The sequence below is a fragment of the Schistocerca cancellata genome, chromosome 5, assembly GCF_023864275.1.
Source record: "Schistocerca cancellata isolate TAMUIC-IGC-003103 chromosome 5, iqSchCanc2.1, whole genome shotgun sequence".
Lineage (NCBI taxonomy): Eukaryota > Metazoa > Arthropoda > Insecta > Orthoptera > Acrididae > Schistocerca > Schistocerca cancellata.
Window position 1 is genome coordinate 322,766,228 of NC_064630.1, and position 203,242 is coordinate 322,969,469.

Below are 203,242 nucleotides of genomic sequence, written 5' to 3' on the forward strand. Positions count from 1 at the left end.
GTTCACGAGAGAGAATTCCGCGCACACAACAGAGTGACAGAGTCCACAAAGCAACAAGTAGGAAAACTGCAGGAAGTAATCCTAGTCGGCGACAAGAGCAAAAGAACGAAACTAAAGTGGAAATTCTGATAAGAGGCAGATAAGAGAGCTTTGTGATATTAAGGTTAGCATGTATTCAAGGAATGGAAATCGTAACAATGAAACAAGAATTCCGACCAGTTATTTACATCCCTGAAGCATTAATGGCAGTGCCAAATGGAATCTGTATTACTAGCGTGCTGGATACTACTGAAGAAAAAGCACGATTGCCAACCCCCCAAAGTACTCGCAGTGCCAGTATCTTCCCCAAGCAGTTGTAAAGTCTGGCATGTGAAAGCTGAAGCAAAAGGCATGGTTAAATCAAGTCAGAGTCTTTTACGGGAAAACATGCGAGTAGAGCGTTTAAATTGGAATGAAAAGCAGTCCACTGAAGAGTTTTGCATCGTCCACAACGATGTACTGCGCTTACCCCGAGATATACTAACACATACCACTTTTGTGAAACATAAGATCCCTCTATTATTAATCAAAGACCTTACTGGATGCCTATTTCCCAGAAGGAAGTACTACAAAAGGAAGTCGAACATATGCTAGCCGACAGAGTGATATCACCCAGTATGAGTCCATGGAATTTTCCGTTAATAATGTTATCAATGATACTGGACACTGGTGGACAGCAGAAGTGGAGAGTGGTAGCCGATTACAGAAACTAAATGAGGTACCTCTCAACATGATATACCCTCAAAACCCTGAATACCTAGGCAAGATCAAGCGTTTTTCAATCCTAGACCTAGCCATATGACATTATCAAATGCTGACAGATGCGAAGGATCAGGAGAAAACTGCATTTAGCACGCCTAATGGGTATTTCGAATACAACTAAATGGCAATGGGCTAAATGCCGCTCCTTCATGATGTCAAAGGTTAATGAATAAGGTGCAAACACCGTTACAGGGTAATCACGATTTTGTATATCTAGATCGTGTAGTTGTTGTAGGAACATCAATCGAGGATCATAATGCCCAACTTGAAGAGGTCTTCGAACATTTATAACAGGACTATCTGCAACTTCAAGTGAATATGTGTGAATTTTGTAGGAAGGAGGTCACTTTTGGGGGCATGTGTTGACAGCCAAGGCACTTCACACTGACCCCACCACAAGCTGAAGCAATTAAATATCTGCAACCTAGAACGACAACACAATTAAAGGTGTACCCTGGTCTCGTTGGAGCAATTAAATATCTGCAACCTAGAACGACAACACAGTTAAGGGTGTACCTTGGTCTCATTGGATATTATAGGCGGTTTGTGAGCAACTTCAGCAAAGTTAGCCATTGTATGAGTTGTTGAACAAGGGTAGTGCTGTATAACTGGGAAGTTCCAAAGAGGAAGATTTTCAACAGTTAAAGGCAAAACTGCAAAGCTTACCAATACTGCAATATCCCGACTTTGAACAAGAATCATAGTGAGCACAGACGCTGGTCGGTACACCAAAGGGACAACAATGCATCTCAAGAAAGTACTACAAGGCGGAACGAAACAGTAGTACTGTAGAGTGGAAACTTCTCGTTATGGTGCAGGTATTCAAATGTTTTAGGTCCTACCAGTTTGAAAAGCATTTTAAACTATCGACCGACCATAAACCAATTATGTGGCTGGGCAGTATTTCTGATCTGTCATCCCATTTAATGACGTTCAGGCTACGACTGGAGGCGTTCGATTATTACGTCCTATACAAAGAAGGCAAATACAATCAGGTGGCAGATGCTCTGTCAAAATTAGAAATGTATGTGAACTGACACCCAGTGCAAGAGGAAGCACAGTGTGTACAAATTACGCTCTTGACATGAGCAGCATAGCAGCAGCATGGTCCTTGGGACACAGGCCGAGCCAGCTGTAACTGAGATAACAGCCATATCAGACAAGGGTCGTCAGATGCAATGGGTGCAATTGGAAGCTCATCAGGAGGAACTGGAATCTGCACTGAGTCCCAAAGAAAAATTAGTCATTCTAGCATAAATGCATGTTTCTTCAATTGGAGCACATCAAGGGATGGATAGAACATATTAGTGCATAAGGCAGTACTATGTTTCAACTACCTTGACGGGACTGTCGCCTCAGGTCGTGCACTAGAGGAACATGTTTCCAGTTTGCGTACTCTTTTTCTAGTGCTGTCAGAAGCAGGAATCAAGTGTCATCTCGAAAAATTCGTGTAAATCTGCGACTCTCCCTCTCTCCCCATAGGGAGGGCAAAAATATTTCGGTCAACATTTGTAAAACTCTAATTCCTCTCTCTCAAACCCCACTCTATGGGGAGAGAGGGAGAGTCGCAGATTTACACGAATTTAGAACACTGTTACCCTCAGCATGCCGCCATTGCTAACAAGTTAGATTCTGAGGAAAACTTAGTCGACCTATATCAGCACAAGTTCAGAGTCAGATATAGAACTAGCTAAGGCGGTCTTAGCCTTGGAGTACTGCGTGGAGTTGAGTTCCATTATAATGAGTATAATCTGACTTGGATTTCTATTCTTCTTCCTTAAGATTTAAATCGATTCCTGTTCATTGAAATACTTTTTGTTAGTAGCTGAGCCAATGTCAGAGTACTACAGGTAGCCCACGCTACTTTCTCCCGTCAATTGTATCGACTAACGTAAGATCCCCTGTTTTCTGTAAGGCGCTTTCTACACTCCTGGAAATGGAAAAAAGAACACATTGACACCGGTGTGTCAGACCCACCATACTTGCTCCGGACACTGCGAGAGGGCTGTACAAGCAATGATCACACGCACGGCACAGCGGACACACCAGGAACCGCGGTGTTGGCCGTCGAATGGCGCTAGCAGCGCAGCATTTGTGCACCGCCGCCGTCAGTGTCAGCCAGTTTGCCGTGGCATACGGAGCTCCATCGCAGTCTTTAACACTGGTAGCATGCCGCGACAGCGTGGACGTGAACCGTATGTGCAGTTGACGGACTTTGAGCGAGGGAGTATAGTGGGCATGCGGGAGGCCGGGTGGACGTACCGCCGAATTGCTCAACACGTGGGGCGTGAGGTCTCCACAGTACATCGATGTTGTCGCCAGTGGTCGGCGGAAGGTGCACGTGCCCGTCGACCTGGGACCGGACCGCAGCGACGCACGGATGCACGCCAAGACCGTAGGATCCTACGCAGTGCCGTAGGGGACCGCACCGCCACTTCCCAGCAAATTAGGGACACTGTTGCTCCTGGGGTATCGGCGAGGACCATTCGCAACCGTCTCCATGAAGCTGGGCTACGGTCCCGCACACCGTTAGGCCGTCTTCCGCTCACGCCCCAACATCGTGCAGCCCGCCTCCAGTGGTGTCGCGACAGGCGTGAATGGAGGGACGAATGGAGACGTGTCGTCTTCAGCGATGAGAGTCGCTTCTGCCTTGGTGCCAATGATGGTCGTATGCGTGTTTGGCGCCGTGCAGGTGAGCGCCACAATCAGGACTGCATACGACCGAGGCACACAGGGCCAACACCCGGCATCATGGTGTGGGGAGCGATCTCCTACACTGGTCGTACACCACTGGTGATCGTCGAGGGGACACTGAATAGTGCACGGTACATCCAAACCGTCATCGAACCCATCGTTCTACCATTCCTAGACCGGCAAGGGAACTTGCTGTTCCAACAGGACAATGCACGTCCGCATGTATCCTGTGCCACCCAACGTGCTCTAGAAGGTGTAAGTCAACTACCCTGGCCAGCAAGATCTCCGGATCTGTCCCCCATTGAGCATGTTTGGGACTGGATGAAGCGTCGTCTCACGCGGTCTGCACGTCCAGCACGAACGCTGGTCCAACTGAGGCACCAGGTGGAAATGGCATGGCAAGCCGTTCCACAGGACTACATCCAGCATCTCTACGATCGTCTCCATGGGAGAATAGCAGCCTGCATTGCTGCGAAAGGTGGATATACACTGTACTAGTGCCGACATTGTGCATGCTCTGTTGCCTGTGTCTATGTGCCTGTGGTTCTGTCAGTGTGATCATGTGATGTATCTGACCCCAGGAATGTGCCAATAAAGTTTCCCCTTCCTGGGACAATGAATTCACGGTGTTCTTATTTCAATTTCCAGGAGTGTATTTCTATCTTGGAGTGTGACATATTGCCATCGCTCAATCAGACTGTTGCTTACTGGATGCTAATTTGTGATTTTATGATGGACATACACACAAAAAATTCAAGTTTGGCAAATAACTGTTATTTAATTAACTTCTCATGGTTGGGATTCACAGTCATATAATATTTCTTAAAAGACATAATAGTCGCCGTTGACTGTATGAAATATTTATTATTACGATTGCTATTTCGGTCTTAGGGCCATTTCCTAGCAACACTGCAAAAGTTACATTCTGTCAGAATATAAGACTATCTGACATGAGTACATGTCGTCGTCAAAATGCAGCCTTTTGGATGCAATCTTGTGGGACTCTCGCATTCAAAAGGCTGCATTTTGACGACGACATGTACTCATGTCAGATAGTCTTATATTCTGACAGAATGTAACTTTTGCAGTGTTACTTGGAAATGGCCCTAAGGCCGAAATTGCATCGTAATAATAAATATTTCATACAATTAACGGCGACTATGATGTCTTTTAAGAAACTGTTATTTAAATTGCTTTCTGGAATCTTCTGTTATGTGCAGTGGGCAACAATATCTTGATAAGCTTGTGGACATGAAGGCGGATGCTGATGTTTCCAGGGAGATGTTGTCCAATGGTAGTGCGTCCAGCCATCGAGTGAAACTATCTGTGATAGTCAGTAGGTATCGTTGACCATCTAATGGAGGTAATGGACCCACAAAACGTGAGGTTATGTCGGGGAATTTGATCACTGGTGCATGTATGTGGCGAGACATTTCGCTGCATTGACATGGCATACATTTGCGTGTTCGCACACAGCAGTCCTCCATTTCTGGCCAGACAAAGTGCCTCGACTGCAGACAGAACATCAGATGAACTCCAGGATGAGACAGGATGTGTAAACTGCTAAAGGCTTGCTTGTGAAATTGAGCAGGCAGTAACGGTCAGTATCTTCCTTGCAACTCATTAAAATATATTTTGATATCTGCGCCAGGGACACTAACGAGTTGCAACTGTAATACCGAGTTGGAATTGTTCAGGAAAATGTCAAGTTCTTAGTCAGTCTGTTGCACCTGTACAAGTGCGTTGAAGTCAGTGGGGCTTGAAACACAGTGAGAGGCAGTCAGGTACAATGTTGGTGATAAACTGCGTGATAAATGTCAGATGATTCATCTACATGGACCATAAACCATTAATATAGGCATTCAGGAGGAACAGCAGCAACTGCTCACTGTGACAATATAGATTGTCACAGTGGGTACTCCTGAATTGATATGTTAACGGTTTATGGTCCATGTAGATAGTGAAACCTCTCATTTCTATCTGTGGCCTGGAAGTATTCTATGGGTTAGTACATGGTGAGATTTTTTGGTTGCAAGTATTCCACTTTTGTAGCAACGGCGACAATTTATGAGAATAAAAGTCTAACGGTTGCCATGAGCCACCTGTCCATTGTTGTAATACGACACCTGTAGCTGTTAGGCTTGCATCAGCCACAGTCGCTAAGGGTGCATCAAGCTTAGGATGCCCCAGAAGGTCAGTGGTCGCCTTACTTTGTTTAGTGATGTCAAAGGCGGACCTCATTGCCTCAGTCCACTGCACTGGAGAGTTTTCTTTAATCTCAGGGCAAGAAAGTGCTGCACTTAACAGTCTTTGTAGCTCTGTTGCTTACAGTAGATACCACTGACAACAATTTAGCATTCCAAAGAATGGACGTAGCTCCTTGATTGTACTTAGCTTCTGTATTCGCAGAATAGCTGCAACCTTGTCTGGTAGGGGAATGGCGCCTGCAGAAGACATTCAGTGGCTAAGAAAATCGACTTCAGGTCAGCTGAATATGCATTTGGCTGTGTTCGAAACGACGCTGTACTGTTCTCTGAGGTGTTGTTGAGTTATTCCTCGCCAGTTGAAGAGATCGAGATACCATAAAGGTAGGCAAAGCGGAAGCGTAGGCTTTAGTAGAGAGCCAAAAAATCTGTGCCATGTTTAGTCCACATTGCGTAAACAGATGGTCATAAACATGCCCTCAAACAACCCAGACGGTGTAATAACTGCTGTTTTTGGTATATATTCTTCTGCCACCGGTATGTGAGTACAAGCCTTGGCACAATCCAGCACACTGAAAATCATTGCACCTCGTAAAGCATGCTTATAATCTCGCAACAATGGAACTTGGTAATGACCTGTGCAGTTCTCGCATTAAACACTCCATAACCACTGAGCAGAAGCCACACATCACTCTTCTTAGGAACCAGGTTAAGTAGAGCCAACCATGGACCACTTGATCGTCAGCTAGTGCCTTCTTTTAACATGGTGGTAAACTCAGCCTTAGCTACTGCTATGCGAGCCAGTGTCAAACGACTAGGCCTACATGATCCTGGAGGGCAATCTGTGGTTTTAATAAACTGCATGGTATTATGCTGCACCAGTTTTGGAACTCGAGGGTTCCTACTTAGAGCAGAAAATCGCCATAATATGGAAATATATTTACAGTCCTTAGCCTGCATCAGTTTGGCGTTACGTGAAGTTATGTTGTGGCAGAACCTGGTTCTAGTGAGGCCAGTCATACTGTCCACAAGTTGGGAATTCGCCACGTCTGGCATCAGATGGTAGTACATCAGGAAATCCGCACTGATGATTGGCTCTGAGCTATCGGCGACAGTGAAGCCCCAGATCAATGCACAGTGTAGTCCCAAGCCCAGTTCCCCATGCTGAGTTCCATACATCGATATTGTGGAATTGTTAGCAACAGCAGCACAGGCAGATCATGGTCAGTGCCCGATAGCATCACTCCGAGTTCCATGGCAGTATGCTCAATTTGGCACGGAATAAAGCAAGGAATAAAGAGCACTGCCGCTGCAACATCATCTGTGGCGTTGCCCGCAATTCCACTTGACAAACGCGACAACAATGCACAGCAATCGACGGCAGATGACGATGACGTGTCGCTACAACACATATATGGACGTAGAACGACCAAGAGTAACAGAACAATAAGAAGTAAACAGAACTGACAATGTTAATTTACATATTCCAATACATTTCAATAACTTTAACAATGAGCGCCCTATAGCACTGTTCCTATCAACCGTTTTGGATTTCACCGTGTACCAAAGGAGGAGAACCTCTAGTCTGAAAAAAACATACGAATCAAACTTTTTTCTCGCTTCAGATTTGCGGCAGTTTCCTCTCCACATGCTAGAATTTGTCTGTGCAGAAGTGTTTTCCGTCCACAGTGTTGAGAAATTTTGGTCAGACTTCGAGAGCTCCATCTTCCATATTTACACACATCTTGCATTTGCGGAAATTTTCTATCCACACTTCGTCCACAAGCAACGATCTTCCGCGCAGTTGGTATAGGTATGTGCGTAGACATGCGCAGACAGGTAAGCCAACGCCACCTAGGAGGCGTTGGGTAAGTGCGAGGTTACCAGCCTTAACATCTTTGATTTTCTTGCTGGATTTGTAATGTTGACGAAATTTGAGTGAGAGTGGAACACGTGTGTTTGTGTATTGTGTTGTATTTATCTGCCAGGAGTGAAATAAGTTGTAAATATGTCTCAGTCAGAAATTGTCACAAGTACTTCAGTGAATGGATCTCTTACTGAAGATGCTAAAGAAAATCAACCACCGAAGACAGCGAAACAGCTGGAAAAGGAAGCAAAGAAACTTGCTAAATTAGAAAAATTTAAACAGAAGAAAGATAAACAGAAGGACGTAACAAGCCAACCTAAAGAAAAGTCGGAAGTAAGTGAATATTTTTTCATATATCCATCATTTTTTGTGCTAACCGGCTGTCTTGCGTTAGGTTTTAATTTCTGTCGTATGGTCAGTAGTTGTTTTGTTTTCTCAAGTTCGTCTTGATGTTTGCTAGAAAAAAGAAAAGAAGAAGGAGATTAAAGAATCAGCAGTCTACACAGCAGCTACACGCGATGGTGATAAGAAAGACACCCTGTGTCCAATGCCTGATGCTTATAGTCCACGTTTTGTTGAAGCAGCGTGGTACAGTTGGTGGGAAAAGGAAGGCTTCTTCAAACCAGAATATGGGGTAAGGACTTACATTACGATAATCGGTATCCTCTGTTTGTGATATAATTTCAGTGCCTTCTATCGGTACTATTGCATGAAAGTCAGGTGTCAGTAAATGATGTGGCTGTTCTTTAGATTTCAGTTATGTTGGAAGTCGAAGATTGATCTCGTTAGTAATATAGGCTGAGTTGCCTAGATGGTTTCAGTAGAAAGTAAACTCTAAAAAGAACAAGCTATAAAGTGTGAAGAAAAATTCGCGCACTTGGACTTCGCAGCGAGATTCCTCTCGTCCTAGCAATACAAAAATGTCTCTCACGAAATTTCGTCCCGCGCATATTTTTGGCAGTAAATGGACGTCAATGATTGGCCTGGCAACACTAACCACATATACGGTAACTACCTCTGTCAGCATGTAGGAGTAGTGCTGTGTAGTTGATGCAGTGAATAGCATTTTGTGTTAGTATGCAGGAGGTCGAGGGTTCGATTCTGGGTCGAGTCGCGTATTTCTTTTTATTTTCAAACTATAGTCTGCGTGCCACGATGCCTGGTGTCTTAATCGTCATACAGCGATTACAGTGGGTTTTGTACAAAACATTTTCACTTATGTATTACGAATACAGAAATGAAAGTTTCCATTGGTCAGCTTTTAAAGCAACCTATTAAACGTTGTGGATGTGAATTATTTTGCATCACTGCATCTACTAGATTCCAAACCTGTTTTCTGTATATCCTCCCCAAATGGTCCCATCAGTTAGTACGAACTATTAGTCTTGCCATGTTCAGGCCCATTATATTTCGTTAGGGCCTTAAGTCACCAGCAGTGCTAGCAGTGGGCATTGCAAATAATTTCCAAACTCGGTTACCATTTGTATCACCATGGAGCCACTAATTATGCCTTTCAACATTGAGTCTGATAAATGCAGGCTATTTAGCAATTATTTCCATGCAGTGCATTATCATTTTTGATGAAAATGAAACATCACATCCATTACTGTCAGTAAAACAGTGTAATTCAAAAAAAGAACTTTCACAGTTAGCAATGTTGGGATGAATCGTGCAGAACAAAAGCTGTAAGAGGGGTGATGCACATTAGGTGGAACAGCCCACTGTGGCTAATCACGTGTTTATACTATCTGTGCTGTTCGCTAGACAAGGACTAGTTGCTAGCAGAGTAATGCACCTGTGACGGCGTTGTCTCCATCCGCTGTTGAGGTGTTTCCCTCTGCCACTGAGGTGTCCCCTTTCTCCAGTGAGGTGTCCCCCATGGCCAGTGAGGTCTCCTCCATTACCAACATATAGTCATCTCTTGTAGGTGTCCCAGCCTCATCTGCAAGTCCACACCTCGGGTACTATTGTTTTCCTCCAGGAAAAATTTAAAGAGCAGTAAAATGCCATGGAATGATAGGCCCCATTGCCATATATCTTAATATACTGATAGAAGTTATCTCTCTAACACACAGACATGTCAGTTGCTTTTTCAACCTATTGTTTGAAACAAGGTGTTGGTTGGCTGGGGGAAGGGGACCAAACAGCAAGGTCATCGGTCCCATCGGTTTAGGGAAGAGTGTTGACCTTTCAAAGGATCTGTACCGGTATTTGCCTGAAGGAATTTAGGAAAATCACAGAAAACCTAAATCAGGATGGCTGGACGCGGGTTTGGACTGTCGTCCTCCTGAAAGCGAGTCCAGTGTGCTAACCACTGCGCGACCTTGGTCAGTGATGAATGTTTGCTCACTAGAGTACGTTGTATGCTAATGTTGTGATCACCTAGGACACTGTTGCTCATGACACAGGCCTACTTCACAAAGTAATTGTCTACAGTACATGTTGTAGTGGTTGCCAGTGCTTCGTATATTTTATTTCGCGTCCTATACTGCATCAAGTGTTAGTTGTCATTAAGCTGCCATCTTTTTAAATGGTTGCAGACATTTTATGTCTATTGGACTTCAGTGGGTTTACAGTGTTTACTCAGATTCATTATTCTAATATCTGCATGTTCAGAGTGAAAGGTATCAATGGCAGAAAATAGCACTCTTAAGGGGCAGATGATGACTCTGTTCCCTGTGTGTACAGTCATTAACAGAGCCACAAAAAAATTTCTGCATTTGACAACAGGCTGTGCCCTGGTAAACTTTTGCTCTTTTCTGCACACTCGGTCACAGCAGGTTAAGTAAAAATCTATACATTAAAACTACTACTCCAGTTCAAGGAACAGCAAAGCAGATAGCCAACTCTCAGATTCATGGAAGAAGTCAAGACTGCATATACAAGGGAATAAAAAGAGAAAAATAATGAAGGTTGTTATTAATATTAATGATGGTGTAGCACTGAGAGAATTTATCTTTTATGGCTCCAGCAATAAGCTACAGCAGTGATGTAGTTAATTAGGTGAAAGTCTGTTGTATGTGATTAGAATGTTTGGAGTTCTGTGTGTTATAAAACTTCATTTATTTGCAGTCTTCACAGTGCTGCTTTTGGGAAATGACATTGAACAGCTCCCTTCCTGATTTAATATTGTTCCCCACTTATTGTAATGTACAGTCTGTCATTTTCAAGGTTTCAAGAGATGAAAAGTAAATGATTAAAAAATTGGTAAAAGTGCACTTACGTTGCACTTTAGCTATTCGGCTGCATGCAGTTGTTGGCATGATGAATGATAGGAAATGAACACGATAAGTCAAGAGTACCCAGTCAGAATGCTTGTTTGTAAATTCCTGTGGTTCATAAATAAAGGTAGCTGATATTTTCTTCTGTTAGGTTAGAATATAACATCATCATTAGAATTTTTGACAAAATTTGAAGTAAGACAAAAGTAGGTTATTGCAATGATGAATGTAAATGTTGAGCTACGCTACACATAAATCTATTATGGCAATTGTATTTTTGTGTTGAGGTTCATTGACTTCACCACCTCACAACCAAATTATCACATTCCAACCTAACCCAGACCTCAAGTTTCTCTACGGACCAGTCTGTTGGCACATCTAGTTTTCTTCAGTTCACATTCACATTTGGTGGTAGCCCCCTGACAACACAGGGATTGCACTGCTGATGCCTGAGATGTAAACTCCCCATGTATGCCAAGGAATAGACTCCCATCTTCACGGCGCATCAGGACTCCTGGCAGTGGCCATGATGCCAGTTGGCCTTTGCTGTGGCTGGGTGGTGTCTGTGGGGAGAACTCTTGATTGGAGTGGATGGCATCAGGGCAGATGACCCGCAGTGAAGCAGACTAAGTCATCTCTTGCTGGTGACCGTATGGCACCAGCAGTCTGTAAGAATGGAAAGACCGAATACAATGCAGCCAGGCATGACCCTAAATAGTTTCCCTCCCTCGCTACACCATAGGAGAAACCTATAGAACGAGAGAGGGGCATATTCGCCTTGGTTTTTAGTCTGTAGCCGAACTGATGGGGACTTCTTTCTACCTACAAAGCCAATTTTTTTTTTCGTTGAACAACTTGAGAATAAGTTTGGAGAAGTGACAGCACTGTCCAAGATGCGAAACGGCACAGTCTTGATTCAGACAGCATCCCCAGCCCAATCCCGAGCGTTCCTCGCCTGTGACAAGCTGGGTGATATTCCTGTTTTCGTTACTCCCCATAAAAGCCTCAACATGGTCCAGGGGATCATTATTCATTGCAATATCCTCTTGAGGTCTGATGCCGGGTTCCGCACCAATTTATAATGGCGGGGGTGTTCATTTCATACAGCGCGCTTACAGGGGACCCATAGACAACAGGGTTGCTACCGGTGCCTTCATCTTGGCCTTTGAGGGTGATTCATTGCCTGGAAAGGTCAATGTGGTGGTTACCACTGTGATGTTAAACCATACTTCCCTCCCCCTATGTGGTGCCTTAAGCGCTGGAAGTTCGGGCACATGTTCCCACTGCACTTCCAGCACCACATGTCGAGACTGCGGACATCCACTGCACCCAGATACTCCATGTCGCCTCCTCCCACTTGTATCAACTATGGAGAGAACCACTCCCCCTGCTCGCCAGATTGCCCAGTACTCCAAAAGGAGCGGAAAATCATGGAGTAAAAGATTCTGGACCAGTTGGCTTACACAGAGGCTAAACATAAATTTGAAAGATTACACCCCATTTGGTTGACATCGATATATGCTGCAGCTACGTCACCATCGCCATCTCAAGTGCCAGTGGCCACCAGAATACATCTGCCCCCTTAGTGGTAGGGGGCAAATCTTCCTCTGTTGCTCCCAAAGCACCTACTTCGGGAGCAAGTCCCCCCCCTCCCCCCACAAACGCAGAGGACATCGGTCTCCTCCCCCCTGTTGGAGAAGCAACAGCCTCTTCTGGCTCCTCTCATGCGAAAGGTGTCCCTTGGGGCCCTGTCTCCCAAGGTCTCCACTAATGCCAAGGCGGACGCTCGTCATTGGCTCAAGGAGCCAAAAGCTGCTGTATGAAGAGCTTCAAGGTCTTCCTCCGTGCCTGAAGCTGCTTCAGAGAAATCTTCCCATCAAGTCCCTAAAGAGAAGTGAGAGAGCAAGCAAACTAAGAAGAAATCTGCTAAGAAACAGGACCCTCTGGTGGCCCCAACACCACCACTTCCTATCAATTCTGCAACTGAGGATGTGGTGGAGATCTTAGTGTCCCTTGAGGACCTGGATCTCACTGATGCCTCATCCATCATAGAAATGGCTACAAATACTCAATCAGTGGCAGCAGGTGACCCTGAGGCAACACCTGCCTCCTTGCGCACTTCATGCCTTCCCATCCTCATGATATCATCATCCTCCAGTGGAACTGCAGCAGTTTTTTCCATCACCTGGATGAGCTACAGCAACTCGTAAGCTTTATACCTGCTTTCTGCATTGCCCTTCAGGAATCCTGGTTCCCGGAAATGTGGACCCCTGCCCTCCTCGTCTATATGGGATATTACAAGAACTGTAGTGACTATAATAGTGTGTCAGGTGGAGTTTGTGTCTATGTCCTGAACTCAGTATGTAGTGAACCTGTGCCCCTTCAAACCCTTCTTGAAGCTGTGGCTGTCAGGATAATGAAAATGCAGGAAATAACTGCCTGCAATGTTTATCTTCCTCCAGGTGGTGCTGTACCCCTAAATGCATTGGCTGCACTGATTGATCAACTCCCTAAACCTTTCCCACTTTTGGGAGATTTTAATGCTCATAACCTCTTGTGGAGTGGCACCATGCTTATTGGTCGAGGTTGGAAGATCGAAAATTTCCTGTCACAACTCGACCTCTGCCTCTTGAATACAGATGCCCAAACACATTTCGGTGTGGCACAAGGCACATATTCGGCCGTTGATTTCTTGGTTTGCAGTTCTGACATTCTCCTATCTATTCACTGGAGAGCACATGATGTGGTAGTGGCCACTTACCCATTTTTCTGTCGCTGCCCCAACATCAGGCCCATGGATGCCTGCCCAGATGGGCTTTAAACAAGGCAGACTGGGATGCTTTCACCTCTGCTGTCACTGTTGAATCTCACCCACATGGTAACATCAGTGTGGTGGTTGAGCAGCCAACTACAATAATTGTTTCTGCGGCGGAAAACGCAATCCCTTGTTCTTTAGGGTGTGCTGGCAAAAAACAGTCCCTTGATAGATGCTGGAACTCACTGCGGCAATTAAGGGGTGTTGGCCAGCTCTACAGCAGCATAAGCCCTTCCCTGGGGCACCTCATAGCCTTTAAATGGCTCCTTGCCTGTGATTGGCAGCTTATCAAAAGATGGAAACAGGAGTGTTGGGAGAGACACGTCTGAACCGTTGGGTGCCATAAGTCACCATCTCAAGTTTAGGCAAAGATCAGATGTCTTTGTGGGTACCAGACCCCAACAGGTGTCCCTGGCGTTAACATCAATGGCATGCTCTCTGCTGAGGTAAACACAGTTGTTGAGCACTTTCTGAGCACTATGCTCGAGCCTCTGCATCGGAGAACTACCTCCCCCCCCCCCCCCCCCCCATACCCTTTCGCACCCTCAAACAGCATACGTAAAAAGTCCTTTCGTTCACTACACGCCACAGGGAACCCTATAATGCCCCAATTACAGAGTGGGAGCTCCTCAGCTCCCTTGCACATTGCCCCAACACAGCTTCTGGGCTGCATTGGATCCACAGTCAGATGATTAAACATCTCTTGTCTCACTACAAGCGACACCTCATCATCTTCAGTCAGATCTGGAAGCAGTTAATACCATAAATTATCTGGGAGTACGCATTAGGAGTGATTTAAAATGGAATGATCATATAATGGTGATTGTCGGTAAAGCAGATGCCAGACTGAGATTCATTGGAAGAATCCTAAGGAAATGCAATCCGAAAACAAAGGAAGTAGGTTACAGTACGCTTGTTCGCCCACTGCTTGAATACTGCTCAGCATTGTGGGATCCGTACCAGATAGGGTTGATACAAGACATAGAGAAGATCCAACGGAGAGCAGCGCGCTTCGTTACAGGATCATTTAGTAATCGCGAAAGCGTTACGGAGATGATAGATAAACTCCAGTGGAAGACTCTGCAGGAGAGACGCTCAGTAGCTCGGTACGGGCTTTTGTCAAAGTTTCGAGAACATACCTTCACCGAAGAGTCAAGCAGTATATTGCTCCCTCCTACGTATATCTCGCGAAGAGACCATGAGGATAAAATCAGAGAGATTAGAGCCCACACAGAGGCATACCGACAATCCTTCTTTCCACGAACAATACGAGACTGGAATAGAAGGGAGAACCGATAGAGGTACTCAAGGTACCCTCCGCCACACACCATCAGGTGGCTTGCGGAGTATGGATGTAGATGTAGATGTAGATGTAGACGGCATCTTTCCATCGCAATGACGGGAGAGCACCATCATTTCGGTGCTAAAACCCATTAAAAATCCGCTTGATGCAGATAGCTATCGCCCATGAGCCTCACCAAACTTCTCTGTAAGCTGCTGGAAGGTATGGTGTGTTGGCAGTTGGGTTGGGTCCAGGACTCAAGTGGCTTACTGGCTCTGTGCCACAGCGGTTTCCGTCTGAGTCGCTCTACCACTGATAATCTTATGTCCCTTGAGTCTACCATCCGACAGACACCATCACCTTGTTGCCATCTTTCTTTGATTTATGAAAAGCATATGACACCATGACACCAACTGGCGACATCATATCCTTGCCACATTACATGAGTGCCCCCCCATATCCAGGAGAATGGGGTCCCGTGGGGCTTTGTCTTGAGTCTCTCTCTATTTTTAGTGACCATTAATAGTCTAGCAGCAGCTGTAGGGCCACCCTTCTCACCTTCTCTCTTCTCTGTATGTAGATGAATTTTGCATTTCCTACTGCTCCACCAGTACTGGTTTTGCTGAGCAGCGCCTACAGGGAGCCATCCACAATGTGCAGTCATGGGCTCTACCCCATGGCTTCCAGTTTTCAGCCACAAAGTCATGTGTTGTGCACTTCTGTTGGCATCATACCATTCATCTGGAATAACTTTACCTTGATGATGGTTCACTCACTTTAGTGGAGACATGTTGATTCTTAGAACAGGTTTTTGAAGCCTGATTGACTTGGCTTCCTCACCTTCGTCAGTGCAAGCGGAAGTGATGGCAGCAACTCAATGCCCTCTGCTGCCTGAGCGACAGCAACTGGGGTGCAGATCGCTCTATGCTGCTGCAGCTCTACAGAGCCCTCAGTATTCAATTCCGCCTTGACTGTGGGGGTCAGCTTTATGGTTCGGCGGTGCCCTCAGTGTTGCGTTCACTCGACCCAGTGCACCATTGTGGCATTTGACTAGCAACGGGAGCTTTTAGGACAAGTCCGGTGACCAGTGTCCTGGTGGAGGCTGGAGTCCCTCCATTGCAGGTCAGGAATGCACAACTGCTCGCCAATTGTGTTGTACACGTTCATAGTTGTCCTGCACATCTGACTTACTGTTTTCGTTTTCAACCCACAGTGGTTCATCTCCCACATCTTCGGCCCAGGTCATGGCTTACAATTGCAATTCGCGTCCAATCCCTTCTATCTGAACTGGAGTTCTTGCCTTTACCACCTATACTCGAGGTCCATTCGTGTACACCTCCATGGTGTACACCTAGGCCGCAGCTTCACCTGGACCTTTCACATGGCCCAAAGGACTCGGTTCACCCTGCAGCTCTCCAGTGTTACTTTCTCTCGATTCTTGACATGTGCCGAGGCCGTGAAGTAATTTACACTGATTGCTCGATGGCTGATGGTCCCGTCGGCTTCGCGTATGTCCATGGAGGACATATTGAGCAACATTCCTTACCCCATTGCTGCAGTGTTTTCACTGCAGAGCTAGTGGCTATATCTCGTGCACTTGAGCACGTCCGTTCATGCCCTGGGGAGTCATTTCTTCTGTGTACTGTCTCCTTGAACAGCCTGCAAGCTGTAGACCAGTGCTACCCTCGTCATCCTTTGGTAGCAACCATCCAGGAGTCCATCTATGCCCTGGAACGGTCCGGTTGTTCCGTGGTGTTTTTGTGGACCCCAGAGCATGTCGGAATCCCTGGCAACAAACTTGCCAACAGACTACGCAAAAACCTCTTATGGATACCAGCATTCCAATAACTGACATGTGTTCATTTTTATGCTGCCAGGTTTTTCGGCTTTGGGAGATGGAATGGCATAGTCTCACTACACACAACAAACTGCCTGCCATTAATGAGACTATGAATGTGGGGCAGTCCTCCATGCAGGCCTCTCGCAGGGACTCTGTGGTTCTCTGTCGGCTCCGCATCGGTCACACTTGGGTGACCTCCGACGCCATAAAGACACGCCTTAGTGTCGATGCAGCGCACAGTCGACAGTGGCCCATATTCTGGTGCACTGCCCCACTTTGACTGCCCTGCGATGAAATCTTCGGTTACCGGACTCATTGCCGCTAATTTTATCTGACAATGCCTCATCGGCTGATTTAGTTTTACGTTTTATTCGTGAGGGTGGGTTATATCATTTGATCTAAGCTTTAGCTCATGTCCTTCGTCCCTCTGTGTCCTCCACCCTAATGCTTTTGGGTGAAGGTTTTAGTATGTTGCAGAGTGGTTGGCTTCTCGTTTTTATTCTCATGGTCAGCCATCCATGGTAATCTATTTTATCTTTTTAATCTCTTCTACCTGTTTCTTGCGTATCTGTGGGTTTCTTCTCCCTTTTGTCCACTTAAGTGTTTGTTGCCCTTCAGTTGTTATTGTAGTTTTTCTTTTCTCTCCATTGTCAGTCTCGCTTGTTTTATTCTTACCCTTGTGGCATTGTTTTATTCGTAACAAGAGATCGATGACCTAGCAGTTTGGTCCCTTTCCTCCCTCTTTTAAACCAACCAACCATAATTCAGGTTCACATTAGTTCATGAAGTCAGTTACACAGAGACAAAATATTCAGTAAAGGTTTCCTACCACATTGTCTTTTTTAAGTTAATTACCAAATAATTATTCCAAGGGGTATGAGACAGAATGGAGTGGAGACCCCAACTGTGTGTCACACTACCAATGGAAGTTGTAGATTGAGAGGACGCATGTCACATAGCCATACATTTATGGAAGCTATTGTTGGAAATAAGTTTTCCAGAAATGCTATCTACAAATAGTCTGATGCTGAATCATTACAACAGTGAACAATAGGTCAAGCAAAAGAACAGTCCATAAAATTATCTAAAAGGTAGGCTCAACAGTTTGTCTATAGTAACAAACAACAACAACAACAGAGAAAGAATAGTTTCTGTTTTGATAAAAAAAAAAGCAGGCTTCGAAACTCCATGTTAGAAGACCAACTCGAACTCGACATTTTGGCTTCGATCAATATTGAAAGTGAGATTTTTAAGCAACTAAGTTATGAAGAGTCCATAAGTAGCTTCATTAGAATGAAATGCAGGTGCAAACTAATTAGCCAGTATAGTTATTTAAATAATTTTAAGGATGATTATTTGGGAAAGTATTTTATTTGAAATAAATATGAATAAAATTTACTTGGCAGTTACATTTGTTTTGTTAACTTGGGTTCGCCTTTCATTTAGTTACTTAGTTTCACTTTCCATGGATCATTTTATGTGATAAATTGTAACAATGTGGAATGAGTCATTTCACCTTCATGTGACAAATTAATTTGTAAATATGGCTACATGCTGAACATTTATAAGCATAGGTGTTTGCCTATAGTTATGGATTTTTTATGAATCCCAACTTTTTATTCTTCTTTTAAAAAATATGGTTGTTCAGAGCGATCTTGATAATTCGTATTGAATATATAAATGGTTTATATTCTTTTTATTTCGCAATCTAATCAGTTATTAAATCACAAATTACATGGTAGAATTTTGTGCAATTAAATGATAAACTGTAAATATTGTGTTGTAGATTTTTAATTGGATAATTGCTCTAACTGTCATTTTTGCAGGTTAGTTGTCACAAAATTTCCCCAAGTAATAATCACACTACAGTTTCAACCTTGGTGTATATAGATTCTGACTCGAAATTGTCTTCCATTGGCCTCTTAATCTTTGCAGAGACAATTGCCTCTTTCCTTACAGTTACACAACTGATTCCACTGTGAATTCTGCACCATGCACCCCCTTACACACACCATCACTGGCAAAATGTGCAACATTGCAGTAAATACACAGAGACATGTGAAATTACTCATACCATTTACCAGCTAATCTAAGTCCACAGTACAGATTTTATATAGTGATGCCCACGATCAAACTGGTACATTATGGTTGCTAATGAATTAGTGGATGTCCAGTAATCCAGTTGTTGTGCATACTCTACTCTACACTATGACTCCTTGAGTGCCTGCAATACCACACTGGCCATTTATATCCTCTCATCCAACAGTTTTCCCGAAAAAACTCTGCACCCTTTCGATCGTGTCTTCTATGTAGATCCTACTCTTGCTGTGCACTCCTTTTTTCTTCATGTGGCATTCAAGTATTATTTCCTTTCATCCATATTTTTCTTTTCCTTTGTGTTCCTTCTATCAAATTCATTGCTTTTACTTGTTACACTTTGTATTGATTGTTCATCTTGCTATTCTTTCAACTATACTTATATTTACTCCTTAGTCTATCACTACCTTCTACAATCTTTTAACTGAAGCTGACACAATGTTTTTATTGTTGCTATCTTTGACTTCCTGATTTATCTCGTACCATTTTCTTTATTCTTGACACACTTCCTCATCATGCTTTGTGGATCCCTCTGAACTTGGTTTCTGGGTTACCTGTGCCATTCTTGCATTTTCTCTCTTCTCTTCAAAGAAGGAACTGTTGGTTTACCCAGCTAGAAATAGTGTTTTTTGTTATTTGTTTGTTTCCTTTCAAAGAAGGAAACCAATAAAGTATTTTTCATTATTTTTTTTATTTGTGTTTAATTTAAATAGTAGTTCCACAGTTACACTCTGCTGTTTTTATTTTATTTATTTATATTTAATTTTATGAGACTAGTTTAGAGCTCATATCTCCATTCTCATGTCCCCATTCTTGTGAAACTAAAACCTGGCATAATCACTGGTCACTCGTGAAAAATTTTTGTGTTTTTCGGTTGATTATGTGGAGCAAGGTGAAACAGTAGTTAGGACACTGGACTTGCATTTGGGATGAGCTGGGTTCAACTCCCAACTGGGTATCCAGATTTAGGTTTTCTGTGGTTTCTTAAATTGAGTTTTGTGACTATCTGGATAGTTCCTGTCCAAAAGACACAGCTAATTTTGTGAGAGTTAGCCAATACTGTTCTGTTTAGTCATTTTACTTTGTTCGTATTCTTTCCGCATAGATTTTTTCTTCTATATTCATTTTTACTTTTCATTCGATCACTACCATACTCAAAAGTGGCACAGTTTTGAGTTGTGCTGCCTGAAGGTAATTAATGGACATCCCATTAGTTTATGTGAATTTAACTGGTTTATTTAGTATTTCATAAGAGTTTGTTGTACACAGCTTTAGGGGCAGACATGGGCAAATTGCTTGATGAAAGGCATTTCCAGTCTAATAGGAGAGTTAATTTAGAGATTCAGTATTTGATAAGTTTTCTGTCTCCATTGTAGGACCTATACAAGAAAAATAAAGACTGCATGAAAACATTGATTCATGTGTGAAGACAAACAGGCATATATTTGCATTTTATAAGTGAATTAGAGAATTATATAGGGACCAACTTTTGATGGTACTACAAACACTCTGAAAAGCACCATTTCTTCACTATGATTATGTAGAATATTTCATTATTAAAGTAATAATAGGCTTGTTTACAATTAGAATGTATATTTTATATACTAAAGAGTAAAGCTTTAAAGTGTACCAGTTTTAATCTCTCTTCATTCTTCCAATAGCAAGAAGATATATTAGCAACAAATCCAAAAGGAAAGTTTGTGATGATAATTCCACCTCCAAATGTTACTGGATCTCTTCATTTAGGACATGCGCTGACAAATTCTATTGAAGATGCCATTACAAGATGGTGAGTGTAAAGTTCAGTTTGATAATTATTGAACAATTTCTCTGAGTTTCACATTTCAGTCACATAATATTTATCTTTGTTGTTGTTGTTGTTGTTGTTGTGATCTTCAGTCCAGAGACTGGTTTCATGCAGCTCTCCATGCTACTCTATCCTGTGCAAGCCACTTCATCTCCGAATAACTACTGCAACCTTCTGAATCTGCTTAGTGTGTTCATCTCTTGGTTTGCCACTACGATTTTTACCCTCCACACTTCCCTCCAATACTAAATTGGTGATCCCTTGATGCCTCAGAATGTGTCCTACCAACCGATTCCTTCTTCTAGTTAAGGTATGCCACAAATTCTTCTCCTCCCCGATTCTATTCAGTACCTCCTTATTAGTTACGTGATCTACCCATCTAATCTTCAGCATTCTTCTGTAGCACCACATTTCGAAAGGTCTACTCTGTTCTTGTCTAAACTATTTATCGTCCACGTTTCACTTCCACACATGGCTACTCTCCATACAAATACTTTCAGCAAAGACTTCCTGACACCTAATTCTATACTCCATGTTAACAAATTTCTCTTCTTTCCTTGCTATTGCCAGTCTACATTTGAGCTTTCCCTTCTTTGCTTAGAATTGGTTTTCCATCTGTATGGTTTTCATACATGTGGTTCTATTTCCTCCAGAGGTCTCTTTAATTTTCCTGCAGGCAGTATCTATCTTACCGTTGTGATACATGCTTCTACATCCTTACGTTTGTCCTCTAGCCATCCCTGCTTAGCCATTGGCATTTTTTGTTGATTTCATTTTTGAGATGTTTGTATTCCTTTTCACCTGCTTCATTTCCTGCATTTCATATTTTATCCTTTCATTAGTTTAATTCAATATCTCTTCTGTTACTCAAGGATTTCTACTAGCCCCGTCTTTTTACCTACTTGATCCCCTGTTGCCTTTACTATTTAATCTCTCAAAGCTGCCATTTCTACTTCTTTTCTCCAGTTTACCCAGGTCTCATCTCCTTAAATTCCTATCTTTTTGTAGCGTCTTCAGTTGTAATCTACAGTTCATAACCAGTAAATTGTGGTCAGAGTCCACATCTGCCCTGGAAATGTCTTAAAATTTAAAACCTGGTTCCTAAATCTCTGTCTTACCATTATATGATCTATCTGAAACATTTCAGTGTCTTTGGGTCTCTTCCACTTTTTACAACCTTCTTAAACCAAGTGTTAGTTATAGTTAAGTTATGCTCTGTGCAAAATTCTACCAGGCGGCTTCCTCTATCTTTCCCCTCAGGGGGCTCGCAGTTCTTCCGTGAGTTCGTGCTTGGCGCACACAGGGCTCCGAGCTATTGCAGCCAATTCTTCCTTCCCTGGCTACATTTCCTTCACCCTGCCCTCCTTCCTTATCCTCTCTCCTTCCCCTTTGCTCCCTCCTTCCCCTCTTGGTGTTCTGATTTATATCGACCTTGCTGTCCACCTGGTTTGCTGTATTGATTGCAATTTTGTTCCTTTTGACTGTTCTTTCATCCTTTCTGGTGTTTAGGTCCCTGTTTGAGGTTGGACCTCCACTTCTGAATTTCCTGTTTTTAGTATGATCCATTTGGGGAAGAACTCTCTCCCTAGCATCTGCAGTGAGGATTCCTCTCCCCCCTTCCTTCTCCCCTCCCTTTACCACTGTAGCCTCCTTCCACCCTGCTACGTCACCAGCACGTGTGGCCAATCCGTGTGATGAGGCTGTTATGTACCCATATGGCTGAGCCCCCTGGCAACACAGGGGTCACACTACTAATACCTGAGCTGTTTCCTCCGCATGTATGCCAAGGAGTGGTTGCTTATCTTCTTTGAGCATTGGAACTCCTGACAATGGCCACGCGCCAGACGGCCCTTTCTATGGCTAGATGGCGCCCATAGGGAGAGCCCCTGGTCAGAGTGGGTGGTATCAGGGCAGATGCTTGGCATATGAACCGTATCAAGCTGTAGAAACCTGGCCATTCTCCAACAGCTATCTCTTCGAATGGTGAAGGATCATTGAATGCTTCTTTGTATGACCCAGCAAACTTCCTTTCCCTCACTACACCATCGGAGGAGGGCCAGGCTCACCATCTTGGGTTGAAACATATTCCCCATTACCTCGTCTGTCCTAGGACAGGTGGGAGCACATTCACCGCCACAAAGCCATTGTTTTTTGTGGAAAGTTTCAAGGACAAGTTTGGTGAAGTGGAGTCTCTTAGTAAGATGCGGTCAGTCTCCTTGTTGATCAAAGCCACTTCTGCCACCTAATCCCCATCTCTTCATGTCTGTGTTGTCTTGGCAATGTCCCAGTATCTATTACTCCTCACCAATCTCTGAGTATTGTCCAGGGAGTGGTTTTTCAGAGAGACGTCTTCCTGCAAACTGAAGAGGAACTCCGGGCTAATCTGGAGTGGCGTGACGTTCATTTTATTCGACATGTGCATAAGGGTCACAAAGGTAACCGCATCGATACTGGTGCCTTTATTCTGGCTTTTGAGGGGGATACCCTCCCAGAATAGTTCAAGGTTATGTGCTACAGATGTAACATTAAGCCGTATGTCCCTCCACCAATGCAATGCTTTTGGTGCTTGCGTTTTGGGCATATGTCTTCCCGCTGTACGGCGGACCCTCTGTGTGCTGACTGGACACCCAATCTATGAGGGAAGCCCCTGTGTTCTGCCACCTGTGTGTGTCAGTTGTGCTGATCGCCACTCCCATTGCTCACTGGATTGCGCAGCTTGCAAGAGAGAAACGAAGATCCAAGAATACCGTATTTACTCGAATCTAAGCCGCACCTGAAAAATGAGACTCGAAATTCAAGGGGAGAGAAAAGTTTTAGGCCGCACCTCCAAATCGAAACAAAGTTGGTCCATTGTAATATGAGACACAATTTAGGTCGAATGTATGACGATACTGCTACAGTAGTTTGGTTCGAGTCGTAAGCTTAGCAGTTAAGCTTTACTACGTAGCCATTGCTATGCGTCAGGCGCTCCGTCCGTATTTATACGGGTGCCCTTCCTTTTTCACGTGCTTCGTCTGGTTTGAATCAATTGCATATTTTGCTTTGAACTGACAAGTGCCGTTTTCTTTGTTATAGGTGTTTGCGTCACTCTTAAGCTGAAAATGCATTACTGCACTGTGTCATGCATTGTTTGTCGCATTCTGATAGTGCGTGTTTACGGCCTGTCGCGGCTCACGGCATGGCTTGCTTTTGTGCGCGCTACCGCCGCGTACAATTAAAAAAAAAGTGAGGAATCGTCTCATTAGTGAAACAATGGCAAGAGACTGCTATTTGTTGTTACTTACACTGCTGCTTTTTTTGATAATGATCAACAAGAATCAAATAATAGACTGCGTATGATAGAACATGTTCTGAACGAGAGTTAGGCGAAAATTTTTCTCCGTTTGAAAATCTTTGCGGCCGCTTCTTTATTACATCAAATTCTGCACAGAAATTAGAGTCATCTTAGATTTAAAAATCTAGTCACTTGCCGTGCTTCATTTCTGACTGTATCGCTGTTAGGCATAAGAATAATACGAATATAAACATGACACGATACGTATATTCTTCCGCGTTTGCTGTTGTCTCACTCTAGTTTCGTAGTTTATTAGGCAGACAGGATTTAAATGAGAGAGCAGCAAACACGTAAGAATACATGGCAAAATGTTTATGTCCGTATTATTCTTATGGTGAAGAGAATACTGTATGTGATTCAAATTTCATCAGGTTCCTATTAGCAACCATCTCTTCTCACAGATAGGAAAAAATTCAGAACGTAGAGTTGGCCATATTGACAAACAGTCTTGCCAGTCAGATTTTCGTAGTACACTGAAATTGTGCTACATTTCGAAGATGAACAATACGGAATTTGTATTTACTTCGTTGGATAATGTATGAAAATGCAGTGGTCGAAACTCGCGGCGGAGAAAAAAAACTCGTCTTCCACTTTTTTTTTTTTAATTTATTTACTGACGCAGAGGTTTTGGCGCCAGTATTTATCTTTGTGCCTACAGAGCATGCGTGCGTAGCGCTACATATATTCGACGGCAGAAGTTAGTTGTGGCGGCACGTACCAACATTTTTCATAACTTCCGCTTGCTTCGCACTCGATTCTAAGCCGCAGGCGGTTTTTTGGATTACGAAAACCGGAAAAAAAGTGCGGCTTAGATTCGAGTAAATACGGTACAAGTCTCTGGATCACCTGTCTTAAGCTCAGTGTCACCAAAAGTATGAGAAGAGTCCATCCGGTGTCACTGTCTTCGACTTTTGCCTCTGTTACTTCATTTCCTCCTCCTACCTCTTCCTTACCCCAGCCCCATCACCCTCCGCTGCAGTTCCTGAGACCTCCCATCCGGGAGCCACTCCTCCTCCCCAGCAGAAGCAGTGCCCCATTCTTTGGCACCTGCTGGTGATCAGGCTCCCTCCCAGGACCCCTCTGCCTGGCGTCTCTCAGGCCAGATGACTCCTATCACCACTTGGCCACGAGACGCGCCATCTATGCACCCCAAGGCCACCCATTCTCTTTCGGTTTCAGATCTTGCCCTGCCCTCCTCCACCTCCGAAAGAGAAGACGAAGAAACGTAAATCCCAAGACAAGGGCCCACCTGGTGCCTCTTGGAGGTGCCATTTGCCTCCTTGCAACCTGAGTCTGATATCTTTTTTATGAATGTCACCCCATCCTTGTCAGTGACGACTACTGGCCAGATGACATGACCACCTCTCGTCTTCTTTACGTCTAACCTGGACTCTCACCACACGATCATCCAGTGGAATTGACTGAATACTATTGTCACCTGACAGAAATGCAATATTTTGTCTCCTTCTATTCTTCAAGAAACACATTTCCATGATGACCACTCTCCAACATTTCGTGATTATCGGGTGTTGTGTCGAAACTGTGCTGGCCTCCAGGGCACCATCGAGTGGGGTCTCCACTTTGGTTCCGTCTGATGTCATTAGTGATTAGTGACTGGGGCTTCCATGGTCCCCTTCCAATTTTTATCTGAGTTTTTATCTCACTGGCTTTTCCAGGTTCGAGTTGTCAGTTCACTCAGCGCCCCTCGAATTCAGGAGAACGGTATCCCACTGGGTTCTGTGCTAAGTGTCACACTCTTCCTCATTGTCATCAATGGGCTTGTGATGTCTGTTGGGCATCTGGTTACACCGGCATTGTACAACAATTTTTGCATCTGGTGCAGCTCCCACTTGGTAGCATCTGCTGAGCACTGGCTCCAAGGTGCCATCCAGCAGGTTCAGTTTTCTCCCTCCACAACGCAGGTTATGCATTTTTGTCATTGACCCACAGTACACCCTTATCCATAACATTATTTAAGCGACCAGCTCCTCAACGCTGTAGCACAGTCCTGTTTCTTGGGCCTTATTTTTGATAACAATCTGACGTGGCTGCCCCACATTCGCCACCTAAAAACTACATGTATGCGGAAGCTTAGTGCTCTCCAACTCCTGGCCCACACATTTTGGGGTGCGGACCGTTCCACTCTTCTCCATCTTTACCGTGCTCTGGTCTTGTCCAGAAAAGTTTATGGTAGTCAGGTTTATGGCCCAGCAGCTCCTCCCACTTTAAAACTGCCTGACTCTGTTCACCATTGTGGAGTGTATCTGGCTGTTGGTGCCTTTCACACTAGTCCCATTGACAGTCTCCTCCCAGAAGTGGGGATGTCCCTTCTACAAAAGTGATGGAGCCAACTCCTGGTTCCTTATGCAATCACCATTCGCCAATTTCCTGACCATCCCCTGTACCCTGTGCTCTTTGCCAACGAGGGATGTCTCCCTTCTAACACCCGCCCGCGGGTATGATTGCTGATTGGCAATTGTCTCACTTCCCCCTTCTCTGTTGCTCCTATGGTTTTCTGGCATCTTGTATGTGCCTTCCTTTCAGAGTTCTTTTACACTGATGGTTCTAAGACCATTGATAAGGTGGGATACATTTTCATGCCTCCTACTGGCCTCGAACACCATTTACTGCTGGGATCACATAGTGTGTTCATAGCAGAGCTTCTAGCCATTCACAGAACCCTCCTTTTCATTTCTCAGACCTCCCTCTGCAGTGTTTTAATTTGTTCAGACTCAATGATCAGCCTACAGGCAATTGACCAATGCTAATCTTGTCACTCTTGGTCTCTGCTATCCATGACCTTCTCTCTGCCCTTGGTCGTGCCGTCTGCTCAGTTGTCTTTCTCTGGGTCCCAAGTCATGTGGGCATCCCAGGGTTTGGCTAGAGAAACAGATACTTACCCCCACATCCTTTCATGATTCTAGCTGCATATATGTGAATCTACATCAAATTTCTCTTTGCCAAAAGTGAAATGACATTTGGTGCAATACTGCTCATAGCAATAAACTATTAAAGCCCAAGTTACAAAATTTTGTTTGATTTACATGACACCAAGGAACTTATTGCTTCTGATGGATGTTTTTCTTGGCCGAACTGTCACCATGGAATTTGCGAAATGTATGTTAAATGAGAAATATTGTCTTCGATTGTGATTTACACTGTCTTGTAATTCTACACAATGTACTGTTAGATGAAAATTTAAATCATCATCAATTGTATAATTCTGATGAAATGGCACTTTGGGTTTCATGATGTACACAGATGAACACAGACACAATTACCCCCCTCTTTGCCACAAATAAATCTGGTAGCCATAACCTGAAAAGGCAAAAGTAAAAGCCTGATATAGTTCAAGCACGTAAATGTACACTGAAGTGTCAAAGAAACTGGTGTAGGCATGCATATTCAAATAGAGAGAGAGATGTAAACAAGCAAAATATGGCACTGCGGTCGGTAACTCCTGTATAAGACAAAAAGTGTCTGGCACAGTTGTTAGATCAGTTACTGCTGTTACAATGGCAGATTATCAAGATTTAAGCGAGTTCTAACGTGGTGTTATAGTTGGTGCACTAGCAATGGGACACAGCATCTCCGAGGTAGCAATGAAGTGGGAATTTTCTCATATGACCATTTCAGGAGTGTACTGTGAGTATCAGGAATCTGGTAAAACATCAAATCTCAAACATTGCTGTGGCCAGAAGAAGGTCCTGCAAGAACTGGACCAATGGCGACTGAAGAGAATCGTTCAACGTGACAGAAATGCAACCCTTCCGCAAATTGCTGCAGATTTCAATGCTGGGTCATCAGCAAGTGTCTACATGCGAACCATTCAACAAAACATCATCAATATTGGCTTTTGGAGTTTAAGGCCCACTTGTATACCCTTGATGACTGTACGACACAAAGCTTTATGCCTTGCCTGGGCCCGTCAACACCGACATTAGACTGTTGATAATGAAACATTTTGCCTGGTTGGTCGAGTCTCGTTTCAAATTGTATCGAGCAGATGGATGTGTACAGATATGGAAATAACCTCATGAATCGATGGACACTGCATGTCAGCAGGGCACTGTTCAAGCTGGGGGAGGCTCTGTAATGGTGTTGGCTGTGTGCAGTTGGAGTGATATGAGACCTCTGATACGTCTAGATATGACTCTAACAGGTGACATGTGTGTAAGCATGCTGTCTGGACACCTGCAGCCCTTCATGTCCATTGTGCATTCCGATGGACTTGGGCAATTCCAGCAGGACAGTGTGACACCCCACATGTCCAGAATTGCTATAGAGTTGCTCCAAGAATGCTCTTCTGAGTTTCAACACTTCTGCTGGCCACCAAACTCCCCAGACATGAACATTATTGAGCACATCTGGGACGCCTTGCAACATGCTGTTCAGAAGAACTCTCCAGCGTCTCGTACTCTTACATATTTATGGAGAGCCCTGTAGGATTCATGGCGTCATTTCCCTCCAGCACTACTTCGGACATTAGTCGAGTCCGTGCCATCTCATGTTGTGGCACTTCTGTGTGCTCGCGGGGGCCCTGCACAATATTAGGCAGGGATATTAGTTTCTCTGGCTCTTCACTGTTTAATCATTACAGTGCATTTACATTCACTCAAAGAATATTTGGATTACATGTGAACATCTCCATAAAGTGGTCTTAAGAAGACTTTGATATGTCAGTAAGAAAGCACCTTTAGATCACGTAAGTTGAGAGATGCAGCTCAACTAATCTTTGATCACTATCAAGCTCACCTACCTGTTGATGTGTTGTAGTCAGAAGATGGAAAATAAAAACTTTTGCCTACATGCACAATGGCGTTAATGCAGCCAATGGATCAGGGCATCATACGAGCATTTAATACTCATTGTTGTTATGAATTTTTCACTTCAATAGTAAATTCAGGTGAGGAAATGGAAACATTCATCAATTTTTATACGTGAAGAATGTTGTGTATTCAGTACGCCTGGCATGTCTAATGATCAGTCTGACGACTAGTAGGAATTGTTGGAACAAGTGTCCCATTGAAGGAAATGCGACAAATGAAGAATGTAGTGACACAGGTTTCAACATTAAGAGCATTCAGTGAACACATGACACTCTGGAGTGCAGTATTGATATTGAATGCTTGAACATTGGGCAGTCATTGACAAAGAGGCTCCAATTTCAGAGGTCATGGTTGATAGTATTGTTATTGATTCTGTACGAAATGAGAGTGGTACAATGGTTTGAGATGAGGAAGAACAAGAGAACATAGATGATGATCCCAGTCTACATAAATTATTTGATAGTATTAACAAAGTAATTATGTGAATGGATAGGTAAAGTGAACCAAACCATATTTAGCGCCATAGTGCAGTATATTATTTTATTGGAATTTTGGAATTACTATAGTGCTATTTTTTGGTTTCTGTTTCAGTGAAGTTTCTGTACTACCCATGCATAGTTTGTGATTCCTCAGCTCACTCTCGACATACTATAGTTGCGCTATAATGTGGGGGTAAATCAGTCTTTCAACAACTGCGTTATATCTACTGCGTTTATGGATCATGGTGCATTTTTTCATTTCATTCATTTACACTTTTTATTCTGTTTTATAATTTTTTTCAGAAGAATCACATATAGGTAAAAAAAAGTGTGGTTCTTCATGTGTCACAGGAGTTAGCATTGCAACAGCAGTGTATAAATGTTGCGGATGTCTTTCATGAAAGCAGACCTCCAGCACAATTATGTTATTACCTTTTAAACGATTTGTTTTTGTGTAATAGTAGATGTGGTCAATAGACAAATTTGCCTCTTTAATAACTGACTTCAGTGTCAGGACACATTGCCATACATGAATGGGTCAGCAGAAGAAAGTACTAACCTAAATGAACGTAATTTGAATTACTATATGATATATGCTAGTAAAATTCAAAGATAGGAACATAGGTACAGCAGGGTAAAACAATTTTTTTTCCCTAACTTGGTACCAGTATGTGGTGCATTTGTGTACACAATGCACAACATTTTCTGACTAATGCTTATTAAAGTGAGTGTTAGCACTTTCTTCCAGCCCCCTGCGGGTCCAGGGATTGGAATAGGCCCGCAGTACTCCTGCTTGTTGAGGTGACTTTTCGGCCCCATAAGTTCAGGACCCATTTTATGATTTGACCCATCACTTTCCAAATTCTACAGAAGTGCGTACCATATGGGGAAGGACGCTTTATGTGGTGCACAAGTTATCTGCAGTGCCATTAGATTTGATCTCCTGAACCTCTTCTTGTCATTGCTTTGTATCTCCATCTGCAGTTCAACTATTTGGGCGAGGACTCTTTCTAGGGTATGGCATTTTCTTCCATTGTCTCCTGTCCTCTTTTGCCCCCATGACAATATTGGATTTCTGTGCACCCAATATCCAGCACGATAGCCAGTCCGTTGTGGTGGGGCCATCATGTACCAGTTTGGTGATAGCCCCCTGACAACATAGGTATCACACTGCTTATGCCTGAGCTGCAAACTCCCCATGTATGCCAAGGAGTAGACTCCAGTCTTCTTCAGGCATCAGGACTCTTGGTAACGGCCGTCATGCCAGGTGGCCTTTTGCTGTGGCTGGGTGGTGCCCATGGGGAGAGGTCCTGATCAGAGTGGGTGGCATTAGGGTGGATGACCAGCAATGAAGCGGACCAAGTTATCTCTTCCTGGTGACCGTACGGCGCCAGCAGTCTTTAAGAAGGGAAAGATTGAACACAATGTTGACAGGTATGACCCTAAAACGTTTCCCTCACTCGCCTTCCCATGGGAGGAATGTAGGGCTACAGAAAGAAAAGAACCATATTCGTCTTGGCATTTAGTCTACAGCAGAATGGATGGGGACTCCTTTCTACCTACGAAGCCTCAATTTTTGGTGAACGTCTTTAGGATAAGTTTGGGGAATTGATATTGCTGTCCAAGATGAGAAATAGCGCAGTCTTGATTAAGACAGCATCCCCAGCCCAGTCCCGGGCCTTACTTGCCTGTAACCAACTGGGTGATATTCCTGTTTCCGTCATTCCCCATAAACGCCTCAACATGATCCAGGGGATTATTTTCCATTGTGACCTCCTCTTGCAATCTGACGATGGGCTCTGCACCAATTTAGAATGGCAAGGTGTTCATTTCATCCGGTGCACTTACAGGGGACCCAAAGACAATAGGGTTGCTATTGGTGTCTTCATCTTGGCCTTTGAGGGTGATTCTTTGCCTGAAAAGGTCAAGGTGATGGTTTACCGCTGTGACATTAAACCATACATCCCTTACCCTATGCGGTCCTTTACATGCTGGAAGTTTGGGCACATGTCTCCCGACTGCAATTCCAGTGCTACATGTTGAGACTGCAGAAATCCACTGCATCCAAATACTCCATGTGCACCTCCTCCCACTTGTATCAGCTGTGGAGAGCACAACTTCCCTTGCTCACCAGACTACAAAGCACTGCAAAAGGAGAGGAAAATAGTGGAGTGCAAGACCCTGGACCGGTTGACTTACCAAGAGGCTAAATGTAAATTTAACAATTACACCACATTTAGTTGACATCCACATATGCTGCAGCTATTTTCAACATCGACATTACAAGTGATGGTAATTCCACTCTCTGTGCCTCGAACAGTGGGCCGTCTAGGCCACCAGAATACATCTGCACCTTGGCGTTAGGGGGCAAATCTTCTTCTGTTGCTCCCAAAGCATCTACTTTGGGAGCAATATCCCCTCAAACCCAGGGGACATCAATTCCCCCCAAAACCCAGTCGGAGAAGAAACAGCGTTCTCCAGCTCCACTCGGGTGGAAGGGGTCTCTTGGGACTCTCTCTTCCAAGGTCTCCACCAATACCACAGCAGACACTCTCCAGTGCTTAAAGGAGCCAAAACCTGCTGGACAAAGAGCTTCACTGTCTTCCACTGTGCCTGAAGCTAGTTCGGAGGAGTCCTCCATGCAAGCTCGTAAAGAGAAGTGAAAGGCAAAGCAAACCCAGAAGAAGACTGCTAAGAAACAGGACCCTCCGGTAGCTCCAACACAACCACCCCCTTCCGGTTCTGCATCTGAGGATGAGGTGAAGATTTTAGCGTCCCCTGAGAACCTGGATCTCACTGATGCCTCATCCACAATAGGAATGGATACCAATATTCAATCAGATAATTTCATCCTCCAGTGGAATTGCTGCAGTTTTTTCCACGACATGGCTGAGCTACGGCAACTGTTAAGCTTTACACCTGCTTTCTCCATTGCCTTCCAGGAAACCTGGTTCCTGTGGACCCCTGCCCTCCGTGACCATAGGGGATATTACTAGAGCCTTAGTGAATATAATAGTGTATCAGGTGAAGTTTGTTTGTATGTTCTGAATTCAGTATGCAGTGAACCTGTGCCCCTTCAAACCATTCTTGAAGCTGTGGCTGTCAGGATAACGATGATGCAGGAATAACTGTCTGCAACGTTTATCTTCCTCCAGATGATGCAGTACTGCTGATCATATTGGCTGCACTGATTCATCAATGCCGTAAACCTTTCCTACTTTTGGGAGATTTTGACACTCATTACCCCATGTGGGGTCACACCATGCTTACTGCCCGAGGTAGAGATGTCAAAAATTTACTGTCTCAGTTCGAACTCTGCCTTTTAAATACTGGGGGCCGTGTGGTAGTGACCGTTTCCCCATCTTCCTGTCACTCCCTAGGCATCATGCCCATGGACACCTACCCAGATGGACTTTAAACAAGGCAGACTGGGAAGCTTTCATATCTGCCATTACTGTTGAATCTCCCCCACACGCTAACATTGATGTGGTGGTTGAGCGAGTCACCAGAATGATCGTTCCTGCAGCAGAAAACGTGATCCCTTGCTCTTTAGGTTGCCCATGCTGAAATACTGTACCTTGGTGGTTGCTGGAAATTGCTGAGGCCATTAAAGAGCGTAGTTGGGCTCTGCAGTAAAATAAGCAGCACCCTTCCCAGGAGCACCTAATAGCTTTTAAAAGGTTCCGTGCCCGCGTTCGCCAGCTTATAAAAAGATGAAAACAGGAGTGTTGGGAGAGGTATGTCTAGACCATTGGGTGCCATATGTCATGTTCCCAAGTCTGGTTGAAGATCAGATGTGTTTTTGGGTACCAGACCCTGACACGTTCCCCTGGCATTCATATAAATGGGGTGTTATCTACTGACACAAATGCACTTGCCGAGAACTTTGCTGCACACTGTGCTCGTGCCTCTGTGTCGGATAATTACCCCCACCCCCCCAGGCTTTTGCACTCTCAAATGGCGGATGGTGGAAGGGAAACTCTTCTCGTTCACTAAACACCACAGTGAACCGTATAACGCTCCATTTACTCAGTGGGAGCTCCTCATCGCCCTTGTTCATTGCCCTGACACAGCTCCTGGCCCAGATCAGATCCACTCCCTCGTCGGACTACCAGCGACATATCCTTGTCATCTTCAACTGCATCTGGAGCCATGGCGTATTCCCATCACAATGGCAGGAGAGCACCATTGTTCCTGTGCTGAAACCTGGTAAAAACCTGCTTGATGTGGATAACTATCGGTCCATCAGCCTCCCCAACATCCTTTGTAAGCTGCTAAACAGTATGGTGAGTCAGCAGTTCTGTTGGCTCCTGGAGTCATGTGGTCTACTGGCTCCAATGCCAGGGCAGTATTCACTGGGGTTGCTCTACCACTGATAATGTAGTGTCCCTCGAGTTTGCCATCCGAACAGTCTTTTCCAGATGCCAACACCTGGTTGCCATCTTTTTTGATTTACGTAAAGCTTACGACACAATCTGGCAACATCATGTCCTTGTACATAATATGAGTGGTGTCTCAGAGGCCTTGTCCCTATTTTTATCCAAAATTTCCTGTCGCTCCAAACTTTCTGTGCCCAAGTTGGTCCCTTCCGTAGTTCCCCTCATATCCAGGAGAATGGGGTGCCGAAGGGCTCTGTATGGAGTGTATCGCTATGTTTAGTGCCCATTAACGGTCTGGCAGCAGCTGTAGGGCCATCCTTCTCACCTTCTCTGGATGCAGATGACTTTTGCATTTCCTACTGCTCCTCCAGTACTGGTGTTGTTGAGCGGCACCTACAGGGAACAACCCACAAGGCGCAGTCATGGGGTCTAGCCCACAGCATCCAGTTTTCAGCCGTGAAGTCGTGTGTGTTGCACTTCTGTTGGTATCTTACCATTCATCCAGAACCAGAACTTTACCTTGATGATGATTCTTTCACTGTAGTGCAGACATGTTGATTCTTAGGACTGGTTTTTGACCCCCAACTGACTTGGCTTCCACCTTCGTCAGCTTAACTGGAAGTGCTGGCAGCACCTCAGTGCCCTCTGCTGCCTGAGCAACACGAACTGGGATGCAGATCACTCTACGCTGCTGCAACTCTACAGAGCCCTTGTTCAATACTGCCTTGATTATGGCAGTCTGATTTATGGTTCAGCGGTGCCCTTAGTGTTGTGGTTGCTCGACCCAGTGCATCACTGTGTTGTTCGACTAGCGACGGGAGCTTTTAGGATGAGTACGGTAACCACTGTACTGGAGGAGGCTGGAGTCCTTCTATTGCAGATCAGGCGTGCACAACTGCTTGCCAGTTAGGTTGCACACATTCATAGTTCTCCTGAGCATCCAAATTACCATCTCTTTTTCCTAACCGCAGTGGTTCATCTCCCACATTGGCGTCCCAGGTCAGGGACTATGATTGCAGTTCGCATCTTACTCCTTCTGTCTGAACTGGAGCCCTTGCCTTTACCACCCCTACTTGAGGTCCATTCACCTCCATGGTGTAAACCTAGGCTGAAGCTTCATCTGGATGTTTTTCGTGGCCCTAAGGAGTCAGTTAATGCCATGGCTCTTCGCTGTCACTTTCTCTCGATTCTTGACATGTCTCGGGCCTCTGAAGTGGTTTACACCGACAGCTTGATGGCTGATGCTCACTTTGGCTTTGCTTATGTTCACAGAGGATGTATTGAACAGCACTCCTTGCCAGATGACTGCTGTGTTTTACTGCTTGTGTCCATATCTCATGCTCTTGAGCATATGTGTTCGTGTTCTGGTGAGTCGTTTCGTCAGTGTACTGACTCCTTGAGCAGCCTACAAGCTATTGATCAGTGCTACCCTTGCCATCCTTTGGTAGCAACCATCCAGGAGTCCATCTGTGCTCTGGAATGGTCCCGTCATTCAGTGGTGTTTGTGTGGACCCCAGGACACGTCCGCCATCTCAGGTAACAAACTTGCTGACAGGCTGGCCAAACAGGCAATGCGGAAACTGCTTCTGGAGATGAGGATCTCTGAAACTGACCTGCATTCAGTATTACGCTGCAAAGTTTTTCAGCTTTGGGAGACGGAATGGCATAACCTCGGACCACACAATAAACTGCCTGCCATTAAGGAGAATACAAATGTTTGGAAGTCCTCCATGCAGACCTGTTGCTGGGACTCTGTGATTCTCTGCTGGCTCTGCATTGGCCACACTTGGTGACCCGTGGCTATCTCCTACGCTGTGAAGAGCCCCGTCAGTGTTAGTGTGGTGTCCGGTTGACAGTGGCCCACGTTCTGTTGTGTTGTCCTGCTTTGGCTGCACTGGGACAAAATCTTCAGTTACCGGACTCGTTACCATTAATTTTATCTGACAACGCCTCATCAGCTGATTTAGTTTTACGTTGTATATGTGAGGGTGGGTTTTATCGTTCTATCTAAGTGTTAGCGTATGTCCTTCGTCCCTTTGCGACCGTGGTCATCTGCTCTCTTGTTTTAATCCCTCTTACCAGTTTCTTGTGTCTCTCTCTGGTTTTCTTCCTATTTTATTCATTGTAGTGTTTGTTGCCCTTCTGTCGTTCTAGTGGTTTTTTTCCCCCTTTCTCTCAGTTTTGTGCTGTCAGTGTCATTTGTTTTAGTCTTTTTGTTGTGGATTTGTTTTAATAGGAACAAGGGACCGATGACGTAGCAGTTTGGTCCCTTCTCCCCTCTCTAAACCAACCAACCAACTAACTAACTTTCTTCTGCCAACCCCACCATATTGTTCCAGAATCACGATAACATTGAGGGAAATTGATTAGTAGTAGTTATATAAATATTCCTACTAATCAGCAGCAGATGTGTACGGACATAGGAAAACAGTGATGCATGCAATAAATTTCATTCACCAGACAAGAATGAGGAACAAGAATCACTACAATTCAGTTGGTTAAGAGAGGTATATTAGAATAGGATGAGAGGGAAGTGAAGTTGTCAATACAGACAGTAAAAGGGGTTTAAAAACCAAACTGCAAGAGAAAGTGAGGCATCACCTTTTTTCATTTGGAGTTAACTGTGTCTTCTTGATTTGGACATTCACTCCAGCTGCTGCTTTTTCAATTTTAGGCAATGCCATCATAGTTACCAAAGTAAATATGTATATTTTTAAATAAGGTGTACACTGTGTACAAACATTTGATGATGTCTTAGTTCAGACAGTACAAGTGGCCTTGTTACATTAGGTCATATCAAGATTTTGTATCTCTGTACATGTTGTAATCTCCTTTAGGATCTGTCAATGTCTAACCTCTAATCAAAATTTTTTGTGTTTGCTAATTCATTGTGAGATAATTATAATATTTGAAACTTCCCATCTGAGAGAGAGAGAGAGAGAGAGAGAGAGAGAGAGAGAGAGAGGGAGAGAGAGAGAGAGAGGAGCCATACACATCAATAGAATTGGATCTTACAAAGTTAACAAGTAAACCCATAAGGAGAAATGTCCATTAGCTTCATTTAGTTAAGTTTTACACTAAGCCAGATGCAAGGATCTTAGCGTTAACAAGGAAATACTCCCTTTGTCAGAAAAGTTCCAGGACATGCTGTTTTTCTTATTTCTGAGTTTGCAATACTAAAAAGGAACACACATTTTTATGTTGTCTGCTATGTGTGCACCCTTGAAGTGGCATTGACCATGTTTCCGCACAAACTCACCAGGTGGCAGGACTGTGCTTAGCAACACACCGTTTGGTTCCTGGCACATTCGTTATGATTACACAATGGATACTGATTGTGAGCAAAGAGTGAGCATTAAGTTCTGCATTAAGCTTGGGAAAATCCCTAGTGAAACATGGCCAATGATTAAGCAAGCATATGCAAGCGAGGCACTTTCAAGAAGTCGTGTGTTTGAGTGGCACAGAAGGTTTCATGAAGGCAGAGATTCAGTGCAGGGCAATCCCAGAGCTGGGTGCCCATCTACAGCACGTACCGATGCAGGTGTGCAGCATGTAAGGCAGTTACTGCAAGAAGACCATCATGTAATTGTGAATGCGCCATCAGAACAACTCAATTTGAATTGTGATGTGTATCATAAGATTTTATGCGAAGATTTAGGGAAATGGAAACTTAGTGCAAAACTTGTTCCTCGAACACTAATAGATTAATGGAAAGAGGAAAGACTTAGAATTTCTGCTGAACTACTGGATAGAGTCAAGACGTGATCCCATATTTCTGTCAAAGATTATTGCTGGGGATGAAAGTTAGTGCTACCAATATGACCCTCACATGAAGCGTCAAGTGCTGAATGGCAGAGTCCTGGATCACCTGTCTTGAAAAAAGTCAGGTGATAATTTTCAAGAACAAAGACAGTGTTGATCACATTCTTTGATAGTGAAGGATTAGTTCACCATGAGTATGTTCCTCCAGGTCAAACAGTGAACCAATCTCATTACATTGAAGTCTTGAAACATTGGGGACAAGCAAATTGTTGTCGCCACCATGATTTGTGGTATTCACAGGAGTGATTCTTACTGTATGAAATGCAAGACCCCACACTGCTTTATCTGTTGTTACTGAGTATCTGGTCAGACATTCTGTTATTGCCATCCCACATCCGCCATATTCACCTGACCTCTCACCTTACAATTTTTTCTTGTTTCTGTGAGTGAAAAGAAAACTGAAAGAAGAGCTTCATCAATCTGTAGCAGACATCCAGTGTACCTCAGTGCAGATGCAAGTTTCACATTGATCATTGAGCAGCTGTAGAACCATATGAGCTTGGAGTTGAAGGTAGTGCAAAGCCAGATTATAACAAAAAATGGGATGTAAATGGTTTAAAAAAGGCTAAACTGTGTGGCTAGATGGCTCAGTGGGTCAATTTCCTACTACAAATCTTAAGGTCTGGTGTTTGGTCTCCACTTTGTCCTAGGATTTTTTTCTGTCACTAGCAGTGGCTTATTAATGTGAAAAATGCCAAAACTGCACAGAGGGGTGGAGTCCATGTTTAACTGTAAGTTGTCCTATGTGAAAGGTCAGAACATGGTAACGGCATTCTACTTGCAATAGGACCATTCCTGGTACAGCACTGTGGTATTCAAAGCAAATTTTGGGCTAGTGTCACCTTTATCTCAACTTATTTATGGCTGTTATATACAAAGAGGTGAGTGTTGCCCCCTCCTTATACAGTATGTACCTTTGTGTTTGACACTTTGGTCGAACAAATTGCTCTTCTTCATGTGATTTACATTACTAAATTAAACACATTGCCGTCTTGTGAAGCCTTTGTAATATCATCTAAAGGTTGTTCGTATATTGGGAGATATATTCAATTAATTGCTTCATATATCTCTGAAATGTAGCAAAATGACTTTTGATCCAGTCACCAAATGAGAGATATTGGATGCCATTTAATTTGGCTTGTTTTCTTCCAAATGAATTATTTGGGACAGGTTTCTGTTGCAGTAGGTATGGAAGAGAGAAGTGATAAACATCCATCTCTTGTAGCCTTCCAGACCGACTGTAAGTGTTTCACATATTGAATATTGTACAGTGCACACCTGACAAAAATTTGGCTATGTGGATGACTCAGGAGAAATGCTGGTCTCACAGTTCTTGTCATGGCCAAGCATGAACTTGTGTTGTGAACATAGTCTGTAAATTATGAAATTGGATACCAGATTAATGCAGTCCTCAATTAGGAAATAAAGCATTGGTGACATCTTCTAGGACAAAAAATGCTAGTTACTACTGGTGAAGTTACAACAAGAATTGTTAATTTTCTACAAACATATTTGCCCCTAGCTAAAAGGTTGACACGGCCCATCAGTGGAATAGACCCATTTATATATGTCGCCACTCACTGCTGCGTTCTTGAGAATGGTGGGGAACCTAGGTGGTAGTGTGTGTTGACAGTAATTAATAGTTCAGCAGCCCCCACGTCAACTTGATACTCCACATTCTCACCATTAATGCAGAACATGAGGATCAGCTTGGTTGGAATTTCATCTAATGTCTCATCAAATACTGGTGCTACCCTGTTAGACTGCCTGTGTCTGTAAAGGTGCCCACACCAATGGGCAAGGTAGGCTGCAGCCCCACCCCCCTCCCCTTCCTCTCAAGGAAAGGAAAAAATACAGTGTAGTCAGGTGTTTTTCTTTCAAGAAAACAATTTAAACGTTATTACACAGGTTTAAAACAAGGTCAGAACTGGAAATTTTTTATGGCAGCTTACAAGTTGCCATTTGTCATCCAAAATAATATAATATACCATAGTCGCAGGCGCAGTCTCCTCCCCTATCTACCCCCCCACCCCCACTCCCTACAAACTATTGTGTGGGTGTCCTTGTGTGACTGTGAAGGTGATAACAACATGGACAAGACTTCCATAACTGATTGTACCATTTTGTACTATGAGGGATGCTTGTTGACAAACATTGCAGAAGTACATCATCTGACGTTCTACCAATATTGCATCCAACCATCAGTGAACTAACTACACTGCCTGACAGAAAAGTGAAGCACCCAGAAGGGGAGGAGGAAACAAAATGAAGCGTCATAGGCTGAGAGGGTGTATGATGTTATTGCAGTGTTTACAGTATTGAGTCAGATTTAAAACTAACTTGGAAGTAAGAACCCACTTATCTGTATGTTACTGCAACTGTTCTGACCTGTATGCAGCACTAATTTGAGTGGGAATGGTGTCATAAGGTCAATGTGTCCTCTCCTGAGACAACTGGCTTACAACTGTTATAACTGGTCTTTCGTTCCCCAGATATGGACCCTGGGATGATGGTGACACCCAAGTGTCTCTCACACTATCAGAATCTTGCAGGCCACAGGAGTATCTCAACACTTATGTGGACTCACTATGATGCTAACAGCTCACAGAAACAGTGCAATCTGTGGATGAGAATTATCCTATTGAAAAATTTCACCACAATACTGTAATGTGAAAAGTAACAAGTGAGGATGCAGGATGACTATGGCGTACCATTGCACCATCAGAGTTCCCTCAATAACTGGCAGATATGACTTGAAGCCATGATCGATGGATTCCCACACCGTGATGCCAGAGTAACATCAATGTGCCTCTCCAAAACTTTGGAAGAACCGTACATATCCACAGGTCACACTGCCATGCTTGCTGACAATGTCCTTCCAGAATAATGCAGAACTGCGATTCATTGCTGAACACAGTACAGCACCATTCATCTCCAGTTCATGTTTCTTGGTCATGGACATCTCCAAATACACTTGTTTGTGTTGTGGTAATGGCAACCTACACATGGGATGGTAATTCCCTAGTACAGCTCCTTCTAGCCTCTGACCAGTGGTGTAAGATGACACAGAATGTTGCAGAGAGTCTATTACTTGTCCTCAAATGGCAGGAGCAAATGTGAAGAGGTTATGATGTGTTTGGTGCACAATATGATGAACCTCCCTCACAGTTGTCAGATGTGACCAACCAGAACGAGGAGTGTGCTTATTCCCATATCTCATGGAGATCAACATCGGAGCACTGTCATATCTGAATAGCCCATGAATTTGAATATCACACTTTTTGGCCAGACGGCCAAATAGAGACCCACAATGAGACTCTATGAAACTATTTTAGATGCTGTTAATGCTGTCTCGGAGAATATGTGGCATCTTCTTGTACTTCACAATCATCACTCAACCTCTGACATTCATGCCCATTATATGTCCTACCAGACCTGGTAACAAGACTAAACGTGAACAAAACTAAAGCACTGGTGGCTGTTCTTCCTGTCATTAAATAATTGCAACTCTTATCATTTGGATAGCTACCAATCGTGTGTACGTGTATGAAATTAAATTAACATCTGATCATGTCTTCTAGGTGCTTCACTTTTTTTGTCAGGCATTGTACATATCCTATTGTTGTGAGTGAGAACTGACACCAGAGAGACCTTAAGACCAACGAAGTTTCTGCGTATACTGTACATTAGAACTTTTATAACATCATAAAAAATATGACAATCATTTCTGAGTTCTGATTGTGTTAATGGTGGTTTCCATAGCTCCAGAAAGCTTGGACCTATAATGGAACTGCCGATGATGCCCAAGAGGTTGAATCCTTCTAGTAACATTTTAATATTCCACATGTGGTACTTCCCTAGGAAGCTCTTTTATGTGAGTGTCTCAAGAGGGCAGCCACTCTGTGTTCAATTCTGAGTCCAAGGGGGAAGGCTGTCAGAAGTGAGCAAATGTTCCAAATACTTTGTGAACCAATGCATAAACGGAAACTAGACACTCTCTCCTTCTGCCAGTCGTACAGCATTCCTGAAATGACAAAATTTCTGCCATCAGTTGTAATTATTGTTTATTTTGCAGTGTTGGCAAATTTTGGTTATTAAGCCATTTTCAAGTGGCAGTTGACATGCCTGAGGACAGGCGCCAAGCATATGGCAAGAAAACATAAAACTTAGAAATAAAAGTTTTATGTTTGCCTGGTAGTGAAGCTAAAATATAGGAATTCGATCTCATTAGCAATGTGCAAAAGTGTCTTGACCAATAGCAGTATAGATTAAGAAAATGACTTCTAGGGAAGGAAGTATATGACTGTAAAGGTATTGGACATCAGACAGATGACCGAACTGTTTTATTCACAAGCTGAAAGTTTATTGTGGCAAAGCAGTAAAAAAGGCTTAGTGGTGCTAATAAGTGGCCAAATTGAACATGTGCAATACAGGACCATCTAAGATGACTAATGACTTTCATCTCTGTTTTTGAATAATGTTACACTACAATTCCTGCATGAAGAGCAAATGAAAACTTCAATACTTAGAAGCGATTTATTATTTCCACACTAGTAAAATTTTAATGATAAGATTTTTGATTATCAGAACTTTGAGGACATTTATCATAAACATTACAATGGTATTACTTTTTACTAAGTTTTGTCACTTTCATTGCAGTGTAGCACCTATTGATACTTAATTGTCACTATTTGTTGATTTGTAGATAGTGCACCTCACATATAAATTTTGTCTAGCGAGTTCATTTCTGGCCCAGTTCACACCCTATTGTTTGGGTAGTTGGTTAGTACAATGTGTGCTGACTTCATATAACATGCTGCCCATAAAATACTTACTTAGCATAGAAAAATCAGGTAAATTACTCCTACTCCAATAAATACCAGTTTTTTTATTTTAATTATTGAGTGGAAAATGGTTTTTATGTTGTGTTTCTCCATTATTCTGCTAATCTTGTCTGTGGGTGGCCCTGCACATAAGGAATGCCAGGCACCTGGTTTCTTCTTCTGGAGTGTTTTCTTTTTTCTTCTTGTACAGCTGGAGAGCTCATCTAGTAACTGTTCTTGTGAAAGGTTTCATACAGATGCTGTAACTGGTAGGCAGACTTTCCTAGTCGCATATGGCTAGCGCTCTATATATCTTTGTGGTAAACACAGATTTACATTGTACCGGATGGTGGCAGTTTTGGTGTTAAGGTACAGATCTGTGGGTCTTCTTCCTGTAAATGCGATGTCCCAGCTTGCCATCAGGGTTCTTATTCATCAGAATGCCTAGGAATGGTAGGCATCCATTTTCTTCTACCTCCCTTGTGAACTTGACATTGTTGTGTGTACCGTTAAGGTGGCTCAGGAACTCTTGTAGCTTTTATACACTATACAGTCAAACCACAAATGGGTTGTAGAGGGTATCCAGTGGCAACTCTGTCTGTCGGTCTGTAAAAATTTCCACTGTATTGGAAGTAGGCGATGGTGAATGCATGTCGAAACAGTTGTCACTCTCAAAGTGATTATCCAGTAATAATAAAGAACCTTCTAGTGGTAAATGCATCATGAGAGACATGACAGTGAAGGTGACTAGGAGGTCACCCTTGTCCAGATGTCTCTTGTAAAGCACTTTCACAAACTCTGTTGAGTTCTTGATGTGGCATATACAGTGGCCCAAGAGAGGTTTTAGCAGTTGTGCCACGTGTTTGACTGTGCCACCAACCACGACATTTCCTCTTCTTGAGACACGCGTGTGGCTCACCCATTGGGCTCTCTGTAGAGGAGTCTGTGGTCCAGCAGCTATAAAGAAACAGACCAGATGCGAATCAGACATTGCCTGAAATTGATGTGAAGGAAACTTGTCAAAACGTCGCCACAACCTGATGCCACAACTTGGCTGATGACCAGACAAGATTTCATCTGTGAAATATGCCGAGAAAGCATACATTTCCTTATTGTTGCCATTGTAATATAAGTATCCTCTTGTTAAATAGTACTATCAGGAACTAATGAAAATATTAACAATATTAATTTAAATTTTGTGATGTCTGCAGGAACCGGATGAAAGGTCGCACAACATTATGGGTTCCTGGGTGTGATCATGCTGGAATTGCCACACAGGTTGTTGTGGAGAAGAAGTTATGGAAGGAAGAAAAGAAGACTCGCCATGATATTGGGAGAGAAAAATTTATTGAGAAAGTGTGGCAGTGGCGCAAGGAGTAAGTTTTTTTATAGAGTTTCCGTTGTTGGGAGAGAGAATGTTTGGTTGCTGAAAAGCTATATAGAGTAAAGAAGGCAGAGTTGTCAAGCTGTATAAAGATTAGAAAACAATATAATCTGTGTTCTTAAATGTTTGTGTCTTTAACAAACAAAAATGAAGAAAGGTAATCACTTACTTGTAGATGGATGATGAGTAGTGTGCAGTGCCACAGATAACAGACAATAAAAATTTATACTAGCCTCTGCCGTTCTTTGTTTTGTTCTTTTTTACTCCAGATAATGTATACACATTTCTATCCTTGTAGAATACAGTATAACATACCATAGGCTTTTTTAAAAGTGGAAGGTGCCATGTACAGAGCCAGACATTTGTTGTGTTTGAACAAAGGAGTAAATACTTACAGACTCCATTTTGCCCTTACACTACATAACTACTATACTTCAGTTCTTGTTGTTTTCTAAATTCAAAAGTACTATTTTGTGATTCATTCCTATCATGTATCTGCCTTTTTCTCTCTCTTTAATAACCTGAATCTCAACAAGATTTCAATTCTTAACTGTTCTTGTTACAAAAATTGGGACGGTTTTTATTTTATACATCCATTTGTAGTCTTTGCACTTATTTGATTTTTTTTTTCCTTCACTCTTCGTGGCTAACGATGTGGTGCACGAAGACATGGCATTTATGTTCAGGAGGCAAGGGGTTTATATAACCTAGTCATCATCCCTGTTTGTTTTCCATGGTATCTCCGAATTACAAATTCTGAGATGGTTTCTTTAGCAGTACAAACTTTGATTTCCTGTCTTATTCCTCTCTAACCGAATTGGTACCCTATCTCTAATTATACAGACTTTTAATGGCTCAGTAAACTCCAACATTTCTTCCTCACATTTTATGACTTATTTATTTTCCTGATGTAAAAGATTTTCTGAGGCTTTCTTGTTGAAAAATGTGTTGTTTTTCCAATTTGGTACTCTCTCTAGTGATGCTGAAGTTGGAATTGTCTCAAATTTAAGGTTACTTTGAACACTGTAGAGCTGTATGAGGCATGGTCATATTGGATATTATGCGACCTTGTCTTCTTCTGACCTTTGTGTGGGGTATCTGAAGCAGCACAGTGTGGTGGTGCAATAGTTACAGCTCTGTGCTCTTAAGAGAAGTAGGGTTCAAATCCATGTACAGCCACACAGAGTTATATTTTAGGTGTTTGCCATAAATCACTTAATACTTAGGCGCCGACACCCGTAAAAATATGGGCGTGCGCGGCCTGCCCGAAAGTCCGGCACCCGTAATTTTATGGGCGCGTGTTCTCGTTCTTCCCCTTCTTTCCTTTCTGTGGTATTACGGCTCCCGCTTGTCTGGGAGGCACTGCATGGACTGTAGTTCGAGTATTGGTCACTGGATAGTGTGGGCATGCTGTGGAAGGGTGTGCTTCCCTTTTTATTTGTCAGGTTTTGTGAGCAGTGATTTTTTCCCGCGCAGTCTCAGTAGTGTCTACATGGCGAAGCGTGGCTTGACGGACGAAGAAATTGCTCGCGAGTTATATCGTGATTTAGAAGAAATTGACATTGATTTGTCAGAGGAAGATATTGTAGATGACTCTGATGATGATGCGGACTATGTTCAAGAAGAAGTTTCTGGCAGTTCAGGTAAAGAATTCTGACAACAAAACATCTATAATTTTTGTTCAGATTTTCACTGAAAAAATGCTCAATACGTAATTATGATTTTATTTGCAAATACTACTCTTCTGATAGACTCAGAAGAGGAGAGCAGGTATCCAAGCACTTCAGCAGCAAGTAATCTCGTCGATATTGTGCCTGAAGAACGAGTGAGAGTAACGGCGAGGGGGAAGCCGAGACGTGCGTGCCGCACCGATTCTGAGGAAGATTGGACAACTACTGATCGTGCACCAGATATCGATCTATTCTCGGGACAATTTGGAATATGCAATGTTGTCAGTTTAGACCAGAACAGTGCACCTCTAGAATTTTTTTCATATTTCCTGACAGACAGTATGATGAAACATATAAAGGAACAAACTAACCTGTATCCTCAACAATGCATCAAGAAATTATGAAGCACAAATTCCCTTTCACCCACCTGCTCATTATCAAAGTGGAAAGGAGTTACACTTATGGAAATAAGGAAGTTTCTGGCAAAGTGTGGCGAAAAGACACAAGCTACCAGTGTAGTGAATGTAAAGTAGCATTGTGCAAAATGCCGCGCTTCAAATTTTACCACACAAAGAGCAAAATTGCATCCTAAAATAGTTGCAGGAGGTTACTGTAGATAAGACATACTGTATCCATCATAATTACAATTTTTGTGTAAAATAAAAAAAAAAAATCCTTCTAGAAAATACAGGAATATACCTTTGACCAGTTTTTCCTTTTTTCAAAAACAATGTTATAAAAATAACACTTATCAAAAGTATGTATTAATTCAAGAGAAAGATATTATATATGGTTTTAAACAAGAAAGTCTAAGTTTTTCAATAAGAGTAATTTTATTGCTATAACTGAAACCTTTCATGAGTTGTAGTAGTTTAAAATACGTTAAAATCAGCCAGTCTTTATGGTAGACACCCGCGCGCAATGGCTCAGGACCCAAAGTTTTAAGGCAAATGCTGGTATGGCCTTTTGAAAAAGGCAGAGTAATTTTTTATTAGACCCAAAAAAGTCCCTTAGCTACCTGAGTTTTTACTTTTACTACGTAAAAATGACAAAATATAAAGCATACTCTGAGGCCTTGTGTTTAGCATCCAGTAATTGGTTTTATTGCTTGTTTATTATATAGGCCAGGGTCTTGGTTAGATTAGAAGTTGATAACTTTATTTGGCATGAGCAAAGCAAGCAGTGTGAACCAACCGAAAATGTACTAAAGATTACTGTGGGTCATCTACATGCTGTGTAATCTTAATTTCTTAAGTATTTGACTGTTTTCACCAGCAAATTATGTAATCCCCTCCCCACCCTCCCCTTTCCCCAAAAAACACAATTTCTTTACTGACCACTGGTAATTCAAACTCGGCGTCTAGTTAGAAACTAATATTTACTTTTCTTGCAACCATATAAAATCATCTCATTAATACATAATCAGATGCTGAAGATCAGCTACCAACATACATAAATGCCCCTCTGAAACATTTACCAAGCTGGGTTACCACCAGAAAAATTGAGGCTCAGGAATGGAGAGAGCCAACATAGATGTGAAGGGGTGTCTCAGGAAGGGAAGTAACAGTCGCTGCTTCAGTGAAGCATTGCAACATTTAAACTGCCAGACAACTGGGTAAATAGTGCACATTGTTTGCAATCTTACCTTAAGTGTTTACACTGACCAAACTGCAAAAATGATTACTTTATTTGTATAGAGAGACGTTTTAGAGTGAGTATCATAATTTGCTTGCATTCCACCCCCTCTGCATGCTGCATGTTTTTCTATTTTTTTTATCAAACAAAAGAAAATGTACATGATAATGCAGTAGATTTTGGAATTATAGTCTTTGAGTCAGTGTGAAGTATCTGTACCTTGAGTCTTTATGACATGAAGGTTTTTTACACTTTTCTTTTTTGTATTTGCAGAAAAGGAGATACTATCTATGAACAGCTTCGTAGGCTTGGGTCATCACTGGATTGGGACCGAGCCTGTTTCACTATGGATCCAAAATTGTGTAGAGCAGTTACAGAGGCATTTGTACGCCTTCATGATGAAGGTGTTATATATCGAAGCAATCGTTTAGTGAATTGGTCCTGTACTTTAAAGTCTGCGATATCAGATATTGAGGTATGCCATTAAAGTTCTTTCAAACTTCCTTTGTTATTTCAGTTCTAACTACCCACACAGTGTTAAGATGTTGATTAAAAAACAGTTTACATATTGAGATATGCAGTCCATGACAACAACAATAATAATAATAATAATAATAATAATCTCATCCACCACCACCACCATCAGTTACTTGCTGATAAGTTGACTGAATCTTATACTAGTGTACAGAGTAAAGTCCCGTCCATATTTTGCAGTAGCGACTCGGAAGTGTGGAGAGGAGAATATTTGATTTTTCATTAAGAGAATTCTGCCGTCATTATTACGCGGAGTCTCGCAGATAATCATTATGAATAACAGTGAGCATCCAATCTGTGAATTCCTTATTGTCATAATAATGATTACTCTTCCATGGAATCTTCAAGTGATAGGAATATCAGTGTGTATCACATACCAGTTTGTTGTTTGTACACTAGATGGAACTGGTTAATTATCCAGAATCCAAAGAGTCTAGAAGTGGCAGTGAAACACTTGCAAAAAGAGCATGTTTTGTGACACAATTTATTGAAGAAAGTGATTTTCACCCACCTGTGCACTTGAGGCTTCAAGTGACAAGAAAGGAATGTTTCAGGCATTCTCTAACTTTTTTTTTTTTGTACGTAAAACAGCATAGTGAACGCATTATTGTGGCCAAGATAGATACTAAGTCCACACCTACCACAGTAGTACAAGTTTATATGCCAACTAACTCCGCAGATGATGAAGAGATTGATGAAGTGTATGATGAGATAAAAGAAATTATTCAGATACTGAAGAGAGACGAAAATTTAATAGTCATGGGTGACTGGAATTCAATAGTAGGAAAAGGGAGAGAAGGAAACGTAGTAGGTGAATATGGATTGGGGGGAAGAAATGAAACAGGAAGCCACCTGGTAGAATTTTGCACAGAGCATAACTTAATCATAGCTAACACTTGGTTCAAGAAACATGAAAGAAGGTTGTATACATCGAAGAATCCTGGAGATACTAGAAGGTATCAGATAGATTATATAATGGTAAAACAGAGATTCAGGAACCAGGTTGTAAATTGTAAGATATTTCCAGGGGCAGATGTGGACTCTGACCACAATCTATTGGTTATGAACTGTAGATTAAAACTGAAGAAACTGTGAATTTAAGGAGATGGGATCTGGATAAATTGAAAGAACCAGTGGTTGTGGAGAGCTTCAGGGAGAGCATTAGGGAACGATTGACAAGAATGGGGGAAAGAAATACAGTAGAAGAAAAATGGGTAGCTTTGAGGAATGAAGTAGTGAAGGCAGCAGAGGATCAAGTAGGTAAAAAGACGAGGGCTAATAGAAATCCTTGGGTAACAGAAGAGATATTGAATTTAATTGATGAAAGGAGAAAATACAATAATGCAGTAAATGAAGCAGGCAAAATGAATAGAAACGTTTCAAAAATGAGATCGACAGGAAGTGCAAAATGGCTAAGCAGGGATGGCTAGAGGACAAATGTAAGGATGTAGAGGCTTACCTCATGGGGGGTAAGATAGATACCGCCTACAGGAAAATTAAAGAGACCTTTGGAGAGAAGAGAACCACTTGCATGAATATCAAGAGCTCAGATGGAAACCCAGTTCTAAGCAAAGAAGGGAAAGCAGAAAGGTAGAAGGAGTATATAGAGGGTTTATACAAGGGCGATGTACTTGAGGACAATATTATGGAAATGGAAGAGGAAGTAGATGAAGATGAAATAGGAGATATGATACTGTGTGAAGAGTTGGACAGAACACTGAAAGACCTAAGTCGAAACAAGGCCCTGGGAGTAGACAACATTCCATTAGAACTACTGACAGCCTTGGGAGAGCCAGGCCTAACAAAACTCTACCATCTGGTAAGCAAGATGTATGAGACAGGTGAAATACCCTCAGACTTCAAGAAGAATTTAATAATTCCACTCCCAAAGAAATCAGGTGTTGACAGATGTGAAAATTACTGAACTATTAGTTTAATAAGCCACGGCTGCAAAATACTAACACTCATTGTTTACAGATGAATGGAAAAACTGGTAGAAGCCGACCTCGGGGAAGATTAGTTTGGATTCCGTAGAAATGTTGGAACACGTGAGGCAATACTGACCCTACGACTTATCTTAGAAGAAAGATTAAGGAAAGGCAACCTACATTTCTAGCATTTATAGACTTAGAGAAAGCTTTTGACAATGTTGACTGGAATACTCTCTTTCAAATTCTGAAGGTGGCAGGGGTAAAATACAGGGAGCAAAAGGCTATTTACAAATTGTACAGAAACGAGATGGCACTTATAGAGAGTCCAGGGGTATGTAAGGGAAGCAGTGTTGGGAAGGGAGTGAGACAGGGTTGTAGCCTATCCCCAATGTTATTCAATCTGTATATTGAGCAAGCAGTAAAGTAAACAAAAGATAAATTCGGAATTGGAATTAAAATCCATGGAGAAGAAATAAAAACCTTGAGATTCGCCGATGACATTGTAATTCTGTCAGAGCCAGCAAAGGACCTGGAAGACAGGTGAACGGAGTGGACAGTGTCTTGAAAGGAAGATATAAGATGAACATCAACAAAAGCAAAAAGGAGGATAATGGAATGTAGTCGAATTAAATTGGGTGATGCTGCGCTAATTAGATTAGGAAATGAGACGCTTAAAGTAGTAAACGAGTTTTGCTATTTGGGGAGCAAAATAACTGATGATGGTCGAAGTAGAGAGGTTATAAAATGTAAACTGGCAATGACAAGGAAAGCGTTTCAAAAGAAGAGAAATCTGTTAACGTCAACTATAGATTTAAGTGTCAGGAAGTCGTTTCTGAAAGTATTTGTATGGAGTGTAGCCGTGTATGGAAGTGAAACGTGGACGATAAATAGATTAGGCAAGAAGAGAATAGAAGCTTTCGAAGTGTGGTGCGACAGAAGAATGCTGAAGATTAGATGGGTAGATCACATAACTAATGAGGAGGTATTGAATAGAATTGGTGAGGAGAGAAATTTGTGGCACAACTTGACTAGAAGAAGGGATCAGTTGGTAGGGCATATTCTGAGGCATCAAGGGATCACCGATTTAGTATTGGAGGGCAGCGTGGAGGGTAAAAAATCATAGAGGGAGACCACGAGATGAATACACCAAGCAGATTAAGAAGGATGTAGGTTGCAGTAGGTACTGGGAGATAAAGAAGCTTGAACAGGATAGAGTAGCATGGAGAGCTGCATCAAACCAGTCTCTGGACTGAAGACCACAACAACAACAACAACAACAAGAACAACAACAACAACGTAAAATAAGAGAAAGACAACCACTCACCTACAGCAGATTGTTGTGTGGAGCACAGTAACACATAACAGAAAACAGCATCCACACAAGCCTTCAAGCACTGCACTTTTTCTGACAATTGTACACACATTCATACATACAACCGAACAGATATCCGAACACACAGTCCTGTGGCCACTTTTTTCTTTTTTTTTTATGATATTCCTGACACATGGTGTAATGAAATTTGAGGAAGCTGAAAGCAATTGAGATTATTTACACATCATGGCTAGTGATTTTACTGCACCACATTATGACATGAATGACCACTGAGTGCTATAGACAGGAAATACAGTGAACATGAAAGACCACTTTGTGACAAAGGAAGCTGGGATATTTTTACTTCCCCTCTTGTTTTGGCATCTGCCTCCTTAAAATTCATGTTTTCATGTCCGACTAATTACCATTATCATACATGAATATAATCTGCATTTACATAAAAGAGAATGGTTGGCCCTCAGTCTTAAAGAATATAACACCAGATCTAATTGTGTGCTTAGTTTTATGTATGTAGTTGATTTTCAAATCTATTTTGACTATTCCTAGTTAATATTTTCATTATAGGATGAAATCAGCAATTGTCTTGAAACTTAAATTCTGTAATAATTGTAAACATTTGGAAGACAAAATGCTAGTAATTTTAAAGTATTTATTTGGCTCTATTCAAAAACATGTTAGCAAAGCCACCCTTAATTAATTCCAAAGTTATTAACAATTTTGTCCAAAGTATTGTTCGCATACTTATATTTGTTAATTTCATGATTTAAACAAATGATTCGGCTTAACTCTTGTAATTGAAGAAACTGTTAAAAAGATGGAATCTTTTGATGTATTTAGTTAATTTAATGAGTTAAGTTTTAATTGTAATTTCTGTAAATTTAACTTCGGACAATGTGTAGTTTCAGTACCTATTATTGTGAGGATATATATAAGGGCCCAATTTTTGGTTCTGAACAGTCAGTCCATGGCTGAGTTTCAGATGAAGAACCTGTGTTGATTAGAACAACAAAAATGCTTCAACTTAACTGTGGAATAAGAGTTAAACAATTAGGCCATGTGTAAAAACAGTGACAGTGTCTGCTCCATACGTACCTTTCTATTCTTCAAGAACTGTGAACTTTGTGGTTAGGTTTTACTGCTCATAGATTTTCAACAGGAGACTATTGTAGCTGTAGGTGCATGTTCGCCTGCAACCTATTCATGAGGCTTATCGAAAGTTACACAATAGTGCACTGGCCATACAAACTGTGTAATATTGGGTGTAAGGGGGGTTGTGAACAGTAAAAGTAAAAGACTGAAATGCAACTGTGCATCTGTCAGCTTAATCATTTACATTAGACAGTAGTTGTACTTCCACAACCCATTTTTCAGCCAATGTAGCAGCCACTACGTCTACACCAAGGACAACAAAAGAAGAAACAAAGCAAGCGGGTGTCATCACAACTTGCCAGGAAAATGAATGGTCGACTTCAGTATAGTGAGGAAACACTAAGAAAGTGCAGCTTATCTATAAAGGAGACTGCATTCAGAACACTTATGCATCTCATTCTTGGATACTACTTTATTGTTAGGGATCCCCATCAGCTTGGGTTAAAAGAAGACGTCAAAGTAATTCAGAGATATAGTACTAGACTGCAAATACTATGGATATGCATCATGAACTTGCTGAAAGAATTCCAATGTTTAACATGTTGACTATAACACATCATAGTGGAACTGTTGTGGAAGAGGTGCCCACGACTGCATGCTGGAGTTAGTGACATCAGCAAGAAATTTATACAAATTGTGATTGTATGCAGGAGGGGTAAAATTGAGGCACTGAAAACAATATTGATACTAGAGATGAGAAATTATTGATGAGCCCTGAGGGACGCTCTAATACAGACTCATATCCACCAACTTGATTACTTCTCTCACATTATTTTACTACTGTCAGACCTACTGATTTTCATTATGTTTTTAGCCTTTGTAACTTTTATTACTGTTACTTTTATCACTATTACAGATCTCCTCCACACCCAGCTTGAAGGATTTATTTATTCCTTTACCCTCTTACCCCTGCATCGGATCGGTGGATGTCAGGCATGAAGGACGTGTCTTTACTGCTCCGGGGGTAGACCTCATCTATTCTCTGACCTGCAGTTCAGACTGACTCATATGTTGTTACATCTCAATCAATGATTTCTCATCCATGATATCACTACTGCCTCCAGTGTCTTGACTTTACTCCCCCCCCCCTCCCCCCCTCCCCCCCCTCCTCACATACACTATGTGGTCAAAAGTATCTGGACACCTGGCTGAAAATGACTTATAAGTTTGTGGCGCCCTCCATCAGTAACACTGGAATTCAGTATGACACCTTCCACTCTTGCAGACATATGTTCAGTCAGGTGTGGGAAGGTTTCTTGGGGAATGGTAGCCCATTCTTCATGGAGTGCAGCACTGAGGAGAGGTTTCGATGTCGGTTGGTGAGCCTGGCACGAAGTCACTATTCCAAAACATCCCAGAGGTGTTCTATAGGATTCAGGTTGGGATTCTGTGCAGGCCAGTCCATTACTGGGATGTTGTTGTTGTGTAACCACTCCAACACAGGCTGTGCATTATGAACAGGTGTTCGATCATGTTGAAAGATGCAATCACCATCCCCGAATTGCTCTTCAACAGTGGGAAGCAAGAAAGTGCTTAAAACATCGATGTAGGCCTGTGCTGTAATAGTACCACACAAAACAACAAGAGGTGCAAGCCCCCCCTCCATGAAAAACACGACCACACCATAACACCACCACCTCCGAATTTTACTGTTGGCACTACACATGCTGGCAGATGACGTTCACAGGGCATTCGTCATACGCACACCCTGCCATCGGATCGCCACATTGTGTACCATGATTCGTCACTCCACACAATGTTTTTCCACTGTTCAGTTGTCCAATGTTTACGCTCCTTACACCATGCAAAGCATCATTTGGTATTTACTGGCATGATGTGAGGCTTATGAGCAGCCGCTCAACCATGAAATCCAAGTTTTCTCACCTCCTGCCTGTCATAGTACACTTGCAGTGGATCCTTATGCAGTTTTTAATTCCTGTGTGATGGTCTGAATAGATGCGTGCCTATTACACAATACAACCCTCTTCAACTGTCAGCGGTCTGTCAGTCAGCAGACAAGGTCAGCCTGTACACTTTTGTGCTGTACGTGTCTCTTCCGGTTTCCACTTTACTATCACATTGGAAACAGTGGACCTAGGGATGTTTAGGAGTGTTGAAATCTTGCGTACATACGTATTACACAAGTGACACGCAATCACCTGACCATGTTCAGAATCCATGAGTCCCGCGAAGTGCCCCATTCTGCTCTCTCACAATGTCTAATGGCTACTGAGGTCGCTGATATGGAGTACCTGGCAGTAGGTGGCAGCACAATGCACTTAATATGAAAAAGTTTGTTTTTGAGAATGTCTGGATACTTTCGATCACAGTGTACATTCAATAATCATTCATTTAAATTTCTGTCTGATGTCACTGATTCTAGGCAGATTAACAGGAACTAATGACTTCACTGTTTAATCTCTTAACTCCCTCTCCCATACCAACCAACAAGCCCATTTCTGGTTGTCTATTGCTTTTATCTTAATGGTTCTATATGAGCTGCCGTACATCTCATCATCCATGATCTGAAATCTCTTCCTTCCTCATCTTATCTTCCTTTCAATATATTGCTCCTTTCAATATATCCCTATATAAATCAATTTTATAATAATTTTGTGCAACTGAGGTGGCTATACATAAATCCTGTAACTAAATAACGTACAGTTGCTGGACCTCGGCCTATAAAAATGTTTAAAATTTCGATATCCCTATAAGACTTTTTTGTAATCCCCTCTTTCTTTCTTAATGTGTGTCCTATTCAGTTTCTGTTTATTACACTCAGTAATTGTGTATGCACTCTCACTCTTCTCTGCATCTCCTCATCTTTCACCTTATCTATCCAATAATTTTTTACGTTCTTCACCTTGCCCACTCTTCTAAAGTCTCCAACCCACATCCTCCCTCCCCAACTCCCCTCCTCTCTCTCTCTCTCTCTCTCTCTCTCTCTCTCTCTCTCTCTCTCAACATGCAATTCATTGTCTCACAATGTGATAGTTTGCCCAAGTTATACCATTTCTGATATAAATTACTTTCTCAATTTTATCTTCTCTAGTCTTCACTACATCATATTTCTCAGGTCTTTTAATTTTGTTTCTATTTCTGCAAGACACAAATCGTGATGACTATTTATACTTGAATCTTGTAATGTGTGCACCTTGTTGGTTCCATTTCTTTAACTTCCTTCTCCCCGTATAAAATAAATTTGGTTTCTGTAATAATTATCCTGTGGTACTTCCAAGTGTAGATTTAGCTCCAGTGATTTTTTAATCATTTATTTGTCACTGCTAGCTGTTTTTTCCCTGCAGACATCAGTAAGCTGCTCGTCTCTTCACATTCGTCCTTCCAAGACCAAAATTGCCCACTATGATTACCCCCTTCCCTTCTCCTCTGGTGACATTCCAATGACTAATTACTGTTTTCCAGCATTCTCAATTACCATTCATGATTTTCTCTGTTATATTGTATGTTCTATCTGCAGGCTGATTGTCATGTTGTGAGATTGGCATACAATCCTTAATAATGAATACGTCTCTTTGTACAACTTTCAGCCTTAAAAGCTGTTCTCACGCAAGACATGTTTCTCATCACGAAGCACGTCAAATATGGTGTCTGTCATGGTTGCTGCACTCTCTGAAGCAATGTGCTACATCTCACAGAACATGCTTCTCATCACAAATTACCGAGTGAGGCGGCGCAGTGGTTAGCACACTGGACTCACATTCAGGAGGATATAGTTCAAACCCGCGTCTGACCATCACTCATTTAGATTTTCCATGGTTTCTCTAAATCGCTTCAGGCAAATGCCGAGATGGTTCCTTTGAAAGGGCATGGTCGACTTCCTTCCCCATCCTTCCCTGAGCCGAAGGTACTGATAACCTCACTGTTTTGTCCCTCCCCCAAATCAATCAACCAACCAGTCATCACAATTTGCAACTTAAGCACTCTCCAGCAGCAGTTCCCAACTGTATCTGGCATGATAAATAATATATTTTCTTACGAAAATGGACGCGCGTAAAATAGCTGTGTTAACTCTGTTAGAGATTGTCAAAGAAGAGGGGAGAAAATCATGAAGAAGATTTTGGACTCATTGATGGCTTGAACAGTAAATTGCTGGTAGAGGAACGCTGCACAATATTCTGCAACAGTCTGAGATACATACTAGTAGAAGTTATTTATCAACTCAATTGAATCTTCATCCAATTTTTGATTTTAAGTGCAATATAGTTTAAGTATAGTGTCTAATGTCAGTTTGTGCATGCATAATATCCATATTCTCGATGTTCCATTGGCTACCATCAGTCTGAAGTAACATACTTCATTACATAGATTTCAAGATTGTGATTTGTACCATAATTTCATTTGAATGGAAAAAGAGATTTTTTTGAAGTTGCTCACAATCAATGAAAAAGATTTACTGGCAAGTTACAAACATGAGGAAGTACATGAAACCAAGAGATAGGTATATGTATTTTATAGAAAGTTTCATAATAGCAAAAACTTCCAGTGTGTAATTTGTCTTTGCATTTGACATAGACTGGCAGTCGCGTTAAGATATTTGTCCACTGAGGAAACGTTTCAGTCGTTAGTTCTTGCAACTTTATTTGTAGTAAATAACTTTGACTTTTAAAGATAATACTGCTATTAAATTAATTTAGCCCTTGCAACAAGTATTGCAGCAAATAATTTATTCATAGTGAATAACTTTGACTTTACAAGAAATTAATGAGACACAGGATCTTTTGGGGAAAGGGGAGGAGGTATTGGAAGGAAGTGGAAGTGAACCAGATACTTTTCTCCTCACAGTTCATGACACTATCAACTACACTAAGCTTCAACATGGCAGTCAGATCTCCTTATGTGTCATACACTGTCTAAAGACTAATTTGCAAATGTCATTGTTTGATATTTAAATGGAAATTTTATCAAAAACATGTACTTTTGGTAGATCATCATTGTGCCATAGCAATGAAACAGTAAACTTTCATAGCATGTATGTTATAACACTAAAAACATTAACTATGAGAAGTCTTTACCTATCAATATGAAGTTTCCTGCCTTTTTATTATAACAAATTGTAGCTAAAATGCTAAATTTTTGAGAGATCCTCAATTTGCTGAGGCTTTGAAACAGTACCCCATTCTCTATGCTACAGAAAACCCATCAGATGTGACTTTTAACACAATACAGTATGCTGGCTCCTAATGTCTGCTAGTGACGTCAAAACAGTGTCACATCTCATTGGCCATGTTCCTGTCCATGATGCAATGTGGAATTCCACAGTGTGACATCACCAGCACCTCGCCCACATGCGTTTTCACGTCCCGTGGGAGAACAGCTTTATGCTGATAACTACCACTCGTATAATTTATATCTTCTACACACTTAGTCATTTCCTTTCTCATAATCATTCCCACTGCTTCATCCTTCCTTTAAGTTGTTCTGCTGTATAGTTCATTACGTATTCATTTGACTGTGACTCTTCACATCCATCCCGTTAAGTCTCACCAAAACTTATCAGATTCATATTATTCCTTGCCATATCTGGTTTAAGGTTTTCTAGTGCTGCTGCATGCAGTAGTGTTCTCACTTTCCAGGTACCAATCCACGTTTTAATATTGTGATTGTTCCACCTTTCAAATACATTTACATCTACATCTACATCCATGTGTGTACTCTGCAAACCACCATGAGTTGCAAGGCAGAGGGCACATCTCATTGCACCAGTTATTTGGGTTTCTTCCTTTTCCATTCACATATGGAATGCGGGAAGAATGATAGTTTGAATGTCTCTGTGCTTGCAGTAATTATTCTAATTTTATCCTCATGATCCCTGTGTGGGTGATACATAGGGGGTTGTAGTATATTCCTGGAGTAATCATTTAAAGCCGATTCTTGAAACTTCGTTAATAGACTTTCTCAGGATAGTTTGTGTCTGTCTTCAAGAGTGTTCCAGTTCAGTTCCTTCAGTATCTCTGTGACACTCTCCCATGGATTAAGCAAACCTCTGACCATTGATGCTGCCTTCTCTGTATACATTCAATATCCCCTGTTACTCCTGTCTAGTTTGAGTCCCACACACTTGAGTAATATTTTAGAACCAGTCATATGATTGATTTGTAAGCAATCTCCTTTGTAGATTGATTGCAATTCCCTAGTATTCTACCTATAAATTGATGTCTACCACCTTCTGCACCCACAACTGAACCTATGTGATCTTTCTGTTTCATATTCTTACAAAGTGCTACACCCATGTATTTTTATAAGTTGGCTGTCCATCATGAGGCCAGAATCTTGCTACTGTGGTTTAAGGAGCATGATAGTGAAACCAAGATGATGTCTGGGCCATAAAATTCATGTAAACCAAACCCAGCGGAACACTTCTGGGACTTTATGGGGCAGCAGCTCCACACCTAGAAATCAACATCCGTAATTTACAAAAAATATATGATCTGTGCATAGACATTTGGTGCAAAATCCAATAAAAACAAGAAATTAGAACTTCCTATGAGTTGTTAGCTGTCAGGTAAATTTATTATTGATCATGTGAAGACCATTTACAAACTTTAATCAGACATGGGTTTAAGAAGTGAGAATTTACCTCTATTAACATAAAAAGATTAAATGTCACATTCCCAGAGAAGACTTCAGAATTATTTATAGAAATATATTTTTATATGGAAATCACTGTATTGTTTGAATAATACATGCAAGTACAGCTTTAGTAAAAGTTTAACTTGATACACTACATCTGTTTGTACTTTTGATCATCTTAGTTGAAGTTAACGTGGTAAATTTCTGTTTTGCTTGCCTGTTATAGGTGGATAAAGTAGAACTTTCTGGGCGTACTTTGTTATCTGTGCCTGGCTATGAAGAAAAGGTTGAATTTGGCGTCCTGGTATACTTTGCATACAAAGTAGAAGGAACCGGCGAAGAAGTTGTTGTTGCAACCACACGTATTGAGACAATGCTTGGAGATTCAGCTGTTGCTGTGCATCCAGAAGATGAACGTTATAAACATTTACATGGAAAATTTGTTGCACATCCATTTTGCAATAGGAAACTTCCAATTGTGTGTGATGATTTTGTGGACAGAGAGTATGGAACAGGTACAGCTTCACTGCCTGCCTATTGTCCTCTTTCGCATTTGTGTGATTGAGTTTTAGCCATGCATAATTTGGAATGGTATTTAGTTTCTTTATTCATAATAGAATCTGTTTATCATGAAGCTGTAGTCAGTGTTTTTCAGGTGCTGTAAAGATTACACCTGCCCATGATCATAATGATTACGAAGTTGGAAAACGCCATAAGTTGCAATTTATTACAATCTTTAGTGAAGATGGGCGTATTATTGGAGACTGTGGAGAATTTACAGTAAGTGTCTTTCTTTTGGTTTTAAATGTTTGTTGTATTTTCCATTAGTTCGTTGTCCGTTTTTTTTTTTTTTTTTTTTTTTTTTACCTCTTCCAGCAAAGAATTTAGGTGCTTGGTCTGCCACCCATTAATCTGGTTCCAAGTTCCTATCCTCTTCAATGTAACTTTCATTACAGTCACAATTATGTCCACATCTTGAGTCTGTTTTGTGATCCATTTATTTGTTTTTCTATCTTCTTAGTAATTTCCAGCGTGTATTTTTCCACCACTCAACTTTGAATGGAGTGTGTGATTTCTTTTGTTTATATAATTATGAAAGGTTTGTTTCCAGTGCATCAGTAGCTTCATTTTAAAAACTTTGTTTCCATTACCAACTGCATTAAAGGACTTTACTGCTCTTCAACTGCCCTAAACCCACAACCACATCAGCCAATTCTGCGATTATATTATTAATTTGTAATATTTTGTTACCAATATCTTTACTGTGCATTGTTTTAGTCTTATTAATAATTGATTGTCAGGTCTATTTTCAGTCTTGCTCAATTAAATTCTTCAGTTAATTATTGAAGGTCGACCGCTCTGCAGGCAAACATTGTATTTGCCAGATGGAATGTCAACATTGTTATGAATAGGGTAGATTGCCACTCACTGTAAAGATGACACGTTGAGTTGTGGGCAGGCACAATGAAAAGATCGTGGCATGTTTGAATTATTGGCCAAAGCCTTCTTCAAAAAGGGAATCACAAACATAGTCACACAAGAAATCACACATAACACACAAATGACCTCTATCTCTGGCCACTCTGGTCAGAATACAGCTGTGTCATATCAGATGGAAGCAGCAATCCAAAGTGAGGTAGGTAAGGGAGAGGGATAGCAGTGTATGGGTAGGTGGGAGAGAAGTGACCACTGCTTGGCAGAGCAAGCAGGGGCTAGATGGTGGCAGGACAAGGCTGCCAGCCCCAGTGTCGGGAGGCACTGATGTAGTGTGAGGGGGGATTGGGAAGTGAAAAAGGAGAAGAGCAGAGAAGGGGAAAACATGTGAGTGCATTGGCAGAGAATGGCACATAATGTGGTTGAGGGGAGGAGGTGATAGGATAGAGGAGGCAGAAACTGTTATGTGGAAGGTGTGAGAACAGTAGGTTACCGTAAATTGAGGCTAGAATGATTTTGGGAGTAGAGAATGTGCTGTAAGGATAACTTCTGTTTGCACAGTACAGAAAAGCTGCTGGTGGAGGGGAGGATCCAGATAGTCCTGGCTGTGAAGCAGCCATTGAAGTGAAGCATGTTACGCTCTGCTTCGTATTGTGCCACATGGTGGTGCACTTTGCTCTTGATCACATTTTAGCAGTGGCTATTCTTTCTGGTGGACAGGTAATTTGTATTCATACCAAAATAAAAAGCTGTGCAATGATCGCAGCAGAGCTGGTGCATGAGATGGCTGCTTTCACAGGTGGCTCAACCTCTTATGGGGTAGAATAAGCCTGTGACAGGACTGGAATAGGAATTGCTAGGTGGCAGGTCTTACACCTGCCTCTTCCACAGGCATGTGATGTCTGTGGCAAGGTGTGTCAATGAATATATATTAATTCTTGTTGTTTTCAGGTATCTAAGTTACCCCAAACCTATTTGATCAAATTTAACACTTCTTCCAACTCCAGTAAGAGTTTTCAGATGCTAAAGTTCTGCAACTTATTCACCTGAAAGAAAAAGTAATAGAAGCAGTTGGTTTTCTAAGATATGTGTTATTGTCTGTCTGTTTAGCCAGACTCCATATAACATTGTGCAGTTGCAGACGTAGATGTGTGTGCCCCTCGACCTACTGCCATTTCCCAAGTTCCATCTTGTCTACTCAGTTCCTGCATCTTTCACCCAGGCCAGAATACTGAAATCTCAGAAACTCACTCATGGAAGTTGGACTTCCAACAACCCAGGCCACAAAAGGTTGAACAAGACTTGTGAACAAAGCTAAATGTTGACATATGCATTCTCACAGCATTTCACCAATATTTGAGTGCTTCTGAATCTCAGATCATGGGTTCCACTCAATCAGAACATGTACTGATCACATACCATCACAGCCCATAAGTCTCCAGTCAGTATTGCCAGAGAGCAGATAGTTTTTGCTATCCTCCACCACCACCCACTCCTTGCTGCACACAAACCCTTTTCACACTTACGTCAATTCCTCACTCTACGGGAGAGTGGTAAAAAAGGTTTTGTACATTTGCAAATCCCTTATAGCCCAACTGTAAGTAAAGTTTATGTAAAATTCAAGAAACAAATGGTACATAATAACTAAAGAAAGCTCACTGCATAGAGGAAGCATTAAGTAGCTGAGCAAGCCACCTAACTGGACATAAAATAAAATCATGCACTGTATTTCAGCTGCAAATTACTATTCCTTCCATTCATTATGTCTCATTGGCGTATTAATGTAAATTAAATATTTGTGCAGTACAAATGATGTAAAGATGCCTGATACCAGAATTATTCCACAAAATTACGTGTTGCAACTTGGTACACTCATCATAAATTTTACTTCAGTTGGTTATAAAAATGCAGCATGCAGTAATTTACCTGTAGATTAGAGTGCCTGCAATATATGGACAATAATATAACTTTGATAGTGTTGTGTAATTTGCAAAGTGTAATTTCACATTTGTGATTTTTTTCTTACAGGGAATGAAAAGATTTGATGCACGCAAAGCAGTTGTTGAGGCTTTAAAATCGAAAGGATTATATCGTGAAACAAAAGGTAATCCAATGGTTGTTCCCATTTGTAGCAGATCCAAAGATGTGGTTGAACCTCTTATCAAACCACAGTGGTAAGTAAGCCGCTGTTTACTCCAGCGCTTGGGAGTACTAGAACTAATGTGCAGAAGTTAACTGTAAATATTACTGTAGGTTAATGGGAGCTTCCTGAATAAAATATGTGGGAGATAAAATAATCCCTCATCTGGGTCTGTAGGTGGGATCTAGGCAGGAGGATATTGTCAAAAGAAAAAGCAAATTATAGTTTGGGACATGGAATGTTAGTCACAAATTGTGTAGAAGGGTTACACAACTTGAAAAGAGAAATGAGTTGGTTAAAGTTTGAATAATGAGAGCTATTGAAGTACAGCGTCAGGAAGAACTTGATTTCTGGTAAAATGAGTACAGGGTAACCAACACAAAATTGAATAAAGCTAATGCAGGAATAAGTCTGATAATGAATTGGGAAATAGGAATGCAAGTAAACTCTAAGAGCAGCATAGTAAAGATGTTATCCTAACTAGAGAGATGCAAAATGACAACTCACCACAGTAGTGCAAGGTATACATGACTACCTTCACAGATGATGAAGTGATTGAAGGAAATGGATGGTGCAGTAAAAAAACAATTATTCGGTACATTAAAGAACTGTTGAATGTGGGCTATGTACCACATTGCAGCTTGACATTTTTCATGTTAGCTGACTATATTGGAGGCGAAAGAAAGGATAAGTTTTTTTTTTGTGTGTGTGTGTGTGTGTGTGTGGGGGGGGGGGGGGGGGGATAAAAAACTAAAAAAAAAAAAAAAAAGTCATAATCAACTGCAGATTGAATTCCAGATCTTTCAATTTGAAGTCTGGTTCACTGGCACATACCCACTGAGCCACTAAACCACATTCCTTTCTTATGTCTAAATATAATATATTTTGCAATAACAAACAGAACAGTATTTTTGAGAAGATGCTGCTCCATGTGGCTTGTACAGTGTATCTTAACACACACTATGAAAATTTGTTCACTATTTTTTATCAAAAACTTTGACCATTTTTACTTTTATTTTTTGATACCCATTCGAAGTACACTAATTGGTACTGTGGCGACTCCTTCCATTTGCCTCCACATGTAGCAGCAGAGGAGGTGCTGTGCTGACCAGACACCAGCAATCAGTGAAGTTCCTGCTAGCCAAGGTACCACCGCATCTCCCCGGCACCCTTGCTGGTCACTTCCACTTGTCTTAGCTGCTCCTGCTCCCTCACCCAACCCTTAGAATACAATGCCCTGGCTGCTGCTCTAGAGGCTGATGAAGACGTAACCCACACCTTCAGAGTGTTGATTCTGTCCTCAAGTTCCATCTAAGATCCATAACCAGCACTGGTCATAAAATCTGGTGTGACGTTCTTGTGGATCCTTCACAACCTGATGGTCCCAGCTATTGCTACCACCCATTTCTCCCTCCTGCCTTTTGAAAACAGGCTTTTGACCGCATTCACGCCCTCACACCCACATTTCTTGCCACCCTAATGAAGCAACATTTTATCTGGCTGGGCTTTCAACGTGACTGCAGCAACTAGGCCCACTCCTGTATACCATGCTAGCATGCCAAGGTTGGTTGCTATGTTCACTTATGCGCAGGCTGTTTTCTCCCCACACAGCACTGATTCACACATGTACACCTTGACGTTGTTGTAACGATACCCTCCTCCAACGGCTGTTGATATATGCTGACAATTATTTACCGATTCACTCGCTGGACATTTGAGCTGAAACTATGGCTGCAGCCTTTGTTCGCACTTGGGTGTCGCGCTTTGGATGGCCCCCGCAACATCACTACAGACTGCAGGTGACAGTTCGCCTGTTACCTTTTCCAATCTCTGGCAGCCACTTGTGGCTCCAGTTTCCACCATACATCCAGCTGACGTCTATGCTAATGGCACGATGGAGCAGTTCTGCCACACACATAAAGCCACCCTTACATGTTATTCTTCCAAATGCCTGCTGCCCTACCCTTGTTACTTGTAGGCCTACATATTGAATACAAAATAAACCTGGGAACTTCTGCCTCCAAGCTGGTATACAGACAGCTGCTTGCCATTCCTGGTGAGCAAGCCCACTTCCTCCTGACAGTAGTAGTTCCAGGGCTTCATGGCCCAGCTGCGACCAACACCTCCACAACATCATGGTGGGCACCATACCTTCATCCACCATGACCTCATAACATGGCACACACCTCATGCTTTTGTTTGATGCATACCAGCCACTGCTCCACCCACAGTATTTGGGCCCGCACTTGGTGTTGCATGCTCCATTTGTCTGAAAGGGGTCACAACAACCATCTATATGGATAGGCTCAAGCCAGCCTATGTCCTAGAGTGACCTTCTACTAATGGTCCCCAGTCGCATCACCACCAACACTGCCTCTGATACAATGCAGGCCAATACTGCTCTCTACGCTGTTCCCAATGTGCCACAGGCTGACGTTGCCCTCATGCCCTGTCTGACACAGTACCAGCAGACACCACACACTGTCCACCGCCATCCAAGTACACAACTGACACACCTCCCAGTGCCTGGGACCTCAGTGTCACCACTGCTCTACCCTTTTCAGAATGTCCAGCTGATGCAGATGCTGCCCTGTCCTCACAAGTACCCGTTGCTCCCGACACTCTGCTCCCACCGCCACTGCTAGCATCCACTCTATTGAAGAATTGACACTATTTCATTGCTCCCAAAGCTGCCGATGCCCTTCTTCTTCCCAGAAACTACACTACTCGCACAAGCACAGTAGTGGCAAGCTGCGCATGCCCCCCCCCCCCCCCCCCAGCAAGCATCCTCAGTCAGTTCCAGATACCCCTTTGTGTGGTTTTCACCAGTGTTTCCCTCTCAGAAAAGGGGAACTGTGTGCAACTCATGTTTGCCTCCACTTGTAGCAGTAGACGATGTGCTGCCCTCACCGAAACCAGTGATCAGCAAAGTTCCCACTGGACAAGGTACCACGGCATCTCTCCAGCACCCTTGCTGGTCACTTCCACTGTAGGTAGACCTTTGACTGCCAAGCTTTCCGGGGGCCACGTGTACCAAACCATTGCTGGACCAGTCTCTCCTCCCGTGTTGATGAGGCAGCGCTTCCCATCCCCCATTGTGCTCTCAGCAGTCCATCCCACAGATTGCCACGTGGTTCACGTCATTAGCTACCCCACTTCACTGGAGTTTGTTGACAGCAAGATTTCGCACCAGTGTCTAGTATCCATGTTTTCTGCAGTCCAGTTAACGAGAGAAGTGTTACCATGTCTTCCACGCTGCCTTCCCGAGCTGCGTTTTCTTGAGGGACTTTCCTTGAGTGCGGCTGTACAAAGTCATGCTGGATGCTCAATTCGTCCCCCTTGTACCAGCACCTCGATTACTGCGTGAAGTGTAGTTTACTTCAGTGCAGTGGAGTTCAAGAAGTGCCAGAAATACCAGGCGGGTTTATTAGCATTTCATCCGCAGCCATTTTGGCACCTTTTTACCACCAAGCGTACCACTGAAACGAGTTTTCTCCCTGGCCGTGCTGGCTTCCTTGACCACCAGACCAGTCCGTCTCACACTCAGACTTCCCCCCTTTTTCATGTGGATACAAAACACTTACTTATGGACATCGCTCCAGCGAATCGCCATGTTAACATTCCCCTGTGTGGCGCTTGTCGTCTTGTGCTGCCAGATGACGTCAAACAAAATACCGTAAGCTGTATAATGGTTCATCCTGTTTAAAGACTGCTCCATGAGCATTGATGCCCCCTTGGTTTAAGTGGTTGTAACCTATTAAATTTTGTTGTAGTAGTTAGTTTTTAGAAAGAAGTATCTTACAAACCAGCTCACATACCTCTTTCAGTACACCTTGTTATTTATTGTTTGTCCTTCCTAATAAATATGCTTCTATATACATATTTGCCCTTAGGAGCATAGAAATGAACCATTAAATCATTCCTTCAGTAGTTTCACATACACTGGTCAGCTGTGCTCATCACATACTTCCTGCTCTGTTTGCTCTGGCTGCCTCTGACTTAACTTGTCACATCCTAATATAGCACTGCATGTAACTTGAGGCTGCACTCTAATCTGAAATTCCTGTTTATTTACTAGTTACCCAGAGTAGCTGATCAGCTTTAATATTGAGACCAAAGCATGGCATTGTGATTTTACCAATACTAGCAGTCAGTATCTATCTTTCCACTGCCACTGAGCAATCACTTGCACAAGTGTTTCATTGATTGCAATGTTCAGAACTACGTCTTTTCACTGTTGAAGCTGGATTATGCCTTGTATGTGGGCACTGTAAAATCCGTAGCACCATGTTGCAAAACATTACTGAGAATGTTGAAGAAATCCTCCTCAGTACTTTCAGTTTCAGATGAGAAATTGAACAGTTTTCTAATGTGCAGATAATTTTTTTTTTTTAATTTGCTGCTCTTGGTACAGACTTTTAGCACCCACTTGGAAATTGCACCTAAGAGTTGCAATTCTACCTCAGTGGACTGCAAATAATCCCATGTGTCTTCTTTTTATCATTCAAGTCATGCTTTTAACTTTCCTGAATTAAGATTCATGAACATGATTTTAAATTCCCCCCCCCCCCCCCCACTTTAAATGATAAACTTATCTCCTCTCCTGAGGAATTTGAGAGCATGGTACCTCAAAACCTTTTAACATTTTTCATTTTTGTGTTTGTCAGTCACAAGGCACAAAAAACAGAACACTTTTTACTCTTTTACAGAGATGTTGTGTGGTCTCTACTTCATTATGGAGGTATGTATGTATGTGCGAGGGACATTTCATAAATAATGCAAAGCTGGGTATTACTGTGGATTGTTTGATGCAACAACAATGAAAATTATGTCAGATGTAGTTGGGTGCTTGAGGAAGAAGCACGTTTTTGTTTTTTCGCTATGTACTATAACATAAAATAGGCAAGAGGACCTGGCAGGGGTCTTTGATGCTGTGACTGTTGAAGACTAGAGGTCTTGCATCAGGGTCAAAACTTGATGCAGCAAAAACCCAGCAGAAATCCATAGTGCAGTAAGTTTACTTTGTGATGAGTTTACAATGGACCATAGTGCAGTTTCGCATTGAGTTAATTGTTTTTGTAGTGGTTGTATGAGCATAGATGATAATCAAAGACCTTGAATGCCAAAAAGTCAACAGATGAATAATGTTTGAAACTTTTGGCAATGCTCTTGAAGAAGATAGCGGTGCAACTTATGAGGAACTCTCTCAAGCCATGGGAATTCCCCCAACATCAATATTCCATATTCTGACAAATGATATGAAGAAGAGAAAAATTTCTGTGAGATGGGTCCCACACTGTTTCATTGCTGAAAAAAAGCAGAAACGCCTGGACATTGCAGTCTTGTTCAAACAACAATTCTACCATGAAGGTCAAGGATTCTTGTGTCAAATTGTTGCTATTGATGTTTAGAGACTTTGAATCAGAGTTGAAATCACAGTCCAATGACTGGAGAACTTCAGATTCTCCACATCCAAAAAAAAAATTTATGTGCTCAATCAAAGCTCGAGCAAATGATGATTTTTGCTTATGGTCACCAAGGAATCGTCATGACAAGCAGAGTCCCATGTGGAACAAGTGTCACAGCAGTGTATTATTGTAACTTCATGCAAAACCTGTGAAAAAAATGCACAAAACCCGTCCTCAGTTGCTGAAGGCTGGGGCACTCATTCTCCGCGACAGTGCTTACCTGAATATCAAGAATGTTGTAGCCCAAAATCTGCACGAGTATGGATGGGAAGTGTTGCCACATACTCCTTACATCCTGGATGTGGGTCCACCAGACATCGATTTGTTCCTGAAGTTGAAAAAACCTATGCATGGACATCATTATCTTTCTCTGGAAGAGCTGTATCACCTTTACCCAAGTCATTCAGTGGATGAACAGATGTGGTGCCCTGGATGGAATAATAGAGCTTCCATGATGTTGGGATTCAGTCATAGAGGAGCAGGGAGACTATATTGAAGGACTGTAAAGATATATTGGAAAAAAGGTACTACATACTATTTGCTGTGAGAGAGTTGGGCTGGCATCTGCTATTTATGATAAACTCCATTCTTTGATTGTTTATTGATGCCGGCGTGTTCTTTCTTTCTCTTTAGATTGAATGGTAAGTCCTCGCAGGGAAATAAGTATATAAAATGTATTTCACACCATAGGAGCACTACATTGGCCAACCACTTATGGAGTGACCTTCCAATAATCGCTTATTAGCAACAAGGCCGTTCAGTGTTACAGTAATTCTCCACCACGACTTCTTAGGGTGTTCAGACTGATTTCTAAATTCCACATATTAAAATGAAAAATGATTCTTTTCCAGTATTGTTATTAAATCTTACGAGATTTTAGACAAGAACGACAGATTTATTGCTTTGTGTGTGAATGAATCTAAACTGGGAGATCGCTTGGCTGCTCCATCATTTCCTGTGGTAACTGTCATAATCTACTTTATATGTAAATTCTCGTAACACGTCTCTGTGATCCTCAAGGCACTTGAGCAAATGAGGTGTGACCAAGTGGAGAAATTTCTTATTGTCTACAGATGATTTCTGTGCTCTTCAAGCAATTCAGCATTCTTACTCAGCAAAGAAAGTGAGCAGTATGACTCCTTTCTTCTACTGCAGAAATAGGGAGGTGGTGGCATTCTGTGAGGTGCCAGGCTAAATTTGAACTTGGGGAGGTGACTCCCTGCAATTTTCAAACTTTCTGTTGAATCTACCAATATGACAGTGAAAGGAGAAGTGGCTAGAGGGCAAGGACACCAAGGTGCTTACATTGAGAGTGTATGTGCAGCTGTTTATTTTCTTCCCAGTCTTAGTCTTGCCCAATTTTGTCAATGTGGTGCTTCTCATTCAGATGTGAAACTCCACCAGCTTATTGTAGTTGTGACATGTATACAAGTTTTTCATGCATCACATTAATTTGTTTTATATTCCTATCATGACGTAACATTTTTTTTACCAAACAGGTATGTACGCTGTAATGAAATGGCAGCAGCAGCTATGGATGCTGTGCATTCAGGTGAACTAAAAATTATTCCTGAGCATCACACAAAAACGTGGTTCCACTGGATGGAAAACATCAGGTGAGCTGCTTATCAAAATATTTTTCACATAATTGAGTAGATTAAGAGGAAAAAGTATGAACAATTACAGAAGAGTTATGTACCCAAAAATGCAAAAAGTCATGGGAAGAGTTAAAATAGTATGTAAATTGAGTGAATAGCAGCAGGATTACTGTGTATCAGTGGTCATTGTGACCAAAGCTTCTCATATTTTACATACTAATAGTCATAATATATGGTTTGGTGACTCTATTTTTGTGAATAGATTTACTTGTATTGATTCCCTCAAGTACAACACACATTGATTTTCCATTATTTATACTCGATATTTAATGCTTCAGCGCATTTGGTATCATGGGTCTATCAACTCTGTTGGTGAATGAACAGTTGAAAAATGAGAAATGACCAAGGCAATAACTCAGTTGGACCACTTTATGCACCACGCTGTTCAAAGCAAACAGTCAGCAGCAGCAATTTGTGACTACTGGTTACTGTGTGAAATGTGGATACCATCGCTCATATGTTTTTTCTCAAACTGTGGCTTCCACCATGTCAGATCTGCACTATGCACTAATAACCATCTCCAACTTTATGTGACCAAAAGAAAATTGATGAAGGCACTGAATATTTAAAAAAAAAATAAGCAGTGATTTTCATTTTTGATCTTCTTATAAATAAAACTTGTTTTAACCTGGCCTGCTGCTTGGTAAATAGAGGTGAAATTTCCCGAAGTGTGTTGATGTTTAATTTGAGATAACATCTGGTCTAATTATGGGCCTTTTTATGATGGTAGCTTGATAATAGCGTGTCCAGAATGGAAAGCAACAAAATATGACAAACTGTAGCCATTCATCAGCAAACTAATCATCAGTGGCGCATTGTTGTTCTTGTTGTGGTGATTGGATGTGTTGCATCCATCCAAGCTAGTTCATCTTGTACAAGCCTCTTCATCTTCAAACCTATATCCATTTGAACCTGCTTATTGTACTCATTTCTTGGTCTCCCTCAGTAATTGTCACAGTCTCTCCCCCCACCCCTCCCTCTTTCCTTCAATACCAAATTGATGCCTCAGAATGTATCCTGTCAACTGATCTTTCCTTTTAGTCAAGTTTTGTCATAAATTTATTTTCTCTGCAATTTGATTCAGTGCATCATGGTTAGTAATGCAATCTTCCCATCTAATTTTCAGCATTATTCTGCAACAACATATTTCAAATCTTCTATTCTCTTCTCACGCAAACTGCTTATCGTCCACATTTTACTTTTGTATAAGATTACGCCCAAGACAAATACCTTCAAAAAAGACTTCCTAACACTAAAATTTTTATTTGATGGTAACAAATTCCCCTTTTTTTTAGAAATCATTCCATTGTTCTATCCAGCCAGCATTTAATATCTTCTCTATGTCAGTTTTCATCAGTTTTTTGCTGACTAAATAGCAAAATAAGTGTACTACTTTTTAGAGTCTCATTTGCTAATCTAATTCACTCAGCATTGCCTGATTTAATTCAATTAGTTCTATGTCTACAACTACATACGTACTCCACAGGTCACCATACCGTGTGCATACCACTGCTAGTCATTTCCCATTCTTTTCCACTCATAAATAGAGTGAGGGAAAAAGACTGCCTATATGGCTCCGTATAAGCTCAAATTTCTCTGATGTTTGTGATCCTTATGCAGAATGTATGTTGGAGGCAGTAGGACTGTTGTATTGTCAGCTTCGAATGCTGGTTCTCGAAATTTTTTCAATAGCATACCTTGAAAAGAACATTGCCTTCCGTCAAGGGATTCCCAAAGCATCTCCGTAACACTTACTTGTTGATTGAACCTACCAGTAACAAATACGGCAGCAAGCCTTCGAATTGCTGTGATGTCATCCTTTAGTTGACCTGGTGCCCATTTAGTTGACCTGGTGCAGATCCCAGACACTCAATCATTATTCAAGAATGGGTGGCACTAGTGTTTGATATGTGGCCTCCTTCACACATGAACCACATCGTCCCAAAACTCTCCCAACAGGCTATTACATGCTTGTTCCATTTCATATTGCTTTGCAGCATTACACCTAAATATTTAATTGACATGAGTGCTAATGCTGTATTAGAACATTACAGGATTGTTTTTTCTACTCATCTGAATTAACTTACTATTTTCTACATTTAGAGCTAACTGTCATTCATCACACCAACTAGAAATTTTGTTTATGTCATCTTGTATCCTTGAATAGCCACTCAATAACAACACCTTTCTGTACCCCGCAGCAACATCAGCAAACACTTGCAGATTGCTGCTCACCCTGTCCATGAGATCATTTATGTATATACGAGTTCTGTTCAAAGAATTCTGGAGCTTTGTCCACAAAATTTTTCTGTGCTTGCTTTTTACTTATTGTGTATGGTCTCCTTCGAAATACTCTCAACAACAGATACCACACTTCCAACGCTATTTCCATGTTTGGAAGCAGTCTTGATATGCCTCTTGCTGGATTGCACAAAGCACCATCAGCAATTTTTTTTATTTTGTCTATCATTGCAAATCTTAATCCTTTAAATGGGGATTTCAACTTTGGAAATAAAAAATAAAAAGTCCACAGGGGCCAGGTCTGGAGAGTGATTTAGATTTTTGTGGAATAGTCACGCACCATAGGGATGAATGTGCTGGTGTGTTATCGTGATGCAGGAGCCATTAATTGTCTTGCCATGTTTCAGGCCATTTCCATCTCACATTTTATAATAGGCACTGCAACATATCCTGGTAGTAGTTCAAGAAAGCTATCAGCATGGCTTTGACATTTGACCTGACCCTAAAACTTTCTTTTTGGTCTTGGAGAACCTTTACCAACTCATTGTAAAGACTGAACCTTGTTCTCAACATCATAACCATAGACCCATGTCTCATCACCGATTATGATTCTCTTAAGGAACATCTAATTCTCATTTGTGTGATCTAAAAGCTCTTCACATATTGTGAGGTGAAGGTCTTTCTGATCCTGAATCATGAGCCGTGGTATGAACTTGGCAGCAACACAATGCATTCCAAGATGCTGTGTCAGGATTTTATGACAATCTCTCTTGGACAGTCTGTCTTTGTTTGGTATGCACAGTTTTGTTGATGTACCTGACATGAGCATCATCAGTTGATGTCGAAGGGCATCCTGAACAAGGATCATCCTCAACTTCCGTCCAGCCATTTTCAAACTGAGCGAATCGTTCATAACTCTGAGTAAGGCTTAAGCACTCATCACCATAGGCTTCCGGTATCATTTGGCGTGTCTTTGGAAAGGTTTTCCTGAGTTTCACACAAAGTTTAATGTAATGTGTTGCTCCTCTAACTCTTCCTTCTCGAAATTCACAAACTGTGCGACACAACATTATACGCAGCGCAGTGCTGAACAATAACTAACAGACTTACAATAGTGAAACTTCCATCAGTTACACATTAAATACAGGCCTGTGCAGGAATGCCAACAGCATTTCGCTGCAACAAGTCATTAGCGCAAAATCATAATTGTTCCAGAATTCTTTGAACAGATATCCTCACATATCTGAGAACCTATTCCATGTACTGACATCTTCGCTAACAGTCTGCAGTGAGCAACGTGTCAAATGCGTCAAATGCTTCTCAGAAATCTAGGAATATGGAATCTCCCTGTTGCCCTTCATTCATAGTTCGCAGGATATCGTGAGAAAAAGGCAAGCTGAGTTTCACACGAGTGATGTTTTCTAAAACAGTGCTCATTTGTGAATAGAAACTTTTCTGCTTCGAGGAACTTTATGTTATATTCAAACTGAGAATATGTTAAAGAATTTTGTAGCAAACCATATGAAGGATTTTGGTCTGTAATTTTGTGGATCAGTTCTTTTACTCTTATATACAGGAGTAACCCGTGTTTTTTCCCAGTCACTTGGAACTGGGCGAGAGATTTGTTATAAATGCAAGCTGAGTAAGGGGCCAGTACCACAGACTAGTCTTTGTAAAACCGAATTGGAATTCCATTTGGACCTAGTGATTTATGTGTTTTCAACTCTTTCAGTTGCTTCTCTACACCAGGGATGCCTATTACTATGTTCTTCATATGGGAGTCTGTGGGATGGTCAGATGATGGTATTTTTATGTGATCGTCCTGCGTGATCGATTTCTTAAACGAAAAATTTAAAATTTCAGATTTCCTTTTGCTATCTTCTATTGCCACACCAGATTGGTCAATAAGTGACTGGATAGAAGCCTTCAACCCACTTAGCAATTTTACATAGTTTAATGACCTCCTTTGTTACGCACAATTGGATGAGTGTTAATTGTAATAAATGTTCATGGAGTAAAAATATTGTTAGCCGGGTCTAGTGGTAATTTTGAAGAAAAAAACACTCATATTGTTTTTTAAGGATCTCCTTCAATCCATTGCTTGAATTTCTTCTGTCTGGAAACCAGGTTCTCTTGTACGTTTGGAAACCTCATAGGTTGCCGTGTTTCGTGAATAATATAGACAACAAACTGATTTGTCTATAATTTTCATTTTTAATAGTCCTAGATGCCTTGCTGCCACCAATTACAATATTCACTCAGCGAAATACATACCATTTGTATGCAACTCTAGAAAAATTTTACATCTTTCCTTCCTTCCCACCAGACAACACACATCCAATCGGCACCCAGTTAACATCGTTCCAAAGTACATCAGTAAAGATATAACCATACTAAGATCGGAACATAGAACATTAAATCGAAAATAATTTACAGCACAATAGAACAATTATGATAACATAGGTATTAAGGTATTAAGGTCCATGGAGAAGAAATGAAAACATTGAGGTTCGCCGAAGACATTTTGATTCTGTCAGAGACAGCAGGGGACTTGGAGGAGCAGTTGAATGGAACGGATATGGTCTTGAAAGGAGGGTATAGGATGAACATCAACAAAAGCAAAACGAGGATAATGGAATGGAGTTGAATTAAGTCGGGTGATGCTGAGGGAATTAGATTAGGAAATGAGACACTTAAAGTAGTAAAGGAGTTTTGCTATTTGGCGAGCAAAATAACTGATGCTGGTCGAAGTAGAGAGGATATAAAATGTTGACTGGCAGTGGCAAGGAAAGCGTTTCTGAAGAAAAGAAATTTGTTAACATCGAGTATTGATTTGGGTGTCGGGAAGTCGTTCCTGAAGGTATTTGTGTGGAGTGTAGCCATGTATGGAAGTGGAACATGGACGATGGATAGTTTGGACAAGAGGAGAATGGAGACTTTCGAAATGTGGTGCTACAGAAGAATGCTGAAGATTAGATGGGTAGATCACATAACTAATGAGGAGGTATTGAATAGAATTGGGAAGAGAGGAGTTTGTGGCACAACTTGACTAGAAGAAGGGATCTCTTGGTAGGACATGTTCTGAGGCATCAAGGGATCACCAATTTCGTACTGGAGGGCAGTGTGGAGGGTAAAAATCGTAGAGGGAGGCCAAGAGATGAATACACTAAGCAGATTCAGAAGGATGTAGGCTGCAGAAGGTACTGGGAGATGAAGAAGCTTGCACAGGATAGAGTAGTATGGAGAGCTGCATCAAACCAGTCTCAGGACTGAAGACAACAACAACAACAACAACAACATATTCACATAAACAAAAATTTATCTTTTTGTAGTGCAGTTTTTTCCCCCCACAGCAGTTAATTGTGTTAGCACGACATATTATACAGTCAGAGTTTAAAACATTTCAAATAAGACTGTAAATTTGAAAATATACATGGTCCCAGATGGCTTATTGCACTTTACAGTAGGACCACAATTTGCATGGGTTTTCAGCTAAATCCTTTGATGGCGTATGGCAGGACAGTTGTGTGCATCGCATTTCAATCTTTTTTACAGCTCCTCGAGTATCTACTTACTTTTGCCTGTCATCATCTGTGCATTCTCTTCTGAACTGAGAGTGCAAGAGACTTTGCTTCCTCAGCATTTTCCGAATTTCGTTATTAAATCATGGTGGGTATTTTCCATCCTTAATCCACTTACTCAGCACATACTTCTCCAGAGGGCAATTTACAAACTGTTTAAACTTTGCTCATAATTCCTCTATTGTATCACACAGGGACTAAATGATCTCCATTCGTTGTCTAAGTAGGATGCTGGTACCTGTTTATCTTTTCCTTCTAGCAAAAATACTCTCTTAGTCTTTGTAATTGGTTTTTATGACATATGTTCCATGACTCACTAAAAAATTTCAGAGCTATCTTCTTTGGGTTTCAGTCAGCTCTTGGTTCTGAGAATAATTGGAGTACAACAAATTTCCTGGAAGGCAGTAAATTCAGGAACTTTGTTATGAGTAATTGGAAAATTTACTAATAATATTTTGACAGCCAAAGTTCTTTACTTTGAACCTGGTCTGATTTCACTGTCTGTGTGTCAACTGATTGTTCATCAGAGTACCTCAAACTACTGCCTAGCCCTAAAAAAAAAACCACCTGTGTTTCACAAGTACTCTACTTCATGAGTAGCTGCTTCCTTTGTGTAGTGCAGACCTGACCTATCAAGAGGAGTCTCACAGCTCTCTACTTGATAATGCAGGCCCAGAAATGACTGGCCAAGACAGTCACAGAGTTGATGTAGCCTTTGGTTTGATATCCTCCACTCTGCTCCTAACCAAAGGACCCTGAGCACCTCTGGGATCAATGCTGCAAATAGTGAGCTCTGCTTACACTCCACACGCAATGCCAGCACCTTTTACCACTTCCGCCAACCACCTGTAAAAATGAGAATGGCATCAGAACCAAAGCAACAGGTGCCATTGATGTGTACATGAGCCACAACTTGCAGACAATTGCATCTGTACATTGAATATCTGTAGGCAAGGCTTCCTCCACATCTCAGATAAGGCTCTCCTGCAGACATTCCGAGTTCACAGTGGCTTTCATTCCGGCCCTGAATGCTATTTTCTGAAGAGGCTCCATAATGTGCATTACATTGCAGTTCCTGATAACTAGTAAACCCTTCCCCCTGTGTACACGTTCAAACACTGCTGAAGGAGCAGTCACCTGTCCATACACAGGGTGAATGGGTGAGGCCAGATGGCCAGCCTCCACATTGGCCCTTTGCGGGGTGGTAATGCATTTGTATTGCTTGAGGCAGAGGGGGAGGGGGGGGGGGGGGGGGGGGAGGTTGAACCACTGGACGGCAACTCAGCAGTCGAGCCTGTGGGCAAAACAAGCAACACTTGAGGTGTGCCATGCAATACACCAGATGCTTCGCCACAACAACACCCTGAGGCAGCTGTTCACGAACTGCGACCAGCTCCTCCTGCGTCCGCACGCAGCATGCCCTCATCCTATCCATCCCAGGACTTCTAAGAAAACACAGAAAGAGCTAAATATGTAACTTGCTGCTCTGCAGGCGTGTAGCAGGGGACAGTTGGAACCTGATACAGCTGAACTGAACAGTTGTTGGCTCTTCAAAATGAATGAATCAATGAATGAATGAATGAATGAATGACAACTACACCAAAGACTGCCTGGATTTACACTTTAAAGTCGCACCCGTGTTTACTCTTGTTTGATTTTTGTGATGCTCATCTTATAACCTTTTTTCAAGACACTATCCATTCTGTTCAAATGTTCTTCCAAGCCATTCACAGTCTGTGACAGAATTACAATGTCATCAGCAGACCTCAAAGCTTTTATTTCTTCAGTGTAAACTTAAATTCCTTCTGCAAATTTTTCTTTGATTTCCTTTACTACTTGCTCAATGTACAGGCTGAATAACATAGGGGGTGGTATACAACCCTGTCTTAACTCCCTCTCAACAATTACTTCCCTTTCGTGTCCTTTGACTCTTGCAACTGCATTTTGGTTTCTGTACAGGCTGTATATAACCTTCACCCCCTGTATTTTACCCTGCTGCCTACAGAATTTTAAAGAGCGTATTCAAATTAGTGTTGTCATAACTTTCTCTAAATCTATGAATCCTATAAATGTAGGTTTGTCTTTCTTTAACCTATCTTCTAATGCAAATCATAGGGTCAGGATTGCCTTGCATGTTCCTATGTGAACTGAACTCATCCTCTCCAATGCCAGCTTCTACTAGGTTTTCCATTTGTATCAGTATTTTCCAACCATGGTTGTTAAACTGATAGTTCGGTAATATTCACATCGGTCAACATCTGTGCTTTCCTTGGAATTGGAATTAATACATTCCTCGTGAATTCTGAGATTATTTGCTCTGTCTCACATATATTGTGAACTAAGTGGAATAGTTTTCTCATGGCTGGCTCTCCCAAGGATATCAGCAGCTCTGAAGGAATATTGTCAACTCCAGGGGCCTTGTTTCAGCATAGGTCTTTCAGTGCTCTGTCAAATTCTTCTTGAAGTATCATATTTCATATCAGCTCATCTTCATCTACTTCCTCTTCCCTTTCTGTAATATTGCTTTGTGTAGCCCATTGATATATCCCTTCCACCTTTCAACTTTCCTTTCTTTGCTTAGTACTGATTTTCCATCTGAAATCTTGATTTTTGTACATCAGCTTACTTTTTTCCAAAGGCGTCTTTAATTATCCTTTAAGTGGTATCTATCTTCCCCCTACTTGTGTAATATTTGCTTTTATCCTGTAGCCATCCCTGCTTAGCCATTTGCAATTTCTGTCCATCTGATTTTTTGGACTTTTGTATTCTCTTTTGCCTGCTTCATTTGCAGCATCTTTATATTTTCTTCATTTGTCACTTAAATTTAATGTGTCCTGTGATATCCAAGGATTTCTGCCAGGTCTTGTCTTTGTACATAGTTGATCCTTTGCTACCTTCACTATCTCATCTCTAAAAGTTATCTATTGGTCTTCTACTATATTCCTTTTCCCTTTCCCAGTCAGTAGTTGCCTATGCTCCCTATGAAACTCTCAACCACCTCGCATTCTTTCAACTTACCCAGGTCCCATCTCCTTGATTTACTTCCTTTTTGCAAATTCTTTAGTTTTAATATACAGTTCAGAACCAATAAATCATGGGCAGAGTCCACAGCTACTTCTGCAAATGTTTTATAGTTTAAAATCTGAGTTTGAAATCTCTGCCTTACCATTATGTAATTAGTCTGAAACCTTCCACTGTTTTCAGGTCTCTTCCATGTATACGAGGTGCGACAATAAAGTAATGAGGTTGATTTTCTTTGCAAGATGTGTCAACCCTGCAGGTTTGCGTAGGCACAATATCTTTGACCTTGGTTTATTAGCTGCTTCTAGTCCAAGTGGCATATCGATGCAACTGCTCAGTCGTGAATTGTGCTCTAATAAGTTAACACGTTTTTGCGTGTCTCGTCACAGAAATGGAACCGCATAATATTGTGCAACGGTATGCCATTTCTTTATGCGTTAAATTGGGTGAAAACGTGGTAAGCTTCAGAAGGCTTTTGGAGAGGAGGTTATGTCAAGAGCTGAAGTTTTTCATTGTTTAGTGAAGGCAAAACGAATGTTGAGGATGAAGACAGCAGTGGACGACCATCAACCTCATGTACGGATGTGAACTTGGCCAGGGTGCGTCAACTCGTACGATCTGATCGAAGATTGTCCGTGAAAATGATTGCAGAAGAACTGAACGTCAATTGAGAAACGGTTCGTCTGATAATAACTGAAGATCTTGGTATGAGAAAGATTTGAGCAAAAATGGTCCCCAAAAATCTCACACCAGAACAACGAGAAACACGGAAAACTGTGGCAACCAATCTGTTGGAGCAAATGGAAATCAATCCAGAATTGTTGAGCCATGTTATCACTGATGATGAAAGTTTGTTTTTTCAGTAGGATCCAGAGACAAAATGCCAAAGTTCGCAATGGTGCTCAAAGGGATCACCCAGACCAAAAAAAGCTCGCATGTCAAAGTCAAAAGTGAAATGCACGCTTGTGTGCTTCTTTGATTCCAAGGGAATTGTTCATAAGGAGTGGGTGCCTCCTGGACAAACAGTTAACCAATATTGCTACAAAGAAATTTTAGAAAGACTTCGTAAAAGAGTTCTTCGTGTCCGTTCCAACATTGCTGATAATTGGATTCTGCATCACGATAATGTGCCATCCCATACTGCTGTGTCAGTACAGCAATTTTTAACCTCAAAACAAATTTCAGTACTATCACAGCAACCTTATTCAGCAGATATCGCTCTGTGCAACTTTTTTCTATTTCCAAGATTCAAAATGGCGGTCAAGGGACAACATTTTCAAACAACACAAGATGTCCGAAAAGCTGTGACTAGATTCTTGGAGGATATTATAGAAGATGAGTTCCAGAAATGTTACCATCAATGGCAGAAGCGTTGGAAAAAGTGAGTGCATTCAGAAGGGAACTACTTTGAAGGAGACAACACTAAACTTGACTAAAACGGTAAGCAACATTTTTTTCATATTGGTCTCATTACTTTATTGTCGCACCTCGTATAACCTTCTTACACACTGCCTAAATCAAGTATTAGCAATAATTAAATTATGCTCTGTGCAAAATTTTACCAAGAAAATTCCAATCTACCATCCGAATTAAATTTTCATCTCCCTGAACTATCTGAGAATGTATTGTAATGTAATACATTCTTTCAGTCCCTTCAACATCTGCAGAGCTGGTTGGCATATAAAGTTTTACTATTGTCTGGGGCTGGCCTCATATCTACCATGGTTATGATAATGCATTTCTATTCTGTACATAGTAGTTAACCCACATTCCTATTTTCTTATTTATTTTTGGACCTACTCCAGCATTGCTCCTACTTCATTTTGTATTTATAACCCTGTACTTGCCTGACCAGAAGCCCTCTTCTTTCTGCCACCACACTTCACTAAATCCCACTATAGATACCTTGAATAGTGTGTAAGCACCTATAAAAGATAACTTAATCACAGTTGCTGCGAGCTATGTCTTAACTGCCATGTTGCACCTCACTGGTTCTAAAAGTAAAATCTTGAAAGGGGGAAAAAGGGGTTTCTATATAAGGTTAAGCATATTGAGATTATATTTGTTGTTTTAGTCATAAAGAGTAACAAATAGAAAGAAATGTGTAAGCAGTTTTTGCTAGTCCTTCTCAGATCTACATTGGTACATCTGTCCACATCAAATCTACCAACCACCAACAATAGCTCCACTGCAACAGCTTGCACCCATTACGCACCAAAAGGTCACTTCCATACGACCTGTGGATGTCACATTTGTAGTGATGAGCAGTCTCTCTTCAAATATACTGAGCGCCTCACTGAGGCCTTCGCAGACTGAAATTATCCTGCCAGCCTTGTCCAGAAACGCGTCCCGTGCCTGTCTCACCAGTCACCTACCATCCCTTACACACTCACAGTCTGGCCACAAAGGAGCACTCCTCTTGTGACTCAGTACTATCCAGGACTGGAGCAACAGAATCACACTCACTGCCAGGTTTTTGACTACCTCTCATCGTGCCCTGAAGTGAGAAACATCCTCCCCACACTTCCTACACCTGCAGCCCACCCAGCCTATGCAATATCCTTGTCTGTCAGTGCTCCACCCCTGCTCCAAACCCCTTGCCTCATGGCTCATACCCTCTAGGAGCCCCAGATGCAGGAACTATCTCATACGAGGTGTGTTCAAAAAGTAAAGTGACAGTATATTTGTATGAAAAAATATTTATTTATTTATCAATATTCATGTTGTTCCCTTCAAAGTAATCCCCTTCAGATACAATAGGCTTGTGCCAACACTTCTTCCAATCCTTGAAGCACTTGTCATAAGAACTTTTTGGTACAGCCTTGAGTAGTTCCAGTGATGCAGTTTTTATTTGCTTAGTCGTTGAGAATCTTCATCCTTTCATAGGTCTCTTCAGTTTTGGGAACAGGAAAAAATCGCAGGGGGCCAAATTTGGTGGATGAGGCATGATTGTCTTGTTGTTTTTGGCCAAAAAATCTCTCACAAGCAACAATGAATGAGCAGGTGCCCTGTAATGATGCAAAAGCCATGAACTGTTTCTCCACAATTCTGGACTTTTTTATATATTGCATCTCTCAAAAAGCACATAACGTCAAGATAATACACCTTATTGACCGTATGACCTTGGGGCAAAAATTCATGATGTGTACGCCACGGTAATTGAAAAAAATAGTGAGCAAAACTTCGACATTTGATCAAATTTTTTTCGGTCTTGGCTGCCTGGGATGCTTCCACTGGGACAATTGGACTTCGGTTTCAATGACTGTAAACCCATGTTTCATTACCAGTTATGACCCTTTTGAGCAAATCAGGATCATCATTGACATCAATCAAAAGCTCCTGAATGCTGCTCATGCGATGGTTCTTCTGATCAAAATCGAGAAGTTTTGGAACAAACTTAGCTGACTCATTCCCAAAACATCTGAAAAATTTGCATGACACAAGCCGACTGATATGCCAACATCCTCAGCAACTTATCCTACGATTATTTGATTATTTACAAAACAATTTGCTTCACAGCTTCAATGTTATCATCTGTTGTCGATGTGCTGGGGAGTCCAGACTGAGGTTTGTCACTGACATCTTCTTGGCCATCTTGGAAGAGCTTGTACCACATGTAAAGTTTTTTTTTTTTTTTACTTAGAGCAGACTCTCTGTATGCCACTGTCAACATTTCAAGTGTTTTAATGCACTTTATTCCATTTTTCACACAAAATTTGATGCAAATTCTTTGCTCCATTTTTTATAAAGTATTTTTTATAAAGTGTGCTGTACATTTGAAACTGTGAACATATGTTTGGGTCATGTGTACCAACATAACAGAAAAAAGATGGATAATCGAATGTACATTGCCCACGCAATTTTAAAGTGACACTACTTTTTGAACAGCCCTTGTACATCCTCCCAATACAACTCACTCCAGTCCTGCCACTGCCATCTCCTACCCCATCAAAGACAGAGCCACCTGTGAAAGCAACTGTGTTATCTACAAACTTAGCTGCAACTGCTATGCAACATTCTGCTTGTGTTTAATGTGCTGTCTGTCTGCATGAATGGCCAGTGCCGAACTTTGGCCTAGAGACAGCTGGACCATCCTGTTGCTGAAAATACCATGCAACATGATACGCTACACATTAATGATAGATTTACAGCCTGTGCCATTTGGATTCTTCCCACCAAAACCAGCTTTTCTGACTTGTGCAGGTGGCAGCTCTTCCTACAACATATCCTTCATTCTTGTAACCCCTCTGACCTCAACCTTCACTAGTCCCTGTCCTTTTCTTGCCTGTACCCTCCCTAATCCCACTTCGGTGGACATGTGTCCTATCTGCTGGCCAATGCCCCTACAAGTCTTTTCCTCTTATCTCTCTTATTTCTCCCCTCCTCCCCCATCCCCCTCCCAGCACAGCCTTCCAGTGTTGCACATAGCAGCACAGTCATCTTTCCTACTAATACCTGCTATTTCCTCCCCCCCCCCCCCCCCCCTTCCCTCCACACTGCATGCTGCCTCCTTACCCCCTCTGCCCATCACAATCACCATGATAAATGATGTCTCTCTGAAGCACTTGAATTCATTTTGAAGAAAATACAGACTACTGTTTATGGAATCTCTCCAGCTAAATGACAAAGCCTTCAGGAGATTTTGATCAGATAATTTTAAGCATTAACACCTGTGTAGTAAAATAGTCCGTAATATGCACACCCGTTCGTAATATGCACACCCGTAACACTGTTTTATAAGTTGAATGTTACGGTGTTTAGAGTTTCTATGTAATTAATGTTATTTATTTTGTCACAGAAACCTAAAGTAAACAGTAAAATAATTGATTGTCTATCATTTTTGAGATGATATTTGTTGTATGCGTCTTACAAGAAAAGATAACAATGTATAAGACCTGCTTCTCGTAGTATATTGCAGGAGCATGCTTTTTCCCCATCCAGTAATAGTTACTTAACATGACAGTTCTCCATTTCTCTTGGTGACTTTGCTTCGCCAGTGAAATGAAATGTCATTGTGAAAGCACACACCGTGTGTGTCACTCGTATAGTCACAGTTTTTCAAATTTTCTGCTTTGAAGTTCCCCAGAACATTCGTAAAGGATTGTCGTGCTGAATTCTTCTTGTCCTTAAACACTAATTCAGATTGAGTGTCTAATTAGTTCTTTCTTTTATCTGTTGACCAATAAACACAATTGCCTTTTTTTAACAAATGTGGAGAACTTAAGACATAAGTAAGTGGGTGCAGAATCATTTACATTTAAAGTTTTTACGAGACTATTCACAAGCTCCAGTTTTATATATAGTTACAGAATAGTGGTTTATGCACATAATTTTTAATTCTTTAGTACAGCCAGTAAAAGAAGTTGTTTTGGGCGCATCTATCTCAACCAGTGATGTAACATAACTTTGTAGATATCTCTAAGGCAGTAGTTCAGTGTTGTTGTAGCTCTGTAGATGACTGTTTTTGCCTGCAGCCATTTGTGCTTCATAGTTGAAAGATGGAAAAGCACTGCCAGATTCAGGTTTTTTTTTTCTCCATATCTACCATAAAAATTAATGACTGCCTTTGAGGTCAGCTTTTACACATGTAGAATTTGTCCTAGCGCAGTTATTCAGTAGCCCAGGACACGTGATGTAGCTGGATTGCTTCTGAACAGTGTGGCAGTGAATTCAAAATCCCCATAGACATCCCATTGATAACTCATTTGGTACATTCCAACCAGGATGTTTCTCACACTTGAAGACATTTCTTTAATATAGGGAGCATGTGCCACAGGAGTAGAAGGAAACATGTTGCCATCATATAAAAGTACTCCTTAAAGACAAGTCTTCAAAGCATCAGTGACGTCACCACTGAATTAGGCTATGCACTATATTCAGTGCAGCCAGCGTACCATCTGTCTCTTTTCAGTATGTGAGGTTGCCATTAGTTTTATAGGACTACTTCAGTTATTTAGCTCTATTGCAAAATATGGACACTCGTAGGCAGTTTTAAACGTGATGCCAAAAGTTCTGCCTTATTTTTAGGGGATTCTAGATCCCTTATGGCATAATTAAGGCCCCCTTGTGTCACCTTGTTAATCAAGGAGGATGTGCTATCTCAAACTGAATGGTTTTCTCTCCACCGAAAGATTTTGTAGAAGTCATGGAAACTTTTTCTATAGGCTCAGGATCAGAAATTTTTCGGCACAATATACAAGTGAAATTTCAGAGCATATATTAGGGTAGGCAACTATTTTTTTGCCCTTGGAGAAGCCTTTGATTAGTGGAAACCCTACATAAATAAGTCATTGATATGTCTCATGGACGCTCTCTAAATCATCCACAATCCAAATGGCAGACAATATCTTTCCCTTTAGTTCACACTTTAAGGTTGCAGGAACACAGAATGGAGCATGTGAAGAGTGCTCATTTTTTTTTCTCCTGGTCCCCCATCTTACAGCCAAACTGTGGCTTTGTTATAGAAGGTGTAATTAAAAAATTCCTCAAAGCAAATGTTACTTCATTATCAATATAGTGAAAGTTATGTGCACTGTTATCACAAAAATGAGACATCGTTGTATACTGTTAAGAGAACAGAACAGCACAGTTTTCAATAAAGCAATTCGAAAAGCATAAAAATGCAATTACATTGTTACTATTCTTAAAAATAAAAGACTCTTATCTGGCTGCAGTGCTACTGATCATGTGTTTAACAGGTACAGAGCATAGAGCATATACCACACCATATGATGATACTATGCTGTGAGAATTATAACTTGCTCGGACAGCGCTGCCAACTATTTATACTGGGGACCTGACAATTAGTGAAGAAAGCATAGTTACTGGTAATGGTTACAGTATTGTTGCACTGAAATAACAATCAGTACCAAATCCGAAGGCAGGTTCATCAATGAAGTACACCACTTATAACTGAAAGCATGTTTGTTGCTGACACCCATTGTAGAGTCAGAACACAAGTGAAGTACTGGAGGATCGAGTACACAGTTATTTATACAGACATTGAATATTCGAGATATACAAACATTAAAATCATAAGTTACTTCAAAAAGGTTCTAGAAATGATAAATACAAAATAACAAATAATTTCTGGTTGTCAGGTTTGAATTAGTGACCCATGCCATCCCAGCCAGCAGTCCTAACCACTAAACCACACTGCATGCACTAGAGCTCACAGAGTTGCTCCCCGCTCCTTCTCCTGAAGAAATAGTGAGCTGCTGTTTCAGAAGTCCTCATTGTAGCTGAATACAGCACATTGGATCTAGACCGACCGCAATGGCGCAGTGGTTAGTACACTGGACTCGCATTTGAGACGACTGCGGTTCAGATCTGCATCCAGCCCTCTTGATGTAGGTTTTGAGTGATTTCCCCAAATTGCTTCATGCAATTGCTGGGGGTGGTTCTTCTAAAGGGCGCTACTGATTTCCTTTCCCATCCTTGCCTAACATCAGCTTGTGCTCCATCTCTAATGAGCTCGTTGCCGCTAGGACATAAAACACAAATCTCCCCACATTTTATTTAGATCTTACCAGTGGTCTTCTGTATGGCAGTTTGCAGATCCTTGCATTATGGTTGTATTGTTATATTCTCTTCACTATGATGAGCACAGATGGTAGCTCCTCATATCAAAGCTTAGTCATCATCAAGTCAGTTTTCAATTTCTCTTTACTTCCCATCATTAATTTGTGCCTGTGGGCTGTAGTTGCAGACACAGATGACATCTCTGTGCTTTTGTTTTCCTGATGAAGGCTCTGTAATCATTGGCTTCATATAGGATATCTGACAAGAGACAAAGTATATGATAAGGCCCAAAGTAGCACTTAAGTAAATTTTTTGATAGTTTCTCTTTCCACATGGGCATAAAAATTCGTTCCAAGTCACCCAATCTGTAGCTGTACTTGACATACAGTGTCCTGGGTATTTATGGTCTGTATGCTTGGTACACTCCGTGCTTCAAAAGACACCTTTTAAAAGGAACTTTGCAATTTCTGGAGCTTTGACAGTCAGCACAACTTTGGTGGCAGCATAGTCAGTGCAGACTGTTATCCATCGATTCCTGTTTTGGGAAACTTTTCAAGAGATCAATTCCTAATCAGTGGAATGCCACTGCCATAGGTGGGATTGGTACCAGGTACTCCAAAGATGATAGTGGCATAGGCTTCCATCACTGGCATGCCATACGGTGGCTCACATAGCCATTAGCCATCAGTAGAAACCTGACCAGTAATATCTGCATGTGATTCAGTCTAGAGCCTTCATGACTCCCAGGTGACAAGATGTAGGCGCATTGTTGAAACACTTCAAGATCGCTAGCTGCAGATGAGATGGGATGACGAGCAACAAGTTCTGCCCCATCGAATCGTAGTTCCACTTTTACAATGTTCTGTTTATTAATTGGAATCCTCCATTTGGTCAGTTTCTCCACCTTCAAGGCTTCTTTGGTTTCCAGCAATCCTGGCTCTTCCCTCTGTTCAGAAGCAGTGCAGCAGTAACAGAGATTCAGAGATTTCATTGATGCTGCCACATTCCAACAATAGATTCCGTGAAAGGCAGTCAGCACCCTTGTGACTGTGTACGTTCTTGTATACTGTTATGGTGTCATACACCTGAAGCCTCAGTGTCCATCTCGCCAGCTGAAACAACAGATCCTATAGGTTAGTCAGCCAGTACAGAGAATACTGATCCACCATAACCAAGAATAGTTTGCCAAATAAATACATCCAGAACTCGCAGAGGGCTCAAACAACTGCAAGACTCTCTCTCTCTCTCTCTCTCTCTCTCTCTCTCTCTCTCTCTGTGTGTGTGTGTGTGTGTGTGTGTGTGTGTGTCGTGGGGTAGTTCTTCTCAAACTTAGAGAACACTCTGGAAGCATAAGTTATTACCTTTCCAACAACTTCCTGAATTTGTGCTAGAACTAGCATCAGTGTGAAGTTCTGTCTTGGCGTTATCATGATTCAATGCTGGACTGGAGATAATGTTAGTGCCACCTTAAGGACAAGGAAAGGTCTTTCTTACGCCTCATCCCAAGAAAGTTTGGCATCTCCCTGCAGTTGTTTTTGCAAAGAATGTGCTTTGGTACAGAAGTTCGTGTGAATTGCTGGTAGTATGAGCACATTCCAGGAAAACTTCCCTCATCATGAATGTGCCGAGGAGCTGAAAAATCTTGGACTGTTCTTATTGTCTCTGGTTCACTATTGACTCCATCATCATTCAGTAGGTTGGTTGGGTTGTTTGGGGGAAGAGACCAAACAGCGAGGTCATCGGTCTCATTGGGTTAGGAAGGATGGGGAAGGAAGTCGGCCGTGCCCTTTCAGCGGAACCATCCCGGCATTTGCCAGGAGCGATTTAGGGAACTCACGGAAAACCTAAATCAGGATGGCTGGACGCGAGATAGAACCGGCATCCTCCCGAATGCGAGTCCAGTGTGCTAACCATTGCGCCACCTCGCTCGGTCCATTCAATAGGTGCCCCAAGACTTTCATTTCTTGGAAGACAAAGAGACTTGTTTTCGCATTTAGGCAGAGGTCTGCTGCCTGAACACACTACACTACAGTACAGTTGTCAGGCAGCTTAGATGATCTTCGAATGTCTTTGAAAAAATAAGTGTCATCCAGATTTGTCCATTTAAGGTGTCGAAGAAGGCTGTCCGTCATCCATTTCGAGGTAGACAGAATTTCGCATAGTACAAACAGCATAACTTTGTACTCATAGTCGTTGTCAGGAGTTAGCTAGCTACAGGTCCATAGTTTCAAAACACCATGCTCCTTTCAAGCAGTCCCACAGTGTCTTCAATGAGCAGCAATGGATAGACATCATTCTTCATGATTTTGTCCATTGTCAGTAGTCAACACAGAAACACCATGTGTCACTCTTATTCTTCACAAGGACCACCTGGGAGGGCCATGGATTCTGAAGATTCAGTGAGGTCATCTTGCAGCATTTTCTCTGCTTCCTCCCGGATTATGTATTGTTCAGCAGGTGACTCAATGTGAGTGCAGGTTAATTGGTGAATGTTCCTTAGTGTTGATACAGTGTCATCTACCATTTGGGCTGTCTTTCTTCCACTAAGGTTTTGAAAGCATCCAAAAATTGATGTAGAATGGCTATCACTTGCCAAGTTGTTTCTCACTCAGGTCAGATCGTATTGACAGTTCAGTAATAGCTTTCTCCCGTACATTGTCTGTAGTGATGGTGGAGCATGATTCTTCGTTGAATTTAAGCTGCACTTCCTGGACTGATTCTACTGTCCTTACACATGTACTTTTATGGTGAGTTGTGACAAATACACTCCTGGAAATTGAAATAAGAACACCGTGAATTCATTGTCCCAGGAAGGGGAAACTTTATTGACACATTCCTGGGGTCAGATACATCACATGATCACACTGACAGAACCACAGGCACATAGACACAGGCAACAGAGCATGCACAGTGTCGGCACTAGTACGGTGTATATCCACCTTTCGCAGCAATGCATGCTGCTATTCTCCCATGGAGACGATCGTAGAGATGCTGGATGTAGTCCTGTGGAACGGCTTGCCATGCCATTTCCACCTGGCGCCTCAGTTGGACCAGCGTTCGTGCTGGACGTGCAGACCGTGTGAGATGACGCTCCATCCAGTCCCAAACATGCTCAATGGGGGACAGATCCGGAGATCTTGCTGGCCAGGGTAGTTGACTTACACCTTCTAGAGCACGTTGGGTGGCACGTGATACATGCGGACGTGCATTGTCCTGTTGGAACAGCAAGTTCCCTTGCCGGTCTAGGAATGGTAGAACGATGGGTTCGATGACGGTTTGGATGTACCGTGCACTATTCAGTGTCCCCTCGACGATCACCAGTGGTGTACGGCCAGTGTAGGAGATCGCTCCCCACACCATGATGCCGGGTGTTGGCCCTGTGTGCCTCGGTCGTATGCAGTCGTGATTGTGACGCTCACCTGCACGGCGCCAAACACGCATACGACCATCATTGGCACCAAGGCAGAAGCGACTCTCATCGCTGAAGACGACACGTCTCCATTTGTCCCTCCATTCACGCCTGTCGCGACACCACTGGAGGCGGGCTGCACGATGTTGGGGCGTGAGTGGAAGACGGCCTAACGGTGTGCGGGACCGTAGCCCAGCTTCATGGAGACGGTTGCGAATGGTCCTCCCCAGGAGCAACAGTGTCCCTAATTTGCTGGGAAGTGGCGGTGCGGTCCCCTACGGCACTGCGTAGGATCCTACGGTCTTGGCGTGCATCCGTGCGTCGCTGCGGTCCGGTCCCAGGTCGACGGGCACGTGCACCTTCCGCCGACCACTGGCGACAACATCGATGTACTGTGGAGACTTCACGTCCCACGTGTTGAGCAATTCGGCGGTACGTCCACCCGGCCTCCCGCATGCCCACTATACGCCCTCGCTCAAAGTCCGTCAACTGCACATACGGTTCACGTCCACGCTGTCGCGGCATGCTACCAGTGTTAAAGACTGCGATGGAGCTCCGTATGCCACGGCAAACTGACTGACACTGACGGCGGCGGTGCACAAATGCTGCGCAGCTAGCGCCATTCGACGGCCACACCGTGGTTCCTGGTGTGTCCGCTGTGCCGTGCGTGTGATCATTGCTTGTACAGCCCTCTCGCAGTGTCCGGAGCAAGTATGGTGGGTCTGACACACCGGTGTCAATGTGTTCTTTTTTCCATTTCCAGGAGTGTAGTTATCTGAAATTCTCCCACACCACCCATATGCATATGATCATTGCTGGCATGTAGATTTATTTGTGTGTCTGAGTAGCACTTTGCACTTGACAGAAGCCTCACAGTTTAAATTTGTGTCTGTATTGATAACTGAAGGTCATCTCTTTGATGATGGCAGGATACCACCATATACAATAGCAAACAGTCACCCAGAGGTAATTTTATTTTGTGTGCTTGTTGGAATAGCTTTCTCAATGTGGAGCTCAGATTTTGCACAGTCCATTATTGCTTTTGAAGTCTGCAAGGAGTCCCATCAAAGAATAACACCATGAGTACATTCTGTTAAAATAATAACTTTGAAGGACTGTGTTCTGAGATTGATAGTTACTTTTGCAATACATGTGTCAGTTAACAGGACACATTTCTCATGTCTGACCATCAGCACAATTGCTTTTGTGTCTTATGGAATGTAATCTTCTTTAGCTGGTGACAATAAGCATTTGGCATTACAGGAAAGAGGCAACGGCCTTGCCACAGTGGATACACCCGTTCCCGTGAGATCACCGAAGTTAAGCACTGTCGGGCGTGGTCGGCACTTGGATGGGGGACCACCCAGGCCGCCATGCGCTGTTGCCATTTTTCGGTGTGCACTCAGCCTCGTGATGCCAATTGAGGAGCTATACGACCGAATAGTAGTGGCTTCGGTCAAAAATACCATCATAACGGCTGCGAGAGCGGTGTGCTGACCACACTCCCCTCCTATCCGCATCCTCCTCTGAGGATGACATGGCAGTCGGATGGTCCCAGTAGGCCACTCGTGGCCTGAAGATGGAGTGCTTCATTACAGGAAAGAAGCCCCTTAAATTTAATACTACCCGGACTTGTTGGCCAATGATGATAACATCGATGAGATTTCCTGTCATCTTGGTAACTGTCATCCAAAGAGGATTTTTGTCTTTGGCGGCCTGCCTCCATAGATGATTACCTCAGTTAGTTTAACTGAATTCAGCTGCTAGGCAAAAGGCTGGTATCTGTGTATGGTGACAGGGAATGGTTGCGACATATTGGAGAGCAACCTTGTTCATAACACATCAATTAGCTTTGTCCCACAGATGGATTATTATCGTCTGTGGTTGACTGGGATGAATAAGAGTGTTGGGAAGTTGATGTCTTGTGGCATAATAGTCATCAAAAACAAGCATACGTTCTCTTCAATAGCACATAGGTCCTGGGCGTCCGCAGTGAAAACAGACTGGCGTGTTGTCCTTCATTCTCCAAATGTCTGTTCTTCTGCAGGGCATTTTACTTGGAGGATGTGGCTGTACTTGTGGGAGCCGTTTGCTGGGTTGGCATTTGATGGTGGTGATGTAAGTCTGAGTTGCCTGAGTCGACTCTTCATGGCACATTCGACTGGTGGTGGAAGTTGGTGCCAAAGATCAAAACACCTCTCCTTTAAGATTCTATATTACATCCTGCTGTAAGAGGTTGATGTTTGTGGCTGCTATTTCGTTTTCTCATTCCGACAGTTCTGTCTGCTGTAAACTGCTGTATCTCTTCTCTTACAAGGTGGCGTATGAGAGAAGTGAGGTCGTGGTGATCTTCCACAATCTCTTTCAACTCTCTCTCTCTCTCTCTCTCTCTCTCTTTCTCTTTCTCTTTCTCTCTGTTGCATTTCCTTGATATGCTGGACCCTTATGATGAATTCAACCTTTACCTTTTGGTAAATGTCTTCTTCACTTCCTTTCGTCGTCAGATATGAGGTATTTCAGCTTCTGTTACATTCAGAGTGATGATGTTGTGAAGGACCAGAATATTCTGTGTATATGACTGTGTCATTTTGCTATGATGTTGGGCCTAATTTTTGAATGATTCTTCTGCTAAATTGAATTACTGTTGATTATCACCAAACGTTTTCTTCAGTTTGGCCTGGAATTTGTCCCAGATATTGAGCTTCTCAACAATGTTTTGAACCACTGTTGGGTTATTCCATACAAGTAAAAGTACACATTTTCTAAATACATCATGTCATCCCACTTATATCTGACAACTCAGTAGAATTCTTTCAGCCATTTCTTTGGGTCCTGATCAGCTTCCCCAGAAAATTCTTATGGGTTCCTGATTTGCAGCTGAATTATTGCTATTTTAGAATCGATCAATCCCTTACGTATATAGATCTTAGGAATGATATACTGCTTGATTCAGGTTCCTGTCTGTGTACACAATGGATTTTATATTGCCTAACTGGAGCCACGGTGATGCAGATGTTTTGAAGTACCTGGCATCTCCACCAAACAGTGTCACTTCAAAACCACAATCAAGTGCACATCCGAATGCAGGATTATCAGTGAAGTACAACACTTTGAACTTAAAAATTTATACAAAGATTGAATATTCCAGAATAAACTGTCAGATATTCCAGATATACAAACGTAAAGTACTTCACGAACTTTCCAGAAATGGTAGGTACGGAATAACAAATAATTGCTGATGGTCGGTTGTGAACTGGTGACCCACAGCATGTCAGCCACTTCCACGTAATTTGTGGACCAGAACTCGGAGAAGGAAGAAAACCACAGCTAATATGCAACTTGTATGCTCACTTTTGAATTCAGTGGCACCAAATTAACAAAGTTTAGTTTATTTGACTTTCATAACCTTCATGTGTTGAACAGTGTAATCAATGTAATAAATTTAGTATGAGACAGTTGAGAAGGAATCACCAATTTCAGTGTTTCATTGAAAGAAAAGTAACAGTGTCAACTCAGTGTAGCTTACACACTATTTAGATGATAGTGTTTGGTTGCTTCCCACCAGTTATAAGGGAAACAACTCTTAACATGGTTATACAGAAAGGTGTGAGAAGCAATTGCATGCCATGTCTTAGGATTACCTCTTCTAATGCATAATGTTTTTAATCAAAGATCATAAATATCTAAAGCACGGCAAACTTACAATGGCAAATACTGCAGTTTATTCATATATGTGCTTTGCCCTCTAAATGGCAGTAGTAGGTTAACATTGCCCATTCTTACATTGCAGTCTTTAATTCTATTGGGTGGTTATAATTAAAATTTCCCTATTCAACTCATTATAACATGGAAACTAATTACCTTACGTGTACCAAACTTGGTGGCGTTTATGTCTAGAGTATGGGGTGCACGATTTCCACGCGTCACAACGCCACCGTCCAGTTCTGACTACAGCCACCAGGTGCTGTGATCAGTCATCGTGATTCATAGCCTCACACACATGATCAGTCGCAGTTCACATGAGCTGGGACAACAAGAGCTTGAACAAACAGAGCAGGACATTATTCATGAAGCTCTATTACCAAATCAACAGTAATGCTGCAGCTGCACTTTGAGAATATTGCCGGCTGAAAGGATTATGGGAGGGTTCTCTTTCTCCGCCTACTGTGTGGAGCATGATGAAGTAGTTCGAATCATCTGGAGAACTGGGCGTCACTCTGGGAAGAGGCTGATGACCAGTTGCACCGAAGGTGGTTTATGAAATTGCTGTTGCTATGGCAGATGGACGCTGTGCGCAATTCCCGATCATCAGGCACTGTGCGTGCTGTGTCACGATAGTGGAACAACCCGTGGTCCACTGTACGGAAGGTGCTTTGAACCATTCTCAAATGGTATCCGAACAAGGTCCATATCGTACAGCAGTTTGCACCACAGGATGCATGACAACGTGTTGACTTCTCTTTCCACTTTTTCGCAAGGATTGAAGTTGACAAGGGCTGGCCTTGGACCATGATATGGACAGACGAAGCTGGTTTTTCTCTGATGGGTGAGACGAACACACAGAATTGCCGAGCTTGGAGATCTTCGTCTCCAGTCACTGTGCATGAAATTTCTCTGTATGGTGAATGTGTCGTTGTATGGTGTGGCTTCATGGCTTTGTTCTTCATTGGCCCATTCTTTTTAAACAGGTTGGTGCTCAAGGGCCAAAGGCGTGCAGTGTGACTGCCCAGAGTTACTGCGATATGCTTCACCAGTATTTCGTACCCACCCTACAGGGGAAAGAGATCTCATCAGTCTCATCAGACTTCTTATCAGCTGATCATTTCCAAATTCTTGGCTGTTATGATCACGTGATCTCTCTCCCTGTGATTTCTGGTTGTAGGGCTATCTGAAGGACGGGGTTACCGTGGGAATATTCACGTGTGTGCTGATCTGAACTGCAGAATATTGAGAGAGTTAGCCAGCATACCTACAGACATGCATCGTTCAGCTGTGCGGAATGCAATCCTGCACTTTCAGACTCTTCTGGACACTGATGGGCACCATATTGAGCCCATTTTGCAGCAGTAATGGTACTAGTATGTAATGGTATGATGTACCATAGCAGCACATTAAAAGTGTTTCAATTGAATTGATTCTGCATTATTTCTCTTCCCCATGTCCTTGGCATCAATGCTACAAAGTTTGGTCCTAATTTGGTAATTAGTTTCCATGAGTCAACTACATATCTAAAATCAGTGATGCTGATTAAGTTCAGGATCAGTTCCGTGCCCCCCTTCCTCACCGTGCCCCACACACAGCAAGATCCACAATCACTCCATTTCTTCACAAGAGCTAGCAGGCGGTAGATACTGGCACTCAAAGTGAACACAGGTTCCTGGACTTCTAGAAGGTGCTCTTACGATCTTGAGAAAGTCACCCAGAACCTTGGGTCAGGGGAGACTTACCTCACGGGGTGAGAAGGAAAGACTGATTTGATTGTTGGGGACTGCATCGGACGAGGTTTGAAAACCTGAGAGTTTAAAGGTGAAAGACAGGGTAACAGGCTAGACAGAGATTACTGCTTAAACATCATGTATGAGTAAATAAGAGTGAAAAGCTAAGTGCATTGTACGTAACACAGGAGGGAGGGGCTGGAAAAAAATGTACAGATAAGAAAATGAAAGATGTAGAAAGCTAAGATGGAGTGAAGGAAGGATTAGTTACTTTGAAGAAATCCTGAGGTGGAAGAAGTTAACGTAAATTAAGGCCACTGGATGGCAAGAATCAAGGACATGGTGTAACACTAGTTCCCACTTGCGGAGTTCTGAGAAACTGGAGTCTGATGGAGGAACACAGATGGCGCATATGGTGAAAGAGGCACCAAGGTCATGATTGTCATGTTGTAGAAAATGTTCTGCAACAGGATATTGCGTGTTGCCAGTATACACTCTCTGCCTATGTCCACTTATCCTAACTGATAATTTGGTGGTAGTTATGTCACTGTAAAAGGCCAAACAGTGTTCAAATAACAGTTGGTATATGACATGTTTCACAGATGGCTCTGCCATTGGTGGTATATGTTTTGCCAGTTACAAGGCTGGTGTAGGTGGTGATAGGAGGGTGCATAGGGCAAGTCTTGCAGTGGGGACAGTCACTGGGGTAGGAGGGGTAGGAGCCATAGAGTAGGGAGATGGGTACAGAAGAAGCATAGGGTCTGACAAGAAAATTGTGGAGAGCAGGGTGACAAAAAGCTATTCTAGTTGTTGTGTGCAAAATCTCAGACGGAATGGATCTCATTTCAGGGTATGGTTTGGAAGTCATGGCCTTGTTGAAGTAGCTGATCAATACATGGACCAGGATAATACTGAGTGACCAGTGGTGTGCTCCGAAGTTGTTATTTGGATGGATCAGCAGTCCAGGCTTGGATGTGATGGCCCAGGAAAACTGCTTTTGTACTAGGCTGGTGAGGTAATTATGTCCAGTGAACCCTGAGGTGAAAATGATGGTGTCTTGCTGTAAGGAGTCTGCATCTAAACAAATACATTTGCCTAGAATGCCAAGGCTGTATGGGAGGGAACGTTTGATATGGAAAGGGTGGTAACTGTCAAAATGTAAGTACTGTTGTTTGTTAGTAGGATTTTATGTGGCCAGGAGTGTGTAGCTGGTTTTCGGTGAGGAGGACATCAACATCAAGGAAAATGGCTTGGGATTCGGAATATGACCATGTGAAATTTAGTTGGGGGAAGATATTCAGAAATTCTAGGAATTTGAACAAGTCTTCCTCACCATGGGTCCATATGGTAAAGACATCATCAATGTACCTAAACCAAATTAGGGGTTAAAGAGTTATGGATCCCAAAAAAGCCCCTTTAAAGTGACCCATGAAAAGGTTGGCATAGGAAGGAGCCATCCTGGTTCCCGTAACCATACTCCTCATCTGTTTGTATGTCTGCCCCTCAAAGGTGAAGTAGTTGTTGGTAAGAATAAAGTTGTCTGCCCCTCAAAGGTGAAGTAGTTGTTGATAAGAATAAAGTTGATTAAAGTGAGTAGGCGGGATGCCATAGGTATGGAAACAGGTGGGCACGGTCAGCAGCAGACAGACCATGTACATTGGGTATGTTGGTATATAGGGAGGTGGCATCAAACATGACAAGCAAGGTGTGTGGTGGGAGTGTGACAAGTGAGGATTTCAGACGATTTAGGAAATGGTTGGTATCTTTGTTTTTGTTGTTTGATTAGGTGTTTGATTGGATTAAAGCGTGCCTTGCAAATAGAAAACAGCATCTCAGTCTTAACAGAGATAAATCTTCAGACATACAAATTGCAGAGAATCGGTGCTTGGTGCAGGGATAGGCAATTCATCTTAAACATAAACAAATGTAATCTACTGCACATAAATAGATGGTGAGTTCCATTATTGTGTGGTAACACCATTGCCAAACAGTCACTAGAAGCACCCCGTTGCATTAAATATCTGACATTATGTGTACAGAGAAATTAAAGTGGAACAACAAGAAGGTAATGCAGGTGCTAGACTGAGATTCACTGGAAATACCCTTAGGAAGTGTAGTTCACGCATGAAGGAGGTCACTTACAAAACTCATGTTCAACTGAAACTTGAGTATTACTCAATAGTCTGGGACCTTGTATAATTGTCTGGGACCATGGGACCAAGTATAATCAAGAGATGAGTTTGAGATCAAAAGCAGAGTAGTATATTTTGTCATAGGCTCATTTAATCTTTTCATGGCTGCGAAGCACGAGCATCCTGCCTGACCGGCTAGCTGACGGGGATGAACATATTGTGCACGTGGCCAGTGGACAGCTGACTCAGCCTGATGACTGCCGCAGGCTATGGCCACTGTAAGCTAATTGCATGTTCCAGTGTGCGTAGAACCACTCTTCAATAATATTCTTTATAAAATCAGTATCTCTCTGTATTGTCACAATGATTGCAGTTTCATGTGTTTGGCTGTGTGTGCCATATTCTGATCCGTGCGGCAGTGAATGTTTCTGATAAACTGCAAGAATTTTGGTGCACTGCACCCCCTTTGCAACATCTGATACATCAGTTCTATAGGATAATTCATGTCCTCTCAGATCATATATGTTAGTATCAAGCATAGTTTATAGATTAGGAAATCACATTTCATTTGCTTGGCTGCATGGACTGTTTTCTGTTCCGGGCACCATCACATATTGCTGAGACACTGCACATATCTGCTCTACTGCTCTCATTTTGTAACTTCCGATATGTCAGTTCATTAGGATCATTCAAGTCCTTACAATTATAATGTTTGTGTCTCTTGTATTGTGTATGCTAGGAAATTAAATTGCATCTATTAGATAGCCTCAATAGCAGAAAGGGCCCAGGAAAAGGTGAAAGCTGTAGCGCTTTCCGTCATTAGAAAGAAGAGCAAATAATGACAGTATTGACAGGAATATTGAAATGTGGACAGCAGTTGGTCATCAGTCTATAGTGGACGTTAACCTGTTCGTGCGTCCAGGTGTAGGTAAATGCTCTTAACCGTCAGGTCTACCTACCTGCCTGGCATAAATGAATGGCCACAGCCATGTGATGTTCTACCTGTCAGGTCTACATATATGCCCTTAGCTGTCTGGTTGTTCTACGTGCCACGTTTGCATGTATGCCCATAGCCATGAAGGGTCTAATAAGCAGTAAAATGTCATGGTGATGCTCACTCTTCTGCAATGGCAGATGGTACAAGAGGGAAGCTGTTCCTGAAAGAGTCAACCAGTGTATTGCTTCCTTCTATGCACATTCCAGGAGTAGATCATGAGGGGAAGATTAAAGATGGTGAGCTCTCATGGAGGGTTAGTGACAGTGGTTCTTCCCCTGCTGCACTGTTTGTGACTGAACAAGGGGGACATGATAATGACATACAAAGTACCCTCCACCACCATAAGGTGGCTTGTGGAGTACAAATATAGAACACAATGAATATACTGAAATGAAACTCAGTGAAATAAAAGTTATTAATTTATTGAATATTCATTTTTACTGAGATAAACGAAACAGTGGAATGTTGGGAGAGTCCACTTGACGCGAAGTAACCCAGGCAGGTGAACAATTGTACAGCACGCGCGTCTAACAGTCATACGGTACTGTGGAGAGACTTTTTGAACACCCCATAGAAATAAACAAGTAAGGTCTGTTTGAATTCTTTCACTGTAATCAAAACTCAAAACTCCTTGTCATCTCAGTTATGGAGCTTTCCACAGACGTCCACACAGTCACTACACTAACATCGTATCCTTCAAAGAGCCCTTTATGTATCAATATATGCGGCTGAAGAAGCCTTATTGTTTTCCCTCACATATGTAATTTCATGCACACATTAGGAACCCCCAAGCCTAACTGTGCCCAGACAAGCGTTGTCTGGAAGCTCTTTCTCCCTCCACCCCCTCCCTCCCCCCTGCTCTCTCTCTCTCTCTCTCTCTCTCTCTCTCTCTCTCTCTCTCTCCATGAAACCTTAGCCAATCAATTCTGTATGCTCCACACGGTCTCCTACTATAAAAGTACATGCGAGCAAGGGTTCCCAGATTAGACAGCTGTGGATCATGCAGAACTACAACTCAGAGGGGACAGAAGGACTGAATTGAAGAACAGGATAGTACTTAATAGTTAACTTTCTTTTCTGCCGTGCCTCTCTCTCTCTCTCTCTCTCTCTCTCTCTCTCTCTCTCTCTCGGTCTAGGCATGACTAAGATTCTGTTACATAATGAGAATTCCAGCAGTAAATAAATAAAAGTCAGAAACAATTTAAAGCTTGGGGCTATTATCAGACTGGTAGTTCTAATGATGTAAGGTGCATCTGTACCAATATATATTATAAATGAGTTTTTAAGAGTAGTAATAATGATAAAGTTAATGTGTAATGGTGTGCTCCATGTTATTCTTATGGTTATTAGGGACTGGTGTGTTTCGCGGCAACTCTGGTGGGGTCATAGAATACCAGCATACCATGTAATTCTGAAAGATCCGTCTCTACAAAAGGGAATGGTGTGTATATATTTATTTCAAATGGCTTTTATTATAAAAACTTAAAGTTTACCTTACATTTGAATGTGAAGATAGAACACAATATTTCCAAATACAGTTTTAAAGCTGGATTTTTCAAAAATGTTTTAGTCTGAATATTGTAGAGAGTAAGTATTGTTTTGTGAAACATTTTATTTTGCAGTCCTGTGTGTAATACTTTATTATGAAACAAAAAGGCAGGAAAAGAAATGATGAAACTGAGGAATGCTCCCAGAAATTGGGTCAATTGAGATCTTAGTAGTTCATTAAGAATAGTATCATCTAACTGAACTGTCACTACAAAAGCAAGAGATGTTAATGCGATTGGAAATAGTGAATTGAAATTGACATAAAAGGAAATACTATTTTAAGATGCAGAGAATGTGATGTGCTTCAGTTATGGCTGCGATAATACACTTAATGTTCCTGTAATTCATAGTACTTTGAAACAAATAGTTGGACAAACTGTAGTAAAGAACGACAGTGTAGCACATTACCTAAAATATAAAATAATTACACTGTCACTCAAATGAAACAAAATTACATGAAATAGTGATATTGTTTATTAGTAATAAGGTCAGGTAATTGTGTCGTTAGGTAATAACATCTGCATCCATCGACCATCTACATGACTCCTCTGCAACTCGTACTTAAGTGCTTGGCAGATGCTTCATCAAACCACATTCAGACTATGTCTCAACCATTCCACTATCGTACCGTGTGTGGGAAAACAACCACACAAATTTTTCAGTGTGAGCTCTAATTTTTCTTATTTTATTATGACAGTTACTTCCCCCTTGTAGATGGGCATCAACAAAATATTTCTTTCATTCAGAGGAGAAAGTTGGTGACTCAGATTCCATGGAAGGATCTCACAGCGATGAAAAAAATCTTATTTTAATGATTGCTGCTCCAAATTGTGCATCTTCTCTGTGACACAATCTCCCTTATTTCACAGTAATATGAAATGAACTGCCCTTTCCCCCCAACATTATCCATCAATCCTATCTGGTAAGGATCCCATACTGTGCAGTAATATTCCAGAAGAGCATGGGCATCTCTTTCGTGTATCTGTTGCATCTTCTAAATGTTCTGCCAGTAAAACACAGTCTTTGGTTCAGTGTTCCCACAGCATTTTCTATGTGGTTGTTCCAATTTAAATTGTTTGTAATTGTAATCCCTAGGCACTTAGAGGAATTTGCAGCCTTTGGGTTTGTGTGATGTATCATGTAGCCAAAATTTAACAATTTCATTTAGTACCTTATATGGCTGACCTCACATATTTATGGTTTAGAGTCAGTTGCTACTTTTCGCACCAGGCAGGCATCTTCTCCAAAAAATTGCGTAATTGATTTTGATCTTCTGATGACTTTTTCCAGTGATAAATGACAGCATCCTTTGCGAACAATCTTTAAATCATTTATGTAGATTAGGAATAGTAGTGACAATAGTGGGCTTAATAACACTTCCTTGGGGAACGCCAGGCATCACTTCCATTTTACGTGATGATTTTCCATCAGTTAGTATGAAATGTTACCTTTCTGACAGGTAGTCATGAATCCAGTTGCACAACTTAAATGATATTTCACAGCCCAAAGGCATACAATTTGGTTAGAAGCAACTTCTGAGGAACAGTGTCAGAAGCCTTCTGGAAATCTAGAAATTTGGACTCAGTTTGAGATCCACTGTGGATATCACTCATTTCTTCATGTGAATGAAGAATGCACACCATTTCAGTCCTTCAAATGAGCAAAATCCACTTGTTGTATGTTAGTGGGAGGGGGGGGGGGGGGGGGGACAACACAAACCATTTTTGAACTGGTGAACAAGAAGTTGAACAACAATCAGACAGGAACATTTGCATACAATTTTGAGTTTATAATTGGAGTAACCACAGTTTGAACACAGGTTAAGACCACCACTTGCATATTTTCTTATCTGTACTTCGTATGTCGAGAGAAGAGCTCTGACAGCTGACAGCTGGTAGCGCAGTTGGCAGTATTCCACACGCACGGACAGTGAGCCAGCAGCGGTCCCCAGCACTATGGCAACTCTGGGGCATTGTCATGGTAACGTAAACAAAAGCTCACGATCTGATTGGCCATGATGGATGTGCAAAGCACGTGCGCCAAAGCTGCATCAGCTGTCAGAGCTCTTCTCTTGCCATATGAACTGTAGTCTGGTGAGTGCTTGTTTCCTTGCAGCATCATTGTCCATCTGCATGCTAAACCTAAATTAAAAAGGTTGAAAGTTAGAGAAACAAAGTGATGAAAGTGAAATGTTTCAGTAATTTAACTAAGTGTTCTCTGGGCATCACCTCAGTTCATTTAAAAAGTAATGCAAATGTAGCTCTTTCACTGCAGCTTTTCTGTTGGCTCAACTCTTGCACTATTTTACATCTGCAGTTTGAATCATGAGGTAAAGTAATATAAGTCCATTGTTGACATTGCGTGGATGTCTTCCAAGCATTCTTCATTTCAGTGGCAGGACAGATAAAGGCAAGCTGATAAATATGAATTAAAATTCTGTTAATACTCAGTATTTTAGTTACCAAATGATGTCGTGTTAAGTATTGGCACACTTTAAAAGATATGAAAATGTACTTAACTGATGTGGTTGTTATCTGTAAGTTTAAAATGCATTCTTTTATAAGTGTGCCACAGCAGCCAGAGACTGGTCGTGTGTGTGTGTGTGTGTGTGTGTGTGTGTGTGTGTGTTGGTTGTCTATTTCCAACAAAGACCTTGTCTCTGTGTCTCCGCTATATGGTGAGTAGCAACTATCTCTTTCATAGTATTGTTACATTCCTTCTGGGATTTTCCATTGTTTGTTTTCTTATATAATTCTGTTGATACGCCTTAGTGTATTGTGCATGCATTGACATACAAAGTTGAAAATGAGATATATAACAACATTTTTATGAACATACACATTTCGAGGAAATTTCATTTAGGGAAAGAAAGACTTAATAGAAGGGAATGAAAATCTTATATGTTTGGTGCTCCACAGTTTGTAAATATTTGTTAAAAGATACTTTGCTGTACACCATGAGCTGTGTGTAAAATATTTAACTGCTAGACTGGTGTTGAGGCATATAACCCATCACTGGTGGCGTCTGATACAAAGAGATAAACAATAAATATGTGCAAATCAATGTCTATAACATACGCACATTTTGTATGCATAACAATAGAAGTATAATGTTGCTTGCTAATTGTGTATGTCTGCATTAAATGGCATGTGTATTTAGTATGAAATCCTTGTGATAAAATTGGTGTAGATCTAGAGAACACAGAACCCCAAGCATATTTAATATCTAATTATAGCCATGTCTCTGTGACCATGACAAGATCCATTATGTGTCTTATCTCTGTGGTACTTAAGGTGTCATGAGTACATGTTATTGGTGTCAGATGCTAAACTAACTCCCACATTTCTTGGTTGTATTGGACCAACTGTCATGGGATGTCATGGAACTGCTGGTCAGTGCAAAGAGTATTATATTATATTACAGATCTCTTATTATCTCTGAGGCCTTATTTAGATATATCTATGATATGCCCCCCCCCCCCCCTCCGCCACCTTCTCTCTCTCTCTCTCTCTCTCTCTCTCTCTCAGAAAAGTATAGATTGCTACTCACCATAAAAATGACTCGTTGAGTTGCAGACAGGCACAACAAAAAGACTGTTTTACAGCAGTTCAGCAGGTCATCTTCATGGTGAGCAGCAATCTATCCTTTTCCTAATATTGTTGATATTCCAAACTGGAGTTTCCATTTGTGTGTATGTGAACAGTTAGTTAAACTGGAATATATAAAAAGTAAATAAGGGTAGAGTATGTGTTGGGAGAGGTACATGTCAACCATTGGGTGCCATATGTCACCTTTCCAAGTCTGGACAAAGATCAGATGTCTTTTTGGGTACCAGACCCCAACAGGTGTCCCTGGAGCTACCATCAATAGCGTGCCCTGTACCAACACAAACGTGATTACCGTGCACTTTGCTGAGCATTATGCTGGAGCCTCGCAATGGAGAACTATCCCCCAGCCTTTTGCACCCTCAAATGGCGAATGGAAAGGAAAGTCCTTTCGTTCACTACATGCCACAATGAACCCTATAATGCCCCATTTACAGAGTGGGAGCTCCTCAGCACCCTTGCACATTGCCCCGACACAGCTTCTGGGCCAGATCGGATCCACAGTCAGGTGATTAAACATCTCTCGTCTGATGACAAGCGACATCTCCTCATCATCTTCAACCGGATCTGGTGCAATGGCATCTTTCCATTGCAATGGCGGGAGAGCACCATCATTTCGGTGCTAAAACCCATTAAAAATTCGCTTAATGTGGATAGCTATCGGCCCATCAGCCTTATCTGTAAGCTGCTGGAATGTATGGTGTGTCGGCAGTTGGGTTGGATACTGGAGTCACGTAGCCTACTGCCTCCATGTCAGGGCAGCTTCCGCCAGGGTCGCTCTACCACTGGTAATCTTGTGTCCCTTCAGTCTACCATCTGAACAGCCCTTTCCAAATGCCAACACCTGGATGCTGTCTTTTTTGACTTACGTAAAGCATATGGCACTACCTCCTTGCCACATTGTATGAACGAGGTCTCTTGGGGCCCGCTCCCAATTTTTATCCGAAACTTCCTGTTGCTCTGTACTTTTGGTGCCTGCCATAGTTCCCCATGTATCAGGATAATGGTGTTCCACAGGGCTCTGTATTGAGTGTATTTCTATTTTTAGTGGCCATTAACGGACTAGCAGCAGCTGTAGGGCCATCAGTCTCCCCTTCTCTGTATGCAGATGACTTCTGCATTTTATATTGCTCCTCCAGTACTGGTGTTGCTGAGCGGCACCTACAGGGAGCCACTCACAAGGAGCAGTCATGGGCTCTAGCCCGCGCCTTCCAGTTTTCAGCCATGAAGTTGTGTGTTATGCATTTCTGTTGGCGTCGCACCATTCATCCAGAACCAGAACTTCTCGTTACTCACGATCCACTCACTGTAGTGGAGACGTATCGATTCTTAGGACTGATTTTCGATGCCTGATTGACTTGGCTACCTCACCTTCGTCGGCTTAAGTGGGAGTGCTGGCAGCTCCTCAATGTTCTCCACTGCCTGAGCAACACCAACTGGGGTGCAGATTGCTCTATGCTGCTGCAGCTCTACAGAGCCCTTTTTCAACCCTGCCTTGACTATGGGAGTCTGGTTTACGGTTCGGCGTTGTCCTCAGCGTTGTGTTTTCTCGACCCAGTGCACCACTGTGGCATTTGCTTAGCGACAGGAGCTTTGCTCAACTGCTCGCCAGTTATGTTTCACAGAATCGTAGTTCTGCTGAGCATCTGAACTACCATCTCTTTTGCCCTCCCATTGCCGTTCATCTCCCCCATTGGCAGCCAAGGTCATGCTCATGACTGCAATTTGCGTGCGGTCCCTTCTCTCCAAACTGGAGTCCTTCCCTTTACCACATTTACTTGAGGTCCCTTCATGTACACCTCCATGATGTACACCTCGATCGAAGCTTCGTCTGGACCTTTTGCATGACCCTAAGGACTCTGTTAACCCCGCCACTCTCTGCTGTCACTTCCTCTCGATTCTTGACATGTTCTGGGACCCTGAAGTTGTTTACACTGATAGCATGATGGCTGATGGTAATGTTGGCTTTGCCTATGTCCACAGAGGCAATATTGAACAGCATTCCTCGCCTGCTGGCTGCAGTGTATTCACTGCAGAGCTTGTGGCCATATCTCGTGCACTTCAGTACATCTTTTCCGGTGAGTTGCTTCTTCTCTGTTCCCACTACCTGACCAGCTTACAAGCTATCGACCAGTGCTACCCTCGGCATCTTTTGGTTGCGAAACCAGGAGTCCTTCTCTGCCCTGGAACGATCTAGTCGTTCATTGGTGTTTCTGTGGACCCCAGGACACATCAGAATCCCAGGCAACGAACTTGCTGACAGGCTGGCCAAGCAGGCTACATGGAAACCGCTCCTGGAGATGGGCATCTCTGAAACTGACCTGCATTCTGTCTTATGCCGCAAGGTTTTTTCGGCTTTGGGAGACGGAGTGGCATAACAGTACGCACAACAAACTGCATGTCATTAAGGAGACTGCAAATGTGTGTCTTCTCGCAGGAAATCAGTTGTCCTTTGTCGACTCCGCATTGGTCATACGTGGCTCACACTTGATTACTTCCTCCGTCTTGAGGTCCCACCTCAGTGTCGCTGTGGCTCCCAAACGACAGTTGTCCAGCTCTTGCTGGACTGTGCTCACTTCTAACTGCTCTGCAGTGGACTTCTAACTTTCCCGGCACCCTACCTTCGGTGTTGGGCAACAATGCCTCAACAGCAGCTTTAGTTTTACTTTTTATTTGTGAGGGTGGCTTTTATCATTTGATCTGAGTTTTAGCGCATGTCCTTTGTCCCTGTGTGTCCTCCACCCTAGGGCTTTTGGGGTGGAGGTTTTAATATGTTGCGGAGTGGCTGGCTTGTCCTTTTTTATTCTCATGGTCAGCCAGCCATGGTAATCTGCTTTCTTGTTTTTAATATCTTCTCCCTGTTTCTTGCATGTCTCTGTGGTTTTCTTGTCCTGCGTTGTCCTTTGTAGTGTTCGTTGTCCCTTGGGTAATTGTTCTACTGGGAACAAGGGACTGATGAGCTTGCAGTTCGGTGCTGCTCCGCCCCCCCCCCCCCCCTCCCCTTTTAACAAACCAACCAACCAACCAACCAACCCAACCGCATCTAAAAAAGATAATCGTGAAGATTCAAAACGACTCTTGAAGAATTTGCAGTGTATAAAGAGCCATAATTGTAGCATAAGTGTGCAAATTGAATCTGGTACAGTGTGTCATTGAAGTCATTATGTGATTTGAAAGGGATGATAAATAAATGTGAACTACACTGTGAACATTCCATTCATACCTTGTTTAAGCCATCCTATACCCCAAAATTTTCTGCCATCTATTTAGTGATAAAGACTTGCTAGTGTGGGATATTGATCCGTCCATTCCTTGCGCATTGTATGTTGGTTGTGATAACAGGCTGGTCTGTAGCATAGCCCAAGGTCTGTGTTAGGTTGGAAGGTTGTGTGTTTTAAGGCTGATGATGGGCAAGTGAAAACAGAGGAAAGTTTTGATCTTACAGTCAGAAGTTGACATTGGGAATAGTATTCATGCAATATTTGAAAATACAGACAAAAATTTAACTGCTTATTGTACTTTCGGAAAAAAAAATATCCATCTTGTGAATACAGTTGTTAAACATTTGGTAAAAGTTACATAGCAGACACCAGATTGCATTTTTAGCAGTTTATGTACAATATGTTTGTGTAATACACATCAAATACTCATCGGAGCCTTATTTTTTTTTTTTTTTTTTTTTTTTTTTCTTCTTAAATTAATTTTAGCTTCGATGGTGAAAAGTGTGTTTAAATACGACACGAAAATTCTAGGCTATGCGATAGGTCTGTCTGATAGCACAACCTTTATTCGACCGTCACATTTCTCTGCAGCATCAGTTCTCAACTGAGTATAATTTTTTTCTCAGAGCAAATTAGTTACTCGGATCATTTCTTCGACCATAAATATGTAATACATCCGTATTGTGAGACACGAGATTCTTAGAATGAAGTTCAGACGTAGGTCAACAGATGACATACAGCACTTAATGTTAACTACACTTTTAAGTTGCTGCCTGTGACTTATACTTGCAACTTGTCACAGAAATCGTAGTTAAGACTCGATAGCGTGTCACAAAGAAAAACGGTAGTATGAACTGTGACCGTCAGATGGCACACGGCACTGAATGTTAACTGCGCTTTTCAGTTGCTAATTGCAACTTCTACTTGTGACTTGTTGCTGAAATCACAGCTAGACAAAAGGTTCACATAAAGAAGTACGAAATTAGGCCAAGAGATGGCAAACGGTGTTGAATGTTAAATGCTTGTGACTCCTAGTTGTGACTGAATCACAGCCAGATTCTGTAAAGTTGTTATTGTGATATCTGAGACTTCTCAATTGCTGTGATTGATAACAGATTCGTGATTTATTGCTCACCCCTATTGAGCTGGATCAGTTGTATATTGTTTCAGTATCAGTTACACTGCTAAATGAGAGGACTTAAAGATTCAGGAAACTTCTTACTACTCACAAATTATTTGTTCTTTGATTATGTGCAGCATGAGTATGAACTAGCAAGAAAGACATAAGGATTTTATAGAGCACAGGTAGAGGGAATGAAATGCTTCAAATGGAATGTCTCCTGCACAAAAGGTTTCTGAAATGACAGATGAAGCACCAGTTGAAGACTGTGAACATCTTCAGGAAGACTAGTGATGCAGTGTTTGCTGGTTGTAGTACACAACACAGTAATTTTCATGCTACAACATTTTGTGAATATGCAACCTAGAAAATGTGGTAGTCTTGGGACTCAGATCGTGACATTGTAGTACTCTCTCTCACTTTATCAAGAAATATTTTTGACTATAACAACCAACTTTGCATTTATGTCACTTTTCTACTAAAGGAGCATCACTGAAAAATAATACAATTGACTTTAACTTCACTGTTTTTCATGAGGTAAATATGCAGGTGTGATGATACAATGTTACAAAATTTTGGTGTCACTGTGTTAGATGTAATTGTTATATCTCTTTGAACCTCCAAGTCATTCATCACAAAAGTAAGAAAACACTACTTGTTGAGCCCTCCAATTGCAACATATTTTTATGTATTAGGGCAGGTTGAAAACTTCACAGATTTACAGTGAGAGAGAATCAGTTTTAAAGCTACACACTTATTTTTGTTGCGGGATCAAGATTGTTTTCCAGACACAAATCTGTGTATAAGTGGAAATAAGTGAAAGTCAGAGGGTGCTACAGCTGTTGAATAGGCTAGGCGTTCCAATGATTTGAACTTCAAATCCTTTATGTTTACCATTTCCAATAACACCTTCAAGGGCATGTGCAATGTTCATGCTAAAAAATTATTTTTGGCTGACCTCTTGCCATGTACTTTTTCATCTGTGTGATGCAGGAGATGTGTGCGTTATTTGCCTGTTTTTGTTATCCCATATGAGGTAAGTAAGTAAAGCTGTCATTAACCCGAAGGTTAGTTTTAACACCATAGTCTTACTGGTGGGGATTGCTCCTGCCTTCTCTTGACGTTTGAGCTGACTAATCCGACCAACCGTATGGTCTAACACGGTTCATCTTTACATTTTCACATTGGCAATTCATTGCGATAGGTGAAAGAATCTGTAAGCGTCGAAATAAAAATATTTGACTGAGTGAAGACTGGACCTTGGAACTTTGTTGTCTGACACCCACTTAGCCATTGAATCATGCATATTTGCAGCTAATCAATGAGGAGAACCCCGTTTGCTTGCTCTGAATATGCTGGCCATAGCCTTTCTGACAGCAGAAAGTAAGATCAACTGCAGTTCTTTTTATATTCTTGATAAGGTCAGTCTGGGGGCGATCTGCAATGTATGGTAACTGAAGAAAACTTCAGGAGCTAAGATCCGTAAAAAAAAAAAAAAAAAGGCATTTTATTGGATGACTGGTTTTGACAGAGCTATGCTGTCACCATTGGATCTTATTAGAAGCATAAGAACTGATGGTAACAGCATAGCTCTATCGAAACCGGTCATTCAGTAAAATGCTTATTATTTAACGATCTGGGCATGTGATGTTTTCTTCAGTGACCATGCAATTATTTTGGTTTGTTCCGATGATGCAGCATATTTATGATATCACCAATCATATCATTGCCTAACTCCATACGGGTTGACTCTTTCCATGTTCAAATTTTCTGTTTTCAGTCATCTTCCTTTTCCTTTACAATTACAAAAGGCGATAAAATGCACTTCCCATCTAAAGACATGTTATGCTTTGAAATCTAGTAGAAACAGCAGTATAACTAGAGAATTCATATCAAGTAGTATTTTTATGCTTTACCTAGGGATGTGGAGGGATTGCTGTTTTGTTCTAACGCTTCACCGTATACATCTTCTGTGAGTAGCACTACATTTTTAATTGCCTTAAAGAGCACTCTTTTTGCAGCAACAATTTTTCTTCTGGAAACAGACTTTAATAGTGGAATGAGGTATAAACTAGGCAGAAAGATTGAAAACTTCGATTCAAGTGGAGGCCACAGTCATTTGTAATAAGAGATAAATAAGGAAACTTATCACTGAATGTAGACAAGTAGTTGACCGATGGAAAGAGTATTTCGATGAACATTAGTAAAGAAAAGACTTCATCCTAGGCAGCAAGACAAAACTCATTCTTAAAAAAAGAGATAACCATAAATAGCACAAATTACAGATAGTAAGCATACTTTCAGTTGCAACTTAAAGAAACACCTAACACTAGTGACAAAAAAATAGAATAAAATTTCAAACAGAACAATAATTTGAAGATAAACTTAACTTCATATCTAAAATAGCACTATAACAATCGAGAGCTTGTGGAGATAAAATTTTCAGTTGAAATAGGGATACTTACATACCCTTTACTAATTTAAAAAAGGCATTTGATACAACTTAAATTCAATAGTAAAAAATGGTATGAAACACATCTGACATTAGAATTGAAAACCAGAAAAAGATGATATGTTTTGTTATTTAGGTGCCTTAATTACAGAAGAGATCAGATGCAGCATGGAAATCTGAAAATGAATAACAAGAGCAAAATGTGCTTTCAGTGAAAGAGAACTGATAAGTGATTTAGTCTAGAAAAGGAAAGATAAAAAAAACAAACTATCAAGAGCAAGACATTCTTATGGAATGTTCTGTTGTATAGCCATGAAGGTTGTGTACTGTTGAAGCCAGAAAAAATTCTTAGAAATTATTCGCCCGCATCTCGTGGTTGTGCGGTAGCGTTCTCGCTTCCCACGCCCGGGTTCCTGGGTTCGATTCCCGGCGGGGTCAGGGATTGTCTCTGCCTCGTGATGGCTGGGTGTTGTGTGCTGTCCTTAGGTTAGTTAGGTTTAAGTAGTTCTAAGTTCTAGGGGACTTATGACCACAGCAGTTGAGTCCCATAGTGCTCAGAGCCATTTGAATCTTAGAAATTATTCAAATGTACCTTTAAAGAAAGATGAAGAGGATCAGGGAAGATGTGAAAAAAATCAGTAAGTGAAGAAACTACCTAGATACTATTTAAAAAATGAAAAAAAAAACTTTTTTGACATCTCATAGAAACAAACTTTAACAAATACGTTGTAGGGAAAAAAATTTGGGAAAGACAACTAATGGCAGATTAAAAGAGAAAATAGAAGACCATCTATTGGAGGTAAAATATGTTAGAATCATCAAAGAAATTCAGAGGGCAGTGCAATTGGTTGCAGTGGCAAAGAATGGCATTTTAGAATTTGTTTGATGGAGTGACAACACTTTTTAGTGCAGACCCCCAAGCTATCATCCATTACTTTCATCTTTATTTCATTTCTGGCATGAGGTGGTGCACTCACGGCTTATACACAGTAACAAATTGATGCATAAAATCAATAGGGTGTTTTTTCAAATTGTGCTAACATCCGTCAGAATTTTGATTTTGCTAATGCTTTGGCCAGTATTCTACAAATGTTGCACCTGTCTTACACAAAGATTCTTATGGCTAAAATTTCATATGAAAAGGCCCTTCTAATATGCCTGTGCATTGTTTCTTCCATAAACTTTTAATCGCCAGTTCTCAAATGATTTGTCGATATTGCCACATGTGTCTGCAATTTCGGGATATTCTTCACTCGAATGAGCATGTTATCAGATATTGAAAAGGAAGGTGTAGACTTCTTAGACTTCTTAGAAATATTCATCAACTGTGTATGGATTATGACAGCTATTTAATGGAACAGTGTTACCATATATATTAAATTTCCCAGCATAGTTTTATTAGATAGCAATTTCTTTGTGATATGTGAATGATTCAGTAATAAACTGCATGACAAAGAGGACGTACAAGATCAGCAATATTCTACACATCATTAAGTAACAAGTGGATCACAGTGATTCGTCAATAGTTCTTCCTTCTGTTGCACTGATGGAAAGTCGTTGATGGAATATAAATAATGGATGGAGTGAAGGTAATATTTCACATTATAGTTGAGGTGTTGAATGCTTGAACAGACAATGAAAAGAAAGAAATTGAGAATGTTAAAAGTAAAGAAATTTTGTTCAGAGGAAGTGCTTCTCATCCACCGTAATGCCAACTGTGGTTGAGAGTACTTCTAAAGAAATTCAGACAGTTATAAATAATTTAAAAATAGTGAATCAAAGACATTTTTGTTGTGTTGTTGACTGTTCAAAAGAAAGGAGATTTGAAAGCTGAAACAGCAGTACTGAGTGATGCATGAAACAGTTATTAGTGGTCAACCTGACTGTTTTTAATAAAGGATACGGTAGACACTTAAGTCATAATCAACATTCTATTTCAGATCTCCATAACAACTTATAGGTACTACATAAAAAGAGGAAGGAAACTGTTTTAAATGTGGTTGAGGAAAGACATATAATGAAGTCCATGAGACAGCCTGCTGACAATACTCTCAATAATCAAATTGGGTTAGGGCACCAAGCTTTATTGGTAAATTTTTTCTATTTAAATTTTAAATTAGGCTGCCCAACTTTCTAATCATGTTGGTTAGCTCATTACAGTTTTTTATGGTAACATTTATGTTTACACCCACTGCTGGTCCACTTAGAGGTTTTTTGCTCCATTGAATGTCTACATTGCTTTGATTATTCAGAAATAAATAGTTCGTCTTTGCAACACTATTATATTTAGTATTGGTCAGTTTCAGTTTTATGTAACACAGAGAGCCAAGTGTAATAGATTGTGTGGTGACCGTAAGTCCTCAGCAGTGCACTAAAGTCGTGCTTTCTTATTTTTCGTGTTGCTCACGTTAGTTCAATTTCCGTCACCGTCTCAGTACCTGGACGGCAGCCACAGCACATGCTATGAACAACACGTGAGACCCTCTTAGCTTATTTGTCAGATGCTGTGTTGGTGGCAAATACACATGAGTGTGTCAGCTTTTGCTATGTTTTACTGGCAGCATACGCTTCTTCACTTCGGTCATTGGTGGACCCACATTAACAGTTAAAATAATATTCAGTGTTTTTCAATGCATTACATTCATCACTAACTTTATTTTATTCTTCAGTCACTACAGGGCCCAGAAATTCCCTTATTAACATCTATGAGGGGCATTTTGTCACTTGACACTGGCCGACAAAAGCATATTTTAATCAGAAAGTATACAATTCACAAAGTAGAACAGGTCAGATGTTTTTTGGCAGTTGATCTATGTCACATGGGGTTGGTCCCATCTGTTTTTCATTTGAGTTTCTGTTTCACTGTTTCTTAATTAAGGAACAGTTATGATTCATAATTCTATTCTTCTGTTTTAGACATGACGCTCATTGTGGCCATGGTTTTTTTATCAACAGACTATGGTTTTTTTTTTCCATCAATTGAGGAGTGTTGAAAACTTACTCTGCGGCATTCTATAACCTATGAAATAGCATTTATAAGTAACTTTCTTTTAGTATGAACTCATAAGTTGTATTTATGAAGTATATGTAAGCCTGTTCTTGTGGGGTGTATGTGATCTGCACCAGACTCCTAGCTTGATGCATAATATTTTCTCCCCTGTTTAAGTCTAGTTATTCAGTATTTTAGGACATCTCAGTTAAGTGCATTGATTTAAAAAACTAGTTTGTACAGATACTTTCACCAGAAAACGCAACTTAAAAGTTGTGAAACCAGTTGTGTGACTTTACAAGTGATCTGAACAAATAAAACTACAGTGGACCATTGGACTTTTCATTCAGTTTCATTTTGTAGTTTTAACACCTGTATTTGAAAAACTGTTCACAGTATGAATTGTCAAGCAATCATATGTAACACTGATTTCAAATATTGTCTCTCATTTTATATACACACATGTGGCCCAATCCATCAATGTTACTTTTTGTGGTTGGCCTTCCATTGTGTTCAGATTTGTTTCGTCCTTTCAGAATGAAGTCTCTTTGTTTCACCAGAGCACAGTGTTCCAGTCCATTTTCTAATTTTCGCCTGACCAACTTTCCAAGCAAATATCTTTTGCCTGAATGTTTTTCTATCTGTAACGTTTGCCAGAGTCATGCAGATTAATTTAAGGTCCTCCTTAATCACAGTGATCCATTTAATTGGCTCAATTTTGGCCTTAGTTCTGTTTTTGTAGAATTCTGCTATTTGTTTTGTCAACCTAGTGGGTGCCATTCTTTTAATATGGCTGTAAAATTTAAGTCTTCGTTTTCTCTCGTCACCATGTATGTCTGTGTATTCGTCTATTTCCTTATTACCTCTCAGCCTATAAGTTTCTCCATCAGTAATGTCGAGGCCTAACATTTACATTATAATCTTTCTTTTTTTTCTTTTGAATTTCTTCAATAACTCTTTTCCTATTTAAAATTAAAGTTTCTGCTCCATAAAGAGATTCAGGTTTGATTACAGTGCTGTAATGCCTAAGCTTACTGAATACAGAAAATGACTTTTTATTGTAAGTACTTTGTGTTAATCTGAATGCAGTTGCCATTTTTGATGGCAATCTTTGTTTGCAGCTTTTTCCAGATCGTTTTCTTGTATGATTTCTTCCAAGTATTTAAACTGAGAAGCCCTATTTATTTTTTCGTATGTTGTGTTCAGAAACTTCGGTGCTTGTTTGTTGCATGTCATATATTCCGTTTTTCCAATTATATTTGTAGCCCTACTTTTTCTACAATTTCTTTAAGACTTTCAATTTGTTTTTGAGCTGTGGTAATATCCTTAGTTAAAATTGCCAGTTCATCTGCAAAGGTGAGGCAATCTACTCTAATATTACTTTTGCCTAACTTGATTGATTGATCTATATTTTCACTCTACTTTTGCTCTCGCCATTCCGTAATCACCTTTTCCAAAACATAGTTAAACAGTAATGAGGAGAGTCCATCTCCCTGTCTAACACCAGTCTGTATATCAAGTGGTTCAGAAATTTCTCCCATGAATTTAAATTTAGAGCTAGTGTCACTTAACGTTTCCTTAATCAGTGTTAGAGTTTTATCATCCAGCCCTTGCTCCGTTAAAGTTTGGGAATGAGATTCAAAATCAGCTGAGCTGTTGGCCTTCTTAAAATCCACAAACGTACATACAATATTGTTACCAGAAATCCTTTGGTGCCTAAGGATTAGTTTTAAATTAAGAATTTGTTCTGGACAGGATCTGTTTTGTCTAAAGCCTGCTTGGTATTCACCAATTTTGGATCCTAACAGAGAGAATTTTGTATGTAGCAGGGAGAAGAGAGATTCCTTGGTAATTATTAACATCAATTCTATCCTCTTTTTTATGGAGTGAATGAATTTGGGCAGTTTTCCAGTCCTCAGGTATTTTCTCAGTTTGCCAGATATGTCCTTTTAGTTCAGTGATCTCTTTTATAGTGTTAGGGCCAGTTGATTTTAGTAGTTGTGCAATTATACTGTCTTCTCCAGATGATTTATTGTTTTGAAGTCTTTTAATTTGTTTCATTATTTCAGTTTTGTAAGTTTCTTTAGCTTTAGGGTTGGTGTTATTAGTTTGCTGTGGTTGGAATTTATTCACTGGTTGTGGACAGTCTAATAGTTTTTCATAATAATTAGCAAGTACCTTATAATTTTCCTGGTTGTTAAGAGCCAGACAGCCACTTTCAGTTTTGAAGCAAAGACTTTGGGGTTGGTAACAAGTAAGTTTTGTTTTGAATGTTTGTAAAAGTCTCTTGTATTGTTCTTTTGGGAGTCTTTTTTCAATTTCTAATAGTTGGTATTTTCATAGTTTCTTTTAGTCTGTCAGATTAATTTAGATGTTTCATTTCTTACAGTTGGAAAGGTGGTGTACATATTTTCAGTTTTCTTACTGTTCCAATTTTTGAATGCTTCATGCCTAGACTTAACTGCTGTTTCATAGTCCACTTTCTGCCAATGGTGTTTATGTTTCTTTTGAAGTAGAATTAAATTTTGTGCTGTTGTGATGAACTTCTGTTTTAGACTTTGCCAATTGCTGGATTGTTTTTTGTCAAGTTTGCTTGTTAGAGTTGGGGTTATTTTAGCAGTGTCAAGTTTTGGAATAACATTTTTTGTTTTGAAAAGTTCTTGAGGTTGAAGTTTTACTTTTATTCACATTAAATAATGGTCATGATCTTTATCAGCCCCCTTTCCTAACTTGGACATTTAAAATTTCCATGTAGTTAGGGTATGAAATTGCTACATGATCGATTTGAAATTCCCCAATAAATTATTGGGTGCCTGACAAGTTTTTTGTTTAGAAGGGTTATTTTTAAAATGTGTTGCATGATTTTAAGGTTAAAATTTTTGTATGTTTCAACAAGTCTTTGGCCACTTTGGTTTGTCTGTTTGTGCACTGGAAATCTACCCACCATTTGCTTATATTCTTTCTCTTTACCCTATTGAGCATTAAAACCACCCATTAAAATTTTAACATGGTGTGAGGGAATGATCGAGATGATGCTTTTTAATGTTTCCCAAGCTTCATTAACTTATTAAAGTTTTTTACAGTTATCCTCATTGACTGGCATATTGGCATTATTTAAAGTGTATGCCTTATTTGCACATTTAAGAGAAATTGTCCTTAGTCTATTATCAATTGTTTTTACCTCTATTATTGATGTGGTGTATTATTAAGTATTCTTTTGTCAGTTTTACTTTTAAAAAGACAATAATTACTGAAATCCATGGCGTTATTGTCCATCATTTGTGTTTTGTGAATTTGAATCCTCTGTTCTTTTAATGTATCTCCCAATTTATGAAGTTTATCTGATTGCAAAAGTGTTTGTATGTTAAGTGTTGCAAAAAATGGATTTGCTTTGGTTTTAGTTGGCCAGAGAACTCTGGCTTCTTCTGTTGAGTCACCCTGCATTTTAATCTGATCGTCCCAGAATCCAAAAGACCATGTGCCAGTCATACTGATGGTGGGTTGACCACATGGTGTAATATTGTGATTATCAAAATGCTCCATGATGATTGTACCTGGAATCAGGTGGGGTTGAGTAGACTCATTTTTTTTTTTTTTTTTATAAGAGCTGGAGCCCCTCCACGGCCACACCGGCATGATGGCCAACACAAAAGGTCTACTGCCATCTCTGCATAAGGGTTAGTATTCACTAAAGTGAGGTGTCGCAGGATGTGGGTACTGCGATGTTTGCGTACGTCTGGTTAGGATTAACCATTAATACGCGCTCATCTGGAGATAGATTGGTCGAAATCTGACGAAGGGTAGCGGTTTGAAGGGCAGAGGAAAAAAAGTGCCAAGGCAAGAGCCAAGGGAAAAAAACCTCTGCGAAAGTTAGGTCGGGCGGCAAGAGCAGTAGCGGTTATCTTGCTGCCTGTGATAGGTTGTGCAAGGATAGGCATTGTTAGTAGTGGGTATCATGCATGTCGATACCTTGACGTTGTGCGCTTGTGCTGCTCGGCGGCTGGCGCTGGGTGCTGGTACAGAGTCCTCGTTCAGCGTCCTGCAACCTGCAACAGTTATGTTTGTTATCGGTCTTGTGTCCGATAGGTCATATACCGGAGGCACAGTGTGAGGGAGTGTTGGGAGATTGTTCGTGCGTCTGTGGGCGAGCTCGTTGGTGTCCCTGCTGTGGCCTGTTGGTCGGCTCTAATAGCAGCTGGTAGTTGCCAGTCAGTATTGCTGATATGCAGGGGCTTACCGACGTTTGTCGCTGTTTGCGTATGTTAGTTTACCATAGGTGGTTATGCCCTAGCTAGCAGCGTCTTTGGACGCTTGTGTTTCCACCTGTGGTTGTGATCGTAGTTTCCCAGAGTGAGGATGAAAGGATTGTTCGAGTGTCTCGAGTTCCTGTATAGTCGTGTGGCGTGTTTCTTGAATACTTCCTTGAGGGTATCAAGGTGGTATTCATGGTGAAGATCCACGGTGCGTGTGTAGCGTGGAGCATTGCTAATGATTCGTAGCACTTTGTTCTGTATGATCTGCAGGCGGCGCAGTCGTGTGGGAGCTGCATATCCCCAGACGGGAGCTGCGTACGTCATCAGAGGTCTAATCAGTGTCGTGTATAAGGACCTCGACACCCTCCTATTCAGTGTGCTTTCCCTGTTGAGCATTGGGTAGAGCTGTTTGAGCCTCGCGTGCGCTCGGTTGGCAACGTATTCGATGTGGTCTCCCCATGTAAGTTTCCGGTCCAGCCAGACACCAAGGTATCTGACTTTCTCTCGGAAACGTATTGGGCGTGTATGTAGTGTTATCGGTCTTGATTGAACTTAATGGTAAGACTGAAAGGTTCAGTTCCAGAATTTAAATTTCAGCCACACAACTGGTGAACAGAAATTGACCACTTTGCCACTTGAAAATGCAAATTTGATTTGGTTTTATTTTTTCTTGGTCTGGGCCTGCTTATTCTGTTTTTGCAGCTGTCCATCATATCTGGTGAAACATTCACTATCCTCTACCTGTGATCCGTCCAATATCCTAGACAAAGTCGGCTTCTTAGACTTTTAGGCACAAAGTCTTGAAGCCTGGAATCGTCACTCATTATTATATATGCTTTGTAAGAGAATTGGTTTACTTGTTATGTATATTCAGGTCATGCAGAACAACAAGCTTAATGTAGGCGCTGCCCACATTTGTTGCAGATTATTATTATTTCTTTCCTTTCTCAGATGTTATGTCTGGTTAAAAATGGAAAGTGACGCGGACCTTGATCAAGCGTGACTTCCTTATAACTGTACGGTATATGTTACATTGCATTTAGGAACTTTCGGGTGATTGAACATATATCAATAATTATATATTTCTGTAGTTGTATATATACTTTTGGATGTAGCTGTATTGCGTTGATCTACTGGTGGATATTGTGTGGTATGACTCCTGTAGTTGATAATATGATTGGTATAATGTCAACTTTATACTGATGCCACATGTCCTTGACTTCCTCAGCCAGTTGGATGTATTTTTCAATTTTTTCTCCTGTTTTGTTTTGTATATTTGTTGTATTGGGTATGGATATTTCGATTAGTTGTGTTAATTTCTTCTTTTTATTGGTGAGTATGATGTCAGGTTTGTTATGTGGTGTTGTTTTATCTGTTATAATGGTTCTGTTCCAGTATAATTTGTATTCGTCATTCTCCAGTACATTTTGTGGTGCATACTTGTATGTGGGAACATGTTGTTTTATTAGTTTATGTTGTATGGCAAGTTGTTGATGTATTATTTTTGCTACATTACCATGCCTTATGGTGTATTCTGTATTTGCTAGTATTGTACATCTGCTTGTGATGTGATCTACTGTTTCTATTTGTTGTTTGCAAAGTCTGCATTCTCACTGTATATATTGCCTTTTCTTAGCCATGTGTTGAGTGCGTCTTGATCGATGTGTGGCTGTGTTAGATGATACGGGTGCTTGCCATGTAGTGTTTCCTTTTTCCAATTTACTTTCTTCGTATCTGTTGATGTTATGTGATCTAAAGGGTTGTAGAAGTAGTTATGAAATTGCAATGGTGTAGCCGATGTATTTATATGAGTGATTGCTTTGTGTATTTTGCTAGTTTCTGCTCGTTCTATAAAGAATTTTCTTAAATTATCTACCTGTCCATAATGTAGGTTTTTTATGTCCATAAATCCCCTTCCTCCTTCCTTTCTGCTTAATGTGAATCTTTCTATTGCTGAATGTATGTGATGTATTCTACATTTGTGGCATTGTGATCGTGTAAGTGTATGAGTGCTTCTAGGTCTGTGTTACTCCATTTCACTACTCCAAATGAGTAGGTCAATATTGGTATAGCATAAGTATTTATAGCTTTTGTCTTGTTTCTTGCTGTCAATTCTGTTTTCAGTATTTTTGTTAGTCTTTGTCTATATTTTTCTTTTAGTTCTTCTTTAATATTTGTATTATCTATTCCTATTTTTGGTCTGTATCCTAGATATTTATAGGCATCTGTTTTTCCATCGCTTCTATGCAGTCGCTGTGGTTATCCAATATGTAATCTTCTTGTTTAGTGTGTTTTCCCTTGACTATACTATTTTTCTTACATTTGTCTGTTCCAAAAGCCATATTTATATCATTGCTGAATACTTCTGTTATCTTTAGTAATTCGTTGGGTTGTTGATTTGTTGCTGCCAGTAGTTTTAGATCATCCATGTATAGCAAATGTGTCATTTGGTGTTGGTATGTTCCAGTAATATTTTATCCATAATTTGCATTATTTAGCATGTTGATTAGTGGGTTCAGAGCAGGGCAGAACCAGAAGGGACTTAATGAGTCTCCTTGATATATTCCACGCTTAATCTGTATTGGCTGTGATGTGATATTATATGAATTTGTTTGGATATTAAGTGTGGTTTTCCAATTTTTCATTACTATGTTTAGAAACTGTATCAATTTAGGATCTACTTTGTATATTTCCAATATTTGTAGTAACCATGAGTGGGGTACACTATCAAAATCTTTTTGGTAATCAATGTATGTGTAGTCTAGCGACCTTTGTTTAGTTTTAGCTTGATATTATCAGTTTATTATTATTATTCAGCACAAGGAAAGAATAAACCAAAAGAAGGAGCATTTTGAAAACTATTAATGACACATTCTGCATGATTTGTTTTCCAATATACCATCCAAAAGGTGATTTCCATTTCTGTTGATTTGTGATTTTGCCTGAGCTCTCTGTGTGGTAATCAGTTGCCAGAACAGAAATACTCTTTTATAATGTATGTAAATACTTTAGAATGTTCATTGTGGCCAGATATATGCATCATTTAGTCTTATTTATTTTGTGTAAGCGTATTACTCAGTGATTCAGTTAGTACATAATTTATCATGAAATTCAACCTTCAGATTATTCATGGCTGTATCTTAAAACAGATAATCATGTTTAACAGAATGGGTTCTTATTTTCTGCTGATACAGTTTGCCAGCTTTGACTACACCATGGAAAAGATGTAGCATTATTTTATGTTTAGTGGTGGTAAGATCCTTTAGCTTTCTTTTTGATTTGTAAAGCAGTTTTGTAAAAGCAGTTGGCTGATTGAGTTGTCACACTGGATTGTTTTGCAGCAGACATTTTCATTTTGAGGTCTTCATTGTTTTGGTAGTAATCTTGATATGCTTCAGAAAACTAAACATTTTCATGTATTGACAAAATTTGAATTGACACCATTAGTAGTTTTTTGTGTTACAGTCATTTGTCATACCTCAGTTTATGTTTTTAGGATGACGATAAAAATTGGGTAAGTGGGCGAACTGAGGACGAAGCACGTCAGAAAGCAGCAAAGAGGTTCAGTGTGGCACTGACAGACATTACACTGAAACAAGATGAAGATGTCCTGGATACCTGGTTTTCATCAGGGCTGTTTCCTTTCTCTGTTTTTGGATGGCCAGATGAGGTAAGATTCGGTTCACATTTCTTAGCTTATGATAACACTTGGCTCTTGTCTCCCACGGTTTGTACAGTACTTTTTGTGAAATACTTAATAATATTTTTCCTGATGTGCACAACAGATTGGTAAATGGTCTCACTTTGTTTAGTGCAGACCTTCAATTGTTTTAATATTTGCTTACAGTGAGCCGGGCTACTACTTATAGTTGATATTCTTACTATTCTTTTCTCCAGCTTGGAAATTGTGTCCGTGTCAGTTGGCCAATCAATATTCATCGCTAAAAACTTTGTGTTTAGTGGCAGCTCTTCAAACTGAATTTGATGCTATTCCTTTCCTTATATCCATTGTTAATTTATTACACTTGGCCCAATTCTTGATAGTTTCATTTGCCTTCTCAGCTAGGATTTCTAGTGTTTTATCAGAGGCAATATTGTTATTGTCTTGTGTGAACAGATTTTTATCCATGTCATGTATTGTCTGTGAAACTATTGATATACACTCCTGGAAATGGAAAAAAGAACACATTGACACCGGTGTGTCAGACCCACCATACTTGCTCCGGACACTGCGAGAGGGCTGTACAAGCAATGATCACACGCACGGCACAGCGGACACACCAGGAACCGCGGCGTTGGCCGTCGAATGGCGCTAGCTGCGCAGCATTTGTTCACCGCCGCCATCAGTGTCAGCCAGTTTGCCGTGGCATACGGAGCTCCATCGCAGTCTTTAACACTGGTAGCATGCCGCGACAGTGTGGACGTGAACCGTATGTACAGTTGACGGACTTTGAGCGAGGGCGTATAGTGGGCATGCGGGAGGCCGGGTGGACGTACCGCCGAATTGCTCAACACGTGGGGCGTGAGGTCTCCACAGTACATCGATGTTGTCGCCAGTGGTCGGCGGAAGGTGCATGTGCCCGTCGACCTGGGACCGGACCGCAGTGACGCACGGATGCACGCCAAGACCGTAGGATCCTACGCAGTGCCGTAGGGGACCGCACCGCCACTTCCCAGCAAATTAGGGACACTGTTGCTCCTGGGGTATCGGCGAGGACCATTCGCAACCGTCTCCATGAAGCTGGGCTACGGTCCCGCACACCGTTAGGCCATCTTCCGCTCACGCCCCAACATCGTGCAGCCCGCCTCCAGTGGTGTCGCGACAGGCATGAATGGAGGGACGAATGGAGACGTGTCGTCTTCAGCGATGAGAGTCGCTTCTGCCTTGGTGCCAATGATGGTCGTATGCGTGTTTGGCGCCGTGCAGGTGAGCGCCACAATCAGGACTGCATACGACCGAGGCACACAGGGCCAACACCCGGCATCATAGTGTGGGGAGCGATCTCCTACACTGGCCGTACACCACTGGTGATCGTCGAGGGGACACTGGATAGTGCACGGTACATCCAAACCGTCATCGAACCCATCGTTCTACCATTCCTAGACCGGCAAGGGAACTTGCTGTTCCAACAGGACAATGCACGTCCGCATGTATCACGTGCCACCCAACGTGCTCTAGAAGGTGTAAGTCAACTACCCTGGCCAGCAAGATCTCCAGATCTGTCCCCCATTGAGCATGTTTGGGACTGGATGAAGCGTCGTCTCATGCGGTCTGCACGTCCAGCACGAACGCTGGTCCAACTGAGGCGCCAGGTGGAAATGGCATGGCAAGCCGTTCCACAGGACTACATCCAGCATCTCTACGATCGTCTCCATGGGAGAATAGCAGCCTGCATTGCTGCGAAAGGTGGATATACACTGTACTAGTGCCGACATTGTGCATGCTCTGTTGCCTGTGTCTATGTGCCTGTGGTTCTGTCAGTGTGATCATGTGATGTATCTGACCCCAGGAATGTGTCAATAAAGTTTCCCCTTCCTGGGACAATGAATTCACGGTGTTCTTATTTCAATTTCCAGGAGTGTATATTAAGAACAGAGTTGGTCCCCGGTAAACTCCTCTGAGAAACACTTGCATCGATACTGTGCAAGCCACTGTACAGTGCATTCAGGATCTGTGAGATGTGATTCATTAGAGTGACACACACATTTATAAGGACAATTTTTTTAGAAGTTTTATTTTGTATGCATTTAGCCCATTGTATAGTACAGTTACTTTGCAGCAGAAGTTTTAATGCAACACTTTAGTCTGTAACTAAAAAGAACACAATTTACATCAGTTTAATATTTTATGTTAATGGATTCTTAACAACTGCTTCAATTTGCTTGTATACTTTCACTCGCTCCTCATCTCTGAAAGTTATTTTCCATGATGAAATATATAAAATGTGATAAATTAATAAATTAAATAATTAACTTGTGTGTTTAAAAGCAAAGGCTCAGCAAGCAAAAAGGTATAAACATCTTTGGTAGGTGTGTGAGTCCTATATATTATTATTTTATTTGAACATGGGTAAATAATCGAAAACATTGAACCAGGTGTTGAACCAGATGCTAATAAAATTATTACAATTCAAGATAACAAGTTATTCATTTTTAACATCTTAGTTGCTAGTTTCTTAATTTGAATAAAAAATACATACATCAGCTAATATTAATGAAATTTCTTTCCTTTATTTTTCTAGACAAAAGAACTGAAGGCTTTTTATCCAGGAACACTGTTGGAGACAGGACATGACATATTGTTTTTTTGGGTTGCAAGGATGGTATTCTTTGGGCAAAAACTTCTAAAGAAACTTCCATTTAAGGAAATATTCCTTCATCCAATGGTACGAGACGCACATGGTAGGAAGATGAGCAAGTCTTTGGGAAATGTTATCGATCCTATGGATGTCATTCATGGAATATCTTTAGAGGTTTGTTGTATACAGATTTTTAATTATACATTCAAATACATTGTGGCTCTTCTTTCTCTGTTGATTTTTTATGGCATTACATTACTGGTTTCAGTTGTTGATCATAGCAGTTGTTGGCAAGCAAAGAAAAAGCAATTATTTGTGCTGAAATGAGATTTTGATGGTTATTTGGCAGCATTGAGGAACTCAAAACTCTATGGAAGAGAAGAGTGTGTGAAAAGCTAATACAAAGTCCCAAGTAAAAGAAATAAATTTAAATTAAAGCACTCTATAAAAATATATTTATTGACTGCACACTAAGAGAAATCTATTTTTGTTTAAGGACTATGAATTTTAAATCATTGTTATCAGTTGACAGCAGAACAATGCTTTCCTAAAAAAAGATCCTACGGTAATGTTTATATTTTCTAACTGTCATGTCCTACATGACTGGGTTTTAAAGTTAAACTTTGTAAAATCCTTATAGCCTTTATATGTGGATTTCCTTCTTCCAGCTTTTGTGAATTAATTCTCTGTATACACCATTAGGGAGATAAATTAAGCTTACTGCAGAATATTTGAAACCCTGCCCCCCTACATTTGTTTCATATAAAAGAAATTAAAATTCTAGAGCACAGTTTACATGTTCTCATTATGAATGAATAGTTGGTCATAAGAACTAATTCTGTTACGTATGTTTGTGAAAAAAAAGTTAGCTTTTAGGAGATCTGTGGAACAACTGGGCAAGCTTCACAAAGAAGAGTATAATAAGTTCAGTGAATTCAGTGAAATTGTGTAGAAAGACTTTAGTAATCTAATTATATTATAAAATAACCGTTATTACATTATGTATCTGAGACATTTTTCTCTCAGCCCTGAATTTGCTGTTCTCCCTTTTTCCACTTTCTCTTAAATCAACATGCTGCATGTTCCTGTGAAAGACACAGTAATGTATATTGTACTGTGCATACATTGATTTTTGGCCAATATCACTTGTGCACCATACTTACACTTGCAGGTGGAGCACTGATTTGTTTAATTACTCTGGATATCAGTAATGTAAAGGGTCCATTCTTGCTGCTTTCTCTCTCTTCATTTTATTTTATGTACAGGATGAATCTTGTAAGCCATTAATCTAACATTCTTATAATTATTCAGTATATTGTAATTATCTTTTTACACAGATTATTATAAGAAAACCTCTCTAAAAGATACATCTTGTCTTGTTTATAACAGTACAGATAAGAATACATCAGTATCTACTACATGTGCCCAGTATCTCTCAGGGTATTCGAACTGTGTCATTTAAATTATAATTCACTTGCTTTCGACAGCTATCACCACTTTTGTCTTCAGCAGGTAAAACCAGAGCTACTGATAGTGACAAGTCGTTAATCTTACATACTCAAAACACCAGACTCTTCTAAAGGTGGATCAAAGTTGCACATTTGCAGAAAGCCAAATCAAGCAGGCCACAGTATATTGTGGCCACCATATGACATCATAGTGCATGAGGGACTGATGACAACTTTGAAACTGCTGTCCCTGCCTACCTAATGTATAGATTGCTTTCTTCAGAGGTATTGGTTGACATTGGTGTTCCATCCTGCTTCAAAGATTCAGGATAAGCTTTATCCTATTAAAGATGTTATAGACCATGGTGTGTCAAGTTTGTTCTGAGAATGTGGAAGTATTTACATGGAACAAGTTGTGCTCTTTGACACTGCAAGTGGCAACTGACAATCAAAATTCTATGCAATGCAGATGTGATGCTTAAAGGAGTGGGGCTTATCTTAGAAAGCCTAGGTTAGGATGTAGGAGATGTTCTAGCAGGTACAGCTTTGGGGCCACTGGACAGAAAGGGAGTGAACTGGCAAACTTTGCTGACCAAGACAGAAGCAAGTAAAACGCACCAGTGTGTTCAACTGAAGAGTGTGGAGAGGGACATTTGGGAAGACTTGAATGAAACCACATTGTATTTTGCATAATATTAATTTCCATGCAGTGTGATGGAACTATAAAAAATGTGAAAACATAACTTTATTTGCCTCATTGAGACAAATTCAGCAACACTTTGAAATTGTGTTTATAAGAATTATTCATGGAGATACACACACACACACACACACACACACACACACACACACACACACACACACAACCGCTGTTTCTGGCGAAAGGAGAACAGGAGAGACGGGAAAAGATTAGAGACAGTTGGCAGAGAGTTGCATACAGTGAGAGTGATGGGATGTGAATTGAAAGGGCAGGATAGAACAGAGGGAGCAGAAACTGTTAGGTGGAGGGTACAGGAATAGTAGGTTACCATAGGTTGAAGCCCAGATAATACCAGGAGTGGAGAATGTCTTGTAAGGGAAACTCCGTTATTCACAGTTCTGCAAAGCTGGTGGTGGAGGATGGGAGGATCAACATGGCTCGGGTTGTGAAGTAGCCTTTGAAATCGAGCGTCTTATATTCAGGTCCGTGTTCTGCCACAGGGTGGTCCACTTTGCTTTTGGCCACAGTTTAGCGACGGCCACTCGTCCTGGTGGACAGCTGGTTGGTAGTCATACCTGTACAGAAAGCTGTGCATTGAGTAGTGCAGCAGAGCTGGCGTATGACATAGGTGCTTTCACAGGTGGCCCAGCCTCTGATGGGGTAGGATGAGTGTATGGCAGGACTGGAATAGGAAGTCCCAGGTTGATGGATTAGGCAGGTCTTGCACCTCGGTCATCCACGGGAATGTAATCCTTGTGGCGAGGGATTGGGACTGGGGTGGCATAGGGATAAACTAGGATACTGCAATGGTTGGATGGGCAATGGAACACCACTGTAGGAGGGTTGAGAAGGATCTTGGGTTGGATATCCCCTCATATCAGGGCATGGTGATACATAATGCTGTTGTTGAGGGGTGGGAGTGATATGGTAAAGAAAATCTGTTTGTAGACTAGGGCTGGGGGATACTGCCTGTCTGTGAAGGCCTTTGTGAGACCCTCAGCACAATAACCAACTACAGTAGGGCATCCAGTATTGTTAGGTTTGTGGATTTTTGGGAGCATGCAGATGATGAGTGTGCGTGTGTCGTAGGGGTGGGGAATGGATTCAGGTTAGAGTTTCTAGGTTTGTGGATTTTTGGGAGCATGCAGATGACGAGTGTGCATTATGTCATAGGGGTGGGGAATGGATTTAGGTTAGAGTTTCTGGAAAGGGCCTACAGCTTTTAGCAGAGATTGGAGGTTGTGTTGGTTTTCTGGTATATCACTCTGGCAGAGACTATTGGTGAAGCAGTCAGACAAATGGCAGGGCTGCAATTCATGTTGACAGTGGTGGAACCTTTGTCTGCAGATAGAATGATTAGGTTAGGATCTGTTTTGATGCTGTTCTATCTTCTGCTGAAAGGTTGACATTATTAGGAAGGGGCCTGGGGAAGTATGGTGAGGTCAAATTGGAAGTAAGGAATTCCTGGAAGGTGACCAGTGGATAGCTGGGTGGGAGGTGGTCAGTATCATGATTAGATGGTGGTGTGAACTGGGAGGGGCTGCATTCAGTATTGGGATGAGGCTGGCTTTGGTTGAAGGATTGATGGCAAAGAAGTGTGTCCATTGCAGGAGAGAGAGAGAGAGAGAGAGAGAGAGAGAGAGAGAGAGAGAGAGAGATCTTTGACAAGTCTAACATGGTCAAATTTGGCTGTAGTGCTGAAGATGAGGCCTCTGGATAGGACCGAAACTTCTATGGGGCTGGGGATTTTGGTGTAAAGATTAACAACCGTGTTCTGGGATTGTTTTGGCTCTGCATTTAGTGGACTACTGGTAGGGAGTTTTGTGGGATGTGGCAAGTTGAAAACATTACCATAGGCTTCCTACATCATTTGGTGTGTCTTTTGAGTTTCACGCAAAATTTAATGCAGACACATTACTCCTGTAACTCTTCCATCTCAAAATTCACAAACTGTAGGACAACATTGTACTCCATACAGAACTGGGCAGTAACTAACTGACATGCAACAGTGAAACATCCGGCATTTATGCATTAAACACAGGGGTGTGGGGAGACGCCAACTGCATTTTTCTCTGACACACCATTGGTACGAAATTATGAATGTTCCGGAATTATTTGAACAAAGCTCGTATACCACACAAACTGGTGAACTTCGAACTAACCAGACCTCTCTCCCTCTTGCTCTTTCCTTATCCCAACACACACACATTCTGATATCTCACCCATTCTGTCCTTTTTTTCCCCACTTTTTTATGTATTTCTTTATGGGTATTTTCAAGTATTTTTGCATATCTTTGTGTATTTTTACTTGTCTGTTATCCATCTCCTCTCAGAACTACCTGACACCTTCATGTGTCCATTTCCTACCTCATTTCCCATTTATTACCTCTTTTCCCATTTCCCCAGTGCCAGCCTTGCCCAAAGTGGATCCTTACTCTATCTTTATGCACCAGTTCAGAAAAGTACCTCTTTCTCTGCCTAAAATCCCATTTCTACATTATGTTACATAAATGCTGCCTAAACTATGGAATCCCCCCCCCCCCCCCCCCCCAAGCTTGACTATAAAAAAAAATCCTTTCTCAGGATCCCACACTTCCTTTCACAGTGACCTAGTCAGATTCTGCAGGACACTGTCCCTCACAAACCTGGTACTACAAAAACATGTCCATGGAACATGTCCATGGCACAGGCACCCCAGAACCGCCTCTGCTCTCTCCTCGAGATACTGCTACTATGCAATAGCCACCACATACATCATGTCTCTGAAATTGATTCCCTTGGTCTCCCACCACCTGGAAGAGCATTTGAGACACCGTCTCCATAAGTTATCCAACCTGCTGACATTTGACTGCCACCTTGAGCCACCACTATTCAACCTTTACCCTAACCACAGCGCTCCTCCTTGTCACCCCCCTTATAGGATCCAGACCCTTCCTAGCTGACCTTTTCAATTTCCCACATCCCACCAAAACTCCCTACCACCACCCCATTAAATTCAGAGCTGAAAAAATCCTGGAACACTGTTAACTTTTCCACCAAAATCCCCAGCCCCATAGATGTCTCAGTGCTATCCAAAGGTTTCATCTTCAGCCCTACACCCAAATTTGATCATGTCAGATTTGTCAAAGACCTATTCTCCTTGTCCTGATCCATGCAAGGGAAACATACCTTTGTCACCAATCTCTCTAACCAAAGCCAATATAATTCCGACATTGAACCCTGCCTCTCTCATTTCATACCACCATGCAACCTTGATTCCGGTACCCTCCCACCCAATGTTCTGCTCATCTTCCAGGAATTCCTTATTCCAGCTTGGCTTCACCATTCTTCCCCTTGTTCCTTCCTAATAACATCAGACTTTCATCAGAAGGAAGGACAGACATATACAGCCTCAAAACCGGTCCTGGCAATAATCATCCTACCTGCAGATGGAGGTTGCACCACTGTCATTATGAATGGCAATGGCTACTTGGCAAGAGGCCTCTGCCAGTTATCTGACTCCTTCACCTATAAACCCCATCAGAGTGATACCATCCAAGAAGTATATCATAACCTCCAACCCCTGCTCAAAACCTGGCCCTTCCCAGAACGTCTTCTCTGAATCCATTTCCCTTCTCACCCCTATTATATCCCACACACCCAATATCTACATGCTCCCTAAAATCCACAAACACAACAATACTAAACATCACGTCATAGCTGGTTATTGTGCTACCACTGAAAGAATTTCGGCTCTTATTGACCAACACTTTCAACCAATTGCCTGAAATCTAGCCTCCCGCACAAAGACACCAACCACTTCTCTCACCTACTTTCCACCATCCCCACCCCTTTACTTCCTGGATGCCTACTCATCACTGTCGATGCCATTTCCCTATACACCAACATCCCTCATGTTCAAGGTCTCGCCACTATTGAACACTGCCTTTCCCAACATCCTTCAGACTCCATATCCACTACCTCATTCCTCATACACCTTACTAACATTATCCTAACACACAACTACTTCTGTGAAGGGAAGGTGCACAACCATATCCTCAGCACTGCCATGGGCATCTACATCGCAACCTCCTCTGCCAACCTGTATACAGGCCATATAGAGGAGACCATCCTAGTATCACAAATGCCAAACCCCTGCTTTGGTTCAAGTTCATTGGTAATACCATCATGATTTAGTCTCAGGGCCAAGGCACCCTGTCCTCATTCCTTCATACCCTTCTCTCCCATCCACTTCAGCTGGTCCTCCTCAGCCCAGTGGGCCACTTTCCTGGGCTTCGACCTCCTCATCTCTGATGGCTCCATCCAAACCTCCATCCACATTAAATCCACCAACCAAAACTGTATTTCAACAATTACCATCCCTTCCCCACCAGGAAATCCCTCCCATACAGTCTAGCTACCCAAAGATGGCATATCTGCAGTGACAGCAATTCCCTAGCACAGTTTGCTGAAGGTCTCACAAAGGGCTTCACAGACAGGCTGGGTCCCCTGACCTAGTCTTCAAACAGATTTCCTGTGCCATGCCCCATACACTCAAAATCCTCCCCATACCCCGAAGAATCAGCTACAGAAGGAACGCTCCCCCTGGTCAGCCATTATCACCCCAAATGTAAAGAATTGTGGCCCTCATTGGCCAACATCTCCATCCAGTTTCACCCTGTGGGTCCGGGGCTTAGAATAGGCCCGAGGTATCCCTGCCTGTCGTAAGAGGCGACTAAAAGGAGTCTCACACCTTTTGGCCATTATGTGATGGTCCCCTGTAGGGTTTGACCTCCATTTTTCAAAATTTTCCTGAAGCGTAAACCAATTGGGGAAGGGCACTTTTCATGGTGCATCGTGTCCATCATGTGCTGAGACCTATCACATCCTTCGTCGACATGGATCTGCACTTCTGCTCATTCTCCAACAGTCCGGCGAAGTCACCCTCCTGGGTGCATATTTTTCCATCAACTGTGCAGTATTGTTTTCTACACTGATGATGATAATGGACTTGTTTGCTTGGTTTCACCTGATATCCAGCATGGTAACCAGTCTGTTGTGGTGGGTCTGCCATGTACCCTGTTGGTTGTAGCCCCCTGACAACAAAGTGATCATTCTGCTGATGCCTGCACCATTAACTCCCCATACCCACATATGCCAAGGAGTAGATGCCCGTCATCCTATGGCATTGGGACTCTCGGAAATGGCCATCCGTCCAGGTGGCCTTTGTTGTGGCTGGGTGGCACCCATGGGGAGGCCCCCTGGTTGGAATGGGTGGCATCAGGGCAGATAACACGTGATGAAGCATAGTACTTCATCTCTTGCTGGTTGTCAAACACCAGCAGTCTCTAACCGTTCATGGGCTCAATTCAGTGCATGGAAGTATGACCCTCAAGTCGTTCCCTTCCCTGGCCACACCATGGGAGAAATGTCAGGCTAAGGATGGCAGCAGCTCTTATTCGCCATGGTACCTTGTATGTTCGAGAGCTGATGGAGAATCTTTCATGATGATGAAGCCTCAGTTTTTTGTTGAGCATTTAGAGGACAGGTTTGTGGAGGTGGAGAGCTTGTCCAAAATGAGATCTGAGTCAGTCTTGATCAAAACAGCATCCTCTGTCCAGTCACAGGCATTACTAGTTTGTGACAAGCTGGGGTATGTTTCTGTAACCATCATGCCCCATAAGAGCTTAATTATGATCCAGGTTATCATAATTCGTTCGGCGTGTCCGCCAGGGTCTGAGGGATAATCAGGTTGCCACTGCTGCCTTCATCTTGGTCTTCGAGGGTGATACCTTACCCGAGAAGATCAAGGTGATGGTCTACCACTGTGATGTAAAGCCCTATATCCCTCCCCCAACACGGTGCTTTAAATGCTGTAAGTTCGGCCATATGTCTTCCCACTGTACTTCCAGCATCACGTGTCGAGATTGCGGATACTCCATGTGCCCCGCCTCCCATCTGTGTCAGTTGCGGAGAGCACCATTCGCCTTGCTCATCTGACTGCAGGATTCTCCAGAAAGAAAGCAAAATCATGGACTAAAAGAACCTGGACCGACTGACGTACACTGAGGCTAAGAGGAAATTTGAAAGCCTACATCCTGTACATATGACATTGTCTTACGCCGCCGCTACAACAGTTCAAGCCCCATCAGCTCTGCCAACCCCAGACACCTTTCAGAGACGGAAGACTACACCTGCCCCATTGATGGTGGGGGGCACTTCCTTCCCTGTTGCTACTACACCACCTACTTCGGGAGCAACCCCTGTCACCCCCCAACAATTTGGGATATCAGTCCCCACTGCTGCACTGTAGAAGCCTCGGCTCCTCTCGCTAGGAAGGGGTCCTTTGGGTAACTCACTTCCCAGATTTCTGCTAGTGGGAAAGATGACACCCACCAGTGGCTGAAGTGCCCGAAAGCAGCTGATTGTAGGGCTTCACGATCAGTGAAGTACTCCCAGACCGGAAAACCCAAGGAGCAGTGAGAGAAATCCAAAAAGAAGATCCCCAAGACCAAGGGAATTGCGGTGGCACCCACACCACCGCTACCTACAAGCTCTGCATCTGCGGGTGAGGTGCAGATCCTGGCGTCCACTGATAACCTAGATCTCGCCGGACCATCAGACACAATGGATATAGACAGCTCAGGCAATAAGTCGGTGGCAACAGGTGACCCAGAGGCGTAAACTGCCTCACTGAATGTTCCATACCTTCCCAGTCTCACAATGATGTCATCTTCCAGTGGAGTTGTGGCAGTTTTTTCCACTGCCTGACTGAGCTACACCAACCGTTAAAATTTACACTTGCTCTCTGCATTGCTATCTTAGAAGAAAGATTAAGGAAAGGCAAACCTACATTTCTAGCATTTGTAGACTTAGAGAAAGCTTCTGACAACGTTGACTGGAATATTCTCTTTCAAATTCTAAAGGTGGCAGGGGTAAAATACAGGGAGCGAAAGGCTATTTACGATTTGTACAGAAACCAGATGGCAGTTATAAGAATCGAGGGACATGAAAAGGAAGCAATGGTTGGGAAGGGAGTGAGACAAGGTTGTAGCCTCTCACCGATGTTATTCAATCTGTATATTGAGCAAGCAGTACAGGAAACAAAAGAAAAATTCGGAGTAGGTATTAAAATCCATGGAGAAGAAATAAAAACGTTGAGGTTCGCTGATGACATAGTAATTCTATCAGAGACAGCAAAGGACTTGGAAGAGCAGTTGAACGGAATGGACAGTGTCTTGAAAGGAGGATGTAAGATTTCAGTGTTGCTCGTGGTAGTTACTCGGCCATTGATTGATCAGTTTGCAGCCCAGGATGTTGCCCATCTATTCACTGGAGAGCACATGTCGACCTGTGTTGTAGTGACCACTTCCCCATCTTCGTGTCACTACCCCAGCATCATGCTCATGGATGCCTGCCCAGATGGGCTTTAATACAAGGCGGACTGGGAAACTGCCACTCCTGGTGTCACTGATCAATCTCCCTCACATGGGAACATCGATGTGGTGGTTGAGCAGGTGACTACAACAATCCTTTCTACGGCAGAAAACGCGATCCCTCGCTCTTTAGGGTCCCCGGCAAAAGACAGTCCTTTGGTGGTCGCCGGAAGTTGCTGAAGCAATTAAGCAGCATCGGCAACCTCTACAGAGGCATAAGTGGCACCTTTCGCTGGAGCACCTCATAGCCTTTAAACAGCTCTGTGCCCGCGTTCGCCAGCTTATCAAACGACGGAAGCAGGAGTGTTAGGCGAAATACACCTTGACCGTTGGGTGCCGTACGTCACCTTCCCAAGTCTGGGCAAGGAGAAAATGTGTTTTTGGGTACCAGACCCCAACAGGTGTTCCTGATGTTAACATAAATTTCATGTTATCAACCGACACAATCACGATTGCCGAGCACTTTGCTAAACACTATGCTGGAGTCTCTGCGTCGGAGAATTATCCCCCAGCCTTCCACACTCCAAATGGCGGCTGTAGGGGAAAGTTCTCTCATTCACTACACACCACAGTGAATCCCATAACACCCCATTTACAGAGTGGGAGCTCCTCAGTGCCCTTGCACGTTGCCCCAACGCCGCTATTGGGCCAGATTGAATTCACAACCAGATGATTAAACATCTCTCATCTGAATAAAAGTGATATCTCATAATCATCTTGAACTGGATCTGGTGCGATGACTTCTTTCCATCGCAATGGCAGGAGAGCACCACTACTACAGTGCTCAAACCCAGTAAAAACCTGCTTGATGCAGATAGGTATCAGTCCATCAGCCTCAACAACATTCTTTGTAAGCTGCTGGAATGTATGGTGTGTCGGCAGTTGTGTTGGGCCCTGGAGTCACGTGGCCTACGTGCTCCATGTCAGGGTGGCTTCTGCCAGGGTCGCTTTACCACTGATAGTCTTGTGTCCGAGCAACCTTTTCCAGATGCCAATGCCTGGATGCCGTCTTTTTGGAGTTACGTAAAGCATACTACACAATCTGGAGACATCATATCCTTGCCACATTTTATGAGTGGGGTCTCTGTGGCCCGCCCTCGATTTTTATCCAAAACTTCCCGTTGCTCCGTACTTTCTGTGTCCAAGTTGGTGCCTCCCATAATTCCCCCTATATCCAGGAGAGTGGGGTCCCGCAGGGCTCTGTGTTGAGCGTATCTCTATTTTTAGTGGCCATTAATGGTCTAGCAGCAGCTATAGGGCTGTCCATCTCACCTTCTCTGTATGCATTTTGTACTGCTCCACCAGTTGAAGAGTGGCATCTACAGGGAGCCATCCACAAGGCATGGTCATGAGCTCTAGCCCACGGTTTCCAGTTTTCGGCTGCAAAGTCATGTGTTACGCACTTCTGTTGGCGTTGTACCATTCATCTGGAACCAGAACTTTACCTTAATGACAATCCACTCACTGTAGTGGAGACATTCGATTCTTAGGACTGGTTTTTGACACCTGATTGACGTGGCTTCCTCACCTTTGTCAGCTTAAACAGAAGTGCTGCCAGCACCTTAATGCCCTCTGCTGCCTGAGCAACACCAACTGGGGAGCAGATCACTCCACTGCTGCAGCTCTACAGGGCCCTTGTTCAATCCCATCTTGGCTATGGGAGTCTGGTTTATGGTTCGGCAGCACCCTCATCATTGCGTTTACTCGACCCAGTGCACCAATGTGGCGTTCGCCTAGTGACTGGAGCTTTTAGGATGAGTCCGGTGACCAGCATCCTGGTGGAGGCAGGAGTGCCTCCGTTGCATACATTCGTAGTTCTTCTGGGCATCCAAATTACCATCTCTTTTTCCCACCCACGGTGGCCCATCTGCCACACTGGCAGACCAGGTCAGGGCTTCCAATTGCAGTTTGTGTCTGATCCCTTCTTTCCGAACTGGAGTCCTTGCCTTTACCACCTATGCTTGAGGTCCATTTATGTACACCTCCATGGTGTACACCTAGGCCGCGGCTTTGCCTGGACCTTTCACATGGCCTTAAGGACTTGGTTAACCCCACAGCTCTCCACTGCCACTTCCTCTTGATTCTTGACATGCATCAAGGCCATGAAGTGGTTTACACCGACGGCTAGATGGGTAATGAACATGTCGGCTTCATGTATGTCTGTGGAGGATATATTAAACAGCATTCCTTACCCGATGGCTACAGTGTTTTCACTGCCGAGCTGGTGGCTATATCTCGTGCTCTTGAGCACATCTGTTCTTGCCCTGGGGGGTCACTACTTCTGTGTACTGACTCTTTGAACAGCCTACAAGCTATCGACCAGTACTATCCTCATCATCCTATGGTAGCAACCATCCAGGAGTCCATCTGTGCTCTGGAACGGTCCAGTCATTCAGTGGTGTTTGTCTAGACCCCTGGTGAAGTCAGAATCCCAAACAATGAACTTGCTGACAAGCTGGCCAAACAGGCTAAGCGAAAACTGCTTATGGAGACCGACTTCTTTCCAGCTGATCTGCATTCAGTACTATACTGCAAGGTTTTGCAGCTTTGGGTGGCGGAATGGCGTAACCTCAGTACGCACAACAAACTGCATGCCATTAAGGAGACACATGGCTACCTCCTGCGCCATGATGACCCAACTCAGTGTTGGTGTGGCGCCAGGCTGACAGTGGCCCATATCTTGGTGAGCTGTCCTCCTTTGGCTGCCCTGCGACGGACTCTTCAGTTACTGGACTCATTGCAATTAATTTTAGCTGACAACACCTCATAGGCTAATTTAGTTTAATTTTTTATACGTGAAAAGTTTTTGTGCATGTCCTTTGTCCTTTTGTGTTCTCCACTCTAATGCTTTTTGGGTGGATGTTTTTATGTGTCGCAGAGTGGCTGGCTTTTCCTTTTTATCCTCTTGGTCGACCAGCCATGGCCATCTGCCCTCTTGTTTTTATCCCTGCTACCTGTTTCTTGCTTCTCTCGGTGGCTTTCTTTTCCTGTTTTGTCCATAGTAGTGTTGGTTGTCCTTCTGTCGTTCTTGTGGTTTTTCCATTCTCATGTTATTGTGCTGTACATCTCCTTTCTTTTCTTCTTTCCCTTGTATAATTATTTTACCGGGAACAAGGAACCGATGACCTTGCAGTTTTGTCCCTTCCCCCCCCCCCCCCCCTCCTCCTTTAAACCAACCAACCATCCAATGGCCCAAAATCTAGCCACCTATGTCAAAGATGCCAACCACTTCCTTCATTGCCGCTCCACCAACCCCACCCCTTAGCTTCTGGATCCCTACTCATAATTGTTGATGCCACTTCCCTGTACACCAACATTCCACAAGCTCATGGCCTTACAGCTATTTAACACTACCTCTCCCAACATACTTCAAATTCCAAACTCACTACCTCATTCCTCACACTCCTTACTAACTTTATCCTGACACACAACTACTTCTCCCTTTGAAGGGAAGTTATACAAACAAATCCACAGCACAGCCATGGGTATCTGCGTGGCACCCTTGTGTGCCAACCTATTGATGGACCATCCAGAGGAAAACTTCCTAGCCTCCCAAAACGCCAAACTCATGGTCTGGTTAAGGTTCATTGATATATCTTCATGTTCAGGTATCAGGACCAAGACACTGTCCTCATTCCTTCAAAACCTCAACACCTTCTCTCCCATCCACTTCACCTGGTCCTCCTCAGCACAGTGTGCCATCTTCCTGGACACTAACCACTTTCTCTCTGATGGCTCCATCCTTGCCTCTGTCAACATTAAACCTACCAACCACCAACAGTACTTGCATTTCGACAGCTGCCATCCCTTCCACACCAAAAATCCTTCCCATACTACCCGGCAGCCCAGGAACAGTGTATCTCCAGTGGTGTGACCTCCCTTGCGCAGTATGCTAAGGGTCTCTCAAAATCTTTCACAGAACTAGCCTGCAGACAGATTTCCCGAGCCATATCCCCACACATACCCAATCCTCCCAACCAGCCCTAAGAACTAGCTACAGAGGAGCACAATACCTCCCATGGACTGGAACAACTGAACCATGTCCTTCATCAGAGCATTTATTATGTATCATCATGCCCTGATATGAGGGACCAATTAACAAAGATCCTTCCTACCCCTCCTAAAGTGGAGTTCCGTCAGCCTCTCAACCTCCACAATATCTTATTCCACCCTGATGCATTCTCAATCCCACCCCCTTGCCATAAGGATCATATCCCTGTGGAAGACGCAGGTGCAAGACCTGCCTAATCCAGATACCCAGCACTTCCTTTCCCAGTCTTTTCACTGGCTTATCCTAATTCCTCAGAGACCAGGCCACCTATGAAAGCAGCCAGTCGTATATCAGCTTTGTTGCAGTCATTGCACAGCTTTCTATGTTGGTATGACTACCAACCAGCTCTCCACCAGAATGAATGACCACTGTCAAACAGTGGCCAAGAGTAAAGTGGGCCACCCTTTGGCACAACATGCAGCTGAGCATAACATTCTTGATTTCAGTGGCTGCTTCATAACCCAGTCCATCTGGTTTCTTCCCTTGACCTCCAGATTTTCTGAATGGCACAGAAGGGAATTACTCTTACAACACATTCTCTGCTCCTAAAATTATCCCACCCCCAACATAAGATAACCTACTGTCCCCACAACCTCTATCCAACAGTTTCTGCCCCCTCTGTCTGTCACCACCTCAGAGATGCCCTTAGGATGTCTTACCAGTTTACTATTATAACAGTTCTGTCACCCCCCACCCCCCACCCCCTCTTCCACATAACACTGAAAGAAAGATAAATGCAACAAACTGCATTTAGACCTAAATAGTTTTGTGTATAAGTTAATTGACATATAAAGAATTTTATATAAAGACTTGACGTAGGCAAAGGAGCTAATGCAGGTTTAATTTTGAGATATGCAGTTACAGTGTAAAACTATACTATCAGCAACAGCAACAAAAAAGAAATTACAAAAAAGGCCATAAAAACTTCTTTAAAATGTTCTAAATGCCCATTGTATTCTGCAACATTTATCAACAGTCATACATTGAAGGATGTCAGTACAGACCGAGTACTGCTGCAATTATTACAACTTGTATATAGGTTTCATCTTTGAGATTACTCCAGAGAAAAAACTGCAAGGCATCAAATGAGATAAGTGTGCAGACTATGCTACCAGGAAAGAGCTGGATGAATGTGTACTAACCATGAGTGAGCTGTGTTATGCAGATGAAGGCTGTCAAGGCATGTCAGTGCAGTAAAATATTAGGCTTTTTACTCAATTTGCAGTGTGTCCGTGACATTTCAGAAGGCGTGTTCTAGCTTCTGCCTTCTAGGGAAGTGTCAGAATCTTGCAGTCCATTTCCTTATATAGTCACAGGTGATGTGAATTATTTAAATCTCTGCCACAGCTCCTCCGTAACTGCTAAATACAGAATGTTGTCCATCTCCATTTGTAATGAAAAACAGATGTTGCAATGATTTTGCATTTGGTGCGTATTATAAAATATGTTGCAGCATATGAAATCTAGCTAATATATTGAATTTTTCTTAAGACTTGGCTGGACGTCTTTATCTGCCACCAATCTCAAGAAAACTGATCTGACGTAGAACACTAATTTGCTATCGTGCTGCACTGGACATAAAGCCAGAGTGAAATGTTTACAACATTCTTCATATTCTATAAACAGTTCGAGATATCGAAATGAGATTTTGGCAAATAATAGCACACAAAGAGGGGAGTATCTTGCTGCATAGTTATTATGCAAAACTTAACTATCTACCACGTTATTCCACTAACTACAGACTTTTTCAATGAAAGAATTCAATTTTTAAAGACCATCAATGGTTGGTGAAATGAGAAATGCTATGGATTTGAGAACAACATAAGTGAAGTAATTACACATTTATTTTTACTGAGAATGTGCTTTTTCAGAATTCTTTTGCAACTGCATCTGCACAACGTGTTAGTGAGGTGAGACTGTTTAAACTCTGCTGTGTTTTCAGAAAAGAAGCAAATTTTAACATGGCAACCAGAGAAATCTGTAGATTTTACTCAAATTTCACCACTCATGATGCTTCTCTGAAAGTTACAAATTGTAACAAGCCAGGTGCAAATAAATCGCTGCATTTAAAAAAAAAATTTAGAAGTTTATGATTATATCTCTGTACTTAATATTGCTATGACAAGAAACAGTATGTCATTTAGTGAGGATTTCGTACAGTCATTTAGATGAAAACACAATGACAGTGTGGAAGGTCCACCTTGGAATATAGCTGGATTTTTCATGGTATCCATAGGACAGTTTTGTTTCCCCCAGTGAAATTCAGTTCCCTTGCAGCTTTATTTCCTAATTTTTTTTTAATGTTTAGCAAACAGTTCCAAGGATTATGATATCTCGGATACATGTTGGGACTGCTTCATGAACTAATTGTTGTATGTACTGAACTGTCAGTCCGTCAAGGGAGGCAGCTATAATATGTCTGCCACATAGTTTGATAATTTGTCAATTGCACATTCATGAGATAAATGTCAAAATAAAGTGAAAAATACAGATGGATGGAAACTGACTTTCAAAGGAATAAATTTGCTGGAGTTACCTGTCAGAACCATGGAACCCTAACTAAGAATACTGTTATGGGATCTGAAACTAACTCAGTGTCAGGTGCGAATGCAATGTTTTATCTTTGCACTATCTTATGTGGTACATTTGTTTACAGCCAAGAAGTTAATTAATTTATTTGTTCTAGAGAACCAGAATATGGCTGCTTCATCATGACAATGTCATTTCTTCCTGTTCCTTCTCAAAATATTCTTCTATCTGTCCCTGTTCCCGTGCATCGCTTTACCTTCTGTTATAAGTTCTGCCTCATTTTGTTTTTCAGCAGTATGTAAAACAGCAATTGTGAAATTCATTACAGGATCTCCACAAACAATTAACAAATAGCAATTTGGATCCTAGAGAGATAGAAAGAGCAAAGCAAGGTCAGAAACAGGACTATCCCAATGGCATTCCAGAATGTGGAGCAGATGCTTTGAGGTTTGCTTTGTGTGCATATGTAAGCCAAGGTAAAAAATTTATTACTGGCACAATAATTGTTTAGTTACATAATTGTTTAAGAATTATTTCAACAGGTATCCCTTTTCTTTTCTTTTTACAGGGCGAGATATAAATTTGGACATTTTGAGGGTGCAAGGATATAGATTCTTTTGCAATAAGCTTTGGAATGCCACAAAATTTGCACTTAGTTATTTAGGGACAGATTTTACACCAAACTCTAAACTAAGAAATAAAAGTGCAAGTAACAAAGGCAAGAAAGAACTGAATAATGTGAATCACCTGTTGAGGATTATCTCGTCATGTGAAAACGACAGAAATTTTCACCTAACAATGAGTGACTGTGAAATAGTTGACTCCTATCTTACTGATTATAGTTACCTCCAAGGCTACACACCTTCCAAATCAGATTTGATTGTTTGTGGTGCACTGAATGACAATGGTGAATTAGAAAGATTTCCAAATATGCTCAGGTGGTATAAGCACATTAGTAGCTTCAGCTCTGAAGGGAACAAATTGCCTGCTACAGTGTATGGTGTTTGCAGTGATGGTCCTCAAGACTCTGAAAGTGAGGTAAGAATATATGTAAAGATGCGTTTGGGAATTCATAGTTGAAATTTGTGACGATAGCATTCAACATTGTTTTTTAATTAACCTTTGTAATTTTCTATTCTTATGGTGAAAATCTGTTCACCATTATTCGTACCGTTAAGTCTACAAATATTGAAAGAGATTTTTGTTATTGAATTGACAATTTGAATATCACATCTTCAAATGATGGATGTGTTGGAATAACATGTAGTAGAGGAAGCAATACTTACATCAGTGGTACGGGAAACATGGTATCGTAAAAATTGAGATTAAACTTTCAGACTCATCTTTCTCAAACATTACTGATTTCTACAAAATATTGTTGGGCTTCTCCTCACTTGAGACTCTGAAATTTAATTTTGCACATAAATCATAAACTTATTGTTATAAAATGTGAGGAGCCAAAATATACATTTTGGAAAGTTTGGGTGATGGCCTGTCAAGAACAGGCTAACACAACAAAATAAAAGAAAGAAAACAGCTTCTATAGCAGTATACGGTAGCAAAAGATGACAAATAGGTCTAACTGAAGATGGTGTACGGTTGAAGATATCAAGATTTCAACCTGGAAGCTGAAATTGAATTCTGCATTCTTTGGATATAGTTCTGATTTTGGTTACAAAAGATTGGTGCATACTAGTGAGACGGAATGTGGAGTCAGTGTATGTTCTGTATTTCTGAATGTTAAATCAGTGACACTTGAACACCAAGACTGACATGGTAGTTCTCAGGTCTAAGAACACGCACAAAACAATATTTAGAAATTAAAGTAAGTATCTTTTTAAGACTCAGGAAACATTAGTGGAACCATGTAGTACCTTATGAAAAGGGAAGTTTATCAGATATGTGTCAATTTGTGGTGTCTTTAAGGCCACATTTATGGTCAACGAGTAAGTTTATGATTTTAAAGAAGTGGCTTGGTACCGTCTGGAAGGGAACACGAGAAATGATCATCTGGATACCTGAGGCTTACAGAGAGTGGTAATTTGGTTTTATCAAGCAGCCATTATGTTGTAAAACTTAACAAGGATGTCATTGCTAGTGAGACCTAGCATGTGAGTGTGAAAACAATGGAAACTGTTTCCAAGAAAATGCTGGGCAAGGAGTAAATCTTTTGGTATCGTTGCACATACTAGGGCTTTGCATTTTGAATTGAAAGGGGCGACAGTGGGGGGGGGGGGGGGTGTTCACATTGTTTGTACCATGCCTGTCTGGAGTGCGCTAGATGTCATGCGCTTCAGTCGGTTTAGACTGTTTATGGCAAACCAGGGTGTCATGAGTCTTATGTTAGTGTAAGCCCTGGCCATAATTAGGTAATGCCTGTGTGGGACAATGGTCAGTGGTTGTCTTTCACATGGAATAGGGATCTTGGCATATTGCCAGGATTGTACAGACCTCTATGAAAATACCTCTGTCTGAAGTTGCACAACCTCTGTGGCACCTAATGCTCGTCAGTTGTACGTATTAAGCTTGAGCCAGAGTTGATTTTTAATTCCATTGTTGCTCTTGGAAACATCATGGTTTCCATGCTCTTGGAAAAACCATGGTTTCCAATTCTTTGTAAAGAAAACACACCTAAAGAATGGATATATTGTCTAGGAACAATAGCTATTGCACAAATAGAATTCCAGAAAGCAAACTAAGAGCATCAGCTCAGAAATGAATCCAGTTTGTAACAGGACACAAGATTTTTCTTGTAATGAGAAGAGAATATTCTTACAAAAAAAAAAAGACACAGTTTTATATTCCTAAAAGATAAGTATCTGTAGCAGGTATGCTGAAGCTGATGAGGCATTCAGAAAGGGTATGCTTCTGACAGAAACAGATATATCGTAGCAGGCATGACAGATCTCACATAACAAGTTGATACAAATAAGTGTGGAGGAACTGAAGGAACAGTGGGAAGCAAATGGCATGAGGGATACAAAAAGAATATTTTGAAAAAAGTGAACTGTGAACTGGAGCAGACAGCTGCATTTATACTGACCTTCAGCTCTTACCAGAACATCTGACAACAGGTTTTATACACCTTGAAATGAGATCATACATCCCAATTCCAATGTGCTATTTTAAGTGACCTATCTGTATGTGCAACATGCTTCCCACAAGAAACATTCAGTATGCAAGAAATTTGTCCAACCTGTGCCTAAAATAGAACTTTCTGTTAATCTGCATGATGTTTTGTTTGACTGTTCAGGTTAGCGTGTAGTTTAGAGCTGTGAGTGTGAGGCATTAATTGATGAAGAAATTCAGAAGATTAAATTTGCAAGATGAGTAGTTTCCTAATACAATAGCTAAAAATAAGTTGATATCACTCAAACATCGGACTTGGGTATCATTTACTTCAGTGACCAAAACATTATTTAAAAAGAGTCTGCAATTTGTATCTTAATTTGAACTGCACTTGCAGTGGTAGACATGTGATACATTGTTGTCTCCCTAATGGCTTTAGTAACTTTCATAGAAATACATGCATTGTTAAGCCACTTGTTCACCCTTCAGGCATACAGAGAACAGTTAAAAGGAAGTATCAGAAATCAGTAAGTACCTACCATTTCTTCAAAAATAGAAACACATGGTGCGTGCCAAAGACCTAAAAATGATGATTTGGAAGGCATTACGCCATACTTTGCTCATCTGTAATGATAGTTCTGAGGAAGTTTCGGTTACTGCTGACACAGTTACTGAAACTTTCCCAAGAGAATCAGCAGGCCCATCAAGTAGCAATCCACAACCCCACCCCAGCTGCTCTTTCTGGTGCAGCATCACCGTCACAGTGGAAGAATAAGGGGGAAGGCAGAAGGAAACCTCATCATTGAGATGGCTTATGTTTTCCCAGAGGAATGCAAGTGGCATCTAGCTATATGGGAAGAAATTTGCACTTCTGATACAGGGAAATCCTTCATGCATGTGTTAGACACACATTTTACATTATCTGAAGCCCTGTGATAAAGTATTGTTGACTCCACAGGAAAGACATCATCAGTGGGAATTATGCTAAAGAAGGGCTAACTACTTTTATACAGGTGAACCGCAAAGTCTTTACCCATAATTTTTGTTAACCAAAATGCAGGCAATTATAAAAATACATACTATTCTTTGTATTTCATACTATTTTTCCATATAGGCTCCAAATCAATTCAGATATTTGTCTCATTGCAGCAGTAAATTTGAGATTTGCCTGTGGTATAGTTCATCCGGGTGACTGCGGAACCACCTTCGGACTGTTGTTGCATGTGAATCACTTTCTTGTCAGAAAGTTCAGCAGACCAAAAACATGGAAATCACTAGAGGTGAGATTGGGACTGTATGGCGTGCTCCAGACACTCTCAGTGAATGACTGTAGCTTGTCAGCTATTCTGATTGCCACATGTGGCCTTGCATTGTTGTAGTAGAAGACCACATTATCCACATCAAGAATCTGACAGCACTTCTTCATGATGGTAGCTTGCAAATGTGACTGTGTGGAATAATAACTGTCAGCGTTTATTGCTGCACTCACTGGCATGAAATCCAATGGAAGCAGTCATGGCTATCTCTGAAGTCCATTAACATCAGATGGCACTGAACAGAATTTTTTTGTCACAGGCGAACCCAGACATTTCTACACTATGCTCTTCTGCTTCGATACTTTGGTGTGAAAGACAGTATCCATGTTTCATTATTAGTACTGTCACCCTCACCAGCATAATGTTGCAGGTGAGTCAGTAGAGCAATAATTCACTTGCCCTTCTTCATGTCATCCAACTGCTTAGGCACCCACTGACATGAAATCTTCTGGTATGTTAAGGACCTGTAAATGATGTTGTAAACACTCCCATACAAAATGCCAAGCTCAAGGGAAGTGTCCTTGAGATACACACACCAATCCACTTTCACCATTACATCCACACAGGAAATTTCATCAGTCAGCATAGAATGTGACCTCCTCGAACACTAATTGTCTTGCAAGTCTTCAAGGCCTGTTGTGAACTCACAGTAACACAACCTCACGTGTCTCAAATCAAGACACGTTTCCCCATTTGTGGGCTATATTTTCTAGTATATTTCAGTAGGTGTTCTTCCCTTGCCCCATAGAAAATGAATTGCACTTTGTAGCTCATACACTGCGGGTGTGTGAAGTGCAACAGCCATCTTCAGCAATTGACAGCAGCGCCATACTGTGGAGCTACTGGTAGATAAGGCCCATCTGATCCAAGAAAGGCCCACAGCTGGGAATGGGTATGTTGGCTTCACATATACAGCCATAATGTGACTAAAGAGGAATAGGGGCTCTTATGGAAGCTTACCATTTCTCTCTTCTCCCCACAGCTGCCAACCTACAGTCAGTCCCTGTAACAGTGCAGGTGCATCAGAAGCTAACTGCATATTTCCATATCTGCCTCATTGTGCATCAGTTGTCCATATGCTCTCACTAATCTCACTGCCTCTCTGCTCATAGTGTTACTGGAGTGATTTTGGTTCATGCCATTTATTATTGAGCTACATTTATCATGTGCATCCAGGGTTGAGATCTCAAGGGTCTCTTTTTGACAGATGATTTATGGCTTCTCATCATGGGGCATAAATACGGGTCATTATCCACCACTGATCTTTTATTACACTCCTTTGTTCTTGCACGTACGGCAGTGGGAAGTGCTACAGGATTTGCATTCCATTGACCACTTCCTAGGCTGACACATGTATCAAATAGAGCAGTGTCCAAAAAAGCCAGCTAGGTCAATGGTCAGCAACGCTAACTGGACACTATGCAGATAACTGGCTGTGTGTGTGGTATGATACTCAACACCACTGATGCACGAATGTCAAAGTCTTCAGGATTGCTTAGAAGATAGCTGCTTCATGTGTTTTGGCATCAGCCTCAGGCAGGTCACAGTAGCCAGTCATGCAGTATGCAGGCCAGCCACATGTGTAATTTTACAGCTTGGGACCACAATAATGATGGAGTAGCATTTTACAATGCAGCAATCTATTACAGTGGTGCACTGGAGGACTACATGCCGTAGCAGAAGGCAATGTTTCACAGATAGCTATGTGACAGTGGCAGGCTCCTGTCACAACACACCAGGCCCGAGTGAGTATAAATACTCCTCACGCAGTTAGTAGCAGCATTTCCATTGGTGCCATATGTTCGCCCAGTACCGTCTCCAGACCAGTCATCAGTTGGATGTGCAGCTTAGGAGGTACATCTTTGTCAAGCAATACAATTGACTAGGCAAAACTGCTGGTCAGCTAGCTAGTTTATTCAGGAAAGTTCCAGTATGATGACAGCATACTAGTGCAGGTCAAAGAACAGTTTTTTTTCGAAGACTGTACTTCTGTGAAGTCTACCATTTGGTAGTACAGAGCGGCTCCAAGCACCAGCACCCTCGTGTAGTCTAGGTAAATAAATATTGGTTAGATGATGGTTATCATAATCGAAGCCTAGTCACAACCAGTGAAAGGAAAATAAATTGTAATTTAGGATGTTGTTATTCACATATAAAATAAAAATATCTCTTCAGCTCCAACATGCTAAAACTTTTTGTTGAAATTTGGACCTCCAAGGTGCTCCATTTGAATAGGGAGACAGTGAATATCATGTAACTGGTCTTAGAGTGATGTCACTTCTTTGAATTCATTGTATAGTGTGAGGAATCTGTTTTACTTTAGATATTTTTTGCTACACAAAATATGTTGATAATCTATTTTCACTTTGACAGATAGTCAGTGGTGTTCTACAGTTTGGAGCTTAGAATGTCAGATTCCTCAGTCAGGCAGGTGAGAGAATTTGAAAAAGGAAATCAATAGGTGAGAGTTATAGTGGGAATTACTGAAGTGTGGTTGGAAGAGGAACAAGATTTGTGGTCAGGTGAAGGGGTATTAGCATAAAACCAAGTACCGATAATTCAAGAGTAGGTCCAGTAATGAATAAGAAAATAAGAATGCAGATAATCTACTAAGAACAGCATAGTGAATGTGTTATATTACCCAAGATAGGTACAAAGCCAGGACCCAAAACAGTAGTAAAAGTTTATATGACTATTACCTCTGCAGATGATAAGAATGTATAATGAGATGAAATGCATTATTCAGTTAATTAAGAGAAACTTAAATTTAATTGTGATCAGTGACTGGAAGTCAGTAATAGGAAAAGTATAAGGAAGAACAGCAGGGAAAGAAATGAAAGGGGAAACCACCTAGTAGAAGTTAGCACAGAGCACAGTCTTACTGCAAAAACTTGAGCTAAGAATTATGGAAGGTTGTATAAATGAAAGAGACTTACATTCTGTACCTATATTAAGACATATTTAGAACCAGATTTTAAGCTGCAGAACATTTCCGTAGGCAGACATTGACTCTGACCATAACTTACTGGTCATCAGCTAAAGAAATGAGAGAAAGTCAGAAATTTAGTAGATGGGACCTGATTAAGGTGAAAGATCCAGAGGTTGTTGCAAGAGTCAGAGGCTACATTAGCCAGGTTTTGGAGCAGCATAGGTGTAATAAAAGTTGATAAATTGTATTGTTTGTGATCAAAATAATCATAATGCCAGTCTTTGTCACATAGTTAGATCTAACCCATTTTATAATGTTCCCTATCTGTTACCTAAGGTTTTACTAGCCTGATTTCTCTTATCACTCAAGTGGGTAAATTGAATATATTGTAAAAGCATTAGCTGTAATATTCCATTTGCTTCTTGACATTTCAATTTCACCTGCTGAAAAACTATGCCTATTGTGTGGTGCATGACAATAAGGCATGCTGTTTGATAAATGATGTGAAGTCAGTTCTTCCAAAAGTCTGTATTAGAGCCTCTTAATTTCTTATCAGAAGCAAGCTCTTCTACAATGAAATAACTACAGCACCTGGCACTATTTCGATAAGAAAGTGTAATCTGTTAATTATTGGTTGGTTAGTTCAATTGTATGTTTACTTGAGCAAAAAATGGAAAGTTCTCATAATCCACTCGCCGTACGGTGTTCCATGCAGGTGGCACACAAAAAGTTACATCAAATTCTGAAATATGAGATGTGTTAATATACCAGTCACATTATCTCCTTCAAACATCACTTGAGTTGTAATTCTATAAATTCCATTATACATTAAATGTGTCTCATCTGCCATATTATAGTTCTCGGACACAGCCACCTGAGGCAAATGGTATTCTGTTCAATTACTAATATCTAGGCTGCTTTCACTGTTCCAGCAGACTGTGTACTCTGCTCCAGACTGTCTCAAACAACATTCACTGTTGTGAATGGCAGAGAGAGTGCATAGCTTTCTTACACGATGCACATGACTAGGGGTTAAAAAAAGTGCTCTTGCACAGTACAAAATTTTGAATAACTTTCCCCATTGGGGTTCTGAACCACCATCCATTTTTTGTACTGTAGAGGATGGTTCTTAATATAAGCTGAATGAATTTGGAGCGTCTGCTCAAATAAAAACTGACACGGTGATTTTAAAATGGATTTGGTGGTAGATTTTCATTTCTGAATCTTCCTAGTCAGACATATACATAGTTTTCTTATGTTATAGGTAGAATGGGGTGCTGAATTTTCTAATTTCTGAGTCAAACCGTAAGGGTCATTAATTTTTGCAGTTTTCCATTGTCACATTTTACAAAATAACTCAAAAAATAATGAATATATTTAAACCACACCCAAGTTTGATATTTTTATGTTTCACTATATACGCTTTTAAATTTTAAGTTTGTAGCTTTCATTTTCATCAAAATTCAAAATTGTGAAAACGCTGTTTTTCTCAAAAACTTCTGAATGAATTGGTGTCAATAGAAATGTACTATTGTGCAAATGCAACCCTCCAGTACTAGGGGCCTGCATACTTTGGTTTCAGTGGGGATGGGGAAAAGCTTGTTATCTTGACACTCAATGTTAATTTACATATTGGTAGTAAGTAAGAATTCATACTTGCTTCTCCACACAAACTATTTACTGAAACAGGACAAAAAACATGATAGGAGACAAATTGGATAGCCTTAAGAGATGGCATCATGAGGACAGCAGAGGAACAAGGAGTCAAAAAGACAATGTCAGTTAGAAATCATAGGAAAACAAATGAAATTTTGATCATAATTAATGAACAGAGAAAATATAAAAAAGCAGCATGTGAAGCAGGTAAAAATGAATACACACATTTAAAAAATAAAATTGACACAAAGTATAAAATTGTGAAACAGTAATGACTAAAGAAGAAATGGAAAGCTGTAGAGGCATGCATGACTATTGGAAATGTAAACACAATGTATTGGAAAATATAAGAGATCTTAAAGAGGCAGTTGTATGAATATCTATGGCCTGTCAGTATTAAGCATAATAATTTGAATTCCAAAGAAGATGGACAGAGACAGGTATGAAATTTATTGACCCATCAGTTTAATTAGTCGTGTTGGGAAATGTTAACATGACTTATTTACAGTAGAATGGTTATAGTGGTAGACTTTGGGGAACTTCAAGAGAAATGTAGAAATAAGTGAGGCAACTCTGACCCTAAGAATTGTTGTAGGAGACAAATTGCACAAAGGCAGCCCTACATTTTTAGCATTTGTAAATTTAGAGAAAAGCATTTGATAATATTGACTGGAATACACTTTTCTGAAAGTAGCAGGTGTTTAACACAGGAAGTGAAAGGGTATATACTACTTTTACAGAAACCAAACTGCTTTTATAATAATGGTATATGAAATGGGGCAATAATTGAGAAGGAAGTGAGACTGGGTTTTAGCTTATACCCCTTGTTATTTTGTTTGTACATTGAGCAAGCAATATAAGAAACTAAGGAGAAATTTAAAAGGAATGTAAAGTTCAGGGAAAGAAATGAAAACTTTAAGTTTTACTAATGTCATTGTAATTCTGTCAGAGACAGCAGAAGACTTGGAAGATTAGTTGAACAGAATGAATTGAAAAGAAGTTCTAAGATGAACACAAACAAAAGTAAAACAAGGATAACATAATGCACACAAATTGTTTGGTGCTGCGGGAGTGAGAAAATGAAAATGGTAGATGACTTTTGCCATTTGGAGAGTAAGATAACTTACGACAGAAATAGAAAGGATATGAAATGCGGACTAAACAATGACATGAAAATCTGTTCTGGAAATGATAACTCGAAAATCTGTTCTGGAAATGATAACTCTGATAACATTTGATATAAAATTAAGCTGTAAGAAATCTTTTCTCAAAGTATTTGTTTGGAGTTCAGGCTTATATGGAGTGAAATGTGGATGATAAACAGTTCAGTTGAGAAGAGAATAGCTCTTGAAATATGATGCAAGTAACAAATTCATCTGTTAAATATAACTGTGCAATTTTTTAGTTCCAGAATAGAAATGGTAAATGTGTCTTTCTGATTGTTATGTTTTCTCCATAAGTTATTGCACTGCCACCTAATTTTACATTACTAGAACTCATCATAGGCCTAAAAATACATATACAAAATAATGCTGTTACACGAAATGTATTACGAGCAGCATAAATTAAATTAACTTTGGCTTCTGCACCATTATGCATGATCTGTGCAGACTTTAATTCCACTACACTTCAATCAAATCTTCAGAAGGCAGTGTATAGTTGATTGAGTATCTTGTATCTAACAAAGCATCTTATTGCTGTGAGAGGATAAAATTTCGGATGATCGATATTCAACCCACCAGAAGAATATAAGGAAAGCCTAATTTTAAATAATTTTTTTTCTACTTAATTTATTCACATAGGGAAGAAATTGTTATATTGCATAAATTGCATTGATGCACATGTGTACATAAAAGTTTTCATATGTGATGTATATTTTCACCAATAAGTGTGTATAAACAGACACCATTCCTGTTAAAATGCTTCAATAGGTTTGTACGCAATTACCTTTAGAAAATTTTCATGTACATCTTCTTCTTTTCATACTTCAAGTCGTCTTTATTTTTTGGCCCTTCATCATTATAAAAATCTTTGTTTCATTATTTTAAATGATATTGAAAATTAGACATTCCTCCATTTGTCGTGTAGAAACATCCACAGAAGCTACATATAGCTTGTTTGTGATCATCTGCTGTTTCAACAACGGATCTCTGTTTTGACATGTATTGAAAGAATATTTTTGATTGCAAAATAAAAAATATACACAGATAGAGCACTTTGTCAAGAATCTGTGAATGTATGTGAACTTAAATATACCTACTTCTCTGTTTGACATGTAAGGTATATTGGAAAACACAGTGTCAGTTCCAACCCAATGTGTTTCATGAAATGACTGCTCATTCATTTGCTCATCACCTCCTGTGATAACATTAGATAATTAATCCTAGCAAGTGCATGAAGATCCGATTTACTTGCCAGCTACCTGGATCCATTAACTAGTTAGTTATACTCCAATCAAATGACCGATCTTTCTGTTTGCTTCAGCCAGACTCCTATTGCTCGTAGGCTCCTGCAGTGGTACCTGAGATAACCAGAAGGAATGCACTACTCATAATTCCGTCTTACTTGCCAGTTGACTGGATCTGCTGACCAGCTCTGCTATAGACTTGTTGGAGACAGTTAAATGTCATAATGAACAAATCACAAGTTTGATAGTTTGTGGTACGATAGAATACAACATCCAATTTAGAATCTTGTGCATAAAGAACACTGTGAACAGCTACTGCTGTTATCAGGAGGTTGCAATATATGAAGTACTGTTGCACACTACCTTTCCAGTTGTACAGTGCTTGGGGTTTACTTTTAATGGTGTTATTAATAACTGTATTAATTACCTGTAATAATTTGTATATAAGAAACAGTTTCTTGTAAGACATCTTATGAGTAAATGCTATTTCAGAGTTGTGAAAGTGAATCGCCGATGGATCTTTGGATGCGTAGTCGGCTAGCTGCTGCTGTCAGAAGTTGTAATGAAGGCTTTGAAAAGTATGACTTCCCACAGGCAACTACTGCATGCTATAATGTGTGGCTTTATGACCTTTGTGATGTCTATCTAGAATATTTAAAGCCTGTCTTCCAGAGCAATGACAAAGAAGCAATGAAGTCAGCAAAAAATACGTTGTATCTTTGCTTACATGTGGGACTTCGTTTGCTGTCTCCATTCATGCCTTTCATAACTGAAGAATTATTCCAGAGGATTCCACATTCTGGCTGTGAAGCAAAAAGTATTTGTGTTAGTCAATATCCAGATGAGAAAGAGGTATGTATAATATTTCTAGGCATAATGTTATGGCTTTTGGTCTGATATCTTCATGGTTTCAGCATTTTAGTTATGTACATCTCTATAGGAACTTCTAATACATAGTTCACAGTGTGTTTTACCAGTCTTTGCCTTTTTATTTGACTTTTTTGTGTTCTGTGTGTGAAAGGACATTCTAAATTGGTATGGACACTGGTAATTTTAGGTGATTCATATGTTTTTCTGGTCTCTTCTTGCTTTGTTGTGTTATCCTTGCTTGCTCTTTATTCATGTAGAAATACTTTTATGCCAGGATGGTTGTAAGCATATATTCTTAATATCTTCATGTAAGTATTTAAGATGTTACAGTTTAGTATATACCTTTCAAAAGTTGACTACATGTCATATTTCATAATCTTGTGTCATGTAGGGAAAATCAGAGGTCATGTTGTGCCTCTATTTTTGTGAATTTACTTTCATGCCTTTTCTGTGTACCATTTTAAAATTGTGATCTTGGAATACTTCAGTACTTTCTCTTCAGTGTGAACTTGAATTGTTGATACAGAATTTATTTTAGTTTTTTAACACCTTATAGTTGGCTCCCATGTACACCATTTATTGTATGTTATAAACATTTATAGGACAGCAGAAATTTAATGGCGGAGATCATTTAACTTTGTGAAGCGATATCTACGGATTCCCAGTATAGGAGACCTGTATTTAAGTTTTTGGGGGATCTTTATTCTTCAGTCTATATTGATTACACAAATACTTTTAAAACATGATTATTCCTTCTTTCTAACAAATCTTTTATGTTTCATTCATATGACTTCAGTAGTAACACTTCTTTGAAAATTTAGCAGCTGTATTTATAACATGTTTAATAATCGAGGCTTCTGCCAATTGTTCATATTGTTCTTGCATGATATTGCAAGAACAGTGAGACCAACCAGCAGAAGACCCAAACATTCAACATGTCAACATATTGCCAGGAAAGCATGAAGAATTGCAACTCCATTTACTCTTGCAGAAAATGTTTATATTTTCGCCTGGTTCTGAAATATACCATAGATACTGATAAGCAGAGGGATTAATTCCTGTAATAATATGAAAATGGATGTGTAACAAAAGAAAAAAAAAAAACAAAATTGGAAGACAAGTCATGAAATAAGAACCTAAACTGTTGCTCTTGAAAATAGTTTGTGGTCCTTACATAGATAATCTCCCTTTTCTCACTGAGCATTTTTCTGTGGTCATGCCAATCCACAGTATCAAATAAGACTTGCACGTGATTAAGTATGGGCTGTCTCATAAATTAATCTCTGCCTAAATTACTTGCACCTTAAAAAGTAACCAATAATGGGAATAATCAACCACTCATCTGCAGTGCACATTCCCCCACACATGCAGACACCCAAATACACAAATCCATCACTGTGGCAGAACTTTGAAATAAATTAAACAGCATCTTTGATGTAGTACACCATTCCTATAAGATACTGAAGTTGTGAAGAACAAGATGGAGAAAATTATTTCATTGGATCACTCAAGATCTATCTGCTCCTTCATGTTTTATGACTCATTAATCAATGTTAATATACAGTAAAACCCAAGATAGAATAGAAATAATGGAAGGAGTAAAGATCCCCATTCACCATATTTTTGGGCATTGAGATATCAGCAGCAACATAAACAAGATTAAAAATGTTACTGAGATTTAGGAGAATAATTTTATTATGAGGTAACTAAAACGTATTAGCTGCAGCCTCTTCATCCCAGCCATCAATCATCCTTCCCTCCACCACTCTGTCACCCTCCCCACATCCTTTCTTCTGTGATCCACTCCACCCAACACATCATCTCACCACAGATGGGCTGGAGTGTTAGAACAATGTAGCCAGCTGGGACAGTGTAGTTTGTGCCTGCCAGCTGTTCAGTGTTACATACACACATGATGAATCATTAACTTTACTTTTTGCGCTATTCACTAAGCAATGTCTTAATGAACTATTTTGTTTGATGATAACTAATTTTAAGTCTCTTTTATATAGATAGGCTGGTTCATTGTGAACTACCAATGTTTTATTTGTGATCTAACCCTAGCCACTATGCATAGTATGGTATCAAGTGTCAATGTAACTTCCAAACTGTCTGTTGAAAAATCTTACTCACCTGTCTAAAAAATAATAATTGCTAGTAAGTTTGTTGTTCCTTTGAATTTGGCTACTCTCTTGTCAGTTTATCAGTTGTTGTTGTTGTTGTTGTTGTGGCCTTCAGTCCTGAGACTGGTTTGATGCAGCTCTCCATGCTACTCTATCCTGTGCAAGCTTCTTCATCTCCCAGTACCTACTGCAACCTGCATCCTTCTGAATCTGCTTAGTGTATTCATCTCTTGGTCTCCCTCTACGATTTTTACCCTCCACGCTGCCCTCCAGTACTAAATTGGTGATCCCTTGATGTCTCAGAACATGTCCTACCAACCGATCCCTTCTTCTGGTCAAGTTGTGCCACAAACTTCTCTTCTCCCCAATCCTATTCAATACTTCCTCATTAGTTATGTGATCTACCCATCTAATCTTCAGCATTCTTCTGTAGCACCACATTTCGAAAGCTTCTATTCTCTTCTTGTCCAAACTATTTATCGTCCATTTTTCACTTCCATACATGGCTACACTCCATACAAATACTTTCAGAAATGACTTCCTGATAGATAAATCTATACTCGATGTTAACAAATTTCTCTTCTTCAGAAATGCTTTCCTTGCCCTTGCCAGTCTACGTTTTATATCCTCTCTACTTCGACCATCATCACTTATTTTGTTCCCCAAATAGCAAAACTCCGTAACTACTTTAAGTGTCTCATTTCCTAATCTAATTCCCTCAGCATCACCCGACTTAATCCGACTCCATTCCATTATCCTTGTTTTGCTTTTGTTGATGTTCATCTTATATCCTCCTTTCAAGACACTGTCCATTCCGTTCAACTGGTCTTCCAAGTCCTTTGCTGTCTCTGACAGAATTAAAATGTCATCGGCGAACCTCAACGTTTTTATTTCTTCTCCATGGATTTTAATACCTACTCCAAATTTTTCTTTTGTTTCCTTTACTGCTTGCTCAGTATACAGATTGAATAGCATCGGGGAGAGGCTACAACCCTGTCTCACTCCCTTCCCAACCACTGCTTCCCTTTCATGTCCCTCAACTCTTATAACTGCCATCTGGTTTCTGTACAAATTGTAAATAGCCTTTTGCTCCCTGTATTTTACCCCTGCCGCCTTCAGAATTTGAAAGAGAGTATTCCAGTCAACATTGTCAAATGCTTTCTCTAAGTCTACAAATGCTATAAACGTAGGTTTGCCTTTCCTTATTCTTTCTTCTAAGATATGTCGTAAGGTCAGTATTGCCTCACGTGTTCCAGTATTTCTACGGAATCCAAACTGATCTTCCCCGAGGTCGGCTTCTACTAGTTTTTCCATTCGTCTGTAAAGAATTCGCATTAGTATTTTGCAGCTGTGACTTATTAAACCGATTGTTCGGTAATTTTCACATCTGTCAACACCTGCTTTCTTTGGGATTGGAATTATTATATTCTTCTGGAAGTCTGAGGGTATTTCGCCTGTTTCATACATCTTGCTCACCAGATGGTAGAGTTTTGTCAGGACTGGCTCTCCCAAGGCCGTCAGTAGTGCCAATGGAATGTTGTCTACTCTGGGGGCCTTGTTTCGACTCAGGTCTTTCAGTGCTCTGTCAGTAGCATAGGCATAGTGCTGCTGTAATTGTCTAAATTTTCACAAAATAAAAACTTCATTCTCATATTTTAATTATATGTTAAGACATAGAAAATACATATAACCAGTGTTGCAATCCTCCTAATTGTGCTCCCATGTTGTAATATAAAAAACCTCAATTGGCCAACGTTTGGACTGAATTTGAATTGCTATTCGCAGGAAAAAAGAGAATAACAATAACATATAGGTAGAGACAGCTAAATTTTGCAAAAATGGTAATGCAAAAAATAATAAGAAAATGGCTGTTTTTAGTGAAACTGGCGATTTGTACACAAAATTTATAATTTTTCTATATATTATTGAATATTAAAACAGCATTTTAACTTCTAGTCTTCTCAATGCTGAGGGTCATGTATGATTTTAAACTGACAGTAGTTTTCCAACATCGCAATCTTTCTTGTGATGATAGAATAGCACTGAAATGAGCAAAAATAACACGGAATTTGGAAAAATCAGATTTGACAAAAAATTGCTGAATTTTACAAAAAACGTGATAACCCCAAATTTGGAAAAAATAAGACCAAATTTGAAAGAGAAGTATCAGAATTAGGCAAAAAATAATGCCAAATTTGGCAAAAAAGCAACATTAAATTTGGGAAAAATACTAAATTTTACATAAAAAGGGCCACCTCATTTGACCAAAACAAGGTAAAGAAAACACCAAATTTGGCAAAAAATAATCACCAAATTTTGCAAAAAATAAAACCTAATTTGAGGAAAAACAGGGCAGTGAACGTGGGAAAGAGTAGCAGCAGATTTGGCAAAAAAATGAGAATGAATATGTTAACACACACACACACACACACACACACACACACACAAACATAAAAATTATGGCCTGTTTGGCAAGAATGATACTGACTTTAACAGAAAAGATACCAAATGTGGCAAAAAATACATTGAATATAATGTGAAGAATAACTCCAGAATTTCCTCTCCAACCTCAACTCCTTTGGTTCCATCAGATTCACCTGGTCCTACTCCAAATCCCATGCCACTTTCCTTGACATTGACCTCCATCTGTCCAATGGCCAGCTTCACACGTCCGTCCACATCAAACCCACCAACAAACAACAGTACCCCCATTATGACAGCTGCCACCCATTCCACATCAAACGGTCCCTTCCCTACTGCCTAGGTCTTCGTGGCAAACGAATCTGCTCCAGTCCGGAATCCCTGAACCATTACACCAACAACCTGAAAACAGTTTTCGCATCCCGCAACTACCCTTCCGACCTGGTACAGAAGCAAATAACCAGAGCCACTTCCTCATCCCCTCAAACCCAGAACCTCCCCAGAAGAACCCCAAAAGTGCCCACTTGTGACAGGATACTTTCCGGGACTGGAGCAGATTCTGAATGTGGCTCTCCAGCAGGGATACGACTTCCTCAAATCCTGCCCTGAAATGAGATCCATCCTTCATGAAATCCTCCCCACTCCACCAAGATTGTCTTTCCGCTGTCCACCTAACCTTCGTAACCTCTTAGTTCATCCCTATGAAATCCCCAAACCACCTTCCCTACCCTCTGGCTCCTACCCTTGTAACCGCCCCCGGTGTAAAACCTGTCCCATGCACCCTCCCACCACCACCTACTCCAGTCCTGTAACCCGGAGGGTGTACACGATCAAAGGCAGAGCCACGTGTGAAAGCACCCACGTGATTTACCAACTGATCTGCCTACACTGTGAAGCTTTCTATGTGGGAATGACCAGCAACAAACTGTCCATTCGCATGAATGGGCACAGGCAGACAGTGTTTGTTGGTAATGAGGATCACACTATGGCTAAACATGCCTTGGTGCATGGCGAGCACATCTTGGCACAGTGTTACACCGTCCGGGTTATCTGGATACTACCCACTAACACCAACCTGTCAGAACTCCGGAGAAGGGAACTTGCCCTTCAGTATATCCTCTCTTCTCGTTACCCACCAGGCCTCAACCTCCGCTAATTTCAAGTTGCCGCCGCTCATACCTCACCTGTCATTCAACAACATCTTTGCCTTTGTACTTCTGCCTCGACTGACATCTCTGCCCAAACTCTTTGCCTTTACAAATGTCTGCTTGTGCTTGTGTCTGTGTATGTGCGGATGGATATGTGGGTGTGTGCAAGTGTATACCTGTCCTTTTTTCCCCCTAAGGTAAGTCTTTCCGCTCCCGGGATTGGAATGACTCCTTACCCTCTCCCTTAAAACCCATATCCTTTCGTCTTTCCCTCTCCTTCCCTCTTTCCTGATGAAGCAACCGTTTGTTGCGATAGCTTGAATTTTGTGTGTATGTTTGTGTGTCTATCAACCTGCCAGCGCTTTCGTTTGGTAAGTCATATCTTCTTTGTTTTTAGATATAAAAAATACATTGAATTTGACAAAAAATCACACTAATTTTGGCAAATAAATAATAATGAATTTGGCAAAAGTATTAACAAATTTGCATAATAACAATAAATCTAGCAAAAAAAAACGTCGATTTAGGCGGGGGGGGTGGGGGGCGCTTAATGCGGGGGGAAAAACATCAAAATTGGCGATAAAATAAAACAATTTTTCCTGTTGCTGAATATAGGTTCAGTTGACACTTCATTTTGAGTAAGATGGATCTGCGCATCAGTTTAATTTATCTATCCTGGAATTTTGCAGGCTCTTAACTTTTAATTCCATGAATAACAGTTAAGTAAATCAAATCTCTGGTGTTTTCAAATGTGACTTTTTTTCTGTGTTTCAATTGCTGGTAAGTGAAGGGGAACTTCTTTTTTGTGGCAGTGTCCTTGGAGAAATCTTGAGGTGGAGTCCGAGGTTGAGTTTATACAGAAAATTATACACATAGTGAGGTCAACACGATCCGACTATACTCTGCCCAACAAGGTTAAAACAGAAGGTACTTTAAATAATCACATTTTTTTATGATAATTTAGAGTACAGTACTGATATATATATTATTGTAAATTATTAAAGTTTATTGTTTGTGCTAATGTTAAAAGTATATAATGTTGTGCTTGTAGCATCTCTACCATTTGGGGTTCACAAAGATACTGTACGTGAGCATAGGCCCCTTGTTTGGATACAACTTGTACAGAAAGTGGTTTTTATAAAAGCTCTTTGTGCTGCAATCATTGGCTTACAATATACCTGCTAAAGCAGAAACAGATGGTAAACATCTCAGTGTTTTTAAGTGTAGGAGCTCAGGCAGCATACTACAGATATTTCTGAAGTACGTGTGTTGCAGTATTGAAGGTGAACTCAATCTTGTAGGGAGGTGTAAACAATTGCCAGTGCTCATCTAGCAAACTGAAAAATTCACCCTTGAATGAAACTTCCTGGCAGATTAAAACTGTGTGCCCGACCGAGACTCGAACTCGGGACCTTTGCCTTTCGCGGACAAGTGCTCTACCATCTGAGCTACCGAAGCACGACTCACGCCCGGTCCTCACAGCTTTACTTCTGCCAGTATCTCGTCTCCTACCTTCCAAACTTTACAGAAGCTCTCCTGCGAACCTTGCAGAACTAGCACTCCTGAAAGAAAGGATATTGCAGAGACATGGCTTAGCCACAGCCTGGGGGATATTTCCAGAATGAGGTTTTCACTCTGCAGCGGAGTGTGCGCTGATATGAAACTTCCTGGCAGATTAAAACTGTGTGCCCGACCGAGACTCGAACTCGGGACCTTTGCCTTTCGCGGGCAAGTGCTCTACCGTCTGAGCTACCGAAGCACGACTCACGCCCGGTCTCACAGCTTTACTTCTGCCAGTATCTCGTCTCCTACCTTCCAAACTTTACAGAAGCTCTCCTGCGAACCTTGCAGAACTAGCACTCCTGAAAGAAAGGATATTGCGGAGACATGGCTTAGCGTGAATCGTGCTTCGGTAGCTCAGATGGTAGAGCACTTGCCCGTGAAAGGCAAAGGTCCTGAGTTCGAGTCTCGGTCGGGCACACAGTTTTAATCTGCCAGGTAGTTTCATATCAGCGTACACTCCGCTGCAGAGTAAAAATCTCATTCTGGAAAAATCCCCCAGGCTGTGGCTAAGCCATGTCTCTGCAATATCCTTTCTTTCAGGAGTGCTAGTTCTGCAAGGTTCGCAGGAGAGCTTCTGTAAAGTTTGGAAGGTAGGAGACGAGATACTGGCAGAAGTAAAGCTGTGAGACCAGGCGTGAGTCGTGCTTCAGTAGCTCAGATGGTAGAGCACTTGCCCGTGAAAGGCAAAGGTCCCGAGTTCGAGTCTCGGTCGGGCACACAGTTTTAATCTGCCAGGAAGTTTCATATCAGCGCACACTCCGCTGCAGGGTGAAAATCTCATTCTGGAATCACCCTTGAATGTTACACAATCTTGGAATAATAGTCAATTACATTCATGAAAATGAAAGGAACAGTCTAGTAATGGGTAATACAGTCTGATTCTTCTAATTCTCTCAGTGTGATTCACAATGAAGTAGTACACAGATGAAGGGCCAGATGTCAGTGTCCAACATGTACTGTTTTTACTATGAGCAGACAAAAGAAGTAGCTGTAGTAGTCCACTTTCACAAATTATTGCCAACATTATACGGAACATTTTGTGTAGGAAGCCCTGGAATCAGTCCTGTAAAAACCTACCTGTTTCCTCCATTATGTGAGCAACACCTTCATCATATGGTCCCATGGGAGAGACAAGCTGAAGGATTTCTTCATACATCTCAATTCCATACACCAGAAATCACTTTTACCATGGAATTCGAAGTGACTTGAGGGCTCCTCTTTCTTGATGTCCTGGTAAGAGGGAAAGCGAATGGCACATTGACCACAGAATGTACTGTAAGAAGATGCACATCAGCCTATACTTACATGTGGACTGCTGCCGCCACCCAGCACATAGAAATGATGGACTCAAAACATTGGGACAAAGTGCTCTCACCCTCTCAGACAATATGAGCCTCAACCAAGAAATTGAACATCAGAGAACAGTGTTACAGAAAAACTTCTGCTCGGATTGGTAGATTTGGAGAGTTCTACATCTACATCGACTGTACAACTGGCAGAAATAGAAGAAGAACCTTAGGAGGACGTGGCCACTGCATTTACGCCATTTTGTGGCAAATTATCCAGAAAGGTAGTCAAATTCTTAGAAACATCAACTGAAGACGTGTCTTCTGCGTACCAGCTAAAACACTGGCACTGCTTGGTAGGGCCAAGAATTATCTTGGACTATGAAAATCTGGGTTCCATCAAATCCCCTGCCAATGTGGCACGATTTACATAGGTGAAACAGTGCATACTGTTGAAGATCGTTGCCAAGAACACCAGTAGCAGACCGGATTGCAGCAGTATAACAAGTCAGTAGTCACAGAACATTGCCTATCAGAATTACACAGAATGAATTGCTAACAAACAGAGGTTGTGACTCAGGTGTCTAACTTCTGGGACTGCATCATTAAATACCCTATCAAGACTTGAGTAAAGAGACTGCTAGTCAATTCTGATAGTGGCTACATCCTTAGTAAAGTTTGGGAACCTGCATTGAGTCGATTAAGAAGAGGAAGCAGACATCCCACAATAAACTGACTTGAGGGGTAGCCAGAGCAACAGCAAAGATGCTTCCAGCAAGCATCCTTGAGTGTGAGAATTTGAAGGAGCAGCTTGGCGATGGAAGAAGAGGGAGAGGGGAAGCTGGAAAGACACCCACACCTGGCTGCGTACTGTGTACAGAATGTCAGATTGGAGGGAGGGTGGGAGGAGATACGTGTGGCAATGTGGTGACTTGCCGAAATATTGTGCCAATTGGACAGTGACATCAGGCGGTTCACTTGTGAATTATTTCGGTCACTTGAAAGAAAGGCAAGCTTACCTTTAGAGCATTTTTAAGATTTAGAGACAGATTTTGACAGTATTAACTGGATTACACTCTGAAATTTTAAAGGTAGCAGATATAAAATACAGGCAACGAAAAGTGATGCACAACTTATATTGAAACCAGACTTTGCTCTGAAAGGGAAGCAGTAGTGATAAGAGAGTGAGACTGAGCAGCAGCCTATTCCTGATAATGTTACTCAGTATGTACATTGAGCAAGCAGTAAAGAGAACTGAGGAGAAGTTTGGAAACAGAATAAATGTTCAGAGAAAATAAATAATAAGTATGAGGTTTGCCAATGACATTTTAATCCTCTCAGAGATGGCAAAGGACTTTGAAAAAACCAATGGGGCAGATTAGCTTCTATCGGAGAGAGGTTATAAGAATAATATCGACAAACATTAAACAAGGGTGATGAAATATAGTTGAGGAATTAAATTATGAAATGCGACACAAAAAGTAGCAGACGGGTTTTGGTATTTGGGCAGTAAAATAACTGATGTTAATCGAAGCAAGAAGAATGTGAAGAGTAGACTGAGACCAGCAAGGAAAGCATTTCTGTAAAAGAGAAATTTCTTAACATTGAATATAAATTTGAATATTGGGATTTTTTTTTTTTAAGTGTTTCTCTAGAATATGGCCTATTACAGAGGTGGTGCGAGGAAGATAAACAATACTGACTAGAAGATAATAGAAACTTTTAAAGTGTGGTGCCACAGAAGAATGCTAAAGATTAGATGTGTGGATTAAATAACTTATGAGGAAGTATTGAATCGAATTAGAGGAAAATTAGAAATTTATGACACAACTCAACCAAAAGAAGAGATCCAATGATAGGACATGTCCTGTGGAGGCTTCAGGGAATTATCAGTTCAGTATTGGGAGGAGTGGGGGTGCAAATTGTAGAGGGAGACCAAGGCTCGAATACAGTAAGCAGGTTTAAATCAAAGTAGGTTGCAGTAGTTATGCAGAGATGAACAGGTCTCCATTGAATAGGTGTTGCAGAGAGCTTCATCAAACCTCTCTTTGGAATGAAGAAAAAGACGACAATTAGGAAAACATAATCAACAACAACATTGGATGAGGGTGACTGCTTCAGATAATGTTAGTGGTATATAATGGAAGCCTAGCAGTTTCTGTCATGGATATTGAAACAGGAACTAGAAAGATACCTCAGAATGATTTAGAATAAAATATTAAGGTAATCATTAAAGATAATATCTGCAGCTGATGTAACTTACTTGTTAATATTGTCACGTTGTAATCACAATCGTGTCAAAATCTGAAAGCAGAGCCCTCAGTGAAGTACAACACACAGCACTGAAAGTACATTTATTATGGATTCCAACATACAGACAGTACAGAACTGTATGCTGGACATAAAGTGCTGCTATTTATACAAACAGTAAATATTCCATAATAAGCAAACAGTACAAACATAAAGAAACTTTGAGAACTTTCTAAAAATGATAAATATTAATCAGTGGATATTTGCTAGTGATGGGATTTGAATTGGTAATCTGCAGCATACCAGCCAGCAATACTAAATGCTACTCCAGATTGCATGCAGCACAGCTCATGGCATTGCTTCCTCTCCTGGAGCAAACTATAACATCCATATTTTGTCAGTGATCCTTGGTATGACAGCACTGGAGGATCTTTGCATGATGAGCATTGACAGTAACTCCTCTCATCGAAGTTTCACGGATGTTGAGCGGGCATTCAGTTTCCTTGAATGAGAAACCCATCACTGATCTGCACCTCACAACTGTAGTCACACTACGTGTAGTGGACACTTGACAGTCTCTGCACTTTTGTCTTCGTAATGAAGGGCTGTAATGCTTGTCTATGTATGTGACATTCAACAAATGATGAAAGATACCGTATGGTCCAGTGAAGCATTTTAGTAACTTATCCAATAGTCCCACATTCCTGACAGGTGTCAAAATTCATACCAAATCTCCCAGACAGTATCTCACTGGACAGTGCTTGATGTTATAGCACCCTTGGTCCTGCTCCATGGTATCAGGGGACTGTATGTAGCTGTCTTGGTTCTTCACTTATACTGATGAAATGTTTCATGTAGTTATTCTGAGTGTCACGTGACTGAAACATAAATGGTGTATCCACAATCATTTCGTTCTCGCAACTGCGGATAAGAAAGGATGGTGTGATGTCTGTAGTGTCTTACTTTGCTGTGTTACATGCAATGTCACAGTGAGCAGATTGTATACCAGTCTCTTTGTTGGAAATCAACATACGTTGAGAGTATATTTGCCAACATCTTATTAAAACTTTCTGTGACGTAATTTATTTGTGGGTAGTAGGCAGTTATTATCCTGGGGGTGATGTCGCAACATGAAATTACCTCTGATACTAGTCTCGAGTGGGAAACATTTCCTCAGTCAGAGATCATCACATAGGGTGCTCCATGCTTCAGAATGATGTCTTCTTCAAGGAATATTGAGACTTACAGAACTTTGGCATTCGGCACAGCTTTGGTGGCAGCATAGCAGCTGAGGTAGCCAGTGCAGACTATTATCCATCAGGTGTCATTTGTCGACTTTGGAAACCTCCCCAGGAGGTCAATACAGTCCAGTGGAATGGAGATGTTCGAGGGAAAATTGGTATCAGATGCGCCAGAGGTAATTGCGACATGTGCTGGGCATGCTGGTATGCATTACAGTGGCTCACGTAGTATATAATAGATCAGAGAGATCTGACCAATGGTGCCTGGATCTGTTTCTGGTCTAGAATCGTCAATAATCGCAAGTGACCAAATGTTGAAGCATGATGGAAATACTTCAGGATAGCTGGCCGTATGTAAGCTGGAATAGCAAGCAACAATTTGCGCCCCATTGAATGATAGTTCTGCTCCTACAGTCTTCCATTTATAATTTTCAGCAGTGCACTATCTCATGTTTCCATCTGCTTTTATATACTACCATGATATACTCCTGAAGTCTCAGTATCCCTCTTACTAATCAACCCAACAGATTCTTCAGGCTAGGCAGCCAACACAAAGAATAGTGGTCCATTACATTGGTGAATAGTTCACCATATAAATACGGCTGGAACTTTTTGATGGCTCAAACAACTGCAAAGCACACTTCCTCAGTTGTAGGGTAGTTCACCTTGGATTTGGAAAGTATCCTGGAAGACCAAGCCATCACATCTCAGTACCTCCCTGAATGTGCACTAGAGCTGTTCCTGTCCCATAACTGCAAGCATTGGTGTGAAATTCTGTCTTGGCATTCTTGTCATTAGCACCTTCTTGAGGACAAGGAAGCGTCTTCCTTGCACCTCATTCCAGGAAAATTTGGCAGTAATTGTTGCAAGTGATGTGCCTTACTATACAAGTCCTTGATGAATTGCAGGCGTACGAATCGCAGTAGTACGAGCACATTTTGAGGAAATCTCTCACATTATAAATATGACTGCTTGCATTTTCTCTATTGGGAAGGATTCAGTCATCCTTAAACAGATACCAAGATTTTTATTTCTTGGGCAACAAAGATGCACTTTTTCGGATTCAGGTGGAGGCCTGCTGTCTGAACACACCTTCATCGTGGTTGTCAAAGCAGCTTAGATGTTCTTCAGATGTCTTTGAAAAAACGACAGTGTGATCCGGACAGTGTTAAAGCAGGTTGTCCATAATACTCTTGAAGGTGGCCGGAGCATTACCTAGTCCAAATGGCATAACTTTGGAGTAATAGAGGTTGTCGAGTGCTATGAAGGCAGTCTTCTCCCGGTTAACATTGATTTGCAAGTAGCTTGTCTGCACGTCCATCATTGAAAAATTCTTTGCTCCTTTCAAACAGTGTAGTGTGTCATCAATACACAACAATGGGTAGATTTTTTTTGTGTGTGGTTTTATTTAGTCATCAGTAGTCAGTGTAGAAATGTTATCCACTGGCCCCCTCCTTCTCAAGGACCATGGGAGAGGACCAAGGGCTCTCTGAAGATTCAGTACTACCTTGCAGCATCTTCTCCGTCTCCACCCAAACTATGTATTGTTCAGCCAGTAGCGCCGTATATGAGCGCTGGCTAATTGGTGAATGGTCCGCAGTGTTAATATTGTGTTTTACCATGGGCTATATTGTCTATCTTTCCTTCTTTCTGGATTTGAAATCATCTGAAAATTGGCACAGAATGGGTAACACCACTGACATTGTTCACCAATCAAGCTAGATTCCTTCCCAGTATTGCCTCTAGTTGCAGTGCAGCACAATTCTTTGTCAATAGCACTGAACTGACCATCCTGGACTGGTTCAGCTGTTCCTACGTTCACACCTATAGGGCTGAATTGTGGCTGCTCTTGATAATCAGCAATCCAAAGTTGTCTTGACCACTTGCAGTTTAACTGAGCATTTGGATTGATGGCTGGAGCTCGTATTGTTGGTGATGGTGGAACAGCAATGTCTTCAGTGCCAAACAACTGCCCAGAGCAATCTTCATTATTTTTCCTTGTTGGAATAACTTTTATCAATCTGGAGCTCTGTTTTCCATAGATTATGACTGCTTCTGATGTGTACAAGAAGTTCCATTCAAGAATAACATTATAACTTCTCCTACTGCTAGTTATTCTTGCAGTACGCTTTCCTGTCGGCTGGACATATTTCCAATTTATGCCCATCAGTGCAGTCACTTTCCTTGGCGATGATAAGCATACAACATTACACAAAAAAAAAAAGCTCCTGAATCATCTGGTGCCCTGGTAGCTTGACCGTCGATGATGACATTGATTAGATTTTCTAAAATCTTGGAAACTGTTGTCAACAAAGGAGTTTTATCTTTGGCAGTGTCATCTCCATAGATGATTGACTTGCGTAGTTTTCCTGTATTCATCGACTAATTAAAGAGGTGGTACCTTTGTGCAGTGATGAGGAATGCCTACAACAACGTAATAATTGTCGTGCACTCATCTGCTTGCTCTCCAGTAGCTTACATGTCCAGGACATCCACAGTAGAAAAATAACACAATGTTGTCCTCCATCGTCCAAATGAATATTCGTCTGTGGAGCATTATATCTGGCTGGTGGTACAGTTGGTTGTATCTGCATTGGTTAAATGCTGGATTGTCATTTGACAGCTGCAGCATAAAGGCCCCTATAAACGGTCAGCCTTGTTCGTTAAATTTGCTATTTGATATCCACAGGTTTTTCAATGAAGCATGTAGATACACCAACTAAATCTTCAAATTTAACCTCACTTTTGAAGAAGTTGTCTCACTATTTGTATCGTGTCATGTAGTATTTTGACACTGGTGGGCAATGTACAAGTTGCAAAGCAGAATACAAACTTAAATCTTCAAAACTGCTTCAATTGCCAGATATCTCAAGAAAGCAACTGACTGTTGTTTGCCAGTCACATGCATAAATTGTCAAACTTGCTTGTCAAATTGTTCATCAGTCAAAATTTCTATCAGACAGTTCAAACTCAATGTGTTTGACAAACATGTGATTGATTGAGTACCTATGGAACCCTAATCCGAGTTTGTTAAGTTCATTCTTCATGGCACGTTCAGTTGGTGGTGGAGATTGGTGCTAAAGATCGATACACTTCTTCTTCAACATTCGCTGTTACCACTTGATATCCACGAATTCCTCTCCTGTGCCAACCTCTTTTATCTCAGACCAACACTTGCAGCCTGCATCCTCAATTATTTACTGGATGTATTCCAACCTCTGTCTCCCTCTATAGCTCCCTCTAGTGTCATGTCTTAACATATGTCCTACCATCCTGTCTCTTCTTCTTGTCAGTGTACTCCACATATTCCTTTCCTTTCCTCTCTGATTCTGTTCAGAACTTCCTTATTCCTGACATTGTCAGTCCGCCTAATTTTCAACCTTTGTCTGTAGCACCACATCTGAAATGACCCAATTCTCTTCTGTTTCGGTTTTCCCACAATCCATGTTTCACTACCATACAATGCTGTGATCCAAACAAACATTCTCAGAAATTTATTCCTTAAATTAAGGCATATGTTTGGTACTAGTAGACTTCTCTTGGTCAGGAGTGCTCTTTTTGCCAGTGCTGGTCTGCTTTTGATGTTCTCCTTGCTCCATCCATCATTGGTTATTTTGCTGCCTAGGTAGTAGAATTCCTTAACTTCATCTAATTTGGGACGATCAATCCTGATGTTAAGTTTCATGCTGTTCTCATTACTGTTACTTCTCATTACTTTCATCTTTGAGCCGGCCGGAGTGGCCGAGCGGTTTTAGGCTCTACAGTCTGGAACCGCGCGACCGCTACGGTCACAGGTTCGAATCCTGCCTCGGGATGGATATGTGTGATGTCCTTAGGTTAGTTAGGTTTAAGTAGTTCTAAGTTCTAGGGGACTGATGACCTCAGAAGTTAAGTCCCATAGTGCTCAGAGCCATTTGAACCATTTGAACTTTCATCTTTCTTCAATTTACCATCAATCCATATTCATTAGACTGTTCATTCCATTCAGCACATCATATAATTCTCCACTTTCACTCAGGATGGCAGTGTCATCATCGAAGCATATCATTGAAATTCTTTTACCCGAATTTTAATTCCACTCCTTAACCTTATTTTATTTCCGCCTCTACTGTTCAATCTCTACATCATCAAAGAAGATGTAGAGATTGAACAGTAGAAGCGAAAGACCACATCCCTGTCTTACTCCCTTTTTAACCCAAGCATTTCATTCTTGGTCTTCTACTCGTATTATTCCCTCTTGGCTTGTATACATGTTGTATATTATCCCTCTCTCCCTTCAGCTTACCCCTAAATTTCGAACATTTTGCACCATTTGACGCTGTCAAACACTTTCCAGGTCAACAAATCCTATGAACGGGTCTAGAGTTTTCTATAGTATTGCTTCCATTATCAGCTGCAGTGTCAGAATTGCCTCTCTGGTGCCTTTACCTTTCCTAAAACCAAACTGATCATCATCCAACATATCATCAATTTTATTTTCCATTCTTCTGTATATTATTCTTGTCAGTAACTTGGGTGCATGAGCTGATAAGCTGATTGTGTGATAATTTTTGCAGTTGTCAGCTCTTGCAGTCTTCGGAATTGTGTGGATGATATTTTTCCGAAGTCAGATGGTATAGTGCCAGACTTTTACATTCTATACACCAACATGAATAGCTTTGTTGCCACTTCCCCCAATGGTTTTAGAATTTCTGAAGGAATGTTACTTATCCCTTGTGCCTTATTTGATCTAAGTTTTCCAAAGCTTTTTTAAATTGTGATTCTAATACTGGATCTTTTATCTCTTCAAAATCGACTCCTGTTTCTTCTTTTATCGCGTCAGACAAATCTTCCCCCTCATAGAGGCTTCATTGTAGTCTTTCTGCCTATCTGCTCTCCCCTCTGCATTTAACAGTGAAATTCCCATTGCACTCTTAATGTTATCACCCTTGCCTTTAATTCCACCAAGGGTTGTTTTGACTTTCCTATATGCTGAGTCAGTCCTTCTGGCAATCATTTCTTTTCGATTTCTTCACATTTTTCACACATCCATTTCGTCTTCCCTGCATTTCATATTTATTTCGTTCCTCAGCAATTTGTGTTTCTGTATTCCTAAATTTCCCTCAGTAGTTTTGTACTTCTGACTTTCATCGATCAGCTTAACTATTTCTTGTGTTAACCATCTTTGTATCTATGTTTTTCTTCCCAACTTCTGGGATTGCCTATTTTACAGATGTCCATTCCTCTTCATCGGTACTACCTACTGAACTATTCCTTACTGCAATGTCTAGAGCCTTAGAGAACTCCAAGCATATATCTTCATTCCTTAGCACAGCTGTATCCCACTTCTTTGCATATTGATTCTTCCTGACTAATTTCTTAAAATTCAGCCTATTCTATGTCACTACTACATTGTGATCTAAATCTATGTCAGCTCCTGGTTATGCCGTACAATCCAGTGTCTGATTTTGGAAACTCTGTCTGACCATGATGTAATCTAACTGAAATCTTCCATTATCACCCGGCCTTTTCCAAGTATACCTCCTCCTCTTGTGATTCTTGAACAGAGTATTCACTGTTACTAGCTGAAATTTATTACAAAACTAAATTAGTCTTTCTCCTCTCTCATTCTTATTACGAAGCCGATATTCCCCTGTAACCCTTTCTTCTACTCTTTCCCCTACAACTGCATTCCAGATTCCAGTCCCCATGACTGTTATATTTTTCTCTCCCTTTACATACTGTGTTACCATTCAGCATCCTTTTATTATCTCTCTCTCTCTCTCTCTCTCTCTCTCTCTCTCTCTCTCTACTATCATTGTTGATTTCATTGTTGATTGTTGGTGTTGGTTTGCTGTCAGTTCTGATGAGAACAATCCTGTCACTGAACCATTCACAGTAACTCACTCACTGCCTTACCTTCCTATTCGTATTGAATCTTACTCCTTTTGTACCACTTTCTGCTGCTGTTGATATCATCCTTTACTCATCTGACCAGAAATCCTTGGCTTCTTCCACTTCACTTCACTGACCCCCACTATATTTAGATTGAGTCTTTGCATTTCCCTTTTCAGATGTTCTAGCTTCCCTACCCCGTTCAAAGTTCTGACTCGTAGAGCATTATTCTTTCGTTGATTATTCAGTTTTTTTCTGATGGTCACCTCCTCCTTGGCAGTCCCCTCCTGGAGATCCGAATGAGGGGCTACTCCAGAATCTTTGCCACAGGGGATATCATCATGAGATATCATCATGACACTTTTTCTATTACAAGCCACATGTCCTATGGATACAAATTGTGTGTTTTTAATGCACTGGTTTTCATTGCCCTCTATATCCTCATCTCAATGATCATTGCTGATTCTACCATCTTCAGGGCAGTTTCCAACCCCAGTGGCAAGAGTGTGCCCTATACCTATGATGTGTTGATTATTATTCAAATACGTTACCCCTAGACCATGGATGCAACACACCCCTTGATATATGAGGTTGATATTCATGGCAGCTATCTCATGTGGACTCCGTCCAACATTCCCGGCTGCCATAAACTGTTGAATCTCTTCTCTTATACCTGATGTATGAGAGAAGTGGTGTCATGGCATCTTCTACAACTGCCATAGGGACTACATTTAGACTCAGTCATACTTCTTTCAGCTGACTCTCTTTCTGTTGCATTGCTTTGGTGCATTGGCATCTCTTGATGAAATTCCCACTTTAACAGGACTGGGTACATGTCTTCTGCTACTCGCATCTCAGATGTGAGATTTAATTGACTTCTTCATATTTGGATTCACAATGTGGGTTAGGTCCAAAACATTCTCTATTGTAAGACTGTGTCATTTCCTCATGACACAGGGAGTTGTTCTTCAAGTGTTCAACCACTAAGTATATATGCTGCTTATTGTCACCAGTCTTCTTCGGTTCAGCCTTGAATTTGACTCTCTGTCGAGCTTCTCTTCTTTATTCTCAAACCACTGCTGGACAGTGCATGCAGTAAAATTGGACCTTTGCCAGACACATAAAGTCATTCCACCTGTTGTATTTAGCAGTTCAGTAAAATTCTATCAGCCACTTAATTGGATCCTGATCAATGTCCTTGGAGAACACTGACATGCAGCTGACTTAATGCTGTATTGGAATCTGTTGGTCACCTGAATAAGTGGGCCTCATGAACAGTATTCTGGTTTCTGTCTGTCAGGAGACAGTTTTTATGCTGTGTAATTGGAGCTATGATGTTGCAGATGTCTTGAAGTATCTGGTGTCAGTCAAGTCCAAATATGCAGGGAGGTTGTCAATAAAGTACAGCACTTAACAGTGATGCAAACAGCATATCTGATTGATTTAATGTCATTTTTAATGAGCGTATGCTTGAGATAGGTGTTCCAGAGTTCTTGAGAGGCACATTAATGTAATAAAACATGCAAAAAAAAGAAGGGGAGCTGAAAATCATGCTCAGTTTTATATACCTGTAACAAATGACACATACTTTCAGCTATGCAGCAAAAATTGTAATGCTTCAGTGATGTACCGTTATTAAATAACAGTTACCTTGAAGCACAGTCACAGTGAAGAAATTATGCAATTTCTTTGTTGAAGTACGCACTAGTCTAGTTTGCATCCAGTTTTTCTACTGGGAAAATTGTGCTACCCCTCAATATCTACTGGGAAAATTGTGCTGCCCCTCAATATGAAACGATTTTAGCCACCTACTCTGCAGTGTTGATTTTGCTCCCAATAATTACCATTTGTTCGTACACATGCCAATTATGTTTGAGATAGGCTAGCTGGCTGAAAACCCAGAAACAAAATTTTATTAAGAGGACTTAAGTTATTATAATCGTCATCATCATCAACAACAACAACAACCATTTGACATCCAATGCTGGGTAATTTTTTTATGCTGAACTAAAATCCATTGTTTTTCCTATGTCGTTTATGATAATTTTGGTCAAGATCTTGTACATTATGGGCAGCTCGCTTTTACATTAATAGTTTTTTTTAATTATTATTATCTGCCTTCTTTCCTGTGAAATAGAAAAATTACAGTACTCTTTCAGTTTCGGGAAATAATTTTCTTCAGTAGACTTTTGTCATTAGTTTTAAAAATTTCTTTTGTAGTACTTTGCTTCCAGCTCTTGTTGTTTCTTTTGAAACACTATCTTTACCTGGAGACTTTCGTCACATCATACCTCAAACAGCTTTCTGTAGCTTATGTGGCATTTCTTGCAGAATATCATTATTTTCATTATTAATGTTTTATGTTTCTGATTCATCTACTAAGCTATTCAAACATCTACACAAATCTTCAGTTGCTTATTTAATTCTCTTTCTAGTGTTAGTTGCTGTGTCATCTGTCATCTTAAGTGATAAGATGTAATATCTTCTCAGCAAAAACTTTTTTAGTCTATTTCACACTCTCAAAACATTTAATTGTGATTCTTGCCAAATTTTGGTTGTACCCTCTCAAAAATGGAATTTCTCTGAATAGCTGTTTTCTTGAAACCCTTGCTTTTCCTTTAATAGCCACATTGTTCCATTTGAGAGTTTCTCTTTTTTATTTCTCCTTCTACTAAACTGATTAAGCAATGTTGTAATTGCTTAAATTACATGGTGGTTATGTAGAAGCTTAAAGGTGTTTTGTCTTTGTACCAGTTACAGAAGTAAATCAACCATATGCATTATGCAAGACTGTGTTTACATTTAGAGAGAGAAACTGAACTCATTAAAGTTATGACAGTTCTGTATGTACTTAAAGGATTATAAGCCATAATAAAAATACTAAAAACTATACAGAGACCTGGCTCATAAAAAGTAAAAATTGATAATATTCCAGTTCTAGCACAGTTTCACAAAACTAATATATTTCCGAGGAGAAGGTCATTGTTGCATTCACCAAATATGCTTGGCATTAAATATATAAATGTGACAGGAAGAAAACTACTCTATCCCCAAAGTTAGTTTCTGTATTGAGATGGCTTGTTTGCATGCAGCAATTATACAGTCTCGTAAGAGGTTCAATCGAACCAGAAGCTGTACAGAACTCTACATAACATGACTGTACAGTATTAAGGGATACCATTCACATAATTTACAGTTTATGTAGTTTATTTAGTTAATTATGTAAATTTTCTTCATGCAGTGCTGAACAACAGCAACTGCACCACCTTCAGCTTTCATCGGCTATTTGTCATTGCAAGACTCAGGGCAGCATAGTCAGTGGCAGAGGATGATCCATTGCTTATGTCCTCTGCATTCACATTGTGTCGGTCCTCTGGAAAGTCCCTATTTGACAAATTTGTCCCTGGATTTACCAACAACAGATCTTAGCGTATTCAGGGTTCTCCAGCTGGACGAATCTAAGGTACCTTCAGATGGTAGACACTCAGTAGGTTTCATCCACATTTGAAAGTGGTTACATGTAGCTGCCCACAGTTGTTCTCTGGCAGCACATGGAGACATTTTTAGTGTTGATGGTGAACTAAGGAAGCTACTTCTGGATTTCAAACTAGATCTTGGCAATCAATGGGTATGGGCAGGGAGTGAATGATTTAGTTCGACCTTTTTCCTTTCAATATCTGCAGCAATATGAAGATGGTGCATGGCCGTAGTTCAGTGTTCACATGCACAGAGCCATCTTTAACTTTGGTCTAGTTGTGAATCCAGTGAACAACTACTACAGTTACTTCTAGAGTATCCAGTTTGGTTCTTCTTTGTGGTGACTGTAGTTGAGTACTGATGTGCTGTCTTGAGCTATTCTGTGGATACTGTCTCGAGTGGAGACTTGTCAGCTTATTTCCATATTTGGCCATTGGATTTCAACTTTGGAACTATTTCTGTGACACAAGGCAAAGCATAAAATAGATTTTGCCTTGTGCACCCTCTTTCAGAGGCTGCCTTAATTCAGTTAATACCTGACTACCAGACAGCTCAGCACTTTCCTATGAATGGCTGTGTTCAATATTTTCTGGAGGACGTATCAGGTGCCACAACAAGTGATTACAAACAACGGTTTCAGATTAATGTGACAAAAATCAATTAATTGTTATTTAATACTTCAGCTTTACCAAAGTTTTAGAAGACCATTTTGGAGTGCATCTCATACATTATTTTGGAAAGAAATATGTAAATTATCCATATTAACTGTTAATTGTTCAGAGCCATTCATTTAGCTATACAAATACTTCATTAAGTAAGTGAACCGTTAGACTTAGTATACATAGACCTGCTTACGTGTATACGTTGTGATAATCCTCTTACATATAATCTACTTGAGTTGTTGTAGGACTGCTATTTACTGTTACTGCATTATCAACGGCTTCTGCAGATATAATTTTTTGTTTTGTAATTCACTGCAAATGTGCCATTAAGAAGCAAGGTAAATGTGTTATAGGGTTAAGACATTGGACTTTCTTCCCTCTCATACTTTTTTTCTAATACGTGTTTGTTGCAGGTCAGTGCTACAAAGTTCATATTCAGACATTTAAAATGCAATTTTTCATTATGAATTATGTTTGAACTAGAGGATTGTCAACATTGATTATTTTCTTTTATGTCATGACAAATATGTAAGTTCCCAGCTTTTTGTGAGAAAAATTTGTGTTTGTAAATACTTTTTGCCAATGAAACTGAAATACACCACAGGTTGATTTTGCTTAAATAATGGAAGCAGTACATGTATATTTGATACAATAATTTTCCTGATCATTTCAGTGCCAGTAAATAGCAGAGTGAATTTACTGATCATTCATAAGTATGACAAATAGATGACTGTATCTTGCGACCATTCATTGTAAAAGCAAATACCTCCATATAAGTTGTTAGTGAAACAAAAGTATCTTGTATTTATTAAGTGAAGAGCAGAGCTTACACTTAAAATAGTAAAAGTGAAATAAAAAAAAAAAACTGTTGTTAAAACCTGACCTTTTTTTCAGTTTATATAGTATGCTCATCATCAGATGTGGCTAATCTTATTGTGAAGTACTCTTCTGCCATATCAACTCTGGCTTACTGCAACAAGGTGGAAGTTTGTGACAATCCTCCACTTGGCTGTGCAATTCTAACTGTATCTGGACAATGCGAGGTTCACTTAATGTTAAAGGTACAGTCATTGTTAATATTAATTTATCTTATTGTTACACTTTTACATAGAAGTAATGAAAAATAGCATCTGTAAAAGCATTTGTTAAATTTTTGGTATTGAACAAGAGCTATCATTGTGTTTATTTTGTTAGAGGCAAAAATAAACTATAAAACAAGTTAACTGTACTTCAGTTGTGATGCAGTGGATGAAAGCCATTTTGATATTGATGCTATAATTTCACACAGAAATTTGTGAAAATTACAGTACCAGTAAGAATATATGTGACTGAAATGAACTTCATAAGCAGACATTGGATAAGTGGCAGTACATAACTGCTTAGGATTACAGAACTGTACTTAAACTCTCTTAAGTGCGACAGGAAACCTGCGCATGCTGCAATCAAAACCTCTAAGCTCCATGCCGTGGAATCAGAGAAGGCCTTGATATATTCCATGGGATTCTCCCTCCACATTTTATAGACTTCGTTTTCCTCACTAATTTCAGATAAATCATGTTTGGTATGTTTCCACATTTTACATCTTTATGTTCAAATTTTTACTGTAGGGCAAACAGTGTAGTGTAGGCCATCCAGTATGGTGCATGTTTCTCCCACTATGCAATCCTATTTTAAGCCGTCGATTTATAACTTCAGCCTCCTCCTCTCAATCCAGTGGAGGGTACACAGCAAACTCTACGAGACTATGCATTTTCTGATATCATGTTTCTCCCATAGTGTTGCCTGACTTGGTGCCCAGCAAATAGGCTGTAAAGGAAGCTGATGGGAATGCTTTCTCTGCCTCTCTACCATCTGATGCTATCTCACAAGGAAATGTTGACAAAATACCACAGGGTACAACTGCCGCAATACTAAAAGCGAAAGAGTTAAAAATCCCCCTTTTTTAAATAACACATCATCAGAAACTTACCCAATGGTGAGCTCTGGGAATTGCCAAGGCTATCAAACATTGCAGATGGGCACGACATAAGTGTCACCTATCAGTGGAAAACTTTACTGCACATAAAAGGCTCTATGCTTATGTTCATTATTTTATAAATTGCCAGTTCGCATTAGTACACTGACTGGCAAGAAAAATGTGACACCCAACAAATGATCTGTATCATCACATAATTATCTATTTAATCACAGTGAAGCACCTCAATCAATTTTTTGAGATGGGGTATGTTATTGGCGTTGATTGTTTATTGCACTAGCGTCAACTGTTGTTTCCTGCACAACCTGGAAAAACCCACCACTGAATGTGCACACATAATATTTCCCCTGCTTGTAGAGGTTATTTTTGTACCCTGAATTGTTCACCTTTCAATCACACATATTTGTAAGATCTTCCTGTGACTGTTGAATCAGCTTTACACTTGAGCTTAATTTGTTAAAATTCGCTTATAATCAGCTTTCTTTTTTCGTTGTTGCATGCTTAGAAGGGACCATACCACAATATTCCAACATAAGATAGTGGATTATTGTCATAAAAGTCACACAAATTTGAAATAAATTTCAGTTTTTGTAAGAAATTGTAGTGTTGCATTTTTTGTGCCAGTCAGTGAATTTCTGGTACCCTCTTACATGGCAATGTTTATACTGACCCTATTGTCACTGCAGAACACTTCATGGTATGAGATGGACAGTTATGGAACTATCAGTCTAATGAATGTTCTCTTTAAGTTACTTGAATACATAATGAACCGATGGCTGCTGTGTTGGTTTCTTGAGATGAGTCTTTTGTTTACCCCCAGATGTGGATTTCGAGAGGTTCCAGTCACAACTGACCACTGCAACTATAAAGACAGTTTTTGTCTGTAACCAACACCTCATTGCTGTCTTCTTTGAATTAAGAAAGTTATGCACCACCTCGTGCAACTACCTCATCCATGCCTTACTGTATGAGTGGAGTTTCAGAGAATGCCCCCTTCCAATTTGCATCCACTATTTCCTGTCTCTCAAGTTGTTTTTTTGTTTGATATGGGGTACTGTAGAGGTATGTGTGGAAAGTGATCTCTCTTTCTCTGATAATGATAAATGTACTTGTGGATGATGTGGGGGTTATGGCTCCTCTATATGTCAAAGATTATTGTATGTACCGCAATTCTTCAACCATGAGTATTGCTGAACAGCTAGTGGTGCTGTAAGAAAATTGCATTTCTGGGAGCTCACTCATGGCTTCAGATTTTCCCCTGACTAAACATGTGTTGTGCACATCTGCTGATGTAAAACTGTTCATCTATGAACAGAACTTTACCCTCATATTGATTTTTTCAGTGTGGTAGAATCATATCATTTCTTGGGACTCTTTACTTGTTGCCTGCTTGACATGATGTACCGATATTCACCAGCTCAAAAATAAGTGCTGGTTGAAACTTATAACACTCTGCTGCCTCAGTTACAGCTCTGGTTGCAGTCTGCTGCACCCTCTTGTGTTTGTACAAAGACCTTGTCTCCTTCTCCCGGTCCATACTGTGGAAACACTTTTTTGCCATAAGCTGTACCAATTAGACTCAATCAAAGACCAATGTTGAAACCTGTGTGACTCAGTTCACTCTTCCGTAGAACCATGATCCATTCCCAATGCCCTAATGTCACTCCCTGTTAACTATCCAGAATTTCTTAACCTCAAATCTTGCTTCACCCTCATTCTCCAAACCCCTCAACATGCAAGCTAACCTTACATCCACACAAAGAACCACAATTCACCCACTAAAAACTGATCCTGCCTTTATAATTCTGCCTGCTGAGAAAGATCCCACCATTGTTGTTTTGAACCACAAGGATTACATGTCAGATCTGTCCACTTACAAACCTTAAAACCCAAGCAGGATCTGCCTCAAATTCTTAGGCCCATCCCAGAACCTCTCCCCAGAGTCTATCTCCCTCCTCACTCCTACCTTCTTACATGCTTGCTAATTTCCATAAACTCAACCACCCATTACACCCTCATTGTGGCCCATTACTGTACCTCCACTGAGACAATCTCTGCTCTCGTAAACCAACACCTTCAGCCTATTACGCATAACCTATCCTCCTAGATAAAAAGACACCAACTGTTTTTTCCATCGACTCTCCACAGTTCTTGTTCTTTTACCCTGCTCTTCATTGTTGATGTTACCTCCCTCTACACTTAACATCCGTAATGCTCATGGCATTGCCACTATTGAACATTACCTTCCCCAACGCCCAATGGATTCCAAACATACAACTTCGTTCCTAGTCACCGTGACCAACTATATCCTCAAACACAGTTACTACATCTTTGAAGGCACTGCCCCCCCCCCTTCCCCCCTCACCCCCCCCACCGTCTATCCCCCCCCCCCCAGACAAACCTGGGGCTTGGCAATGGTCACCCACATGACACATCATACGCCAACTCATTCTTGGGCCATCTAGAGGAGTCCTTCCTAACTGCCCAGGATCCCAAATCCCTCCCTGGTTCAGATTCATTGATGACATCTTTGTGATCTGGGTCAAGGATGAGGACACCGAATCTACATTCTTCCAGTACCTCAGCACCTTTTCCCCCATTCACCTGGTCTCCTCAGCCCAACAAGTAACATTTCTTGATGTTGACCTCCACCTCAAAGATGGCTACATCAGTACCTCCACCCATAGCAAACCTACCAAGCACCAGCAGTACCTCCACTTCAACAGCTTCCTCTCATTCCATAACAAGAGGTCTTTCCCAACAGTCGTCACATTTGTTGTGATGAGTGCTCCCTCTGTAAATATCCTCTTGTGACTCAGTATGACCCAGGACTGGATGACTCAGTATGACCCAGAACCGGAGCAACTGAATCACATTCTCCGCCAGTTTGACTGCATCTCATATTGCCCTGAAGTGAGGCATGTTCTACCCACCATCCTTCCCACTCCTCCCAAAGTGATATTCTGCCACCCATCAAATCTACACATCATCCTCATCCATCTTTACTAAAGACTTGCTCCCAACTCCATGTCACATGGCTCTTATCCCAGTAACAGATCTCTATGCCAGACCTGTTCCATACATCTTCTCTCCACCACCTACGCACTGCGTTTGCATTCGGAAGGATGACGGTTCAAACCCGTATCCGGCATCCTGTTTTAGGTTTTCTGTGATTTCCCTAAATAGCTTCAGGTTCCTTTCAAAGGGCACGACCGACTTCCTCCACCATCCTTTCTCTAATCTGATGGGACCTATGACCTCGCTGTTTGTATAGCTGGACCACCCAATTTCTCAGTACAGTGCTCAACACAATGTTCATCATTTACATTACTGGTTCAAAGCCTGTGCCATCTGGATACTTCCAAACAACACCAGATTTTCTGAACTGTGGAGGTGGGAACTCTCCCTGCAATATATGCAATGTTCCTGGAACACGCTTTGCTTCAACCTCTGTTACTCATTGTCTTTCACACACTTATCCCTTTTCCCTCTCCAGCACTACACAGCCTTTATCTCTCCAGCACTACATAGCTTTTATGCCACCAATGCACCTGCAGTATTTTTACTTCTCTCCTTCCCCCCCCCCCCCCCCCCCCCCCCCCCCGCCCCCCGCTGCCCTCCTTGTAACCTCTCAACTGTACCTAGCTGTCTTACACTCTTCCCACCTTATATGATCCCACAAGCAACATTGAATCATACCCACTCCTACCCTACTATCCCTCCTCTGCCTCTTCACTATCCTCATCACCCAAATTGCTTCTCCCATCCAGCTGTGTGCTCACAGTCTGTACTCAGCAGCCAGAGAAAGTGGTCAACTCACCATCTCCACTATATGGTGAGTAACAGTCTATCCTTTTCATAATATTGTCATTTTTTCCATCCTGGATTTTCCGTTGTTTGATTTTGTACAAAGCACTAGTTTTACCTTTTGGACAAGCCTTGTGAATAGCCCCTGGCAGGAGTTGGGATTCCTCCTTTACAGATAGGACACCATCAGTTACTAAAGAATTATGCTGTACGTGTCCACAGTTACTCTGAACACCCGAATATCTTTATCCATATTCTTTTCCCTGGGGGATTCACCTACTATGAAGGTGACCCAGGTCTGGTATCCCAGTAGCAGTTTGCTTGGAGTGTCTCTCCACTGTGACTTCTGTGCTCCCCATTGAACCCTCCTGTTAGGTTATCCTCACAAATGCCTACATGTACATATTGTATACCTCACCCAAAGATCCTCTTGGATCATCATTTGGACCAAAGGAGGCAGAAGACTCCTTTGGATTTTGGTGTCTGTACCTCACACTTCTTGGTGAATTTCTTGGTTTGAAAATCATTTATATGGGGCTGGAATGTCAGTGATCACATCAACTGTGCCATCATGAATAACTGCAGTATTTTTATACAAGAATTAATTTACATTATCCAAGCCATCCATTATACTTGGACTCTAAAAAACTTGCAACAATTTCCTGATCTGAGGTGATGTCCTAAGCAGTTGCATCAGGATTGTGGGGAAGGAGCTTTCTGTTTGGTTAATAAAGGAAGCTACAAAAATGGAAGCCTTGGAATGGAGATACTGGGATCCGACTTGCAGTCAACACTGGATCTTCAGCTTATTGAAACTTGAAACATGGAATAACACATTGTGGCCTCAATGAACAAGTTATTAACCGTAGTAGGGTCTATGGCTGTGCATAGCTGTCTTCCCTTCTACCTTCTCAAAGGTGATCTGCTGTAATTTTCTGACTCAGTTATCAGCTGCACTTGACTGACACTTGATACCTCAGGCAAAAGTGCACACTGTGTTGTTGTGACTGCCTTTTGTGAATGGCCAGTGTCCAGTTACGCTGCCCCTTCCTCAGATTCACTGTTTTATTGTGAACACTAAAAGTTGACGACTACTTGCCTTCCAGTGAGGTAACTATGTACAAGCAGAAAATTGGATTTTACATTTTGTTTGATAGAGTGGTTTACTTAGTATCATTTGAAATTTGTCACTGTGATCTCATCACCTCTTTTTAACATTCTGTGGCACAAGAATTCTGTCGGTCTTCTACTGAGATTGGGAGGTTGACAGTAGGATGCTACCTCTCCCACCTTACTGTATTTCACTTAGTTTCATGGTTGTTTTACACTTACTCTTCTTACCACTTTTACACTTCAGATTGAATCAGTTGTGCACTGAACCTGAAGAGTAGATGAGTTGGGCATATGATCATTTTAACCTCTGCATCCTTTTTCTTTTACCATTCTGTAATGAGAGTATTCTGTCTTCTACTGTGACTGAGGCTGCTGCTTGGCTGCAGAAGTTGACTTCCCCTTTTGTGATTGTTTTAGTTTTACTCTTTGACACCTCTCAGTGTGCTTTAAATGTGTGTTGCCAAACAAACAGAAGTGGCCCTGTGTGGTAGAAGCAAGGTTGAGGAGACCATTTTAATGATAAATATTCCTGAAAATTAATGACACAAACAAAATATGGTTCAAATAATTGGTCTTACTATTTGCACAATTTATCGAGGTCTTTAAATGAAGTGGTAGAGGACACCAGATAGATTTGGTCATCAACTCTAAACAGAAATGCTGTGAAATCACCCAATCCAAAACTGTTAATGGCTATTGAAAAGTGTACAGTTAGAAATGTTATCCTATGCTCTATGTTCTGATACGTACTTGCATAATAAGTTTGCCAAAAAGTTCAGTTTATGGCCACCTTTTGTAGCTGCTGAAGTGATGGTGGGCCGATAAATTGATATGTCCAGATTTAATAGGGACACAGCAACCCCAGTGTCAGGTAGAAACTTCATTGGCCGATTGTTGATGATTAATGAAATCATCAGCCTATTTGGAGTTTTGTCTGCTGCAGGCATTGGTTTGTTAGTGTGCAGAGTTGCCACAAGTTGTTATGATGACACAGATGTGTGGACTTCTGCAGGAAAAGCGCTTTGCACGTGATGTCAGTAGGGACTTTGCACATGTTTTTCAAGGGGTTCACAAGAAATATGGATCATGCAACGAACTAGTGACAGCACACTAGTTGGCTTGTCTGCCATTCTTTGCAATTGCTCAGCTCCGTGCAGGAACATGGGAAATCAGTATGTAGTTGAAATGGTACCCACTAAAGGTCTTAACTTTGTTGTGTGCTATTGAGAGCTTGGCGTGCATTTAAAGCTCAATCAAGAATTATTAAATTCATCTGGAACAGTTACTCGCTCACTGCTGGAGACTGCTGCTGGCATTTGTAAGACGTAAAGTGTCACGTGTTGTGACATACATGCCACAGCCTATCTTTCTTGTGGATTTCATTTTTGTCATAGCACCCAGGATGGGACCTATGTCGGTGGGATGCCTTAGAGTGTGGAAAAACAACGGTCAGTACAACCTCTGCGTAAGTCCAAATACTTTAAATTATTTGTCATGCTTAGTTTGTGAGAGACAAATAGAGAAACTACTATGATGGTAGTCATAATATTTGTTCAGTTCATGTAAATAAATTTATCTAATCAGCTGTTGTTGGTTCACATGTACCTGTCTACAGTCCTGGTACACGTTGAAATCTCCACACCATTGTCTCATACCACACCACAAGACGAGCCAAAACAAAATGGCACAGCCCATTGGTAAAGTGATAATTGTGTGGTAATTCATTATCAGCAGCAGTGAAAATGTTGAACTGTGTCAGGCCAATCCAGACAGCTAAAGAATTCATCTGGCTTCCTTGTCACAACTGCAAAGTTTCTAATGCCGCTGAAAACAAATTACTGCAAGATACTCTACTTTATCAATAGTCTGCCCCACTTCATTTTGGCTCCTCTAGTGCTACAGTCCAGTGACATGGAGTTTTTAATGTTTACCAGGAATGGGGATATATACCTGTAAATAAACAAAAAATGTATTACATTTTTAAAAAAAAAATAGTGTAATTAAAACTTTATAACTACCCCTCATATTTTTGTCACTTCATCTTAAAGTACAGACTGTCAGAATTTTAAGAATAAGCATCTTTGTGCAATGCAATATCTTCTCCTTAACCCGTTCCCTGCTACAGATGTGCTTTGCGCTACTTTGTTGTGGCTGCACCACTCGCCAACGCTGAAACATGGAGAGTGATGGCATTCTGCCCACTATGAAATACTTATCGTAGAATTTTAAGAAAACTATTCACAGAATTTTTTTTTTTTCACATTTTAAGATCTGACATCTTCAGTCAATAAAGGACTGAATTTCTTTTTTTATTCGTCACAGTTACTGCATGCGTACAATTAAGTAGAACATTTCATGCTATGTTTAAGGAGATTGCAGAAGTGAAACTCATTGTATAAACTTGGCATATGATTGATTTTATCTCATATATTGCAGTATATGAACTCTAGATAAGATATCAAAGTTTTATTTAAAATTGAAAGCAGAATGATAACTCGTTTCATTCTCGAGTTATTGATTTTTATATCCGAAGAATGTTCAGGTGTGACACGCCCATTTTGGTCTCTGTGTATCAGGCATTATTTGGTCATAACAACTGCCGTATTTATAAACAGTTCAAGAGGCACATATGTTGTATAATAAATACTCGAAACTTTTCTGTTCACTGAGATGTGGAAGCAACTGGTCTGTAGCAGTAAGAGGTCGATCTCAGGACACACACAGTCGTCAATAACACTGTAGGAGAACCCAAGCGGTGTGCATATACATGCCCACATTAAAAAAAAAGGGTTAATATCTCTCATTTGCCCCGCCCCCCTTCTTCATGAACCATGGACCTTGCCGTCGTTGGTGGGGATCTGGCCTTGTAACGCTAGCCAAAATGGCCTTGCTGTTGTGGTACTGTGAACGGCTGAAAGCAAGGGGAAACTACAGCCGTAATTTTTCCCAAGGGCATGCAGCTTTACTGTATGATGGCATCCTCTTGGGTAAAATATTCCGGAGGTAAAATAGTCCCCTATTCGGATCTCCGGGCGAGGACTACTCAAGAGGACATCGTTATCAGGAGAAATAAAACTGGTTTAGTAGTACAAGTTTATATGCCAACTAGCTCTGCAGATGATGAAGAAATTGATGAAATGTATGATGAGATAAAAGATAGTGAAGGGAGACAAAAATTTAATAGTCATGGGTGACTGGAATTCGAGAGAAGGAAAAGGAAGAGAAGGAAACGTAGTAGGTGAATATGGATTAGGGCTAATAAATGAAAGAGGAAGCCGCCTGGTAGAATTTTGCACAGAGCTTAACTTAATCATAGCTAACACTTGGTTGAAAGAAGGTTGTATACATGGAAGAACCCTGGAGGTACTAGTAGGTTTCAGATAGATTATATAATGGTAAGACAGAGCTTTAGGAACCAGGTTTTAAATTGTAAGACATTTCCAGGCGCAGATGTGGACTCTGACCACAATCTATTGGTTATGAACTGTAGATTAAAACTGAAGAAACTGCAAAAAGGTGGGAATTTAAGGAGATGGGACCTGGATAAACTGAAAGAACCAGAGGTTGTACAGGGTTTCAGGGAGAGCATAAGGGAACAATTGACAGGAATGGGGGAAAGAAATACAGTTGAAGAAGAATGGGTAGCTTTGAGGGATGAAATAGTGAAGGCAGCAGAGGATCAAATAGGTAAAAAGACGAGGTTTGGCAGAAATCCTTGGGTAACAGAAGAAATATTAAAGTTAATTAATGAAAGGAGAAAATATAAAAATGCAGTAAATGAAGCAGGCAAAAAGGAATACAAATGTCTCAAAAATGAGATCGACAGGAAGTGCAAAATGGTTAAGCAGGGATGGCTAGAGGACAAATGTAAGGGTATAGAGGCTTATCTCACTAGGGCAAGATAGATACTGCCTACAGGAAAATTAAAGAGACCTTTGGAGAAAAGAGAACCACTTGTATGAACATCAAGAGCTCAGATGGAAACCCAGTTCTAAGCAAAGAAGGGAAAGCAGAAAGGCGGAAGGGGTATATAGAGGGGCTATACAAAGGGCGATGTACTCGAGGACAATATTATGGAAATGGAAGAGGATGTAGATGGAGATTACATGGGAAATACAATACTGCGTGAAAAGTTTGACAGAGCACTGAAAGACCTAAGTTGAAACAAGGCCCCAGCAGTAGACAACATTCCATTAGAACTACTGACAGCCTTGGGAGAACCAGTCCTGACAAAACTCTACCATCTGGTGAGCAAGGTGCATGAGACAGGCGAAATACCCTCAGACTTCAAGAAGAATATAATAATTCCAATCCCAAAGAAAACAGGTGTTGACAGATGTGAAAATTACCAAACTATCAGTTTAATAAGTCACAGCTGCAAAATACTAACATGAATTCTTTACAGACGAATGGAAAAACTGGTAGAAGCCAACCTCGGGGAAGATCAGTTTGGATTCTGTAGAAATGTTGGAACTTGTGAGGCAATACTGACCCTACGACTTATCTTAGAAGAAAGATTAAGGAAAGGAAAACCTATGTTTCTAGCATTTGTAGATTTAGAGAAAGCTTTTGACAATGTTGACTGGAATACTCTCTTTCAAATTCTGAAGGCGGCAGGGATGAAATACAGGGAGCAAAAGGCTATTTACAAATTTATGGCAGTTAATAAGAGTCGAGGAACATGAAAGGGAAGCAGTGGTTGGGAAGGGAGTGAGACAGGGTTGTAGCCTCTCCCTGATGCTATTCAATCTGTATATTGAGCAAGCAGTAAAGGAAACAAAAGAAAAGTTCGGAGTAGACTTTAAAATCCATGGAGAAGAAATAAAAGCTTTGAGGTTTGCCGATGACATTGTAATTCTGTCAGAGACAGCAAAGGACTTGGAAGAGCAGTTGAACGGAATGGACAGTGTCTTGAAAGGAGGGTATAAGATGACCATCAACAAAAGCAAAACGAGAATAATGGAATGTAGTTGAATTAAGTCGGGTGATGCTGAGGGAATTAGATTAGGAAATGAGACACTTAAAGTAGTAAAGGAGTTTTGCTATTTGGGCAGCAAAATAACTGATGATGGTCGAAGTAGAGAGGATATAAAATGTAGACTGGCAATGGCAAGGAAAGCATTTCTGAAGAAGAGAAATCTGTTAACAACGAGTATAGATTTAAGTGTCAGGAAGTCGTTTCTGAAAGTATTTGTATGGAGTGTAGCCATGCATGGAAGTGAAACATAGACGATAAATAGTTTAGACAAGAACAGAATAGACCTTTCAAAATGTGGTGCTGCAGAAGAATGCTGAAGATTAGATGGGTAGATCACATAACTAATGAGGAGGTATTGAATAGAATTGGGGAGAAGAGGAGTTTGTGGCACAACTTGACAAGAAGGGGGGACCGATTGGTAGGACATGTTCTGGGGCATCAATGGATCACAAACTTAGCATTGGAGGGCAGCGTGGAGGGAGACAAAGAGATGAATACACTAAGCAGATTCAGAAGGATGTAGGTTGCAGTAAGTACTGGGAGATGAAGAGCTGCATCAAACCAGTCTCATGACTGAAGACCACAACAACAACAACAATCTCTCATTAGAGATTGTTAAACTTCTCTGTGATCATTTCACACTAAGTGAAACAATCCCACGAGGAGTCACATAAATTTTCTTTGCGTATTATCTCTCTCATCAGGCATTCAACTCAGTAAGGATCCCCACATCATTGGCATTTGTCAAGAATTGATAAGATGAGATCTTTTTTATATTTCAGGCATGCACATATTGTAACCACATTAGAAATTAGTCATTGTCTGGGCACCAGGGACTTAGAATACCACATTTGTATATGATAATCTGTGAGATGTAAGGAAAATAGTAAATATTCCACATTGGAATTATTTTGTAGAACTTAATAGCAACTGGATAACAGAGTTTTGTGTGTCATAGTTGGCTTAGCATATGGGTTAGTGACTGAAGGAACTGTGCTTGGTATTTGTGTGCCAAGGCTGATTACGGACATTGAAGGATAATGCAAAATGTGATTGTCAATCACATTTCAGTACCCACAATTTGAAAGAAATCAGTATGAGATAAAAAGTTTACTTATTACGGGGTGTATACGACACGGGGAAATCCGGGAAAAACCCAGGAAATTTTTCATCCGGGAGAATTTCGGAAATTTTTCATTGTTTTAGTTTTCAGTTAAATTTTTGTGATTTTGACTGGTAATATCCAATACTCTAACAAAGGATATTACTGTATCCCACTACTGCAGCAACAAAACATGAACGAGAGGAAAAAAATAAATAAAAAAAATAAAACTTAAGTTGCAAAGGAAATGCGCCGTATACAACAACAAAACATGGTGCTCATACAAGCGTCTGCCAACAGCAAAGTGCGTCAAAGGCTTTAGGGAGACTGTGCAATGCTTCATAATAACAAATTGCCTCTGATGAATGTGATGTGATAACTGTTTAAATTAGATTCGTTTGAGCAGTTGCGGGTGGGCTCTTGCACATGTGCAGTTGAATCACGTATGAGTAGTTTATGTTCTGTGTTTTTGTTGTTTGCTCTTTCGTTCATTGCTCTCACGTTAAATGATAACAAAACGGATTTTTGTGGCCGGGAGCTATCAAATGAATTAAAATACATTCGTATAATTACGGAAGGCTAAACTATGTTATTTGTTTCATATTTTATTTCCACCCTTCTGACAGTCAGGCATTGAATGAATTTATTTTTGTCAGTTTGCTAAAGAGATTTGGCTTTTATTAATCTTTCTTGCTGAGGCAGTCAATTTATTTTAAACGAAGTGTTTAATTTCACACTATTGACTAGTTTCAGCTGTTCACTGCATTTAAAGTGCACGTATGGTATTATGCCATAATAAAGAACCAGAGGTAGTACAGTACTGGTACTCCAAGAAAATTTGCATCTGAATCTGGACATATGAATGTGCACTTTAAACCGAATTATGCATTTTAGTATGGTTCACGAAATTTTGATGATGCTCTTGCAGTATCCTCTGATGTCTTGTTTTTTTTTTTTAATGACATAATGTAAGATCTTTTAATGTTTTACACGTATGAACATGTGGGCTTCCTGCGTCATTGTAGCTGTGCAAGCGCGGTGACGCCTGTCATCTGGCGCTCTCTTGCAACTACTGAAATAAACCTATTTCTAGCAGGTCGCGGGAAAATATTGCGAATGGTGGTTTGAAAAGTGTTACATTCAAAGCAAATTTCGTTTTACATAAGAATAAATAAATAAAATAAATTAAATTTTATTGTCATTCAACTGATTACAGCTATAGAAAATGTCAGGATTACAAAAACGTGAATAAAGCCTCTTACTTTAACAGCATTAGAGAAATTATGGTACACTCTCCAGCAGTTACTTCTATAACATCAAATATTCACATTCATAAAATTCTTTCAGCAAAAAGGATTAATCGATAACCAACTGTACAATCTGTGCTTAAAAAAGTCGAGTGTAGCTTCTACCCATTCTACAGGCAGTTTGTTGAACATTTTCATATCAATAACTTCATAGCCCTTCAATGTTTTCGATAATCTACAGTAAGGTATGTCAATATGCCTGTTGTTTCTAGTGTAGTGGGAGTGTAGATCCTGTATAAGCTGGTATTCTGGTAAGTTATTTTTTGTATATAAGAGAACAGTGTAAATGTATAAGTTTAGTACAGTTAATATTTTTAGGTCAATAAACAATAGGCTGCAGTGGTCACGATTTTCTGAGTTTGTAGTAATCCTAATAACTTTCTTTTGTACAGTAGAGTCTCGATTATCCAACCTAAACCAGCTGTGGCAAGGTTGGATAAGCAGGAAGGTCAGATAACACATAAAATAATAATAAAAAAACACACACACACAAAAATTAAACTAAAGTAGGTCAAATGAGTTAAACATTTAATACAATACAAATCAAATTAGACTGAATAGATATTTACTGTGTGAAGAAGTTAGTAATTGTCTTTCGTCCCACCCCCCCCCCCCTCCCTCCCCCCCCTCCCCAAGTTACGTAGTCTCTTAAGAAGTAAAACCTCGGTAGACGATGTTTCCTCCGATTGCTCTACATATTTTAATGCAGTTTCTAAGGCCTTGTGACCTTTGTTGTGAGAAATCTTGGATGCTCTTTCCTTCACTACATCTGCTTCTTCGTCTTCTTCATTTTCATTTACCATGTTGACTATTTCTTCATCTGTCACTTCAAATTCTTCATCTTGGACAATACATTCATTTATGTCATCTTCTGTGGTGTCAGCACATCCCGAAATTTTTCGTAACAATGAAAGCAGGGTAGTATTTTCTGGTTTGGTCTGCTGCTGTAGATTTTCATCATCTGGAGAATTTTCTTGATTTTTCTGTAGCAAAATTTTCCAGGATTTTGCAGTTGTATTTGCTCCAACACTGTCCCAAGATTGGGCCACGTCATAAGCTACGTCTTTCAAATTAATACGGCGCAACTGCTCTTGCATGTCTTCTCCCTTGTCCATAGCATTAATTAAAGAGGAAAGCAAGTTTCTACGGTAGTCTCTCTTCAGTGTCTCTAAGATCCCTTGGTCCATAGGCCAACATAAGGATGTGACATTTGGAGGCAAAAACATGGCCTGTATATCTTGATCTTGAAGTTCATCTTCATTAGGATGACAAGTGGCACTGTCTAGAAGCAACAGTGCTTTGAGGGGTAAGTTGTTGGCTTTGAAAAACGTTTCAGTTTGTGGCACGAACTCGTTAAAAACCATTCTTTAAAAATGTCTGAGCTCATCCAAGCACTTTTTTGGTTGTAATATTTCACTGGTACAGCATTTTTAGATACATTTTTAAATGCTCTCGTCTTTCTGGCTTACCTGTCATAGACAGTTTCATTTTCACATTTGCTGTGGCGTTACTGCATGCAAGAATTTTCACTCTTTTTTTGCTATGTTTGTAGCCTGGCGCTGCTTTTTCGGCCTTTGCCGCTAATATTTTTTCCGGTAACATTTTGTAATTGAGACCAGTCTCGTCGCAATTAAAATTTTGATCGCCTGTTAAGTTTTCCTTGTCCAATACCTTGTGAAGTTTATTCCTAAACAATTGAACAGCCTCAAAATTTGCTGAAAGCTTTTCATCACAGACATTAAGTTGCCAAATTCCGTATCTTTTCTTCCATCTATCGAGCCAGCCTACACTAGCTGTGAAATCGGGTTCACCTTCGTTTAGTTCGTTACAAAACTTCAAGGCTTTTTCCTGCAAAATAGGTCCCAACATGGGTACACCTTATCTCTATGTTGAATAAACCATAGGAACAAAGCTTCACTTAATTTTTCATAATCACATTTTTTCATGGTTTTCCAATGTTCCAAAACAGCCAAGGCTGCTCCCTGAGAACACCACTTCTCGATTTCATTGCAGTTCCGTTTCCAGTCCCTAACTGTTGTTTTCCCAACGTTAGAATCTTGCGCCCCTTTTAATAAAGTTTCACCATTGTCTATTCTTTTTAAAGCTTTAAGTTTTTCTTCCATTGAAACGGCCACCTTTTTCTGTTTTGAAGCCATCAGCACAAATTTTTATAATAAACAAAGTGCAACACGTCCACTGCACGACAGATCTGAGTTAGCACTGAGGAGTGAGGAATAGCAGACGGCAGACAACCTTGCACTAACACACTTAATGTGTGGCTCCCAAGACAATTTACTATCAATGACAATACCTAAAAACTTAACACTACCTAGACAGTCTTCTACCGGCAAATCTCTTAAACTAAATAGGGTTTGCTGAGTTTTACTCTCATTGAGCAAAAATCCATTAGCTTGGAACCAGATTGCTGCTTGTGATAGTGTGTCTTTGGTCGTAGTTTGAAAGGCATCAAAGTCTGAATCAATACTGAAAAAAGTAGTACCATTAGTATAGAGGATGGAGTGAGTATTTATATAAAATGCAAATCCTTTATCGTTAGAATGAATAGCAAAGGTCCCAAAAGTGAACCTTGTGGCACACCGCACTTAACGTCAGCTATCTGCAATCTCTCGTTCACAATACACACAATTTGTTTATGGGTATTAAGAAATGATTCAAATATTTTATCTACATTATTTTTAATGATTCCATAATGAACTAATTTGTTGAGAAGTGAATTATGCCCAACACAGTCGATAGCTTTGCTAAGGTCACAAAAAGTAGCCTGAGCAAAGTTCTTCTCCTCATAAGCACTAAGCACCTTTTTTTTTTATCAAAGAGTCAGTAGCATGAACAGTAGATTTGCCCTTCCTGAAGCCAAATTGTGCAGCAGAAAGAATGTTGTTATGTTCCAAATAATCACATAACTGGTAGTAGATAATAGATTCTAAAACCTTAGAAAAATTGGTGTCAGAGAAACTGGGCGATAACTAGAATGGCAATTTTTCTCTCCCTTCTTATAAATGAGCACAACTCTTGATAATTTTAACACCTCTGGAAATACACCTTCATTTAAGCTTTTATTTATACAATAAGTGAGAGGAAGTACTATACAACTGGCTTTGTTTTTTAATATATTACTAGAAAGATCATATATATCTACACTATCAGAAGCCCTAAAATTATTTACAATACTTAAAACAATATCTAGTGTTACCTCTGAGGAAAATTGTCTTTCAATGAACAACTTATGTTATTACATTTTTTAAAGATATCAGATGCAGTTTCCTGATGAGGCCTAACAATACTTTCACAAATTTCATTAACAGATTGAACACAAAAGTTATTAAACTCAGTTGGTGATATAACGACAACCTCTTTTTGTTTGCTTTTTCCACTGAGTTTATTGCACTCCATGCTCTCTTACATTAATTTTTGGATGACTCAGTACTAAATAAGTTACGTTGTTTCTTAGTCTCATTGATTGCATGTTTATAATCCTTTCTAGCTCTTAAGTATCTTAACTTAACCTCAACTGTTTTGTGTAGCCTATAAAAATCTAAATACATTAACAATTTGTTTTTCATATTGGCTGGTTCAAAAGTGTACCATGCATTCTTATGCCTATGCTTATTTGTGTTACATGTGATGGGATTGACTTTACATTTGTACTGAGGAAAGCTTGTCTCAAAAATAGTTAAGAAAGCATGAAAAAAATCTGTCAAAGATTATATTAGCAGAACAATGACTGTTATTGTTACACAAATCTTCCCAATCATAATTCGCGAGTGAAACCTTAAAATTTGAAATTTTGTCCTGTGTTATTGGTCTTGTTATGGCCACTTTAGGCTCTTCGAGCTCTGTAGACTTCATATTAAGCCATCTTATTTCTGCCCAAACTGAGTCATGATCTGAGAAGGCAAAAACAGCTACATCGGAACATATTAAATCTCTACCAACATTTCTAAGGATATTGTCAAGACAAGCAGTCTCTTTTGTAGGTTTGTAGTCAGTAAAACTAAAATTAAGTTGTCTTAACAGATTTTTAAATTCATTTACACTGTGTGTATCTTTTGTTATATCAAATGCAGCATTTACAGGGTGTTTCAAAAATGACCGGTATATTTGAAACGGCAATAAAAACTAAACGAGCAGCCATAGAAATACACCGTTTGTTGCAATATGCTTGGGACAACAGTACATTTTCAGGCAGACAAACTTTCGAAATTACAGTAGTTACAATTTTCAACAACAGATGGCGCTGCGGTCTGGGAAACTCTATAGTACGATATTTTCCACATATCCACCATGCGTAGCAATAATATGGCGTAGTCTCTGAATGAAATTACCCGAAACCTTTGACAACGTGTCTGGCGGAATGGCTTCACATGCAGATGAGATGTACTGCTTCAGCTGTTCAATTGTTTCTGGATTCAGGCGGTGCACCTGGTCTTTCAAGTGTCCCCACAGAAAGAAGTCACAGGGGTTCATGTCTGACGAATAGGGAGGCCAATCCACGCCGCCTCCTGTATGTTTCGGATATCCCAAAGCAATCACACGATCATCGAAATATTCATTCAGGAAATTAAAGATGTCGGTCGTGCGATGTGGCCGGGCACCATCTTGCATAAACCACGAGGTGTTCGCAGTGTCGTCTAAGGCAGTTTGTACCGCCACAAATTCACGAAGAATGTCCAGATAGCGTGATGCAGTAATCGTTTCGGATCTGAAAAATGGGCCAATGATTCCTTTGGAAGAAATGGCGGCCCAGACCAGTACTTTTTGAGGATGCAGGGACGATGGGACTGCAACATGGGGCTTTTCGGTTCCCCATATGCGCCAGTTCTGTTTATTGACGAAGCCGTCCAGGTAAAAATAAGCTTCGTCAGTAAACCAAATGCTGCCCACATGCATATCGCCGTCATCAATCCTGTGCACTATATCGTTAGCAAATGTCTCCCGTGCAGCAATGGTAGCGGCGCTGAGGGGTTGCTGCGTTTGAATTTTGTATGGATAGAGGTGTAAACTCTGGCGCATGAGACGATACATGGACATTGGCGTCATTTGGACCGCAGCTGCAACACGGCGAACGGAAACCCGAGGCCGCTGTTGGATCACCTGCTGCACTAGCTGCGCGTTGCCCTCTGTGGTCGCCCTACCTTTCCAGCACATTCATCCGTCACGTTCCCAGTCCGTTGAAATTTTTCAAACAGATCCTTTATTGTATCGCTTTTCGGTCCTTTGGTTACATTAAACCTCCGTTGAAAACTTCGTCTTGTTGCAACAACACTGTGTTCTAGGCGGTGGAATTCCAACACCAGAAAAATCCTCTGTTCTAAGGAATAAACCATGTTGTCTACAGCACACTTGCACGTTGTGAACAGCACACGCTTACAGCAGAAAGACGACGTACAGAATGGCGCACCCACAGACTGCGTTGTCTTCTATATCTTTCACATCACTTGCAGCGCCATCTGTTGTTGAAAATTGTAACTACTGTAATTTTGAAAGTTTGTCCGCCTGAAAATGTACTGTTGTCCCAAGCATATTGCAACAAACGGTGTATTTCTATCGCTGCTCGTTTAGTTTTTATTGCCGTTTCAAATATACCGGTCATTTTTGAAACACCCTGTATGTCACCACAAATCACTATACTATACTTTCTCCACTGGGGTCCATGAAAAAAATTTAATAAATTCTCAAGTCTTTCTAAAAAGATTAGTTGATCACCATTGGGTGGCCTGTAAAGTGATACAGTGACAAATTTTAAATTTTCAAGATATATACCTGTAGCTTCAAAGTGCAACTGAGTACCCACAAAGCCTAAATTTAATCTACTACTCCTGTTTGTTTAAGTTTTCTTAACATAAATTGGCACATCCCTATGAATATGTTGTTCTCTGCTGAAACTATTAACTAACTGGTAATCATCTAATACATGAAAAGAAATTTCATTACCTTTACACTAGTGCTCACTCAAACACAATGAATCGAACATATTCTCATTTACAAAATCATTTAAAACTACATGTTTTCCACTCATACCTTCAACATTGAGATAGCCTATCTTAAATGAGAAAGTTGATGAATAAGTTTTATTATAAGGGCTATCCTTATTCCTGCTGTTTTTCTCAAAACAATGACTAACTTCATATTGAACTGTGTGGCAAGGGGAAGAACTATTACGTACAAAATTCTTAATGCTATTTCAGTTCTGACCAATGTGCGAGAATGTACGATGAATTTCTTAAATCACAATGTATTTGACTCTCATTTAAAAATCAACTCATTGAGGACGACCATTTAGAAGAACTTCAAGCCCAAAAGATCAGACAGTTATATCGTTATTAAAAATTTTACTGGCACATTTGTGTTACGTATCTTAAAGTGTAACACGCGCAAAAAAGATCAACACTGTATGTGGAAGCTTAGCTTCTCTTCCAGATTATTAATCTTCGAGACCAATGCGTGCTATTATATTAATTTCGCTGTCATCGCGATCTCGATTTCAGTGCTTCGGAAAGTGACACGCGGTGTTTGGTGGAATTCAAATTTATAACTTCATAATACGAAAATATGCAGCATACATGTTGCTGCACATCAAAGGTCTTTCAAAACGTGTTTTTCCCCCCGAGTTTCATTTTCTAAAGTGCCGGGAAATTCTATGTTAGTATATAAAACCATAAATATTCAAAGGATTGATGAGTTTTACAGTGCCGAGGAAGAGTATACTGTCACTTAACACGGAAAAAGTGTATTTTCACCCAGGAGAGAGTGTAATTTTAACCGGGAAATCCAGGATTTTTTTTTCCCTTGTCCGTGTATACATCCTGTATTATGCCAGAGACATAGTAAATGAAAACTTTTGTAAATATTGTGTTTTTCTAGAAAAGCTGCAAGCTGACAGAGTATTTTGTGAGACTGCAGGGAACTTTCTTGGAATAGTGAACAGTTACACAAGTTTCCTTACAAACCACAGCCATAGATACTATGTTGCCTTGTGGTTATGACCAAGCACTTATAGCCTGCTATACCATTCTATTCTTCTTACGACCTGAATCTAAAAATTGTATGAATGTAACTGTGAAGTTTCACATTGAGGTATATTGTTGTGTAAATATTCTATGAAGGAAATTTTTGTATATGTAAAAAAGAAATTACTGCTAAGAACACTTCATATCTGTTATTCACACTGGTTCATAACAACATGTCGTCCAGTCCTGAAACTGAATCAACTGTTATTAGAAAACTAGAAATTTGTTCTCTTGTGATGCAGAGACACTCGCAGATAGAAAGTTGATTGTGTATTTTTATTGTTATCAAATATGAATACTTCTTTTGCGTATCACAGATGCTTCATTAGCACTGGTAGTATATATTTTAATTAACACTCAGTCTGTTTTAAATGTTTGTCAACCTTCATAGCTATCTTTTCTCATAGTTGCCATTTTGTTTCTCTTTTCAGGTCTTTAGCTTCTAAAAAAAATTCACACTAGTGGGTCATTGATGTATGTTTACAGCTAGTTAATGATTCACGATGTTTCTTGTTTCTAACACTTGCAGTTTCCCATTCAGTAAATTGGCTGATTACTGGGTTGCATAAATGTGCAGGCTAATTTGAGAAGTTTTATTTTGTGACTGTGACTAATTTATCAATCAACATTGTAATTACAACATTTCATTCTTCTACAGGGACTAGTTGATCCCAGCAGAGAAATTGAGAAATTACAGAAAAAAGAGGAGTCACTGAACCAACAGGTTACTAAACTGCATCAAGCCATGTCAGCTGAAGATTATGAGATAAAAGTTCCCGAAGAAGTTCGTAAAGCAAATGAAGAGAAGCTCTCACACAGTGAGGCAGAACTGCAAAAGATAAACCATGCTCTGAAATTACTAAGGACAATGTGAGATTGTACCCATTGCTGCAACCATTGTGTAGGGCTATGTACTGTTAGATGACGTATCAGAAAGAGGCCAGAGTATGAAAAGATGGATAGAGGCAAGATTCATATAAGCTGAGTAATATGGATATCTGTAAACACTCATTGTAATTCTAGTGTTGACAAAAGTATAAAAAAGGTATGCCATTTTCTTGGAAGTAACACAAACAAACTACAGAAATATCTCTAAAATAATTAAAGAGGGTAGAGAAATGACCCCGTAGAATGATGATATCAGTGAATATTGTGTCCACAAGCTCTTTGTTGCACACTCAATTTAGTTTTCAAAACCTTTTTGCTGTGTGCTATTCAAAATAATGAAAGATATGTGGGAGATAAGAATGATGTGTGGAAAATGTAGACATTCTGTTTCATCTGTGTAATTATTTTCCAATAGGAAAGGGCAAAATGTTTCCATACGATCACTTACATTCTGATGTTATGGGAGTTTTACGTTCCAATTTGAAGAACATTGAAACTTTGAAGAAGAGGCACACACCAAACAAAATTAAGGAATGGTTCCAATACCCACGTAAATTTTGAAAAACAAAAGTTAGGAAATGCTGGTGTGAAAGGGGGGGGGGTGATTGATGTATATCACCATCTTGTCAGAATGATTTTGTGTAGAGAGTACTATCACAGACATGCATGATTGTTCTGTAGCATCATTGAGTGACTGAGTGTTCAATAGGTGACCTTTGCTCACAGGAACCTCAAGGCATTTGGACTGTTAGAGATTAATCTCTGCGATAATAACTGAAACAGATTATAATGCACAGCATGTTGGTCATGGACAGATCTTTACAACGAGTAAACTGTTGGCGAGACAAAGAAACAGATCAGTCACATGATGATTTTTTTTAGTTTTTATTAAAAACATGTAACTTATGTGCTCTTTTTAATTTTGTTTCCACAAAATGGTGGTTACATAATGTTTAATTTCAAAATAATTCCTCTTTAACTTTGCCAAGAACTCTCAAGAAATGGTGTGAACTTAATCTTTTGATCAGTTTTTATTTGAGTCATGTTATGTCCCTGTACACAAAGAATTGTTCAAGAGTGGCATCCTTTATAAAGATTTTTTTTTCCCCCACTATTTACTCTATTGGTTTTTCCTGTAATGAGAACAGACATTTCAAGGTGTGAAAATGAAAAGCTATAAAACTAATGTATCACTCTAATAAATCATTTTGTGTGTAATGACTCTCAGTGCTGTTCCATCTTTTTAAATCACTTCTAGAGAAGCACTCTTCTCCTATTAATTTTGGGCATGTGATAGGGAAGGGGTGGGCATTCCAGTCTGGCTTTCACTGCTTTTTGTGTGTATGTTTTGGAAGGAAGGAAGGGAGGGAGGGAGAAAATATGTATGTACTGGAACAGGAGAAAGAGTGATAGTTCAAAAGCTAGTGTATGTAAGTGCACATACACATATCTTTATATTCTTTTCGAGGCAGCATGTGAACAGTATAAGGTGAAGATAAAAAAATTCATAGAATTTTGTAGAAGATTGATATCCAGTAATTTTGTCATAATTTACGTAATGTAGACCACATGTGAACTTTTATCGTGAGATTTAAAACTATCCAAAGCACTAATGATTGCAGAAATGGTTACAGTGTTGATGACACTAGTTTAGTAAGTTATGTTACGGAAATGAACAGTATTTTCTTAATGTTATTTGTTTATAATTATTTATCAATAAACTTGTAAAGTAATTTGTTTTACTGATATTACATGCTGAGCCCATTGCCATTGTGACACATATACGAATGGTTGTGTAGAAGTATTAAGATTACTCTCTCAAGATTTATGGAATAATTAGTACCAAACTTTGCATTGATATGGAATTAAAAATGAGGAGATGGTGTGCAAATTTCAAAAATTTAAAAGAAATTTTATCCTAATTACTCCAAATTGCTATAGTGTGTACTTATTGCTAATACTTAAATATATTTCAGTGCATTGTCAGCAGCGCATTGAATATTGCACCTGGACACGTGAAAGAGAATGATATGTTCTGTAATGAGTTCTACTTAAGGTAAAGAATATTTTTGTTTCCAGTTGCTCCTGTTTAGCAACAGTTTATGTTAGTGTGTCTTGTTTCAATCAGCTGGTCTTTTGAGATAAGCACACCACACAAATTAAAATTGTTTGGTCTTCATAGTATATCTAAGTCATAGTTCAAAAGTCTCTTAAAATCATTAGCTGCTAAAATACGGTAAAGTCCCTTATTTGTAAATAGAGGAAAAAGGAATGAGTATATATCAGAATAAAATTAAAAAATTGAAGATCCAGGATAGAATGTAACAATATTCTGAAAAAGGATAGTTGCTACTCACCATATAGTGGAGACGTTGACTCACAGAAAGACACAACAAAAAGATTTTCAGAGTGTTAGCTTTTAGCCAACAAGGCCTTTGTCAAAAACACACACACACACACACACACACACACACACACACACACACACACACACCTCCACCATAGCTGGTCCCAAGCCCGGTTGAAAGATGTACCACCTCGCAAAAAAACCTTGGTTCACCTGGCCCGGGTGGTAGCACCTCACGAGGACCCCTTGCCAGGGATACAGTAAAGACCTCAGCGGCAGTGAAGATGGAGATGAAGATCGTCGGTACGGCAGAACTGGCAACCTTGCTTTTTGGGATACTATAAAAGCTATCTTTCAAGGTTACTTGGACAAAGGGCACAATGGTTCCACATGTTAGTGGCAGTAACCCTACAGCATCTGCTCCACATGTTAGTGGCGGCTGATCTATAAAACTCAGAAGTGGAACTCTGAGCTTAACCAGACTGAAACCTCAGTTTCAGTCACAAATCCGGTCCAAATAAATCAACATGGATACAGCAACTTCAAAGACAAATTACCCCAGTGGGTCAAATCACACGGTTGAAAAACCGCAAGTGGTCTACTCGGATTCTGGGGAGACCACAGAAGTATGCATGGAGGTAAATCTGAGTACCTCAAAACCCCATAATAACGAAATCAAACTAAAATCAAGAATTTGACTAATGACATTTAATGTAAATTCTCTCTTAAAAATTGGAAAACTAAAAAACATCGTGGACAAATCCAGAGAATGTAAAATCAAAATTATCGCGTTTCATGAATCACGATATACAGATGAAAATCCTTTTTATTCAGAAAGATACAGGATATACAAAGGAAAACCAGGAAAACAAGCCATGGCAAATTGTCCACGATTTGGAACTGGATTAAAAGTAGATACATCAATACTTGATTCAGTCACGACTTTCAAATCTTACTCGGGTCGGCTCTCCACAATGACAATAAAATCAGCTGATAAGATATACACCCTAATCAACAGACTTGCACCAACTAACATCACTAACAAAAACAAATTAGAAGAATTTTGGAACCAATTAGACAATATTATCCAAAAAATTCCAAATAACCATGTCAAAATCCTTATTGGCGATTTCAATGCACGAATTGGTAAAGAAAAGAAATATCAATATTGGGTAGGTAAATGGTCAGGGCATACACAGACCAACCGGAATGGATGCGACTCATTGAAATCTGCAAAAACCGCAACCTATTTTTCAAATCAACATTTTTCAAGACAAGAGCCTCGAAACCAAAACTTGGATCTCACCTAATCCATTACTAGGTGAATATCAGTTGGATCATGTAATGGTCTCCCGTGTAAATACAGTAGAAATCATGAAACTTAAAAGTCCTTAATGGACTAGACCTAGATTCCAACCATTACCCAAAAAAATTCTTCATAGGTGTCATTCCAGAAAAAAGAAAATTCACTAAGAAATCTCCACACCGTAAATATGATGTACAAAAGATAAATTGTAATGAACATTTTACAAAAGAAACACAAAAATTAAAACCACAAAATTGGCAACAACTGCAAGCAGGACTTTTAAAAGCAGCTAAAACTGTAGCACCGCAAACAAGAACATGTAAACACTCATGGTGGACAGATGAGTGTGACCAACTGATAAATCTCAGACAACAGGCGTGGCAAAATTGGTTGTGCAACAGAAATTAAAAGACCCTGGAAGATCTAAAAGATACCAGGAAAACAGTCGCATAAGCAGTACAAACAGTCCGTAAACGACATGAAGACAAAAAATTGCAAGACACAGAAAATGATTTCAAGAAAAACAATTCCCGAAATTTCTACATAGTATTCAAACAAAAATTAACAAAGTCTTCTCCTCCATCACTCCAATTCAAAAATGAACATTGGGAAATTGCCCATACCAACACTGAAAACTGTGACTTTCTTGCAGAATACTTTTCTAAATTACTGAATTGTGGAAAGCCTGCAGAAAAATTTGAATTCCGTCATACACAACGAAACCCAGACTCAAAGCCACCAAGTTTACAGGCGATAAAGAGATAATTCAGTCACTGAAAAATAACAAAGCTCTCAGCAGAAGACCAAATCATCGCAGAATTATGGAAAAATGCAGGAGAAAACCTAATTGCAAAACTCAAAGAAATTATACATGAAATCTGGAAAACTGAAAAACTCCCCACAGATTGGAAGACAGCAATCATACGTCCTCTGTACAAAAAGGGAAGTAAAACAGACCCCAACAACTATCATGGAATCTCTTTATTGTCAATAACATACAAAATTCTGTCTAAAGCCCTACTAAACTGAGCAGAACCTCAGCTGGATTCAAAACTTGTTGGCAAATACCAAGATGGATTCAGAAAAGGTCGATCATGCATAGAACAAATTGTAAACTTGAAAAACTCTTGAAATATTTGCATAGTACTTCAAACAAAAGTTATGTCATCATGTTTGTCGACTTTAAAAAAGCATATGACAGTATAGACCGAGAATTCCTTTGTAAAGTGATAGCAGAATTTGGACTAGATCAAAAGACAACAAACATCATAAAAGAAACACTCACGGAGACCAAATATGATTAAAATTTATGGGAAAATTGAGCGCAGAATTTGCAATAGGCATAGGAGTACGACAAAGGAATGGACTGTCCCCAGTGCTCTTCAATTGAAAAAGTTGTCCGAGAATGGAGAAAAGCAGGTGCACCGGCACACAGACTGGGACCAAAACTTAAAGGCATAGAATTAGACTGTGTAGCATTTGCTGACGACATGGCACTGATTGACAAAGATATTATCTCTGCACAGAAACAGCTAGAATTATTACAAGAGCAGGCAGCAAAAATAGGATTACAAATTTCATTTGAAAAAACAAAAGTTATGACTGACATCAGAGATGCACCTTCTTATCTCAAAATTGGTAATAACTACATCTCTCGAGTAAAAGAATTTAAATATTGCAGAAAATTGTAATGGAAAGAAATCTGTCAGATCAAGAGTACAGAAAATGGAGACTGCGTTTCAGTTAACAAAAAACGTTTACAGCAAAAAGTGTCTCTTGTAGAACTGCAAAATACGACACTACACAACAGTAATTAAACCCAAAGCTCTCTACACATCTGACACACTAAACCTCCAACATAGAACACTAAAAGGGGAATTAGAAGTGAATGAACGTAAAATAATGAGGAAAATCCTAGGACCAAGAACTAAAGATGGTGCGCATTATCCAAAACCCAATGCAGAAATGTATAAAAATATCTCCAAAATAGCAGACACAATGCACATGAGAAGAATCCAGTTCATGGGGCATTTAGAAAGAATGGACTCAAACAGGTTAACGTACAAAATCCACACATTTTTAAAGAACAAAAGTACAAGACTGAACTGGTACAAACAGACGGTAAAAGACCCGAGAGAATTAGGAACTCCAAATCTACATGACAGAAATGAAATCAGAAAAATCGTGAACTCACGGGGTTTTGAGGAAGAAGAGAAACTAACCAACATACGTGGTCTACGCAACGAAAGCTAGCCCATTTGTTGTATATGAAGGAATACTGGGTGAAAAGGAAGGCCAACAAATGTTGATTATATGATATGGGTTCATATTCCAAATAAAATAGGTGGAATTTTCTATGTTTTCATTACTTTTGTAGTCTGAATCTGCACCAGTCTAACACTCTCTGTATTATGTTTGCACCCTCTCTTCCTATTCCGTCCTTCGTATTTTTCAGCTATTTATTCCTTTATCTTGTTGTGTGATGTCTTGGTTTTATTTTTATTGTGCTGGTCATTATTGTATGTTTATGTCGTCATTGTCTGTGTTTTGTGGTCTGATTTATCATTATTATTTTTGTTCTTCTCCCCCTCCCTCTCCTCATCCCCATCCCCCTCCCTCTCCTCATCCCCTCTCCCCCTGCTCCCACTCCTTTGCCTCTCTGTCCTGTGCCTATTTTTTTCCTCCAATTGTCCTACTCCCCCCCCCCCCCCCTCATGTCCATTGTATTTTTGATAAAGCCACATGTGCCCCCTGGGTCTTTATTAATGGTAAACACCTCATAGAACTCAGCATTCATTTTCTGGGTGCAGGCTCAGCGAACGTGGGTTGCTGAGCTGGAGATAGATAAGCAGCGCTAGTCCTCTGTCACTGCAAGCTTTCGATGTGCTTCTGTTACCACAATGACCATGATGAGGTGAAGCAATGGAATATAGTGTGTGACAGGGAAAGGAGATCTTGACTGGTCCGTTGGGATGGTACAGATATATCTCTCTCTCTCTCTCTCTCTCTCTCTCTCTCTCTCTCTCTCTCTCTCTCTCTCACACACACACACACACACGTGCCGGTGTGCTATATGCCAGTGTTGCTAGCAGACAACTACTGGGGATCATTCCACACCTCACTGATATAATGTTTGACTGGCAAATGAGGCAGCCTATTTGTTTCCCTAGCTGCTTGTAGGATGGCACTAAGAGAGCATGGGAAGTGAACAGGCTTCATCTAAAGTTGAAGCAGTGTAATATAACACAGCACGTCCAGTGTGTCAAAATTTCTTTCTTGTGATGTAAAGAGAAGATGGTATGTAGAGAAGGTTTATATGCAAAAGACTCAATGGTTCGGTTGGAGCCATATGATTGGTGAGTATTCTATTGTAGTTGAAGTGCACCATACTGTAGTGCCTCGAGAATTTCGGGGTAAATTCTGGATACCCTCGTATTTCCAATGTCTCGAACACACGTTATTTTAGATATGAGTGTGGTAAAGTAGAACTGTGTCTACTGAACCACAATTATGTGTGTGCGGGATGGACATGTATCGGACAGACGATCGGCGCGGGCAGGTAGTCGCTGAGCCTGCCTAAGAAGTTACATGTCCAGCACAAGGAGTAACAGAGACAGTACGTCGTCATACATTATTATGTGAACATTTGAATGTTGTTGAAAGAAGAGAAGAGACAATTACTTATTCATTCTTTCTCTTACTTTCGTAAGGTCAGGGCAGTTGTCCTGTTAAACTTGGGGAGATTTGTAGACTGTATTTATGGAAAAATGAATGTGATAGTTTCCGATGGGCCGGAAGGTGTCGAGCTTACAAAAAATGTTTTAGCTGTATGAAATCTGTTATGTGTGATGAAAATATAGTGAGACTGAGTTCAAAGTATTCTCGGGTGTATGGAGTTATTTTAAAAG

General features: G+C 40.8%; 1 protein-coding gene and 1 pseudogene across 1 annotated transcript; both read left to right on the plus strand.

Moving 5' to 3' along the window:
• Positions 1-7,584: 7,584 nt before the first annotated feature.
• LOC126187375 (valine--tRNA ligase) lies at positions 7,585-197,414 on the plus strand. The gene is made up of 18 exons (XM_049928422.1): positions 7,585-7,899; positions 8,027-8,200; positions 20,483-20,610; positions 43,506-43,670; positions 47,257-47,458; positions 58,748-59,036; positions 59,177-59,301; positions 61,984-62,129; positions 69,063-69,179; positions 98,909-98,999; positions 120,243-120,416; positions 122,989-123,219; positions 139,517-139,664; positions 139,757-140,226; positions 151,058-151,417; positions 157,940-158,054; positions 174,375-174,541; positions 195,452-197,414. Exons 1-18 carry the CDS (start codon positions 7,708-7,710, stop codon positions 195,665-195,667), a joined length of 3,510 nt encoding a protein of 1,169 aa, XP_049784379.1. The 5' UTR covers positions 7,585-7,707; the 3' UTR covers positions 195,668-197,414.
• Positions 90,264-90,381, plus strand: LOC126189156 (5S ribosomal RNA; annotated as a pseudogene).
• Positions 197,415-203,242: the final 5,828 nt, after the last annotated feature.

Bases quoted from the DNA above. Each gene is read 5' to 3' on its own strand.
- LOC126187375 (XM_049928422.1), top strand. From the start codon at position 7,708: ATGTCTCAGTCAGAAATTGTCACAAGTACTTCAGTGAATGGATCTCTT. The intron at 20,611-43,505 runs GTGAGTGTAAAG...TGATGTCTGCAG, and splicing joins GAAGATGCCATTACAAGATG to GAACCGGATGAAAGGTCGCA. The intron at 151,418-157,939 runs GTATGTATAATA...TTTTTGTGGCAG, and splicing joins AATATCCAGATGAGAAAGAG to TGTCCTTGGAGAAATCTTGA.